General features: G+C 36.1%; 2 protein-coding genes across 5 annotated transcripts in view; both read right to left on the bottom strand.

The window, feature by feature from the left end:
* Window positions 1–5,472, bottom strand: part of MINAR2 (membrane integral NOTCH2 associated receptor 2) — a 74,048-nt gene extending 68,576 nt beyond the window's left edge. The window contains exons 1-2 of one of the 2 annotated variants that reach the window (XR_016021341.1): window positions 3,408–5,472; window positions 157–207 (exon numbers count right to left, since the gene is read on the bottom strand). Coding sequence is in view for 1 of the 2 variants with exons in the window: in XM_019756022.3 (XP_019611581.2) it covers window positions 157–207; window positions 3,408–3,572 (216 nt within the window). In the remaining variant the exon portion in view is untranslated. The remainder of the gene's footprint in view (window positions 1–156; window positions 208–3,407) is intronic. The other variant, XM_019756022.3, reaches the window with a different exon arrangement.
* Window positions 5,473–9,878: 4,406 nt separating this feature from the next.
* ADAMTS19 (ADAM metallopeptidase with thrombospondin type 1 motif 19) lies at window positions 9,879–242,427 on the bottom strand. Of its 3 annotated transcripts, none has more exons than XM_088798593.1 (23): window positions 241,791–242,427; window positions 240,530–241,191; window positions 192,766–192,931; window positions 185,653–185,825; window positions 183,921–184,004; window positions 183,077–183,234; window positions 172,472–172,515; window positions 132,692–132,797; window positions 112,478–112,618; window positions 110,646–110,796; window positions 99,158–99,259; window positions 93,731–93,861; window positions 92,666–92,838; window positions 85,667–85,794; window positions 81,675–81,795; window positions 75,352–75,432; window positions 55,925–56,016; window positions 51,789–51,942; window positions 39,923–40,058; window positions 35,656–35,860; window positions 32,645–32,797; window positions 13,039–13,216; window positions 9,879–11,152 (listed from the first exon to the last, which is right to left on the bottom strand). In XM_088798593.1, the coding sequence occupies exons 1-23, from the start codon at window positions 242,362–242,364 to the stop codon at window positions 11,001–11,003; spliced, it is 4,065 nt and encodes a 1,354-aa protein (XP_088654719.1). In that variant the 5' UTR covers window positions 242,365–242,427; the 3' UTR covers window positions 9,879–11,000. The 3 variants fall into 3 exon arrangements, with proteins under 3 accessions (XP_088654719.1, XP_019611570.2, XP_088654720.1); XM_019756011.3 differs by having other exon boundaries at window positions 55,859–56,016; window positions 241,791–242,425; XM_088798594.1 differs by lacking the exon at window positions 112,478–112,618 and having other exon boundaries at window positions 55,859–56,016.
* Between the last annotated feature and the right edge of the window lie 10,759 nt (window positions 242,428–253,186).

Genomic DNA, 253,186 nt, shown 5'->3' with positions numbered 1-253,186 from the left:
TTAAACAGAATGACAGACTGTGGCAGAGCCTTGCTAGATACTCACCAAATACATGTCTTCTTCATGGGCATAAAACATCCAAGTGAGGAAAGGGGATGAGAAAATAAACCCAGTAAAGGACACTGCCTAGAAGTCAAGGGAAGAACAACCTCTTACCCTTGGCCTTTTGCTCCAGCTCACAGGTTTGGTATGCAATGCTCCTGGGTTCTGAAACAGATGTGATGGAAGCCAGGAAAAGACATAGCAAAGAGATTAGTCAGACAAGATTCTGAAGTCTAACTGCTAATCAGAGAAAAAAGAAAAGGTCTAACACAATATCTAAAAATACATATTTTATCATTTAAACTAAACAAAAAAAATCAGTCTTTTCCTGTCATTACCTCCTTGTATAAACGGATTGGCAGAAATATTTGGAATACAATTCCAAATGCCTTCATCAGATACATGCCCCGAATAATTTTAACAACCAAAAACATTAGGTTTTGGAGAAAAGTTGCTCGTTGCACTGTAAATGAAATTTATTATGAAGCTTCTTTATGTCTCTAGTGAAAGAATTTAAGAAGAAGAAGTATTAATCTAGTGGGATCAAGAAATATTTGCTTGTTCTCTCTCTGCAAACACGGGTGATACGTGTATCTGCACAGAAGGGAGCTGACCGTTTCCAGGGCACAGCTGAGAACCTCAGTGGCTCACTTTTCTTTATGCACCATGTTGCCTTAGTTCATGTAAATATGGCAGAGAGAATTTCCTCTGAAGGTGAAATGTGAATTTTAAAAAAGCTTAAAACAGCAATCATGGATATAAATATGATACGTATTATATATTTAAGAATTCAATATCACATTTGGGTTCTAGAGGATCTTTGTTTTAACTGCTGCATTACCACCAATTTTGAAGGCAATGTTAATAGGTTAAGTCCTTTGACATTCTATGAGGTAGTCTGAGCCCCAACCACCACGCACCTGGATGGTATGAGGCCAAAGGATAAGCTGACACAGCTCCAAAGTTTGTGTGGGTTTCAGGTTAGCATAAAATCAACTGCATAGCTTGACAGATGTACTGAGTACATCCTCCAACACCACCATCTACACACACACACCCCACATCCTTCCATCCCCAGTATAAATTTAAAAATGCAAGCAAGGTTATCGGTTATTTTCCAAATTCTAGTGAAAGGATAATTTCAACACACTTTGAAATACTGGCAAATGATAATAATACATAATCTTGTATTCTTATAGGAAACCCTTTTTCTCAATTGTTTTAACATCATTTTATTTGCTCTCACTTTTAAGGAAATATGTAAAATGAATATATCCTAATTTTGCAAGTGGAAATACTGTGGTATGGACTGAATAAAGGCCATAATAGATGTCCTTCAAACTGCCTTCCTCTGCATTTGACACAAGAAATCAAGTTTCTAACCTCTTTATTCAATATTCTTGCCATTGGCTTAATGTCTCCCCAACAGAGTGAGGGTTTTCAATTAAGAGCTACCTGACAGCTGCCACCTTACATATGCCAACATCCCAACACACCTGGTACATTCAGTGCTTTCTCCCAGGGTGTCATTACAGCTACTTAAAACTTTCATATGTCCGTTTATTTTAGAGTTATGTTTTATCCAATAAACATATCACTCCCAGATTTCAAGACCCAGCCAATGAGAGAACTACTTATTGACATATTGCAATCTGAAGTAGTGAATATAATTATTGTTACTCATGATTTGCACCACACATACCCAAAGATCTGATTTTGTAATTGATTTACTTCCCCTTCCATGCATTATTTCAACAGTAGATTGGCCTTTATTTGGTCATTTAATATTTCTTTTTAGAGTAAAAGGATAAGGAAATCAAGTTTATCTGTAGTTTATAATTATCAACCACTCATTCAAAGACACAGGAAGCAGATTTTTACCTCCTTGGTTTTTCATTGAAAACTATTTCCACCCATTAGAACCTGTCGAAAAAGATGCCCTTTAAAAATCTGGATTTAGTTCAGGTTTAGGAACAACATTCAAGAGAGCTTGCAACTGTAAAGTTCCACATGAAGGAAACAGGTCAATTCCAGCACAAAACATAAGATGTTAGAGCGAGCGATGTGTTCCAACCTCAAAGGAATTTACTGGAAATGTTTTCTTAGACTAAACCATATAACATAGGAGAGCCAAGGTTTTCTGAACTGATTTTTGAATCATTTTATGCTATGATATAAACAATAAGGAATAAAAAGGAGGAATTTCATTGAGTTTAGCCTAAAACTTAACAAAACACAAAAACAATAACCCAAAAAGTGAGTATGAATGGGTGGGAGCGTTCTGAGGATTACGAACGGGAAAGATGCAACATTTTAAAAAAATCAGTTGTCACAATAGGCTGCCTTACCATGGAAATAAATTAAAACCCTTATAGGTGGAGGAAACACTTACATAATCATTCGAGTATATTTGATTTTGAATGATCTCACGATAAAGGTCCCGAGGAACCCACAAAACGCACCACAAAGGAGTCACTTTACACCGGGACTCATGAGGAGCAACTGTTTCTTAAAAGAAAACAAATTTCTGTTCAGGGAATTTGAACCCCTCCAAAGGATTTAATGACTTGCAGGGGTTTGTAGGTCAGTCACATCTGTTCTGAAATGAAATGCTTCTTCCTGTTTCTAAAGGGACTAACCCTTACCCCCACTAGCCCTCACATCTTAAAACAAAGATTATTCCTGTTTCATGAGCTGTGCAATAGTCAGGGTCTTTATGTTCATTCCAGCACATGGAACTCATCACAGTTTTATTCTTCTGGTCAGCAAAAAGAAGGAAGATGCAAAAGAAGAAAGCAAGAAATCAAGTCTGCACGGGGCTGGAGGGTCTGATTAGTATGTCCTGTCCACGTGGGCACCTGTGGAAAATAAGAGTGCCAAAAATAATAGCCAGCACCTTTGCAAGGTAGAGAGTTCCCTCTGTATTTTTTTTCCTTCTGTCATTAAATTTCCATTGTTCTGCTGTCTGACTCTTCTCTGCATGAAATGAAAGGGAGCCGGTCTGACTTGGGGGTATCTGATGCTTTGTGCTTAGAATGCAGGAGCCTTATTTGCAAATGTAACAATTGGTTTGGAAAATGCTGAAGGAATGGAGTAAAAGGAGGGCTGGGCGAACTTGAAAATGAGGACACACTGAGAAGCTAGTGCTTGGAGGGAAATGAATGGGTGGGAGAATCCACATATCTTATAAAGTGACCAGAGAGCCTTATATTCAGGAAGAAAGGCCTTTTCTCTATGGCAAGAGTGAGCAGCTACTTTGTTCCGTGTTCCCTGTAACCTTCCTTTTGTACGGATGATGAGATGGCAGACAGCGAGAAGAAAGGGGCCCCTCACCACCCCCATCCTTATGTGCTCCCAGGTCTCACCTGTGAGTAGACGAGGTTTTGCCAGTGTTGTGCAGCAGGATAACTGCCCCCCGGGAACCTCACCAGGCTGGCCTGAAGAAGGGCCGAGTTCCTCATTAAATACTTCACGTCAAGCTGCAGGAATTTGTCAGGATGGTTGTTATTTGGCAAAGCAGAGAGATCCATGTCTCCTTTCGTCTACGGCAGGCAACAAAGGCAGGTGAGGCACTCCCTGTCAGGCTCATCCATTATTCATGAGCCCGAGGATGCTCCGATTGGCATGTGAAACCAGGTCTCTCCGCTGCACTGGGACTCCACTCTCGAAATGACACATCAACACGGGAGCAATGCAGCAGCCTGCCTTCTCTCACCCAACACACACACACACACACACACACACAAACGCACTTAGAGCGCTGGGATGGAAAGATGGGGCTACACTCATTAAATTTAATAGGATGCCCAAATGAGATCTGTGGAGCTCTTAATGCCTCTCCATAGAGTCGGAAATAACAGTTTAGGAAAGAGGAACTTTGGGTAAAGTGTCACAGTCCCTAGTTTGGAGCACATGCGATAGTCACCGGCAGAAAGCTATCCACTTTTCTCCCTGACCATGACTGCGCTAAGCCAGCTGACTTGGCCCTACGCAGCCAGTCTCACATGTGATACGCAGGATCTTGTTTCTTCTCATGTTTTGACTCCCAGGGTCTCAGGCTCATGTGAAACCTAACCCTGTTTGGGTTGTCAGCTTCGTTCTGAGTGGGGAAATGGCAAGAATTTCCTTTCTAGTTTGCTACAGCAATTTAGTGTCCCAACGTAGTGCCTTGACCCATTCACTGTCTGGGTCCCTTTGACTCTCTTCCTAGCTGCATAAACTCCTCTGATGTGTTCTGGTGTTTGCACAGTACCTTTGGAGCCAACGAGGACCATGCTGCTGGGTTCAGATGACGTGCTGTTCTAAGTAAACCCATCTGTTGATCAGGGAGCCAAGGCGAGGCTATGGACAGTGTATTAGGCCAGGAAGTGCTGATGACTTTAGTGGAGATAAGCTCTATCATTTGAAGCCATTCCACTTTCGGCAACCCACACTTCCCACTGGGAAAGTGTAGATTTCCATCTAGAGAAAGAGGAAACCTTCCCACTTGTGAGAAGGCTAAGGACGGACGCATCAGCAGTTTCTAAAACACATAAATTGTTTGTTATGTTTGCACCTCTGTAAACCCATCTGACTCAGCAGGAAGGCTTCTCTTCCGGGGGGTAATGGGGTTACATGTGGAATGTATCACCACCAGATTTCAGAAGAGTGCCATATAGCTTATAAGAACTGCAGCCAGGATGTTCTTGAAGCGAGCGAGACACTAGAGAGTACTTACCTTCTTTATAGCAATAAGCATGAGGTTGTTAAAATCATCTGTCCGATTTATACTTGTAAAACTGGATTAAACAATCAACATTTTCTGTAAGAAGTTTTTGGACCCAAACTCTGTCACTGTCTTTCAATATTTCAAGTACATTTGGGTGGTTTTATCAATACATTTACTGGAGAAAGTAAGAGGTAACTTCATAATGACAGTTAATAACAAAACAGTTAAATCATGAGTATTTCAAGAATCAAGTGTATTATGAGCGTGTGCATTTGCTTGGTACTTTCTGGACTTTTCTGACTGCTGCCAGTATACAGCTAATGCACAAATATTTCTCAGGCTGTTTGCTTTTCCTAAAAGATTCTTTGGGGAATAACAAACATCTTCAAGAAGAACTTTACTTCTCTTTGGCTCTCTATATTGGCAAGGGGAGACACAGAACTTAGATCCAAATATATTGATTAGGCCAGGCCTTTTCCTTAGCCAAAGTATGAGGTAGGTGAAATGGGCCTAAGGTTTTCTTTAGGGGTCCTTCCTTTAGAGTCCTCCTCCATACTCTAGGTGGCCAGAGGGTTGTTTACTGTCGCTTTCTGTTGACAAGTCAACTTTAGTCTCAGACTCTTCATCTTCTCACATCATCTTTTGTTGACGCTCACCCCAAAACCTTCAGTTCTTATTTCTCACTTTCCCTGTAAGTAGCCCACACAGCTGACAGTCAGGAAGCCCAGCTTTCTGCTCCCTCCCCTGCTACCGACCATACCCCATCCCACCCCTCCCCCACCAAACCTGTGCCTCTGCTTGTGCCAGTTCTTCTACCTGGAAACAGTTCTTCCCAACTCTGGTTGTTGGCCTCCTCTTAATCAGCCTTCCTAGCCTTTCACAAAACTTTTACCTATTTTCTTCAGTAGGAACGATTTTTCCCTCATTTGAAATCTTAGAGTGATTTGTTTATCTAATTTTCTCTGTACCACACTAGGTGATACAGAGAATAGCCCTATTGGATGCTTCCTTCCCCCCATGAATCATCTCTGAAGATCCTCATGAAGCTTTTTGCTCAATCATGATGGTTGTTGCTTTTTCCAGAGCCTTAAGAAGGGATCTACTCTGGTTGGAAATTGATTATCCAATTAAATTTGATTTTCAAAATGGCTCAGTGCTCTGTTTTCCAATCAACCGTGCTCAGCGAAAAAGGAATCCATTGCCCAAAATATTTAGAACACACTCTGTATTTTCTTCTGGTAGTTCCTAATGCACAAACTCATACTGAAGACTCTGAGAGCTTGGCTTTGTTAACTCTAGCAATTTTCAACTTTACTTGATCACATAACACTCATTTCATAGTTTTCCTTTTAACTTTTCAAAAATTTACCTGAGACTAATTGGACAAATACTGACTTAGGATTTCTATTTCTTTACTGTTGTTAATACCTTCATTCTAGAGTGACAAAAGGTATCAGTAAATATAAATAAAGAGCTATATTGCCAGGACAATCTGGTGGAAATGTGGATATCTGGGACTTCTCAACTCTTACTATGTAGGTGATCATCGGCTCTTTCTTTACAGCAAAATTTTATGAAAGTATCATTTACCCTTGGATTTGAACCCAGATTACTGTTTTTTTGAACTATGAGAATTGTAAACACAGAATTAGATATGGTTCACTAGACAAAACTCTCTACATATTAATTAACTTTATTTTCTTCTTTTCTCTCTTCTCATCCTCTCTCCCCTTCCTTCCTCTCTTCCCTTCCTCTTTCTCTTTCTTTTCCTCCCTCCCTTTTTCTTCATCCTTTTCTTTCCTTCCCTTCCCTTCCTTTTCCTTTCCTTTCCTTTCCTTCCTTGTTTCTTCTTTTCCTTCAGTCTAAATTGTACCAATAATCTACAGACTATCTGAAAGTATTTCCAGCTGAAAACCCTGTACAATGTCCAGATGAGCAGTTGGGATTCATCAAATTATCTGAGAGTTTCAAAATTAGTTGGATAGTGTTGATGACAAAGAAAGCCTGTGATGAGGTTATAAATCCTTGTGCACCTATTATAAAGCATTTTCAAAACTGGTGAACAAGGGTGGCAATCAGGGTAACTGAGTGCACAGAATTTGGAGTCCTAGTGGATTTATTACATCCAACAAAATAGTGTTCTTGGGCAAGTTACTGTAACTTTCTGAGCCTCAGTTTGCTCAGCTATGATATGAAGATACCGTGTCTCCCTGAAAAGAAGACGTAACCGGAAAATAAGCCGTAGCATGATTTTTCAGGATGACATACCCTGAACATAAGCCCTAATGCGTCTTTTGGAGCAAACTTTAATATAAGACCTGGTCTTATTTTCAGGGAAACACGGTACTAATAGTACCTTGCAAGGTTTCTGTGAGGTTTAGTGGGTATAGTGGTTAATAGAATGCTTAGCATATTTAAGTACTTAACACGGTTCACTGTTAATAAGAAATAACATAGACTTTCATTTCAGCTGTCTCTGATACAAAGCAATCTGAAAAAAAATTGATGTCATATTAGCCATCTAAAGCTAAAAAAGCAAACTACATTTCCCAGAATCCCCTTCTTTGTGTGATTCTGGATTAAAATTGGCCAAAAGAGGAACTTACATGAGATTTAAAAGGCAAAATGGAAGCAGCAACCATTAACCTGAAGGTCTTTTTGCATCAGATGCAGCAAAAGAGGCTTAGGTGCTTGGCAGGTTCCAGTTAGCCTCTGCTCTCTTGAGCTCCATACCCATATCTTCTTCCTAACTATTGGTCCTATTGACCAACAGCAAGATTGGCTGTGGACGTACAAAGGAGGAAGCTATACAGAGGCAAGAGCATCCCACAGACACCTGTACAAATTAAACTTTCACAGTCATACTTATCTGGCTGTGTCTGGCTGCTCAGACTGGTTGGTGATGTTTCTGATGCTCCAACTCCTCTTCTGGACCTTCCCCAGCTCCTCCTGCCATTGTGTGAATTCAAATCCATCATCCCATAAAACTCCAACACTGTTCTGCTGATGGAATCACGACAATTACTGGGACAAGAACAAAATTTTAAAAATTGAACCTAGAATGAGTTCTCTGATCTGACTAGACTTAAAAGGTATTAGGGACCCTGTTTTCTGTAGTAAGTGGGACCGTGGTCATCCTCAGCATACAGTGGCAAAATGAATATTTAAATTCTCACATGTAGTCACCTGGAGTGACGCGCCTATAGAAAGCAGGGCTCTGAGTTACCAAGTAGCGGCTGCATTAGAATGTTTTCATAGAAACAAAGAGAATAATGACTGAGGTTGATTCATTGCTTCTAAACAGGACAGAGAACTTCGAGAAATTGAATAATAAGACTGGGGTTTTATAGGCCTAGCTCAAGGTCTACGTTGGGACCCAGACAGGTCACATGACTATCTTAAAATAAAACCCTTTTAACTCTACCGCTGATGTTCCACCCTCTGTCATGTCTTCTAAATCCATATCCAGATTCAAGTCCTGGAAGGTTGAAGGGGGCCAGGCAAAAACGGTCACTTGTGAGGTGGTACCATACATACCAAAGGAATTGCAAGATTTCACTAATTCATATTTACTGAAACCCAACGTATGTTTAGATGTTTTTCTTAAGAGTGTTGTATTAGGATGATAGGAATACAATGTTGAATTAGACTAGATGTATTTGATATGGGTTCACTAGCTAAGGATTCTGGATTGAAAGTGTTAGTTCATATGGCTTGGAATAATTCTCACAATTTATGTGGACACTGGACCTGAGGGTGACTTACACTGAATGAAGTTGAGACGCCAAAACTTCCATTTTGCGATGTAGTACAAAGGAAGGTATACAAAGGTTTCGGGAAGTTGGCTTTACTATGACAGATGTGCTCACTCACCTGTTACATATATCCCCTAAGAGTGTCCAGAGGGCATTCCCTTCACCAGGGTTTTGAAAAATAAACTAGTGAAGGCAGCATTGGAATCCTTAAAGAACTCTGGAGTGGCTATTCTCGGAAAGCCAGGAGTGACACTGAGAAATGCGGCCATCGAACGGGACTTCTTGAATTTAATGAGAATATGGCATTCCAGAAGGGCAGGAACCAAATGACGGCACTTCACTGCCAGAGACCACATAAGTACGGTTATCATAAAGGGCAGTAGAGTCAAAGGGGTAAAAGGAATGTTTTGACCTGTAAAGATTTTGGGTATTGGCTAATTGATCAGGGAGTCGAGGACTAAAATATATCTCTAGGCTTAGTGAACAGAAGTCTGACTGCACTCACCACAGCGGAGAACTGCATCTGTTGATCAAGTTCCATAGGAGAGCATGTTCACAGATCCAGAACTCTTTGATGAAGGCGAGGCTAGATTTCCTTGAGGAAGGATTCTGCTACACTGTCCAAAATTCATAGTGTTAATCTGCTTCCTAGTCTTTCCTGATGGGAACTGTATATTGGTGGAAAGGGAAATAATCAGACTCTTTGATGATTACCGGATTGCTGGCTCTAAACTAATTCCTCGGGACCCTAAATTGCCACTGTAGTCCCACAGTCAGAGGAAGAGCTTATGGAAGTCAGAAAATTTAATCAAGCTTTGGCTTAAATTTGTCTCATAGTGGACCCAAGAGCCTTTGGACCCACCCCACAGTAATTTTTCTAATTCTGGAAGGTATTGTTTGAAATAGACATACTCAGAAGAGTATGGGTGGTGAACACACGATACAGTATACAGATATCCCATTATAAAGTTGTACACCTGAAATTTACATAATGTTATTAACCAATGTTATCCTAATAATAAAAAACAACAACAAAAAACAGCAACTGGCCAAACCCCTGACCCCCTTGTTGTTGGAATGAGGGTTTTTATGACAGCAATGCCCATGGAAGCCGCCAGAACATGAAGAAAGCCAGATGATACCTGCACATGCAGTGGGTTGTATTACAGGTGAGGGATGCCAATGTATGGAATCCGAAACTTTTGTAATGAGAAATAAGTATGTCTGCCCTTTGCTCCAAAGAAAGACACTAACTTTATCTTCCAAGGCTGTTCTCTGCACAAACATCCCTTAGAAGATATTCCAGAACAAAAGCAGACAGTGCCAAGACATGTGGAAATATGAGAGACCTAAGAAGAATTGCCTCCCAACAGGAAATTTCACATATTTTATTGAAAAATCTAAGAAATCATGTGAATCATGTACAATATTTTCTCACAAGAAAAAAATTTAAGTTGGTTTTTTAACGTTTCACAGAATTGTAAAACTTTAATTTTTAAAAAGAAAAAACACAATGAAACTACCACAGTGTTATCAGCTTTTTGTTTTTCCTTGTTTCTAGGGAAAAGGCTGAAAAATAGTCAGTAAATTTTCTCATTATGATTTCTGAGGCTAAGTACTCTATTCTTTTAAAATCTGCTAAAAAGATACAAGGAAATGGGTGGATCAATGATTTTTTTGTTCAAAATATTTAGAAAAGCTAAAATCTAATGACAGCATGTTAAAATAATACACATTTTTGTAGGATGTTACCCTTTCTATAACGGTTTCTCTACACTATATCAACAGTGCAATGGTGATTCAGTGTAAATCATTACAGTGTTTCATTGTTACAATACTTGTGTTCAAGTACATGTTCATGAACATGATCAAAGTCTCTATTTTGACTTTTTCCTTTCCATTATTAAAATAAGGCTATAATTACAGTAGAAATTTTCCTATGGATGTCTCTAAATCTGAACCAAATTCATAATACATTCTCTAAAATCCTGTTAACACTATGAGGTTTGTTCTGTTTACACATCTGCAGATTAGAAAAAAATGGGCTAATTCTGCATCAGGACACCCAAATACAAAAATGATTTCTCTCCATAGATAGCTACACTATATGCTAAATTAGTATACATTCTGCATAACTCAGTGATATTAGTGGGGAGAGAGTAGCACCTTAGAGACAGCCCTAAATTTTTTTTAAAAAAATGTTTTTTTAAAGCTTAATGATCTTAGTGGTTTTTTTTTTTTTCCTTTTTCTTTTTCTTCTGGTAACTGGATCCAACTTATTCATATAAAATTACTTATGAAGCCATATAGTATAAATCAAAATGTTTGTATTACCAAAACAAACACCATCTTGGATGTTTGGCAGGCCCCCAAAATAAATTAATTTGATTAAATTATATGTAATCTGATAATATTTGGTCTGAAAAACATGCTAGTGTGTGTGTTTATAAATAATGTCATTGCAAAGAGCTGTGAGCCAGCCAGGCTGCCAGAGGTCAACTCTTCTGCTGCAGCTTTTGGGCGTAGAAGTCCCTGCACGTCTCACAGCAGCGCTGATACCACCGCATGTCCTGACACAGGTTCTTCTCGCGTATCACTCGGCAGTACACAGGCCACTGATCGCCCAGGCACTTGAAAGTCAGAGCAGCTGTAAAGCGGAACAAAGGAAACTCAATACACGCAGGTATACCAGATGTCCCGAGTAGAAGCAACCAGCAATCATGGAAATGGTGGATGTGTACACTCATTTCGACACATTCATAGTATTACCTTCTGGAACTTAAAAGACAGAGATACACTCACAAACACAAACATGCACACAGCCCTTATAACAAAGGAGTAAAGGGAATGAATGTTCTCATTTATGAGCTTTTATAGGCTTATTAAAGATAGATTTCCCAACCTCAATGAGTTGGTCTGCTAATAGCTTTTAAGGTTCAATTTTACAGCTTTCATTTAAGTTTCTTTTGGATTTCTAGTTGAGAGGATCACAAAGAAAAATAAATATGTTTGATATATCTATCTTTATGGGAATAAAATTTAGTCAGTATTGTCATGGATGAAATTGGAAAGAAATAGCAAAACAAAAATAAGCTCACACATTTCAGATCCCTCATTTCCTAGATAGCAGACGCATCTAACTGGGATATCAGACATCTTTTGAATCAAAGTTGATTATTACAGGTGACTGAAATTTATAGCAATAAAGTGTTTAGAATGAGAACTAGATATAAAAGATTTGGTCATGTAAATCTAGCTTCAGGTTTTCCAAAGAAATAGTGTGCCCTAGCATGTATAATAAAAGTCAGTCCTGCTACAATTCTTTCTTTTGCCACTATTCTAATATGATTTATTATTTTACTTTTAAAAACCTTAGATTTTCCAACCACTGTGCTTCTGTGTTTGGGGATATACCTTCAAGGAAAAAATAAACAGAGAAAATGTAATTTTAATCAAATTCTTTTAGTCCCTTATTTTCTGCCACACTTCAAGAAGGACTCTGAGTAATTGTCGGAGAAAGAGATTACGTTGTTTTGAATGCATGGATTTAGCGTATTTGCTCTAGGATTGCGTAACTTTTTGACTTAATTTGAACTGATTATTTCTTAGAAATGTTCATTATTTGGCTTGAAAAAGAGAATTTCTGTATTTGCATGAAGAACCAAAGTTTTCCATAAGATTGAATCTTATGCCTGGAAAATGATAACAATTTATGATTAAATTGTTCCCCTGGAGATTATATGCACAGATTAAAACTAAAGGTGTTAAACATAAATTAACCCAATAACAGCCAGATAGCAGTGCTGTTAAAAGCCACTTGTTTACACAGAAATAAAGGCTTATTTATTTATGAATATTTATTATGCAAGTACAGGCTATATTTACTTAAAATACATACTTGTATTCTATTTCTTCATGATGGACTAGATTGAATAACAGGAATTGAGAAAATATATGAATGCATTGTAGAACATAAAAACGATGCAAATCAATGTTACTAGTATTTATTTGTATTTAATACTATGTCCTTAAATATGAAAAAAGTGATACTTCTTGTTTGGTGGTGTAGATCCATGCACCCATTCTTCTTGAAAGTCATACCTTACTCTATGTCTCTCTAAAGGATACTTTGTACCCAGGATCACAAAGAAGGCTATTAACAATGGAGACATCTAAGGTATATACTATAACCTCACCTTTCTACTATACGTTATCTTACTTGAAAGTTCTGCCACGGGACTGGTCAGAACCCAAAATATGGTTACAGCCTTAAGTCCTTTGTAAGACAACCCTGGGTCATACACCCAGGGCCTGGCTCTGAGTAGACAGTTTCAGGAATCAAAATAGTTTAGTCTTTAGGATTTTGTACCCACTTGGCCATTTGGACTAAACCATAGTTAAGTAATGTTAATTTAGTCAGAACCATATGAATGAGGATACATTTATAACTACATTTTAAAGTGGTTTGTAAAATAGAAGAAGCCATGTGTATTTCCATACTTCTCAAAACCATCCCTTTCATGGTCAGCTTACCCAGCCTGGGTGATGTTATGGTATTTACGTTTATCTTCTCATTGCAGGGCTGAAGGTGGCATGGCCTGTATGCTGCAGGTTTTTCTGAAGAAAAACATTCATTTCCATGTCTTCCTGTGATCTTATGCATGCACTGGATAACACGGGACTGCATTCCTTTGCCACAGGTAATTGAGCACTGGGAGAGACACAAGCCTTGTTAAAAGTCCTTTTTCCATTTCTTTTTTTCTAGACTGCGAGCCACCTTCTCCCTATATTTCTTAAAATTGAGCATGAGCCACAACATCCAGAGTTGATGCAAAACATGGGTGAGAAGTGTTGATGCTCATAACTTGGCCATAAAGTTGTCTGTGTCCTCTGGCTGACCTAAGGCAGAGCTTGGGGCAACGAAGGGCGTAGGTGAGTAAAGACGGTTAGAGAAAGGCAGAGAGTATGAGTGGGAGTGAAGACAGTGACTGATACCAGTACACGGGGCAGACAGTTTTTAAAGTTCTAATATCTAGTTTGCCACAAATACTTCACTATTTTTTAATTCAGTCATTGACGCTCAAGAGTTAGCACATGGAGCTGGATCCTGTTAGAGTCTTGCCATCTACTCATCCACTGCATTTGCTTTGGCCTTAAAATGTTCATCAACGATACCAACATGGCTCCTCAACCCGATGTGCTATTGAAATGACTGCTATTCGGTGGCAGATTACATGACATCTAATATTGTGCTAATAAAAGTATTTGATAACCTGGATTTTTCTAATAAAATACCCTTTTAATGGATTCCTTGTATTTCAGCAAAATGTAGTTTGTCTTCATTTGTAACAGAATTTGCAAAGAGCCTATTCAATGTACAATGATCTTTTACTAGAGAAATTTCTTGGGTCCACACATATCACTATTTAATTTTTTACACAAATAAGCTAGTGCTTATTTGACTGAGAAAACACAATGATTTTATGGTATCACAATGACACGTACAAGAGGGAACATGCTTGTGTTGTTGAAAATAATGACTTATTTATGTCATATTCTTTTCTAGATGGTAAAGATTTAGCCATACTTGACTGTTTTCTAAATTCTTTAGAGCTCTTTTGTAAAGAGATGATCTCAGTGTATTCTAATCAAAAATTGGTAAATACATTATGATTGTCACCTTTTAGATATACAGGCATAAGGTTTGTAACGTTTTTATTTTCCCTTTGTGCTTTACCAAGTCAGAATTAGGACTGCACCCTTTACTATCAATTCTTGCTTTACTGTTATCATGGGTCCCAGCTCTTCTTATTTTCACTTGCACAAGCAACATTCTACACAAACCCTTGTCATGTCAAGCCTAGTCTACTACTGTTTGCTTTGTCTTTAGTCCCCAGCCTTACAATCAACCCCACATATTAATACTGAATACGTATTCTTTCAAAATTGCTTCACATATATAATCTCCTGGGATAAAAATCTTTGGTTATTGAGTCCATTGCCTACAAGATAAAGCCCAGTGTCCCAGAATCTCCAGACTGGCATTTATCTAACCCCTCAACCTTATTTTCCACCCTTCACTTTAGGAATCATTTGCTCTATTATAAACTAATCACGCCCATGCAATTTCTATTCTCACACCTACAACTGTGTAGATAGTATTACTCCTTTCCAAAAGATTGGCTGCTTTCCAAAGCACAATCTTGAATCCACTCCCTCCATGAAGTATTTCATAATTATCCCAACTTCTTATGCATATTTATGGTTTAAAAGCATGTATCCATATATCTAAGGCTATCTCTTAGAATCACTTGGAAAAAAATTGTTTTTTAATTATAGAGTTTAAGGCCTAGAATTTCTAAGTCAATAAACTCAGATGGGGTACGGGAATATGCAGGTTTTTTTTAAAAAGTATTGAGGTAAGTCTGTTACGTAGCCTGAGTTGGAAACTACTGGTCCATAGTATGTGTTCTGTATTTAACACAGACCAATTTGTATTATTTCTTATATTTGATTAATATCTTTTAATGCATCTAGTCTTTTTCTTCAGGTAGATGGTAAATCTCTCAAAAGGCTTGTCATGTCACCTTCAATAAGATAACCTACATGTCAGGTATGAAAATAGCTTACTAAGAATAATGGAATTTTATGTGCATGACATTATATGAATCGACTCTCCAGATAATTGATCATTTAACATTTTATTCTGTAAATATTTCTGCACAATACCTTCTTTGTATATAATGACTTCTTAGCTTTCTGCCAATAGCAGATGAAGGAGCAACAACTGGAATGTTACATCCCTTTAAATCTGATTTTTTTTCTCATTAACCTTTACAAGATCTGAATGTTTACAGTTCAGTTTAAGCTTTATTATAACTTAAAACTATTAGAGGAGTAACTATTTGACATGGCATTTCTTCCTTGAAAGCATCTTAATACTACTCTATAGAATGGATATAATTATATAAATATATCCATTTATATAATATATAATTTATATATTATTTATATATTATATAAATTATAATTATATAGCCATCATGCTTCTTACCAAAACATTTTCAGGAAAATTAAAAATAATTAAACTAAAAATTTTAAGGGGGTAAGGTAATACAGAAAAATATCATTCTAGCATCTATTCCTAAAATTTCTGTAGATCTTGAAAGTAATCACAATATTTGAGAAACCAAAAGACTAACAGAAGTTTTATAATAGATGAACTCATTATGATGCAATAGCAAAGGTTCTCATCATGTGTCAACAAAGCCCAGGAATCAGTCACAGACTATTCTTGATACTTTTGATTAATCTTATATTAACTCCAAAGCATATGAGCAAACCAAAGTAACACATCATTTTCCAGGACTATAAAAAAATTAAGCAAAGTAACTATAGACATATGATAACTCAGAATACATAATTTTAGCAGATAATGGCTGAATAGAGTCTTTCATACAAATTTGGAAAATTTAAGAGAAAAAAAATGTTAGTTGCTTTCCTTAAGTAAGTTAAATTTTGTCACTTGTATTTGGAAATAACCTGGAAATAAAAATAGTATCCAGGAAATAATGAAAGTTCTAGAATTCATTTAACTAAACAGTCTCATTTTTGACTTTGAAACTAATAAAATAAACTTTATTATGGAATATGGAGTTAAAAAACCCAATAGCCTTAGAATCTGGTTTTCATTAGAACACATTAATAATAAAAATATCAAGCTCTTACTAGTAATTATTTTCTTTATAAGATGTATTTTGGAAAAACTTTTATTACAAATGTGTGAAAAATGAACAGATATTTGAAATGGAACAATTGAAATCCCAAGGTATCTCCTAAACTATCTCTTTATTATAGAGGATACTACTAAATAACTGGATATTTTCTCAAATCACATCACTATGATTAAAGATAGACATTAAAAGAACAAGCCAGGATAATTCTGACCTTGAAAGGAGGAGACCTGGGCTCTACTATTGTCCCTAGCAACTACTTTACCTGGGACTTATTTTTTCATTTTTTGTAAGCAAGGCACTGGAGTGGATCATAGCAACACTTTCAGGTCAAAATTACTAAGAAAGTAAAAATTCCAAATATCTAATTATTAAAAGTTACTCTGGTCCAGCAAGTTTTAAGTGGTGAAGCTATGTAATAGCAAAGATTCTAATTTCGTTATCTAATTATTCACTGTATCACTCAACAATGGTATGACAGAAATTCCACTAAATGAAGTCTCAAAATACAGTTTGCTTGAATGTCTCAGAATATTCATTTATGGGTTTTTCAAATATTTATTGATTACCCATTATGTTCAGGATCCTGTGCAGAAAATAAAAACAGAAATTATTAATATTATGGAGCTGGTATTTTATTCAATACACATGATCACAAAACACAATGATATAAAGTAGCACAATAGACTTCCATGAAAGGCCAAAGTGCTAAACTGTCAACATCAATTTATCAGCCGTTGTAAGCAAACACAGGGTGTACCAGATGACTTGCCAATGATCTTTCTTTTATAAGTTAGGAAAGTTTCCAAACTAAAGTATTTTAAAAAGAGAGACTTGCACTGTCTGACAAATATGCTGTTCCCCAAACAGTTTTGTTATTGCCTTGAGGGACCTTTGAAACAAAGTACCCCATGAAACAATTTCAGGAACTAGAAGCCTTTATTTCTAAACAGCAAACACAATTTTAATGCCCCAGCTTTATCAGAGTAAAAAGGAAACAGTAATCTTTACAACAAACTTGAACATCTTAAAAAATTGCTCATATGATTTTGGAGTTAAAAACAGGTTTTTGATAGAGATAACATGGCACAAGGAAAACCAATGTTGCTCCTGCTTCCCCCAAAAAAATGTTGAGCCTCTACATCTTTTAAAATGAAATTTGTTTTATTGACTTAGTGATATTCATCATTTCAATCTCCCCGAGAAACGCATGACCTTCCCTGAACTTGGGCACACATGAGTAATATTTTTACATAATATTGCTGTAGATTTCTCTTATAATGGAATAAATCCTCCCTTGACCTAGGACATTAGAGACAATTTCTAAGACTGTATTAAATTATGTCTATGCTGTAGCTAGCATGCCAAATATTGAACATAGTAAGGGAAATTTTCTCAGTAATTCAAAGAGTTTGGATTATCAAAATTAGAGAAAGTTCAGTAAATGAGAATCACGAATACAAATGGTAGCAAATCAACAGGAAAAAGGCTTTATCCTCTTTCAAAATGAGATAGACATTATAGAACCGTATAATCATTTTCATTGTCCAAAACTTCATTTTTCTTTTGTCATTCTTATACCAAGTAATCAGAGCTGACTGACATTATTTGACCTGAGAAAATTGTATCTAGATAAACTAACTGAAGGGGAACCATCTGGGGACATATAAGCAATATCCAAGTTGGTGAAAATGCACAGTGCGCTATACAGGAATTAACTCAGATGTTTATATTTTTCTAAAAATGGCCAAGGATGCTCTGGTGATAGATATAGATGTGAACTCTTGGAAAGTATTATTGAACAAGTTAGATGATAGCACTCAGTGGGCAAGGTTTGCCAGTGCTGGTAAAGACAGGTTAAGATACCAGAATGATTTGGCAAATTGATGGATTGGCTTCATCAAACAAATGAGAGAAAATTTTTTCAAAATGCAGAGGGAAAAAAAAACACCACAAAAATTCTTAACAAATTCTTAACTGTGGCATTTCATAGAAACAAAGGGATGAAATGAACTCTGAACGGCTGTGAAGTCCATCTAATGGACAAGCCTAGGTCAGGAATTCTTTCTTCCATTATAAAGGTTGAGTAGTGAGACACTGCCCTAAAAGTAAATTGCAGGAAGAAAGTGACCATGGAAATTTCATTCCTGACAGTATTATCTATGGCATTAATAGACAGCGTTGCTAAAATCTTGATTTAATACTTTGGGAAATATGTAAACACTTAATGGAAGGTGTTCAAGCAAAGGCCATATCCCTAGACAATTTATTGATGTTACTATTTCAGGTTCAAGGGCAGTGAGTGTGTGCTGTTAAATAACTGTGGCCTGATGAAATTAAGTTTTTAAGTCTAATATGATTGACGCATTGAGGATAATTAGGTCTTAATTAGCACAATGGCATAAATAAGTTTCGATGGAACAAATACTACATATAAGAGTGTACTCTGTTGCTAAATGTTCATTATTTTATATAGAAATGTTCCTTTTATGATTTGAATATGTTTATTAAGAATCTGCATCTTTTAAAAATAATCTACATGTATTGTTCCCAAAAGTTTCTGTGAATGCCAGTATGCTTAAAACCATAAATACTAGTGATGATTGTGAGCCTGCTGTGTAATATATTGACATGAGTAAAACATGTTTAATTCAAAGAAAAAGGGTGACACAGGCCAATAAAAGTCATCTACAAATTTACAAAGTGTACAAATGAGGGGGGAGTATAGCCACCATGATTTCAGGAGGGTCTCAAGGTTTGTCCATAGTACCACTTGACTCTACTTTTGCAAAGTATAAAGTTCTCTCTCTGTCACTGGAAATTCATGAATCACGTAGAAATTTCCATAATGGCTCATGGTATAATCTACCTAGTCCCATGTCTATCAAATTCAGCAAAGGACATTCTTGTCCTTTGTCTTCTTGTCCAAGAAGTAACCTACCGGTACACACTTGTGGACAACTTAATTTCACTTAAGAACCCTTTATAAGTGGAATATCCACAAATATCTCTATTCTCCTATTTGGAGAGGAGACACTCATTCTTTCCACTTATCTCTGATTATTGTTAGCGCTTCTGTGCTCTATGGGTGCTGATATCAAACAGACTTATTCCATATACGTGATCTTGAACATGGAGGTAAAAAAAAGATTTCTGCATCTACTCTTAGGTATTGGGATTCTATGGTAAAATGCCAAACTTTAAAATTAGTGGTTAAATGTTTGTTTCTACCTTTCTTTTCAGGACTTCAGAATAGTTACATAAATTAAAATTTTGGTGTTAGTGAGTTGTTTGTTACTCTGAATATTGAGATAACTTAGTTTTGGGGACCAACTAGGACATTAAGGTATAATGCATTTGTAGACTTAGGTTAAATAATCAACTAGTTTGCCAGTGAGTTTATGGAACTATTAATCTGTGCATGTTAAACTGTAAAAGTCTTCGAGCTCTAAGTCTTGTAAAATGTCCTCTTAAACATTACAAACCAAAGAGGCAGAAAACCCAATAGTAAAAATACATACTACTATCAGGAATTTTTTGGAATTTTGTGGATTCATAAACATAACTAAACTAATATTGGTCTGCTTTTGAATTCCTGAAAAAAAAACAAATTTCAGTGTATTTAAGGGTTAAAAATAATAATTCTCACACTTGGCCAGCACAGATATTACCCGAGATTCCTTCCTTCCAGACTGTGCCAAAGATATATATTTTGGAGAGAATGTGTATTCTCCAGGCCAACAGCTAAGAAAGGCTCGGTAATGCTTTACTCATTTCCAGCTGGCCTCTGTAAGAAATAGGAATTCCTAAATTAAGAGAAAATTGTCACTGGCAAACATAGTTCAAAAAATTTTTTGACCAACATAATAGACAATCATGCAGAACCTGATATAATCTGTAATGATCAGTGTCAATCTATAACAAGGTTGACAGCACAACTTGAATAATTTGTCTTTGGGAATAAATGGATTATTCCAAAGTGGTTTTAACAAGAGTGAGGTAGCACTCACAGTGGAGACTGGACCTCATAAGGAAACTAAATGATGACTTCTACTGGAAATTATTAGCGCAGCATTCCTATTCATTTATGTGTATGTTTGGCAGTTCCATCTTTCAACTTTTTAATAAAGTGAGTGTGAAACAAACATACTAAGGAACAAAAGTTAGGTTTGTTTTTTAAGATTTGCTATTTATTTGGGTCCGTGTTTCGGCGTCTTTTAAAAGTAGTTCATCTGCTTTATTTAACACGTGGGTATTTGGAATTGAACCTATTTCTGGAGGTCAGACATTTGAGGTTTTTTTTTTTTTCATATGTGTTTAATTAATTCATCGTTTGTTTCTACAAACTATTTTTGTTTCTTTAATGAAAACATTTGCATATAGTTATAACAAATCAAGAAAATGTGTGTGGCAAAATCAAGCAGATTGCTTATGAATGATTTAGCAGAAACTGAATATGTCATGAAAGGGCTGTCAAAATAACCGAAAAATCATTTTTATATCAAAGTACACATTGATTACCACAATGATGGAAGAAAACAAGAGATGTTTTGCATTAAGAAGCAATTAATAAACACAAAGTCTTGGGTACATGTGCAATTCGGCCAGTACTCAGCCTACGATTCATGGGGTGCTGCTGAGGTGAAAGAAGGACTATCAAGACATTTCTGTTTTATCACCATCCTTCCTGGGAAACATCTTCTCACCACGGACAACTGTTGGGAATGAGAGTGATTGAACTTCCTTTTCAAATAAAATACTTTCCAGGTCTAGTCCAACAATTCTGTGTCAAAACGGATCAGATCCTTCTGTGGCCATGTTGGAGAAGTGTGTGTTTTGTTTTGTTTGAATACATAAAGTCTTGATTTAAAATAGCACAGAGAACATTATGTAGCTACCTTTAGCTTATTCCAACCCAAAATGAAGAACGTATTTGCCAGTTCGCAGAGAAAAACTGGTAAGTATGCTTTGCTCCTACCCACTGCTTTACTTCTATGTTAGATAATTGTTATCTAACCTGATGGCAGGTATTCCAGCTAAAGGATTCACGAAATGCAAAGGAGGGCTGCCAGCTTCCTTGGAGCACGTTTTTGGCTTCAATAGCATGTTATTCAAATAAGGGTGGATATACTTTATTTTAAAACATCACATTTTTAAGTATAATAGTTTGATTTACCATACAGGAAAATGTCAGGACGGTCATGTGTTTACATAAAATTATATTGGTTAGTTTAATTTTCCCAGAGAAAAACAAGCTACGTAGTTACTAATTCTTTTGTAGTAAAATGTATGAAACATTGTAGTTGTTACAGAATTAGATTCAGAAAAATGAAATGGATCAAAAGAAAGGAAATACAGTGCTTAGATGTATCACACATTTTTTTTTTGTTTACTTGATGAAAAACGTTAGCAGTCATTTATTTAATAAGCATCACTACATGTAGTGCAATGTTCTGGTCACTTAGATTTATGAGCAGGGTGAAGGGGTTAAGCCATTCATAATGAAACAGCAACAATATAAGGCAATACATAATTAATTAAGAAAAAGTAATGTCAGTAAGTGAAAACAAATTCTGCCATTTATTGGGGAAGCCCTTCAAAAAATTAAGGCATGTGAGCTGGTCTTTAAAGGACTTGGATAATTGGAAGAAGCATATTCCAGGCAAAGAGAACTGTATAAACACAGACACGAAGAGTGTAGAAGCACAAACTGCTCAGGCCTGAGCCTAGTCGAGACACTAAATTAATGAGAATGATGAGACATTTCTCAATAGGTAGGTTAGGACCAGAAAACGGAAAGCTGGGAATTCCAGAGTGTCTGGTAGTGGACAGCACAGCCGTGGGGAACTCTCTGGAAGTATTTGCAGTCATCCCTATGAGTGGATGATCTGAAATAGGAGGAGAAGGGGGTCAGAGAGCACATTATAAATTGCTACGCTACTCCTTGTGAAAACATAAGAAGGACAACAGTATTACATCGGGAATAAAGAACAACTGAGGCAAAACCCTACTTTTAGTGTATAGAAGAAGGGCCAAGGATAGCATCTAGCCTGGGTCAATGGGAAGATGATATTGACATTTTTCCAGAAAAAGGAAATTGGGAGTAGGATATGGATTAAGGAAATAAAATGAGGAATTTTCTTTGAAATATACAAAATTTGAGGAACTGGCGGAATACATATGGCAGAGTCCTAGGGTAGCTGAAATTTAAGTTGAGAATAAAGATGCAGGCCCCCCTCAACTCCCTCCTGCTCAGCCCCATTTCATCAAACTTTCTTAAAATTACTTTCTTCTCCTGTTTTTCACAATTTCCCTCCTGTTCCTTTGAATACCTCTTTCCCAGTCGAATTGCTAGCAGTTGCTTTTTGTCTCACATGCCTGTAAAGGGAGTTCTTTAAGGATGCAGCTTTTCTTCGCTACCTACACTGCCTCCACAGGCACACGTACACGTTAAAAATTTAAACATCAAAATTTGGTGTTTCATGACTCCAAAATTTCTATTTTCATCCCAGTCCTCTCCTCTGAGCTACCAACTAGACACAAGTGTGTAACTCTTTTATGGGCACATGAAAACATGGCCCAAAACAGAATTCGTAATCTTTCCCCGCTAACTTGATTCTTGTCTAGGGTTTCCTATCTCGTATCACAGAATCAGCATCCATACAAGTTGTTCAGACCGGAAAGCTAACCTGGGAGTCCTTTTTAACACGTCAACACCTCCTTCTTTCTCACCTCCCCCAAAGATAATCAACGCCAGTTCTGTTCATTGTAACCTCATAACAATTTCTCAAAGCCATTTCTCCCCATCTCTACTGACAAGACAATATGAATAGTCAACATTTATATAGTGACTACATATCTGACACTATGCTAATTATTTCCTTTGGATTCATTTATTTATTTGAACAGAATAGCCAGAATTCAAACCCAATACAATCTGACTCCACACACCGAGATATCTTACGTCTTAAAGTCCCAAATCCTCTCCCTTCCCTAATTCTCTAAGATGCTCTCACCACCTCTCTATATCTACAGCATGAATTATTTTTGAAATTACTGCCTGAAAAAATTGTATTAAGAAAGTCTAGTTTTCTTTTAATTTCATACAGAAGCTGTTAACCAGCTTATAAAATTAAAAGTAATATATGGATATGACAGTATTATGAGCACAGAAGGTCCTTCCCTCCAATGTTAATTCAAATAAACTGGTTTTTGTATATCTGTGCAGAAAATTTTTAGTGTGTATACAAAGAATATATGTAAATAACTGTAATCCCACTATATAACTCTTCTGCCTAACATTTACTTACTCAATAGTGCGTCTTGGTGAAATTTCCTCATCAGCATGCATTTACAAATATATTTTAAAAACTAGAGCATTCCACTGTTTGAATTTCTCATTATGATTTACATAACTAGTCAATGGATATATGGATTGCTTCCAAATTTGTGTTGTTCCGAACAAGGCTGCAATGAGCATTTTATAAGTACGGTTAGCAAATGATGTAAGAATGTCTGTAAGGGAAATCTTTGGCAATAGAATTGTTGAGTTCAAGAATGCGTGCGTTTCAAAATGAGATATCATTTGTTTTTACTTATCAAATTGGTAAAAAAAGTTTGATAACATCTAACCTTAGAAGTACTACGGGGAAACAGATACGTGGAAGCAATTGGACAGAACTGAGCAGAATATACTCCTTTTATATGGCGCTTTCTGGTTGCTCCACTGCATCCTGCAACCCACTTCTCATTGCCCCTCTGGGCCCTGAAGTCGTGTGTGTGTGTGTGTGTGTGTGTGTTTCTAAACATGTTTGTTAGTTTTATTTATTATGCTATATAGACTTGTACATATTCTGTATATAGTGCACAAGGTTATAGATTTATATTTTTCTAATCCATTCTGCTATTTGTGTTTTGTCTCCTAAGGTAGGTCCTTCATTTTAAGTAGCTCAAAATACTTTTCCTTGAACTATGCACACCACTGACATTGGATCATTACTTTTACTTGCACAGTTAGAGCATTTTGAAGTTCACAGACCTATCGTTGCTTTCGCACACTTTACAAATGTGGGGATGGAGACTCGGGGGCTAAGAACGGGTCCTCTGCATCCAAGATTGATGCTGGTTGTGCACCTTGGCTGTGCAAAAGCTGGAGTGCCACCCAGTCAAGCGGAAGCAGCTGGGATGTGTTTGTTGAAACAATTTTCCCTTTCATGACATTTGCATCCAAAGACCTGTATGATGCCTCTTTAACTGGCTGGTCATTGCATATTTTCCTTGCATTTTTAGCATGTCTTTCTCTGGGTTTCCTGGTGATCTGGTACTGTCTCTCTCTGAATATCCTCTGGTATTTGATGAACATACATTTCACTACATTTCAGTAAAAAGCACTCAATGCTAAGACTACTGATTCTAATTTGATAACATTCTTATCAAATTTCACGACACTTTTAATATGAAAAAATCTCCCTCCTTCATGATGTCCAATGTCCTCAAAGTGAGTTTTGACATGCTCCACCCCCTATAAATAACATCAAGAGTAATGTTTAACTCAATCACATTTATTTACTGAATTACTTTCAGGTTTTATATACAAGGTGAAATTGTAGTTATCCTGGTGTGCAGCATAGGATCACTGATAGTATTACTTTAAGAGTCTAGTGATTCTTCAAGGATCTATTAAGAAGATAGTATTATTAAGCCCTGTGGATTTTTTCCAAAAAATTTCTCTTTCGTTTTACGATTCAAAGAATGTTAAACACATGTTCTTACATCTGCATTTATAATATAATTCTACATGTATATGCACATATGATATATACATTATATATACATATACACATATGCATACCCATACACACACATATAGAAAGACGGGGGGGGGAGGGAGGGGAGAGAGAGAGCGAGAGAGAGAGATAGAGAGAAACTACTGCGATTTCTCTAAATTATATATTTTTTTCTAGATAGAAAACATAGTATGTGTACCTCATTCTTTTGAATCTAATATATTTCTTTTATGTTCAATCATGCCAGCCAAATGTATTTGACTACACTGAGTAATTAGAACATTGAGAAAATTCAATTTTTAAAATATATCTGGGGCAATAATATGACTCTCAAGAGGTCTTTAAAAATAAAAATGATAGCAATGCAAAAAAAAGTTCCACTCTCTGGAAGTGCAGAGACAGAGGCAAAAAAAAATTTGATAGTCAACAGGTTGGGGATTTTGTGCGTGATTTAGGAGAGCTGTATTCTCCAGACAGAATGGTGAGTAGCACATTCTGTAAATGTTCAGTGGATGTATTTAAAGAAAATAGTAAAAAGTTTTTCTTGAGGAAAATGATCCTATATATCATTGAGTAATTTCTTTAGTGTGAACAGTTTATTCATGGACAAGTGAGTTTTCAAATAAATGTCCCTATGATGTAAATGATGTCTTATATAGGATAACTTGGGATAGGTTTCTTCAATGTCCAAATGTTTAAAACCATGCCCACAATCTTTGATTTATATAATTCATTGATCAAACTATGATGGAACTTCAGTGTGATACATTCCTATTTGTTTATGAAGTAGCTGCTCATACTTTCCTCTTATGAAATTATTTATAGTTATAAAAATGATAAGCAGTTATTTTTTGCCTAATATCAATATCTGTAGACACAATCAGAACACAATTCTGAATAGAAATGGATAACCAATCTCAAGAACAGTTTTTTAGTTTATAGATAATTTCAGTGTGGCTTCAGTCTATAATTTTCTCTCATTTGAAAAAAAAAATATATTTACAAAACTTTGAAATTGGAATAATCTAATGTAAGCTTCCCCAATGTATATTACACTAAAAAACTAGCTCTGCAAAAGTGATCTTTAATAAAGGGGAAAAAAAAGAATACTCTAGTCTCTCTTTGGGATTTATCAAGTACAGAAGAATGGTAAAGGATCTGAAAGGTCCTACAGCAAAAGGTATTTGGTTATCATGGTGTAACTACAGAATTTCTCATACATGGCGACCACATTCCAGGGAATGCGTTTTCCCTGGAATATAATTCTGGGAATGTAAGTTTCAAGAATTCGTAAATTATTATGAATGTAGTCTTATAAAAATGATGACATTCAGGATTTCAGTAAATACCAATTTTACTAAAGTATCTACATTACAAAATATTTACTCATTATATAATGGCAATTCTCATTTTATTCATTCTTTTATTCTCTAGTTTTAGCCGATATTTAACATTTTCTATTTTTACATTCTACTAGGGTATTTAATTTAGTCATTTGCTGTTGTTACTAATTGTTTCTTTAAATTTGAATGAGAAATCCTTCTAACAACTGATTGAGCTCCCCTTTCCTAACCTGTAACAATCCAGTTAGTTTTATTTGCATTAAAATCATCAAGGTATATATAGTCTCAGTTGGATTCTGGGACCTCCTGTAAGTTGACTTTAATTGGGGAAGGCTATATCTTTATCTCTATTTCTATCTCTATCTCTATGTATATGCCAGCATTGGGTCAGTCCGGACATGTAGGAATGTATAGTCCTAAGACCCTGGCCTGGTCATAAGCAACAAGAACGCCTTCCTTTGGGATTTTTGGATCTGGTTCTTTTTTACCCTTTTGACTTAATGCAAAAACACTAGGCTGCAGAGATGCATCTTTAAAAGCATGGTGTTATCTAGTTATTTAATTTAAGATATTCTTTTTTTTTTTTTTTTTAAGATTTTATTGGGGAAGTGGAACAGGACTTTATTGGGGAACAGTGTGTACTTCCAGGACTTTTCTTCCCAAATCAAGTTGTTGTCCTTTCAATCTTAGTTGTGGAGGGCGCAGCTCAGCTCCAGGTCCAGTTGCTGTTGCTAGTTGCAGGGGACGCAGCCCACCATCCCTTGCGGGAGTCGAAACCGGAAACCTTGTGGTTGAGAGAATACGCTCCAACCAACTGAGCCATCCGGCAGCTCAGCGGCAGCTCAGCTCAAGGTGCCCTGTTCAATTTTAGTTGCATGGGGCGCTTCCCACCATCCCTTGCGGGACTCGAACTGTCAACCTTGTGGTTGAGAGCCCACTGGCCCATGTGGGAATCGAACCCGCAGCCTTCGGAGTTAGGAGTATGGAGCTCTAACCACCTGAGCCACCGGGCCGGCCCTAATTTAAGATGTTCTTGATTGCATTGATTAAGATTTGTTTCTTTAGGTTTCTTTGTGAGTTACTGAGTTTTCCTCCAGAGGAAAGAAATTTACCTGGGATTATTCATAATTGCCTACCAACTGTGATAAGTCACAAGTACCACTGTCAATGTTAATTTTAAGGAGTGACAAGCTTCTGGGTAGCAAACAAGAAGGCAGATCATCAGGCCAAGGGCCCCAATGAGAATTGGGGGCAGAGGTTCAAAATCACATGATCTGTCTGTCTCTCTAAGAATCCAAAGAGTAAAAAATAAAAGAATTTTTTTTTTAGGGATATGAGAAAAGGTGCAAACAAAGCCACTTACATTGACTGCTGGCCAATCTGGATAAAGGTATGACAGGGTAATAAATCCTCTGTTTGTTTCTCTAGACTTGTTTTGAGAATGTCAGTAAGGATTTGTTCGAGGAATTGTTGTTTCGTTGATCTTGCACTTCCCTGTTGAATTGTTTTAATTTACTAATTATGCAAAATGAGAACATTTAAGGTTATAACGCTTGATTTTGCAAAGCCACCTTAAAGAACGATCTGGCATAAGCTACTTGCTTAATTTGAAATTCTACTTTGGAGCTTCTTTGAAGAAATTAGAGTGTTAATGACTCAGGAAAAGTAGCTCTTTTCCCATAGTTATTACAGAGTTCTAGGACAACATAACACACTAGGTGGATTTCAATAATATCTGTAATATGTATGGTAAGAAAATTAGTTTTATTAGAAATAACCCAGATATATGCAGGTCTTTAATAGTTATAAAAATAAATTATTAAGCAATCAATATGTTTTGAGTTTCTGCCACAACACTGTTTTCAGAGAAAACACACAAAAAAATTGTAAAACACCATCTTGAGATTTGTAATGACATGAATAGAAAATCTTCTCTGTGAGAATGAAAATGATCTCTGAACAAGTAGAATTCCTAATGTCTTAAATGCAATTTTTACAGTTAGAAAGCATGTATTTAGTTTGATAGATTTCCCCTGTTCATTAGGAAAAATTACATTAATTTTTGGATTCCTCTTCTATCTAATTCCTCTGCTATTCAACTAAATATACTAAATATAATTGGGATTTCCTTTGCTGAAAAAATTTAAAATGCCTCATTTTACTGCAAGCTTTATATTTACCACTTCTAAATAAAGATAGCCCACACTATTTGTATAATTAAATCATCCAAAATGATTTACTGTGCTTCCAGCATTATTTTGAATTACATCTTCACAAGACTCAATCTCTCATTCAAAACTCTATTAATCATGTCATAATTTGATATGTAGCCAAAACTATTCATTTTCCAGACTTTTAAAAGACGAAATTAAATTCAAATTGTAGAGTATGAATTGATTCTAAGAATAAACCAAGAATAATTATGTGCAATTCCAAGGTGTTTTGTTTCATTATAATTCACCTCAATAAGTATAGGCCACTTGCTAATAACACTGCACAGAAAAGTTAACTATAAGAGTTTCATGAAGGACCAAATTCTGTTTAACACGTAAGTATATAAAACAATACTCTTTCATTGCTCCTCTACTGGCCTTTAATAATGAAAACAAGAAGTTGCACAAGTTCAAATAAAGGCAGACAGGCCAAATTCAGGCAGAAAATATGGCATTTCATTAAACATAAGGGACTATGTTATTTTTAAAGTCAGTGTTCTATACTTAGGATATCTTTAACGTAGAAATTCGGGTTTATATGGCCAGGAAACATATGGGTTGTGTTGTGCTCTCCCAGGAAAGACCCTACAGCCATATCTGTATCAGAGATATAGCCAGAATGTGGCATATAATTGTGTTGATGGTTAACCCCTGCCAGAGTAAAGCAACCACGCTGTTTGTGTTCCATTTTTACCAACTTTCCAGGTTCAATGAAATAAATATGAGCATTGTTCAGCAAAGGTTGCATTACATCTACTCAGAAATCTACTCAGGTAATAATTTTATGTCAGGACATCTTTCTCTTTGAATATACCTGGATCTATGTTTTCCCCCTCTCCTGCTGAGAGCAATTTTTCCACTATTCACCACCAAAACATACATGCTAGAAATCACACAGACTGATCCAAATACCCTGAACGCAGTTTGAGGCATAAGCCATATTCTTAATAAACCTCTTGTTTAGCCAATACAACCTTGTCCCAACAGTGCTCAATAACTTTTAGACAGTGGGAGAACCTGAGAGTGTATTTTTTGTTTAACTGATTCCATAGTAATTCATCCATATTATCAAGGGAGAAGCAGGGTTTCAGAGCTAGACTTTATGGAAAGTCCATTGAATATTCCAGACTAAAGAATCCAAGGTCTAATTTAAGTCCTCTTAGATTTATCAATAGTTAAAAAATATTAGCAGAATTTGAGTAGAAACTGACAGATTAATTGACCTCAGAGGAGCACAGAAATCCACCCACGACTGCACACATCTAACTGCTAGTCTTGTTCCACAGTCAGAGCTGATAAGAATAAAAGATCTGTGTGTTTCCTCTGTCCATTAACATTTTAACCACTGAAACTTAAAAATCACAGTATTATTCTTTTATTATGTAATTATTTTGGGATGGTTTTCATTTTAACATGAAAGTGACACCTTAGAATTACAAAAGGAGAGATAAAGTACGAAAAGTTCATGTGGAACCACTGGGCTTTAATTTGTACACTGTGTGAATCCGCTATGCGGAGACCTCAGTCAGGAATGAAGAATAACAAAACGGCTTTAAGGAAAGAGAGACTTATATTCATATAAAGAGGAAGAAAAAAAAGCCACATGCTGGATCTTCTAAATAAGGAAACAAAGACACAAACAGTCCAACAAACAAAGGTAAAAAGTCATGGAATAAAGATGAATATTCATTGTGCCTATCTGTTTCTTTCCTTACTCATAACGGTTATGTTCTAGCTGGGGAGCAATATATAGCACAACAAAATCAATTTAAAGTAATTCATTCCACGTAGATTTAAAATGACATCATACGGATATATATAATTGTGGTAAAATGCTTAAATATGTTTTTTTAAGGCTTATGTGAAAAACCAAAATTAACATTTTCTATGATCTCCCCAGGTAATTTTGATTTTGCTTAAGATTTAACCAGAGGCTACATAATAGGCACATTTTAATCAATAGTAATAGTATTTATCATGCAAATAGGATTCGCCAGCCATATTTCTATACGCTGCAACGTAGGAGCTTACAGTTCGGTTATAAATTACAATAAAACCTGGATCTTCTGTTTTTGCAATCACAATGTTTGGTTTTTGTAGTTAACTGGAGGTTAACAATATTTATCACTTAAAATATTTCTATTAATTAATGAAGTTGGAAAAATATAGCTCATCTATTCTAGTGGTTTTTAAACTTTTCCTTACAGCAGAATCATTTCATTTAAGGAAAACATTCAGAATTTCACCAGCCAAAATAATTGAAAGTGAGCAATAGGCGATCTCCCCTACACCCTTCCAGCTGGTACTGTATTTTCTCATCCTATCTTATACCTTCAGTGCTAAATGAAAAGTTACTATATACATGGAGCTTGAAAACAACAGTGATATCAATTTTCCTTATTTCACTCATATGGAAATAAGGACACAAACATAATCAGTGGCTTAACCAATGTGCCATCTACACAATGAGGGAGCCCAAACTGTTCCCATCATGTCTCTTGACTTCCAAACCATTGTCTTTCCTTCTCATCCTACTCTATTTCTCTCTCTTAGAATTAGGGAAATATAATCCTGAACATAAAACAAAATTATTTGTGGTTAATTGGGAATTCTCTTTCACTCTAAAGGAGGAAGTTTCCTTATATGCTTCACCAGTTAAAAGCTGCCTGTTTTGGGATGAATATTTCCTGTAGTCAGGGATTAATTTACATAGTTTACAAATGCATCTTTTAAGAGTCCCAAGATGAACTCTGAATGTTGTATGTGGTGGAAAGAGAGAGCAGTTTACTCAAAACTTAAATGCGATGTTTACATGCAAACTTTTGTTAAGGAGGAAAGACATAAATAATCACAAGAAAATAGATTTTAAATGTCATGGGTTTTGGGGGGGGCAACGTTGGGCAAACTGGTTAGACACAGTGCATTATACAATGAAAAGATTTCTTCCAGAATGTTCCTCAGTGTTATTTATGAATAGCTGCCACACTCCACACCATGCCCCGGCAGCCACCACTTTTACTTTTTTTAATTTATACAATAAAAGGGAAGAAGAAAGGATTTATTATGGCTCTTCTAAGCCCTAGAATTTTATGATCCCATGACAATAGGTAAATAGTAAGGGGGGCGGGGGGTGGGGGGTGGTAGATGAGGGTAAGGGGGATCGAATATATGGTGATGGAAGGAGAACTGACTCTGGGTGATGAACACACAATGGGATTTATAGATGATGTAATACAGAATTGTACACCTGAAATCTATGTAATTTTACTAACAATTGTCACCCCAATAAATTTAATAAAAAAAAAAAAATAGTATCACAGCTAAATGTGGCGAGGCACAGGGGACCATTTGATTAATACATTCCTGAAAACTAGTATTTGAGAGCTGTTTTCACCTAGATATGATCGGAATTTTATATTAAACCATGGGATTTATTAATACTTTGTAGAGTGAATATGTGACCTATTTTCTACACCTCATTAATATGTGAGGCATTACTATTATCGTATTAAACATACTGTTCAACTGCCAAGTGAGTGTGTCCCCTTGATTTGACCAAACGGCTTCAAGAATTCTGTTCCTTCCCATCTCTTCCATATACAACCCCAAATGTTGGTGGGAAAAAGAATGTCTACTACCCATTATGATGGTAATTCCTTTGTTTGATTCTACCAATACTTTCCTTAATTATATTTTGAATGGACTTACCTGATAGTATTCTATTTATTAGGTAAGTTTCATGCAAAAATATTCTGACAAAAACTATATCACAAAAACCAGCCACAAAACAACAATAATAATATTTCTGAGAACTTTCTTTGTGTCAAAAATGGTGTTAAGTGCTTTATACAGTTTATCTTACTTAATCTTTAAAACAGTTTTATACAGATCATGATCACGGACAGACAGGCAGGATTTGAACCTGGGGATATAACAGTCCACATCCCATGATCTTTACATCTACCCTCCATCCCTCCTAAACGTCATACTGTATGGATGTGGTACCCGTGGCAATGCTGACATTATTGAAACCTAATACTGAGGATGTACAGCATGATTCTTACCTTAGACCAGTCACCCATTCGCCACACGTAGCATTTCGAGTAATCCTCACAGTCCTCGGCCTCCCTGGGCCTGGTGGAGAGGACGCATTTCTTTCTCGGGTTGGTACACCTCACGGTCCGGTGACGGACACCTTTGCCACATTTGACCGAACACTGGAAGATAACACCAGAGAGTCTGGATAAAGTCAGTCATTAGGAGATACAGATGAATGATGAAATTATGTTAAGCGTTGGTTCTAATCATCTCATAAGCCTATAACTCACATAAAGTCCAGGTATTAGGCGGATGCAAAAGTAATTGCGGTGTTTGCAATTATTTTTAACCTTTTAAATCATAATTACTTTTGCACCAACCTAATAAAAGAATAAAGAAACAAAGAATAAGGAGAACAGGCTATGCACCAGGACCAGAGGCCAGATGGAGCTTAGAGCACAGTGCTGGAGGTGAAAGGGCTTCAGAAACACAGGTCCATTAATACAGAGCGTAATATATCATATGGATTCTTGATAAAAGACAAATAATCAATGATCAAATTTAAATACTACATTTGATTGACATCAAATTTTTACATGAAATTATGTAAGAACATTCATTATTTTATTTTTGCTAAGATTTACTATTTTAGCCTGAAGAAATGTTTGTGAAAAGTGACTATTTCTTACAGAATGTCATTTTTCACAAACCATTCTTAAAGCTAAAACAGAGAAAATCTTAACAGAAATAAACCAAAGAATTTCTTTACATAATTACTGTGTTTCCCCGAAAATAAGACCTCGCTGGACCATCAGCTCTAATGCGTCTTTTGGAACAAAAATTCATATAAGACCCGGTCTTATTTTACTATACTATAAGACCGGGTATAACATAACATAACATAACATAACATAACATAACATAACATAACATAACATAACATAACATAACATAACATAACATAACATAACATAACATAACATAACATAACATAACATATAATACTGTGTCTTATATTAATTTTTGCTCCAAAAGACTAATTAGAGCTGATTGTCCAGCTAGGTCTTATTTTCAGGGAAACAGGGTATATAGAAATCATCATTCTGAATGGTTGTATGGATTGAAATATAATTCGGTTCAAAATAGTTTAGTTCACTTCATAAATAATTGATGCTTGATTGACAATGATGACATACAGATATGAAGCACACATGTATATTCCACCAATCTTTTAGGTGAAACTTCCCCTGTCAATTACCTTTATGCTTCCTATTGTGGAATATGTATAAAGCTCCCAGTTTTACAAAGGTATGCATCACTGACTATCTGGACAGAGACCAAAATGGCATTGGGTGGGACAGGGGAGAATGGGGGAATGAGAGCTATGGCAAAACTTGAAAATCTGATCTATATTTGTGTCTCCAAAAGGTCTAAAGAAAGAGGTGCAGATAAACATTTAGTAATGATGTAGCACCAGAGTAACCATGTGGATTCCAACAGTTGTGTTCCTGAAAACTTGAGCATGGAACTAATGACATTTTCAATATACTGAATTTTGCACAAATAAGTAATTATCTCATAATCTATGCCTTGTGTTTGAGTGTGTTGAGCTTGAGACTATATGTGTGATTTGGTATTTTAATATTTTTATTTTTATTTCTTGCAACTAAAACTAACCCTGATTCATAAAAATCAATTTTAAATGAAATCAAAACAATAGAGCCATTTTTTCATTGGCATATTGCATTGAGACATATCATTTCTTCCGGCTGGTGCCAAAATCTGTATAGTAGACTCTTTCTGACCTATCGCCTCCTGAAGAGTTTGCTAAAGCATTATGGTTAGGCTGGAGGTGGGGTATTTTTGTTTCTCTGATGTTCATGTGATTCTTCTCTTCAGACTGAACTGATTCCTGATTCATATTGATGTCAAATTGGATATTGCACTCATCCTCAAAAGCACACATTACACATGAAGACGAATCTATTAAACAGCAAGGTACAGATCAGGAAAGTAAGACAACAGAAAGTCACGTGATTTGCTAATGTGCTTTTAGGGGGAGTGGGTTCATTGAATAATTTCACAAATCTTATTATCTAAGCTACTTTATACTCATTTTCATAAGAATGGCTTCTTAGTGCAACCTAGCATTTTCTATTTGTCATTTTTATATCCTATTTAATATTCTGAAATTAAGCGCGTGGGTGATTTTGCTCTGGATATGTGTATGCACTGGTCTTTGCACATGTGAATGGGTATATAAATGTGTGTGTGTGTGTGTGTGTGTGTGTGTGTGTGTGCACCCACATACTCACCTGATATGCTTCAGAGCAACGAGGAAATATAATGACTGGTGTTTATTATTGCATAAGGAGATATATCATGAAAACAGAAAATCAAGCCTACACTTTGGCATGGAACACACCCCTACACTATATGCTACAAATTAGTGGGTGTGTGGTGCAGTGACTTAGACAGCACTAGGTTCAAATCCCAGCTCTACCACTCAGATAGGACTTTGGGTAAACTATTTCATTTCTCTGAGCTATATTATAAAATGGTAAAACTGCTACCTTTCTTGCATTGGCAATTAAATATAAACAATATACTATACATGAAGTCAAAATACAGTCCTTGCTCACAGAAAATGATTGTTAATGTTAATCCCTTTGTTCTTCCCCTTTTAAATGTTCAGGGACATATAATGAGTCAAATGTGTATTTTAATATGTGCCCACTTAAGGGTATCCTCATGACACATAAATGAAACAGCAGGATTCCAAATGCATATCAAATATACTCGTAAGCGTGTTACAATATTTACAGAATAAAGAGTAAATCTCTGTGTTTTGTCCTGTTTTCGAAATTATTTATAATGAGCATATATATATCATCAGCAAAATCAGCAGATGGTATTGAAAAATATCGACTGCCATCCAGAGAGATTCTGAACATAATATGACAGGACCTTACACAAGCTAAGCGTCAAAAAAAACAAAAGGAAAAGGAAAAGGAAAAGAAAGGGGGCGTGTCCGCACCTCTGACCACACCCCTGCCTCCCACACGGTCATGCAGTCCTGGCCCTCGCAGCGTTGGGCGGAGGCCGGCTTGGGCCCCGCGCAGTCCCTCTCCCGGGCCCTGATCAGGGTGCCGTTGCTCAGTTGTTGGGTACACGCCACTTGTCTGCTCTGCATCCCTTTTCCACAAGTTCGTGAACACGGGGTCCATTCTGTCATCATCCACCTAAAAGGAATGCAAGAGGCACTGAAACAAGTTTGAAGACAGCGACCATTTCTAAGGAGTTGGAATCTCCCTGAAGGACCAGGAATTCAAACACCCCTCCGAATTTATGTCAGGAAGAAAGCCAAGCCTATGCCAGTAAAGTGATTTATGAAATTTGGATTCGGGTGATACCTGTCAATAAAACCCTCTCTGCACTTCCTATTATTTGGACAACCTTATGGGGGATCTGAATACCCCACTAAAATACCTGCACAATCCTAGTTTAGCACAGAGCAGGCGGTCAGAAGCCGGAGCTTAATTCTGGGTTCCTTACTAGGGTCACATTCTTAAAACAATTCTTAACAGCTGTCCAATTCCCACTTTCTCACGTGTGAAAGTATTTATTAGTATATTATCTGACATACAATAAGTACTCAGTATATAACATATATCATATGTATTACAGTATATTTATAAATATCTTATACTTATTCATAGATTTCTCTAGCTTCATCACCCACTTGTTTGGAAAATAAACGGTATGCTCAGCTTGCTCCCGAAACACTTTCTGTTTTCATCTCATGGCACTCGCTTCTGGAGAGTCCACTGTGGAGATGCTTGAGAGTCAGCTCTCAGTTCCTTCCTCCTAGAAAGGTCTTCTCCATCCAACCCACAGGGATTGTGTTCTCCTCTGCCCTCTGTCACGTGGCTTGTGGCAGTCACACGACACTTATAATAATAGATATTCTCTAGGGAAGCGGAGAGGCTCAAAGGCTACCTACAGAATTTGACCTTCTCTTCCTAATATAGAAGCTCTTCAAAGGCAAAATCAATGCCTTATTCTGCTTTGCACCCATAACACTTTTCATACAATAGCTTTGCATTAAACATTTCTTGAGATGGAATTTATGTTTCTCTCTGTTTTCTAGAGATTGCTTCAATGCTTCCGAATTTACTTGAGCCCCTATGTTCTTGGCAATAAATCGAAGTTTGATATGTTACATCCTCTTCCAGCCTAGTTTCCTCGGCTGTATGATGGTTTAAGTCTAAATGATTCTATGCTTCTATTTCTGAAAACAAAACAAAAAATTCATGATAACATTTGCACTCCAATAGTGCCTGTAGCAAGGCCCTTGTCTACTGGCCTGTCAAGTATGATGAGGTCCTACCATTTTGCTTTGGAATCACCTAGTGGGTGTTTCCTAAAGTGAATATTTATCTTCCAATTTTATTTAGTTTCTGCTTCTTCTCTCTGCACAAGGATACCCAGGCTACGAGCACAATACTTTAAATACATCTTAGTACCTTTTCCCCAACTATGGAATTCAGAAGACATTATTGAAAAGAGAAGTAGTTGCAATTTCATGGAACCTCGTATTTTTTAAATAAAATTTATTTTAGAGATCCTTCGTGTGATGATTAAAAAGTTACTTTATCCATTCCTTGAGAAAACTCAAAAATAAGAACTAACATGTAAACTAAACTCACAATGAGAGAAAACATTCTGTATTTTAGAATTAATCTAATTTGGAACTATCTATTTCCTTATCTTTAAGATTCCTTTTTGCAAAGCTGTTTACTAGTGCATCACTATATTTTATATTTGGCACATAGAGTTCCATCAAATGTGAACAGAAATTACAACAAGTCTTACTAGGGTGGGGCAAAGAAGAGGCAGGAGAAATAACAGCTGTGCAATACCAGTTACACGAAGCCTTAGAAAGCTTTCTGTGATCACCCTGAATAATCGCCTGTGTCCATTTCTTACTTGCCAGTATTTCGGTTAACCTCAGCAACATCGCTTCTTGGTGGTTCACAAAATAGAGCCTCCTTTTCCAAGAGAAGGAAAATACTCATCTCTAACAAAAAGACTTCCAGTCTCCAGCTGCAAAACTAATTCCGCACTCAGAAATGTACTGGCCCTTTAAAACTATTCATTTTACCAAATTATTATCGAGGCATTGCCCCCAAGACAGCTGAGGACAGCAAATGGCGGGCACCGTACCTTTGGATCCTTCACTGACCACGTTTGGACGTGACAAATACACTCCAGTCCAGCTCATTCAAGATTCCTGATATATCAGAAAAAGCCATTGCTCTTTCATCCATATGCAAAAGTTATATGGTATATAAATGGTGTTTTCAAATATTTTAGCAAATTACTAAACATAAGTAATTCGCATTTTAATATGTATTTAAAAAATGGAGAAAGAAAGGAGAATTCTTAGGAATAATAATAACAAAAGAGTCGTTTCTTTAGCCGACAGGGCAAAGGCCAAAAACTCTATTTATCTGTCCAGCACTGAATGCAAAGGGCTCAAGGACCTGACCATAGGTGATAATAATTCCTTAGGTCACCCTTCCTATTGACCTACTCATGGAGTTAGGCTCAAAAGCATATAGCCAGGCAGGAACATAAATTACTGAAAGTATGGCAGTGTACATGTATCTTTCGCACATTTGTACACGCATCATTCTTTTGTCCTGTTCCCTAGAAGCACTTTTTTGCCTGTGGGAGGGGCAGGATTGGTAGAGCAGGAATGTACAGGGAAGGAAAGGTTGGTAATCAGCTTGTGACATCCCAAATACATTGAATCTACAGAGAAGCAAGTCTCAAAATTTCAGCTCTGTGGAGGAAGAAAGGATTTTCCCAGGAAGAAAGGATTTTCCCAGCGCTTTTAAGCTCTCTCTCATCAACTCAGCATGAGCCGGGTCTGGAGGCTCCCATCACTGAGTTTTGCAATAAGCAAGAATCACGGGCACTCAGGAGGCAGCGCTGCTCCTGCAGAAGGGGGTATGGTGGGAAACAAGGAAACCAGAGGAGCTGAGCACCAGCCTGCACGACACCAATCCCCAAAGAGATTACTGAGGACAGAAAAGCCTAGAAAGTTCATTGGCTACTGTGTCCCTCCTCCCCCTTTCGGGCTGTACTTATTCCGGGGGGCGGAGGGTCGTGAAGACGATGATTTCGTTATAGGTCGCTACACAGCTACCAGTTCTTTGCGTATCTGAGCTGCAAGATGTGTAAATTCACTGACTCCACTGCAGAAACTATTGCGAAGGGAGCTCAATTCTCTGTTGGCTGCCCCAAGAACTCACTACTATCCTAACTCACTGAGTTTCTACAAACCTCTGAGGGTCAAGATGGAAATGTCCCTGTCCCCATATTCTAGAAGAATCAATTCAGCCTCACACTCTTTTTGTCATGCCATCCCTAAAACTTTTCAGGAGTTTTGACAGTGGGACTTAGTACCCCTCAAGTCCACCATCAGGTTTTCCATGAAAGCATGTGGATTTTCAGGAGCCCAGTGATGGGGTCCATTCCAAATAGCCTTGCTGCTATGCTAGCCTGCTCCAAAATTATACTAAGGCTCCACTCATTTGTCTCTGCACGTGAGTAAGACGTGGCGTCTTTCGAAGTCACTTCCAGCTGCTCAGCATTGCCATTTTGTCCCCTAACTCAGGACCTTCTTGCCTGCTGTGTTGCCTAATACATACTGGGGAAGTCACACGGGACCAAAGCAACTAACTGTCCAGTAAATAGAACCCAGGTCAGGAGTCTGGTGATCAGAGATCAGGTTTCGGGCCGTTTGCTTTGGGAGAGGAAGTGAGGGTCCAGCTGGGAACCAGGAGAGCCACACTGGCCCCTGATGGCAGAGCAGGGGACTGGGTCCTGGCTAGTCCTGTTTTGGTTTATATCACCCTTGGCAAGTTCTAACACACCATTTTGAAGAATTCAGGAATGAATAGCTGCATTCAACCCAATAGCCAGATTTTGGAAGAGATGACCAACAGGTTACCAAGTAATTTTAATGAGTTGTTCCCCTCCATCCCAGTTAGTGGTTGTTTACACACTGTGGAGAGTTCAGCTAAAGTCAACATAACTCCCAAACTTGATGCTCCAATATTCATTCCATCAATTATCTTTCTTTGTTAGACCTTGCTAATTTAACTTTGCATTTGGTACAGATCCCTTGCATTGTTTTTTAAGAAAATGTGATTTCCTTAATATTTTGAGTGTGTTTTAAAGACCAGTAATGTAATGGCGAAACAATGCCTTAAGGAGTGGTGGGTCAGCCTTACCTGGTTTGGCAGGGTTGCTCGTTGCACTTGCGAATCTGTGGCTCTGGCTTGGTTAAGTATTTGCATTTCTTGTTGTCCACAATACTGATATTTTTGTTCATGATTTTTGTGCAAGACACTGTTGTCTTCCTTTCTCCTGAGAAGAGCAAATGCACATACAAAGAAATGTTATCATAGGCCTTTATCTAATGGATTTGGGAGGTGTTCACAGGCTTATGCTGTAATTTTTGTAGATATTTTAAACAAAGTTTAGGTTAGATCAATGAAGATGATATTATTTACGTAACAAAATGTATCCCCAGGCTTAAGGAAGATGAATGGTAATTTTTTTCCTCGTTAGAAATTAAATGGCAAGTTTTATAGTACAAAGGGATTGTGGCAGCATAAGCTGATAAGATATTAAACATTTGTTGTAAAGGGGCTAGCCTATCTTTTAGCATTAAGTGGTGGGAAAATGTATTTGCGTAACACCTATGTGCCTCCATGAAGGCACATAAACAGACATGCCTTTCCCTTTTTCATTCGGTCACACACCTTCAGTGCTCTGCGGTAAGCTATGAGAAGCAAGCTTACTCTGAATATAACTCAGACCTTTATTGTTATCGCCTCTGATAAAGACCCCAAGAATTCTAAAAATCCTCACTCCCTAATGATTACCATGTCTAAGAAAAGCCATAGGACTCTTGCCACTTCTCACCAGACTTCCGAAAACTGGCTTTTCTATACTTTCTCTGGTATGATGAAGTCTGGTTATCGGAGGTAAAAACAATCATTTGTATGTTATATTCATTTTTCATCGCGTGCTTATTGACCACCTTTTATTGTTTCATCTCACACTTCAAAAGCCTATCTAACAGGTGCTAATTCGATTTCTCTGCAAAAGTCTAAATGTCTAGATAAGAGTTTGTAATCTAATTTAACTTATTGTTTGACATTGTAAAATAATTAAATCAGCCAACAATTTTAAAACCAGATGGATCATGAAGGATTAAGAAAAAAATCACAGGTCTTCTGGGGCACTATTGAAGGCCTACTCGTTAGGGTCCTATGACTGCTTTGCAACGATAATTAGGAAGCTCAGAATGTTCCTGCTAGTCACGCCAAACAGGACAGCCTAGGCTGGTGGCACAGAGGCCACTCTGTCATTGAACTCACAGAAAGGAAAGGCCGGCATTAAGGAAGGAGAAGAGAAGGGATGGGGGAAAGGAGAAGAGAGAGAGAGACAGAGAGAGAGAGAGGGACTTCATTACTTTTTGAGTATCTTTGACTTGAATGGAGGGTGGGGGAGACAAGTCAAAGGCAAAAGAGCAAGAGTAGGCTCAGGATCGTCCCTTGATTTCCCACCCAGCCACACTGAGCTGAGTCCATGGCAATTTGCAGTTTAAAAACATGACTACATCTGTATATGTGTGTGGATTAACTAATGATACCTGTGGTTACTGCATATCATGTGATTGAAACCATTTAGATCTTCAGTCGTATCTTCTAGCATAGGCAGAGCAATGTTAGCCAAATTATTCCCTATCTGGAGAACCCAAGGGTTCTGGAGCAAGGCAATTACTCATTGGGAGCTCAGTACAGACCACAGTGTGCCAGGAGAGTACCAGGTCCTTCCCCTTGAGTGGAGAAGGTGTGCCTCCAGCTAGGACCTCAGGGAACTCTGGGGCCCTAGGACACTAAGGCGCCCACAATGGGGAGGCCTTCGGGAGGAACATCCAACCACAGATTAGTAAAAGGTGCCTCTCAGGGCATAGAGATTAGGAAAAAGTCACCGCTCTGGCAGGTGACTTAGAAAACAGTGCTCCCTTCTCCACACAGAAGCTGTCCTGTAACAGGGTGGCAAGTGGGGCATAGGCTGGACTGCAGTCCATGGGCCCAGGACTTTGTGGCGGGCCACAGCTGTGCCTCAGAAGTCCTCCATCCTGGCCTGAGCGGCTCACACGGCCAGGCAATCTGATGCTAACTTGTAGAGAAAAGGGAACTTTTCATGCCCTTAGGGTCTATCCAAGCTATTTATTCTTTGAGAGGTCAAGAAAGGTAGAGTACGACATTAGACCTCATCATACTAGCGTTCAATACCTACTAACTTCACATAATTTTCAAATAAACTGCTAGAGAAGCAGAAATGACTTACTATATTAATTTTTTTCAAAGAGAAAACTGGCCATACAAGGTAGAGGTTATCTAAATATGAGAATTTGGGACACATTTGTGGTCAAGTTCCTCCTAGTTTTCAATGCTTCAGGTGCTCCTTTATGACCTGATACAGATATTAGACATTATGCCAATTTTGTATAATGCTAGTATATGCAAGAATTATTTCTACATTACAATGATGCCAACCTAAAAGTAGGATTAAAATGTTACTTCCATGAAGGAGAACTGACTCTGGGTGGTGAACACACAATGGGATTTATAGATAATGTAATACAGAATTGTACACCTGAAATCTATGTAACTTAGTTACTAACAATTGTTACCCCAATAAACTTGAATTAAAAAACAAAAAATGTTACTTCCATGGAATGTAATTGTTAATGTAAAAATCTAATTTAAAGCCTTCATAGCCATAAGATACTCTTTTGTACAATATGAGATGTAGTTGTCTAAACTAATTTAAATAATGGCATTTTGCCAACTACAACACAAAAAGATGGCAGACAGACATTATCCGGAAGGCTTTTGCTAAACATAGATGTAGTCACGGAATAAACAACGCAAGGCTAATTACACTGCACTTTTTCCTTTTCCTCAGAAAATATCTAACTTTAGTTATGTTAGCTCAGAGCTAACATATTGAACTATTGAAAAAAACTCTTTTAAGTATTGATACATCAAAGGGATAAAGCTATGAGCACCATTTCAGGGAGCGCCGACATGGTGCTCTATAAAGCTTAAAGGTGTGTGAGTTGGGACATTTCCATAATATAGCAAGGAAGCTCATATCATAAGTTTTTTTGGCAGATAGGAGAAGCTTAGCCCTAATTTTTTCTATTTTTTACTATTGAACAAAAACAATAGAATCGGAGGAAAAAATCTATTGCTGAGCTACAGACACTTCATGCCTATGAAAATACAACTAAGATCATAAAGCCATATGGGAATGTTATTGTTTGATTTTTTTTCTTTTATATATTTTTATGTCCCAGCCAACACAGGAAATTTCCATTCGAGCACTTAATAGCAATATTTACAATGCATCCAGTACCGTGGAACCTCAGGACGAACAGAAAGTGATGAAGTAACTGGCCTCCTGCCTCAACCATGAGTAGCTGCAGGCTGTTGACAGTGTATTATTTGCTTTATGGCAATTAACTTCACCTCCGGGTCATTCCCATTAAATCAGTACTGGGAAAATCTGTTTTGATGTTTTGAATACAATTATGAAAAAAATAAAATAACCACTATGCATTTGTCTCATTATTGAATTGGGGCAAAATCTGAAAATGTAAGGTAATTTTTATTTACTGACTCGTTCTTTGTTCTCTGAAGACATTTGACGAGGAAGACATTTGAGATATTACATTGTGCTCCTCTTTCCCAGGCTCAGAGATAAACTGATACTTTATTCTATGCTTTGTATTTTACCCCTGAAATGGATATTTTAAATAAAACTATATTCTATCCAGGTAGATCATATTTCTACAACTTGAATCATAAATGTAGAAACACATTCTTGAGAGTGGGTTTAGTGTTTCGATATGCATAAGAAATTCTCTATACGTTCCTAGACATTTCAAACTTTTAAATAAAATTGTGGAACTCTGTAAGACAGTGACTACACATATTCGTCTTCATAATTTTCTTTTTATTTATTATATTAAATATAATTTTAATTAATTTATTTTTATTGAATTAACAACGGGCAGCAGGCAAGCGAACCAAAAGCTAATATACTTTAATGAGGATGAAGGACTTTCCTCTGAGCATTTCTTAGAGATACATAATATGCTGGTTATTTTGTAAGCATATACATTTTTAAACTTGAACAACTTCCAAAATCATGTCATGCCATTTACTTCTTAGCCATTCTGTTTTATTTCTATGATGTTTTTTTCCCCTCAGGGTTTTGGCTTAATATTAAAATGACTATTTTGTTTATTTCAGTGAGAAAGTTTTAATTTTGTATTATTCCCAACACCCAGTATATAATCCGAACTGATCTTGTCATTTCCATGCACAAATATTTTAACGGGATCTCATCACTTTCAAGTTAAATGTAACATGAGTGCCAGCATAACACAAAAGAACCTTCATGAACTAGCTTCCTTCTATTTTTCTGATCAAATCATTTCCCACAGCTTGATGCTCATGTTTTACCCTGGTAATAAACATTCTCGCTAATCCCAGTACCTTTGCCCCGATGCATATCGCTGGAAGTCTTTCTACATCTCCCCATATCACTCTGTAGAGTGACTTTGTTTTATTATCTGACCACTATGAGACGGACAATGAATTCTCTAAAAGCAGAAAGCACTCATCTTTGGACCACCCAGCAACAGTAAGTGTACAGTCAGTATTGGTGAAGGAATCAACGAGTGAAACATAAGCATACACTAATTCAAGCCCAAAATGCTCTCTGTATGAAGACGTTCATCTCAATACAGTATTTCCTAAAATGGTGAAAAATCATCTGCAAATTGAATGACTAATTATGAGGAATAGTTATCTACAGCAAATCCGATTAATGGGTTATCATTTAGTTATTCAAGTTTATGAATAGTTCACATTAATACTAACATGTTCCCATTAATTTAAGAAAATAGGATACAAAATTGTCTTAAATATTACTGAAGTAAAATAATGTAAAGTTACATAGATTTCAGGTGTACAATTCTGTAATACATCATCTGTATATCACATTGTGTGTTCACCACCCAGAGTCAGTTCTCCGTCCATCACCATATATTTGATCCCATTTACCCTCATCTACCACCACCACCCCTTACCCTCTGGTAAACACCAAACTATTGTCTATAACTTTGCTAACAACTGTCATCCCAATAAACTTTAATTAATAAAGTAAAATAAAATAATGCAAAGAAAAATCGATTTTGATGTATTTTCTTTGGCTAATAACATTTATTTTGGTACATGCAAAGTGCCTTTAAAATGGAAAAACAGAAACAAAGTGCACCCTTGAAAAGATACAGGCATTCGTATACGGAGATGTTACCTGAACTTGATCCCAAAGGCTAGGAGATCTCCCTGGAATTTGGCCATGAACAAGGATATCACGATACAAGGCTAAATAGCACGAGAGTGGTAGCTGGCAGGATTTGGACCAATCTGAAGAATGTGGAATGTTGGCTTATTTTTTTCCCCTTTAAATTGTATCTACTTAGACTTCTTAAAAGTATGTTCACCTCTTCACTTATTTCAAAAGAGGTTACTGCATTTTGGGGTCCTCATTTCAGGTGTTAGCTCACTAATTCATCCACAGGATCATAATAAATCTTAGCGAATGCAGTTACTACATGTAGTGTATATGGAATGCTGATTCCATGTACAACCCTCAGGTATTACGGAATGATCACATCTCTAATACCTCTAAAGACCAAGATCACTTAAAACAGGTCTTTTAGGTCAAAAAGAACTTTATCCACTGACCCATACTTCAGAGGTGCCAAAATAAACTTGAAACATCCCTTCAGGGATTTTTTAGATGTTTTAGAACACCAAGGCAAAGTAAACATTTCTTTCACAAATACATTTTCAGCTGTTTGAAAACAAAATGACTAATTTCAATGGCTAATGTTAAAATTAAAAATAATGATATATCTACTCAAATTTTTCTAGAATTAGCATTAGAATTTGAAAAGATGGTGGTAAGAAGTGTATATATGTTAAACTTTGGAAATACTTACTTGAGACCACCAGCATCCATTACATATTTTAAAATAATATTTCCTCTAAAAGAAGGGATTTTTACATCTTAGGATTTTCATATCTTGTAATAACTATGTAGTATTAATAAATTAATAGAAATGCATAATAAATTAACTTGAATTTGGTTATTTTAAAATTCAGTTGGAGAAACTAATGTAAAAGATCATTACAATACAAATTTAGCTACATGACACCAGGCATTTTTTTTTAAATTTCTTTTTCCCACTTATTGCTGGCAATCTAATGTCTTACAATAGAATTCAAAAAACAACTTATGTCAAACAATGAAATTTTATACTGCCTTGTGATACTTTATTTGCTCTTGCTTAATATTTTCCTGTGAAGTAGAATAGTGCTATTATTCCTCTTTTCTGTTGAAGATAAATTTTGCATAAATCTGTTTCCAATGTTCTGTGCTTTGAACTTACTCTCATTTAATTCATGAATATGCTGAAAGATTACAAAGCTCTTTCTGGCTATAAAATCGACAGTGCTAAGTCAGAAATGATGAGAGTCTGAAATCCTGTCCATCCACTTTATTTATGAACTGCAAAGGAAAATAATATCCAAAAGCCCAGAAATATTTTGGCACTGAAATGAATATGTGCCCTATTAACATATCAGAGATAATTGAAAACTGTTGACTGAACACAATGGAACAGCTTTGAGAAGGAAGGTCTACTCAAGCACAAATCATATAGAGGCTGTGTATAACTAGGGCTGTTTTTCAAAACAAGCCATTTGAAATGAAAATAAGAACACATCTAAACTCTTTTAAATTTTAATGTTATTTTTTATTAAATTTATTGGGGTGACATTGGTTAATAAGACTATGCAAGTTTCCAATGTACAGTTCTGTAATACACCATCTGTATATTGCACTGTGTTCACCACCCAAAGTTTAGTCTCCTTCCATCACTATGTACTTGACCCTGTTTACTCTCTTCTACCTCGCCCTGCCCGCCGCCCCCCCAACCACCATTCTGTTGCCTGTGTCCATGAGGGTTTTTGTTTGCTTGTTTGTTTGTTGCTTTCTGTTTTATATCCCACATATGAGTGAAATTGTATGGTTCTTGTCCTTTACTGTCTGGTTTTAACAGATTATAATAAAACCTGTCTTCCAACCCAAAGAAAACCTATATAATCTCTAAGGGATTTGACCTGTTTTGTGGGAATCACTTTAAGCCTCCTGAGATGCTCTTGAAGGAAGTATATGAGGAAAAGGAAAGGAAACTTGAACTCAGGAAACCCTGGATTCTAATCCTGGCTCCACCCACAATGGGCACATGACCTTGGTAAATTACTCTCTTCGCCTTTCAATTTTATTGTTAATCATTAAGCTATGCTTAATATCAAAAAGCCCTCTAACTCTATAACTAAAAGACTTATATAGTGAATTTCTATTCCTTAAGGTTTGACAATTGGCAAAACATATTCTAGGTTGTAAAATTAAGGTGATTTGGGGGAAAAATTTAACCCTAATAATTTGTTGATTCAAACTGAAGACTGACAAGTTCTGAATGCTTATTTCTGATGCAGCTTTTATTAGACTATGATTATAGAAGAAAAAAAGTGAGGATAATAAAATTCACTGAGGAAACATTTTCCCGTCTAGAATTTCAAATGTAAACAGATAGTAAGGACTGCCTGTCAGTGCTCTAACAGAAACCATCAGCCTTTTCATCACTCCACTTCCCCACAACCCACCACTGGATGGGGGCTGGTTATTCTTATCTGAATTATCATACAGAGAACATTCTAACCATACAGATTTTCATTTCAAATGTGCTTGTTTCTACTTGGGTTTTTGTTTTTTGTTTGGATAGAGGACGTGAAGTATAACCCCATAAGTGAAGTGGGCTCTGGCATCAGTGAAGAACGCTTGGAGCAGGGAAACAGGATTGGGTGTACCTAGCAGGACAGGAGGTTAGAGGATGCTGAGTCCATGGCAATTGTGGGGCCCTGGGAGATGCATGGCCAATGAACATTGTATTGTGGCATGCATGACCGATAACAGTTTTTAAATTGCAAGAATGACTTGAAATCCCTTTGTTGTAATTCTTCTATATCCTTGGGGGCAAACTGTGTCATCTCCTTCTCCTGTCACCAACTGTCTTTGCTCTGGTAGCCCCAGAGGGCCAGGCGCTCTGGGAGTCAGAACACCCCAGAGCTCAGAGCTCTGACAAAAGCTGCTCCCTCCTCCCTCCACACCCCCAGATGTGCCTGGTACCTTCTTTCTCTCCCTTGAAGACACTCTCTTGCTTTCCCCACAGCCTCCAGTGCATGGCTGTTTGCTTGCTGACTGCCCTGCACCTTTGGATCTGGAGGCAGTGTGGGTATCCGTGCTCCTCCCTGTCACCTCCAGCCCCTTCTCCCTTTCTTCTTCCTAAACCTCCAGCTATGGTTCCGACTATGCCACCCATTTCCCCGCTTACTCTACTCAAACACCAACCGCAGGGCCACTCCCTCTCTTTAAGATTTCAGCTGCTGCATTATTGTTATATTTTCTATGACTACTCCTCGCACAATTTTTGTAATTACGATGTCTATTGCAATGATTCTTCTACCACAGAGGCCTCTCCCCATCCCAGAGATCTTGCCTTTCACTTTACTTAGGCCACCAACCCTCCTGGTCTTGTTATTACCAATAACTAGAACCCCTCCATAGTCTCAGCTCTATTTTCTGCCACCATCTCCTGTATTTCCAGTCCTCTCTCTTTGATACCCTGAGTCTAAAAGTTCTTTGACTCGACCAGGCCCTGTAAGTCATCAATCCTCCCACCTTTACACTGTCTTTCAAGTCCCTCATGCCTTAACTTTCCTCCTCATGCAACTAAATCCCATGGCCAACCATTTTCCACTCCTTACAAACAACCTCGGGTCAATCTTGTTCTCTTTTCATCTTATTACACTCACCTGGCAATTCCCAAACTTACTGCACAAATACATCTGCATGGCGTACACAGCTAGAGGGTAACATACATTATAATGATTGGTGTCTGACTAAATTCATGACCAGTAACTTCAAGTGGACAATCAGTGCTACCACACAATTAAAAATCCATGTACCCGTTGCATTCATTCTCTCATTCTCTTAAGTGACGTCCTTCCAAAGTTCCAATGTCTCCTTTTCCCCTTCCCTCTCAGCAAGGTGGCCTTTCCTGATGAAATGATGCAACCAGAAGAGTACCAGCATGAGTTCACAAAGACTGTCTTTTCTCCTGCTACTAGTGATGGACTGTCCATATTTCTACTCCATTCCATCGCATCTTGTCTACTCAAGGATATCATTCCAGCCATTTTTTGCTCTCTCCTTTGCATCACTTGTTGTCTATTCTATTCTAGAAAATGAAGACTGGCAAATAATCACATGTTATTTCCCCCATTAAAAACAACAAACTCTTTGGTTCATATTCTCCTCCAATTACTGCCACACTTCTGTTTTCTTCTTTCAGCAACATTTCCTGAGTTACCTGAAGTCCTTTCCCCAATTCATTACATGTTATTTTCTCTTGTATCCACTCCACTTAGTCCTTTGAACCAAATACTTCATTAAAGTTCATTTCAACAGGGTCATCACTGACCACTTTGTTTCAAATATAACAAGTGTATTTTAAAATAGAATACATATATTTAGATATAACAGTCAATTCTCAGTCTACAGTTTTGACTTTTTATCAGCTATGATATAGATGTGCATTCTCTTCTTTTTTCCTATTAAATTTTATTTATTTATTTATTTATTTTTATTAAATTTATTGGGGTGACATGGTTAATAAAATTATATAGGTTTCAAGTGTACATTTCTATAATACATCATCTGTATATTGCATCATTCTCTTCTCATACGTTCTCACTTGCCTTATAGGAAACCATTCTCATCTGCCTGTTTTTTTCACCTATGTTGTTGGCTACTCATTTCAACCTGCTTTGCTGGTTCCTTCTCATCTCTCTGAACTCAAAAACATATAGTGTCCCAAGGCTTAATCCTCCAACAGCTTCTTTCCCTTTTCAAAAACTCACTCCTTATGTGACTTCATAGCGTTGAATATATCACCCATATATTGTACATTACTAGCCTAATCTTTTCTCCTGACCCCAGATTTATATATCCAACTGCTTACTTGACATCATACTTAGAAATCCAATAGGTATCTCAAATCTATGCTAAAAATCATACTCTCCCCTAATCCTGCTATGCCACAGGCTTTCCTATGGAAGTCAGCAGTAACCTCATTGCCAAAACCATCACAAGCCATCCTTGTCATCCCTCTTTCTCTCACACTCCACGTGTAGTCTATCAGCATATTTTATTACTTCCACCAAAATATATACTCGTACAGAACCTGACCACTTCCCCCTACCTGCATTGCCACCACCATGGTCAAACTACTGTCATCTCTTTCCTGGATTATTGTAGTAACCCCCTGACTGATCTCTCTGCTTCCACCCTTCCCTTCATTCCATCTACTCTCAACTCAGAAACAGAAATAACTGTTAAAAACATAAGCCAGAATAAGTCACTCCTCTATTCGAACACTCCAAAGGCATCTCACATCACTCAGAGTAAAGAAAGGACATACTAGCATTCCTGCTACCCCTTGAGCATGCCAGCTCTACTCGTGCCTCGGGGCCTTTGCATGGAACTCTTTGTCCCCAGCTACCCTAATAGCTGGCGCCCATTCATACCCACTTCGGATTTTTAAATCAAATCTTCTCATTGAGGCCTTGTCTAACTATCGCATTCTATACCTACCCCTCCCATCTTCACATCCCCTATTTACTTCCCTCTCTTGTTTAATTTTTATCCAGAGTACTTATCAAAATTTGATACTATACTGTACTACTTATATCCGTGTATAATTGTTTCCCTTTTCCTCAAACACTCTCTTTCACATGCTCGTCTCTTCATGCACGTTTACCAACTCCTCCTGCAGCAAATTTAGTCTAGTGGAGCAATAGTTTCTTTGCCTAGGAAACGAAGTTGATGTTCTGCTTCTTTGCACAAACCAGTTTATATTATATAGGTAATTATGTATATATTACACTTGCGTATAATTTAACAAAATATTTCCTTTTAGCCCTAGAAAGCATCTGTTACTACAGAGCAGCGGGGAATTTGTAAATGAGAACTGAACTACCGTGCTGCCGACACACAGGATACGAACAGAAGTTGGGAGTCTCAAGACTGGGACTCTTGCCTTGGCCTGACTGTGAACTGGTTCTGCAAGCAACTGACTTAACCTGTAGTAACCTATGGTACTCAGCTGTCTCATCAGTAGGATTACGTGACTTCCTACTTTCACATTTTACGCTGAAGTAATTTTGGTTTTTTGCCTCCTCAACTTCTAACATGAAAACAAAAATAAATCTTTGAGTGAGAGTTCAGGATACTTCTATATTTATTGAAAGTAGTGATATACTCTAAAACAAATCAAAATAAAGGAACTGGGGAAATTAAATTATTTTCTTCATATACTTTATACATATTTAACTTAAGTATGCGGACAACACAGAAGCAAACTCAATACTCCTCTTTCCCAGCACCTTGGCATTCATTTCAGGTCTGCAATTCTTGTGGGCAAATATACTTTGGAATTTAGAACTTTTAAGATTTTATAAAAATGAAAAAGTAAAATATAAAAAATGAATATGAAAGTGCAGATATATGACATAACAACCAGTAGGGTAGCTAGGGCACCCCCCCCCCCGTAAGCAAATACATTAATACTTACGCAAAGTAATATTAACTGAGATAGGTAACAACTTTCAATAGCCTTTCTTCAATTCACGTCAGATTTTGCCACAAAATAGTTCAGGTGTTTAGCTACTAATTGTATGACAAAAAACGTTCAGTTTCCAATTCTTTCAGTATTTTGGAATTCAAGATAAGGGCTTGCAGATCTGTCTTGATTATCCATGGTTAATCAGGAGACAATTACTCTTTTGGAAACATAAATATTTGAAAATCCTTTACCTCCTCCACACGTGGCATCGCAGTCTTCCCAGCCTGTGTGTGTCCACATGAAAAGGGGATCTGGGGCTTTAGAGCTCTGATTCTCTGGAGGAGGGTCGGACGGAATGGTGTATTCATAGTGAAGACCGTAACTCTGGTCTTGAAACAGCAGAACCTACAATATAATATACAAAAGTGATCACAGCCTATGGGTCCAAGGAGAGCATGTTCAATGTGAAGCGTAAAACTTAGGCTATCGATACCCTCCAACGCTTATTGCAAGGTGTGCATGCTTCCTTAATACATTATAGAAATGTGACATTATTGCTCAACTGTTGACACTGTCATACTTCTCAAAAGATTGAAGTTCCACACTTACCTCTGAGGTAAAGACATCATTGAATAAAAGCCCATATGCATGAGGTCAGAAATACCAGATCATTTTCTTTTAAGTCAATGGACTAGACAGTTTGCCAAAACATGGCACGTATATGAGATGACCTAAGTAGGGGGACACGAATATGTGTCCTATCTAACATTAAGAGTAATCTACAATCTAATGTCAAATGTAGCTTTCCTGTTCTTCTAAAACAGGAAGATGGATAGAAAGTCCCTGGCTCAAAAGAGGAAGAGGATAAAAGACTTTGGGATTCATTTTACTCCATAAGGGCAGAGAACTTCTAAGCCAATGGAGGGCACGAATTTTATTCCATGATGCATACGGTCAACTTTTAATTTTGGCAAGGTTGCTACTTTTCCATTTGTAGCAAAGAAATTTATGTGCAAACGAACTTTTTAATAAATATTAACTTAATGGTACAGTTATGTACACATATGTAAAAAGCGCAATAAAGCATAAAGGGTGTATAAGAATGACTGAAATTGGGGCTACACTGGACATAAGCAGGGACCCTGTCCACTTTGTTCTCCCCTGGTATCCTGTGCCAAACTCAAAACTGGTCATCCTGGGCAATCATACATATTTTAAATGAAAGAAATATAGCTGAAATATACTCATTTTAAATAAAAGAATAAGAGTATATGTTTCTTTAGAAATACATTTGCACAAAATACACCAAACAACTCCAAGGGATATAGCATGTCTATGAATCTGAGGATTTATGACAGCAATCTATATAACATAATGTGATATATAAAAGCGTATATGTCTAAACTTTAAATTATGTTAAATTATTAGGGAACTTTATTCAATATTTAAACTGTATCGAGGTAGATGTAATGATAGGCAATTCACAGTAAACACTCCATGGGAAAAAATTTAAAGGAGCCAAAGGTTAATATTCTTTACTTCTTTTTTCAAATTCTGTTCAATATATCAACAGAAATACTAAGAAACGTTTTAATATGTGGATTGGGGAACTAGCATGATGGCATTATAAGTCAACTATGTCAACAATAAAAATGATAGATTTTAAATTTACATGTACATAACATACTGGGTACTAATTCTAAGTACATCACAGCGTTAATTTTGACTTGAAATATCTCATTTGATGTTGCCAGTAATAAGTGACTTTCAGCTAAATTAGCTGAGAGCGAGAGAGAGAAAGAGAGAGAGAGAGAGAGACACACACAGAGAGAGAGAGAGAGAGAGAGAGAGAGAGAGAGAGAGAGAGAGAGAGAGAGAGATTGACTTATCCTATTTATGGACATAACCGGAATACCATAGTTTTTAAATTGAAGAAATGAACATATAAATTAGTTATTTGCCAACTTATTTAATTCAATGAAAATGTGTCTATTTTTCCCAAAAAACTACCTTTTCATTGATAGAACTTTAGATTGTCCTTGAGTAAATAATGCCATTTAAAATAGAGACATGGGCTACAACACCATTAGCTCTCTCTGAAATCATGTGAAGTTGGCAGCGTGCTTTTGCCAGAAGGAAAGTGTGACCGTGTTACAGCTGAGGGGTACAGACTGCAGCATGGCAGCGGGAGGTATTGCTTTTGCGAATGCAGTGCTGGCTTTCGATCTGTAATAGTCATTAAAGAAAAATATCTTAGAAGTACAGTTTCCCTTGGATTACTGAATAAATCCAGGTCACACAGATGCCTTCTTTTAGACATAGTTCACTGACTTTAATTATGTTTCATGCTTCCAGGAAAAACCTTGGTAATTACTAGTCAGATTAAGGATTCTGCAGCAAGGAAACTCCCCCTACCCAACACTGAGGTCTCACATAAACTGTTTTAAGATTTTGCATTAGAGGCTCAGTAAAAGGGCTTCGGTCTTATTCCATAAAAAATAAATTAATTAATTAAAATGTAGGTAACATTCAGATTTCTTGCAATCAGATCGTTAAAAATGTTTGTTGTTGGGAATGTTGCTATTCCGGGGTGAGTACTTTGTAAGGTATGTAAATGTGTAATCACTGTGTTGTATATCTGAAACTAATATAATTTCGTACGTCAACTGTAAGTGAAAATGAAATTTTAAAAAATAAGTGACCCAATCATGGAATGAGCCAGATATTGGTCATACAATGTTTGTTTAGTCATTTTTTTTCCCTTCTCTCCAGATGGCACAGGACACAGAGTGGAATTTCCAATTCGAATGAAATAATAGAGTCTGAAGGAATTGTGGGGAGATGAACAAATAATTACTCAAAGTATATGTACATTGATGATCCAAGACTGTCTGGTATAAAGAGCTTTCTACCGGGAGAGGCAGCAGAGAAGGTTAATTAACACCTGGTTTATTCACAACTAAAGAACTTATTGGGATTACTGTACACATTACTTAACCTTCCTCATGCTTAGTTGTTTTTTTCAGTCAGTAAAATGGAGTATATTACACAGGGCTATTGGGAGGATTGAATGCTGTAATGAACATAAAGCACTTTTGGACAATGTCTGACTCATAGCACTTAATGGTGGTCATTATCATCATCGTCGTCATCATCAAGATTTGGAACAGAGGGTCCCCATGCAACTCTCCTTGCTCCTTTTATCCCTGTTGGTAAAACTTATCGATTGCAGTTCTAGAAAACGTTATTACTTGAAATGTGGTCCATGGACCAGCAGGGGTGGCGTCACCTAGGAGCTGGTTAGAAATGCAGATCTCAGGGCCGGCCCCAGAGCAAAGGAATCAGAGTATGCCTTTTAACAAAAACCCTGGGTGCTTTGCAGGCACTTTAAAGTCGGAAAAGCAAATGGGCCAATATGTGATTTGAACCTCTGGCTCCTAGACCAGCAACACAGATGTCTCCAATTGAAGACAAATTCAACTTAAATTGTGTGGAGATATTAAATAATGTGGCATACCACACTCCAAATAAAGAGTCAGTTGATCGTGTTTTAGAGTTGTTTTTATGTGTGGACTTAAAGAGGTGTTGAAGTGTCTGAATTTCAGACTTTGTCACTAAGGATGGAAAACACGCCAGCTCTGCAGTCAGCCCTCTGGCTCCTGAGCCGTTAGCATGGACTGCAATGATCAAGGTCAAAAAGGGCATTTGAACCTGCCATCAGCTTGGGCGCAGAGCGCCACTGTCCTGTTTCTTTTACTCCAAACTCTGTCCTGCCTCATATCTCATCATTTATTACATAGTAAAGAAACTTATCCCAAACATCCCAAATTTCATAATTCTTTTCAGGAATCAATTAACCTAGTAAGAAAACAGAAGAGGGTAAATGGAAGTGCTGCTAGATATAGTTACCGAATCTTTTCCCCAAAAAACAGTACAATTTTACCAAAGGCATTTTATAGATTCAGACAATGCCCACTTCGTGGATATATAAAATGCTATGATTTACTATATTATGGCACTCTCTTCACAGACATCCACTCTGGTTAGCACCAGTATGCTTTTCAGAAAAAGAGGTTCCCTATTGCCTGTAATTCACCTCTACTTTGAGCCTGAGTCCCTAAAATTTTCGTTCCTCTTGTAATAATTTCCATTTTTATATATCGCGATTTAAAACACATTTGAAAAATCCCTAAACACCCATATAATTTTAAACATCTAGCTGACAATTCAGATTTGGAACAAAGGTTAGAGAAGGCACAGTGGCACTGTCCTTTGCCACAGGGAGCTGATTACGCAATGTTATCGTCTCTTTCCCTCATACCAGGAGGTGTAAAGGTGATGTAGTAGGACCTTTGGCAGAGATCTTCTCCCAGAGGCCTCGTCTTACGTAATGAACAGTAGTTCCCGCTAAGTTGAATGCTCCAGAGTGTTCAATCTTCCAGTCACTATTGATAGACTGTTTTCCAGTGTCTCGGAGAGCTGTAAAGAGGTTCAAAAATGGTATGAGTATTAACAAGTAAGCAGCATTAATCAATATCTACTTCACGTGACTTCATTAAAAGTAATTCATTCATTTCTAAACTTATGTGTCAATGCCCTGACCTAACACAGGAGGCAAGTCCTCACTGGGAAAGTGAAATCATACCAAATGCCACAAGCTCTCCTTCCCCTCCTAAAACTGTCCACAACCACGTGGCCATAAATATGGCCTCCTCCAACCTCCTTTGGACACTTGGTGTCTGTAACCCTTTTTTTGGTCCCGAATCCTTAACCATTTAACATATTCTTTTTTGAAGGCTCTGTGTTTCTGTGCTGTCTATTCAATGATCTTGCGAATAACGTGAGGGCTGGCATGACATCTTTTACATGCTCGGCATCTCCTATGCCCCCACAGGAAAGTGTGTCATTAAAGAAAGGTCACTAAACAGCATGTTAACAGATCAAAATGACAGTGTTATATTCATTGAAAAATTTCAAAACTAATACGTTAGTTTTAAAAACAGAACTCAGGACCTTTTCACATCCCTAGTTTGTGATTTGCTCTGTACAAAAATGGAAGATAAATGCAAATACTCACTCATAAACAGCTACCATTTGGATGGGATTTTACAGAATAACCTGTTTATGTATACTTTTTCTCTGTTTCTGTTTTGAACTGATCTCTGCTACTATTTAAATAAGATTCATGACATGGAAGTGTAATGTCATGATACCAATTTAAATTAAAAATTCCTTTTTATTTATTTCCAAATTGTTTAATTTTTTTTAATTTAAGCTTTTAGACTCTCCCATATGATTGAGTTCTCTTCCAAAAAGATATTTACACGTTCATTCTTTTTTATGTCATAATTCTATGAAAATGTTGTAAGCCAATAAATCTTCCTAACTTTTATTCTAGCTAATCACTATTTACTGAATGTTTGAGGGTTTCCAAGTTTTTTATACTGTACATAATGCTCAGATAAATATACCGTACACTAATTATGTGTATATCTGAATATTTCCCTTGGATGGAGTCCCAGATTTGGGATTACAGAGTCAAAGAAATTGAACACTTACAGATTCAGAAAAACAATTTCAAATTGATTTTTGTAAAGATTATATCAATTTATGTTTCCATAACAGTGACTAGAGGGCCCATTTCTGAATACCTTCTCGGAAGCGCCTTCCTCTTGTATAATATTTAATCGAGACTAAATAAATATGTATCAAGTATCAGCTAGAAATCGGGAAATACTCAAAGTCCTGAGACCTCCCAAAGTAAACAATATAAATATATTCTCTGGCTTCATGGAATTTATAATTTAACTGGTGAATGAGAAATTAAACAAGATACGTGTAAATCACCAACATCCTAATTATGCTGAAGGTTGTGTGGGAGGAGTCAGGAAAGGCCTGCCTGAAGGATGGCTTTTACTGAAGATGTTAAGAAAAGAGAAGCAGAGAGAGAGCAGTAAGGACTGAGGAAACAAATAATGGAAAGGACTTAAAGCTCAGTGTAGCTCGGTGAGCATCAGAGACAAGTGTGCATGACACCAAATGCACAGAAGTGAGCCACAAAGAGATAAAGCTGGAGAATTAAGGAATAGCCAGACCTGATAGGACTTGTTAATATTTTGAGGGTTTTTCCCTGAGGAAAAAGAACGTAAAGCTATAAGAGATTTCGAACAATATTATGCAGAAAATGGACTGAGGTGAGGCAGGACAAATTTGGACAGGGAAGACGGGATATGACATTAACACAGTTATCCGACTGAAAATAACGGTGGCTTAAATTAGGGTACGGAGAAAAATATCAAGAGGAATTTAAGAGTGAAATTCATAAAATATGATGACTTGGTTATCATGGGTGAAAGGAAGTGTCAGGCATGACGCCAGGCTCCTAGGATGAGAAAGCGGGTGGGTTGTGATGGCAAATAACGAGATGGGAAAGTCTAGCAAAAGAAATGGGGGAGGACAAATATCAGGAGTTAAATTTTGAACAATCTAAGTTTTGTTTTTTTAATCTCGTTTTATTGCTATGGAGGTTCAAGATATTTTTCCTTTGCTTATTTGTCATTTGCACTTTTATTTAACTTAATTAAATAAATTATTCATTATCTGTAAGGTATTTCCAGTCCACTGAGGGATTCTTCTGGTGCTTATATTCACATTATTACAAGCAATGTATTAATAAACTTATTGAAATTTTATCTCACTGATCGTAATTTCTATTAATTATATCTTTATCATGCACTGCATTACCGTGTTTCCTTGAAAATAAGACCTAGCTGGACAATCAGCTCTAATGTGTCTTTTGGAGCAAAAATTAATATAAGGGGATCCGGATCAAAATGGAGGTGTAAGGTGAGCCTCTGTAAAACTCCCCTGGAATTTACAACTAATCGAAAAACAATAACTCCACAAAGGACTCCCTGCACAGCTGTCATGTGGGGCGTCCGGCGGGGTCTCTGCTCCCGCTCCCCACATAAGAACGCAGGACATGGTGAGGCCAAACAGTAACAGCCACGGAGCCATAGATAAGAGAGTCATACCACTATATTCTCGCTGGCAGCTGGGTTGGAGACACATGAGGCAGGAGTCACACTATCCACAACTACTTCTCTCTGCCAACCAACCTCACTTGCTAGCTGCAATCCACCGTACTAACTGCAATCCGCTCTTCCTAGCTCATCCACCATCTTCTTGCTAGCTCCCATTTTCTTGATAGCGTAGCCACGGCAGTTATATTAGTGGCCAATGGCTCACTGATTACAGCTGACAGCCAACAAGCCACAGCTGATGGCCATCCATTCACAGTTGATGGCCATTTACTACCTGAGCCAGCACCTTTCTATGTGAGGCCGAGAGCCTGGAAACTGCTTTCTGGGGCTCTGTCCCCACAACAGCAGACAGGCAAGACGAAGAGGGCCACTACGGAATTCACCGAAAGATGGGCGAATCGCGCGAGCGGGGGAGGAGGGAAGGGAGAAGTGCAGAACCAGAGCCACGTGAGCGCAGGACGCAGACCTAGCTCAGTGCTCCGAGCTCCCTGCATCCCTGAACTACTGCAGCTGTGGGAGAGGGAAGAACTCGGATTGCTAGGGCTCTGTTTATGGCCCACAGGGCTGAGGGGGCAGCATATAACACGGCTGAACCCAACACTCATGGCAGAGACCTCGGAGAAAAGACTCAGGGAAGAAGGCTGAAAACGGTGGTTTAAGCCCTCACTGCCAAGCAGAGAACAGAAGCCTTAGGCACTGAGACTAGCCGCCCCCTCCCTACCCTCCCAGAGCTCGCCCCGCCCCCACCTGCCAGGTGCTAGAAAGAGAACAGTAGCAGTGTCAGATCAAAAGAACAGAATATTTGCTGTTCTGAGAACTGTGGACCGCAGACACAGATTCGCAGCCAAACTAGCTCCGGCAAAGGGGAGGGAGCTGTGGAACCAGGACCGGCTGTGGTGGTGGTCACCGCCATTGCTCTGGGCCACCTCTCACAACTCACCCCGCCCCTGGCCCCACCTATCTGGGCGGATCCCTGCAGGAGTAAACAGAACTGCTGAGACATACGGCATTGAATCTGGAGCTGGAAGAGCTTTGGAACTTCAAAAGCTCTCTGCATACCCACACGGACACTGCACCCTGTGACCCAGGTGAACTATTAACAGAGGAGAAGCCCGTCTCCCAGGGAATCCCCCCATTGTGTGAGAAGCTGGAATAGTGCAGAGAAAACATAGCACTACCGTGTGGGAGAGAAAAAAAAGGCTGCAGTAGGAGAGAAAATAAAACATTCTACCAACAAGTACTGGAAAACAAAAGAAAGACTGCTTCCTATCAACCTGTTGCAGAAGCCACTCCTGTAGATGTCTAGGAAGAGAAATAGTAAACCAGTAATTGCCATGAATAACCAAGGCAACAAGATAGCTCAAAAAGAAAGTGAAAAATCTCCAGAAAAGGCACTTAAAGATACAGAAATATGGGACTTAAATGACAGAGAATTCAAGATTGCAGTTCTGAAAAAACTCAACGAGATGCAAGAAAACACAGAAAGGCAGTTTAATGAACTCAGAAACACAATCAAAGAACAACATGAGCATTTTACGAAAGAGATTGAAATTTTAAAAAAGAACCAAATAGAATTTCTGGAGATTAAGAACTCAATAGAAGAAATTAAGAATGAAATCACCAGCTTAGGTAGTAGAGTTGACCAGATGGAGGAAAGAATCAGTGACATCGAAGATAGAAACCTGGAAATTACACAGACGGAAGAAGAAAGAGACTTGAGACTTAAAAGAAATGAAAGAACTCTACAAGAACTTTCTGACTCCATCAGAAAGAGCAATATAAGAATAATGGCATACCAGAAGGAGAAGAAAGAGAGAAGGGAACAGAGAATATATTCAAACAAATTGTCGATGAGAACTTCCCAAATTTGTGGACAGAACTGGACCCTCGAATCCAAGAAGCAAATAGAACACCTAGTTACCTCAATCCCAACAGGCCTTCTCCAAGGCACATTGTACTGAAGCTGTCTAAAATCAACGACAAAGAAAGAATCCTCAAGGCAGCCAGGGAAAAGAAGACGGTAACTTACAAAGGAAAGCCCATTAGATTATCATCAGATTTTTCAGCAGAAACTCTACAAGCCAGGAGGGAGTGGAACCAAATATTCAAACTATTGAAAGAGAGAAATCATGAGCCAAGAATAATATATCCAGCAAAGATATCCTTTAGATATGAAGGAGGAATAAAGACCTTTCCAGACATACAGAAGCTGAGGGAATTTTCTAATACACGACCTGCACTGCAAGAAATACTAAAGGAGGCCATTCGACCACCATCAACAGGGACAATTTGTGGCAACCAAAACTCAAAAAGTGGGAGAGTAAAGGCCTGAACCAGAATGGGGGAATGGAGAAAGTAAGCGTGCTGAAGAAAATGGAATGCTCTAAATATCAAACTTTCTTTTTCATAAACTTAAGGGTAACCACCCCAAAAAAATCCAGAACTGAAATATACACTGTAATAAAAGAAGGAACAGAGGAAAACATCATAGAATACCACCACACAGAAATAATAGACAACAACAAAAAGGCAAAGAAACAATGGAGACACAGCCTTACCAGAAAACTAAAGATAGAATGACAGGAAATCCTCACATATCAATAATCACCCTAAATGTAAATAGACTGAACTCACCAATAAAAAGGCACAGAGTAGCAGATCGGATCAAAAAACTAAACCCAACCATATGCTGTCTCCAAGAGACACATCTCAGCTACAAGGACAAGCATAGACTCAAAGTGAAAGGGTGGAAATTGACACTCCAAGCAAATGGTACCCAGAGAAAATCAGGTGTAGCCATAATGATATCAGATGAAACAGACTTCAAGGTGAAAAAGATAACAAGAGACAGAGATGGACATTTCATAATGGTGAAGGGGACTGTACAACAAGAAGACATAACAGTCATCAATATTTATGCCCCCAATCAGGGAGCAATGAAATATACCAAGCAACTACTAACAGAATGAAAGGGAGAAATTGACCAAAACACAATTATATTAGGGGACTTAAATACATCATTGACAGCTACGGGTAGATCATCCAAACAGAAAATAAATAACGAAACAGCAGCCCTAAATGACACATTAGACGAAATGGACATAATTGACATATATAGAGCACTTCATCCTAAAACATCAGATTATACATTCTTTTCTAGTGTCATGGAACATTCTCAAGGATAGACCATATATTGGGACATAAAATCAGCCTCAGGAAATTTAAGAAGATTGAAATCATACCAAGCATATTCTCTGATCAAAAGGCTTTGAAACTAGATATCAACGGCAAAAAGAAAGCGGGAAAAAACACAAATACATGGAGATTAAACAACAGACTTTTAAAAAACGACTGGGTCAAAGAAGAAATTAGAGGAGAAATGAAAAGATACATAGAAACAAATGACAATGAAAATACATCCTACCAAAATTTTTGGGATGCAGCGAAAGCAGTTTTAAGAGGGAAATTTATATCATTACAGGCCTATCTCAAGAAACAAGAAAAATCCCAAAATAAATAACCTCATGTTACACCTTGAAGAACTAGAAAAAGAAGAACAAGTGAAACCCAAGGTCAGCAGAAGAAAGGAAATAACAAAAATCACAGCAGAACTAAATGAAATAGAGAACAAAAAGACAATAGAAAAAATTAATCTGACAAAGAGCTGGTTCTTTGAAAAGATTAACAAAATTGACAAACCCTTGGCTAGACTCACTAAGATAAAAAGAGAGAAGACACTGATTAACAAAATCAGAAATGAAAAAGGGGAAGTTATCACGGACACCACAGAAATACAAAGGATCATCCAAGAATACTATGAAGGACTATATGCCACCAAGTTCAAGAACCTAGAAGAAATACACAAGTTCTTAGAAACATATAGCCTTCCAAGGCTGAACCATTAAGAACTGGAAAATCTAAACAGACCGAAAACCAGTAACAAAATTGAATCAGTCATCCAAAACCTTCCCAAAAGCAAAATTCCAGGACCAGATGGCTTCACGAATGAATTCTACCAAACCTTCAAAGAGGATCTAATACCAATCCTGCTCAAACTCTTCCAAAAAATTGAAGAAGAGACAGTACTCCCTAACTCATTTTATGAGGCCAACATTACTCTGATACCAAAACCTGGTAAGGACAGCACAAAAAAAGAAAACTACAGACCAATATCTCTGATGAATACAGATGCAAAAATCCAAAACAAAATTCTAGCAAATCGAATGCAACAATGCATTAAAAAGATTATTCATCACAACCAAGTGGGGTTCATCCCCGGGGCACAAGGATGGCTCAACATATGCAAATCCGTAAATGTGATACATCACATAAACAAAAGAAAGGACGAAAATCTTATGATTATATCAATTGATGCAGAAAAAGCATTTCACAAGATACAACATCCATTTATGATTAAAAAACTTAATAAAATAGGTATAGAAGGAAAACACCTTAACATAATAAAGGCCACATATGACAAGCCCTCAGCTAATCTCATAATTAATGGTGAAAAACTGAAGCCCTTTGCCCTACATTCAGGAACATGACAGGGCTGTCCCCTATCACCTCTGCTTTTCAACATAGTGTTGGAAGTCCTCGCCAGAGCAATCAGGCAAGAGAAAGAAATAAAAGTCATCCAAATTGGGAATGAAGAAGTTAAATTATCACTCTTTGCAGGTGACATGATGATATATATAGAAAACCCTAAAGACTCCACCAAACAGCTATTAGAAACAATCAACGAATACAGTGAAGTTGCCAGCTACAAAATCAACGTACAAAAGTCCATTGCATTCCTATATAGTAACAACGAAATCTCAGAAATAGAAATACAAAAAACAATTCCTTTTGCAATTGCAGCAAAAAGAATAAAATACCTAGGAATAAACTTAACCAAGGATGTGAAGGACCTATATGCTGAAAACTATAAGACATTTTTGAAAGAAATTGAAGAAGACACAAAGAAATGGAAAGACATTCCGTGCTCATGGATTGGAAGACTCAACATAGTTAAAATGGCCATATTACCCAAAGCAATATACAGATTTAATGCAATCCCCATCAATTTCCCAATGGCATTTTTTAAAGAAATAGAACAAAAAATCATCAGATTTGTTTGCAATTACAAAAGACCCCGAATATCCAAAGCAATCTTAAGGAAAAAGAACAATAATGGAGGTATCACACTCCCTGACTTTGGCTTGTACTACAGGGCTACAATAATCAAAACAGCATGGTATTGGCAGAAAACAGACACATAAACCAATGGAATAGAATTGAGAACCCAGAAATAAAACCACATAAATATGGACAGACAATTTTTGACAAAGAAGCAAAAAACATACAATGGAGGAAAGACAGCCTCTTCAATAAATGGTGCTGAGAGAATTGGAAAGCCACGTGCAAAAGAATGAAACTGGACTGCTCTCTGTCACCATGTACCAAAATTAATTCACAATGGATCAAAGACTTAAGCATAAGACCTGACACAATAAACTGCATAGAAGAAAACATAGGTACTAAACTTATGGACCTTGGGTTCAAAGAGCATTTCATGAATTTGACTCCAAAGGCAATGGAAGTAAAAGCTAAAATAAACGAATGGGACTATATGAAACTTAAGAGCTTCTGCACAGCAACAGAAACCATCGGCAAGATAAAGAGGCAACCAACTGAATGGGAGAAGATTTTTGTAAACAGTGCCTCCGATAAGGGGCTAATATCCAAAATATACAAGGAACTCATGAAACTCAAAAACAAAAAAATAAAAACCCTATTGAAAAATTGGCAGAGGACCTGAAGAGACATTTCTCCAAAGAGGACATACAAATGGCAAATAGACATATGAAAAAATGCTCAACATCACTAATCATCAGAGAAATGCAAATCAAAACCACAATGAGATATCACCTCACCCCAGTTAGGCTATCATCAACAAGACAAATAGTAACAAGTGTTGGAGAGGCTGTGGAGAAAAAGGAACCCTCATACACTGTTGGTGGGAATGCAGACTGGTGCAGCCGTTATGGAAGGCAGTGTGGAGGTTCCTCAAAATATTACGAATAGAATTACCATATGACCCAGCAATCCCTCTCCTGGGTATCTACCCAAAAAATCTGAAAACATTTATCCATAAAGACATGTGTGCTCCAATGTTCATTGCAGCTTTGTTTACGGTGGCCAAGACATGGAAACAACCAAAATGTCCTTCGACAGATGAATGGATAAAGAAGTTGTGGTATATATACACAATGGAATACTATTCGGCGGTAAGGAAAGATGATATAGGAACATTTGTGACAACATGGATGGATCTTGAGAGTATAATGCTAAGCGAAATAAGTCAGACAGAAAAAGCAGAGAACCATATGATTTCACTGATATGTGGTATATAAACCAAAAACGGCAAAAGAACAAGACAAATAAAAAACTCATAGACACAGACAATAGTTTAGTGGTTACCAGAGGGTAAGGGGGGTGAGGGGTGGGAGATGAGGGTAAAGAGGATCAAATATATGGTGACGGAAGGAGAACTGACTCTGGGTGGTGAACACACAATGGGATTTATAGATGATGTAATACAGAATTTTACACCTGAAATCTATGTAATTTCACTAACAATTGTCACCCCAATAAATTAAAAAAAAATTAATATAAGGCCCGGTCTTATTTTACTATAAGATTGGGTATAATATAATATAATATAATATAATATAATATAATATAATATAATACCAGGTCTTATATTAGCTTTTGATCCAAAAGACGCATTAGAGCTGATTGTCCAGCTAGGTTTTATTTTCAGGGAGTCAGGGTAAAGTACGTTTAAGACAAAATATTTAGCATACACATTTTCATATTTATGAAAAATATATAAATATTAATTTTTACTTTGAATTTTAAACTTGAAAAGAAATACGTTGCCAGAAAACTCTCAACACTTTACAAATAGCTATTACCATCTACAATACGATACACTTCAAGTAATGTTAAATTGATTTAAAAAATAATGATTTTGCCTATAAGGTGAAGTATTTCCATGTACTTCTTTTAAAGTCTATTAAATATTTTGTGAAATCCTTTTGGCCTAGCTTTGTACTATGGCCAGTATAATTTCTTGTTTTATATCCTGTGTATTTTAACATATATATTCCGGGCACAATTATAAATGAATATTTTTTTGAAAAGTGTCTAATAAAAATGCCTGAAAGAAACTTCCTAAAAAATACCATATACCTAAATTATTTTTAAAATCCAGTCTTATAAATTTTGTCTTTCAACTAGAGATTTAAATTTTTAAATGTTTGTTAAGAATGCTGGCATGTTTTGGTTTGTTTATACCATCTTACTTTATGTTTTCTTTTTTCCTGCTTACTATGTATTTCTGTTATTTTTCTCCTATCTTGTTTTCTGCTGATTGAGTTTTTTAAATTTCATTTTAAAAATTATATTTGGTTCTTTAAATATGTATTTAGTCAATTTTTATTCTTATTGGTAAATCCTTCTTTTATATATTTAAACATATCGACCATAAAATTGTTCTATTTTCTGTAGATTGTTCTATTTTCTGTATATGATAAAAACATATATATGTCTGATTCTGCTCTCCCATATTTTTACTGTGTTTTGTTTATACATTTCCTTTTGTGTTTTCTGAATTTCTTTTTTCTTTAATCATAAAATTTTATTTGTTGCAATTTATAGAATCCCTTTGAGGCCTGGTTTGAAGGTGCATTACTTCAAAAAATTTTGTATTTGCATATGCCAGCCACCGTAGTAACCTCATGAAAATAAACGCCTTGAGGGTTTTGGACTTCATAGTTAAGGTAAATTAGTGCTGCAAATCTGTATGAACATTTGGTTTCGGTTACAAATTTTCAGGGAAGTTGATTTTCTACCTCTGCCAAGTATCCATGTTAATACAGACACATTTCCTTTCTTTCTCCTTTTAGGTGCAATTGCATTTCTATCTCTCCTTTGCACTGAGCTTGTAGCCCTTTGGGGTCCTGCTTCATGCAGGGGTCTCCTATTAGAGTTACTACTTTGCAAAGGTCTTAGGTTTTGTTTTCTGACCACAGTATCCCTGGGCCCTGGAAGCCTAAACTGGTCACCAGGATTAGGCATAAGTGGGGCTTCAGGCAGCTAAATACTCTGGCTTCCTGTTCTCACTTTGTTTTTGGCATGTGAGGATTCCTTAATTTCTTTCCAGTTCAGGGGTAATTTAGAAAGCATTTTTTTCCTCCTTTTGTGTTTTCCTCAACACTTATAATTGTTTTTACTGAGAAGTTTTTCCATAGAGGATTGTATGCAAAGCTTCAGGCAAGGTAAGTTGACCCATATGATCTTTTTTAGATTTTTAAAAAATCATAAGCTATAATGATTTTGTAAAGATATTACATGTGATCTATCTGACCTACTTCACTCTCCATTTTAGGCTTTTTGATAAATTATTAAATTAGTAACCAAATAATAAAGTCACGATCTTCAGAAAAGCAGATGATAATTGCATATGGGAATACAATTCAAAGAGAGATTAATGAAAAAGAGTAACTGGATTGGGAGGAAATTAAATGTCTCCTATGAGATAATATATAGTTTGATGTAGACAAGTTAATTTGTTACAGAATGATCAGTTTGCCAGGATATGATCTCTTTTCCTTTCTTTTGGCTAATGCTTTTTCAGATGAAGATTTTTCAATGACTTCCTTCCAATGCCCAAAGGAGCCTTTAGGAAATGTGATTTATAATATGTATTCTCTCCCATTCTTTAGGCAGAGAATACATATCACAGGTTTGAAATCTAGTATTCTACACTTGAAATCTAGGATTTTAATACTGGGTCATTTCTTTCTTTTTTCTAAATTTGCCCCTCATCCGTGGGCCCTATCTCAATAAATGCCATCATTATTTGCCCAGTTGTTTCTCCCAGAAACCTAGAAGTCATCTTCGAATCTGCATCTTCTATCAATATTCACATGCATTTTCCAACAAGTTTCAACAGTTTAACTTCTCCAATGTCTCTAGAAGGCTCTGCATTTTCCCCACTCCTAATCTCTTAATTGGATTAGACAGCTGATCTCTGTCTTCCTTCTTGCACCCTCCCACTATTCATCAGAATACTTTTTTTTTTCCTCACTTAAGCAAGTAAGGAAACTTAATGGGTTCTCAAATAAACATGGTAACATATTAGTATTTTCAACCTTGATTTAATCTCCAGACTAGTACTCAGGATACTTAAGGGCACTGATGCTATTTCCTTATACAAGAAAAAGACCCTGGCAATTTAGGCCTAAGCCTAATACTAAGCACAAGGAAAACTGACATTAATGAGGCCAGACACTTAACACAGATATGTGATTCCATTTTTAAGTTGAATGACCTTTTAATAAAAAGTGATTGGAGATTTATGTTTAGAGAGCTGCATCAGGGAAAGTGGATAGGATCTGGCAGACTTGGAGGTAGTGATTGGAGAACAAAACTGTCATTTCATGATTTGTATTCCGCTGAACTAATTCTATGCAACAATTGATCACATTAGTTAAGAAAAGGGGGAAAAGAGGGAATTTGGGGAAAGTTCAAGGAAAATTTGTTTATGTATGACTATACTTTAAAATCACAAGTGTTGCATGGAAGGTGATGATTAAAAAATAAAAAATAAAAGGGAGACTGTAGGAACCAGATATTATGGTCACACTGCTTGGGTTTAAATCCAGGATCATAGCTTTTTAGATGTGTGACTGTCGCGTCCAGTGCAACACGGGCAGTGAGGGAAGGAAAAGGAGCGGCTTAAGGTTAAGTTTTTTAAAAAAGAAAGAAACAGAGACTTAATGCAGTTAAATCTCAGAAGGCCAGGGGGCCTCGCAGTCATGAAAGAGGAACCCAGAATCAAGCCGACTGGTGGCTTTTATTGATATTCACATAAGGCATTAGCATTATCTGTGAATCTCATACATCTTAATAGAAAACCAATTGGAGTCAATCACCCTTGCCTGCAGACAGCTGGACCCTAAGTCTCAACTTCCCCAAGGGACAAAACCTAGATGCATGTGAATAGATGGAGAGCACCTCATTGGATCACTTCCCTTGCAGGTTTTGGGAAGGAATGCAGCCACAGAGGCTGAGGCTTTCCTTAGCCTGAGGAAGGTGGGGCTGTGCCCCCCTCTGTGAACCCCGTGGGTTCTCCTGTTGGTCCCCATGACTGGTCTGGTTTGAGTTGTTCCTTCCGTGAGGAATCTTACTCGTCATTGACTGTCCAGTCATCTTTCTGGGACCAAACAGGGAGGCATAAGGTGCAAACACAAAGGTTTAACAAAGTCCCTGAAAGGATTGTCTTACAGACTCTCCTTTCTATGGGGGCAGATAGAAGGAAACAAAAGGTTAAGCTGTTGCGTGGCTACATGTGACCTTGGAAAAGAAACTTAAATTCTCTGTTCCTTTACTATCTGATTTTAAAAACTGGGAAATTAGTAGTACATACTTCACAGAGAGGTTGTGAGGATTTATTTAATGGCTATATTTACTGCGCTGGCTCATACTAATCACTATACATATGTGAATCATCTTTTCTTAATTAAAATTCACTCAGAAAGTCTTCATTATTTCCTGTGTGCCAGACTCTGTTTCAGTTACTGCAGTTATAGCTCTGAACTAAATGATCCTTGCCTTCAAGAATTAACAGTGGACATAGACAATATGAAAGCATGCATGTAAACAAATAAGAAAATTCAGAGTGATAAGTGCTATAAAGGAAATAAAGCAGGACAATGAAATAGGGAGTCGTTTGTATTCGAGTGGTAAAGAGAGTTATCAAGGGGAACTCCTAGCTTGAGTATAAACAACTGGATAGAAATCAGTGACTGTGGTAGGATAAATAATGTCTTCCTCCCAAAGATATCCAGGTCCTAAAAGTTAGATATCATACAAAGATGCTTCTCTGACCACAATGGGATGAAGCTAGAAATCAATAACAGAAAGAACACTGGAAAATCACAAATTTGTGGAAATGAAACAACATAAACAACGAGTGGAGCAAAGAAGAAATCACAAGGGAAATTAGAAAATATCTTGAGACAAATGGAGATGAAAATACAACATCCCAAAACTGATGGGACACAGTGAAAGGAGCGATATGGAGGAAATTTATAGCTATAAACACTGACATGAAAAAAGAAGGAAGATCTCAAATTGACCAACCTAATATTATAACTTAAGGGACTAGAAGAATAAACTAGACTCAAAGCTACGAGAAGGAACAAAATAATAAAGACTAGAGCAGGGATAAGTGAAATAAACAATGAAAAAATAATTGAGAAAAATCAACAAAATCAGAAGTTGGGTCTTTGAAGAGATCAACAGAATTGACAAACCTGTAGCTAGATGGACTAAGAAGGAAAAAAGACACAACTGAAAATCAGGAATCAAATTGGGAACATTACAGATATTACAGAAATACAGAGGATTATAAGAAAGTATTATGAACAATTGCATGCTAACAAACTGGATAACCTAAATGAAATGAACAAATTCCTCAAAAGAGAAAACCTACCAAGACTGAATCACAAAGAAACAAAAATCCTAAATATAACTATAACTAGTAAGCAGACCGAATCAGTAATCAAAAATATCCCCCCCCCAAAAAAAAGCCCTGGACTTTATGGCTTTGTTGATAAATTCTACCAAACATTTAAAGAAGAACCAACACCAATCGTCAAATTTTCCAAATAATTGAAGTGGAAGGAAGACTTCTTAATTCATTCTACGAGGCCAGCGTTTTCACGATACCAAAGTGTCATGCAGGGTGTCAGGCAGTGTCTCTGGTCCTGCTCCCCACATAAGAATGCAGGACATGGTGAGGCCAAAAAGGAACACCCACGGAGCCATAGGTAGAGGAGTCATACCACTATGGTCTCGCTGGAGACTGGGTTGGAGACACAGGAGGCAAGAGCCACACTGTCCGCAACCTGCCATCCACTTCTCTACCAACCAACCTCACTTACTAGCTGCAATCCGCCATGCTAACTGCAATCCACTCTTGTTAGCTCAGCCACCATCTTCTTGCTAGCCCCCATTTGCTGGTAGCGTAGCCATGGCAGTTATATTAGTGGCCAATGGCTCACTGGTTACAACTGACGGCCAACTAGCCACAGCTGATGGCCATCCAATCACAGTTGATGGCCATTTACTATCTGAGCCAGCACCTTTCCACGTAAGGCTGAGAGCCTGGAAACTGCACTCCTGGCTCTGTCCCCACACAAAGCTAGACAAAAACACTACAAAAAACAAAACAAACAAACAAAAACAAAACTACAGACCAATTTCCCTTATGAACATTGATGTTAAATTCCTCAACAAAATACTAGCAAACCAAATTCAGGAAGACAAAAGGCATCCAAATCACCAAGGAAGAAGTAAAAGTATTTCTCTTTGCCGATATGATCTTATATGTAGAAAACCCTAAATAGTCTACCAAAAAGAAAAACTCTGTTAGAATTAATACATGGGTTCAGCAAAGTAATAGGATATAAAGTCAACACACAAAAAGAAGTTGCATTTCTATACATTAACAATGAACAATCAGAAAATGAAATTAAGAGAACAATTCTATTTATAGTATTATAGCATCCAAAAGAATAAAATACTTCAGAATTAACTTAACCAAGGAGATAAAAGACTTATACAATGAAAATTAAAAAACATTGTTGAAAGAAATTAAAGACATAAATGGAAACACATTCCAGGTTCATGGATTGGAAGACTTGATACTGTTAAGATGTCAACATTATCCAAAAATAACCTGCAAATTCAATGCAATCCCTATCAAAATCCCAATGTCCTATTTTTTGCAGAAATTTAAAAAAAACACCCTATTTTAAAATTCATACGGAATCTCAAGTGACCCAAAATAGCCAAAATAATCTTGTAAAAGAGGAACAAAGCTGGAGACTCATACTTCCTGATTTCAAAACTTACTAGAAAGCTACAGTAATCAAAACAGTGTGCTACTGGCATAAAAACAGACACATAGACCAATGGAATAGAATACAGATCCCAGAAATAAACTTTCTCATATATGGCCAAATGATTTCTGACAAGGGTGCCGAGATCATTCAGTAGAGAAAGGACAGTCTTTCAACCATTGGTGCTAAGAAAACGGAATAACCACATGCAGAAAAAGGAAGTTGAACCATATAGAAAAATTAACTCAAAATGGATCAAAGATCTAAATGTAAGATCTAAAATTATAAAATTCTTAGAAGAAAACATAAGGCAAGAGCTTCACGACACTGAATCTGGCAGTGATTTCTTGGATGTGGCACCAAAGGCACAGGTAATAAAAGAAAAATAGACAAATTGAACTTCATGAAAAATTAAAAATAATTGCATATATATAAATTTTTGTGCATCAAAAGACACTATTAACAGAATAAAAAGCCACAGAAAGGGAGAAAATATTCTAAGTCATCTATCTGATAAGGGATTAATATCCAAGATATACACAGAACTCCTAAAACACATCAACAAAAAAAATGAAAAACCTAATCAACCTAATTGAAAAATGGGCAAAGTACTAGAATAGACATTTAACCAAAGAAGATATATAAATGGCCAACAAGCACACAAAAAGATGCTCAACATCGTAATCATTAGGGAAATGCAAATCAAAACCACACTGAAATATCACCTCACACCCACTAAGATGGCTACTGTTAAAATAAACAAACCCACAAACGTCGGGGAGGATACAGAGAAACTGGAACCCTTGCACACTATTGATGAGAATGGAAAATGGTGTGTGGCAGTGTCTCAAAAAAATTAAAACCAGACTTACCACATGATTCAGCAATTCTACTTCTGGGTATTTGCTCAAAAGAATGAAGATCAGGGTCTTAAATATTTGTACATCCATGTTCATAGACACATTAGTGACAAGAGCTAAACATAGAAGCAACCCAAGTATCCCTGGATGAAGGAATGGATAAACAAAAAGTGATATATAGAAATGATGGAGCATTATTAAGCCAAGAAGAAAGGAAATTCTGACACTGCTATAGCCTGGATAAATCTTGAGGACATTATCCTAAGTGATACAAGTCAGTGACAAAAGGATAGTTACTGTATGATCCCATGTATATGAGGTATGTAGAATGGTCAAATCCATGCAGATAGAAAATACAATGGTGGTTAGCAGCGGAAAGGTGGAGGGGGAACAGGGAGTTACTGTTTAAGGGGTAAAGACTTTCAGTTTTGCAAGATGAAAAGACTTCTGGAGATGATAGTGGTGGCGGTTGTACAACAAGGTGAATGTACTCAATGCCACTGAACTGGACACTTAACATAGTTGAGATGGTAAATTTTATGTGTATTTTTACCACAATTTTAAAAAAGTGTTATTAAGTAAAAAAAAAAAAAAAAGGGAAAGAAAAGAGAGAGAGAGAGAGATCCATATCTGAATTCCTGGAACCTAAAATGCTACCTTACATGGCGAACAACAAACAAATAACTCTGTAGACATGATTAAGTTAAGGATCTTGACACAGAGGGATTATCCAGGTGGTCCTGAAATGCAGTCAACATGTACCCTTAGAAGGGGTGGGAAGAGGGAGGTTTGAACACAGAAAAAGAGGAGAAGGCAACGACACTAGGGAAGCAGATACTGGAACGGTGTCGTCACAAGCAAAAGAAGGCTGGTAGCCATCAGAAGCTGGAAGAGGCAAGGAATGGGTGTTCCCCTAGAGTCTCCAGAGAGAGAGCATGGCTTTGCAGACATCTTGATTTTGGCTCCATTAAAACTGAGTATGATCTCCAGAACTGTGAGAAAATACACTTCTGCTCTTGTAAACCACCAAGTTTGTGGTAATTGTTACAGCAGTCACAGGACACTATAATAATACAGTGACATTTACCGCAATGGGGGACACTAAAGGAGGACGAGATTTCTGCATGGGATGGAATAAAATTTTTGAATGAGACTTACTATTTCTGAGGTGCAAATAACACATTTGATAATTTGCATTAAATAAACAGGGAAAAGCAATGGGGCTAGCTGCAATTCCCTAGGGAAATAGTTAGCAGGGAGGAGAGCAGGGACCAGCTTCAGCCAACAGTATGGAAACCACACAGAGGTTGAAAACCCTACAAAAGTGACCAGTAAGGGGCATCCAATGAGGCCTCAGGCATTAGAAGCCAAAAGAAGAAAGTATTTAATGAACTGAGGAAAGGTCAACAGTTTTGAATGCTACTTATAGGTCAAATAATATGTGACCATTGAATTGTCCAATATGGAAGGCACATGCTGACCTTGACAAAGGCAGTTGCTACAGACAAGAGACAGAAATGAGAATAGATTGGTTAAAGAGCCTGGGAAGTAAGGAGTTAGAGAGAGCATGGAGACTTCCCATTTGTGCAATTGGCTTGTTTATTTAACCACATTCTTGAGGTTACTTAAAATCGTTGTACAATGGAGAGTTTTGAAGAATTTGAGAAAACTCCATTTGAGACATCTATGTTCCTTTCCAGCTTGGAAAAAAAAGAAAACTTATTCCCCAGTGTAATAGCCAAATATCTGCTAGGGAATGAACGTACTGAAATTGTCTAGAGTTTGCACAGTGTCTCCAAAAACTGGGTATTAGAGCTTTAATCTGAATTTGGACATCTGGGATGATTTACTTGCACTTAAAATGCATTTAAAAACCATCCATAGTAGGTAAAAGCATACAAATTTAAATATTAGTAATAACAAATTAATCAGTGTGCCACATGACAAAGAATTTCTTTACTTTCCCCTTTCCTCAAATTTTCCTACTCCTAGAAAGCAAACCCTAATGAGAAAAATAATTCAATCCAAGTGTAGACTATCTTAAATACTGCAGAGTAGAAACAATCACGTAATATTGGATTTTACTATGTACAAAGTATTTCCCTATTGGGAAAGAATAATGAGGACATTATTTTTGTTAAGAAAAGACATGAAGGCTTTCTTTAAAATAATATACATACAATATTTAAATTCTGGGAGAATATTAAATGTTTTGTCAGACCTAATCACATTAGCTCTCTCTATCTGTGACTAATAAAAGATCATTTCATATGATTTAGTTTGAAATTTTAATGGAAAAAGCACTATGTATTTTGACAACTTAGTATTTTCTTTCATATATTTAAAAATCTTTAATTAGCGTAATTAAAACAGCTGATACAATTCCTTGCACAGCAATAATTAAAAATTTAAAATACTCTCTTCATAGGAGTATACCTGAAGTGAGGCAAGAGAGAGCATTTTTTCCCATTAAAAGATTAAGTCCTTTTAGTATGTAGAAATATTTTTAAGAATTCCACAAGATTTCCTAATTCTAAAGTAATTGTTTTATATACACACACCTATGTATATGCATTTACATATGCAATAAATATAAATGATATGCATAACTATGTGCATATATATGATATAAATATATTTATGAAATGTACTTTATATAAATGCATATATATGAACTAAAGCACACCCAAATCATCCAATGAATGTTGTTGTTGTTGTTTTTAACTTGCACTAACATGTGGAAGCAATTCATACCCCCCCAAAAACACACAGACAGCCAGATTGCTTTTGCTCCTGGGAAGCCCCTGGGAGAGAAGGAAAGAAATTTCTACGTGATATGACAAGAGGGGCTTCCTGGGAAATTGAAACAGGTTAACATCCTCGTCACCACAGAAGCCTCAGGGCAGGGAGCTGGGCTCCAGGTTGGATGGTCTCTGTGTCTGTAACACAGATTACCTAAATAGCTGTGCGCAGGCTTTTCCTCCACGACTTTGATTCTTCTTGCTCCGGGAGGTATCACCAGCACTTCCACATAACCTGCAAGAGTCAATAAAATATGAAATAAATCTTGAGTTCTTATACGATCCCTTTTCTTAATTGACTTGTCATTTCTTCTTTTGGTTCCGGTTTTCTCTATGATATTTCAATACCTATGGGGACACAAATTCTATGTACAAAAGCTGTCATAATTTCAAGTGGAGAAGTTTCTTGGAAAGATGTTAAGTCCAGAGCACTATCAAGGACAAACAGGTAACTGCGTTTTATGTGAAAAGCTTACTGATACCTTGTGAACTGTGAGTCAAGAAAAAACACAATGGGCCAGCTAGTTAGAAACACAGTGGATTTTGGACGACAGCAAACAACCTCAGATTTTGCTCCTGGGACTCCTTTAAGTTAGAAAGTGTGGGGAAGAAGGACAGGCAGCTGGAGAGAAACAGCCAGAAGGGATCAGGTCCCTGCAGTAGCTGAGCATAGGACAGGAGAGACTGCGCCCTCCCTGAGGACACTAAGCAGGGGTTCTGAAATAGGCTGGAGACAACTAAGTGTAAGGCCCTCCCTCAGTCCAAAGCAATCTAGTGTCACCCAGGAAGGTGTCAGGCAGCTAGAAACAAGACACAATTCATTGTTGCTCAGGCAAGATTTTTCGGCAGAGGTTTAGAAAAGTAATGCTTGAAGTGAAATAAGATACAGTGGGATAGAAGAGAGAATGTGCAGAAAAAGTCAAAATCAAGACTTCATTTAGTGCAGAATAGTATAGAGTAAGATGCCTACTTTTGGCTGAATAGTTACGCTTTAAAATTACATTGAAATGGTATTTAATATTCTTCTTAGTATAACTGTGTAGTTCCATATATCTGATAAAAACCTAATTTCAAAATACTTTTAAAAAGGCACCATAGCTAATCCCAGAGTCATCTGCTTAATTATTCAAATTCCTCAAACTGTTGCAATGATTTGGTGTATACCAAAAGGTGGCATATACCCCACCTGGTGGCAGTGGCTGGAATTAGAGGCATGTGCTTTTCCAATCATAATTTCCATTAGCGAACACTGCTTATTCAATTTAACCATTTTTACTAATACCAAGCCATACAAACATTATCATTTTGTTACATAAACAAATAGGCAGCAATGGAAATGGAAACAAATGCTTACTGCCTATATGTCCTCAGAAGTAAGGTAAGAAAGTATTTGCACTCAATGAGTTTATAATCAAATTGGGAAAACAAGGCAGAAATACCTTATATACATATATACATATACATATACATATATATATATATATATATATATATATATATATATATATTAAATAAAACTTCAAAAATTATGTTTAAAAGGTCACATGCAAAATGCTATGGTTACCTCCCTGCTAAAGGATATTAGTATGTTGTTTAAACTGTCCTCCTTCTCTGATCGCATCACCACTCAAAAGGTTTGTTGCTATTTTTAACTCACAGAAGTGGGATTTATTTTTCCTTTTTCCCTTGTAAATGTTTATATACATTACTCATGTTTGAGAAACGCTGACATCAGCCAGAACCACTATGATTCAGAGGAGAGACAGTCAAGGAAAGCTTCACAAAGGAGGAAATAGATGAACTGTCTTTGAAGAACGGATAGGATGTGTGTGTGTGTGTGTGTGTGTGTGTGTGTGCGCGTGCACGCGCATGATGTGTTCACTGTATATAATAAATAAAAGTAAGGAAGTAAGTGGAATCCTTAGTAGCACAAAAATAAAATAATTCTGACAGAATAAGAAGATGTAAAGAAGATGGTTCTACTGAAGAGAGTTTAAACGTATGCCCAGGACACTGAACTTATCAATGTGCAGCTACTGGACATTCTATAGCAATGAACTTGTTGATTAAATACTGGTTTAAGAGGCTTTGTCTGGCAGCAGGTGCAGGATGCCCAGCAATGTAGTTGTGAATAACAGTGTCGGGCGTCTAATGTAAAAATCCGTGGAGGCTAAGGTAGAAAATCCAGAAGGCACTGTGAAGGAAAAAACATTCTGAACTTGAGAACCAATAGAAAGTGGGAAAATAAACATTGACAATAATGTTTTATTATTGTTATTATTATTATTATTATTATTATTATTATTATTATGTGAGAATGGGGCCATTGTTTATAGGAATGTGGAAGTCAAGTTGTAGTAATAGTCCAATAAACACAGCTTTGGAATTGGTAGTTAATAAAATGGTGTAACACACCAGTAAAAACATCCAGGAAGCTCTCTGGAACTCCAGAGCAAGGTCAGGCTACTGAAGTACCTTTGGGAGGCATCTTTGCAGAGGCAGTCATTTAAGCCATGAAAGTAAGTGGGAAAAACTGAGAGACTCCACCTTGGTGACAATCATTAACAGAGAGATTAAAAACAAAGCAGGAAAGAACAGAGAAGGAATAATCCCAAGAAGGTGGAAAGTTGGCTATGTTGGTACAATGGAATTAAAGGATTAGAATATCTCAAGAAGAGTTATTGGTCAACTGTGTCATAAGCTGTAGAGAATCAAAGAGAAAGGAGATTGTGACTGGATGTCACAATCAAGAGGTGACTTAATCTCTGAGCAAATGAATTCAGCAAAGTGTTTGGAGATGTAGAAAAGAAGAGTAGATAGGGAAAAGTAACTGCTAACTCCTCTTTGAGTTTAGCAGTAAACTACTGTACATTAGGACAATAGCTATAGCTAAGTTTATAGTTACAGTACAGCAATTTTCTATCATTCAATTGGAATGGTTTGGAGGATAGGTGAATTAAACTGAATTTAATTAAAGAAGAAAGAGATGAAGAAAATTATTAAGCAGACATTTGAAGAAAGATAGCCAATGACTGGGGGGCTAGATATTTTTCAGTAAATGAGCCATTTAGCACAATTGAGAATGTGCATTTTTTAAAGAAGTGAATGTAAGAGTGGCTACTGCCAAGTTTAGAAGTTGCAATAAAACCTATAAGGTCAATATCATAAATTTTATCCTCACATTATGACAGTTTGCTTTGTACATAGGAACATCCTATCTTATCTTATAACCAAAAATCCCATTATTAACCATCTTAAAATGCTGATAACAATCATTTTCGTGGTAGTTACAATGAAAAATACCACATTTTGAACAACTGCTATGTGCTAGTCACTATTATTATTTACATAAATTATTACATTTGATCATAATGATGACATCCAAGGTATATATTACATTTCTTATTTAATAGATGAGAAAATAAAGGTAGTAAAAATAAAAACCTTTTTCATGGCTGTATTGTCAGTAATAAGCTGACTCAAGCTTTGAACTCAGATGTCTCTGATTCTACTATGTGCTTTCAGCTATGACCCACTGCTACTATTTTATAGAACAGAATACATGACACTATGACTCTCCTACTGCTGTGGCAAACAGAGTCTAAGAGCTGTGTTCTTATACTAAGAATAATACATGTTATGCACATTTTCTTCTTCGTGTACACGGGGAGTACTTCAAAGGTAACCATAGTGATATTCAGCAATGAGGTATGTAGCACTTTTTCTAGGATAAGTTCTCGAACTTAATTGTCAGACCTCGTACTGGTAACTATATAGTTCCACAACTGGCCAAATACACAATTTACCTTTAAAAGTTCCTTGAAAAAATTATCCCCTGGCTAGGCAAGTTACAATGAAAAACATGATAAATGTACAAAAAGAAAAAAAAAAAAAACCCTTTTAAGTTTATTTTCTAGCTCCAACAAAAATGATTGAGCAAACCCTAAATAGAGCACAGGGACAGAAAACACCCACTTGTGTCTGCACATGTGTTACTCATACAATATATACAGCATGCATGGCCAACTGGACCATGTAAGGCTGCAATTCCTTCAAGATATTTTAGGAAGTCCATAAACTATAAGGATAAAATTGTCTCAAGGGAAATGAATACAACATTCCGAAAGTCACAAGGAGATGAAGCCCGTGATATAATTAAGGACTTGAGCAGATTTTTGGTTTTGAAAGTCCTCAGTGTAACGTTTCATTATCCATTGAATTTACACATATTACTGGATCACACACTATGCTGACCACTGAGAACATGGTCCTGAACAAAAATCAGAATGCAATTTTTCCTCATTGATCTTCGAGTCTAGTGGGGAAGTAAAAACCAATGAATGTTCAATTGCAAATGTGCCTGGAGCTACGCCATATGGATACAAACATGGTAAGCATCACCAAACTAGTTGTCAGTGGTAGGAGGTGGAGGTTGTTCCGGGAACACCGCACTGAATAAGTGACATATGAACTGAGATCTGAGTGATGTCTAGGAATTAACAGGCAAAACTAAGGGGAAGCTAACAGAACCATATTTTTAAAAGCACGGTGTTGGAGGACACATGGACAGTTGGAGCATTTGTAAGAAATCTAGTGGCCATAGCTTAGAGGAGGAAAGGGACCTGGGTGTGAGAGGATGCCGACAGACAAGTAGAAACAGCATCACGTAGGACATTTTTTTATGGTCAAAGTTAAGAATCGTTGTCTCTACCCTGTGAGCAGTGTGAAACTAGCATGGACTTTTAGGAAGAAAGTAATATTAGTCTCTGACACTCCCAATATCTTAGGCATCATAGACATTTTCCAAATACCAGATGCCATTAGTATAACTTACCTATAGCAAACAAACAAATGAACACAAGTATAAATTAAGGTGCAATAAAAACAAAGGAGGTTGAGTAGGAATCTGGGGAAAAAATGTATCCACATAACTGCCGACGGAATGACGAGCATCACTCGAGTGTTAACCGGTTATTTCTGTTTTCTATGCTTGGTGGGAAAATCAAGTGTTATCACAATGAAATAAAGATATCAGTGCTAAATATGCACCAGTATTCTTCGGTGATCTGTTTCCATGCATATGAAATAACTGGACAAGAACGCGCTTCAAAAATTCTAGTATCTTTCAATCTTTAGTCTTTCAGTCTTTATTTGAACTTATGCATCATAAATACTTTACCCATCACAATCAGGCTGATAATTGCACTATAATTGCATTACAATTGTACTTCTTAGTTGAAAGACTGAGAGCCTGTTACACTTACATATGACTTTTCTCATTGAGTTCTGGCAGATTTTGACTTGTAGGACCTGTCACCTTTTTCATAGCTTTGGAGACTGAGATTTTGATCTACAATTTACCCTGGGCCTTAGTTACTTTTAGGCTTCAAAATTTTCCAGCTTACTTACCTTTTATTCTACTGGGGGCTAGCAAAAGGTTGTATTCAACTTTAGAGGGCCGTGTCTAATTTTCTTTTCTGAAGGACTTTTATCTAGAATGAACTGTTTTCTTGAGTATTCAAACATCAGTGGCTTGTCCTTTGTATTTAAACTAATACATAGTTTAGTCTCAGGGTTTTTGATATTTGAACAAGAAAGGAATTTCAAATAGGAAAAAGTTGACTTATGGAATATAGGCATATTAAAGATGATAAAAATATAATCACAAATACTAAGACAGTTCAATAGGTAGATGTCCAGCTAAGAAACTAATGTAAACACTGTAATGTCTGCTTCCTCCCAGTGAACTTGAGGACCTGAGCATAAAGCATTATCTGTCTATAAAGCATATTTGTAGGTCATTATATTTCAGTATAGATAATATTACTTTTTGTTGGGGATCACTTTAAAACTTACACTGTATTGATCATTCATAATCATTTCCTCCTGATATCCCCCGAATAATAATATTTATAGACGAGGAAACAAAAGAATAGAGAATGACTTGCCACTATTAATACGCCCGGAACATCATCCCATCTTCTGACTCCCCTGTTATTGTTCCCACCATGCAACACGGCTAAAGACTCTCTGTTTTCTTTTCCCTCCAAAGTTAGTAAAACATTTAGAAAAAATAAAGAAAATGGAAAGCTGAAAACCTGAAGACGAATACTCTCAATAGTTGCTTCAACCTGTTAAAAATCAATTATTCTTTTAGACATCATGCTTTGCATTGGAGAATAAGGTCCGTTAGAAATCTGATAACATTTGCCAATGCAAATTAGATTATTCCCTTGCTGCTACAATTTATTAAATGCACAACAGATGACTTCATGTTTTCATTATTGGGAAATGGGCTTGTTAGAATTTCTGGCTCATATCACATGTATTGTATATCATCAAGACAAATCATTCAATACCCATTACAAAAATCTTCAACGGAATCAAAACTGATGTGTTAAGTCAAAGTTCTATGTAAATTCTGTCCCCAAAGATTGTTCGGATTATTAATTTTGAAAAATATTAAAAAAAAATTACCTGCTCCTCTGGTGTGATTAAAATCTCCTTTAATGATTTTGCACGATTTTCCATTGCCATTGCATACACCACAATGATCTTCCCTTGCAAGAGACCCTAATAAACCATCACAGCCAACTTTCTGTAACAAGAGAACAATACATCATAAAGTGAGATTTTTCTTTTTCTGTTTTAACTACTAATTTAGGACAAACATAATCTCTACAACCTAGACATATTTAATTGACAAACTAGTAAAATGTCATATTCTTTGGTGCAAACCAATACAGCAAGCTCATGTCAAATAATATTATCTGTCAAGTGATCAACTAGCACGATAGTGATGAGAGTATTTTTCGTATATTAAAATTAAATGATATGCTAAAGCAATTTGGAAAAATATTGAGACAAATGCAATTTACACAAGGCCCAAAGGAAATCACATTTCTATTAAATATAACACAATTAATCTCATTCATTCTACTCAACATAGAACAGATAACATATTCATTATATGGATGGCTCCACTTCTAAAGTAGTTGCAAAGCCAATGCTGAATATTAAATGTTAACTTTGTGAAAACCAAACATAAATGTTTATTTTCACTGCAGTTCACGAATAAACTTCTATGCCCGTCTTCTTTGGCATCCGGCACACAAATGTGAGTAAGAACTGCTCACAACCCATGGCTGCTATAAGAAAATATAAACAGTGGGGAAATTAATTTTTATATGCTCCCAGAAGAATTTTGTTAGTAAAAATCTTCTGAGATTAAATCACTGACTCTTTCCTAGTGAATAATGTTAGTCTCCCACCGACGTTCAGTAAATATGATCATATTTTGCCAAGCTATGCATACTCAAAGGGCAGAATTTAATATGTCAGTATCGTCAGAAATAAATGGTAGGATGACACAATTACCTCGAAATAGGAGCTGCAAGAGAGACAGATAATATATCCACTTAGAACAAGTTAAAACTATTTTAGAGAAATTTTTAAAATATTAAATAAAACAGAAAAAAAACAGTCTTTTGCTGTGGGTGTTGGTGCTGTGATGGGGGAAGCAGGCGATGATAAAATGCAGCTGCTGGATAAATATCCTGAGAGAACAAAAATCACATGAAACCTACATAATATTGCATCCCTTCCTTTTGTCAAGGGAGGGTGTATCAGTATCAAGAGAGATAAAGCAATGCATTCGCGGAGAATTCTGACCAGCGAATCAAAGCTTATTTGAGGAGAAATAAAGAGAATATCTCCGAAAGAAAGAGGTGGCCACCACAGAAAATCCACAAAATACAACAAAAGTATGGGAAGAGTTCACTAAGCAGGAGCCATGAAATGACCTGGGAGTCCTGGGGTAGGGAAAAAAAAATCTCTCCTTCATGTTCTAATGAAGAAAAAATTTAGAGTAGAGCCTAAAGTGGTTTTGAAATAACAAAAGCACCATGTTTTGCTTTCTTCCAGCATCCCGTTTGTTTCTTGGCAAATACAACAAACTCAATAAATGGTATATAGATGATTACATAAATTAGTACCTAGTAGTGTCTCAGGTTTTTCTAACCCTTGTAGCTGGGATATTACAAGTCTGCAAACCTACAATAAAAGTCAATGACAGACATAATGCCATGGCTCCAAGATCATATATTTTTAATATAAGAATCAAAGATTTTGTATTTGTAATTGATAGTCTCAAATATCCACACTTATCAAAATATACTCACATTAACTCCAAAAGTTGAAGATGGATGACTTTGTTTAACTAGTGGTACCTGAGGTACCACTGGCGTGATAGAGATGGGAGGATAATGTGGTAATACAGAGTAGAGCTTTCTCCATCTTTTCCATGATGGAAACGTCACAGAGCCAAATTGGGTCACCAGGAGAAAGCTGTTTTCAACTGCCCTTCTTAGTCCACTCACCAAATTTAGAATTCTACATTCAGCTTCAGTACTACTATGAGCTTTGTGATAAAACAAAACACTCAAGCCAAACCCAATATATAGAAGGTTGTCAGTACTTAAAAGAAGCATGTTTTTAATTATATTGAAAGACTGAATAAAGCATTTGAGTTAAAAAGCCAGAATCTTGAAGTATTCCAATGTTCTCAGAAGTCACAATCCATTTCACAGAACTTTAATTATAATAATCAGATTCACATAGCACTTATGCATAATTTTTTGTTGCTGTAATTTTAATGTCTAGCTAGAGCCCTGCTTACACAATACCGTTAAATGAAACCATAGCAATTTAGGCTATTGTATGTTGCATATACAGTTGGAAAAATAATTTTTTTGAAAAATAAATTAACTTAAGACATACACTAACCTGACAGATTTACATAAAATGACAAAATAAAATTAAAAGCTTTAATTGCCCATCATCTACTTCTAAAAAAAAATGTAGAGGTGAATACCTGCAATGGTTTTTTGTTGTTGTTGTTGTTTTGCTTTTTTTTCACAGACAAATGAAAACTACATTTTGGGTTACTGCCATATTCTGGTAAAGAATAAAGGAAATTAATATGTAATTATGAGACTGTTTCTTATGCCAATGGTATTACATGATTCTGTGCTATAAACTTAATAGCATCCTGGGAAAATATAGAACTTTAGAGCTGGTGAAGCATTTAAGTTTCATGTTGTTTTCAAGTTTTTACCCAGAAGTCCATAGACTTCTTTTGGACTACAGAAGGATCCATTCATAGCTCACAATTGTTTTCAAATTTTGGTGTGTGTGTGTGTGTGTGTGTGTGTGTGCTCAGGTGTGCATTTTTCTGGGGGGAAAAAGCAAATTTTTCATCAAATTCTCAAAGGAGTGTATTATACAAAAAAGTCAATGACCATTGGTCCAACTACTTCATTTTACAAATTAGTTAACGTTTGCAAACATATTTTAAGTGATTTTCCCAAGAACACAATTTCTTAGTAGCTGCCATGGATCCAGTGCTGCTCCACTCAGATACTCATTTTCATAACTAAAGGATTTATTTCCCTTCCATGTCTGGGAAGTTTATCAGTTGATGGCTCTCAGCCATCAACCCTTTTCAGAAATTGCCTAGCCTGAAGAAAACTGCCTTTCCCAAGGTCATTATCTCCTTCCCGGGGAAGCTTGCATCCAAATGTTTGTAGACGCTGGGGGTAAAAAGGGCAGTTTATCTCACCCCAAATGGGGACAACTCTGAAGAGCCATCCAAGTTTCCATGCTCCCCAGAGGGTCGGCTGAGGTCTTGTGACTTCACTACAGCTCAACTCGCCCCTCTGCCCAATCCTGTTCCCTTCCCCTCCCACACCGATGTTGATCATGAAAACACTTCATCATTAACTCCCCAAATATTAATTAAACTCCCCGCATATTAATCTTCCGGGAAAGCCAACCTGAGATAGTGGCAGAGCAGTAACTAGTAACTTCTAAGTCCTAGCCCTTGATCTTTCCACTATGCTCTTCATCCTCACTTTAACAGAATTTCTATCTTTCTAATGACAAAGAAACGCACACAAATGCATGTAGTAGATGAAGATTATTTCTTAAAAGGAAAAGAAAGGGAAATGAAAGGGTTAAGAATAATAAGATAATTGAATATACATTTAAAAATCAGTTGATTCCAGTCTGTTGAAATGCTTTAAGATTAAGTGAACAATAGGACTGGTTTTATAGCTTTTTACCACATGGCTCAGTCTTAGACCCAGTACATGGAGAACTGGAGTGCTTGCATTTTTGGTCTGGAATGTTTTGACATAAAAAGCCCAAAGTGTTACAATTTTAGACCTGTTATATGCATATGACAGAATTAAAATCTCAGATTCTTTCAGATAGTAATGGGTATTAAAGACTAGCTAGTCCAAACCCTACATTATACAAAGTAGATCAGACTTGGTCAAGGTCAGAGTTGAGTCAGGAATACATCCTCATCTTTTGAATCTTGGTACACAGTTCTCCACCATACCATGTGGCTGCTCAGTGGTCCCCAGTGCTACCTCAGCAGACACAGTCTCCCTTTTAGAATGTCTTACCTGACACCTGCCATTTGCACAGATATCCAATCCCTGATAGCCACAAGAAGTTCCATCCATCACTTTTTCTGACAGAAGAATAGGCTGTTCTTTTCCAACAGGAGAGCAAAACAAGGCACATGGTTTTTCTACATACAGAGTAGATTAAAAAAAAGATACTAAGCATAAGTGACTCCATAAATATTTTTATCTCAAGCTTTATTTTTCAGAACAGTTGATGAGTGAAAAATATAATTTGATGTGAACTAGGTAATGTTCTATTAGAGTAGATAATACTGGAGGGTTATTATATCTCACTTTTAAAGTCCAATACACTAATTTTCAATCCTACGCATTTAGTGTTTTCTAATTGAAAAGTTACTAAAGGGAGAAAGAAGAACTTCCAAGATGAGCAATTCTCAGAAGATTTTCCGTTACGAGGATGTTTAGAAATGCAATACAACCCCATGAAAACAACCAATGGTATGCACAGTCACTGAGGTCCTGGCTAGGACTCAGCCCCCTTTACTGCTTAGTCAAAAAGCATGTTGGTACATAAGGCATCGAGGTTGAGAACCACTGTTCTAGGTGAAGAATTCTTGAATGGACGACCGTCTTCTTCAGTGCTTCATGAAACAATACGGTAGGATGGTTAGAGTTAAAACACTTGCCTATTAGGCTCAGTCAAAGAATGCCAAAACATTTCTCAAGTGCCGTTTCTATTTCTAAGCATCCAAAAAGGAGCTGTAGTATTTGGTAACACCAGTAGTAGGATTATCCAAATCTGAAACTTCAGAGCAATTTCCATGCTACATTACTACTCTATTGGCTTGACACCAGTGGGGCCCTTTACTGTTTATTAAGCTCATATAAATAGAATGGAAAATAGTTTACAGTCTCTGACACTGATCTCCGCTATGTCTTCAGTTAAGTTCCACGTATGCTGCTGGGGTTCTATAAATACCAAATGACAGCCAGAGGCAGGGAACTGGCTATCACTTTGCAAAGAGAAGACAGACAGTTAAATGAGCCTTCAGAATTGAACATTTCAAACAGTTTTCACATGTGGCTTCTGAGTCCTGCTCTGAACAATTCTGAGGAGTTGGAACAAAGCCGTCAATGTGCATGGTTTTGAGATTTTCCTTTAAGATGCCATTAGAAGCTGCAATAAAGCATTTCAGTGTGCTCTAACACCTCAAAGTAGGGTATGTTTATTCAATGACTGCTTACTATGTCATATCTTTGGACTTAAAAACAGCTGCTGTAATTGTAACACTTTAAAAGTGGTATGTATTTATGTACAGTTCTCTTTCTGGGGTTTTCATTGAAAAGAGGAGCAAACCAGATATATGAATAATGTTGACAGGAGTTAGTCTAGAAAATTCCACTCACATTCCAAGCAAGACTGCAGATAAAAATCTTTGTATTTCTCCTTTTACAACATACTGTCAATTCGCTGTGCTTACTTTAGCTTTACAGATGACATAAACATTTGATACCAATCTTCCTTCCTGGAGTGCACCCTCGAGACTGGGACAGTATAGAGATCCATTTAACATGCCAGGACTTGGCAGGTAGGCTCTGTCTTGATTTAAGAGGCCAACCCTTTCCAAGATATGCATTAAACATGGATTTCAGCCAAATTTCAGCACGAGTATGCAAAATACCTGCATGTTAAAGCCATGCCTCTTTTTTCTCTAAAAATAAATGTTCACCACTGCATTGATAGCCTCCATTTAAGTCTCTTAGCCATAGATCCATGTATGTGTATTATATAACAGAAATAGTCACTTGCATTTTAAGGTGCCATATGTTATTAAGACTTGGAATGTTTAAAAGCATTGTATATTTCAGGGGGTAGCCGGTTAGCTCAGTTGGTTAGAGCGTGGTGCTAATAACACCAAGGTTGCCAGTTCGATCCCCATATGGGCCACTGTGAGCTGTGCCCTCCTTAAAAAATAAATAAATAAATAAAGGTGTTGTATATTTCCATTTCTTGCATAGTGCTGTAATACATGAAGACTACTGTGTATTTTGTTCATCATACTGACTGATGATATGTGTTGCAAAAATGTATTATCAAAAACACTAACCTGTTCACTATACAAATATCTATTATGGATTATTCTGGTGATAAGCATTGCTTTATAAGAGTTAGGAATTTATTTGATTATGATTGCCAATGTCTTCAACATTTTAAATTGATCCCCATCCGATCCTGACATTTTTTTTTTTAATCTGAAGGGAACCTATTTCCTATCTCTTATTTCACATCTGAGTAAGCAGATTTCAGATGAATTTAATGTGATTAAACCGCACAGCGAGTTAGAGGCAGAGTCATGATTAACCCTCAAAATATCAGACGGTGATTTTCATGACCTGAATAGTCATCTTGATTATTTTTTTACAATGACAATATATTGTTTATATATTTCAAATTCATACAACAAATATTCATCAAAAGCTTCATTGCCAGACTGAACACTAGGCGCAGACAACAGAGAGAATACAGACATAATAAAATCTGCTGTCACAGGGTGCTTGTGGGGTACTTGAAAGAGACACATACCCAGTTGGGAAGATCTGGGGGATTCTTTTTTTCTAGAGGCCTTGAAATAAATTGAGTCCAAAAAATCAGTAGAAGTTTTCCAGGTAAATAAATTAGGAGAGAGAGAGATCAAGGCTTGAGAAAGAAAAGGTATTATGCCAAGAAACGAGCATGTTTACGGGCTGAGAAATAAGAGGGCAAGGTGGACATGAGGCAGGGAATAGCATTCGGCCTCCCTGTGCTGGAGACTAGAGGGAATGAGAGAAGTCCAAGGGGTGGGCCACAAAAACGGCCTTATAAACCAGGTAGGAAAGTTTGAGATTGGTCCTGAGAGCCATAGGACTCAGGGAAGTGTATTACTTGGCACAGTGATAGACAGATCTGGCCTTTAAAAAGGCCAACCTGGCTGAAACAAGGAGTAGGGGCTGGAGGGTGAGGCTGCAGCCAGCGCGAAGGTGAGGAATCCGAGTGAGAGATGGTGCAATTATGAACAAAGATGCTGGCAGTGGAAAGGTTTGGACAAACAGGGTTTGCTGACTGATTCCAGATGAATGGAGACTGAAGAAGGATTGTGGCTTAGCTTGGTAAGGGGGTCAGTGCTGATGCCATTCTCTGTGAGAGCCCAGTAAGAGAAGCAGAAGGTGGGAGTGTGAGGGAGGAAAGGAGCAGGGGGTATGTTCAACTTGGAGCACGCTGATTAGAGATGAAGGGGGGCTATTGGGTGGAGATGTCTGTGCAACACATGAGTAAGCAGCTAAGGAGCTCAGGACAGAGCAATCTGGGCTGGAGGTGAATATGTGTGTCCCTGCAGCATACAGATGATAAACAAAACCTACCAAATAAGTCAGATTATCCTAGGGAGAAGACAAGAAGGGCCAAGATGGATTACGGGAAAATTCCCATTAGACATATCATTCATTCACCTAATATTTATTCGGTGCCTAGCCATTTCAGGTACTGTTTATGGTGCTAAAGATACACCAGTGCACGAAATATGACAACGAGCTCTGTCCTTACAACCATTATTGTGGGGCAGATAATAAATAAAACATAAAAGTATTACGGCAGGGATAAGCTCTGTGAAAAAAGAATAAAGAAGGGAAAGGAAAGGCTTCAAGTTAATATTTAAGAAAAGACCTGAGGGGGTGAGCGAATGGATCATACTGATATCTGGGGAAAGTGCTTCAGGAGGGAAAACAACTGCTAAGACACCTGACTTATTCTGGAAGGAACATGGGAGCCAGTGTGGGCAGAAGGGTGTGATGAGGGAATAGCAGAGATGAAATTAGAGGGTAACAGGAAGGTAGCAGAGGTCCTTATAGGCTATTAGAAGACCTTTGGACTTGAACTCTTAGTGAGTTGTGAAGATATTGAAGATTTGAATGGAAGAATGATGTGATATGACTGACATGTTAAATGTATCACTCGCGCTGTTACGTTGAGAATGAAGGTGGGGTAAGGACACAGGTGTAAGACCAGTTAGAAGCTCCTTCAGTCATCTCGGTGAGACAGCTTCTGGAGATGTGGGAAAATGATCAGATTCTGGAGGTGTTTTAAAGATAGGGCTAATGTGACCTTACTGATGTTTTAAATGTACAGTAAAGGAGAAAGAAAAGAAAGGGGAAAAAAGATGACGACGAGGTGTTTGGTCTAAGCATCTGGAAAGACGGACATACCAGTGAAGAGGATTGTGTAAACAGAAGATTGTGTTATCACTGCTTCTCAACTGAGGAAACAGTATGTCTGGCGATGGTGTGGGGGAAGAGAACATGACATGTTTGAGGCGGTGAAACAAGACCAGGGTCGGGAGTACAGGGTGAAAGCCAGCGGTTTTAGATGAAGCAGGAGATAAGAGACGGGAGCAGAGTGGGAGGGTTATGTGGTGTAATTTGATCTTTACCTGAAGAGTTATGGGAAGCTTCTGAAACGTTTTAAGTGGGAGATGGAAAGGATCAGATTTGCATTTTACAGAAAGACCTCTAGGCTGCTCTGTGAAGAGTGAACTGAGGTGGGAGTAGAGTGAAAGCAAAAATGTTACTTTGGAGCCATTACAGGAGCCCAAGCAAGAGACTCTGGAAACGGAAGTTTAGAGTAGTGAGAGTGGAGATGGAGTGGACAGATATTCAGGAAGTAAAATATGTAAGACAGGGTGATGGACTGGATACATGGGGAGGAAGATGGAAATGTTAAGAATGACACGTTTCTGGCTTGTGCAGCTGAAGAGCTGGTATAACCTTCACTGACATAGGACACACTAAACAGGATCAGAATGGACGTGGATTAGAAGGATTAAAAGCATGAATTTAGTCTTAAACCTGCAGATAGTCAAGTAGAAATTTCAAGGAGGAAGTTGAACATACAAGTTTGGAGCTCAAAGGAAAAATCTGGCTGAAGACAGAAATTCATGAGTTATTTGAATATTTGAAGTCATGAGAATAGATGAGATCACCTAAGAAGAATATGTAGAGTCAAAACAAAACAGCATCTGGGATAGACAGAAGAGCACACCAGACATAGGGTAAGAAAGCCAGGACAGTGTCATGTCATAGAACTAAAGACACATGAATGTTTCAAGAACCAAGGGGTGGCCAACTATTTGAATGCATCTGAGAGGTCAAGTATAAAAAGGACTGGAAACAATTCATTAGGTTTAGTTTCCATGACAGTCCTTGATGACACTAGTGAGATCTGTACTGTTGAAATCCAGGCTGAAAGTAATGAAACAGAGGGCTGGAGAACAGACAGCTCTTTTGAGAAGTGTGTCTATGAGGACAGAAGAGTATAAGTGCACCAGCTGGAGGCGAGCTATGAGCTTGAAGGAAGGTTTGCATTTTTTCATGGAGGAGTCCTAAATATGTTTAAACATCGAATGTGAAAAATCAGAGAGAGCAGACTAAGTATATAAGAGAAAGTAGGGGTGATCAATAAGCAAGCTGAAAAGGCAAGATGGGGATGACATCCAGGGTACAGTTGGAGCAACTGGCTTTAGAAAGGAGGAGCGAAAATTTTGCTATATACTAGAAAGCAGGTGGAATGCCTGCAGATATAGTTAGGCTTCTGTGTTTGATAGCAAAAAGTCGAGGAGGTAATCATCTGATGGCTGCTTTTCCCCCATTATGTAGTGGAATCATTTCCCCTATTGCTTGGCACTTCCCATTAGTGCTTTGTATGCTCCGATGCTTACACAGAGGGAAGAGTTTTATCAGATGGGGGCACTGGAACTGATAAACAATGGAGTTTAGGCTAATAACAGGAGTGTTATTACGGAAAGCATAGTCCAAACTAAGAGGAGAAACAATGAAAGGGGAGACTAGGGGTGTGATGGTCAATTAAGACAGAATTCACCGTCACTTTTGGTCACTGCAAGTCAAACACAGAGCCCGCTGACCATGAGCAAGAATGGTCAGTCTCAAGTAATAAGGCAACGTATAATTTTCTTTGCATTTTTATTCTGATTAAAGATTTACAGGGAGTTGCAAAAAATAGTACAGAGAGGTTCCATATACCTTTCACCCAGTTTCCCACCATGGTTACACCTCAGTAACTATAGTACAATAGCCAACCCAGGAAGTTGACATTGGTACATGTATGTGTATAGTTCTATGCCATTTTACCACAGGTGTAGATTTTATAGTCAACACCACAATCAATATACTGAACTGTTTCATCAGCACAACGCTCTCCCTTGTGCTACCCCTTCATAATAACAGCTATCCCGCTCCCCACCACCATCCCTAATTCCTGGCAACCACTAATCTACCTGTTTTCCATCTCCATAGTGTTGTCATTTCAAGAACGCTATATAAATGGGATCACAAAATATGTGGCCTTTTGACATTGGCTTTTTTTCAATCAGCATAATGCTCTGAAATGACAAAAGTCATTGTGCATATCAATAGTCTGTTCCTTTTATTGCTGCATAATATCCCAGGGTCTGGATGGACCTCAGTTTCTTTAACCATTCAGCTACTCAGAACCTTTTCAGTTGTTCCCAGTTTGGGGCTACTGAAAACAAAGCTGCCATGAACATATGTATACAGAATTTTTTACGATTGTAAACTTTCACTTTTCTGGGATAACTGCCCAGGACTGCATTTTCTAAATTATATGATACCTAAATGTTTAGTTATTTAAGAAACTGCCCAGCTTTTTTCAGAGTGGCTGCACACACCATTTTACCTTCCTACCAGCAACGTATGAGAGACCCAGTGTCTTATCCTCACCAGCATTTGGTGTTGTCACTCTTTTTCATTTCAGTTGCTCTGATAGGTGTGTAGTAATATCTTTCTATTTTTCAATATATTTTGAATCAGTGCTTGTCATTGTTACATGTCAGTAAAGGTAGAAAAAACAGAGCTCTGAAGTACTTAGAATAGAATCTGTAAAATCACACTCACTACGGTTGCAAATAAAGCACTTGGCAAACCTAGATGTCTACTTCATTAAGACAGTGGTGATCTGGTCCATCATACCTTCATCCATGACAGCTTGCCACTGAAGCACATGCTTTGGATACGAAGTTCTAACACTATAGGCCTGACATTGCCAGTCTCTGAATCCAGGCAAACCTGCAGGACAAGGTGGATTCTCACATATTCTGTATTGTTTTCTGGGACCATTACAATCCCTTGCTTCAGAACCTGGCCTAGAAAAGATAGTACAAATAATCAATTTTATCTTTTTTTATGTTAGCTACTCATTGTATTTTTTAAAAAGTAAAAATAAAAAAATTAGGTATACTCCTTTACATTAAATCTATTTTTGAAAATGTGGACTCCCTAAATTGGTAATATTCAGAACTCTATATGACTACACATTTTTTCCAATCCTCAATCAATTTAACTTCCAAAATACATGAGGAATAAAAGCCAACTTGCCATGAAAATCAAAGAGAAAAGGGCAGAGATTGGGGACAAAAATAGAAAGCCTACAATTCCCATGAAGGGGTTTGGTTCTAAGAATTACTAAGGAGATGCTTCTAATGTTTTCATAGAAGTTCTTTAAAATCGCTTGACAAGGATTTGGGCCACCGAGCCCACTCCCAGAGCTAAAGCATAAAGCCGAAATGACTTTCTCACACTGTCCTAGGATCGCTCTTGAAGGATGCTTCTCATGCTGCCCGTCAGTACATGTGCTTAGCATGTTTTCATTTCTCATCATTCTCCGCTTCTTTTGACATTGATTTTGTTCTCATGCCCTCCCTCCTTTTCTGAAGTCCTACCACCTTCTTGCGCTTCTCACAGCTCCTTTAACTCTTGACTTACTTCATCTAATACATAGCTCCTGCTTATTCAAATCCAACATTTGATTTGATTTAATCAAGAAACCACCCTTTGTAGCATTTATTTATTCTTACTAGAAGGATGGGTCTTACTCTTTTTTTATCAAAGGGAGTTACTATATAATAAATTGAGGGACTTCTGTTCCCAGTGTGGAGAGGCTTCTTTTGCTTTCCAACATGGCTTATCAGCAAAGTCTCTGCATTTCAAACGTGAAGAGAAACCTGCCCTCCCCCAATCCCGGAACTGTGCGTTTACCCAGGACACTCGCGCTCCCGACGGCTGATGCCAGAACTGCAGGTTCTGCTGCAGGGACTCCACACGCTCCACTCTCCGGCCGCTTGTCCAGGTGCTGAGGTCCTGCTGGTACATTCTCCAGCCTTACACCACTATTCCAAAAGTTATGTCTTAGGTGAACAAATCAGGGCACAATGGAAAATCATTCACTGGCCTATAGAGTCACAGGAATTTCGATTAAATCGGGTCTACTAGAGCCCCCAACACATGGAATTGAAAAAGACCACCAGTAAGTCCGCACTTGCTTTTTGCCATGGTAACACAATGGTCCCCCTTTCCCAGTTCTCATGTCAGATCAAACAGTCTTGTCATGAAAGTAGCACACAGTTATCTGTACGATAGCCCTGAGAAGTCAGGACTGGGACAGGGGTAGGGTGGAGAGGGAATGTGGGATTCCTGGCACTGGCCAGGAAAGGAAAACTAATACACTCGAAGAAACAAAACAACTAAAGAGACGAATAAAAAAAGCATAGATTCATATGCAAGAATGGAAAACAAGACATAATTGTGCTTCTATAAGTAGGGTGAGGCAGGCATTGTAGCAAATTTAGCAATTTTGATTCCAAATGTCAGTGATCTGGGGACTCTCCTTATAGTTAAAAAATAAGTATTATTTAATTTTAGCACTTCCCTTTATGTTTTTTCTTTCTTTTTTCTGAAAGAGTTCCCAATCAAATTCAAGCCTTAACATTACAAGCAAGTTTTCTTCTGAAAGCTGTTGGTTGGAACTACTTGGGCAATTAAACTCTTTGAATGAAATTCTGTCATTTCATTCCAATTATTCTGTAGCTTATTTGGTATTTATTTATTCACTGAGAAAGGCAACTGTGAAGGAAGAGAAAGGAGTATGCTCCTTCTCTTTTTTATATTTATTTTTTCATTAAACAAAAGCAGTGAAAGAGGCTATTGCTGGGTTACTGAGGAATGGCTGCCCGGACTTGATGGACAGATTATTATAATTTCTCCTTATTCCTGGAAAATCAGATATGTGATGGTCATGGCACATATTTTCAAGGTGAAAATTAACTGAACAAAAGCATGTTGAGAATAATAAATAAAGATTAGGAAAATTTAGATTAATAATTGTATAATGATGGGGTAAAGCAAGCTTACCCTTCAAGTGCTAAACAATTTTCTGCACCTAAGGGCAACCTGATATATAAGGAATTTTGAAGAAATTACAGAAACACTCTGACCCTCAGTTTTCCCATTTCAAAATGTGAATGATAATCATATTTACCTAATAGACTTTTTTCAGAGTTTAAATGAAGCACTAAGCACAATGCATAGACCCTGTTCAGGATTTAAAACAGCTTAACAACAATAATAAATTATGTGTGATTATATTAATTTTATTAACAAGTTTCAAGAAATCTAATCAAAATTCTATTCATTCTGCTCTTAATCAATCTATAGTTCTTTAAAAATTTATTTTGAGAATGTGTTTTTAAATGCTGTTTTTAGAAGAGAACTTAAAAACTATACTACCTAGTTTTGTTTGAGCCCAGTTAATGCTTTTCTATGCAATAAAATAATTAGTTCCTGCAGATTTTTTCTAATCATATTAAATTCAACCTCTTTTAGATTCAAGAAGTTTTAAATCCAGGCCTAAAAAAAATAAACCTCAACAACTCAGAATGTATTGATATGCTAAGTCTGTCATTAAATAAATTGAGATTTTGTAGGAAGATTCAGTCTAAAAATTTCAAAAGGGGGGAAAAAACATACCCTGTGAAAACTTTTAAACAACTTACTGGTTTTAAGGATTTCACAATGCTATGCCATTCATGGAAAAAAAGAATTCAAAGTGAAAGCTGTCAAACTTCTGTTGGTCAAATTGTTTTGGCCTACTTGAAGGGTGTTTATTTTTCCCAGAGTGAATGTCATAGCTCCTTGCCCATTTAGCAGCAAACTGGCATTAAAAGGCTGGGCTAGAGTTCACATCAGACTAAAAATATTCTGGAAAAGACGGGGACCTACACTTGCACATCATTTGAACTAGACCATATCTGGCAGACGAAGAGAAATGGAAGCAGATATGTAAGCCAAATTTGCATACACAAATAAGCTGAAATTTAAAGAAGGCAAAATATAATATTTGAAGTTCATCACCTTGCCGATAAGCAGATCTCTGGATGAAACAATAGAGAACTGCTTCTGTGTCTTCTAGGTGGGGGTGTGCTTCAACACTGGGGCAAATGTCAAATGTGTTCTTTAAATTATTATACCACATAGTCTATTAGGTTTGCATATAAAATGATCCTAATGGAGTTTTTCATAAATTTTCTAGCGGCATGTTTTGTCTCATTTGTATTTTTTAGCCTCAAAAAAGGTATTACACATGGTCTAAAAATGTCAAAATTTGTCACATTGACTAATTCAGTGTGATTTATGAAGATGCTAAGGGAGTATATAATATAAACTATTTCTGGGACAGTACATGACCTAAAAAAATGGATGATATTTCTATTCTGTCAAATTTCTATACAGATATGTCTAGGAAGTTCACAAAAACACCACATTGGAAGAGGTCCCCGAAGAGTAAAAAAAAAAACACCATTGTTTTCTAACCAAATCTTCTCATATATACATTGTTGGGGGAGGGAAGAGGAGAGAAGAAAAGAAAGGTAACAAACCCTGTACATTTGTAAATGTGAGATTGCAAGGATATTACAGGCTTTATTTTTTCAATAAAGAATGATCATGGTAACTTCAAGAATCTCAATTTAGGAAAGTAAATAACTAAAGTATATTATGTAGGGTCCTTCAAAATAGTCTAAATTGCTAGTAAATTGGTATCATACTTTCCTTTCCCCTCCCTCAATTACTAGCAAATATTATAAGTAAAAAACACATGTTTCTTGGTTTTTATCAAATCATTTATCAATTCCTTCACCTCTGTTCAATATAAATGTAAACACAGATGATAATATTACAAAGAGAAATTAAGAAAGAAAACAGGCTGCTCTGAATTTGGGAAAATGCTATGTATAAATAGATTAATCCCTATCTTCCCAGGCATTTTGAATCATAAAATTCTGTAGGCACTTTCTCAGACTTAGTTGTATACTCTTAGGTAAACTAGTTATACAGCTAGATTAACATCACTAGAGTGTAACACATAACAAAATTCCCAGCTTTGTTTCTTGATTTGCAACGTATCGAGCTAGCAGTGTTTAGTGAGAGCTTGCAAGCATTCAAATATTTCAGCACTATATAGCACTCAACTGCAGTGTTGGAAGCTATTCTCATGATGGCTCCTAAAACAGCTGGAACAGATGGATAGGTGAAGAAGCCCACTGGCCTGAGGAACTGAGAAGTTCATTAGTTACTTTAATACACAAAGCATTACAGAACCGCTACAAGAATATCATTAGCACAATAACAGGGAAATAAAACATTTTACTTTTGATGAGTAATTACAGTTTTGATTGCTCAAAAAATAAATTTAGAGACCTCAAGAATGCAAATTATTTTCATAAATATCGATAGAAAAAATAATAGTAGAAAATTACTTAGACAGCAAAGTAGATTGCAAAAAGAAAAAGATTTTATATTGCTAAAGACAAACTAAGTAAGGCGAATGGGTTGTGTGATGTTTGAAAAAATATGGCTCAATATTTGGTTATCTTTGTTTATTAGTGCTTTTGTGTTGCTGGAATGATGAAAATTATTGCTGGTGCAGAGTTTTATGATTCAAGTAATGAATTACTCAGTGCAATACTATAAGGCTTGCTCAATATACACATGCTATTATACTTTGTGCATAATTTAAAAAATAAAACAAACCCAAAATCTGACTGTACATAAGCTCATAGAAAAATATTTAGCTCAGTATGTGAACAACTGAATCATACTTCATAGAAGTTCCCTTTCATGAAACCATTTTTTTATTGATTGTATCTAATGATGAAACATTTCTAGTCTTTTAAAAAAAAATTTTGGACTTAATTTGCACATTGTTTTCTTTCTTTAATTAAAGAAATCATAGACGTAATAAATGACTATGTGCTTATGTCAAACAATCCAAAAATGTCTGGAGAAAAGTTATATTCACCTTCACCTCCTGTTGCTTTACTCCCATCCATCAATTCCACTTCCCTCCCTACAAATTATAGTTTGGAGTTTATATTTTCAAACCATTTTTTGAGTTTAAAAATATATACTATGTGTATGTATATTCACATCTGAATACAAACTTTTTCTCTTAAACCTCAAATGGTATCATAAAGTATCAATTTTCCTGACATACCTATGTACTAACCATGTCTTGTAGATATTTTAATTATATTTATATATATATGTATATATATGTATAATATATATATATATATATATATATTATTCTTTTAACAGCTACACTGTAACCATTCCTCTCCTGATTAATATTTTTGTTGTTTCTCATTTCTCGTCATGGCAAATTGCATTTACGTAAACGTGTGTGAGTGTGTGTGTGTGTGTGTGTGTGTGTGTGTGTGTATCCATGCACACATGCCTATCGTTGTGCACATGTGTAAGTATTTCCCTAAAACAAAATCTAGAAGTGGAATTGCTTGATTTCCTTTCTGTTCATCTTTTCAAATCAATGTGTTTCTAAAACTACCACTCTACATAACTTAAGTTTTTCACTAAGTGTTTTCCCCAAGTATTCTTTACGTTGTTGTTTCTTTTCAAATGTAATAAAAATTCATGTTCTTCAAAAGCAAGGTTTCTGATAACTGGTCCACTTCCCCTTCGTAGAATAAGAATTAAAAATGTATGTAAACTACTGAACTGTTACCTTTTGATTAAATTAACCATAATTATAAGTTTACATGGGATCTTCCTCCTTCATGTTCTCCAAAAGAAAATTTCAACAGTAATTATTTTGATCTGGAAATATAAACTAATAAACTCTTACTGCCTTCTGAAACACATTAGATTAAATAACTTAGTCAAATATTCACTAATACCCAAAATGTCAATTAGAGTATTTTATTTATGATGCTTGGAGTGACAAGGAAAAATTATACTCAGTGGTTCTCCTGAGACAATATTTTATAACTGAAAGTTTTCATTATCTCTGAGAAGTTTCATTATATATGTTATTATTTGTGATTATTTTACTTATATTTAATTTGCATAGTAAAAAAATGAGTTCTTTTTTATATATCGACTCAACATTCTCATAACCAACGATAAAAAATAATTGCATTGATATTAACAAAATGACAGATTGCAAAAATATAAAAGTTAAAATTGAAAATAGACGAAATGCTGCAACTTTTCTATATACTGAAAGTATACCACTAGTGTTAACAGGGATACATGTGACTGGCAGGAGAAAACACAAGTTTCTTAAGTTTCATGTAATATTCTAATTAACTTGAGGTAACATAAATGACTTACCTTACCAGCGTCACAATCGGTTCCATCCATTGGTGGATCAAGTTTGGTTCTGCATTCTTTCTCACCTTCTACCTTGCACCATAACCCTGTACAAATAACATGCTGAAAACAAGGGCATAATAATAAGGGGAAGGTATCACATTTTTGAGGTGACATAAACAATTTTTGAGAAAGCTACTTTGACAGAACAGAAATTAATTGAAGAAAAATATGTTGTGATACTTTCAATACTGAACTTATGATTGAGCTAGTTTATAGCTTATTTATAGTGATGAGAAAATTGATGCATAAAAACAGGAAATCTGTGCAATAAATTTAAATCTTTTCAAATTTAACTAAAACACATGTGATTACATAACATTAAGTAGCTATAACAGAAAAATACAAGCTAAAAAAATCAATATTTGTACCATCATATGAACCAGACTGGAAGAATTAAAGTGATGTGCTTGTGGTATAAATTGAATGCCTCCTTCCTGAAGCCTGTCACTTATGCCACGGCTAGTGCTTCCTGATTCCATTACATAGCCTTGGCCCTTGACACAATACAGAGACTCTCAGTGCGTATGTTTCTGGAAATTATCAGTCATTTTACCTCAGTATGAATGAGTTCTAGATTTCCAGGACACAATGAACTTTTTCTAAGGAAATGTGGAAAGTAATAAAAACAAGTGCTGGGATAAAGCAGCAAGACATAATGAAAGAAGAGTTCTAGGGAAATTCAAGAGGGAGGACCATCAGAAATCGATGCCAGAGCTCTCATTGTGGTCAGCCCAGAGACAGATACAAAGAGGCACAACTGGCATGTCCCTAAGGACTTTCTATTTCTATAAGATGGTTAAGTTTTTTTTGTTTTGTTTTGTTTGTTTTTTAAATTAAAGTTTATTGGGGTGACAATTGTTAGTAAAGTTACATAGATTTCAGGTGTACAATTCTGTATTACATCATCTATAAAGCCCATTGTGTGTTCATCACCCAGAGTCAGTTCTCCTTGATGGTTAAGTTGTTTAGCGACAAGCATACTATTCATAAATTGCACAGAAGTATGAAATCCATGAGGAATACGTAAAGGCGATCAGAGCAATCTATAGTGAAGATGATTGTGTTACTACCTATCCAGGTACTTGGAGAAGAGGGTGGAAGCAAACAGGTCAGTAAAGACAGAACAAGTGGAAATGTGAAAGATATGGTCATGAAAGGGTGAGAAGACCAGTGTCATGGGAGGAGGAAGGGAGTAGTGAATAAGATTTTAAAGATAGAAGACCCAGATCTTGAATACCAGGAAGGACTAGGGGTCCATATTTGGAGGGAATAAGAGGCCACTTAGCAGTTGACCAGACGGTTGATAAGATAAATAAGCTATTTTAGGAATTCTACTCTGGCAATGGTGTTCAAAACAGACTAAAAAATCACTGCAAAGTTCAAGTTAACTTATGACCCAAGTCTACTAAATACTTTGGGAAAGACATATTTAAACTAACGTTTGAAACCGCTCTATTACAACTTGAGTACTGGATTTGTCACAACTCCCAAAGTATTATTTTCCTATCCTTTCTTTATTTAAATATTTAGATTTCTGAAATGTTTGTAAGCTCTTAAAAATTTAACAGTCTATGCAAGAGTGTGATATATTTTATTTGCATTATTTTATCTGCTGTGACAGACAGTTTTTCTGTCATATTTCGTACAAGTACATCTTATAATATTTAGGATATGATGTAGCTTAACTTGCATGCTTTTATTTGCACATATCATTTACTAAAAATTCACCCAGGAACTTGTTTTTTAAAATGCCTAAATCAAATTATTTCTCTACAATATTTTAGACTCTTGAAAATAAACAGAGAGGTTAATCATTTGATGTACTTTGTGGACGGGACACATTTATATTTGAATGAACGGATCTCTAACCTGAAAACTTTAGTTCCTACAAGTTCTCCCACCCACCCCCTCGCTAAGACCTTTCTGTTAAAGATGTTTTATAACTACAAGGTCAAATGCTGAATTTTCCACCAAGGAAGAATTTTGCTTTACTTATATTCAATAAAACTTAGTTGTGTGATAACATGAATTACTTTAGTCCAGTTCATTAGTTAACCAATGTATACTGAACTAAAAAGCGAATCTTCTGGGCTATAGTTTTAGAATAATACTTGCTTGTTGAACACTGTTGGTGGTCTGAATGCTGACCTTCCACCATTATCTGCTATTCAAAACAGCAGGTACTTTAATTGATTTCCACTTGAGGCACTGAGAGCATAAAAGCAAACTTGGCAGCTTTTCAAGATAAGCACAGTCATGTAAAATAAATCTCTCACAGAGGAGATCTCTTTACACTTTATGTTCTGCAGGTCTAGGGATCTTATGGTAAGTAAATCATAGCCTCATTGTGAAAAATAACTCAGATTCAGAATTTCAAACCAAACTGTCAAAAGTAGAGCAAGAAAATGTTGAAGAATTGGAATAGGAAGTGGAATCTCTCAGATGTGTGATACTAGAGCTATGTAATATCACACCCTTTCTTAAGATAATGAGGGGCAGAACTGGGTATTTTGTTAGAACCAAACACTTTCCATATGTTACACTGGTCAGAGTCGAATTTTTTTTTTCAACTTAATTGCTGAAACCATTAATATATCAATTAAGAAAAGAACTTTAAAACTTAAAATGCTTTGCTTAGGAATCTAGGACAGAAATGTACAATTCAGCATTTCCTAGCAAACTAATAAAAATAATACAATATCCCTTTTTGATTCTTCCATACTAAGAAAAGATTATTAAAAGCATATAATATGAATCTGGATGCTTATCTCAAGTAGGCTTTTAAAGTGTTTACATGAAAATACTATATATTTTAAATTAAACAATTTAAATGGAAGATTAATTGTCCATGTATAAACACAATAAAATTTATCTTCAAAGAAAACTTGTACCCATGTCTTTCTTTAGAGTACACAGTTCCATTAAGATGTTCTAAAATTTATGCTAAAATAAAAAAAACTTAAGTAGATGGAAGTAACAATTAAATCTTCAACATGTAACTCTTTGTTCTTCCATATAGTATCTTCCAAAACACAATTTCAATAACTTAACATTTGACTGCAAATGTGATTCAGTATGGGATAATATTTTCAAAAACATTCTTTGCCATCATAGAACACCTTAGTATTATTAAGAATGGAAGAGAGGAAGAAAGAGAGGTATTAAAAAAAATAGGAAAAAAGACTCAAAAGAAACAATAAAAAACTGAAATCTAGTTCTTTGTAGTACAAATTGAAAATTATCAAGAAAAAACAGAAGACAAAAATAAACAGTTAGGAATAAAAAGAAGGCATAACTACAGATAATGTAAAGTTTAAACAGAAATAGGAAGGCTTTATGAACTTTATGCCAATAAAGCTAATAATATAAAAAATGGAAAAACATTTTTAAAAACTTACTAAAATAGACCCAAGAATAGAAAAGCTTAACTATTCTGTAACCACAATTCTGTAACCACAAGATTGTAACTAACAATCTTTCAAGAAACTTTGATTCTCAATTTACACAAACTCTCTAGAGAACAGAAAAAGAGAGAACACTTTTAAACACACTTTAAGATACCCAAATCAGACAGGAATTTTAAAAGAAAGTGAAAATAGTGATCTACCTCATTTATTAACTTAGATCTAAATATGCTAAACAAATTTTAACCAGCGATTGACCAGCAATGCACAAAAAATGCAAAATACCATGACTAAGTTGGGTTTTTCCTTGGAATACAAGGTTACCGCAATATTAGAAATTGAATTAATGTAACCAAGCATTTCAATAACTTTAAAATCTCTGATTCTTACATATATGGATACAAAGCATGTGATAGAATTCAATGTCCATTCAAACATTCATTTAAAAAGAAAAATCTTAGCAAACTAGCCATTGAAGGATGTGTCTTCATGACTAATGGACATCTATGAAAATCTATAGCAAACATCACCAAAAAACACTGAAATGTTGGAGGTTTTCTTTTAAGATTAGGAAAATGGCAAAGATAGCACTTTGGCACCAACTAAGGAAGTGAATACATGATATACTCAAAGTGGCCAGAGGAAAAAATGATTGTCAATCTATACTTCTAAACTCAGCTAAAATTTTACTCAAGGCTGAAAGTTAAATAAAGGAATAAGGAAACAAACATTGAGTATCTACCACCAACAGATCTGCCCAAAAGCAACACTGAATAATGCATTTCAAGAAGGAATATGATCTGACAGGAAAGGGCTAAAAAGCAATGAATGGCAAGCAAAGAAACTGATAAAAATGAGGATACATCTAAACAAACATTGACTACATACTCGTCGTAAAGCAGTAATAATTGGATTGTAGCCATTATTATAAACCTTTTTAGTGGGAGAAATACTAGGAATGTAGATTATTTACATCTCAAAACTTTAACGCTTTACAGAGAAGAGTTGGCCTGTAACTATTAAATAAGTTTATGTCTTCCTTTTTCCTCCCTGACTCCACATACTTTCAGATTGCTAGTGGCAGAAATTAAGTAATAGACATGGGAAGGAAAATGCAGTCTATGCCTAGCCAACAAATGAAGTAGCAAGCTGCAATGACTCCTCAATGGAACACATCAGAAACTGTTAAAGAAAGTCAAAGACTAATAGGAAATTTAGAGAAAGAAGAACTGTCAATACCTAGTTAATGAAGCCCCAAAGAAAAGAATGAAAAGTGGGAAGAAACTATGTGAAAGAAAAATGATCCAGAATTCCTTAGTATAAAAGCAAAATATAAGATAAACAGTTTCCCCTTCTGGAAGAGGGGGTAAGTCCCCAGAGACCTACCCTCCTGTCGATAACAACCATAAACTATGGCTAGAACACAAAAAAAAACCAACTTTCTGATGGCTCCAGAGAGTGAACAAAGGCAAGTAAATTTTGAGGGGAGCTGAAAGGATTGGCACAAGTTGAGTTCACCATCTTTGCAGTTTTGACCTAATAATGGCCTGTGGTCATGGCATGACATTGTGTGGCTAAAGCAACAGTAAAAAACATGCCATCGTTTTAGACTCCTGAAGACAGAAACGAGGGTGGTCAGAGCTGACAAAAACTGAAGGGACAATCCCAAAAGATAAAGCATTAGAGAAGCCTAAGTCTTCAGCAGGCACCTGACCCATACATACATAAGAAACATTCAAAATAGCTGAGATAAGGGAAGAGCAAATTGATCCAAGATATGAGCTGCTGTACACTGTATGTAAGACAAAGTTTCCAGTTTGAATCTAACAAACTTAATTGCCTGTGGGGAAAACAAACAGACAAACAAACAAACAAACAAACATTCTTTGCAGGAATATAAGAGAAGCCAGAGTAGCTACAACAGGTGTCAGTACATGTTTCTGTACAGTACCAAATAGTATCTATTTTAGGCTTGTGGGCCATATGGACTCTGTTGCAACTCTTCAACACTGTCATTGTCGCTTGAAGGCAGCCAAAGAGGACATGTGAACAAATGCGGGTGACTGTGTTCCAGTAAAACTTTATTTCCTAAAACAGTCAGCCTGTCCCTAGGTCAGAGTTTAAAAGAAATTAATCTATTAATATATAATGTGTTAATGCATTAATATTGCAGAATAAAAACATGTCTACACAAATAATCATTCACAAATGTTTAGAGTAGCCTTACTCAGAACAGCTAACATCCCAGATGTCTACTGAGAAGTGAAGTAAGTGATAAACCAAATATTTTATCTACCAGTGGACTACTATTCAGCAAGAAAAAAGAACCAGTTACTGATATACATAAAAACATATAAAGAGTGTATGACTTTTGAATACAGAGGAAGTTTGGTTTCTCCAATGTAAAGTAGAAAGGAGAAAAAGAGGAAAAACTAGGCATAAAAATGAAACACAAACACAAAATAGGTTGACAGAATAAAGATCCTATAAACACAAATTTAAATAAATGTAAAAATGTTAAACTAGCTGATGAAAACACATACACAAATAGATGAAAATCCATAAATGTGTATACATCTTGTAATATAACTGAACATTTTATAAGATAACGACTGACAGAATTACAGGGAGAAATAAATAAATCGATAGTTAGAGATGAGTATTTTAGCACATGTCTGTCAGTTACTGATAGATCAATCAAACCAAAATAAAGCAAACGAAACCAATAAATTGTAAAGATTTGGCATCATATAGACTACTTCATCTTATTACAGTGCAATAAAAGTTGGCATAAACAATAAAAAGTTATCTTTTAAGAACTGCCTTCATTAATAAATTACAAAACAAATCCAAAATGTCTCTGGTGCTATAGAAATATTTAAGCTGAAAGAAAATGAATGTACCATAGAAGAATTTAATTCCAGAGTAGGGAAGAATTTGTATAAGATGGAACATAAAACAATAGAAAACAACATGTCAATAAGAAGTCATGGAAAAAATTAGTTCTAAGAAAAGAAATTAAAGAGCTAGATTAGCCAGTCAAGTAGACTGCCATCAAACTCATGTACTCATAGACTGTGTAGCATTAAGACTCAAAGCATAAGATGAAGCTTTGATTAGATGGCAAACAGGCCGAATCAATTCCTGGTAGCCTGAGCCCACCATAACTTTATAGATCTTATAGGAGGGAAGGACTTTATAAATCTACAACTTCATGAATCGCAACAACATTTTATTTAGCAATGATGCTGTTTTAGTTGCCCAAACAACTACTAGCCATCAAAGGCTATTTCTTGTTAAGCCTTTTAAAGCTCAAATTCCTGTTGCCTCTGGAATTACACAATCCCAACTTACAGTGACTTAGTCTTCTAGAACTTTTCGTAGGTACCTGAATTCCATGCCAGCCTGTTCACTGGATCAAAAGAGAGGTTTGAGAAGTGTAACAGATTTTGATGCATCAAGTCGATATAAGAGAAATGTAAAATTGGAACGTTCTATGCAACTTTTTAAAGTTACCATATGATTCAATTACACTAGAAAATTTCCTATACAATATGCTATAGATGCAATTCAGTGTGCCTAGTCCAAAACCGAAGGCAGAGCCTTAAGTTTCCTGGAGGTCGTCAGTTTTTCAGCACACTTCCTTCTTACTCAAAAACATAACTCTTTTGTGGCCACTTTTTCCTGATTCTAGGGAAACATCCATACCTCTGTGTCCTTAGTGAGGCTAAGTCATTTCAGGCAGCTAAGTAACTTGAAGCAGTTGGAGCTGGCTCAGCCACCAGGTGCCAGAGGCCTCGTGGCACCACTTGCTAAGGACTAGGGAATCAGGACATCCAAGAAGGGAGCATGTTACTGCAGAAGAGTGAGCTATTCTTGCTAGGGGTCAAGATGTTTCCCAAGCACCTCTAACAGCTATGCCTGGCAACATTTTGCAGATGTAGGTTGCTATCCTAAGGGTAAATTTATATCATAAGTGAGATCAGCCTGTACGGAAGGTTGGAGTCGCTAGTGCTTGTGCATAACTGTTTACAAGTATGGGAGAGCAATGGCTAATTCAAATACTATAGACCAACTGCTATTGTCTTTAAGATTCTACCAGAAACACACATGTTGAAAAGTTGCTAGGAATCCTCACTCCATGCAGCCTGATAGTTCTTTATAATTGATTGGAAATGGATGGTGATAAGGATGCCTGATTAACTTATAAGTTGTGAAACAAGCTATCTGCCCTTGTAGGTTGGTTTTTATGTAGCCATAAATTAATATTTTATGAAATTAATGAATTATTGAATTTAATGGGTTAATTAAGTTGGTTAAATCAATCTTTTAGAAGGTCATCTTCATGTTATCTTGACATGTTATATACAGGCATACCTTGAAGATATTGTGTGTTCAGTTCCAGACCACTGCAAAAAAGCAAATATTGCAATTTTTTGTGGTTTCCCAGTGTATGTAAAACTTGTGCTTGTACTATGTTGTTATCTAATAAGCACGTAATAGCATTGTGCCTAAAAACCAATGTACATACACCTTAATTAAAAAGCGCTTTAGGACTAAAATATGCTAAGCGTCATCTGAGCCTATTGGGAAAATGGCACTGGTAGGCTTGCCTGATGCAGGATTGCCACAAACCTTCAGTTTGTAAAAAAAAAACCACAACATTTGCAAAGCTTAGTAACATGAACTGCAATAAAATGAGTATGCGTGTTTCTATCTAAGAATCAACTATTTATATGGGTGAAATTTTAGAATCACTATTCCATCATTCCATCATTCACTTATTCAATCTAACAAATATTTATTGAGCACTCTTTCAGGTGCTAGAGGTACAGTGATTAAAAGGGCTGACAACTCTTTTGAGGCTACGGAGATTGCTTTCTAAGAGATTTGTTTTGTGTAGTCTAGATGCCAGATTGGTAGATATGGTGATTCAACGTGTATCCACTTGATGGTGTATGTGTGTGACTTAAGTAGAACCATTCAATCTTCTACACTTGTAACTATTTTCCCTTATATTTTTAAGTTATCCTCCTGATACTGTCAATCCTGGACCTACTTGCATCTCTACTTGGATGTCTAATGAACATTTTAAACTTAAAATATGACCAAAACTCCACTGCAAGGAATTTTGTTTTCTATTTCCTCTTCTTATCTTCCTTTCAAGATAAATGCATGTTTTGGTATCACACTTCCTTCAGATCTCTAAACAAATACCAACTTCTATAGGAAGCCCTCCCAGATCACCCCATATAAAATAGCACCATTCCCACCCTCCCATTCCTGGTTGTATTCGCTAAACGTCTTATCTGAGTTTATGCTTCTCCAAAACACTTAACCACCAACAGATATATTATGTATGTATTTGCTTATTGTCTGTTTCCCCAAACTAAAATGTATGCTCCATGAAGGTGGGATCTTTTTTCCTGCTCTATTGTTAGTGCATACGGCAGTGCCTGGAAAGCAGTTGGAACTCAATAAACATTTGCAAAATCAGAGAATGAATTTGTAAATAATCTCTTCAATGGCTCTATCTATCGATCGATCGATCAATCAGTCCATCTAGTTCCCACACTGCACGCTGCGCTAATTTGGGACGGAAATGACGATTTTCAAGGGCAGTATCAGAATAGTATTTTGGAATCACAGAAGTCCAGGCTCTAAGAGCCTCTGTAGGATAATGTAGTCCCACTTCTCATTCTACAGAGTGTGGCTTAGAAAGAAAAAGAGCTTTGAGGTTAACACCTAATAAGAGGCACAACCACTGATAGAACGCAGGCTTCCTGCCTCTCCAGCCAGAGATCTCCAACCAAACCCAGACTCAGAGGCACTGTTTTTCCTTGGCTGCCCACAACAACTCAATCCTTTCTGGCATTGTGTTTTAAATTGTCCTTGATAAAGATACTGACAGATAGGACTAGAGAAAAACTAATTCTATAAATAAAAATGTCACATACATATAATTTGAGGGGGGAAAAAAGGAGAATATTTCTGGATAACTAAAACCTAAAGCCTAATTTTATTTGCGAGGATATTGAGAAACCCAGATCCCTTAAAACCATTTATACTTTCAGAGATGAAAAAAAAAAAAAAAATCCATGCCAGTAAGTCAGCAAGAAATAATCAAATAAAGAGAGCAAAATGCCTAGAAAAATATATCAATTAAGATATTTCATCCTGCTGGTGTATAAAATTGTTGATTTGTAAAATAGGGTTGAATACTAACTCCAGCATATAATTGTTACAAGAATCAAAATGGAGTCAAAATATTGTAGAATGGTACTAGCAAAGTTTCACTAACTGCACTATATCATTAAAAAAGCTTTTAAAAATAACATTTATGTAAAATAATCTAAAATTTACCAATATCATGTTTGTAGTTGAATATTTGCTGAGTTTTCCTAACACTTGGGTTACTTGATAAAACGTGAACATTTTCCATTCATCAGCTCTATCAATTCTCTACGCTGCATAAATTGAAACGATCTCCTACACAACACTACAATGGTAACCATGCATAGCCTACTCTGTGTTCCAGAACAATGATAATCTCAGCGTGTAGGAGTGTCTACCCACAAAACCAACCCTATGTATCTCAAAACATTTATTTTACCTTGAAGATTTAAGAAAGAAGATTGTGACCCATTTTTTGATTATCTAAAGGTCTGGAGGTGACCGTAGAGTGGACAAGAAGACTGGTACATGAGAAGAGAGAGCTATCAGGAACAGATCGCAGAACCAGCCTGGCTGCTGCTGTCATCATCACGCCTGATGCCACATTCCATGCATCCATGATCCTGCCACATGTACACCCTTGGGTATCAGGTCACAATCACTCACCTGTACCAGTTCCTTTTGAGCTCCACTATTGTCAGATGAGTATTACAGTCTACACATCCTTTCACACATCATATTTAATGCAGTTCTAACTCCTTTATACATTCACTTATTTTAATCGTAAGTCAAATATTCACCGAGTGCCTACCATGTGCCAGCCACTGGACTAGATGCTAAAGAAACTTCCTCTGGGAGCTTACACACTAGTGTGGGGAATTAAGAAGAGAAAAATAATAAACTAGTGAACAACTCCATCGATAAGAACTACACAGCAGAGAGAGCATAAAATATGTCATAATGCTCTTTTTTTTTTATCATGGATTTATACTCTTTTCCTTATAATGGATTTTAATTATGTTGCCCGTAATCCAAAACAGTATTATCTCCAACAAAAGCAAATTCCTTTGACCCAATCATAGAAACTTAGGAAGAGTGAAATACAGCTACCAATTCACTCTAAATATGGCTATCAGTTTATTCCTGAAATACAAAGTGTGTGTGTGTATTGGGAAGAGGTGGGCAGCTAGGGGATGGGCAGTAGGAAGAGAGAAGGAAAGAAAGAAGGAAGGGTAAATAAAGTTAAAATTCTTACATCAATTAAGAAGGTCGTTTTGCTCACTCCTTTAGACCTCAGATTTCTAGACTGGTACAACTGGCCTGAGTAATTAATGACTGAATACTAACATACAGACACTGCTTAGTTTGCCATCATACATTTACTCTTTTACTCTAGTTGAACTATTTAAAAATGTACCCTCTAAGTTTTGTTCCTATAGCACATATTTTTAACGTGTTATTTTCAGGGTTAAAAGATGTAACTCTTTGTCCACAATTACATATTCATATATCACTTTTATTACATTTTCACCCAGTTTTCTACCATGTAAGAAAGTAAGAGATTCAAAATAGGATCACTGAAATGGCATAATGCAAGTATTTCCCTGACTTCAGTGCCATTTCAAAGTAGAAATTCTTGGGTCATTCCTCATTAATTAAAGGCCCACACCTTATTTCTTTCACTGCCTAAATGCCAGGGGGGAAAAAAATGCAGAAACCTTTTCTTAGAAAATTCCCTCGTTCCAAGATTGAGGTGATTTTGAGCCACAAACTCTAAAACAAAGTCGTCCTCCTCTCCTTTAGACAATACTTGTAAACAGTGAATGTGAACATACACTTTGAAAACCCCACCTGGACACAACCCTTACCTGCATCTCTTGACAAAAGGAAGCCATCGGCCCAAAGAGAATCTGACATTGCTCATCAGCAGTGTATGTCATCCCTGGCAGCTTGGAGGGAACCATCACGGAATTGACACTCTGGGGATTTGTCTGTAGCAAGCAGTTACTGGCCTTTGACCTGGCAATACGCAGATAGGTGTAAAATTTTGAATTTAATGATATCAAAAGTTGTTATCATTAGCATGCAACAGGAAACACTGCATAATATTAAAAACATTTTCTTACTTTTATTGATAAGCTCTTCTATTTAATGCGTATAGAAATTATTTCAGATATGAGAATCATTTATTTACAATTATTTAAGATAATCCTAAGAATAATAATGTTCAAGGTAACAGAATTTTTTTGGTTTATAAAAGGTCTTTCATATGGATTAACTCAGCTAATCTACATAATACTGTTTTACACATTTATAAGTTGAAAAAGCTCAGACTCAGAAATTAACTTGCCCAAAAGTCATGTGTGAAGGTAAGAAATCAACTGCATTCAGGGACGGAAAGACTACAGAAAGCATTCTCTCGGGAGTATTCATAGTACGAATATGTTTGTACTTGACATTGTAATACAAGTTCCATTTATGAGGTGACGTTTAATTTTATCATAGCTCTGATTCATGTGAAGGCAGCCAAAGGAACTCATTAGCACCCACTGAAGGGCCACTGTTCCAGTGAGGTGGTGTGTTCAAACTATTACATGCTCTGAGCGCCGTCGTCTACACTGTCATGACAAAGAGCATGCAGAGACTATATTGCATATATTTCAGAGCAGAATTATGATAATATATTATATTTTAGGATATTTTAATATTCATTTAGCAGAAAAAATGGGCTTGCCAACTTAAATAGTATGGAAAAATGAATGAAACTGACCTATGCAGTGAAATTAGCTAGCTGGGTACTCCTCTATTTCTGACTTAGACTTTTGGATAGTTTAAACAACTCTCACCCACTCACTCACTACTGTGCATATCACTTACTGTTTCAGCTGCTCCTTCTATTACCAAAGGAATAAGTAAAGAACAAGGGCTTTAAAATGAAAATTAGATCTTCCATCACCATATACATATTACATAGAGAATGGTAAGACAAAGATTGGGATTTAATGTCATTTCTCCTCATAATATTCAACTGTCATTAAAAAACAGCTCATCAAAGAACTCATCAGATTTTTAAAGTATGTTTTATAGTTTTTTATATAAAACCTGGGTAGTTTAGCAACAAAAATTAAATGTGATTTCATATGGCCTCTCAAACAAAGAAAATGAAAATTAGAACAATAGCAACATTTTTCATTTCTTTTTCCAACCAGGCAGAAGCTAAGTGTTATTGCTCTTGATGGTGGAAGAGAATCAGAGACTATTTATAATGGCGAAAATTATGTAGTAATGAAAAAAGAGTCAGAGTTGAGAAGTATCACAATGAAAAGGTGGAGCTTTTGTGAAAGAGGTTCTTTGTGGTAACAACAGATGTGCCGAATGATAAGCAATGAGAATGTTTCCACTGGGAAATTGTGAAGAGGCAATTAAATACAGTGACAGAGTTTATCGTTATAATAATTTTTCAACCTTACAAATCATGTTGCCCATCCTTGTATTTGAAAATGTGGAAATTAAGAAGCAGATGGGTTAAATAATATGTCCCAATTCACACTATGAGTCAATGGAAGAGCCAGAAGTGGAACCAAGTACCTTGATTCCTAACCTAGTGTCCTTTCTGCTCTGCCACACCGCCTTCCCTGGTGGAGAGGAAGCAGGCACACGCAAACATTCATGATACAACAATAGTAAGTGACCTCAGTACCTTAGAAATCTTTCCAAATCTTCCTTGCTACATCGGGACCATGAAACATCACCAAGATTTTGTCCTTTAATCCATTCACCAGACATGATATGAAGACCATCAGCACATGATGGGTGGTCATTGTCATGATGAATGCCCATGCTGATTTGGAATATAATTAAAATTTTAAAAATGACGTTAGATATTTTTTTTAGCTTTTTGTAAGTGCAAATAATAGCTACATACTTAAAATAATGGGAGAAAAGTTAGTTTTAAAGGTTAAAATAATAGATTTCTGATTGATTGATTTTTAAAATTTGCTCTCTAGATTAAAAGTAAATATTTTTATTTCGTAAAAGACATTTTCCCAATCAATCTGGTAAATGACCTATAGATATAGGTTTCACATAGTAGTATGTACGAAACACAAAGAAATAGTAAGTTTCTATTCAACCACATGAGATTCTTGTTCTTTCCTGGAGATCCTTTATTCATACCTTTTATCAAATCTGAAACCACATTAAACTATTATTTTCCCCATCTGCTTCATTGGACCATCTTCTTCCACTCATCACATAATAAACTGTCTCTGGGAAACCTTCACCTTCATGGTCATCTTTATCTTTTCTATTGAATCCTGAATCTGTTCTTTTAAGATAGAATTCAATTCTAAAATTCTGACTTAGCATGTACTAAAAGAATGTTAAATTCAATATGTCTAAAAACTGCCCTCATTATTTTCTCTTTCAAACCTCTGTTTGTTCCTGTATTCTCTTCTTCTCTTGCTATTTTGTGTGCCTTTGCTAGCCACCCACTCTCCCAAAGCAAGAGTCTTTAGATCCTAATTTATTCCTTTCTCTCTCAAATTATCACCCAGGCTATGTTACTTACTGAATGTTAGGAGCAAGCCCTGCCAATTCTACCGTATAAATATTTCTCTCAACTGTCATCTCCTTTCAATTCCTTTTGTTACTAGTAAAGGGGATTATAAAATAATTTAGGTTGGGCAATTACTATGGCATTCTAACTGGGTTCTGTGCATCTAACCTTTACCAACATTCTCCCTTTTACTCTTCCTACTCTGCCTTGGTGATGTCTATTTAAAATGCAATTGGATGGCCATTCCTCTGCTTTCCGATGACCTATATGTAATTTCCAGCTGTTTAACACAGTACATAGCCTCTTCACCTTCTTCCAAGCCACTTTTTGCATTTTCTTTTCAGTAATATCCAATGATTTCTAGTTTCTCAAACATTATGTTATTTCTTATTCTCTTGTAATTAATAGTTCTTTAGCATTTTTCTATGCATCAGACACTATTCAAGGGGATTTATAAGACTGAGTTAATTCTAGGATGTAGGAACTATGATGACACCCACTTTGCTGATGAGAACTTTCCTAAGAGTATTCGGTGAAAAAGCGGAAAGTGGTGATGTTTGAACTGAGGTGGCTGGCTCTAGAATCATGTGACTAACCATTGCACATTTGCCGTCTATGAATTCCATTCCCTCCCCTGTCCTGTCCCACATGCCTTTCCTTCAATGTCTTCGCCTGGACAAATTCTACTTAATTTTCGAGATTCATGTAGATTACCTTCAGCAGGTTTTCTTTTATTAATTCCCACCTCATGTATGTGTATGATGCTTTTCCCACCATAGGGTCCATGCAAACAACACTGTTACAGCGTTTCCTACAGTGTGTTATACACTTTTGGTTTTCACTGCGGTTTCTTGAGGATGGGGACTTACTCATCTCTCTGACATCCTGGCATATTGGAATCATACTCTATAAACCATGCCTCACTGGTGAACCAAGTGATCATTCAGAATCACTTCTATTTCAGTAAAAATTTCATGCAGCCTCCTAAAATTCTCATAATGAGGCCATTAAAATAATTGGTTGTGAGTGAGGGTTAGTAATGAAGAAGCAGAAAAAGAAAAGTTTGGTTTTGTACATCCTAATTTGAGATGATAGCAGGAGAGAGTCAAACGTTTCCTTTCCTCACTGTGCAATGATCTATGTAATAGTCTTTCATAATAACAAATTCTGAATAACCAAAATATCTCTATTATACTTTAAAACACTAATAAAAGAATTATTATAGAACTTGCCAAGGAAAACCACAACTAAATTTTCTCAAAGAAAAAAAAAAATTCTCAAGACTATCGAACTACATTTTCACCAAAATAAATAAAAAATTGAAGACAAATTGTTATATTTAATATATTTAAAAGGAGAAATTATATACATGGAATAAATTAATTAATTTATGAATAAAAGTAATGAAGTAAAAGCTCCCTATGTTTCCTAACTTTCAAGACTGTGAAAATTATGGTTTAAATAAAATGAAAACCACATTATTGAATATTATTTTTCGCTTCTGGTGTTAGAAAAACTCAGCTATATGACGAATCATATTTTTCTTTTCGAGTCTAATTGATGTCTTTAAATAGGGTCTGTATCAACACACATTAATAGAATGACTGACAGAGAGAATAGAAAGATATGTGTTTTTCATACTTTGAAGATAAAGAGAAAAAATAAGAGATGATAGAGGTATAGTCCAGTTCAGTTACTGGGGGGTGGAGTGAAAAATGTTGGCATTAGAAAGAGATTTGATCCTATATCTCCTTATTTATGTGAACAGATGCAAGTTAAATAATATTTTTTTTAAAATGTGCCTCGGTTTTCTCACTTGTTTAAAATACCATGTTTCCCCCAAAATAAGAGCAGGTCTTATATTAAGTTTTGCTCCAAAAGATGCATTAGGGCTTATGTTCAGGTGATGTCATCTTGAAAAATCATGCTAGGGCTTATTTTCCAGTTAGGTCTTATTTTCGGGGAAACACGATACTTGCCTGACTGTGAATATTACACGAGGATGATGTAAAAGGTTGGCACAATGCTGGACTACAGTAGGAATGCATAACAGTTCTTTTTATTGGGGCAGTAAATCAGAAATTTTATCTTATCATTCTAATTTGTCAAAACACACACACACACACACACACACACACACACAAAGAGATAAACATCATTAAAAGTAATTTGCTGTATTTACCAACTTTGATGAAAGTCATGGACTTAAGGAAAACCAAGTACATGATAATGGCAAGAATTCACTTTGTTCGGATGTTAAATTAAAATAAGAAATTGTAAATATGGCACAATCCCACAGAGGGATAAAGGTGCCTAATGCATTTCTAACTGCACGGTTCTGATGCAGCCCTGCCAGCATCACTGTCTCACCTCCACCAGAGATTCTGGCTGCGGCACAGTTGCTGGGTGACCCTGTGACAGCAGCCACTTGCCATGTGGAACACGCTCAACTCTTCCATCTGTGGTATGCAGTCTTTCAAACCATACACAAATGCTATTATGTTTGAAAGGCAACTGGTCATTTTCAGAAATAATAAAAACTTCTTAAATAATGTGTCCGTTTGAGAGAAGAAGAGGGACTACTTCCAAGATTTAGCAATTTGGACATTTCCCCAAAAGTAGTGTAATGTGATTTTCCAAATTGGGAAGATTACAACTTCTCATCCAGATGATCATTTTCCTTTTGGGATCCTGATTCTCATGTAAGAAATTAGCTACAGCCACGGAGAGATCTGGTGATTCAAGCATTGTTTACCATTAGTTAAATTTTCCTAAAGCTATTTAACTTGAAACAGAAAAGGTTATCGTTACATGGGGACAGAGTTGTTGGTTTTTTTGTGTGTTTTTTTTACCACACATCTGGAACTATCATCAGGAGACATTGCTTAGTCCTGATTCCACAGATTTGAAAAAAAAAACAATTAATCGTGAATCTGTTCCAGTCACTATATTAATCATGTACAATGATGATATCATTTACTCCTCACAATATCCCCATCGTGTTTCTATTATCATGACTTCCATTGTACAGCTGAGGAAGGTGCTGAGTTAATGGTGGAGCTGGGGACTCGGAACCAACCCGTCTGAGGGTCAAGCAGAGACCTCGAAACCACCAAACTACAGTGCTTCTCTTCCTGGATTGGAACTCTCCATTTAGGCAAATGGTTTACTGTGCTCTGAATAATTTTAAATGTGTCCTCGCAGTCAGCAGAAATGCACCTTTAATATGTCGTCCCATCCCCAAGTCGCATGTATTGTATGGAAAACTTCTCGAAGTAAGACATTAGCAACACCTCACTCAGACTGTGCAACTGAGCTCCATTTTAATAATCTCAGTTTAAATTCATTTTGACAAAGAGCCTTGGGCAAATAAACTCTCCACTAACATTGTACATGGTTGTCAAGTCAACTGAAAAAATATTTTTATCTTATAAAACTTCTCAACTTGTTTAAAAGTCCCTGCCAGGAAGTTTTGTGATATCCTGCGGAAAGCTGGAGAAGCATTTGGAGTTTGAAGATGGTCCCTTTTGATGTTTAAAGAGTTAGAGAACGTTTATGAATTCACTCACATTTTTTGGATAATTTGGAAAAGATCAGATTTGTTAACAGTGATATTTTAAAAGAGTAAGTATTTTTGTGCTGAACATATTAAACACTTTATCAGGATATAGTTCCCACTAAAAGCCATGTATTATGAAGAAAAATCAATTTAAATAAGAAAAAATCAATATAGCTTTCACCTTGCCCTCTCCCTAGTGACATGTATATTTGAAAATAATGTGTATTTTGGAAGTGGATGATATCTAACTGGAAGTGGATGATATTTCCACAAAATGACAATTTCATACAATTCAGTGGCTGTATCTGCTTTGATGTGGTTCCACTGCTGTGTCCTCATGGAAAAAAGCGCGACATTAATACAAGATATTTTCATTACATTTTATATTTTCAATAATTTAAATCATTTCAACTTGCACAAAATAATTAAATATGTATTTCTATTGGCAAGTCAAAAGGCAACGTAAAGCAGTTCAACAAGGTAAAAAAATCACAAGTTAAAAAAAGTTGAGGTACAAAAAATTCTTTTTGACTTTGCTGTGTATGATATAATGGGTTTATCTAGCAATTCGAAAAACACTTGTAAAAACGAATTAATATCCAGTTCCAACCCTCAAGAAGTTTACTATCTACTGGAGTTGGCACACTCCATCCCCTGCCCTCATGTAGATCCTGTTAGTTCTATATTCCTTAAAACTCTCTACCCATCATCTCTCCCTCCCGACTACAACTGCTGCCAAGCAAAATGAGTACTGATTCTCTTCACTTCTGGATGTTGTAATGTCTGTCCAGCTGACTTCCTGCCCCTTAACTCTTTGTCTTACTGTACAATACTTTAATTGCCCTAGTTTCTTATGAATACATTAATATTTTTTAAAAAAACAAAACACTAGTGTCCTAGGCAAAGTCTGTTCATTTTTCTTGGAAAGCACTAATACTGAAAATGTGACCCAGGGGCACCAGAATCGGAGGGCATGATGATGGAAGGTTAGTAAAAATGCAGATTCCTTGGCCCAACCTCAACCAACTAAAGAAAATATTTAGAGATAAGGCCTAAGAAACTACATTTTAACACACTTTCTAGATAATTCTTACTCAAAATTCTGAGAACCAATGATCTACAGGATCAAATCCAAACTTTTAATCTTGGTTTTCAAGTGATCTGCAAACTGACTTCAATGTAATTTTCACTAGAACATTCATTCCAGCCTACCTTTTCGTATACTCCTGTCCTACCAGAATCCTTTCCCCAGCTCATCTACATTTACAACTACAACTCAAATTGTGAAGCCTTCTTCCTGTATAAAGGATTCTTCAGTAAATTCTAGCATATATTTCTCATGGTCCTTAACTTCTGTGCTGGATATATGACATGTAAAACATATCAGGACTACCTTTTATTTCTGGTGAATTTTTAGTAATATATATAAACTATTATCACCTAGAATTTAAGTGTCCAGAGAACAAAAATTTTCACATTTTTCTTTTTAATTCCTTCAACTATTTAGTTCAATACCATATTAAATACACGTCAACATATTTATCAACTGATATAGAACCACAGAAGCAATTAAAATATTCTGTAAATCTGAGGGAACGTTGAAACTCATGTGGACTCTTACTCACTTAGAGAAACTGTAGCCTGAAAAGTCTGTAGGTACTCTGCTCAAGTAAGTTTGCTTGCCTTACTCTAGAACATATGTATGCCAAGATATGTTAGAGAAATGCAAAGAGAAGGCTAGTTCTTGTAAGGCCATTCATTAGCTGAGTGGTTTTATCCCCCTCTTCTACCTACGCACTATGACATCCAAACCTACATTTGGATAGAATCTGGTATGGGAATGCTGCCACATCCATACTGGCTGAAGTCCATTATCATTATTAACTTGGACGAACTCCTTATTACTCTAACTGGTATCATCTAAATAAAGTATCAAATACAAAAGCTCTGTTAGTGGTCTGCAAGACTCTCCATAATAAGCACACTTCCTGCCAATCCAATAAGAATTCGGAAGGATGTGAAATCACTCCTTGAATGAATTGAGAGATATATGACCATTGAGGGCTGAAAATTTCCTTTATAAATTATTCATAAACATTATAATATGCATTGTTATTATTACTAATTCACTCTGTATTATGTGTCAACCATTGTGTCATGCAATTAGGGCAACACCAATCTAATAAGGAACTATAAAAGGAAAAGTTATCCAAATTTTAGAGATGAAGAAAATTGGTTCAGTTTGACTTGCCTCAATTTCAGTCAGTGAGTGGCTGGCAAGACAAAAACTCAGGTCCAAGTCTGTATTTCTCTCATGTGCTTTTTCTCTCATCTGCCCACTCTGTAGTTTCCAACCTTAACCAAGGGGTGTGTGTTAGAGGAAGACACTTGTGACTTTTACTATAGGGAATTCTAAAAAGTACAATGTGGGGGCAGAAAATCTACATGTAGCTGTTACCAATTTAAGTCGGCCAAGGAGAATTAATAACAGAATAATTAATTTTGAACATTTTAAGGAACAGTGGATTTCTAGAGGTAGAATGTACTTATTGTCTATTAATAGCAATCTGTTATTAGCTCATATATATCCCATCCTAAATAAAAGTACTAGTTGATGATGTATTGCCTTTATTTTCATTTATTTATTTCTTACTGTGTCTACTCTCCCTTTAGAATATATCTTCTCTTGTAGTAGATATACTTTGCACATTAATGCAGATTTAAAGGCAAAAACTTTATTCCCATCTAAAAAGGACTCTTTCAGCAAGCTGAGAGCTACTAGCCAAATCTATGTTTGACAGGGTGCCTCCTGGGGTATATGCTAGCTTCTCATTGAATTAGAAGAATTTTAGATTAAATAGTTCAATTGCTGAAACTGCTGGATTTGGCTCTTCCAAGTCCATGACTTCAGAACTTGCATGAAATAATTGGATAGGCCTGGAACCAGACTGCAAGGTAGACTCATCATAACTGATACATAATTTACCTATTGTGTTTCCACATAGTTTATTTTATATAGGAATTCAAAATATCATGTATCAAAACAGGAAAATATTTTGCCATATTTATATTTGTATAGTCATAAAACAGTATTTTCTTTTACTCGGTCAAGATAATTGCATTCTTTAACCTAAAAGAATTCCTCTTCTCTACTTGTGAAACTCAATTGCCTTCTACTCTGGATCTCAAGAGATGAGTATTCGTACAACAAATGCTTATTCATTCATAAGACAAATGTTTAAATGCCCATAATGTACAATGTACTCAATATCGTGCTTTGGGAGAAAAAATGTATTAGAAGGTAATCCTATTTTTATAGAGATTGTTGTCCATTAGTGTGTGTCTGTAAGTAAATATCAGTATAAATCAGTACATATTAGAAATTACGTGACAAGTAATATTTACAATGAACAGTGCAAGGGAGTTATAAAAGGAAATACATTTCTAGCCAGGTTTCAGGTCTAATTTCCCCAGTGACAGTATTTGTCTTGGCCATTAATGGATAAATAAAACTGGAAAAGGTAAACATCAGTAGGCCTGGGAGTTGGGATAAGAAAAAAGCATTAATAAAGACATGAAGTTTGAAAAGTATGGCCTGTTTGCATTCATGAAATAGAGACATGGATTATAAAGTTAGAAAGGTAGATTGGGACCACTCGATAAAAGTCATGAATGTAAGGCTGAGGAATTTGGAGTTCATTAGGTGGTAAAGGGCAAAAAAATTCCTGAACTGAAGATGGGGACTGTGATTCAGGAAGTTGAATCTAACGTGTGAGATAGATTAGAAAGACAACGCACTAAGGCAAGGAGACCGCTGAGGTAGATATTGCAGTAGTCCAAGCTTGAAGGAGTAACGACAGAGAACGGACAGATGAGATAGCTATTTCAGATGAAGAATAAGTAGAATTTGTGGAGAACTAAGGGGAGAAAGAGATAAAGACATTTCCGATGGCTCCGCTAAAGAACTGATAACAATATTGATGGCAATAACAGAAATGCAAATGTCTGAAGAAGAGGGTTTCTAACCTGGCCCTACCCTTGGTTCTGTCCAGATACAACTTCCAGCAGAGTATGTAAGCAAATGTCATGGATTTCAAAGGCTCACTAGTCACAAGCAGGCATCTGTATTCTTGGTACTCTGGCAATACTTAAAACTTTAGCAGGTGTCCCAAATCTGTATTGCCTTCAAGGAACTAACTTTGTATATTTATTTATTGCCTCATTAGCCTCTCTGTTCTGAAGAAACTTCTGAATTGCCAACTTAGTGGAAACACCATGTCTCCATGCCCAAGTTTAGTAATATATATTAGTCTTTCCCCCCTGATTCAAAAGGCAAAACAAAAACCAAAAACACATAAGCATTTGCTATAATTGAAAAAAAAGTTTTAATTAAAAAAGATAACAGTTCTCTCACTTCCATGTATGCAGGAACCACATGGGGGGCATCTTAAAAACACAGATTCCCAGAGATTCTGATGCAGTAGAAAAAACTTCTGTTTTTATAATGATATGATTTATAACTAAGTTTCCCTAACTTATGTAATTATATCCACTCCACATCTTTATGAAGTAGGCAATCTAATTACCATATGAGATTCTGAATCAGTGAATACATTGCAAATGTTCAATGCAGTTTGCTTTAACTTGTAAAAATATAGAACTCTGGGAGAGCTTTTTCATTTTCTTGACACTATTAAAAGTATGAATTCTCATAAATGTGCTAAAGCCCAATTACATATACTGATTTCATATGCTGATATCAAGACAAACAATTTTGTGCACAATTTTATGTCCATAGAATTATTTCAAGAATATAACATCTCTTAAAGGGGCACTTCTTATAATTAGAAAAGGGCAGTGCTAAGTCATCAGATACTAAATGGTCAAAAAATAAATACTATTTTATTAATGTAAAATAGTGACCATTTTTAAGTCCTTATGATTATTTTTATTGGCTACATATTTTTATGTAATGGAGCTAAATTTAGGAAGCCAGAAAAAGGTGAGATGTTCAACCATTTTAGTAAACAAAGAAACATAAATACAAATTAAATTATAATTTAAAATGTTCTCTACTCAAGCTGGCAAAATGAACTGAAACTGTATTCACAAGCAATCCTCTATTTAAATTTAGATAAATAGTGCCATATGGTCTCCAAAAATAGTGCACCACTTTATACTCCTCTCAAAAATGTATTAAGAATATGTTTTTCCACACATTCCAACACTTTTCATTTACTTCACACTGTTATCAAAACATCATTTAACAGCTATTTACTGAGCACACATGAAAGGTGTTAGAGATACACTGTCAAACAATAACACACACACACACACACACACACACACACACACACAAACAACACACAGTACTCAGGAAGCACAATCAAATTAAGCACCAAATAATCATACAAATAATGTAAACCAGCAACTGTGAAAAACATTAGAAGTGAAAACTACATAGACCCTATAAGAGCATATATTAAGGTATTTAACCTATTTGTGGACTACTTCACTGAAGAAATGATCTAAAGAACAGAAAGAGAAAATGAAGGAAGAAAGCAGAAGTTTTCTTGCCAAGGGAAACAAATGGACCTTATAAGGAGAGTAAATACAGATTCATCAGTATAGATTTATGTCATCTGATCGGTAAAAGTAGAATTGCTTTATGGTCTGAATACGCATTCTATGAATGATGCTGAAATTATTTTCTATAAGCCATGAATATATCTCTATGAGCTGTGTGGTTACATCCTTTGCCATTTTTCAAATGGGGCTTTGTTCATTTTGTGTATTGATTTGTAAGAGCTCTTTTTATATTAAGGAAAATACTACTTTTTGATACGTATGTTGCAAATACTTTCACTGATTGTGGTACATCTGATAGTTGTATTTTTTTCTTTGAGTTGGTATTTAATTTCAAGTAGTTACTTTTATGTGAATCCTCCCTAAATATTTGTAGATTTCATATCTAGAATCATTGACATCCCCTATTAAAAGACAAAAAAAGGCAACAAAACAAAACAAAATATCTCAAAGTACAGAATCATTTTGGTGTGTTCTGATGTAATGTCTAAGGTACAGAATCAGGTTCTTACTACTTTCGTTACTGAATGATTCATTTTCTTCCACTGATTATAGGTGCAGCTTTTAGTGTATGCTACATTTCCATTTCCATTTCCTGCTTATAATGGAATTCTTTTTATTCTCTCTTCCACTGACTTGTCTGCCTAGTCAAGCCCCAACACAAACTGCTTTATCTACTATGAAATGTATTAATGTCTGATAGCATTCACTCTCTCCTCCCCACCACTTTTTTAACAAGAAATTTCTTATGTTGATTTTTCCATATGGACTGTATAATCAGTATGTCTAATAAAAAAAAGAAATGAAAAAAAATTCTATTGGTATTTTTGGGCAGATCGCATTACATTTATATATAGATAATTGTCATTTTATAATATCGTCTGTTCCTATTCCAAACCAGGAAATGTCTTTCCATTTATTTAAACCACTTTTATGACTCTCTGTGTGGTTATAAATTTTTCCTTTTATAAATCTTATACATTCCTTTATAAGTATATTCCTAGGTACTTTATCTTTTAAATTTTTACTTTATTTTTTTGGTATCTTCAATATACACTGATTTTTTTTCTTTCTTAATAGTTTGCAAGTGGCTGTTGTTTATGCATTGGGAAACAAAATTTTTAAATAGTTTTACAACAGGCCAATAAAAATTCTTTTATTGTTATAAAAGGTTTTTTTTAGATTGTCTTGAGTTTTCCAATTACACATATAATGCTCATTTTGCCATTCCTTCCTAGTTTTATTTTTATTTTACAATTATGAAATATTTTCATAAAAACAAATGCTATGTGTTTATACATAATATATATACATATGTGTGTATCTGTATGTGTATTGCGTAGGCTAATATAACTTAAGTATTACAGGGAACATCACACAAATAAGAAATGTGAAAAAGACCAATTCTAAGATCGCTGTCAGACTTTTCCATCATACCTCATGCCTCTGCCTTCAAAAAGAAGGCCCACAAAAAGTGTGCTGTTTCAGAAATCATTCCAAGCCTTAAGTTTTAAAGTTATGCACATGTTTTCTCTTAAAAGTCTTATCAGTGATCTATCAGTCTTTATTTTACCCGGAATTGATTTTTAGAAATCATATGAAGGTATTTAATTTCATTTATATACATGCAGAAAACCATCACATTTTTCTGAATAGTCAACTTTCTTCTCTACTGATTTACAATCCATGGTCAGACATCAGGTTTTCATATACTCATGGACCTATTTATGACTGTATTTTATTCTTTTAATCTGACCATATCTGCATAAATATCAAAATGTCTTAGCTCCTATAGTTTCATAATAGGTCTTGATTTCTGTTAGAGCAAGATTCCCACGTCATTCTCTTCCTCATCTTCCTCTATCTTTGCCTCGACCTTCATCTATTCCTTCTCCAAGACGATTTTGGCAATTTGGATTTATACACAAATTTTGGAAATACGTTGCCAATTTCCATACGAAAAACTGTGATGGCATATTTATTAGAATTTCCATGGACCTCCCTCTAAATCATTTATAGCAGAATTGACAGCTGTAAGTTACTGTATTTATTTACAAACATGGCACATTTTCGTTGATAAAGGTTTAATTTAATGAATTTTAAAGGGTATATACTTTCCCTATTTCATTGGATTTATTCCTAAGTACTTTGTGTTTTCTATTGTTATAGTAAATAGTATCCTTTTAAAAATATTATTTATTTCTGTGTTGACATTTGATTTTTGTATATCTGCCATATATCCAATCATCTTACTAAACTCATCAATTAATTCCATACTTGTACATTCTATCGTGTTTTTATATACGCAATCATATTTGCAAATTAAAATAGCTTTGTGTCTTCTATTCTCATCCCTACATCTTTTATTTATTTTTCCAACATGCTGCACTTGTTTGTATTCCCATCACACATATAGAAGCAGGTGTACTGAGATCCTTGTTGTTTTCTGAATTTTGTAGAGGATATTTCTAGTATCTCACCACCAAGAATAATGTTTCCTATTGGTTTTGGTAATACACATGAGTAAATTTCATTTTATTGGATTTTTTCTGTTTCTACTGAGAGAGTGTAGTTTTTATCTTTAATCTGTTAATGTGAGGATTAAGATTTTTCCCTTGTATATTACCTTTGTTTATACATGACTGAAAATGTTTCCTGGGCAGCTGGACGGCTCAGTTGGTTAGAGCATGGACTCTGAATGACACAGTTGCTGGTTCAAGTTCCACATGGGCCAGTGAGCTGTGCCTTCCAGCTCACTGAGCCCCCGGAGGGGCGGCTGGATGGCTCATTTGGACTGGACTTGGAGCTGAGCTGTGCCCTCCACAACTAGATTGAAGGACAGTGACTTGACTTGGAGCTGATGGGCCCTGGAGAAACACGCTATTCCCCAATATTCCCCAATTTAAAAAAATAAAAGAAAGAAAACGTTTCCTTGTCACTTTTGCATCCTCAGATAAAAAAATGACTGTAATTTTCACCCTCATATTTGCCCTTTTTAGATTTTTATATTACAATAATACTAGACTCAAATGAGTTGGAAAATGTTTCTTCATTTTCTAGAAAAATTAGATTAATATTAGTATTATTTATTGTTTGAATCTATTCCTATACCTGAACCTGGTATTTTTCAGGGGAAAGGTCTTAAAGTGCAGATTCAATTTCTTTAAATGGTTGTAGAGCTTTATGTTCTTCTTATATTTTCTTCAAATTTTTCTATTTCATCTGTTTTTAATTTTTTTGCCACTAAAGTATTCAGTGTATCAGTGTCTTCAATATTTTTGGTATCTTTTATGCCTCCTTTTCTCATTTCTAATACTGTTGAATTGTGCCCTTTTTTCCTCTTGATCAATCAAATTGGTCTACTTTATTTGCACTTAATAAATCTAATTATTATTATTGCATTTTTCTCTCTTATTATTTCCTAGTCTTTATGATTTCTTCTTTCTAATTTCCTTACCTTTATTTTTAGTTTTCTAACTTCTTAATTTTAAGACTTAGATTATTTATTTCCTCATTCAATTTTTACGTGTTCTTAAGACTACTTATTTTCCTCTATCTGCTGCTCTATCTGCATGCTACAAAGTTGCTAAATAGTATATTTGTTATTGTTTAAGCCTGAGAATAGTCTAGTTTCCCTAATGATTCTTTTTTTGACCTATGTGTTTTTCAAAAGCATGCTTGTAAGTTTTGAAATGTATGTATTTCTCTAATAAATTTCCATGGATGTTCTACGCATAAGAATATTTTACTAATTACTATATTAAAGCATTCATTTATTTAATCCCTATTTATTGAATGTCTAATATGAACCAACCACTGTGAAACGCATTCAAAATCCCATGATAATCAAATATAGACATGGTTCACTCCCTCTTAGTGCTTACAGACTATGAATTATGTATCTAATAGATAAATAATGCACATTTATAAAGCAATGATGCTCTTACATATATAATATAGTGACTGACCTACACAGAACACATACTGCAAGAAATGGTTGATATGCTGTATGAATTATGAGCAGGAGACAATTACTCAAAGCTGGAAAGTAAGAGTATTCTAGACAGAGGGAGTGGCATGTGACAATATCCTACAGTGTGAGGAACCATGGTACACTAGAAACATTGTAAAAACTCTAGTGCTGAGAAAGAAAGGAAGCATAGTCTGAAGTATAGTGGAAGAAATAGGTGGGGCAGATAATACAGACCAGCCCAGTAGTACGCTGAGTAAAGTTAATTAGAAGTACCCTTCGATATTCCTGAAGTAATTAATAATATGCACTTTAGATTTGGATAGACTTGAATTTGAACATTCACTCAGGTTATTAGCTCTATGAGCTTTGGCAATCATTATCTCTAAAAAGAAGCTAATATTCTTGCCTTCCTTTTTCATGTAGGAGCATAAGTCTTTGGCCTCAGTGCTAAGCCAGGAAAGTTTTGCTGTCCAATACATCTCCAGATTTAGAAAGGTCAGAAAAATACAGGATTATGTTATTAACAATTACTTTTAAAATTATTATTTCCCTGATATTTTACATATTTCATAATATCCAAGACCTGATGTTAAATTTTAGCAAAAGCTTCTGTAATATTAAAGGGGTTATTTTACTTTTGGTTGGAATTCAAAGATGACTGAATTTATTTGTGGTCCTAAAGAAAAAAGGATGTGAGATGTATAATATATAACATATATAAAACAAAAAGTATAAATATATACCGTAGCTATACCATATGTGGTGTGTATGGTGTGAATATACTTTTATATTTATGTAACAATCTAAAACACCACAAAATACCTGTATAAAAGAAGAACTTTTACTATTTGCAATGGATTTCATCCAGGATTTATGTCTAAAAGTACTTCATAAATATATAAGGACAGAGCTATATGACCCATGCACAGACCACCTTTCAGGCTAAAATAAAAAGAAAGCTGGCTAGCAGTTCACATGTGACTTCCTATGCAATACTGACTCAGCATTAATAAGTGTTACAGGGCAGGGCTACTCAGCGTGTGGTCTGTGCCCCGGGCTCCATTAGGCAAATTCCTTTTTACAGATTTGTATCTAGATAAGTAGCTGGCATAGAAGGTAAATCAGGTACATCACTAAGCACACAGTTTAGTTCAGCTAACTTTTTTTTTCATTTCAAGACTTTTTCAATGAAGCAAGAAATGTACTATATATATTCTGGCATTGCTCCTTATCACAAACCACATTTTGAAAAGTAAGATAATTTACTGAGCAGTTAATGATAAAATCAAATTTAATGGAGAGAACTTTATTACATATACTAAAGCAGGTTCTAGATGGACTTGTGGTGTTAAATGGCTAGAGATAAAGAGAGAAAGAAAATGAGAGAGAGAGAGAGAGAGAGAGAGAGAGAGAGAGAGAGAGAGAAGAAAATGTAAAACAACTAGACAAAAATATGTTTACCTAATTTTAGAATGAGGAAACACTTCTAATTGCAAAAAAAAACTATAAATAATAAAAGACAGTATGAGATTTGACAACTAAAAACTATCTGTAGATCAAAAACATTAAAAAACAAGATTAAGTTAACTAAAAGAAAATCTTAACAGTATATTTGATAGGAAAAGTATGCTCTTAATATCAAAAGAACCCCTGAAAAATTAATCTCTCTTAGCTGCAGTTTCCTCCTCTGCAAAAACATGATAATAACCATACTCAGTTCAAGATTTTTGTGAGATTGGATTAGATATGAATACACAGTATTTAGTGCAATGCCTTCTGTTAAAAGAAGGCATTATTTTTGCTAGGTAGCCTTTAGCAACCTAATAAAAGTATTTTTTAAGACTTTAAAAATATTGTGTAATTGTGCAGTAAAGAGTTAACTCGGCAAGTTTGGGTGGTCCAAAACCTGCACTGTTCCAGAGAAAGGTCTGGTCCTCCTCCAGCTCCTAGGAGGCAACTTCTAAGCCTCTGGAATATCCTGCCTGATAAGAATATCTCTGTTTACCTGGGGGCCCTGGGACATGCCAGACAGTTGATACAAACGATGCGATTGGTGGTGAGGGGACCTGGACCAGCTTGACCTTTGAAGGGGATGGAGACTGGAGGTCTGCCTTGTGGGTGGTCAGCCACAGCCACATGACCAAACTCCAGTAAAAACCCTGGATACCAAGACTCAGGTTAGCTTCTCTGGTTGGCAATAAGCTGTGTATTTTTCATACATTATTGCTGAGAAAATTAAGCACTGTCTGCACAACTCCAATGGGAGAGGACAAGGGAAGGTTTGTGTCAGGTGTCTCCTGGACCCTGCCTTGTGTGCCTTTTTCCTTTGCTGATTTTAATCTATATCCTTTCATTGTAATAAACTATCACTGTGAGTAAAACAGCTTTGCTGAGCTTTGTGAGTCCTTTAGCAAATCACTGAACCTGGCCCCCAACCACAGATAATATATTAATAATAAATTATGGCTTGAAATCAAACAAGTTGTTGTTCATAAAGATCATCTAAAATATATAAAATGTAGTAAATATGTGTATACATATGCACTGAACAAACCCTGTCAAATACATGAACAGTTACCTAAAATATTTTTATTTATAAAGATAAAATTTCAGCCTTTGTCACAGTAAATTAATAAAGATCTCATTCATATTTCATAAGTATAAAAACAATACCAATAAAAATTCCATTCTTGAAATATTTTGGTTATAAGAAAAATAATCACTCCCCTGACCTATTGTTTAAAAGGAAAAATAATTTTGAACGGGAAACATAAAACATTGGTATAAATCATTTATTGCTCCTTTCTTACTATGAATTCTAACCTATACTTTGTACATCATTATATATAAGATTTTTTTAAATTAGCAGTTTCCCAAAGGAAAAATTCAATATATTTTTGCTGACATTATTTAAGATTCCTTTGTAATAGTCAAAGACGTAATTTTTTTGTTCTCTTCAATTACTTAAATTCTCACCCCAAGAGTCAAGTGCTCCATACAGATTTTTCCAGCTATATGTGGTGTTGCTCTGGGATTTTCTAGAAATCAAATTCAAGGCAACAAACATAAGTATACTCACCCCAAATCAGTTTAAAAACATCTTATGTGTGATTACAAAGGTATTCTTGAATTGACAAATCTAAATGGGATCATTCTGCCACTCTAAAATTGTGGGTTGCAGAATTATATGATCCATTTTCTGCCTATATTAGGACCTATATGGGAAGAAGTTATAACCAAAAAAAAAAAGAAAAAAGAAGAGAAAGAAATCCAAAAAGAAAAAAAAACAATAAGAATTTAATAGTTTTACTTAAGTAGCTGACTCTTAATTATACCTCTAATTAAAAGAGCTCTATTGATGTGTGTGTGTGTGTGTGTGTGTGTGTGTGTGTGTACACAGGATCCACAGATGTAATTATCTAATATCTATGAAAACTTTCCCTATTTAAGAGGCTATATATAGATACACATTTTTAAAATTTCCTCTTCCTACATTTTTCTTTCGTTGTGCTTTGTGTCTTACACTGGATGATGATGATCTAATTTAACAGATGAACTCCCCCCTGTCTGTTTGTTCTTTATAAAGACACCGTTATTCTCCCTGCTGGTGTCTCCCATTCTCTAGCATCAGGAAAACACTAGTCTCTACTTTCAAGACAAACATTGCTTATTAGTAAGGAGAACTTTCAGCAACTAAGTAGTTCAACATATATCGCATGTCCTGCTGGTCTTAGTCCATCAAACATTACACATACCTTTGGCACATCTCTATTGATTTTGGGTGCAGCTCTATAAAAGTCAAATAAAATAATACTTTACTACCATTTTCACCATTCCAACCTGAGTTCCTGATCATAAACCAATGTTTCTACTACATAAAGCTGAAGGGGCCTTTCCTTAAATCATATCATTCAGTTTTTCATTTAAGTAGTTGTAGGTTCTTGACCAAGCCTTTACATGTTCATGAAGTAACATGTATTGTGGCTGCTTCTTTGAATTAGTGCTTTTCTTACATTTTAGAATACAACAAGATTGAAGAAAGCAATTTTACTTATCTGCTTTTAAAAAGCAAATGAATTTTTCTAAGTGAACTCTCTACTATTTAGGGTAGTTAACAAAATTATTTAACATCCGTTTCATTAAAATGTACTCAGATTGCTTATATATCAAACTATTAATACATAGCTAAAGAGTGAAAATTAATTCGAAACTTAATTTATAAGAATTATGTTTAGGATTAATTTGCATTTATTGTCTTAAAATTTTACAGTAGTAACTTTTTCTTCCCTTTAAACATTATTCTCAACATTTTTCATCAAATTATGCATGTGGTTTTTCCTAGTATGAGTAAACTAAAATCATCTATAAAAACTGTATTGGAATTAAGATTCTAAATCCCATTATTTCTGCAGTGCAATATTAAATAAGGTTATTGCGCTGCATACTTTCCCTAAAGGATGATGACTTTAATGTGTATTTATTTATTTATTTTATTGGTTTGTTATTTTTTAAATAACAAACTTGTATTCTAGAACACTCGACTGAAGACTCAAAGCCTGCATGGGAGAAAATGAAACTCTAGCCACACATATAAAAAGTGACCTCAAAAATCAATCACTGTTGATAATGTCCTATTTCTTGGACTAGGTTATGGGCACATGGATATATTCAATTTTTGATAACTCATTGAGCTGTATAATTATGACTTGATCATTTTCCTGTACTTCAGTTTACTTGAATAAAAAGGATTTTTTAAATCAAACACTGTTATGTCCTGTATAAATTATCTTCTAAGCTTTCTGATACCAATCAAATTTCACTTCCAACTTAACTTTACTCAATAGTCTACAAAGTCCAGGCGTATAATGAAAATGAAGTGAGCTGGGTGTATCATACTAGAACGTTATAGCCTGTGATGGGCTGGGAAAGATGGGCCCAGTCTCCAGGGTATAGATGCTACTCAGCTCCCCGGAATTACTGCCGTATGGGACTGTGATTCTTGTGTTACCAGGTCTGGAAATTTGATTTTTATGTCAAATTTATACTTTTTAATGTTGACGGCTGATTCAAGTTTTAAAACACTGCCAGCCAAACTAAATAATGTCTTTGACCAAAGAAGCTTCCATAAAGATCACCTCCCTGAGAAAAACCTTACTAAATCTGAGTCCAATTAAAATACTTCTCATCTGTATGGCTGATACTGCTACCATGTAGGGAAACCTTCGGTCAACATTAAGTCTGATTCCCTAACCCACAGTATTTCCACGAGAATATACTGCTTGTAAATATGTGCATAGTTCTTATGTAACTGGAATCCAGAACCAACCTAATAACACATGTATTATCCCCATTTTACTGATGAGGTATCTAAGGCCCAAAGGTAGCAGAAAACTTAATGAAGAAATTCAAAATAGTATGACCTAGTTAGATGACTTGAGTTCATATCCTTCTTCCAACACTTAGTGTTTTCATAACTTTGGTGGTGGGGTTGGTAAATTAACTTCTCTAAACTCCAGTTTTCCCTCATATAAGATGGGTACTCTAACAGCACTACCACACAAAAATGTAAGGATATATAAAGCATGTAGAAATGTGCCTGGCACATAGTAGGTGCTATATAAGTGTTACTATTAGTAATTATTGATGCTACTATTAATATTATCTGTAAAATGAGATCCTTGCTTTTCGTAAGTTTTAAATGAACTAATCTATGTAAAGTGCTTAGGTTGTGCCTGAGATATAGTGAATGTGCATTACATATAAATTGTGTGCCCAGTTTACGTCTCTTCCAATTTCATTACTCCTAAACCATGCAGATGAATTGCTTCACTCTGTGTTGCGTAGTGACAAGCATCGTACTGTTACAGGCTGCAAGTATTTTCACTTGCATGAAGTATTTTCCTTGGATGTTTAAATAATACATAGCTTTGCAGTGTCACAATTATTTCAATATTTTTATCACTTGAAAATGTGTAGTGAAATCAATCATGTGCCATGCAATGATTGTCCTGATAAGGATTTTAATAATGTAATAAAATGTTATTCAAACTATCAGGAATGGTTACAACATTCAGAAGACACTCTTTAAATTTAGATGATCTTCTCCACCTCTTTTTGTTCCCCTAAGTTTTAAAAAACTTAAGCTCAAAGAAAAAAAGAAAAAATAAGCAAGTACTTCAATAACTCAAATTATAAAGTTATATGCTAATACGCCAGAATAGCCAGAATTGTTACTTACTTGTGACCCATTTCATGAGCAATTGTAAATGCCAGATTCAGGCCATTATCTTCAGCAATAATACATTTTCTCTTTTCACTACACATTCCACTCAAGTAAGCGATACCTAGAAAAATACAAACACTAACTGTGATGTGTCAGAATTAAAATGTAAATATTTATGCTAGGTATTAATAGAACAAACAAAAAGTTAAGAAATAAAAAATATGTCAATGTTAAATTTGGTATCTAGCCCTTGTAAATGGAATTTTAGGGGAAACTGTTTATGGATAAGTCACTCAATAAAGCATTAATATTCTTTTCAATTTTATATGTTAGCTGAAATTATTTTGTCAGTTATCCAATTCTCAAAAGGCATACTGTAAGAATGCACTTTATAAATACTACTTTTCATTGTCATTGAAGATAAATGAATAGTTACATCTTAGAAATGTAAATTTAAAAAGCAATGATTATGTTAAGATATTTTTCAATTCTTGTGAAGAACCTACTTTCAAAGAAAAACCTTAAAATAAAATAAAGTACATATAGAACATTCTTGAACATACATTTCTATTTTCAGTTAATAAAATTTTGAAGTTTAATTTTGTGAAACACTATTTTAACTAATAGGACATAAAAACTATCTGTGATACTTGAAAAATTGAAAATGTTTCATCTGCAAATTAGTCAGGCTAATAACATGGCCTGACTGCAGAGCATATGATACTGAAATATTATTTAAGATAAACTTTCAGCAAGATATTTGATCTTTTGGTTTAAATTATCAGTAAAGATGATAATATCTGAAATGACTGATACTGTTTAGTTAAAGACTTATGTATTATTTACCAATTAAGATAAATCCCTGAATAGATATCATTTAACAAAAGGGATTGTAATCTTCTAAGAGTTTTAATGCATTTCTAATAACGGAAGTCATTAAAATAGTATCTAGTATTTATTGAACTCATTGTATATTCTCTAATTCTCATATCCTTATAAAATAAATTTAATCTTATTTTATGAAAATATTAAGGTCTTGATGGGCAAAATGATTTGCCAAAAAATCACATGACTACTAAATACGATAGAATGGGGGTTTAAACTCAACTTTGACTCCATTTACCAGCCAACATTTATTTTGCTTCTGATAACAATTTAGTGCAGAGTTGTTGGTTACCTGACTGCCTATGAGTTTTCTCCTATCTCCAGAAACTTGAAAAAGAAATGGCAGGGAATCATTAAGTTTAAATAAAAGAATAAATCACTTTGCCAATGTTTGGGAAACATAGAAGATTGATGAAGGATATTAATTGATTCAGTGAAGCCACAGCCAAAGTGACAGGAGAGAAGGATTTTATGAGTGTGGTAGAACCCCCAGGGAGGTTTAAGACAAAGGCATACAAGGTTTAAGGAGAGGCCTTGCAGGAAGGTTGAAAATGGAAATTAGCTGAAAGTATATCTGAATTCCTCAACTACACATTCAAACCTTCATGCAGAATGTCAATGCCTGGTATTCACTGGCCTACCAAGGAAATGAGATATATTCTTTAAGCAAAATGTAGTATAAACATATTATTTTAAAAATATAATTATAGGATAAAACAGCTAAGGGGAAATATACATATAGACGTTATTTTTTCTATATATTTAGAAATTAAGATTTTATAGAACTTAAATCTACAAATAGATGAAATCTACAAAAAGATGAAATGACTTCTTTATGAATGGAGAGGTGGATGGACGGATAATGGATGAATAGACATAACAAGCCCTACTTTGGTTTATTAAGGCAATTGAACTTACTTCAAGGTTAAATCAAAATAAAATAGGAAGGAAAAACTGAGGTAGTGATAAACAGAGAGGGGTTGGGGAAGAGAGAAGAGGAAAAAGAGAAAATATTCTTTATCTAGTTCCATTAAACAACAAATGAAATAAAAACTGTTAAAATTCTTAAACATAACATGAATTTTAAGAGAGCTAAGTCACGTACTTATTAATACAATCAAAAATGAAAAAGAAAGACTTGGGAGTTAATTTAACTTATGTCATAATTGAAAAAAGGGAAGAAGACAGAAGGAAGGGAGGGAAGGAAGGTGAAAGAAATATACCTCCTATTAATAGAGTATTAAAATTCTCTTGAGCACTTAAAAATTTTTTAAAGATATTATTTGGGATTAAATGTCCCACAAAAATACTAAATTAATACTAAATTAAGCTCAGCATGCCAACGACCATTGTTTGGTACAAAATTTCCCTTAGGACACCCATCTATTTCACCACTTCTTTCAGCACAACTGAAATAATCCATCACCATATAGAGATTTAAAATTCAGTTAATGTGGCTTGTCACCATTTCATATATCCCTTTGCTCCATGGGCCAGTACATATCATATTTACTCACTTTAATAAGTTTTACATTTCTTCTCCTATACCCCTTCAAATATATGACCCCCCAATAAAAATAGTTTTGTCACTTGTTTCCAGTTCTTATCCCTTTTATATTATTCTTTATCTTCTATATTTCTATATTGTTTACAGTCTCACAATAGAATATGTTTGCTGTAGGACTTTCATAGTTATAGCTTGTTAAGTTAAGGAATTACTTTCTGATATTCTTGTGCGTCTAAGTGAAAAAGAAGGCAACGTTATCTGATGCATGGGTCAAAAGTGGATGGGAGTTAGATAATATTTTTTGGAAAAGAAATGAAAGCTTAGAATAGAGAAGCTGAGAGAAAAGGGAAAGACAACTGATTAAGTACTAGTGAAATACTTAATGTACATGGGTCAGAAAACACATGGTTCAGCTGAGGATGGAGAGCACGAGCCTGGAGGAGCATTAATACACCCAGTTGAGTGATAGCCAACCTAATGGCTGAATCAGAGAAAAGTAATATTTGAATTCAATATGGGTTGAGGTTTTGTAGATCAGGTATAAAGGAAGAATCAAAGGGTATAAGAGTTGTCAATCAAACTGAGAGTGAAAAGAAGGAACAGAACTTGTAGGGCTCTATGCTAGATAAGTGAAAAAGTAGGGTCAAAGGGAACCTGATAATTTGGAGAACAGAATACAGTGGTCAGGAGAATGGAGTCATCAAATGAAGAAAAAGAGTAGACACTTCCCAAAAAAATATTGGAAATTGTGGTAAGAAGTTGGGATTGAGGGGTTTAAGATTTCAGAAGTCAAGTTTCATGACATGATTAGGTATTGCCACGAGAGTAGAAAAGGGAAGAGGTAGAAATCATCAAGAATGAGGTCAAAGAATTATTAAGTAGTGTTGGGTGGGCAGATTATGCAAACATTAAACTGCACATAATCACAATTAACTCAGGAAGGTGGGAGAGGTGGCCAATATTCACAGGACATATGAGTGAGAATCAAGGAGATAAATCAATCACAGCGACAATGAGGGATGAGACTGTAAAGCCCAAGAGCTTCAGCTTCAAATGAAGAGTTTTTATATGAGGCAGGAGAGATTTGATTTAGAAGCAGCAGCAGGAAGCAAGAGGAATGCAACTTTGGTATCTGCCTGGCACCAGCATGTGGTATAGGGGAAGGGAAAGAATGAACAGTGACCTCTCTGGGAGCACTAGATTTCTCACAAGGTTATGGGAAATCAGTGAATATTGTGTGGTCATGTAAAAAATCATGGTGATAAATATTAATTAATAATACATAAGATATATATTATAAAATATAATTCAAGAATGATGAGTACATATTGACATAGACATATGATTACAACTAAGTATTAAAAAAGTCTATACAACCACATTTTCATAGCAGAACAAAACTACTACATAAATATGTTAACTAGATAATAGCAATTGTATCATGTGGAGAGATTGTAGGTAATTTTTTTCCCTCTTTTCCCATTTTTCAAATTCACATAAGTGTTTATAATGAGAAAATTAAAGTTATAAAAATTATAATCATGTCTATGAAATTTAAATAGTAATTAATAGAATCTCTTACAGACCAGGGTATAATTTGACAACCAAAAATGACCCTCTATTCCTAATCTTCTTTTATTTAAGTGTAAGGTCTGAATCTTTGACTAAGACTTTGATAAATTTAAATTTCATTGTTCTTTCATTTGGCACACCAAGAAGATTTTCCTTGACTTGAAAGTTATGGAGAATGATTGTAACCATGACTAATTTAAATGACTTGCATTATTCTGCTTAAAAGACCATGCTTTTCAGTTCCCTTCCAAAGCTCACATGTTTCTTATTATAATAAGGGATAGAGGTTAGGAGGAAAAAGGATTTAATACAGCTGTTATTTAAAGATAGATGTAGTACAGACCCTTTTTAAAGCACTCTTTTAATATAAAAAATTCTGGAAATACAAAGGAAATCAAAATAACCTGTAATTTTTCACCTAAAAATGAATCAAAGCACGCACTGGGAGTCAACAGAATCTCTCATTGAAAACAAAACACACATCGTACAGTTGGACATGATATGATATACCTTATTAAGATGCTCAGAGACCCCTAAAATGCATGTTACAACAATGGACTAATTGGCAAATCAGAGTTTTTATGTATTCAGATGGATGTATCATAACAAAAGTAAGTGATTCAGCCCAGAACTGTTGTTTTTCACCACTGGCTAGACTACCTGAGTTCAAAATACTTGTTCTCCTAACACAAAATCCTGGCACAGTCCTAGGTCACTTATTTACACTATGATTGTACCATATGTGTTATTTACCTATGATTGCCACTATTACTTGGGGGCCTAATGCAACAAGAAATGTTATATGTGATAAGTACCAGAGGTCCAAATATGAACACATGCTGATCATGCCTTCAGAAGCGTGAGCCACAAATATTCATTTTAAAATGCGATCATTAAGACATAAAGATGTACATAGGATATTATGTGAGAATAAAAGAAGAGACAGACAGGGAAAAATCAAAGCTGGAAAGGGTTTTAGAGAAGGAAACAGTTTGGCAGTATCACTGAGTGGGCAGAGGTTAGCCAGAGGTTTCCACTGAGTGGAAATTGGGAGGGTGTGGGGACTCCTGAACAAAGGACTAAGCAGGAAAAAGGGTAAGGAGATGGTTGCGAGAGCTGATGTTACTCATAGATGGTAGCTTGGGTTCTTTAAAGGTGCAAGCCGTGTAGTACATGTCTGCATCAACGCTGTATTTAGTACATCCTCAATAAGGGGTGTGTTAAAGAAATTACCTGAATATAGAGAAATTCCCTGAAACAAAGATTAATATAAAATGTGATTCAATGCAGGGCCTTAAATAAAAATATAATTTTGAGAAATCAAAATGTATTTTATCCACTAATTAGAAAAAAGTATGTAGGATGATTTAATGATGGAGCCCAGATAATATGAAACCCATTTACATGATTACATTCAAATTGAAAACAATAATTTGCCTTACTAGTTTGCTAATTATCTGTCTATGTTCCATTAAAAGGCAAGATGATGATCCAATAATATAAAAGTACAATTATACAAGTTATGACTTTAATATCAGTATAGTTATAAATGTGTTTTTAAAACAGGCTTCCAGATTCTCTTAAATCTTTACATAATCTATAGCATTCTTAACAGTACAGTTTTTATGAACATTAAGGAAAAAGTGACTTTTAACAAAAAGAAAAGATATTAGTTTAATAAATGTATAGTGAATCTCTAGAGTCAGATAAGGCAGAATATTGTATAGGCACTAAAATGTTGTTTATGTGTTCCTGCATCATGGTAGACAGAGCCTCCTTTTGAGAAAAACATATAGACATGCCAAATAACATGTAATGTACATAAATTTTAATGTATAGTTAAGCTTGAAGGAAAAAGAATTCCCAAGTACAAGAATAAAGCTTTTAAAAAATTCAGATCTGGAATGATAAGATCATGAGTCACTGATGTCACCACCTGGGTATCAGATATGATATCAGGCTTATTAAATAATGGGTGTGTTTCAAAATATCTCAGGGATAGGTGTTAGTGAGTAAGGAACAAAGATTCATACACAAATACTAATCCATGAACATAATGTACAAATTGGTCCTACACTGGGGAAATCCATTTCAGTTCAGTAAAAACAAATAAATTTTCACTCTGATAAAACACTTTAGCATCTCAGCAAGCAGTAAATTCCCACTGACGATGAGTTCACAAATAAAAACTACAAACAAATGGAAAACGTAGTATACTGTGAGAGGGAGGCCACTGACATAAAAACTACAGAAAAAATTATAATGAAATAAAGACATTTTTAACACAAAAATTGGGAGCTTGAAATCCACATTCACTGGGCCACCACAATCCAAAGGCATGTTTTCGCAAATTAAAGAAAGAAACCGATCATCATTATATCAAAATACTAGTATAAAGAAATGTTAAAGAAATTTCTTCAAGCAGAAGAAAAGATCCCAGACGAAAACATGGAAATGAAGGAGGAGACCAAGAACACTAGAAAGAGTAAGTAGATGGGTAACTATAAACAAATGTTGAATATACAAAACACTAATTTTAATGTCTTCAAAATTTAAAATATAGGGAACCAAAATACATGTGACCAAATGGAGTTCAAGTGTTCAAAAGTTCTAGCAATATCAGGAGAGTGATAAAGGAATACATGTCATATATATAGGATAAATGCAAAAGAATAGTAAACTAATACATAACCAATAATTGTATATAGAAAATGGCATACAAATACTGGATTTATCTATTTTAAAATGCAAGTAAGGAGAAAAAAACATGAAATAACATCAAATAGGAAACAAACAGAAAGATAGCATTTCATGCTAAAAATTTCATTAAATAAAAAAGACTATGTTAAGTCAAAACTAAGATTATAAGACTAGATAAAAAAACATAAACCCCAACTCTATTCTGCTTAGAAGTAATATACTTTAAATATAAGGGCATAGGTAGGTTAAAAGCAAAAGAACAGAAAAAGATATAATATTCAAACATTAACCAAAACAGAGCAAGGGTGACAATATAAATATTATAAATATACAAAATTAGACACATTGAATTTAAGCCACAAGCATAAGGAGAGATAATGAGGGATATTCTTGTGATAAAAGGATCACTCCATCAAGAAGACATCACAATTCTATATCGGTATTTATACAATAAGTAATCCTCAAAATATACAGACCAAAAAATGAATAGAATTAAGAAGAGAAATAGACAAATCCACAATTAAACTGGAAGACTTTAACATATCTCTTTTTTTAAGGAGGGCGCAGCTCACAGTAGCCAACGAGGGGATCGAACTGGCAACTTTGGTGTTATTAGCACCACGCTCCAACCAGCTCAGCTAACCGGCCACCCCTAACATGTCTCTTTTAATAGCACATAGAACAACCATAAAAAAAATTCACTAAGAACCTAAATATTTGAACAAAATCTAGCAAGTATGTCTTAATTGACATAATAGAACACTTCACCCAAAAACAAAATTCATTCTTTTTTTTAAGGTAAAATTGATATATAACATTATATACATTTCAATTGTACATTGTAACTTGACATCTATATATGCTACAAAGTGATCACCACCAAAAGTCTAGTTACCATCCATCACCATACAATTGATCCCTTCACCCATTTAGCCCACCCCCCAACCCTCTAACCCTGTGGTAACCACCAGTCTGTTCCTGTATCTATGAGTTTGTTGTTCTCTTGATTGTTCCTTAGTTTTGTTTTTTTGGATTCCACATATAAGTGAAATCACTGTCTTTCTCTGTATGATTTATTTCACTTAGCATAATATCTTTAAGTGATTACAAATGGCAAGACTTCATTCTTATTTATGGCTTCTATTTTGTGTACTATTCTAGTGTGTGTGTGTGTGTGTGTGTGTGTGTGTGTGTGTGTGACATCACATCTTCTTTATCCATTCATCCATTGAGGGACACTTAGTTTGCTTCTGTATCTTGGCTATTATAAATAACGTTGCAATGAAGATAGTGGTGCACATATCTTTTTAGAACTAGTGTTCTTGTATGCTTTGGACAAATACACAGAATGGGAGTGGCTGGATCATATGGTAGTTCTATTTGTAATTTTTTGAGGAATCTCTACACTGTTTTCTTTTTAAGTACACACGATACATTTATAAAAATTGACCATATACTGAGAAGTCAAAAAAAAAACTTCAACAAATTTCAAAAGTGGAAATCATCCAAAGTGTGTTCACTAGCCACAGTAGAAATAATTAAGAAATCAAGAACTAAAAAGATAACTAGAAAAACCAAAATGGCCTAAACATGTGATGATACATGTCTAAATAGTCCACAAGTGAAAAAAGAAATTATAATGGAAATTAGAAAATATTTTAAACATAATCATAATAAAAATAGAACACATCAAAAATGTGTGGGCTGAAACAACAGTGCTTAGGGAAATTCATAGCATATATTAGAAAAACTTTAACAACACTGAAAATCAGTGGTTAAACTTCCCTCCAGGAACTGGGAAAACAAGAGAGAATCAAAGCTTTTCCTCAAAAATTTACGAATAGAATTACCATATGACCCAGCAATCCCTCACCTGGGTATCTACCCAAAAAATCGGAAAACATTTATCCATAAATACACGTGTGCTCCAATGTTCATTGCAGCTTTATTTACGGTGGCCACGACATGGAAACAACCAAAATGTCCTTCAATAGATGAATGGATAAAGAAGTTGTGGTATATATACACAATGGAATACTATTCGGCGGTAAGAAAAGATGAAATAGTACCATTTGTGACAACATGGATGGATCTTGAGATAATAATACTAAGAGAAATAAGTCAGACAGAAAAATTAGAGAACCATATGATTTCACTGATGTGTGGTATATAAAACTAAAAACAACAAAAGAACAAGACAAACAAATGAAGGAACAAAAACCTATAAACATAGACAATAGTTTAGGGGTTACCAGAGGGTAAGGGGAGAGAGGGGCTCTAGAAGAGGGTAAACAGGGTCTAATATATGGTGATGGAAAGAGAACTGACTCTGGGTGATGAACACACAATGTGAGATATAGATCATGTATTACAGAATTATACACCTGAAATCTAGTAACTTTACTAGCAATTAGGGTTTCCAGGCAGGAATTCCTGCCTGTTTTCAGGAATTTTTTTCACTTTCCTCTTCCTGAATCCCGAGATATAAACTGTTTTCTGTTCTCCATGATGAATCGTTTCCACAAAGTGACGATACTACCAACCACCTGGGTTCAAGGGACCGATTTTCCCGATTTCCCGACCAACTTTTTTTGGGATTCGGGAACAGGAAAGCGAAAAAAATTCCCGAGACCGGGCAGGAATTCCTGCCCAGAAACCCTAGCGTTAAATAGAAAATATGTCGAAGAGATACATTGTGAGTAATACGTTTATTTCCCATTGTGGGTATTACTGGGTTCAAGGAGCCGATTTTCCTGATTTCCTGACCAACTTTTCTCGGGATTCGGGAAGGGGAAAGTGAAAATTCCTGAGAACGGGCAGGAATTCCCGCCTGGAAACCCTACCAACAATTATCACCCCAATAAACTTTAATTTTAAAAAAAGAGAATAGAAAAAAGGAAATAATAAAAAAGATTATTTGTTCCTTGTTTATTTGTTCATTGATTAACGAACAATAAAGTGAATGCAAAAGATAATTGGCAAAAATTGATAATTTCCTAGTAAACTGATCAAGAATAAGAGAGACAAATACAAATTAACAGTATCAAAATGAATATGGAAATATCTCAACAATTCCTAAACACATCAAGGTAATATAAACGAAACTATGCCAATAAATTTTACAATTTACCAAAGTGGTCAAAAGAAGAAATACAAAATCTGAAATTTCCTGTTACTATCCCCTTTGTTCTTTCTACTCCAGCCACATTGCCGTGTGTGTGTGTGTTTGTGTGTGTGTATATTTGTGTGTCATTTCTCAAATGTGACAAGCATGTTTTCACCTCAAGACCTCTTCACTGGCTTTTCACTCTGTCTGGAACATTCTCTTCCTAGATATCTTTTTCCAGACCTTCTTCAAATCTTTTTAAAATATCACTTTTTTTCCATGAGGCATTTCTTGATCACCAGATTTAAAATTCTAAATACCCTTCTCACCCTGGAACTCCCAGATTATCTCTTATTTAGATCTATTTTTTTCTATGCCAGTTTAATTTTTTACTATACCAATTAATTTGATTACTTATTATTGGTAATGACCATCTCCCTATCAGAATGTAAGCATCAGTAGCGAAAGAAAGTACGAAGAAATCAATCTGTTCATGGCCAATGTGTAGAACCATAGTTTGCACAGTACAATCATAATAAATTTTGAAGTGCATTAACTTGCATATCTCTTTTGCATTGCCATGTTGGTGATGTCTTCCCAGTCACCTAAAGGCTTCTCTCTGACAGCAACTGGGAAGGGATAAGGATTAGTGGTAGACTTTTGGCATTCTGGGAGACAGTGGATTGGACACCCCAGGCCAATACAGGATGGCTCAAGTAGAGAATTACTGAACATACCACCATGACTAGGCAGAGCTGTTATTTCTGAGCCATCTTTGACTCTCACTGAACAGGAGGTCAGAGGGGTGGGCAATGCAGGGATATGGCTGAAATTAGCAGTGTCTTCAGCAGCAGTACGAGCTGAAAGGGTGGGGTATGGAGTGGGTGGGACCATAGAGAGTTGAAGAGAAAGGTCACAGGGCCTTGACCAAGCCAACATTCTTGACTTGAACCCAACCTGCATCCTGGCAGCCAAGTCCAGAAGTGAGCTCTGATGTCATGCAGACTAAGGAATTCATTGCAAAGATACAAAGACCTAACGTCTCTGAAGGCTGTCAAAGCATTGATGGCTGTTTGTAGCCCATCTCCCCAGTGACTTGGAAAGGATCAAATGAGAGTTTAGGGGGACTATGTGGGGAAAAAATGAGTATAAGCTAAAACAAGGCAAAAACAAATACAAGGTATATGAATAAAGTCATTTAAACTAGAAGAAAAATAACATTAATTGACAAGGTTAAGTTTTCACTTTCCTGGAATCAAGTGAGGTAAGGATTTGTGAGAGAAAGATTTAATACACTGTAGATACGTTTTCTTTACCTAATACAGTATAATTTTTGACCTTGGTATGTGTATTGAGACAAAAGTAACTACAGATGGGAATACACACATTTAAGAAATGTGTGATTCATAATGGGTTTCTAAAGGAAAATAAAACAGTGAAAAACCAGTCATTTTATTTTATTGTGTTAAGGTCTGATGGGGGTATCTAAGATCAGTGAACTACTGGATTAAAGACATATAGACACCACTTGTAAATCTTTGGCAAGCTTTTATGTGAAATATTAATATCATGCAGGAAGAAGAAGATGAAAGATGGTACAAGTAAGTGTTTAGGAAACTTAGTGAGAGAAAGGGAGTCCAGAGGGAGAGTGAAATATAGGGTAAGTACAGGTGGCCAATTCCTAAATTCTGTCCTGAGAGATGGAGAGGATGTCACCGTACAGGACAGTTCCAAAATAGGTTTTGTTGTTGCTTTTGTTGTTTTCACGCTTCATTTAAGCTTTAGAATAAACCACACCATTAAGTTCACCCACCTCCTCCCCACATCAAGATAATAAAAAGGGTTGCTTTTGTACAGAAGGGACAATAATTAAGAAAATTTATGTCTGCAGGATAGTTTTGTGCTCCTGCTATTGTATTCTAGATTAATTCTACTTCACATTCACTTCTTACCTCTCATCAGAAAATTTAAGGGCAGGTTACTGGATGGATTTAAAAGTTAAACTCTCAGATCCCTGGAGAATTTAAATTAAGCCAGACTCCAATGTACATTATTGTGGTTTTCATATATCATGAATACACTATTAATACTACATACCACTTGAAATTCTTAATTTAGATTTCAGTGCAACTCTGAAAAACATAATTCTTGTGGCACACTGAAAAAGCCATATGTGGTAGATTACACATCTAACTCTTGTAAATCAGTAATGAGAACTTTACTGCGCAGTCTACCACAAACATAGCTGGAAATTGGTGTCCTCATTGTTATGTTAATGTAAAAAAAAGATAAATCAGAGTTCTTAGGCTTTCTCTATGACTTTGCTCGCAAGCAAAAAAAAAAGAAAAAAAAGACCAATTAAGTTTAATGATTTCATCTGCTTGGAGATTAAAAACCTGTCATGACTTTAAAAAAAAAAAATAGGTAGGATGAATCACAGTTAAAGATTTTCGTGAAGTAACTTTTGGTATACAACTGGAAAACATTTAAAGTTTTCTGATTGTATATAAACCAGGAATTACAGCTAACGCATTTTAATAATGTTATAATGTAATCATACCCTGAAGGCATTAAACAGGAACAATTAAAACTAAAAATATCATGCTACTAAAAGGCTGTTTAAATTGCCTTTTTAGTATACTAGTAAAAACATTGACAGCATGCATTTATAACTACAAACCAACTCAATCTTCAAAACAGTTTGACAAAACATTCTTTTTACACATGCCAGTTTTTAGTCATTTTTTATTCATAACTTGCTTTCTATTTAGTATGATCAGTGTTTTTATTCAAGTAAAGAAATACTTCTATAACCTGAGAAAAAGCTAAAAAATACAATTATAATTACAATACAGTTACGGTTACAAATATTTGATGTTCTTTAATCTCAACTCATATTTAAAATATTAAGTTTGACATAACTTGTTAAGTATGTATGTTTACTTAAGAACAAGTGATTCCAACTCTAGATGTTTTTTAGCTCTGTACACAAAGGCAGTTAATAGTAAATTGGTTAACATTTTTCTCAAAATAATTGGACACTTTCTAAAATTCTGATTGGAATTCAGTAATTTTTTGTGACCTGTTTTCTAATTCAGTGTAAAAAAAAAAAAAAAAAAAAGGCCAAATGCAAAGAAAGTTTTAAATATTGATGATTTTGTGTCAAATATTCCAGGGTTTGAGTCCCAGCCTCAATTTTTAGCTTTGTGACCGTAGAAAACTTAGTTCTGTCTTCTGAGCCTCAGTTTTCCAAACAGTACAACTGGGAAATCAATAATTTGTCTTGGGAATGCTAATATATTTAGATAACATATTGCAAGCATATGCTGGTATAGCTGAAACATGGTAGCCATTAAATACTAAATGTAATTTTCTTATTTGTAAAATGAGGTAACAATCCCTTATGACAGAGAACTCTTGAAGGGTTAAAAGAGGTGATATATTTAAAAACACATAGTGGATACTTAACAAGTGTCACTGTTCACTGACAATATTGTGTGTGTATGTGAAACACAAAGCTATACTTCCAGACACATAATAACAACTCGAAAAACTACGAGACCTCAGGGAGCATTCTAATTAAGATGGTTTTTGTTTCCCAAGGGTATACTCAGCATGTTTTCATATTCATATGGTGTTTACTGACACCATTAAAACATTTTCTAACAAAAGAAAATTCTATAATTAAAATCAATTTTTAACAATAAAGGCTCTTGAGAAGAGAAATATCTTGAGAAGAGAACAACCTCTTTTCATAGTAATGCCTTAAGAATTATGTATCTAAGTCTTATTGCAGCAACATGTTGCCAAAATAGAAATATAAAGTGTCTGATTAATGTTCTGGCCAGTACCTAATAGACAGACACCAGCCACCAAGAATTAAACGAGATAAGTTCAGCCTTGCTTTTATTGTAGACTATAGAAAACAATGTAATTGTCTTATCAGGAACTCATTTCTATTCAGAAATACATAGACTGAGCATCTGGGACGCTCAATCACTGTACTATGTGCTGAGGACACAGAGCATTGAACAAGGTCCTTGATCACAAAGAGATTAGAAGGAGAAGGAGTGAATGGAAGGCAAGTTGCCATAAAGTATACAGATGTCCACCGAGTTCATGGGTGGTAGAGTGAGAGACAATCCAGAAAGTCCAAAAGTGGAAATTAATCAGAATTCTGAAGAATGGGTAGAATATAAACAGGGATAAAGGGGGGAAAGGACAACAAAGAAATAGCCTTCCATTTGGAAATTCTAAAACAATACATTTAAACACACACTAAAATCTATAAAAATTATTGGTTCTTAGCAGGGCCTCAGACAGAAGAACGCATTCGTGTGAATTAAAAAGAAGCACAGAAAGCAACAAATGAACAAAAAACTCACAGACACAGACAACAGTATGGTGGTTACCAGAGGGGAAGAGATGCGGGGGTGAGGGTAGAAGAGAGTAAAGGGGGTCAGATACATGGTGACGGAAAGGGACTAGACTTTGGGTGGTGAGCACACAGTGCAATATACGGATGATGTATTACAGAACTGTACACCGGAAACATATAATCTTATTAACCAAAGTCACCCCAATAAATTTAATAAAATTTTTCTTAAAAGAGGCCCAACCCTGGGGAGGCAGACAATCTTTTTAAAAGTTTTCCCAAGCAAATGGAAGGATTAGAGTTTCGTAGGGAAAGTCTGGGCAGAACTCCAGTCCCTCCTCCCTCTTAAGCCCTGCGTAGATCAGACTCCCTTGTGCAGGACACAGCCTCTGGAAACCTTCGTGGAATTCTCAGTTGTAATGCTAAAAGAAAACCTAATGACCATATAATTCCTGTCCCTGTTGTATTCACTTACTTTCTAAATTCCTGTACAGTAACATTTACTCTTTATTGTCCAGCTCTATGAATTTGAACATGCATATTGATGTGAATAAGCACAAGTGCCAGAACAGTCCATCACTCCCCCAAACTGCCTGGTGCTACCCCTTTATAGTTACACCATCCCCGACCCTAACCAACAGTGATCGTTGTAGGTTTGACTTCTGGAGAGTGTCAGAAAAAGTGCTCATACAGTATAGAACCTTTTCAAATTATCTTCTTTCATTCAGCATAATTCTTCAACATTCTTCCAACCTGTTGGATGGGTGATAGTTCATTCCCGTCCCTATCCAAATAACATTGCATTGTATGACGGTACCACAGATTGTTTATCCATTCACCTGCTGAAGAACATTTGGAACATTTACAGTTTGGGGCAATTATGAATAAAGCAGATATAAACATTCATGAGTAGGTTTTGGGTGAACGCAGACTCCTTTTTCTGAAGTATGACAATTAAGTTCGCAAACTCGTTGTAGAAAAAGTGCTACATACCCCATTACTGAATATCACTACAGTCGCTTTCAAAGTACTCCCCTTGGGAAGCTATGCACCGACGCCAGCACCCAGTTCACCCTTCAAAGCAATTTTGGAACCCTTTTTCTGGAATGGCCATCAGAACTGTTGTCATATTACCCTTGATGACCTGAATGTCATCAAAATATCTTCCTTTAGGTATTTCCTTTCTTTTCGGGTAAAGAAAGCAGTCATTGGGGGGGCAGAGCAGGTGAGTAGGGAGGGTGTTCCAATACAGTTATTTGTTTACTGGCTAAAAACTCCCTCACAGACAGTGTCATGTGAGCTGGTGTATTGTTGTGATGCAAGAGCCGTGAATTGTTGGCGAAAAGTTCAGGTTGTCTAAATTTTTCACGCAGCCTTTCAGCACTTCCAAATAGCAAACTTGATTAACTGTTTGTACAGTTGGTACAGAATTCATAGTGAATAATCCCTCTGATATCAAAAAAGGTTAGCAACATCGTTGCAACAAGTTGGCAAACTTAATTGTCACACTTCATATACTTAGCAATGGGAATACTGGGTCATGTGGTACGTGAATGTTCGTCTTTATAAGAAACTGCCAAACTGTTTTCCCAAATGGCTGCAAAATTTTGTATTCCCAGAAGCCAGGTATGAGCGTTAAAGTTGATCTACGTTCTTGTCAGCTCTTGGTATTGTCAGTATTTTTATTTTACTCATATAAGAGATATATAGTGATATCTCATTGTGGTTTTAATTTGCATATCTTTAATGACAAATGACATTGAGCATCTTTCCACGTGTTTCTTTACCATCCATATATCCTTTTTGTGAACTGTCACTTCAAGTCTTTTGCATATTTTTAAATTGTTTGTTTTCTAGTATCAAGCTTTGAGAGTTCTTTATATATTTTGTATATAAGCCCTTGTATCTGGATATATGATACATATTTCTCCTGGTCCATAACTTGTATTTTTAATCCCTTAACAGCAAAGTATTTTTCTTGTTGTTGTTTTAATCTCAATGAAATCCAATTTACTCATTTTTCCTTTCATAGTTTATGCATTTGGTGTCATAGCTAAGAACTCTTTACCTAATTCCACATCACAAAGGATTTCTCTTATGCTTTCTTCTAAGTTTTTATAGTTTTACATGGTACATTTAGATCAATAAGCCATTTTGTATTACGTTTTATATAAAGTTCATTATTTGGCATATTGATGTCTAATCTTTTCAAGACCATTGTTGAAAGATTATTTTCCTTCACTGAACAGAATTTGTATCTTTGCAGAAAAACAATTGGCCATATTCATATGGATTTCATCCACTGACCTATGTACCTATTCCTTAACCAACACCACACTGTCTGGTTACCAAAGTTTTGTAGTAAGTCTTACAATTGAGTAGTATGATCCCTCCGAAAATATTTTTCTTTTCAAAATTGTTTTGGCTATTGTTATTTGCCTTTCCATATCAATTTTAGAATTATCTTGTCTATGTGTACAAAAAAAGTGTTCAAACTTTGATTGAAATTGTGTTAAATATAGATAAATTTGAGAAGAGTTTGTACCTGTGCTATGCTGTCTTCCAATCTATGAACACAGTACGTCTCTCCATTTATTTAGATCTTTCATTGCTCTGATCAGCATTTTGTATTTTAGCACACAGAATCTGTAATAGTGTAATTCAGTTCTTTTATATACTTGCTGATTTTCTGTTGACTAGTTCTGTCAATTACTAAGAGGGGTGTTGACATTTTCCAAATATAATTGTGCATTTGTCTTCTTTTCCTTTTATTTCTTCATTTTTTGTTTCATGAATTTTAAAGCACTACTGTTAAGTGCTGAAACATTTAAGATAATCATTATCTTCTTAATGAATTAAGCTTCTTTATTATTATATAATGTCCCTCTTAGTTCTTGGCAATTTTTTTTCTTCTGAAATCTAAGTTGTCTGATATTAATATAACCATTTGAGTACTTTTAATTTTTATTAGTTTATTTCATGGCATATATTTTTCATATCTTTACTCTTAGCCTACCTATTATATTTGAAATACGTTTCTTACAGACAGCAAAGACTTGTGTCTTTGTTTCTTTAATCCATTGTGGTCATGTCTTTCTTTCAATGGTATGTTTTAGACTATTGATATTTAATGTAATTACTGGTATGTTGGGACTTAGGGCTACCATTTTGTTATTTGTTGTTGATGTTGTTTGCACCCTCTGTTTTCCTTTCTTCTGTTTCCCTTTCCTGCCTTCCTTTTACTCATTTAAAGAAAAACTTTTGAAAAGAGGAAAGGTTTCAAATTTTTCAGAATTCAATTTTATTTATTATATTTTTAACTATATCTTCTTATATACTTGTTTAGTGGTTGCTCACTATAGGTTTAACTTTATACCTATTCAGCTTTCAAAGTCTACTTAGAATCAGTATTTTGCCACTTCAAGTGACATGTAGAAAGTTTAATACCATGTAGGTTCCTTTCCCCTTCTCCATGCACTCTGTAGTTCTCTAATGTATTACATCCACATACATTATAAATTTCATCAGACAATGTTATAATTTTGGTTTTCAACTATCTAACATATTTAAAATACTCAAGATGAGAAAAAGTCTACGTATTGTATTTACCTAGATATTTGCTTTTTTTTTTCCTTCTCTTTTTTCATTCCTAATGTTCCAAGTTTCCTTTAAGTATAATTTTTCCTTCTGGCAGAATTACTTACTTTGCCAATTCTTTTAAAGTAGCTCTTTTGAACAAGACAAACAAATGAGAAACAGAAACTCATAGACACAGACAATAGTTTAGTGGTTACCAGAGGGTAAGGGGGGTTGGGGGTGGGAGATGAGGGTAAGGGGGATCGAATATATGGTGATGGAAGGAGAACTGACTCTGGGTGGTGAACACACAATGGGATTTATAGATGATGTAATACAGAATTGTACACCTGAAATCTATGTAATTTTCCTAACAATTGTCACCCCAATAAATTTAAAAAATAAATTTGAAAAGAAAAAATGCAAAAAAAAAAAAAAAGTAGCTCTTTTGGTTATTAATTTTCTTAGTTTTCCTTTATCTGAGAATGCCCTTCTTTCACCTTCACCTATACTGACAATCCTTTCGGTATTTTAAAAACGTTGAGCCACCCTTCTGGTCTTCACGGTTTCTCATGAGAAATCTGCTGTCATTAGTATCGCTGTCCCCTAAAAATAACAAGGTTTGTTTGTATCATTTTTTTCCTTTATCTTTACCTTTCAGAGTTGGATTATATTTCTGGCTGTGCATTTCTTCAGGTACTTCTAGTCTGGAGTTTATGTAGCTTCTTGAATCTGATGATTTAAGTTTTGCTAAATTTGAGAAGTCTTCAGTCATATTTCTTCTCTCCTTCCGTGTCCTTCTGAGGCCCATGATGACGACTTGTGATATTTCCCACAGATCCCTGACTACTCATATTTATTCCCAATCTTCCTTTCTGTCTAATGCTCAGGTTGGATAACTTCTTGTGATCTGTCATTAAGTTCACCGACTCTTTTCTCTGCGATCTACAGTCTATTATTCATTACATAAGAGATTTTTGTTTTGTTATTCTTTTCTTATTTCTAATATTTCCACTTGGTTTCTCTTTATATTAGAATAGTTATGTGCTGAAACTTTCTATCTTTCCATTCATTTCAAGAATGTTTGCCCTTGTTTGCAACATCTTTATAATAGATATTTTAGTCTTTGTCAGGTAATTCCAAAAATGTGCTATTTCAGAGTTGGCATCTGTCAAGTGTCTTCTCCCATGGAAATTGAGATTCTTGCATGTCTTTATAGGCAGTGTAATTTTGGACTGTATCCTGGAATTCTGAATTTATATTGAGACCCTTAGTCTTAATGAAACCTATGAAGAATGCTGATACTTTTAAATTTTTTAGCGTAAAATCACCTAGTTGGGTTCAGGATGCAAGTTCCAAACTTCCAAGTCTTCTGTGGGCTTTGGTTTGTCAAATTTTCAAAGCCTTTTCATTGTTATTCAAATCTGTCCTGTGTGTTACCTAGTAACCAGTCTGGAACCTGGGTGGCATAGTAGCTTAGCAGCTCATTTCCCAAAGAAATTTTAGGGTCATATTCACACATGCAAAGCTTGGAGGAGAACAAAGGAGCTGATAAACAACTTTATGGGGTTACTTTCCCTAGTTTCTGTGTCTCCATTATCTCCCTGGTACCTTCCATTTCCCTGTGGTTCTCATTTTAGTCCTGCTTCCAGAAATGTTGGGCTTTAGTTACCTCACTCTGCTGTGCACTTTTCATTACTCTGTCTACTTCTAGGTCTGAGCCAAAGGAGGACAGAGACAAAAAGCTATGGGTTCACCCCTTTGTTTTTGTCTCTGTCCTCCTAGAATAAAAGTTCTGCGGATCAGAGTGGAAGGCTCATCTCAGAGTTTTGTGACCATTAACTGCTGGTACGGTCACTGTCCGCACTGCCAGTATCACAAGATTTCTTGGCAGATGCAGCAGGAGAGAATGCAGACAATTGTTTTAAGCAGGGATTACCCTCACTTTCTCTGAACCTTAAGGAACCTTCCTATCCTTGATCCAAACTAGAGGGATCCCTAGAGGTCTCTCTGTACATGCCCAAAGTTTGGGCTGCGTTAAGTCCAGGAGAGAGAAAAATACTAAACTCACTGCTGGTTTTGTGGCATGGCAAATTCTTGTTTTCTTCCCAATTTGCATGCTACTATTTGCCTTTTAAAATCTTCTAGCAGCTGTTCCATTCTCCCACATCTTATAGCTGCATTCAATGAAAGAAAAGGATGGAGTGTGTTGACTCCAGCTTACCTTAAACTAGGCACAGATTGTTTCTTTCTACAAAAAGACAATAAAAACTAGCACTTGTAATTTAAAGAAAATTACCTACGGAATTTTATTGTTTCTACAATGCAAATGAAGCATGTCAATAATCTCAATATTCTCTAGAGTCATTACCATTTCCCAACTACTTAAGGACCACAACTGGGAAGACAAAGGCAAACACAACACAACACTGGATTATTAGGCGTTAGAGACACAAATCACTGCAATATCTAAAAAAGTGTTTCCTTCTCTACGGGCTTACACAGTTTCTGCATTTTTGCCTTGTACTAATTGATAATATTCTATGCACCATAACAGAGCTGACCTACAAACAGTTGCATTAAAGTAATATAGGTTATATTAATGTTATACATACTAATAATTAGATAGAAAGTAAAAATAATTTATAAACTGTCAGTTTTCTCCAATATACTTAAATAAATGATATACAAAAAATTTTAATGTGTCAAGACAGGTCTTCCAAGCATGACACTATTACTAAAATTTGATGACAGGTGATATACAGATTTTTTAAAAAATACTAAGGTTTCTCCGTACTTAAGAGATGTGTATCAATCTATGTATGCATGGAAGTCATGATAGTTTAATTATGGAGTGAAAGTTGGCTCACAGTAAAATAAAGATAAATATGAAAAAATTTTAGTTACCGAGGCAAGAGTAACAAAAGCACAGCAAAAAGGAAAAGATTTAAAAGACTGTGCCAAGAGATTCATTTTTGTCACCACTCTATCTCTAGCACCTAATATGCTTTCAGGCACCGAGCAGGTGTCCAAAGTATTAGAGAAAATCAAGTACATAAACAAAAATCGAGAGAGAAAGATCCAGAGAAGTGAAAAGAAGATCATCTGAAATGAAAGAACTAATAAAAATTGAGGAAGAAAGACAAATAAAGAAGCACAGTTCCTATGACCTCCTAAGTATGTTTCCAGGCCTTTCAAATACCAGAATTAAGAACATGATGAGAATCATACCCTTTTAATATCTGAAATACCTGAGACTCAGACCATTATAATGTACAATAGCCAATGTTCTGGGGCCCTCTGGATTGAAGGAAAGCAAGGTTGAGAGAAATGGGGTGAAAAAAGCCTCCAAAACATGCAGCAAATATGCTCATACATTGATTCCTAGTGAGTTTAATTATTATTATTATTATTAGGGGATTATGTGATACACTATCTATATTACAAAAATAATTTTATAGCTTAATATTTCTGAAATAAGTACTCTTAATGTATGAAGTTCTGACAATTAAGTTCGCAAACTCATCCTAGAAAAAGTGCTACAATTTTCATTGCTGAATATCACTACGGTTACCTTCGAAGTACTCCCCTTGGGAAGCTATGCACCAACGCCAGTGCCTTCAAAGCAATTTTGGAACTTTTTCTGGAATGGCCATCAGAGGTATCGTCATATTACCCTTGATGTCCTGAATGTCATCAAAATGTCTTCCTTGTTTGCAAAAATCTTCCCCATTCGTTGGCTGCCTCTTTATTTTGTCGATGGTTTCTTTTGCTGTGATATAGTCACATTCATTTATTTCAGCTTTTACTTCCCTTGCCTTTGGAGTCAAACTCATAAAACGCTCTTTGAACCCAAGGTCCATAAGTTTAGTGCCTATGTTTTCTTCTATACAGTTTATTGTTTCAGGTCTTATGTTTAGGTCTTTGATCCGTTTTGAATTAATTTTGGTACATGGTGACCGACAGCAGTCTAGTTTCATTCTTTTGCACGTGGCTATCCAATTCTCCCAGCACCATTTATTGAAGAGGCTGCCTTTTCTCCATTGCATGTTTTTTGCTTCTTTGTAAAAATTATCTGTCCTTATTTATGTGGTTTTATTGCTGAGTTCTCAATTCTATTCCATTGGTCTGCGTGTCTGTTTTTCTGTCAATACCATGCTGTTTTGATTATTGTTGCCCTGTAGTACAAGGTGAAGTCAGGGAGTGTGATACCTCCAGCATTGTTCTTGTTTCTTAGGATTGCTTTGGCTATTTGGGGTCTTTTGTGCTTCCATACAAATCTGATGATTTTTTTGTTCCATTTCTTTAAAAAATGCCATTGGGATTTTGATGGGGATCGCATTAAATCTGTATATTGCTTTGGGTAATACGGCCTGGGTATATCTACCAAAAAACGTCTGGAAACATTTATCCATAAAGACATATGTGCTCCAATATTCAATGAAGCTTTATTTACAGTGGCCAAGACATGAAAACAACTAAAGTGTCCTTCAATAGATGATTGGATAAAGAAGTTGTGGTATATATACACAATGGAATACTATTCTGCCATAAGAAAAGATGAAATAGTACCATTTGCGACAATATGTATGGATCTTGAGATTACAATGCTAAGCAAAATAAGTCATACGGAAAAAGTAGAGAACCATATGATTTCATTGATGTGTGGTATATAAAACTGAAAACAACAAAAGAACAAGACAAACAAATGGAGAAACAAAAACTCATAGACATAGACAATAGTTTAGGGGTTACCAGAGGGTAAGCGGGGAGGGGGATTCTAGAAAAGGGTAAACAGGATCTAATATATGGTGATAGAAGGAGAACTGACTCTGGAGGGTGAACACACAATGTGAGATATAGATGATGTATTACAGAATTGTACACCTGAATTTTATATAACTTGACCAACAATTGCCAATAAACTTTAATTAAAGAAACAAAATGTCTTCCTTTTAATATTTCCTTTATCTTCGAGTAAAGAAAAAGTCACTGGGGGCCAGATCAGGTGAGTAGGGAGGGTGTTCCAATACAGTTATTTGTTTACTAGCTAAAACCTCCCTCACAGACAGTGCCACATGAGCTAGTGCATTGTCGTGATGCAAGAGCCATGAATTGTTGGCAAAAAATTCAGGTTGTCTAACTTTTACACGCAGCCTTTTCAGCACTTCCAAATAGTAAATTTGGTTAACTGTTGTCCAGTTGGTACAAATTCATAGTGAATAATCCTTCTGATATCAAAAAAGATTAGCAACATTGTTGCAACCAGTTCACAAACTTAATTGTCAGACCTCCTATAATATACAATTTTGATCAATATATAAAAGTATGTCTCAAACACGTCCATTAATAACAGAGGACCATATAGCTTAGTTTGCCTGGAGCACCTCACTTTATGCTTTTGTCCAAGCATAATTATTAATTATACCTCCCTTAACTTTTCAAAGTGTCTCAGCATGAATATAGATTATCTGATCTCTTTATCAAAAGATGAACATGGCCTTTTTGTGGCAAAGCTAGAGTCATGCCCCAGCTTAGTCTGTCTGACTCTCTAGGGCTTTCTTATTTTCTTTGCTGGAAGCCCATAGAGTGATACATTTTCCTATATTCTGAGTTGGTGCCACCCAATTTCCTCCGTCAACACCCAGTTTTCACACCCCTTTCCTTTCTGCCCCACAGGGCAACTGTTTAGACCCTTTTCAGTTTAGCGTGTTTTTGTTCATCACTGACGAGACAGGAGAAAAGAAATATTAAACATGGAGAAATTACAAAGATTGAAGGATTGCAGTGAACCCTGGAAAATCCCCTTAAAATCCTTTCATTGTTCTGCTGTCCCATTAGGTGCAACGAGTGGAAATCTCTTTGAATTTCTCCCTGAACTTTTATTCTTTACCAAACAATTTTCTTTTTTCTGACTGTGCTTTCACAGAGGGCCATAAACTGTACTTTCATCCAAGATGGCCTAATTTCCTCCAGTATTTAAACCCCAAATCAATGTATTATAATAATAGGCATCCTTTAATGTGAATGTGTTAGTTTTCAATTGCTGTATAACAAATTACTATAAATGTAGTGGCTTAAAGTAACACTCATTTTGGGCGGGGGGATTTGTGGGAGCAACACTCATTTATTATTGTATGGTTCTATAGGTCAAAGTCTGGGACAACTTAACTGTTTATGGTCTCCCAAGGCCAAACTCAAGGTGTCATCCAGGCTGGGCTCTTATCTTAAGGCTCTGGGGAAGCATCAGCTTCCAAATTCATCTAGTTTGTTGGCACAATTCAGTTCCTTGCTTCTGCTTTAAAGGGCAAATGGGGTTAGATCTCAGTATTTTAAGATTAACTGAAGGATTATAATTACATCTGCAAAATCCCTTCATAGCAGAACCTAGATTAGTGTTAGACTGAACAACGACAGGAAAGAAATTTTAGGAGTGTCACCTTCAGAATTCTGTCTACCTCACTGAATAGATTCCATTTGCATTTCTGAGAACATGCACATCAAACACTGAGCAGCACTTTATAACAACATATCTCACACAAATGCAATGACTTTTGGGTATTTCAAACCTGACCCTAGTTTATATAAAATCATCCACATTTAAGGCTGATACATGCTTCTAATATGTTTGATGATCTCTTTTGGTAAAATATATGTCCCACTGTCATTCTTGAATCCATCACAAAGCTTGCCACGGAACTTTGCATATGTTAAATACCCAATAAGTGTATTTGAACTCCCTTGAACACTGAATTACACTACTAATTCACTTACGAAAGATTTATATAGAAAAAAAGTTCATTTTATTTTTTGCCTAGTTCAAAGGATTACAAATTTCAAAATACTGAATATTAAAAAATACAGTTTTTCAGTAGAAAAAATACAGTTCTAACCAGAAGGGTATTAAAGTAGAGAGATGATCTCAGTAATTTCTTTAAGTAGTTTCACTCTCTGAAATCCTCTGTGCTTTAGGTGTCACGATGCTAGAAAAAAATGTCACAACTGCTATTTAATGAAAATTAAGCTACTTTAAAAAATTGGCTTGACCTCTTCTTCTCACCCAATAAAAATGATTTCTTCTGCTGAAATGTGGTTTGGAGAATTTGGAGAACATGCTGGTGTTTGGAAAGGGAAGTGTCTGGAGATTCTCACATGCACAGCATCAACATAAAAGGGTGATTTAAGTATGCTTTAGTCTCTGACTATGTTTCTTTTTGGCAGTTGCTTCCCAGGTGGTCTGTATGCCTCTTTGACAATCAGCAAGTACATAAAATCAGAATTATTCAGGAGTGTACAGAAGAATAAACTATCATTTCAACCTACTGAAAGGCAGGAGAAGAAAGTTTATTAATAATGCTGAAGCATCAAAGTTGGCAATAGAATGCAAGGAGAATCAAAGCACTCCACAACCGGAAATCTGGTGGTAAAGGTTACACAGCCTCTCTCATCAATAAGGATTAGTGAAATATTCACAGCTGCAAACTCATATTGATCAACATATACCTTTGCCAGCTCTAAGTATTTGCCAATTTTCTATACTTTAAAGTCCTTAAAAGTTTTCATCACACACACACACACACACACACACACACACACACACACACACACAGATAATCACTGACTGTCGCTACTGATTGTCCCTCATTCCTGGGTTATGGCAAAATTTTCCAAGTGTTCTGCAGAATCCTGAGCTTCCATCGTATCTTTTCAGTCAGTACCCTAAGATCTTTTCAAGAGGTCCACAAGGTCAAAACTGTCAATGTTTGCACTGATAGTGCAAAAGCAATGGTACATAAAACTGTCTGGCACAAATCAGGGCAGTGACACCAAAATTCACTGTCACTCATTTTATTTTTCACTGCCACCCACCCCCAAGGAAAACATGCCAATTCTTCTTTTAAATGTCCTAAAGGAAACAGTAAAATGTATTAATCTTATTAAATCTGAACACTTGAGTATACCCATTTTTTATTTATTAAATTTATTGGGATGACATGGGTTAGTAAAATCATATAGGTTTCAAGTGCACAATTCTATAATACATCATCTATAATTTGCATTTTGTGTTCAGCACCCAGAGTCAGTTTTCCTTCCATCACCATATTAGTGGTTACCAGAGGGCAAGGGAGAGTAGCCCCATTTTTTAACATTCTGTGTAACAAAAAGGAAGTATAGATAAAGCATTTCTGCTGCAGACTAAAAGATGATGTTGTCTCTGGAGAAAGTACTATGAGATTGTGTGAGTTGTGAGCTAAAATAACTGTGTTTTATTGACTACCATTTGTACTTGAAACAATGTCTGATGAACAAACATGGTTATTCAGAGTTGGGAATTTGGCTGACATTTACCCCAAAATGAAAAAAGGGAATCTGTCACTCCAAGGAAACCAACTGATGGTACTTTTTCCCCAATGATAAAATTTGAACTTTCAAGTGAAATTAGAATACTGGAAAATTGTATCTGCCACTTTGAGCTTGACAGTCTCTCAACACTTAATGACTTTTCTGATGAGATCGATGGTGATGTTGACAAATTAGGTTTTTAAATATATATTGTATGGTGAAATGTGTCAATATTTAGAAAATCTGCCTAACTCAGTGAACCAATATTTTCTAAGTGACCAATGAATGATGCCAAAAATCCATGTTTAGTTAAAACATCCACTTAAAGTATAAAATATACCAACAGATATTAATGCAACAAAGTATAAAAGTTTATTAATGTGATTTCACATTCCACATCACAATCATCTAACCATTAAGACACGTTCAAAAAAGAATATCCACATTAATCTGAAAATACTCCCCCATTTTCTAATTACAAATCTTTGAAGCCAGATTTTCCTCATACACTTCAATCAAAATAACAAATGGCAACAACTGACAAGCATAGGTAGATACAAGATGCTAGCTGTCTTCTACAGCCAGATATAAAGAGATTTGCAAAAATCTAAAACAAAGTCATGTCTTCTCACTATTTTTTGTTTTGAATAATATAGTTAATTTTGTAAAAAGCATGTTCTCTATGCTAATATCTGGTGTTTATTATTGTTCATTTTGAATAAATAATTTTTAGAATTTCTGTTTTAATTTCTAATATGGTAACAACGAATAAATATTACCTACATGAAAAAAAGCACACCGGGATCTTCAATAATTCTTAATATAAAAGGATGCTAAGACCAAAAAGTTTGTGCATCACTGGCGTATAACATATAGCCAATTTAGGCATCTACAGAACAGCTTCTAAAATTACTTTTTAAAAACCTGTGGAGTTGTCATACCTATAACACCAATTCTCCAAATCAGTGCCACAGCACAGGTGAATATTGAGAAAGTGGGTTGTGTAACCAAGTGCAGCTGCAGAGTATATAACAACAGGGACAATAATGCTTTTAAAGTTTTTCTTGGCATCCCATGTCTGGCAGCAAGACGATTCTGTTTGCAACTCTATACATACAAATGCTGGAATGAAAATCACAAAAATCCTCTTAAATACAAGGCTTGGGATACGAGTAAGGGAAACCCTCCAATGGGCACAAAGAAAAGAAGGGGAAATGCAGTTCTGAGCTAGCACAGATGCACAGGCTGCCTGTGGGCATTTGTCAAACTCACACCCCAAAGTGTTCAGCTTTGGGACCACATTGAGACAAAGAGCCTTGAGAGACTGCTCGAGTATGACCTTGGAGCTAAAATTACCACATAAAGTGAGGGGAATGGGATGCCACGTCCTTCTCCCTCAACACAAACGGCTAAACCCAAGGAAACAGTAGGTGAGAAAAACAAACTGCACCTTGACAAAAGCTCACAGCATAAAAACTTGTCTGCTTTACACAGACTCTATTTTTTAAAAAGCCTCCCCTGAGAACATTCATATAGTTGGGACATGTAATTTACATTACCTGCATGGTCCCAGGAAAACTAACCCAAGGACTTAATTTAAATACCCCTAAGGTATTTGTGAATAAAAATTATTTATTGAGAGAGGCACCATCTTCTCCAGGCCACACAGGATTTCCACAGATTAAAAAAGAAAAAAAAAAATCTTAAGAAATAAGAGCTCAGATACAAAATTATATAACCTACGAATGACAAGTCACCATTAATGGAATTCAAGAAAATCAACAATTTGGACTAGAACCACAGAACTTAAATATTAGAATTATTAGTTAGTGACTATTCAAAAATATACTTTAAGTGATTTAGACCTAAAAAGAAGAGATTGAAAACATGAGGAAGGCCCAATATATTATCAAAACACCCTAGGAGATACAGGGAAAAGATCAAACAGAATGTCTAGAAGTAAAGAGTTATTGTAATAAAAAAAAATTCTTGATAAATATGTTAAACAGATAAAATAGCATATTAAAAAATAGAAAAGTAGTATAAACCAAGAAATACAGCTTTAAAAGAGCACAATATAGAAAGACAGAGATGGATATGAAGAATGAGTAAGAGATCATGGAAATCAGAACAAGAAGCTGCAACATAAGTTTATTAAGATTTCCAGAAAAAAATGGTAGAAAGAATAGGGTAAACACCATATTTGAAGCGGTATTGTAAAAAGAATTCTCCAGAATAAATAACAGACATGAAACTTTAGATTCAGGAAGTATGACAAATACACAAAGAAGGATGAAAAGAACTCAAGAACTAGGCATTTTGGATGGATGAAAGGAAGGAAAGAAGGAAGGGAGGGAGGGAGGGAGGGAGGGAGGGAGGGAGGGAGGGAGGGAGGGAGGGAAGCAGGAAAGCAGGAAGGAAGGAAGGAAAGAAGGAAGGAAGGAAAGAAGGAAGGGTGATAACAGGCAGGCACGTAAGAAAGAAGGGAAGGAGGGAGGGAGGAAGGACATTGACCATAGTGGGTGCACAGAACAAGGAGTTTAAAAAAGATCTTAAATCCAGATGGATTACATTAAAAAGAATTCAGACTGATAGTTGAATTCTCAAGAGCAACAATGGATGCCAGAAGACACATAAACTAGATCTACGATGTACTGAAACAAAACAATGATGTATCCAGAATCCTGGGATTCTGTACTCACTTAAAATACCTTTCACAAATGAGGGTGAAATAAAACCATTTTCAGACTAACAAAAACTTAAAAGTCTGCCACCAGCAGACTTTACTAAAGGAAATTCTAATAAATATGACTTCAGTTAACAGGAGAGTCTGATCGGAAAGATCTGGGTTTTAAGAAAGAATGAAGAACTAATAAAATTATAAATATATGGATAAATGTAAATAAGCATTGACTACAGAAAACCATAACATCTATGGGTTTTAAAAATAAAATAAATTTTTTAAAAATGATAATAGCCTACAATCAGGGCAGGGTATATGAAGTGTTTTAAGGACCATATAATCCTGAGAGAAGAAAAAAAGATTAACTTTAGACTTTGATATGTTATATATTCATGTTTAAATTTCAAGGGTGCATGTATCTCCCCAGCCTCACTTGCTGAGTTCTCATCCTCTGACTGAAAGTGGAAATGTTGAAATTCTTCTTAGCTTGTGGCTTTTTACCGTATCATCTCTACAACTCTCCCACCAGGTGATATTTTCCAGTTACACACCACGCAGACACAGTGCTTTCTTGATTCATCAAATATTGATCAATTAACTTACTCTTGATTGATGGCTATTAATGTTCTAGTACATGTCTTCAGTGTACACAGGGTTCTCTTAGGTACATGACGAAGAATGGGATTAAAAATGGTCATGGATTATACTTATGCCAGTTTTAGAGGATACTGCCAAAAGTTCTCTAACATGCTTATAGCAAATTTACATTCTCTTCTGAAGTGTAAGAGTCCCATTTTTCCCATCACTTGACAATGTCAGAAATTTCATTGTAATTTTATCAGTCTCATTGGTGGAAATCTCCTTCTCATCTGAATATGCATTTCTTTTACTACTAATGAGGTTGACACTTTTCCCTATTTTTTAATTCACTCTTGATGTATTTTCTTCTAAAAATGGCTATTACAGTATTTTGCCCTATTTAGCATGTCTACTTGCTTTTTCGTTTCTCACAGATGGCTCGATAATTTTCTCCATATGTCTTATGTATGTTATTAGAATTGTATTTTTCCACATATTTAATATAATTTTTGAATTAAATGTCTCACTGTTAATTGCTGGTATATAAAATGTAATTGGTTATTGAATATGATTTGATACCTAACCCCTGACTCTCCTGTAAATTTTAATAATTTAATTGCATAGTCTCTGTTTTTCAAAATGTAGACAATCAAAACATCCACTTCCTTTTAAGGCCTAAAATTTCCAATGCATTGCTGATTGGAAATAGTGATAATAGTATCCACTTCTTGTTTCTGATTTTAAAAGGGATGCTTTTAATGCTTTGCTATTTTTTAAAAAGATACTTATTTTTGTTTGTTTTTTTGTAAATGTCTTTAATTATCCCAGTTCATCCCTACTTTGTCCTATTTGTCACGAGTTTTTATCATGAATGTGGTTTTGAATTATATGAAACACATTTTCTTTATCTGCTGTGATGATCATATGGTTTTTATCTTTAATTGGGTTACATAGTTACATGTTAAGATTTTCTAATGTTAAACTACCCCTGCATTTCTGGAATAAATGTCGAATAAGATAACCCTACTTGGTTATTTTTAAAATACATTGAGAGATAATATCTGCTAATATTTGATTTAGAATTCTTTCTTTTTGTTCTTGAGTGAAATATCTTCTTATTTTTCTTTCTTACACTGTCCTCTTTAAGATTTGGTAAGAAATGTATATGGCTTTTATCCACCCTTTTCTATTCTCTAAGATAGTTTGCACAATGTCAGAATGATCTGTTATATGTAATTTTAGTAGAAATCATCTGTAAATCATCAGGCGTGGTATTTTCTTAGAAAGATTTTTGAAAATTGATTCAATTTTTTAAATTGTTAGTGGATGATACAGACTATTTTTTGATCTAGTCTCTCAACTAGAAATGGCCAACTATAACTAATAGTGTTTATTAGCATAGCTCCAGTTTGTTGCTCTTTACATATATTTATATATCATAATTCAATTTTGTATTTTTTAATCTAATCCCAAACTCTTCACCAGTTCTTACAACTATAGAGCCAGAATTGATGATGCCACAATCTGAAGATTTGAGAACACCATGTTTCTTTATCCCTTCTATGTAAGTAATTAGAGGAGTAATTAGGTATTAGAAAGTATCTGTTTTTGTATGGCTACTGTAACAAATTATCACAAATTTAGTGGCTTGAAACACCCTAATTTATTATCTTCCAATACTCTACATTAGAAGTTTGACCAGAGCTCACTGGCTAAACTCAAGGTGTCAGTCACATCGCTCCCTTAGAGCACTCAGAAGGGAGCGCCCATGTCTGAATCCTTTTCCTTGCCTTTTCCAGGTTCTAAAGCCAATGTTACTTGGGGACCCCTTCCTCCATCTTCAAAACTAGTAGTCACAAGTTGAATCCTTCTCACATCACATCTCTCCGTGCCTTTTCAGCAATCACATCTCCTGTGACTCTCAGCTCATCCACTTTTAAGGACCCTATGATTACACTGGGCATATAAGGATGGCCCAGATAATCTCCCTAGTTTAAGGTCAGTTGATTGGGGACTTTAATTTCACCTGCAATCTTCATTCCCCTGTGTTATGTGACCTATGTAATCATATTCCCGGCTCCAGGAATTAGGACAAGGACACCTTTGGGAACCATTATCCCACCTGCTATAGGAAGTAAGGCAACTTCACTAGCAATACCAGTAGATAAATAGTTGCCACCTATATCCAGAATTATATTTTATTTCTCCTGAAATACAAGGTTACTATCATACATCCTGGTTCATTCAACTAAGATTTTAAAAGCTTTGAATGAAACTATGACACAATTCTAGTAGGCCATTGATTACAAAATAAATCTCAATTTCAGGAATGTTAAAAGGTGAACACACATGTTTTAAAATTAATATTTTGTTGATGAAAACATTTAACGGCATTTTTAAATTAAAGTTTATTGGGGTTACAATGGTTAGTAAAGTTACATAGGTTTCAAGTGCACAATTCTGTAATCAAGAACCATATGATTTAATAGCATTTTTAAAATTCCCATATTTATATACCTACCAACCAATCTACCAAACTATATACCTAACTAAAACAACACGAAAATGTGTGATTTGGGGGTGTCAAAACAACTTTTACGTTTTACCCTCTAAATCGCTTTTCAAATATAAGCCTAATAAATATGCACGAGGTCTGATCAATAAATACGGTGAATGTTTAAATAAAAATTTATCACAGTATGTGAGGAAGATGTTAAGAAAATTTGCCTTCATTGGCTGGTGTTAACTTTTGTCTATTAGCTTTTGTCTGTTACTGTATGTGAGGTGATGGTTAGCTTAAGGTTAAGAGAATTCTTGGGTTGGGGTTGAGAGAATTCCGCCTTCTGTTTCATTCCCGGCAGAGGAGACGAGATGATGTTGCTCTCTGTCTGTTTCGCCTGCATCAGCAGATGAAGTGAAGAAGTAGCTAAGTTATATCAGGATGATATGACAGGCACATTGCCAAGCTCTGGAAGACCTTGAGCCGATGGTCCCAGGCGAGAACAGTAGGTATTGTTTTCATCAGCCAGATAGGCAACATTCTTATCATTAACTGCCGAACCGTCCCGGAACTGGCTATTCCTTGAGAGGGGAGGCTGGAACACAAAACTTGGCACTGGGGTGTATCTAAAGAAATATATAAGACAGACCTCAGGTGGTATATGGATTGATTGATTGCTGTTTCAAGAGATTGCTATTCAGAAGATTTGCTGTTTCAGGATTGGATTGTTTCAAAGTAAGAGATTGGAACTTGCCTCAATGGACAGTAAAGACTTCTTTTGTTGGCAAGTTGTAATTATTCTAGTATCTTTGGGAGCTTGTATGCAGCTTGCAGCTTGCAGCATCAGAAGACTTCCTAACTTACAGCAACAACAACAGCAACGGCAATAGCAGCAACATTCTGGGAAACTAGCAAGCAGCAGTGGGAGATGCCTGAGTTTCTCTCAGCTGAAGACCTGGCAAGGTTTTGATTCCTGACTGTTCTAGTGTTATTCCTATGGTTTGGTGAACTTTCAGCACCTACTGCAATAGTTGCTATCCTATAGAGTTTATTACCGCTTTTGGATACTCCTTATTGATTTTATTTGTATATTTAGCCAAGTGATTTTTTAATCAATAGTAAACATATGTTAAGACCTCTTAAACTTATATGCATGTACACTTCTTTGACGTGACATTGTTATCAATGTATATAGTTTAGTCTTAGCCACCTTTACTTTCTGTCATTAGCACATTCTTTTAAGTGCCTTTGTCTTTTGCTATTACGTATCACTAAATAAATTGATTAGATATTGCTAAATAAATCAATTAGCCCCTCTCTAGCATGTCCTCCTCTTTCTTTTCTCCACTCGTCATTACATAGTAAAAGACACATTGCCCCTCAAAACACTCCCCCTCGCTTTGAACACACTTGTCCTATCATTCTTGCCACTTTCTGAAGCAGTTATGGAAGTCCTCTTTAGTGAGTGTCTTTAGTTGCACTGTTGTGGCTGCCTCAATGTCCTGAATCAATTCAAAACATTTATCTTTCATGGTTGTTTTGACTTTGGGGAAGAGCCAGAAGTTGCACGGTGCCAGATCCAGTGAATAAGGTGGATGAGCACACACCATGATGTTTTGATTTGACAGAAATTGCCATACCAGAAGCGATGTGTGACACAGAGCCTTTCTGTTGTGTTCACAGAATACAGTGAATGCTGCTGTCAAGTGCCATCCAAAGGAAAGGGAGGGATCTTCAATATGGGATGCAGCGCATCCAACCTTAGTAACAGTGTGACAAGTTTCAGCTTATTCAGTGTAGTCCATCAGGTGTGAGCTATGGCTGAGAGAAGGTGTGTCTTAAAGTGTGCTGTAAATCATCCTCCATCATGACAATGCTCCGTGTCACACATCACTTCTGGTATATGGCAATTTCTGTCAAATAAAAACATTATGGTGTGTCTTCATCCACCTTATTTACTGGATCTGGCACCATGCAACTTCTCGCTCTTCCCCAAAGTCAAAATGATTCAGTACATCAAGGCAGCCACAATAGTGCAACTAAAGACACTCACAAAAGAGGACTTCCAGAACTGCTTCAGAAAGTGGCAAGAACGATGGGATAAGTGTGTTCAAAGTGAGGGGGAGTATTTTGAGGGGGATTAATGACAATGTGTCCTTTACTATAATAAATTATTTTAATTTACACATTCACCGTATTGTTTGATCACACCTCATATAACTTATCAATTGAAGCATTTATTTATAATATCCCATAACATTGCTGTAGCCCAGCTCTTTTAAAATGCACTTATCTTTCATCTGCATATAATGACAATTTTACTTCCTCTTTTCCAATGTGGATGCCTTTTATTTCTTTTTCTCACCTGACTGCTGTGGCTAGAAGTTCCAGTACTATGTTGAATAAAAGTGATGAAAGTCAGAATGGCCATTATCAATAAATCAACAAACAACAAGTATTAGCAATGATGTGGAGAAAAGGGAACCCTCGTGCACTGTTGGTGGGATTGCAGATGGATGCAGCCACTATGGAAAATAATATGGAAGTACCTCAAAAAATTAAAAATGGAACTACCTCATGACCCAACTATTCCACCCCTGGGTATCTATCCAAAGAAATCCAAAACACTAATTCAAAAAACTATATGCACCCCTATGTTTATTGCAGCACTATTCACAATAGCCAAGATATGGAAACAACCAAACTGCCCATAGATAGATGATTGGATAAAGAAACTGTGGTACATTTATACAATGGAGTATTACTCGGTTATAAAAAAGAATGAAATCTTACCATTTCTAACAACATGGATGGACCTTGAGAATATTATTCTAAATGAAATAAGTCAGACTGAGAAAGTCAAATACCATATGATCTCACGTATATGTGGAATCTAAAGAACAGAATAAATGAGCAAACAAAACAGAAATAGACTCAGAGATATAGAAAAAAACAAACTTGGGCTAGATGCGATGGAGAAAGGGGTGGGGGAGAAGGTGGAAGGGATTAGAAAGAGCAAACTGGTAGACACAATATAGTCATGGGGATATGAAATACAGTATGAGGAATATAATCAATAATGTTGTAAAGATTATGTAAGGTGCCAAGATGGGCACTGGACTTATCAGAGGGATCACTTCTTAGACTGTAGCTGCATGACCAGTGAGTAATATATATATATATATATATGGTCGTGGGAGATGGAATATAGCATAAGGAGGATAGTCAATGGTATTGTAACAGTTATATAAGATGTCAGAGGGGTAGTAGCTTGGGGGAGAGGGGTTATCACTTTATGAGGGGTGTAAATGTCTAACTATTATGTTGCTTTGTACACCTGAAACTAATAATTAATAAATAAATAAATAAATAAATAAATAAAATTCACTTATCTTTTACATCAGGAAATGAGCAAAATATCTTATTGTTTCAAAGGTAAAAAGGTGGCAAATAAAAGAATCTCCAAGTTTATATTTGCCATTTGTTTGCATTTTAATTTATATAATTTTATCCTGCAACTTCATTCAAAGATATTTTTCTCACCTTCAGTATTCTAATTATATTGTCCTATATTATACAAATGCATCGTGTTATAAAGGAAAGCTGAGTATTCTAATTATATTGTCCTATATTATACAAATGCATCGTGTTATAAAGGAAAGCTGAGTCTCATTAATTGCAGTCAGAAGACCTGAGGCAGAGGCCAGCACCACCATTTACTAACAGTGATGGTTGGCAAATTTGTAACCTCTCTGCAGGAAATAACAGGATGTGATTAAAAACTAGTGCATACTGAGTGTCAATTAAAAACTAGCTGCCTTGCAAGTGTCAGAGTTTCACAACATTCTTTGAACTTGATACTATAGCCTCTATTTTAAATGTGAGGAATCTAAACTTCCAAGGTGTTAAATAATGTTCCCATATTCACATAGGTAACAGCAGAGCTCCGTTTTAAATCTAGATGTGTGACTTGACAATACATGTTCCGTTCTATTTCAGAGTTTTCTTGATCTATAAAAGTAATGATAATAAAATTGGAGTGTTCAGAATTTCAAGGAATTAAATGAGATAATGTCCACGAAAGTGTGGCTCAAATTACAACACATAAATCTTACCATTGCTTTTAAAATATAGGCATTCTTATAGGGAATATAGACAATAATATTGTAATAACTACATCTGGTGCCAGATGGGTACTAGACTAATCACTTTGTAAGGTATGTAAATGTCTAATCACTATGTTGTACACCTGAAACTAATATAATATTGTATGCCAACTATAATTGAAAAATAAAAAATAAAATTTCAAGATGTAATATATATACACAATGGAACATTATTTAGCCATGAGAAAGAAGGATATCCTGCCATTTGCAACAACATAGATGGACCTTGAGCACATTATGCTAAGTAATACAAGTCAGACAGAGAAAGACAAGTACTATATGATACCACTTATATGTAGAATCCAAAAAAAAAAAAAAAAAAAATCAAACATGTTAAAAAAAGGAGAGCAAGAATAAAATGGTAGTTACTAGAGGATGGGGGTACAAGGGGATAAGATTGATGATTTAAGGGTACAAACTTATAATGAGCACTAAATAAGCCATGGAGATCTAATGTACAGTATATTGAATATAGATAATAATATTGTACTAATAAGGATGTATAAATGTATCAAAGTAACACACTGTGCACCTTAAATTTACACAATGTTATTTGTCAAATTTATCCAATGAAAAATTCTCTTCTCAAAAAAAGCAGTATAAAAATAAATAAAATACAGGCATTCCTCTCCATTTATAATTCAAGTTAATAATTTATATTCAAAGTTTTTAACTGCTGTCCTTCTTCTCTCACTATACCCAGGAAAGTGTGGAAAATTATCATGTTAAACTTACTATTCAGGCCCATATTATCCAAACTAATAAATGCTAAATTTACTTCTTTCCGTTTTCCTTCCTCTTTCAGTATTTTCATTATAGTATCCAAAACGAAATGGGCTGACTTCACTTCAGTAACAGATAAAAGAGGAAAGAAGGTACACACTGACTTAAGAAAAGCATCTAACAAAAATACAACCCATAGTATTACATGAGGAGATTAAAAAAATGTGTGTCCATAAACATTTTATTGATATAAGCCCTTAATCTCTTTTGGTTTGTTATACTAGAGATTGAGAGCTGTTAAAATGACCATTAAGCTATACATGCTTATTTAATTTTGGAACGAGTCACAGAGCAGAATACCAGCACCCTCTTAATAATAGTGGAAACTATTAACATTGCCCCATACTCTTTTTTTCTTATAAATGCATATATGAGTGGCAGGGAAGATCTATGCCTTAGGCTGCAAGTTACAGAAATAAACACCTTAAATTGGCTTAAGTAATAAGGATATTTATTGGCTCTCTCATTCAGAAGCCCAGATGTTAGACTGGGCCCAAGGTTGGAGGACCAGTGATTCAACAAAGTCATAAAGAGAAAGGCACCTTTCATCTCTCCATTCTGCTGTGTTTGAGTTCAGATTCATCTGAAGGTTGGTTTCCTTTGTGATTATAGCAATCAGAGTTGCATCCTTCCTTGTTTACATCCAGTGGGGACACATACGAACAAGCTTCCACCATAAAATATGTTCCTTTTTTCAGCTTAACGAGGCAAACAGGTGACAGGTCACATGTCCCAAACATGCAGTGCCATTTGCTGACTGGCTGAGACCTGAGGTCTAGAAATGATCCCCTGAACAGGCCTAGACTAATCAAGCCCCATTGCTAGAGGAGTGTCCTTTCCTACATGGCATTGCGGCTACACCACGTAGAAGGACAGAAAGTGGGGTAGCAACTGCCATGCATTTTTCTCACAGATGTCTTTATAAATCCTATCAGTGTATACATCTCTAGGCATAAGAATGGTTAGCGTAACGAGACTTTTTGTGGGGGCGGGGATTGGGATGAAGAGACTACTCTTCTGATTTGGTTGTTACAGGTTTTCATTTTCTCCCTCCTGAAGAAATATTTCAGATTTTTATTCTGCTCAAGACTAAATGGGAGAAAGATGCGTGTCTCATATTTGGGCTGAGAAAAAGAACTGCCATAAGATACAGAGGGGAAAACTAGGGTTTAGTGATACCAACAGTGACCCTGAGAATCTAGGCACTCAGAAATCCAGAGAGCTCTCAGGCAGGGCTTTGCATTTTCCACATCCTGCACTCTAATAAGCTCGTAATGGGCAGGACTAATAGAGCTGGGGACTGACTACACGACTTCCCTGCCAAACCAGACATACTCTGATCATCCAAACACACCAAGATCCTTCATTATTCAAATGTGCTTTAAATCAGAAAATAAGTTTCACAGATAATATATATATCACAAATATAATGCTATTTTCAACAAGCAGATTTAGCAAGATGTGAAACAGTCATCATCAAAAAGACACTGATTCGCCTCACGACAGTACTTGCTTCCTTAGTGGTGAGTCCATGTTAGAAAGAGGCATAATTAAGGAAGACACTTCCTACTGGTGGATTTCTCTGAGATGCTCCAATGAGGCGAATTGATCTGTCTATTTAAAGAGGCTTTGGGGGCAACAGAGATGTTTAAGTGGAGGAAAAGGTCATTATTTCGAGACAAGCTTTATTGGTAATCACAAGCTTCCCTGGTTAGATTAAAACTACAGCAAGATTTAATTTCTGGAGATTGAAGCAAGAAGAGGAGAAGAAAACTGCTGGCAGCAGGAAAGCGCATTAACATTACGAAGATCATCCCTAAACCCAGTCAGTTTCTCCTTAGGGGTCCAACTCTTTTTATGTTTAAAATCTCTTCTCAACCAAACATCATCAGCTTTATTCTATTTTCCACTTATGTACCTCAGATTTGAGTCGTCTGAGGAGGCTGATGAGAACTTAAATTAATGGAACCTGTTAGAAATTTTTTAAAAAACCTATAACCCTTTATTCTGTTTTTACCCCTTTTTATTGTTCATCTTACAAAGAACAAATGAACCTCACATATGTCAAAAACCAGATTCTGACTCTTAAATATGCCTTACCAATAGTACCTTATAATATACAGTTATACGATTTAAAACTATATATATAACTGTATATAGATATAAACTATATAAACTATACAGCTATATATATACAGAGGGTGCCAAACAATGTATGCACATTTTAAGAAAGGAAAAAACTATTAAAATTGTAACACAATGAATGACGCTGGCATCCATTTGATTAACGTCATCTTTTGAGTGAATGTCATACTACACATTGCTACGGTAATTCAATTCAACTTCAAAAAGTAATACATAGATAACATCTCTTAAAATGTGTACATTTTTTTGGTACCCCCAGTATATTTGGATAGGTAAATTTATATAGGTGCATTTTTATTAGCATATATTGGTCATTCTTTTGCAATTAAGAACTGTGGTTTCGTGGGTTCTGTTGGCTATGCGGTTATGCCTTAGGGATTTTAGATATCCAGGACAAAATATAGAAAATGTGCTACTTTATGTACAGAAAATCATCATTAGTTATGCAAATTAGATGGGCTTTCTTTGACTGCAAAGAACTTCAAGCACATACAACTTAAAAACAAATCTGTTAGCTTAAAATAGGTCAATCATACTGTCATTAATACATTTTTCCTTGGTTTACCAATAATAATAGAATTTTATTGAACCCATGTGTATATCTCTGGGAGAATAACAAAAAGGAACTCATGATAGTCTTAAAGCATTGTTTAAAATTTTCTCCAATATATAGTGTGTACATGTCTTTAAGTCATTTCATTAATAACTGAAGTATTGGCAAATGATAAAACATATAGGTTGAAAATATATATCTCTGATATTCTAGAAACATTCCATTAAAAGCAGCACTCTACATAATTTCCTATATTTAAACAGATGATGTGTGCAAGATCCCCAGAACTCCTCAAAAGTGTAAAAATTTTATATACACTTACCAACAGTATCACATGGTTCATCTTTGTGTACACAGAAATCTTTCCTAGAAAGAAAAATAGAAAACTAAAGTACAAATAAACTTTTTCCACAAACAATAAAGATTATGTGACTCATTTTTAATAGTTATATGAATAACTGAACCACAACCTTTATCTCCAAGAATTTAACAAAACTGAAAATCAGACTAATTTTTAGTTCTAAGAAAATGTGAGAATATTTAAAATTTTGATACATTTTCCCCTGATATAATCCTGCATGTTGTCCTATTTCATAGGCAGTATTTCAAAAATAAAACTCCATCTTGTTTTGAATTTTATAGGATTTCATTTTTTATTACCAAAAAAATAGTAATGTGGTGTTGGGACATGTCTTTCTGTTTGAAAAATATTGTAAGATCCCTACTTCACATGACACACAAATAAGTTCCAGATTGAAGATTTAAATGTAAGGAATATAATCTAAAACAACATTTTCTATCAGAAGACTGGCAAAAATTTTAAAAGACTGACAATAATCACTTTCATTAGGGCATGCAGAAATTAGTATTTTTACCTAGGTGGGATCTAATCATGAATAATATTCTATAATTTCCTATTTGACTACTATATCTTGGGGAAAGCATTCCCTGACAAATTACGAACTTTAGAGGCAAACTGTATGAAAGCAAAACTTTTTATCTACATTTTCCTAGCGAGGTAACCTTAGGCAACTTAACCTTCTTGGACCTCAGTCATCTCACCTACAAAATAGAATAATGACACCTGTCTAGCACAGAGATGTATTGTACAGGGTACATGATTTCACACATATAAAACATTTAAAATATAGGTTTCGTATGTGGTTGAATGTGTTAGCACATACAAGACATTTAAAACAAAGCCAGGCACATTGTAAGCTCTCAAAAGTTAGCTGACGTTTTCATTGTTTGTTGCTGCTGCTCCTGCTAGTCCTATACCATAATTTAAGCAATTTCCTACTGATGAGCATTTAGGTTTTATAGAAATTTACTGTTACATACAATGCCACAATTAGTCTTTTTGTGTGTGTGAGGGAGAAATGAAAAAGAAAATTCTTTTTTTTTTTTAAATTCTCTCTGTTATAGCCATCTGAATATCATTTCTAAATGAAAACTAACTTTAAAAATTAAGTGCTCCACTCCTGTCAAGTTCACCAATGACACCGACACTGATAATTACAATGGTTAATTTTCAATTATGTTTTGCTTGGCGCATCAGCAGCGTTTGTGATTTAATATCGATGCATAGTCCAGTAAATGTTCCATGCATGTTTAAATGTATATTCTCTAATTGTTTGGAGCAGCTCCACACACATCCATTAGACCTAACTATAACAAGCTCTGATATACAATTGCTCAATAGAATGAGTATTTTGTAACTTGTTTTTACATCTGTTACTGAGGAAGAGTTGTTAAAATTCTATATGGTTATAATATGATGATGTTTCCTTATAATTCTGCTAATTTTTGCTTTATGTTGAAGATTAGTTATCTCTAAATTTTTATAATTTATTTTGAATTATTGTTTTTATTATTGTGTAAACACCCCACTTATCCCTTTTAATGTTTCCTTTGTTAGTCAATTGTGTCTGATATTAACAAATATTATTAGTAATACATTAATATTTGCTTGGCATATCTTTTTTCCTGTTTTACTTTCAACTTTCATTTTTCTAAGTTTCTTACACATATCACATGGTTAAACAGTAAAACCTCATTATATAATATCTGTAAGTGAATTTAATATTTTATTATGGATATACACGTATTTGGATTTTTCTATTATCTGTGATTCTATTTACCAAGTTAATTATCCATTTTTTTCTTCTTTATTTTTCTCATTCTTCCCACCTAGTTTTATTTTCCTTTCTCTTTTTTCTGGTACTGTTTTGAAAAGTAACACGAGACCATGTTCAATTTATGGTTACTTTTACATTTTAAAGCACACTGTGTTAAGTTTCCTATGGTTGCTATAAGAAATTCCACACCATTAGTGTCTTAATACGAATTCATTATCTTACAGTCTCAAAGTCAGAAGTCTGAAATGGAGTTCCCTGGGATAAAATGAAGGCCTCATCAGTATTGTGTTCCTACTGGAAGCTCTAGGTGGGAATCCATTTCCTTGCCTTTTCCAGTTTCTCGAGGCTGCCCGGATTTCTTTACTCATGGTACCTTTCCATCAAAGTCGGCAACTGCATAGCTTTGACCTCTGCTTCCATCATCACATCTCCTTTTCTGACAGTCTTGCTTCCCGCTTTCCCTCTACCCTGGGATTACGTTAGGCCGCCCCCTCTCGAAACCTTAACATGGTCACATCTGCAAAGTCCCTTTGCCACAGAAGATAACAGAGCCACGGATTCTGCAGATCAGAACATGGACATTAGTCTGCTGACCACATTCATTTGAAATGGCTCAAGTTAAAAATTGTCTTCAGTCTTCTCCTGAAAAATTCAAGCACATCAAATTCTTGAAATCCAATTTCTTCCTTCAGTTTCTTTTAAAAAGGAAATGTTTTAGAAACTTTAATGAACTACATAATCAGATTGTCCATCAGCATTTTGGGGGGCATCTTAATATTTATGTCTTTTGCTGTAAAAAAAAATCATCTTTCTGAAAGTTCATGTTAAAATTAGAAAGACAAGTCTAGATAAGTGAAGGAAGACACACTGGAATTGTATCCCATAAAAGGTAACCACTCAAGCTCCCCTACCCTAAACTCCTAAGTTAAACTAGGGGACGACATCCCCTTCAATATTCAAGATACAAAACTGAAACCCTTATAAATATGGACAAAATAAGACTGCTCTTAATTGGAATACTTGCTCCCATGGTTGTAATCAAGGGTTTTTTAAAAGGCTGAGGGATTCTTTGACAGCCACTAAGGCAAATCCTAACTATCACCAACCCCTCGTATCTTTCCACTGGGAAACCACCTTCAAATAACATCATATATTCTGGCCAACAGCTTCTAATCCCAGAATTTGCCTCCCCCCACCCGCCATCGACTCAACTCCACTTTTCAGAGGATCTTAATTGGATGATATAGGAAGAGAATGTAAATGTCCCTGGATCATCCAAACCCAGTGATTAAGATTTCTAGAGTTTCCTTCTTCACTGTCTCTCTTTTTTGCTTTTCGACACCCTATCCCTTCATTGTTTTTCTTGATGCCTGGTTCTTCAATTCTTCCTTTGATTCTTGGTACTACACAGAATCTTCTTCAGCTATCAAAAAAAAAAAAAAAAAAATCCGAAAGACATGTACCCCGCTATGAATATGTAACATAATCATAATCTGACTATACACGTAATTAGAGGTAAAGAAGAATGGAAAAGGTTTGCTGACATTTTTTTAACAAGTAAATGGCCAGACACATTTAGCCTTTCTCTGCCTCACAAGATAACAGACATCAAATACATGACGGAACGCCATGCCTAGTTGTACAGGTTGTATACTGCTTAATTCTAGGGGTACATTTACATATACAATGATGTAAAGGGCTCCCTCTACTGTTGTGTCACATACAACCTACCTATCCAATTGGATGAGGTAGGATTCATTAAGTGTCTCTTATACACCAAGCACTGCGTAAGGGGAAGAATACAAAGGTAAATAAAATAGGCTTCTCCTCTGTGGCAAAGAAGAGAATGAACACCATCATCTCTGCAAAGTGATAAGGACCCCAGGAAGAAGCCTGGGGAATTGTATTAAATAATGGGTAGTTCTATTTTGCAATCGCCTTTGTCAGCAATGGAGAAAGAAACACCCAAAACAGATGATACTGAATAATATGGTAATGCAAAAAATTAAAGAACCACATAAAATCAAATCTTCACCTTAGGGCCAAGAATCACTGAGTGTAAAGTATATTCAGATGTAAGGGGAAAGGGATTTTATGTGCCTTTTCTAAACGTAAAATACATCATATCATAGTGCATAAGGCTGCAACATGACTATTTGATTTACATAATGTGAAACAAGGGACTTCATCTGTAACTAAACAACATGGTAAAACTATGACAAATGCACTGCTTATTGTCAAGGGCACTTAGAGTCCTTCACACAGCCAATTTCTGTTCACTTAGCAAACAAATGAATAAAGCACATTATTTCAAAAAACACGAGATCTTTTATCCAAAAGCATTGGAAGAACCTCTCAGTGCAACTGAAGAATAAATTGTCAGCAGCATTTCAAAACCTCAGATCAGACTATAATTCTAAATCTTCAACTTCTTTCCAGAAGACCAAAATAATATATTCTTAATTTCATAATAATCAGAGATTTATTAGGGGGCTGGAGGGTTTGTTTGCCTAGACCTGTGATCATGTGGATTCAAATTCTCTCATTTTTGGCTCATGTTGGCTCAGTGCGCCTGAAGTCCACATCACAGAGTTTCATTATGTGAGTTTATGGAAATGATACTGTTAGACTTTGGCAATGGGGAAGGCCAATAAATTCTGCTTAAGTTCTGATTTATATTGAAAAAAATGAAATGTAGCCTTTAATTTCCAAGAATGAAGATGCATCTGAGAATAAGTCTCATTGTAGAGTTTTATAGTGCCCTGGGATATACCTATAAATGACTCACTCAAATATTATTCTATGATTTGTATTAAATTAATATATTCCTGACATTTCTATATTTTATTAAATTTTCTATCTTACTTGCCAAAGGCATTACTTTGAAACTAATTTTCAGAAGTACTGTACATAAACCAAAAGCATTTCAGTAAATAGGAAAGGCGAAACTATCACTAACAAAATGAAATTCTAAATTAAAGAGTGTTTTCACAATTTCAAAGAGTGTTCTCCACAATTTCAAAGAGAAACGTGAAAATTACACTGAGTAATCATAGAGTTGATGGTTGGGATAATATGTGTTGTGTTTTTTGTTACTATGAGCCCACAAGCACTAGGTCAGCTCGAAACTATTTGCTTCATTGTATCACACCGAACAATTTAACAAATATATTACTGCAGATAGGTTTGGATTTATACAAACGTTATTCATTTTAGTTGAAACCAAAATTAGTCGAGCTAAAATTTCCTCCTTCTAATGTGCTCACTTAACATACAACATTCAATGTTGTATGTTGTAAGATGAACGTTCATTAGAAACTAGGCTGACTATGAGTTTAGCTTGTCAAATACGGATAAGAACATGGAATCCATGGAGATTAAAATCTTTATTTTATTTTTCACAACTTCCTTGCAAAGCTGAAGATCTGATCACCTTTATTTATGTTTACACTAACACAAAACCGTTATACTTCTTTAATTACTCAAACCACTCATTTAGACTTTCCTGATCAAACAGTGCTAAGCCACTTAACAATAAAACATTTCCTTTAGTGGGCTGATTTTCACTGCAATGAAAACAATGATATGGAGAAACAGCGACCGTCCCCACAAACCTTAGCTCCGCAGGTGAGTAAAGGGAGGATTACTTGTCAGAATCTATCAAATTTATTTGTGTATAGCCTTTGACAGATTTTTTTTTTCTATTTTCAACCACAGATTTTTATTTCCATTGCTTTCCAAAAATACAGAAGCAATGTGTTAAGTCCTACATACGAGGCTGAAAAAAATTGAAGTCAACATTTCTGCTAAAGGATTGAGGAGGTGTACAAAGATTTTTTTTTTCCAATAAACATGAAGTGGTTTAGCAAAACTGTAGTAAATTTTACCCTCAAAGAAAGGCTTTTCCACTGGTTTTGAGCAGAAGTGCTGTCCAGACAGTGAAGCTTTGGTTTTCTATCCATAACTAAAAGATACATTCAAAATAACAATGCCTTAGTTTATCTTATCTTTGAAAAGTATAATTTGAGCATACAAAGTACATATTTAGTTCTGTGGTAGTAGTTCAAGTTTTGAAACTCTGAGGATGAATAATTATTTTATCAATTGACCTAATCCAGCAGCTTGAGACTATAAAATACCGGTTATTGTATGTTTTGCTGGAGAATATTATCTAGAATAGTCTCACAAATCCCAGAGAGTATCACCTTTAGTTCATTCTTTTAATATATTATAACTAATATAGCCTACAACTAAACATGCAGTTTAATTGCATTTTATGAGCATTTGACAATAAGGAAGAAGACATTTCTAAACACAAGAGCAAGTACTACTAGCGACACTAAATAAATACTAGCATGTTTATAACCATATATAGATAAAGATGTTGATAGGCTTTTCTCTAAATGTGAAAAATCATAAAGTTAAACAAATATCAAGTAGTTATATGAATAAGGATACTTATATGCAATAAAGTAATATGTTGGCTCCTCCCTCCAAATGATATAGACCAATAAGTGTATTGCTGCTGTAACAAATTACCACAAAACTTAATGACTTAAAGCAAGAGAAATGTATTATCTTACAGTTCTAGAGATCTGAAGCCAAATGCTATAGGTCTTGCTGGGCTAAAATCAGGACCATCAGGGCTGCATTCTCCCAAAAAGCTCAAAGGTAGAATGTTTTCTTGCCCCCTCCCGCTTCCAGACTGCCTGCATTCTTTGGCTAGTGGCCCCTTCCTCCATCTTCCAAACCAGCATCATTAGCATCATCCACTGTCTGTGTCTCTGACCTTCCACTCCCTTTTCCATCTTTTAGGATTCCTTTGGTTATACTGGTCCCATCCAGATAATCTGGGATAATGTCCCCATCTCAACATCCTTAATCATATCTGTAAGTCCCTTTTACCATGTAAGGGAACATATTCCCAGGTTCTAGGGATTCAGGTGTGGACATCTTTGGGGCACATTATCCTGCTTTCCACAATGAATGACATGAAAAGACTTGCAAGACATAGTGTAAAGTGGAAAACACAAAAAACAAATAGAGCAAACAGTGTATCACATGACATGATGTCCTCTACAATACATATCAACTCAACACGGGTTACCTTTGGGCAACGTGTACCATGAGAACATGTTCATGCATTATTTGGGGCGGGCAGGGAGAGAATTATGCTACAGTGTTTCCTAAAGAACTATTTCCTAAGGACGTATTTAAAATAGATTTTTAAGGGAAAATATGTATTATAAAACAGTATATAAAATGGGAACTTCAACTTCATGGATAATATTCTGTTTTCTACATAGAAGGGTGAACACACAGTTGTTAATTTTATTATTCCTTATATTTTCTTTATATGAAATACAGCACACAACTTTTTTTAAAGAGAATACCTTTTACACTGCTATTGAAGATTAGCAACAAGAGAACTAATGATCAATAGTTAAAAGCATTGCTTTTAAAGCTTTATCACAGAAGAGAAAATATTGGATGCAGGAGATTTTTTTTTCAGTTTTAATGAGAAAAATGGCATTGGAGTTAAGGAACAGAATTAATGTGGAAATACTGGTGGAGCAAGACAAAACTTGCATGTAGAGTATGACCCCAGTATTATCAATATATGTATTTAGTTACACAAATACATAAGATATAAAACTGTAGAAATATATTTAAAATAGTTACCTGTAATTATTTCGAGGTAGTAGAATCACAAGCTAATATTTTATCTTTATTCTTGCCTTTCTCAAATTTTTATAATAAATGGATTACGTTTTTAATATAAGAAAAATAAAAATTAGTAGTTAAATTATGATTATCATCCTCTTTAGTCTCAGAAGTAATAACCTACTACTTACTACTATGAGGAGAAGGAAGACAGATTTTATCAATCGAGAAATAAATATATAAAAACTGGAAATCTAATAATATATAAAGCAGCTGGAAATCTAATTTCTCTATACCAGAGTGGTGGTCAATACAGGTTAGAAGTACAAATTAACCACATGCAATAATTTATGTGATCGTAAATAATACTATGAATTGTATTATTCATACAATTTTTTTCACCTTTATGAATTATAAACTTTTTTCAGAAATACCTGAAGCATTATAAACTTTTTTCAGAAATATATTTAGTACTATAATAGATTTAAGAATCTTGTCATGCAAAATTATTACAAAATATAACTTCATATTAAAAATAAAAAAATAAGGTCTATACATTCCCTAGTAATCCTAATCATTTTCATTAAAAGCAATATTTGCTACTCTATTATTTTTACAGAAGAAATTCTTTAAAAAATGTTTGGTTAAGTAAACTTTAACATTTGCTAAACTTATTCAAACAAAAAAGTGCTTATTTATACACCAGATAAATTTTAGTATAAGTCAATTTCTTAGAGGACCCCCAAAATTAAGTGACTGACAATGGCCTGTACATTTAATTACATGATCTTTCCAAATCTATCCTGTCACTCTGAAATATTAAGGACCTCTACTATAGAAAAGATACATGTTTTCAAAATATATTTTAACAATCCTAATATAATTTTAAAAGAATTAAACATATTTTAAATAAATCTGTGAAAATTTAGCAGAGAATTGAGAAAATTATGAGATAAAGGAATTAAATCTTAGTTACTTGCTAAAAAACTTGAAATGGACTTACACCTTTATTTTGCCTATAATCTTACAAAACACTAACATTTTTTATAAAGTTATTAAGTGTGATATTGGCTATAGATTATGTGCATATAAATACCCTTTCATAGATTAATAAAGTACGCTTAAGAATTCATTAAGAATTGTTGTTGATAGGGCTTTTTTCCCCCATACATAAGAGATATCATCTAATGAAAATGAAAATATCATTTAATGAAAAGACAATCAATGGTCTTTTGGACTCACTTTTTTCCTGACGGGTAGTGAGTCATTGATCTTAACACTGTTTCCCCTGTTTATGTAATGTATCTCCTTTCTCCAGCCAATTCAAAATTTCTTTTCTGTATCTTTAGTTTTTATCACTTTTTCTAGGCTATATCTAGGTCTATAAGTTGTTGAAATTTTTGCCATTACATCTTCAAATAATTGGTCTTACCCATTCTCATTCTCTTCCTCAGGGATTCCAATCACAACCACATTAACTGGGAAATCTAACGTCAAAGCTACCTCAGGGTTGGTTTCTATTTACCACTTTTCCTTGATGCTGCTTCACAATTCCATGTTTCTCTGCTTGGCCAATTTTTATTATGGTTTAGACATTGTGGATAATACATTATGGAGATCCAGGATTCTGTTACCTTCCTCTGAAGAGTACTAACTCTTGTTTAGGGAGGCAGCTCAGTTACTGGCTGATCGCTCAGTTTGAGTTTATTCTTTGGTTGGGAGGATCTATCAGAAGCTCAAGATTATTCCCACAGCTTTGTAAACTGGTGGGACTCAGCCTCCAAACGCTGTCCCTCCCAAAGATCCTATGGGGACAAGGTTTCAGGACTTGTTAGGGAAGATCAAGGGCAGGCATTTCCCTGGATCATGATCCCTAGTATGAAGGCACATCCTGTCTGTTTTCGCAGCTAAAAGTCAGGAGTAATAATCAGGTATTCACAAGGTTGCTCCACTCCTATGGCCTGAATCTGCTCACTTCCTAGTATCTTTTTAACATCTAAACTCCGCAACAGCACCTGTTAATTCTGGGCAGTTTACATCTGTGTGTATTCAGACTAGCCTTTCCAAGTTCTCCCAGATGATCTGCACATGGGCTTCTGGCACCTTTCCCTGCATCGAGCCCTCACCTCTGATGCCCTCAGCAGGACCACCGTACTCCACCGAGATTCCACTTGCTGACCAAACATTGTCCCCAGGAAAAACACTGGTTGACTGTGGGGCTCCATTAATCATTCTTCCTTCTTTCAGAGTTGCAGTCTTGCATTGCTCATTCTCCAATGACTGAAACTAGTAGCCAAATAAGTATTTTCCAGTTTTACGGTTGTTTATTACAAAAAGTTGTTTATTACCAGGTACACCTGACTGTGTAAGCCCAACTGTGTTCTTACATAGAGATTTTTTTCACCTTTATGAATTATTTATAATTAGGATAGCTTTTATGTAATTCAGCAACAAAATCACGTTTAAATGTTACTGTGTTATGGGATGTGAAATGTCAACACCATTGGTACTAAAATTAAGTTGCTAGTGAACAATTAATTATCATTCATTTTTACTAGCTCTACAAGATACATTTATCAATAATTACTAAAAGAGTGCTCACATGCAGTATATTGTTGCTCATTGTCTCATTTTCTTATATATATATATATATATACATAACACTTTATTACAAATGCTTGTGATAATACAGACATTCATAATGCAGCTCAAACTTCATTCACTTGAAACATTTTTCTCAGATGGAACCAGAAAGTTTGTCAGGTCCTGAACTGGGTTACTTTATATGGTGATGACTGAAAAAGATAACACTGTGGGTTCATAATTTTGAAGTTCCACCAAAATTCACCATAGTTTTCACTTACCATCATCAATGGCTATATCTTCACATTAAAAATTGAGGGTAAATTATTCTTTTAAACAATAATTAATCAAATGTTTTGTCCATGTGCCATCCAATAAATGGCAGTTCAAAAATCAGTTATTATGAATTGAGGCAAATGACTAACATCATTATGCCAAAAGTTTTTTGGAACACAAAATCTGGACTTCTGGAATAAAAGCACTGTAAGAAGGGATTAATAGGATTAACAGCATGGCCATTTAATTGGCTTTGGAAAATTTACCTTGTTATAAGTATAGCTGCATCCACGGAAGTCATGTCCTCACCCCAGCTTGTCGACATTTCTAAATGTATATCATTCTTTTTGCCAAATTCCTCATGTTGCCACTTACAAAAACTTTCTAGCATTTTCTCTCCATGGTGCCCAATATATAGATCTGCCTACAAAAGAAGAGATTTCATTTCAAGGTCAATTATTCTCAGATATACAAAAACACTAAAACCTGAGGGAACTTCCTGAATTACTAAAGCAAATGCTGGCCATGACATTAATTAGAACCTGAAAGATATTCAGGATTAATTTAGTCTGAGCTAAAAACCTGAAAATTTTGTGAAGGTACAATAATTACAAAGTTTGTTTAATGTTACTCAGGAAAAGGAGAGAGGTACAATGGAATATCAAGAATGTGGAACTTTTAGACTTAACTCATTATTTCTATAATTTAAGAACAAAGGTTTTACAAAGTGCCATTTAAGCAGCATGCTAGAATGATGTCACAGAATATTCTTCACTTCAAATGAATTACAGATAAGAAAAGGCTTTAGAAACACATCATGTTTACAAAAGAAAATAAAACTGTCACTAAATATGACTTCTTAAAATTACTTTTAGAAAGTTAAGGTTTGTGGCCAGGATCCTTGGAAACTCAGAACATTCCATTTTTGGAATAAAATGGAGGCATTAACCAAAACTAAAGACCAGTTTATGTATACGCTAAGTGACTTTGTGGACATTTATGGATTTTAAGTCAATAAAAAAGAACATCTGTAACATTCCCTTCACTTAAAAGAACCTGAACATAACTTCTCACCCACATAATTGAACGAAAAACTCAAGACTTTCTTACTGGAGTTTCATGGAGCAGAACAAGCTTTATCACACGAAGATTGACCTGCACACCAAGACTCTTGTGTTGGAAAAGGTTAAAAACCTAAAAACAAATAAAAATAAAAATCCTAAAATAAAACAGAAACATCTTAATTTTCCTTAAAGCCCAGACATGGGAGAAGTCTCAATTCAGTTGAGAAATCGTATAGATTTTAAATCTTTTCACTTATTTAAAAATTAGCTTAAAAAGCAATAACAATGTAATTAATGCATTTTAGACACCAAGAAATTTAGACCTACCATTCTGAGATACTTACTGCAGCCTGGATAGTCTAAGCATTTATTTCAGTGGGGTGCTTTTCACAGTACTGAAGAGAAGGATTTTAGTAACTAAACCCAAGAATTTGTCTTGATTCTTAATTCACAAAATGCAAGTGTCCTCTTTCCTTCTGAGAAACAGTCCTGAAAAACCAGCCTGCTTTATGTCACCTCCCAATTCATTCCTTAGAGTCTTTGTTTCTCTCCCAGGCTAGCGGTCAAACAGAAACGGGGTTTTCAAAGCTCCCCCCTCCAATGGTGCCCATTGAAGACAAGCTCATGGGCCATTGTTGCTTAATGGTTTCAGATCATCATTACAACAGGTTTTCTCAAAACGGAGTGTGTGCAGGAATGCTGGAAAGCAAGGTGAGTATTTTGTGTGGTACCCTGAGTTTCTATAAAATTTAGCATTGATTTAATTTGTAATAGAAAATATAAAAGTGGCACAGAAAACCCACGCTTTCTGAGATAGCACTATTTAGAAGAGACTGACATCGGTCGGTTGTTAGTCTACCCTATACAGAAAGCTGGTGGAGTGTGTGCAGGAGGTAGCTGAACATACACAGAAATGACTGAAGCGTGAGAAAACCTGTTCACTGGAAACACAAGCCAAATGATAGCAAAAAAAAATAGTTTAAAAAAAGGAGGCGATTTTACAAAAACATAACATATTTATCCTTGAATCAGTGGTGCTTACCCTCCCTTATATATGGTAACTTGAATTATAAATGGACATTTGCCTTTTGCTTCTATTTATATTTATTGTCCTCTAAGAACCACTCTTCACTACAACCTTCTGATTCCGCCTCGAAGACGGTTTCCCCAACACGGTATGCAATTACGTTAAAGGATTCATTGGGTAGTAAGTATCCATAAGATGGTAGGTACAAATTAGATTTGTCCAGTCCAGAAATTGTCAGCTGAAGTTAGCTACATGTGATTCTACTGGTTAAAATTTTAGCTATTAGCTCTTACTCATCAACTAGTATTACTGATATCCATTCACATACCTATATAAGAGCTCAATGGATTACCAAACTCCATTTTTCTTCCACCTCATAATCCATAGTACTGTAGGTGGGGCCGTGCAGATAAACAAATATTACAACATTTCTGCTAATGTCAACAAATGACCCTTTATAAATGAGAATGAAAAGAAGGGCACCAAAAAAGAGAGGAAAGAATAAAGTTTTGCCACATCAAAATGAACAATAAGGGTTTGTTGGTTTTCTTTTAACTAGACGATGTGAATTATTATTCTGATATCTCTTTTGAGATGGATCAATTTGGTAAACCTAAAGAATTTTTTTACTGATGTCAATAAAAGAAAGGAATAGCAATGAGTTAATTTTTAAAGAACTTCATTATACTCACACATTTCTTCCTTAGAGTTTTCTTGAAAAAATTCCAAGCGCACTTTAAAGTTTGCCTACCATATTTAAGATGGTTAGAATGAATCTCCTGGCTGCATCTGCTCCATGATAGGAAACCATTGCTGGGTCTGCAACCACTACAGTCTCTATGTTGTATTCTTGAGGTAATTTGTATGAATAGCGTTTCCCTCTTCCACTTTCTGTTATTTTTTTAGATCTAGGTCTTCCTTTATCTGTAACAGAGAAATGAATTTTTAAATGTGCCTCCATCTTGGCAAGGTGAACAAAAAAAATTGTTTAATAGTTATAAAAATGTTTATTGAATACCAACATGTAATGATGATACTATGCCGAGCAAAACCAAGTTAAGTTCCCTTCACACCTGGAACCGAAAACGACATTTGGCTTTGGAGTATGACTTTGGAATCAGACCCAATGGACTTCTACATTTACTAGCTCTGCCATGTGGGAAACTAACATCACTAAGTCAGCCCTAGTTTCCCCATTTGTAAAATGAAAAATACTAACACCGACTTTTTAGAGTTGTTGAGGGCTTATAATAAGTCCCATTAGTAAAATTCTAGCATAGAGATTCATATAAATAAAATAACCCAATAAATAAAAGATAACACTATTTTTATTTTGAAACAAGTGACAAAATAAAGGCCTACTTGCAAAAAGTGCCTGAAATGACGTCCCCACACAGCCTAATTTCAGGCAGGTGCCCCTAATTACTCAAACATTATGCATGGGTTACAAAGGATTTGGTTCTGTCTTCCATCAGGATCATATACAAGTTATGACCTTAGGGTAATAAAGATTCCTCAAACAGGGCCAAATAAAAGTAGTAACCACAAATAAACATATTTATAAATTTAACTACATAAAAATGTAAAATTTCTGTTTATTAAAACATGCCACTATCATAATGAAAAGCATGCCACCAACTGGGAGAAGATATTTACAATGCTTTCCCATAATAAAGAAATAAAAGCTACTCTAAATCAATGACAGATAACCCAATTGAAAAATTGGCAAAGGACTTGAACAACCATTTCTCACAAGAAAGATATCCAAACAGCTAATGAGAAGCATATGAGAAGGTTCTCAGTCTCATTGGTCTTCAGGGAAATACAAATTAAAACCACAATAAATTAAATTAATTAAAATCTCGAGAATGGCTAAAATAAAGAGATGATTATATCAAGTGTTGACAAGAATGTGGGGACAGCCGCAAGTACCATACACATACATGCTGGGGGTTTAAATTAGGACAACACTGAAAACCTGATGGCAGTATGCACTGAAGTGGAACGTTTGTATTCCCAGTGATCCAAGGTCTAAAATATATGCTCACCAGAAATGCATGCAAATCACATATACAAATTATTCAGAGCAGTACTATATTTGAACACAGCTCAAATAACCATCACTAGTATAAAGGATAAAGACATTTGGGGCTATTCATACAATGAAATGCTATATAGCAATGAAAATAAATCAACTACTGTAATGTGTGAAAATACGGATGAACCTCATAACCAACCAGAAGGTTGGCACAACAAGAAGCCAGTTACAACAGACTAGGCAGGGTAGGATTCCATTTATAGAAACATCAAAAACTAGGAAGACATGATGTTAAACGTCAGGATAGGAAATCTTAGGGCAAAAGAAACTTGTACCTATGAGTGGGCACGAGGAGGGCATCTGTGGTACTGAAATTTTCTATTTCTGATCTGAGTGGTGTTTGCATGGTTATGTTCATTTGGGAAAAATCCAGCAGTTATACATCATTTATGTAACTTCCTGTATGCATGTGGTTCTTCAATAATGAATTTATGACTTTAACAGCTGTATTGAGGTATAATTTACATGCCATAACATGTAGCCATTTAAGTGTACAATTCAATTAGTTTTAATAAATTTCTACAGTTATGCAACCATCTCCACAATCCATTGTTAAATCAGGTATCACCTGTTCCTCTCCTTGCCATTTAACAAAATTCTGTTGATATCACTAAACTGCTATCAATGCCCTTCCCAAACTTGTTGGACTTGTATTTCCTTCCTATAATTTTTGTGGAGTCCCTGGAAGTAAACATGTGTATTTCATTATTCTTATTTCCTTGGATGTCTCTAACTTTGTTTTCAATTTGGAGATAAGTATTCTCACATTCTAGTCCATCATCTTGGTTCCTGATAAATTCCTTTTCTTGAGTCTTGTTCCAGGTGTTTTGGCTTTGGATTGCCTATTCTATTTTATTCTATTCTATTCTATTCTATTCTATTCTATTCTATTCTATTCTATTCTATTCTATTCCATTCTATTCCCTATTCCACCTGTCTTGCCCTCGAACACCTTTTCATGTGCCAGAATTAATTTGTCTCTTAAATTCTTGAACCCTTCTGTTACTGATTTCTACAGCCAACTCAGTTAGCTCTGAGCGCTAACATGAACTGGATCTCACCACCATTACTGAAAACTTCATTGGTTTCAGATATCTCCATAATTTACAGTTTCTCACTTTTTCTCACAGCGACACAGATTAAAAATCTATTTAACAAATAAAGTTTTACCCAAATATCAATAGAGGCAGTTAATTAAGTTAACCAAAGTGTTATGAAATTAAATACAAAGACTCCTTACTTGTGAAACTAAGCTTTATATCATGAAACAAGATAATATAAGAAAAAACAATAACCTTCTGCAACAGAACCACTATAGTTAAAAGTAAATTTTAGGGACTTATATGCCGTACCAGAAGTTAATATCAACGACCTTGATGAAGGACAACATAAGAAAGTGGTTTCATTAGTATCTAAGATCTATGGCAGTGAAGAATGAATTTTTTAGTTTTTCGAATTGTAATCTCAGTCCTACCTACAGTTACATAAACTTGCAATATTTAGGAGGGGATGTTCCTACAAGCATGTGAAAAGACTCATCTTGGCAGGGTAAACACCTCATGAACTGATTATGGGAAAAATTAGATGACAGATAGATAGATAGATAGATAGATAGATAGATAGATAGATAGATAGACCGATATGAGTGAAAACGATGCAGTGCTAGGAAAAGAGAGGATAAGATGATTGGCAAAATATTAGAAAGTAGACATCATCATAAGCAAAATTGATCAAACTTAGGGGAATAAAAAGGGAAGTAGTTAGAATTACTCTTTCTTGTTGCTGTTGTTTGTTTTGGTTAATGCATGGGGTGGGGGGTTGTTTAGCTCTGATTTTTGAGGGACTGGGTAGATATTGGGAGATATGGGCACGGAGTTTGGGAGGCAAGATGATGGGTTCAGCTTTAGATTTATTAAGTCAGAAGCATCTGAGAGACATCTGAGTAGAAGTTACTACATACTTGACAGTCAGAAGAGAGGTTTAAATGGAGACAGAGTTTGGAACTAATCAATGTGTAAGTGAAGCTGAACCCATCAATTTGGATTCTATCACCCTGGGAAAGCATGTGCAATAAAAAGTAAAAAGGAGGAAGTTCTAGGAAATGCCTATATTTAGGGAGGGTACATGTGGAAGAAGACACGCTGTGGAAGAGACAGAGGTAAGAAAAATTGAAGGAGAGCTAAAATGAAACCAGGGGATACAAAATTATAAAATGAGGGGCTTCTGAACTGTACCAAGAGTGGTAAACAGACCATGTAAGAGAGAGAAGTTTGTTTCCTTTCTTGCCCCATATAGTGACAGCTTTGTTGGCCCCGAACTGTCAGTGTGTGGCGCCCATATTTGCATGTTATATTTAAATAGGCTACTTGGAACATTCTAGGTTTCTTAAGAATCTGAACTTCACGGTAGATGCCATCATACAAGTTAGCCACTGTGTGTGAAAATCATATTGAAGTAATCTTTTTATTAAGTCGTTTCCTTTGAAGTCTTAATTCTCTACATCAACTATGCTGAGCTCATTCTTCATCTCATAAATCTTGAGACCATTTTCTACCCATATGCATGTATAAAAACAACATAATTGATACCGCACACTTGCAGTTAGAGAAGAGATTTTAATATGCATGTTCACCAGTGCTCAGTGTATGATGTCCGTCATATCCTCCACATAACGACAATAATCTCCACAACCGTCACGGACGGCGTATGGAAATGATTTCAGTAGTGTTCTGAGTCCTACACATACACATAAGTTTATACCAAACTGCTAAGGAATATATATCAATAATGTCACTTGCCTGCTTAAAATCTTCAAAGACCACATTTTGCCTTCCAGATAAAGCACTTCCCAGGGCACACAAGTCCCTTCATTATCTAGTCGATGACTACCTCCCCAGGGTTAGCTCATGACCATATTGCAGACATTTGGCTTCTGCTCCCCTGGTCGATGCTTTCTCCTGCCTTTATACTTCTACATGCATGGTTCCTTCTGCCTGAAATGCTCTTTCCTAACAACATGTACTAAAAATTTCACATACGTTTTTCATTTGCACACATAATCTCACTTAATTCTGACAACAGCTCTGAGCTTCGGGTATCACTATCCCCCTTTGGTGTAGTGTAAATGGAGCTTTTGAGAAAGAAAGCAAGTTCTCCAAAGTCACACAGCTAGTAAGTGGTAGCACAATAATGTGAACACAGGCATCTGGCCCCAAAGTCAGTTATCTGGAACTGCATGTGCTGTCCGCTTTTCTGTCTGTGCTATGGATGAGTTTTACTTTATCTTTGAGGCTCATCCCCCCAGTAGCAGAAGCTTGGGATCTTGTGTACTGAGTCTCTCACACTTCTTATCACATTACAGTATAGTTATTCATTTACAGTTTGCCTAAAATAATACATTGGTCGCCTCTTGAGAAAAGAGTTGTGTCATTTAGCTCTACATCCTTGTCAGGTGACTGGTCATGTTTATGTTGCAAATAATGAAGCTAAAGGTCAAAAGTTTGAGGGAACTGAGTAAGAGTACCTTGCTGGAGTGAGACTAATGTATGCCTTGAACCCGGGGTTGCTGACCCTCAACCTCATGTGCCCTCCACACCTTTATGTTGTCTTCTAATAAAAAAATAGGACAAAATCATCCGAAAGTATGAAGGTCCCTGTTTCAAAAAAATATCATGTAATAAATACATATAAACTAATATACCTAAGGCATTACAATGATGAAGGGACATAGTGCGAAGACCAAGTTGAATACAAGTAAACTTGACAATTCCATTGTACAAAGGCAAATGCTTCCATGTTATTCAAATTTGAATCATACATCTAATATGTTAATACATCAGCCTGAAGTAAGAAGGAAAGAGCTACAATTAGACATATCATAAATTAATATTTTCTTTCACGGATTGTGAATTTTAAAATAAATTTTTAAATTCTAGCCTCTTAAAAAGCAACTGAAAATAGGTAAGCTCAGTAAATCATCCAACTAATGACAGCTTGGCACTTCTGGCACACAAGTGCTTGATCCAAATGGGTCAATTATTATGTAACAGGTATGCCTAACAAAAAAACAATTAAAACTTTATGAGAAATGCTTGCCAAATATGAAACCATGTATTTATGCTTTATAAACCTATTAAAATTAAGAATTTTCTAGAAACCTTTCCCCCAGGCACAACAGCACACAAAGCCTGCTTTGTGTCATCCGTGTACATGAGTAATTAGAACAGCTGGAACTTACGATGATTCAAAAGTTGCAGTGTCAATTTCCAGTATAACTCATACAAGGCTATCTACTTAAATGAACTAAATCCAAGTTGTTGCTCTTATCATTTCTGGATGCAAAAGCCTTTCTGTTGCTTGTTCATCATGCTATGACTTTTGTTCAGCCGCTATATCTTTTGTGTTTATAGCTCTAAAAATAAAGAAGGGGGTGTGTCTTATTTAGATTGACTTGATCATGTGCCTTGAACTGTGTGACACAGAGACAAACCCACTTAATCACTTTTGAAAATGATCCCCACACAGACTGATCTCATGAGCTTTCATGAAAGAAAATAGAAATCACACGTTAATTTGAGGTGAATATATCTAAACAGAAACATACAGTAATTCTTTCTGAATCCAAACACCCTAGACAACTGATGATATGAACCACCTATGGTCTCTGTAAATGTTACCATCATCACAATTCCTACATCTAAACCAGCCTCAAACACCGTAACCAACTTTAGAATTAATATCCTGGCACTAATTACATTCACACCTAATTTTTAAATCTGCAAGTCAAATTTTAAAGTCTTTACACCAAAAATTCTTCAATAAATTCCTATTTCCTTAGATTCTAACTAGAAATAGTTCTCATATCAGTGGATCGTCACTGAGATGTCTGGTTTATATGTCTAAAAATGTTTCCTAGTTACTTTCTGAATGATTGCTATTACCTTCAGGTTCTACTTAAGTAAGAGAAATCGTTCATTTTCCTTACCATTCTTGCTAATGCCACAGATCTCTGCCAAATGAAGTAAGGAAGTGTACAAAATAGTCACAATTTTATTTCTGTGAAGAACTGGCAGACAAACAGAGGAGAGGATTTGGTGGTTGGAAATGTTTATGTGCTTCTGAAAACTGCCAGATTGAAATGAAGGGAGTCTGATACTGAGAATGTAATTCAAAGAAATAAATTTTTACTCTCCTTCCTAGTCCTCTGATAATTTTAACCTCGAAGACGACTTTTACTTGGGTCAAATAAAAAGAGAAAAAAAGAAAGAGTAGAAGAATCTTCTGGTCAAAGGAAGGAGGTAGCTGTGATGTTCTCACAGAGCAGGACTAAAATAAGGCCATGAGCTCACAGTATCAGTTTCAGGAGAGCTGGAATTCTGTCAGTGTCATTTCTATTCCAGTGAGGTGACCCATATCCCATGAGGAACAATTCAGGAAAGATATAGGGCATGGTATATATTAATCTCTGAAGTCCTTTTGAGTTTCTATTTTTTTATATTAAAATGTAGCACTTCACAGAAACTCAAAAGACAAGTCTAAAATAAATATATTTAAATGCCATTAACAAAAAGAGATTGCATACTAACAAAAATTGATAAAGCTAGTGGATGGATGGCCAGGTAGATGATAAAAAGGGAGGGCGGGAGGGAAGGTGGGAGAGTGGAAGGGAAGGAGGAAGGAAGGGAGGGAGAGACGAAGAGAGAAAAAAAATTGAAGGATTCATCTTACAGTGCATATTTACTTAAATCTCTCAGGAGAAAGCATTACCTGAAATGACACCACAGAAATGGCCGTGAGGAGGTGACTTCTCTGTGACTTTCTCCTCCATGGACCTTTTCTGCCTATATACACGGTGTGGGTGACCCGTTATGGCCATTGTATCATTGAGTGGTTCAATAAATATGAAGTCCTCATTGAGCTGTATAAATCCCATCTGGAATATATAACACAAAAAAAGATATATAAGAAATACCATTTGAATAAACTACTTTCTAGGTTCTCCTATTCACACACACTCTGTTTTCGTTCACATATGTGCACACATTCTTCTAGTGAAGCTATTTTAGCAACTGCATAATAAAGTAACTGTCTTCCCATTTTATTACTTCATCTTTATGTACTTTATTGCACTAGCATAAACTTCATTTAGTTAGTCTTAGCCTGTGTGGGTGGGAGGCTAGATGCCAGCAACAGATGCACAGTAAAAATTCTGGAATGTTAAAGGCTCACTTTGGGAGACCCATGGGGTCACTTACATGTACACCGTGTACAGAAGAGCAATACAGTTTTTAATTGCATACAATACACAGTCCAACTTTTTGACAATCGTTATTTAATAAAATAAGTCATGTAACATATCAAAGCAAACGTAGGAGACATAGCATTGAAGTTATTATAAAAATATTCTTAAAGCCTTCTACTAAACATTTGGAAAACCTTTGAATAATAAATTACAGAAAAAATAAAGCATCACTTACATAAACAAGTTTCATTTCATACAGTGACATGTTTTTAACGTTTGCCAATTGAAGACAGAGGGCTAAAAACTGTAAAATATGGTTGTGATCAATAAAAAGAACTTATAACAAGTAGGTATCCTTTTATTATATTGAAGCTAAGCCTAGTCATTTCTTTCCTTCCTTTTTTAGAATATCAATGTGCATTATAACTAGGAAAATATTTCACATGGAAGAACATATGACTTAATCTTTTCAATTTTTATTATTTTACTCAACTGTAATATATATAAATATATATTTGACTATTCCGTTAACTCTTTAGTAAATACTGTTGAAGAAATAATCCCTGAGAACCTGCATGATTCATATCCAATCTGCTAATATCAAAGTTCTTAATTCTGTTTTGCCTTAATTATATGAAATGTATAGCTCATTTTAATTTTATCTACCTAAACCTAGCATAGTAATAACATAATTACTTCTTCAGGTATAGTAATGCTTCCAAACTGAATATTAGAAAAAGTAAATCTACACTAAAAAAAAAAGGTACGTTTTCTTTAGAAGTGTACAAGAGGGTTTATTCTTTTGTTTTAACTATTAAAGTGCGTTGCTTCTTCTATACAGAAAGACCAGGTGATTACCAACATGCCACCTCATTTTATTCTGTAAGAATTGACATTAAGAATAAATCTAAAAATCCTCATCAATTTCGTTTTATTAAATTTTTTGTATAACCAACAAAATTCTCTAGTACTAGAATAACAGTTCCTCCACCTCCGTCTGTCCCCTTCTCTCTTTCCTAGTCTCCCCCTCTCCCTCTCTTTCACACACACACACACACACACACACACACACACACATATGTACATGCACACATTATTTGGGGGTGGAGATAATGCAAAAAAGATTTATTCTAATGATTCTTTCAAAATAAGTATATTTTGGGGCCATCTTTGTGTAATTTTAATACGACTTCCAATAAGTTCTTTCATTTTTCATACATGTTTTTCATTCTCTCGAATATGAAACTAGCTTGCATTTTAAAGTAATTCTATGAAACCGAAAAAATTGTCCCTAGAGACTAACTTGATGGGGGGAAAAAGAGAATAACATCGATTTATAAATGGAAATAATCATTTAAAATGTAATATGTCTACGCATGGATTGAGGGTCCAGATTGTGAAAATACAGAAATGTTACTCTTATAGTATGTTAGTGTGATTCTGAGGTTCTGTCAGTATTCAAGAGCACTAATGAAACTGACAGTGTGGCTGATGATTAAAATAATAATTATTATCATACATAGTTAGAGCATCTCAGATAAACATGCTTAGTTTCTCAAAATCATAACACATTCTTTCAACAGGATATAAGCGTGGTTAGATTTATAACAATAAACCCTATGCAATGTAATTGCATACGATCATATAAAATTTAATGATTACAAGAACAGATTCTGGATTTAAGATTATTTGAGTTCATAACCTACTACTAGCCATGCAACTATGAGAAAGTTACAGCACCATTATCTGTAAGATTCATTTTTTTAAAAGCACATGTACTTTTCTTATCCCAGAATTTGATATTGGGTAACCACTCCATAAATATTCACCATAATTTGTATTTTATTAATAAGAATTCCCACAATAACTATAAAGACCCAAAAATCTGAGTATGGAGTAAGAGCTCAGAGAGTTCAAACAAGCAAAGTTTATTCCTCTTTGTATCCACTTATTAGCATATTAAATATTGTTTGAAATAAATGGGGTTCTTTTAGTTAGAATTGGAAACCTCTTCAAAACATAGAATTATCTGTTGTGTTAGGATGTTATCGACAGATGTTTTTTAAAAAGGAAAAAAATCTTGGAATAATTATAAATGGTGACTCATTCATTTAATGTATATTTACTGTCTGGCCACAGTGTGCCAGACTCAGTTCACTCGGGGCACACTCAGCCCCCAGTGTTCAGTGTTCTCTCTCCAGGGAAAGGTTTTCTGTCTGAGACCAGAATACTATCCTGCAGCACAGGAAGTGCTCTAGCTGAGGTCGCTATATTTCAAGATAATGACTTGTATTATAGCAGAACTGAAAAACCTGAAAGGATTAAGAAGCACAATGGGTAGTAACAAAATAGTCATAGGGATGTAAAGTACAGCATAAGGAATACCGTCAATAATATTGTAATAACTATGTGTGGTGCCAGGGGGGTACTAGACTTATGGGGGGATCACTTTGTAAGTTATATACATGTCTTTCAAATCAAAAAAAGGAAGGGAAATATGCATCCTAAAAAAATAAAACAAAATAAAGCAGAAATGCAGAAAATCTTGAGGTTTTCCATGTCTCCACAAAGGACTTGCTTTTTCCAGTAACCAAATAAATTGTTTTCCCTGCACTGTGATTTTACAGGCCACGCAAGAACACAAATCTGTACGAACTCCTCTGCACAACGGCCCCTGTGTTCAACAGTCCACAACCAGGCAGCATTCACTTATTGCAAATATTGTCCTTTCAATTTTAAAACGAAAGAAAAGATTATGTGAATTAATATGACACAATTCACTATCTAAAGTAAATGCAAACTACATAAGGTTTTTCTCCCAGATTGCCCTTCTTGGGTTTTTCAAAATGATTTTAACTATTTGGAGACATTTCATGCAAATATTTGGAAATGAAATTTTCACAGTTGTTCCCTACCTTATTTCTGCCATCATATACATTTCCTCATATGGTGGGATCTGTGTTTTTTTTTCCTCAGGAATGTTATTCTTTGATTTGACAAGTTAGCAAGAATTTCAGTATTTTGCAAATTGACCATCACTTACGTGAAAGTAAGTTTCCTGCCATTTCTTTTCTTACTGGTTCTGATATTTTTTTTTCTCTATTTAGATGCCTCTGTGCTTTTTAAAACAACTATTAACACTGATCTTCATGCAGGTATACTGACATGCCACCAACTTCTAATCACAACATGAAATTTGATTTGGACAATGCACAAATTTTAATACATTGTTGCTTAAATTCACCAAATCTCAATGTTTCATTTGTTCAAATTTAAATTAATTATGGTCGAACAAATTCTAAAGCTCTAACGTAAGCATCACTGAAAAGTAACTAAAAACTTAGAAAGCAACATGGCATTCTCCACTCTAGTTCCCACTCCTGCTTGGTTAAGCCCATCCCTTTCACTGCCTCACTTCCAATTCACTCCCAGAACTAAAGCTCTGCTCTGGTTACCTCAAGCGTGCTCTTCATTCTTCCATGTTCCTTTCTGGAAATTTTCTTTATTTTCCAGAACCTTGGTTTTCTAGCTAACCTTTCACTGGACTGGCTGCAGGTATTTATCTGAGGTTCAGACTACGTATTCTGAGAGTCTTTGATAATACCTTATTTTTTAAAAGATATGGCATTATCAAGAACTAAATATCTAAGTGCTAAAGGACGTGAGCAAGGCCTTACATCATTCTAATCTCAGGATAGAGAAGCATCTTGAGGGATAGCAGGATTTGGACTAGACTGGGGTGAGGACACTCCCTGTGAGAGGAGGCAATGGGAAGCGAGGGAAAAGAGGACGTTGGGTCTGGGAAACAGTTCTGGAAGATGCCTGGCTTGAGTAGAGAATTGCGGAAATGTAGCCCAAAACTACAAAAGGGACGCATATAATTGAAAACATCGAATGACAAAGTTCTTGATAGGAAAAGGAAAGTCAACATCCTGAAGGTTTGAGGATAACGAGGCTATTGCCTGACTATAAGATATATTAGAGAATTAGTGACATACTGGAAGTAGCACAAGTGTTTTATTTCTAAACAACAGTCATAGAAGTTGCTGAAAATATCTGGCATCGGTGTATGCTTGTAAAAACATCTTAGACAAATGTCTGATGCTCTTCATGATCTGAACTTCTATATAAGTTTGGCTTTATTTTCCTAAGTATCTCTATGTATGGTAATGTGAGAATGTATATCTCATTCAGTAAATAAAGCATTATATAGTTTAAAATGTAAGCACAATATAGGCTTGACATAAATTACACTGTTTGTTTTATGCTTTATTCAAAAAATGTCCTTTTCAATATTATTGCAAGTGATTTTTCATGCATTTGTGTATTCCATACATACACACAAACCTGTAGGAAAATACACTCGGACACCACATCTGTCCCACTGTCTTATCACACTAAAATACTCTTCCCGACTGGATCCTTTCAACGTTTTCCCTTTATGCCGACAGGGATAAACTCCAAATCCTTAATGAAGATAGATAAGGTTTAAGGTCATGACAAACTCTTGCCTCCCACTCCAGCTTTATTTTTACTACTTACACGTCATATGCAACCATAACAAACAAATTTTAATTGTGAGAACAAACTTTCTATTTTAACATGTTTCAGAATAACTGTTAGTTGGATGGTCACATCTTGGTTCACTGCACATGCTGTTCTCTCTGTCCAGAAAGTCACTGTGGAGAGTTATTTCTTCAAAATCAAGCCAACCCTGACCTCTCCCCAAAGGAACTACTGCCTCCCCCATCCACGTCTACACTAATAAGGACCTTTCCTTATTGCACTAAAATCCACCGAGGTAGTTGTTTTTGTGTCTCCCTGATTAGACCACGAGCTACTTAAGGAAAGGCTCTGGCTACAGGGCTTCTCTCCGTGTCTTCCAAATGCAAGATTTGCTACGTAGCAGTTGCTCAAGGAATGTCACTTTGAACTCAATGTATTCTTCCTTCTGGCATTTCCAGTGTTGCTTTCCTTGTGTGCCCAAGGTCTATCTTTAGGAAAAGCAGCGGGTGACCACCTCATGAACATCGTTCTGTTTTCTTTCCCTGACAAAGGGCTTTGAAAAGAATCATGAAACTACAATGGAAGAAGGAAACTTAGAAATCATCCGGCCATCGCTGGAGTTTTAAAAATCAAGAAAACCTAAGCGAAATAAGTCAGACAGAAAAAGGCGAGAACCATATGATTTCACTGATATGTGGGATATAAAACTGAAAACAACACAGGAACAAGACAAACAAATAAATAAACAAAAACTCATAAACACAGACAATAGCTTAGTGGTTACCACAAGGGGAGGGGGGAGAGGGGTGGTAGATGAGGGTAAACGGGGTTAAATATTCGATGATGGAAGGAGAACTGACTCAGGATGGTGAACACACACTGTGATATATAGATGATGAATTACAGAATTGTACTCTTGAAACCTATGTAACTTTATTAACCATTGTCACCCCAATAACTTTTAATTTTTAAAAAAATCAAGAAAACCAAGGCTTTGAAATATTGCAGTCTTGCCTGAAATCACAGAGTTCATGTGAAAGTCAGGGCTACAACCTAAGCCTCCCAATTTCCAAAGTGGTTTTGGGTTTTAATCCATCACTCTACATTTGCTTGCTACCTACATTCTACTTACATTTTCGCCTGCATTCTAGTTTCCCCCACTGATCTCCAGAAATTGTCCTGGGCCACCCACAGTGTCCTTTCCTTTATTCTCCTAAGGCATTTGACCCTGGACCACTTTTCCCTTCCACAAATATTATGTTGCTCTAGTTTTCTTCTTTTCTAGCAACTGTTTCTGTTTCCTTAAACAGGTTGTGTTCCTCACTCGGAGGCAGGTCTTTGGTTAGCAATTGTTCTCTGCATTTATCACCCCCAACAGTTTTATAACCCCCTCTACAGAGATGATTTCCCAAATGCCGCCTCGCAGCCCACTGCTTCCAATCGAGAACCACTCTCCATGTCTGTCACTTCTCATCTCACTGCTGTTGTACCATCACTCTCCCCAAACTAGCACCTCTGCTCTAAGTTCAGACCCCTGTTCATGACTCTTTTTTCTAGTTTCCCAGAAGAAAAATACATAGTCCTTTACGTTTCCCTTTTCAAACTTATGCAAAAATATTTACTATATGAAAAGAATAATATAAGAAATTGATATGCCTGTGTGCCAGACACTGTAAATGAATTTCATCAGTTATTACATTTTATCAAACAGCAAGGACACGTAAGCTCATTTCACCAGTTTTAGAGTTGGAAAACAAAACTGAGTTTCAAAAAGGTCACAAATCAGTAAGTGGCGAAACAGGATTCAAACCAAAGACTGCCTGGCTTCGGGCACATACTGCTTTGTGAGGCTATCTGGAAAAGGCTGGGCCTGCCGTCGGACTGTTATTCCAAAGAATTCTCATCTTTAAAAAATTTTGCACTAAGGATTTGACGTCAAGCACAACACCTCACAGATGGCAGATGTCCAAAATCTGATATCAAGAGCAAGGCCAGGCCCCATCCCTCACACAGCAGAAGACTAAAATACTGCATTAGACTCTGAACTTTATCTGAAGCTGACTGTTTTATGTGACCAGACTTATAAGCTGCCAAAAGCACACTGGCTTTCTGAGTGGGCTGAGGGTTTCATCTCCAGGCTTCCTCCAATGGCGCAGACCCCAGAGCTCCCCCATGGCAGATCTGGGAGGATATTTCCAGATTTTCGTGTTTCTTTCCTTCGTCCTTTCCTTTCTCTTTATTTTCTTTCTTAAAATGTGATCATAAAACATGAACTTTTAAATAGCAAAATCTTTACAATACATAAAGAAAATAATCATCCCAAATCCCATCATATGGAATAAATAGAATGTATATTTCTTTCTCCTGTAAGCACATATGCGTGTATCAGTGCATGTGCATGTGTGCTGCCTGTACACATGCATAATATGGTAACGTCTTATATTCTACTTTATGTTCCCATTTAGAAATAGCCTCATAGCTATTTTGTTTCTTAATAGCATTAAATAATCTTTCTAATTTTTTAATTCTTGAATAGTTTGGCTTCTAAATGTATCACAATTTTACTAGCTATGCATTCACTCAACTCTCTAGACAACAAGATGTTTATGAGCACAACTCTGTACAGCCAGAGCTCAGGAGGCAGCAGCTAATAATGCTGGCAAGACCCATCACCAACTTACACTTTCGGAGCAGAGAGAATGTGTTACCTATACAACTGGGTCACAGTTACACATAATTGCTCCATGATTGTTGGTTACTAAGCTTTACATTGATGGTTTATACACTTACTTTTGCCCGTGTCCTACTTCATGAGAAAAAGCAAAGTTAAAACGTAGCCTGGAAGCATTCACCCGACACCTAGGGGCCAAGGCAGGAGCTGAAAGTGACCATCCGGAGAAGACGAGTTAACTCTCTTCCAAGAACAAGTATGAGGTCCCAGGGACTGAGGGGCGCCTCTGAAGAGGAGAGCCTCCCAGGAACACACAAATGTGCCCCATGGGAGGTGGAGAGTGCTCATTTTAAGCAGCTATCAAACACAGCCCTCAGTAACACCATCCACATCACCTCCAGTCACCTAAGCTCCTCCTCTCGCCTCCCCCACAGCGTCCTAGAGGAGCCAGAGGAAGCCCTGTGTGTGGAGCAGAAGGAATGAAAGCTCTAGGTGGGGAAATAAGGAGGACTCTGGCCTCATCACCCCTTCCTCACTGCGTGTGATTAGCTCTAAGTAAGCCTGGATGTGGAGGGAGTGTGCCAGAGAAATTTTAACTTTATGTGAATTTGGATTGTCGGATGATTATATAATAAATATTTTAATTAGCAAACAGAGACTTTCTGTGACTAAATTTACCAGGGGATTGCTCACAACCTAAGAGTAAACAATACCAGAAAAATGAACACCCCCTTCCCCCCAAAAAAACCACCTGTTTTGTTATAACATCCCTAGAGTCCTGTTGACTCAATGAAAAGTTATTTATGCATAATATGTATTCAGGTGCCAAGTACTATGAAGGGGCTAGAGAGTGATATATAGATGGCCTTTTGGGTGAGGTGATATCTGAGCAGAAGCCTAGGTTATTAGAGATGGCCAGGCCAAGGAAAGGGGAAGAACATTCTAGGCAGCGGAAGAAACAATGACCCTGAGATGAGAATAAGTTTAGCATGTTTAAGGAAAAGCAAGGCTAGTACAGTGATACCCGGGAAATGATTATTAGAAAGGAACACAGGAGCATTCCATAGCAGTGTCACTTATTTGATTTATATTCAAAATAAACCCTGATGAAGTCCTCCTTTGGTTTTTAGACCATCTAACATTTCTTGGACACTGTTACAGATTTTACCAGGGGATGCTTCATGATGGCCTTCTGAGTTTATGTTCTTGTAACACAGTCTTATTTTACCTACATAATAATTACACAGGAATAGATTTCACTCCTACAAATGAAAAAAAATATGCTTTCTTTCCCATTTTCTTGAAAACCACTGCCCTCTTCTAACTTTTCTCCAACCTGTGACAGAGATACAGATTTAAAAACAATTTCTAAATGTTTCCTTTAAGCTGAATTACAGATAACACCACAAGTATGGTAATAAACAGAAAGTGCTCTATGTTGAAGAAGTGAAATGGAAGTGATAAAAACTGATAAAACAGAAAACAAATGTCCCATCCAAACATTTAGTTATCCAAAATGATTGACTTTGTTATCATGATGGTTACCTCATTTCTCATTTTACAGTCTAATTAATTTTAGCTCATATCAAGAAAAGCTATGACTTTCATATATATTTTCTTGTATCCATTCACTTTACTGTAATCTCTTGTTGCTTACAATGACTTTTTAATTAATCCCTTGGGATGTCTATAGATTCTTTAAATATGCAAAAAGCTAGTTGAGAAATAGACAGCATAGTCAGTTTTAAATCTACTTCTAAGTTCATCAACCAATCTACCCAAAAACTATTATGTCCCATTGCATCTTCTTGATGATTGTTTAATGTTCATTATAAATGTACCCACTGAATACCTATTATATGGCAATACGCAAGGTACTAAGGATTCAACGATGAAAACAGATTTAATCTGTCTTTATAAACCTTATACATTAGGGGGAAAACAGGGAAAATCAGGTATTCAGACAAATATCCTTAAGAAATTATAAATTGTGGAAAGAATCATTAAAGAAATAAGGATCTGAGAGAAATAGAACAGAAGTTGAGATACTAGAGAGTCTGGCCCAATAACACCTAAGGAGATAGCATTTAAGAAAAGACCTAAAAAAGAAGCCAGTCATATGAAAAAGAATATAAGTGAGGGAAGACTGTTGCATTAGGCAGATGATGATATAAACCAAGGCTATGACCCTGGAAGATATATAGGAGAAACTCAATATATCAACTTTGTGTTTGTACAAGCATACACTTTTTAGTTATTATTTATAACAGCATAGGTTTGTGTTCTGTATGTTTATGTCACAGTTAAATATATTTTTTAAATGAAAAATAAAGAATAAATAATATGTTACTTAGCAATGTAGAAGCCAGACAAGTACTAAAAGAAATGCAATTGTGAGATTTCTGGTCAAGATGGCGGAGTAGGGAAATGCTATGCTTACCTCCTCTCATGACCACATCAAAATTACAACTAAACTACAGAACAACCATCATTGAGAATTGCCTGAAGTCGAGCTGAACCAAAGCCATACAACTAACGACATACAGAGAAACTACCTGGAGAATGGTAGGAGGGGCAGAGAAGTGGAACCAAGCTGGTCTCACACCCACATGTGACCATTAAAAATTGGGATATCTCAGCTGTGGAGGACCCCTATGGAGGAGCAAGCTGTCCCAGCCCTGGGTTCCAGTACCAATGAGAGAAGTCCCCATAACTTTTGGCTGTGAAAACCAGCAGAGGTTGTGGCTGAGTGAGACTAGGACAGCTGCAATCCTAGGCAACCCTCTTAAAGGGCCCATGCATGGACTTACTCACTGGCAGCTTCAATTACTCTGAGCTCCAGGGCTAGGGCAGCAGCTGGAAAAGTGACAGGGATATACAGGGAGGAACTGAGTTGTCTGGCTTCAGGGCGAGGGCTAGAGAGGCAGCTTTCTCTCTGACAGAGAAGCTGGCAGAAGCCATTGTTTTTTGTTGAGTCCTCCAACCTTCTGGTGTGCAGCCACCATATCTAAGTCTCCATCAACCTGACTAACACCATCCGCCCCACCCTGGTGATTCCCTGAGACAGCACCCCACACAACTTTCAGGCAAAACCAACCTGCTTCCAGTAGCTTTTGCCTGCCTTACCAAATGCTGCAGATTTTCCTTAAGGCTCTCAAAGGTTCACAAAATCCAAACAAGCAGCATCTAGCGTCACTGTGTCCCATACCTCTGGCTGAGCAACCCTAAGCCTGGCATTAGCAACAGGTGGCCTTGGTTCATGACATGGCCTCTCAAGGCACCTCCAAGCACAGCATGAACAGCAGCCATCTGTGGATTACTTTGTAGCTCATGCCAGGTGGCCCCAGGCAGGGCAAAGGCTGCAGCTAAACTTGACCTGTGGTGGGTCCCCTCCCAGGAGGCCCCAGGGCTGGCACACTCAGTGGCCAACTTCAAAACGAGCCACAGCATCACCCAGCTGCCGCTAAGAATGACACACACAAAGGACACACTATGCAGGCACAAGACCCTGCTATAGAGAATCCTGTTCTGTACGGTCACCCCTGCACCAAAACTCCTCTATGGCAGTCAGGGCCAGTCCTCATAATCAATCAGCCTGAGGGTCAGTCCCTCCCATTGATGTGCAAACAGCAACCAAAGTTCAACTACAATAAGAGGCACATACAACCCAAACAAGGGACACGCTTGGAGCACCTGCCTCTGGGAGACATGGCAGCCATACCTAATACATAGAAACAAACACAGAGAGGCAGCCATGATGGGGAGACAAAGAAACATGTCCCAAATAAAAGAACAGAACAAAGCTCCAGAAAAATAACTAAACACATAAAGATAAGTAATCCACCAGATGCAGAGTTCAAAACACTGGTTATAATGATGCTCAATGATCTCAGGAGGAACTTTAACAATGAGATAGGAAACATAAAAATGGAGATAGAAAACATAAAAATAATAATAATAAAGACTACAATAACTGAAATGAAGACTACATTAGAGGAAATCAATAGTAGATTAGATGAAGCAGAGGATCGAATCAGCAATTTAGAAGATAAGGTAACAGAAAACACCCAATCAGAACAGCCAAAAGAAAAAAAATCCCCCCAAAAATGAGGATAGTTTAATGGGCTTTTGGGACATCAAGCATACCAACATTCACATTATAGGAATACCAGAAGGAGAAGAGAGAGAGAGCAAGGAATTGAAAACTTATTTGAAGGAATAATGATGGAAAATTTCTCTAACCTGGTGAAGAAAACAGGTATACAAGCCCAGGAAGTGCAGACAGTCCCAACTAAGATGAACCCAAAGAGGCCCACCCGAAGACACATCATAATAAAAATGAGATAGGAAACAAAGACAAAGATAAAGACAAAGAAAGAATCTTAAAAGCAGCAAGAGAAAAGACGTTACTTACCTACAAGGGAGCTCCCATAAGACCATCAGCTGATTTCTCAACAGAAACTTTGCAGGCAAGAAGGGAGTAGCAGGAAATATTCCAAATGATGAAAAGCAGCAACATACAACCAAGATTACTCTACCCAGCAAAGCTATCATTTAGAATCGAAGGGCAGATAAAGAGCTTCCAAGATGAGAAAAAGTTAAAGGAATTCATCACCACCAAACCAGTATTACAAGAAATCTTAGAGAGATTTCTTTAAGATTAAAAAAAAAAAGACCAAAAATATGAATAATGGAAATAGCTATATATCCATCAACAATTACTTTAAATATAAATGGATTGAATGCTCTTATCAAAAGATAGGATGGCTGAATAGTAAGAAAACAAGACCATTACATATGCTGCCTACAAGAGACTCAATTCAGATTGAAAGACACACACAGACTGAAAGTAAAGGGATGGAAAAAGATATTGCATGAAAATGGAAACAAACAAAAAAGCTGGGTAGCAATATTTATACCAGATAGAATAGACTTTAAAACAAAGGCTACAATAAGAGCTAAAGAAGGACCTAGTAATCCCACTTCTGGGAATTTTCCAAAGAAACTCAAAATGCTAGTTTGAGGGTACAAATGCATCCATATGTTCATTGCAGCATTATTTATAATAGCCAAGATCTGAGGGCAATCTTGCTGTGCCTGAGTGGATGAATGGATAAAGAAGAGGTGGTACATATATACTGCAAATGGAATATTACTCGGCCATAGAAATGAATGAAATCTTGCCATCTGCAACAACATGGATGGACCTAGAGGGTATTATATTGAGTATTGTAAGTCAGACAAAGAAAGATAAATATCATACGATTTCACTTATAAGTGGAATCTAAAGAACGAAATAAACAAACAAAACAGAAACAAAGTCATAGATACAGAGAACATGTCGATGGTTGCCAGATGGAAGGGGGTTGGGAGTGGGTGTAAAAGGGTGTGGGATTAAGAAATACAAATTGGTTGTTACACAGTTATTATGGGGATGTAGGGTACAGCATAAGGAATATAGTCAATAACATTGTAATAACTATGTATGGTGTCATATTGGTACTAGATTCATTGGGGTAATAAATAGGAGTGGGTGGGGGCAAGGTGAAAAAGGTGAAGCAATTAAGAAATACAAATTGGTAGTTATAAAATAGTCATTGGGATGTAAAGTAAAACATAGGGAATATAATTAATAATATGATAATAACCATGTATGGTTAGGTACTAGCCTAGTCAGAGGGATCACTTCTTAAATTATATAAATGTCTAATCACTATGCTGTACACCAGAAATATAAAACAATATTGAGGGACCGGCCCGGTGGCTCAGGCGGTTAGAGCTCCATGCTCCTAACTCCAAAGGCTGCCGGTTCGATTCCCACATGGGCCAGTGGGCTCTCAACCACAAGGTTGCCAGTTCAACTCCTCAACCACAAGGTTGCCAGTTCAACTCCTCGAGTCCCGCAAGGGATGGTGGGCTCTGCCCCCTGCAACTAAGGTTGAACACGGCACCTTGAGTTGAGCTGCCTCCTGGATGGCTCAGTTGGTTGGAGCGCGGGCTCTCAACCACAAGGTTGCCAGTTCAATTCCTTGACTCCCACAAAGAATGGTGGGCAGCCGCCCCCTGCAACTAAAATCGAACACGGCACCTTGAGCTGAGCTACCGCTGAGTTCCCAGGTGGCTCAGTTGGTTGGAGCGCATCCTTTCAACCACAAGGTTGCCGGTTCAACTCCCGCAAGGGATGGTGAGCTGTGCCCCCTGCAACTAGCAACGGCAACTGGACCTGGAGCTGAGCTGCGCCCTCCACAACTAAGACTGAAAGGACAACAACTTGACTTGGGAAAAAAAAAGGCCTGGAAGTACACAGTGTTCCCCAATAAAGTCCTGTTCCCCTTCCCCAATAAAATCTTTAAAAAAAAACAATATTGAATGTCAACTGTAACTGAAAAAATAAAAAGTGTGTGGGCAGGGAGAAGGTAAAGGGAAATAAGAGGCCCAAATTTCCAGGTATAAAACAAATAAGTCATGGGATGTAATGTACAGCACAGGGAATATAGTCAATAATATTGTGATAGTGTGGTACGTGTCAGATGGTTGCTGGACTTATGGGGATCACTTCTTCAGGTATATGAATGTTGAGTATCTATGGTGTACACCTGAAACTAATATAATATTGTGTATTAGCTATATTTTAATAAAAATCTTTTTTTTTTAATTTAATGGAAAAATGCAAAAAACGTTATCAATTAACACTGCTGAAGTATGAATGACAACTTGGTTGTTTGGGTGTTGTTTAAACAGCTGCTATTTGGGCAGTTGGAGTACATAAAACTCAATAGTGCGTGTTTTCATTCACAAAATCTGCTGCAAAGTTAGAAGCCAAGGAACATAGTTTAAAGTACTATACACATTTTTATTATACACATATGATACAAAAATATTTTCCTTTAATAAATATTTTCACATGCAATGTGTTTAACGAAAAACATTTAAATGTTATATACATAAATTTTTAATATTTGTGTTTTTTTTAAAAGAAAGAAATGCAATTGCTCCTAGTGGGCAGAAATCTAGGATGGAGAGGAGGGGGCAGGAGAGTTTATTTTCCCATTACAATTTTGCAGTAAGTATTGACTTTTCAAACAGTGTACATGTATGACTTAGATTACACTTTAATTTTAAAAAGAGGTTGAAATAGCGGGACACAAGACTTGTTGGAAGGCTACTGCAGTAATTAAAACAATAAGTAATGGTGGCATTAGTATAAAGTCTATCAGTGAGGAAGATCTGTAGATGAGCCAGGACAGAGTTAAAGAAATGAAATGGAAACTGAAGCAATAGCACGAGTCACAGACAAAAGAGACCAGAGGAGTTGGCAGGACATATTCATACAGAGCTCTGAAGACCATGATAAGGCATTTAGATTTTATTTGAAGTGTAATTGGAAGCAATTGTCAGTGGATGGCATAATTTGATACAAATTTTGAAGAGCAGATTATAGGGTGACAAGAGTAGAATCAGGGAGATCAGTTTGAATTTAATTATAGTAGTTCAAGTGCATGACGAAGTGGAAATACATGGGGGCTAAACTGAGGATGTGAAGAAAAGTAAGTACATTTCAGATTAATTTTGGATTCTCATACACACCAGAAGGCAACCACTCAAATTTGTTAATGGTTTAGCTGTTGGGACATGGAGGGACAGTAACACAGAGAACTAAGGATGACTCTAGCATTTCTGTGTTAAGTACTCAAGAAGGGAAGATAGATATCTGTGACTGAGATATAAATGCCAGACACTGAGGATGAAAGAGATTTGGGGGGCAGAGAATCTAAATTTCTGATGGGACCTTATTAGCATCACACTCTAACCAACTGAGCTAATCAGCCACTCCCAAGATGGGACCTTATTAGGTTTGATATAAAGTAAAACGTCCAAGTGGAGCAGCCCTGTAGACAGTTGGAGAATGGAGCGCAGTGGAGGGGTTTGAGCTAGAACTTAAATCTCGGAGCTGCCATAATAATTTTTCAATCCAGGGGGATGAGTGATGTTATCTAGAAAGAGAATGTAGAGAAAGAACAGCAAAGGGCGTAAGAGCACACGCTGAGGATTCTAACATTGAGAAATGGAGAAGGACTCAGCGAAGGAGACTGACGAGGAAGGGCTGGTGAGGTTAAGGAAAAGTGGGAGTTTGTACAGTTAATTGGAAAAACAAAACAAAACGGTATTACCTCTTTCTATATTAGCTTGAAAAAAAGACCATAATAATCTCTTTCATTTCACCCAGAAAAAGCTACTGTCCTATCTAACCCATAATGCTCAGGTTAAAAATTTAGTAGTCCTCTGCAAAATGACCCAACACAGGTGTTTATGCTGCTATGAAATTCAACACCAAAAACTGAGCTAAAGGACACTGCCCTGCCTCAATCAATCAGGGTTCTCAAAAGTCACAACAACGTGGCCCACTTTTGTTTCATTTTGTGGAGGCATGAGAAAAATTCAGACTTGTTAACTAACTTTGCTTGACCTATCTCCTTTCTTAAAGGTGGCTTCCCACTTGCCCCCCCACCTTAGCACTGAATGAGTTGGTGTGTGCTCCATGGAATGTCTAGTTGTTGGAGGGTTAGTCACTCAGTGATTTTTCGGAGCCATTCACCACAGTGCTGAGCACTTGCGGCACTTATCTCATGCTATTCCAGCCCAGTTGTGTGCTTAACGTGGAAGGGAATGAGACCACTGAGAAAGCTGCACAGCTGCGATTTGGGGAAGTTCTCATCTGGTTCTCAGCTGCCAGGTCTTTCTGGTGACCTCACAATTAACAGAGATGTTGCCAACCTCCTACACACCCCTAGAGAGTAGATGCAAATTCATTTCACCATGGAAACAAGATCAGTGGAGCAAACTGCTCAAGGACCACAGCACTGGTGCTCAGAGACTTGGAAAATGTACTGCAACTTATTCTCCGGATTCAATTAAAGGTCAAATAAATACAATAATTAATCTATTCAACAATGTTTACTGAGTGCAAACCATGTCATGTGATGGATGCGGGAACTATACCAATGTACAAAACAGACTGTCTTTTTAAAACAACCCTATCTTTTATAATCATTAATGAGTTTACTTGTTGTAGTTTTCTTTTAATTAGTTTCAGGCATGCAGAACAATAGTGACCAGACATTTACACCCCTCACAAGTGATCACCCCAACAAGTCACCCATCTGACACCGTACATAGTTATTAGAACATGATTGACTATATTCCCCAAACTGCACTACTCATCCCGTGACTTTTTTTTTTAATTACAGTTGACATTCAATATTATTTTATATAAGTTTCTGCTGTACAGCGTAGTGGTCAGACATATATATATATATATATATATATATATACATACATACATATACTTGTAGACTTTAAGTGTTCTTTCCCATTTGCACCCACATCAGCAAAATGTATTGTTGTTGTTCTTGTTGTTTTCCATTTAGGACCTTTGGATAATTCAAAGGGAGCGATAAATCTTGTACCAATAAAGTTCCTCCTCACGTGGCCTGTTTCTTAACCACAAGACCCCCAAATACAAATGTATGACTAGGGAGAGGTGAAAGAACACACTTGACCTTTTACCTCCCAACCTTTCTTTAGTCTTTTTCATATATGTCCCACCAATAAGCACAGAGGCTCAAAAGCCTAATGTAACCTCAGGCTGATTTATTAGAGGTTACCTCGGGAGGTCATACACAAAAAGAGATGAAATTATCTGGTATGAACCAGGGAACCCTATGTACTCTGCATATCCGAGACCACATCAAGAATATTACACCCATGCGTCACGTTTTAAGAAAGACTTTTATAAACATGAGCACATCCAGAAAAGAAATTAGGGGTCAGTTTGTTGCAAATTCCACCCAAAGGAGAAATCATTCATCAACATCCCTGATAAATATTTAATATTCTGTTTACACAGTTCAATCACTAATAGAGCAATCACCACGCTGAAGCAATCCAGGACTCTATTGGACAGTGGTAACTCTCAGAAAAATTCTTATAAAAGGTCCAGAAAGTTCTTCACCACTGCTTTAAACCATGAGTCCTGATTCTGTATCCTAAGCACCTTTTCACATTTCAAATATATGACAAATACTCTCACAGCCTCTCTGTACATGCCCAGTTACTATAATTATTCCTGACATGAAACGGGTTCCCTATCCTTCGTCACTGTTTTCATTTTACTTGGATGTTCTCTAGTTTATAAATGTCAAGTTTATAAAAATCCAAAAGGTTGGATTTTCTTTGATTTTAAAATATGGAAGTGACTATTGAATGAAAATGTCTTTAGCACGCAGGATGAGCTGAAAAAAAAGTAACAGTCTAAGAACCCAGTACAGAATGGTATAGGATAACAAGATGAAAAGTGTTTTCATTTATTATTTTTTATCCTTCTGTATTAGAAATATTTCAAACTTTCAGAAATACACACAATAGTAGAATGCCTAGTAATCCACTCCCAGTATTTAACAAATGTTAACATTTATTCCCTGTAGATCATTTTTTAAAAATGTAACAATTTATTGATTCAGTTGAAATGGACCTGCACAGCCTCCCAAAAGCAAGTTCCTGCTCTTACTGCTCAAAGGTAACTACTGCATTGAAGGTGTGTGTAACTTTTACATTCGTGTTTTAAATTTTCACTACATTATGTCTCACTATTACAAATTTTGCAATGAACACACGTGGACCTATACGAAAGGGATCACGATGGTGGCTCTACTAAGGACAGACTACAGAAGGAGAAAGACTAGTGAAATTGTTCAGATGAGAGGTGACTGATGGCTCAGGCCAGGGTGGTATGAACAGCAATGGAACAGGTCAGAGTCAGGATAAACTTCGAAGGTACAGCAAACAGAACATCTGATGTTTAAAGGTGCAGTTTGAAAGAAAGAGAGGAATTCAGAATCACAATGTGAGGTTTGGTGCCTGTCAAATGGGACTATACAGTTGACCATCAGTAAGATGAAGAGTAATGTGGGGAGAAGTGAATGGAGGATGGGGGAACGATGAGTTCAATCTGAAACATATTAAGTTTGATCTATTTATTAGACCTTCTATTGCAATATCAAGTAGGTACTTGGACTTACAAACTTGGAGCTCAACAGAGAGGTCAGAACTAGAGTTACATCTTTTGGAGTCATTGGTATATAGTTGGCATTTAGGCCATGAGACTGGATAAAATCATGAAATAAGTGTAGAAAAGAAGGCCCATGACAGAATACTAGTATAAAGAAGGTGCAGAGAAGAGGAATAATCAATAAATTAGCCTGAGAGGGAGCAGTCAGAGAGTTTTGGGGTCCTGGATGGCAAGTGATAAAAATGTACATCAAGAAGGAGGGAGGGCATGATCAGCTCTTCCCAAAGCTGCTGATGGTGAAGTAAGACGAGGACTCAAAATTGGAACCCCCAAGTGAATACTTCACTCTCAGCAACACATCCTCTGTCCATTGCAATGAACTCTTCTGAAATACAGATAGTTATTCGTTTACAAGTCAAATAAAAAATTAGATAGTGCTACCATTCCTTACTTCACTAATGTTAAATGCAACATAAATTTCAATAGAAGATGGGAAAAATGCCTGACCTCAGAATTCATCACACAACATATGAACTTTGCAATTTTAATATTAATGCATGGAATCTCTGTAGTTTGAAAGGAAAATGAAATATTAGGAAAAATAAAATATTTGAGAGCAATCCACCATGAAAAAACAGACAAGTAACTGGTGTGTGATTCTTGTGAAATAGATAATACATGGGTAATTTTCACTTCTGTCTTCTATCTTAGTTGTAATACAGAATGAGTTAAGTCATTCTATTCCATCCAAAGTTTTATTTAAACTAATTATAGATTTCACCTTTATTCATGTAAGTTTGATATTGTTAGATGCAACCAAGATATTAGAAATATTTTTGGATATTAGCAACTACTTAGAGATTCTTAGCATTTGTTAACTGAATTATAATCATATTAATATTCTTATCTAAGAGATTGATTGAAATTATTTTTTTACTAAAATTATTGAACATACAGAATCAAAGAGAATCACGACGTTTCCTAGAAACTCCTTTTCTGTTTGATATTAGTATTAAGATACTTTCATTTAAGTAGTTAGAAATCTACCTAAATATTCTTATCCCAAATGATTAAGGAGCTACTTTAAAAAACAAGTAATTATAAAGCATCCTACTTAATTGAAAAAAAGGTTATTCGAAACGCCAAAAGGAGAGCGTTAGCCAAAGTTCAACTAAAAAACCAAAACAGAGAAAACATTTGGAATACATATGATTACATAACAACAGTTATGTAAATGATAATCACTAGGACCCTAACAGCCAAATGAGTAAATTGATATGTACAGTTCACAAGTAGAGAAATATGTATGGAGTCATGGTCATACTGGATAATAATTAAAAGAATGTAAATTCCAACAATCAGGCACAATTTTACTGTTTCAAATAGCAATTAAAAATAAGTATATAAAACTATATAACGTAGCTGGCTAAAATAAAGTCAACCTGGCGCCCTCAAACTTCACTGATGGCCTGATAACTAAGTGTTCTCTGGGAAATCCTTGTAGAGCCACGTAACTTATACCTTCGGACTCAGTCACTGCAGTTCTGATCATTTATTTTGGGGGATTCTTACAAAATAAGACCTCCTTGCCCTGTTTTATTAAATTCAACAATATAAAAAGTATTAAAGAAAAATATGTAGAAGGGATAATGATTATGACTTTGGAGGAGGAAAGATCTTCTTAAAGAAACATCACAAAGTACCAACCACAGAGGATAATATTCACTTTTCAAAATGGAAAAAAATGGAAGTCTTCTCAAAGTCCACCATCAAAGAAATAATAAGCTAAATTATGTCATATTTAGGGAAAACACATGCTATATAGTCTTTAACTGTGATGTTACTGAAGTCTATGTGACAGTATTGTAAAATGCATATGATATGTTAAGTTTTTTTTAAAGTGATAAAAGTTGTAGGTTGACTTCAATTTGAGCTTTTAAAACTCAATGCAATTATAGGGGAACAGACTGGTAGTAAAAACAATATACCAAAATTCTAACAGTGGTTATAAATAGTGAAAATATATACATGTCTTTCATTATAAAAAAAATTATCATGTGGTTACACACTGTTTTCATAAAATACGTTAACTATATTAAAAATATGTATGTACACACATATATTGACCTTTAATTATACAACCAATACATAAGCACTCTCTGTCAAGTGGCTTCAAAATTATCAATAAATTTAAAATATTTTAGACTACCATCCTCAGTACTAGACCCCTCTAGTACCTAGTACTAGACTAGGTACAAGGTGTGACAATTAAGTTCACGAACTTGTTGCAATAATGTTGCTAACCCTTTTTGATATCAGAGGGATTATTCATTATGAATTTGTACCAACTGGACCAAGTTTACTATTTGGAAGTATTGTAAAGACTGTGAAAAGTTAGACGACCTGAACTTTTCACCAACAATTCATGGCTCTTGCATCACTACAATGCACCAGCTCACATGGCACTGTTTGTAAGGGAGCTTTTAGCCAGTAAACAAATAACTGTATTGGAACACCCTCCCTACTCACCTGAACTGGCCCCCAATGACTTCTTTCGTTACCTGAAAATAAAGGAAATATTGAAAGGAATACATTTTGATGACATTCAGGACATCAAGGGTAATACGACAACAGCTCTGATGGCCATTCCAGAAAAAGAGTTCCAAAATTGCTTTGAAGGGTAGACTAGCCACTGGTGTCAGTGCATAGCTTCCTAAGGGGAGTACTTCAAAGGTGACCGTAGTGATCGTCAACAAAGAGGTATGCAGCACTTTTCCTAGGATGAGTTCACAAACTTAATTATCTGACCTTCATATCTCCAAAAATATTCACTATTATCAATTTAAGGTCATTCCTTCTAGATCATTTTACATCTTTATACATACACATACAGGCACTCACAAGAAATTGAATAGTATTATAAGTTATTTTTAACATAAATAGCAACATAATCTTGCATTGTTGTGCAACTTGCTTTTTATTGAAATTCAATACAGAAGTATTAAAATGGGAGAATAGTAGAGAGATTTGATTATGACTCTAGAGAAGAACAGGACTTCTTAAAGAAGCACCCAAATGCAACAATCGTATTAGACAGCTTTATCTAATTTGGCCACATGAAAATGTAGAAACACGACAAAAACAAATTAGGCAGATTGGACGAAAATATTTGCAACATATATAACAAAGGATTTTATTTCAGATAAATAATTCTAAGATATAAAGGTAATCCAGTAGAAGACTTCCCAAATTACACAATAGGAGATTCATAATAAAAGAAACCCTAATGACTGATGACATGAAAGGATGACCAAACTGACCAATAATCAAGAAAATTAAAATGGAAATACTAAAATAATGCTATTTTAGTCATCTACATGGAAATGAAATTGAAAACCAGGGAATGAATATCGAAGGTTGAGAGGTTATTGGACTAACAGGTGCTCTAAAACAGTGTTGGCTGTAGAATAATTGTAGAAACACTCTCTCAGAGTGTTTATAGAGCAATTTGCATGATTTCTTAGACTAAACTCTGCATATGCAATGCCTCAGCAGTTTCACCAAAAAGAAATACTTGCACATGTGCATAAGAAAAAGGGCAAGTTCAAGACTGGCAGCGCAAATTGTTTCCCATAATTTGAAAAAAGGAGGAAAAGGAAACAACCTAAATGACCTCTGTGTGGTTCAATTTGAAATGAGGTGGTTATATAATATATGCTCTTAAAAGATAATAGCTCAAATATATGGTGATGGAAGGAGAACTGACTCTGGGTGGTGAACACACAATGGGATTTATAGATGATGTAATACAGAATTGTACACCTGAAATCTATGTAATTTTACTAACAATTGTCACCCCAATAAATTTAAAAAATAAATTTAAAAAAAAAAAAAAAGATAATAGCAACTCAGTGTTTACTCTGCAAATTCTCTCAGTCACCAGAGATAAAATGATACATCTGCACCAGAATCCATAGATTTAGTTGAAGAATTAGGGATTCTCTTATCTCCTTACCTACCTAGACTTTGATTACATTTGACCAATATTTATTCTATCTTTTGCAAGGTTGAAATTAAGTATTGTAATTTTTAATTTGATTTGGTAGAGTCAACATAAGAAGTAGAGTGCTTCGTTTGCCTCTCATACAACATTATGAATTTATTCTTACCTGGTAAAGCACTTGGCACAGACCCTAGCAGGCTACCAAGGCACATTTTCTTCTCACTTCTGTTTCCTACACATTCTTGTGAAATTTGTGAAGGCCGGAAAGGAAATTGAAGGCTACAGGAAAACAAGCAAATCAACCCATCATCTCTGTGGGTGTGCATTTTATAGTTACTTTGATCACTTGTGTCACTGTGTCATTTATCTGTCCTTGAATGGGAAAGTGTCAGAGTCCTCTTAGAGATCAGTTTCTGGATGGCATTTTAGCACAAAAAAATTGAAAGGAATTTGGGGGAAAGAATATTGGTGAGAAAACTTCAATCAACTGTTTACTCAACCAATTGATATTTCCCAAATGCCAAGGGTAGTTAGTTTTATATGTCTATTCTCAAACTTATTTAAACAATTTGTACATTTAAATTAATGGACAAACTGTACTTGGGTAAACTGTTACTTATGCTAACCTAATTTAATATTCTGTATCCATTTAATTAATTTCAAAATATCTAATAGTGTTTTGAAAGGTTTAGAAAATTATTTAATGCATTATATCAGAACATATTCTGTCTATTTCTCATCTCCATTTTATTTTTAAAAAACACATTTATAGACCTTATAACGATGTCAGATGCTGATGTAAGTAACTTACTGAATCTTAAAAGGTGAAGAGATAGAGGCACTGAGAGGTAAATAAATTGTCTAAGGTTACACAGCTGGGGTAGTAGAGAAGAGAATGGATTCAAAGCCATACACTCTGGGGCTCCAGAGTCCATGCTCTTAATTTAAAGGAGACAAGAGTACGCCAAAAGTAAGCTTGTTTGCCCTGGCATTTCATTTTCAAACATTAATGACTAAGTTTTTCTTCCCCCTCAAACTTACTGTTAACCTTTCAAAAGAAAATTCAGTTTTAGCTGCATGTAAAATTAGCTTTTATTAAATGGAGTTTTGTTGTCGTTTGGATCTTTTTTTTAGTTGTGGCATATAAAATTGCTTTTTATTGTAGGTCAAATATTCATATAGGGACAATTTCATGTAATTCAACCTAACCAGAAGAAACCTTAAGCATAAAGGAAAGGCAAAGGATATGGCCCTGGAAGACCCAACTCAATGTCTCGTCCCTCACAGGGGAGCAAGGAATATAGCCTCATGGGTTTTATTTTCTCATTGTTAGTGTGGGAATACTAAGATCATTGATCATGGCTACCAAGAAATAGGCAGATTAATCTGAAGAAAGTTCCCATCAACTACCATGTGCAAAACAAATGCCACGCACTATTCTAAAGAAGAGAGCCAGAGCCCTCACTACAAAAGACGGGCACTTCCAAAGTATTCCAAAGCATAATTCAAAATATGCTTCCTTAACAATAAAAATATGCTAATAAAAACAACAACAACATGAATATATATATATATATATATATATATATATATATATATATATGCTTCCTAGAAAATACAAAAACAAGCAATCTCAGGAAAATGATAACTGAATTGTTTATCCACCCAGAAAACTAAGAGCCAAAGGTCCTAATCAGATTCTCATAAAGATAAAATGGAAGATCGGAGATCACAGAATCAAGAAAGGAAAGGTTAAGTGCCCTGCAGTCCTAAATGAAAACTGAAACAGTCATGGGCCAGTAGACTGAACAACATGGGCTTCTTCGGAATGACTTCATTGAGCGTCCCACCACATGCAACTGAGATGGGATCACCTTGGTTACCAAAAGGATTCCAAATCAGGGAGATGAATACAAAAAACAGCACAGAAAACAGAACCTCTAAGCAACCCTTTCCTTCAATGGGCACGGTTTCCTCTCAGGTCTACCACATCACTTTTCTTTTTCTTCTGATAGTAAGCTTTAAGATGAGAAGAGCCACAGTCTGTTTGAATTAAGTGTACAAACCACACTTTACTTTGCATAATGAGCACTTAGTAAGTGCTGCCTTTGAGGATATCAGAATTACTATCTACTGCCTTGGGGAGTACCCCAAAACTATGAAATAAAGGGAAACAGGCTCAATTGTAACATCGAAAGCCTGATCTTCACAGATTCATGAGGCTCTGGAACATTTTAAAATATTCTCCACTTTGGATTAATTTCCTTAAATACCGCTCATACGCATAAAGGAACTCACACCAAATTGGGTTCACTTTTCAGCCTAAGGAGCTGGGCTGATGCTGGGCAGATAAAAATGGGAGTGAGTGTCTGTGTAAAGCTTAGGACAAAGGCAACATTAAGAGTGAAATTAAAGCAAGTCTTTCCTATCTTACAAAGAACAGTTTCCTGTCCATTAAATGAAATGGTATACATGAAAGCACTTTACACAACTATAAATCTCTACAGAAATTAAACCATTCCTGTGCTCTACCTGACAAAGTCCTAAGTACTTGATCTCCAGATAATTCTATTCTAAATTTTCAGTTCAACCTAAAAGCCTGGTATCTTTCCTTGGCTATGACTATTAATAGGGTCTCTTACAAAAAATAAGTAAACCCAGAGGTCTAAACATCATGCCACCCACACAATACAGAGTTACAACATTACCTCATGCTTTCTTTTGGTCTTCCAATTTATCTGCGACTTATTTATTCAATTTAATTCAACTTGTAAATTTCAAAACCACATATGGGTATGAATCCCTTCAGGTTTAATTCAACAGCTACCCAAAAGAATACATATGAATGACAGTTCTCACTAATTCAGTATGTGCCAGAGTAAACTGCTTTAAGAGTTGAAGACATGTTTTCCTGAATTAGACTATCAATTAGTAAGGACACAGACCATCCCTACTGACAAACTGAAGTTAATTATTTCAAACTGAGCAAAAGTTATCTAGAAAAGTTACAGTAGTTGGAATTCAATGTGTCAAGAATAAAAGATCGATGTACTTATTATCTTACAGATAAAAAATGAACTTTAAAATAGTTATATTAATTAGCATATGTATGCTAATATATTTCATATATATTATGATCTATAAATAGAAATCTCACCATTTACAAGTAGATCAAGACACTATGCAAGATGGTGAGCCACACCTGTCCTAATGTTATTATAAACTGTACATACCTATTTGTTATAAAACACATTTTTATTAAATTTAAAAACAGACCTCAAAAGCCATAAAATAGAAATACTTTTATAAATAACCATAGATTGAGTTTTTAAACAATTTAATTCCAGAGAAACTGTAGTGATGCCTCTCTTTCATTCCTAGTATTGATAATTTGTGTTTTCTCTTTTTCTTCGATCCATCTATCCAGAGATAAAACTATTTTATTGTTCTTCTCAGAAATTTTATTTTTCTCATATTTTTTTAAACTTTATTGATTTCTGCCCCTATACATATTCCTTTGTTATATACATTTTGGATTTAATTTCTCTTCTTATTCCAATTTAGGATTCACTTACCCTCCTTCCTAACATAGGTATTTAATGCTATAAATTTTTCCATAAGTATTGCTTTAGCTGCATCCCACTTTTTTGGTATAGTGTGTTCTCATTTTCATTCATTTCAAAATATTTTCTAAGTTGTGATTTCTTCTTTGACTCATGTGCTATTTAGTAGTGTATTGTTTCATTTGCAAATTTATGCTAAATTCAGATATCTTTTTGTTGATTTCTATTAAATCCACTCTTGCTAGAAAACACGAGTATGTTTTCAACTATTTTAAATTTGTTGAGACTAATTTAACAGCCCAGCATACGATCTATCTTGATGACTTCCATGTGCATTAAATACAAAATTTTCTGTGTTGATTAGATCAAGTAAGTTGACGGTATTGTTCATTCTTTCCATATATGTGTGTATTTTTTATTTTTCTATTTGTTCTACTAATTACTGAGATGTGAGTAAAGATTAGAAGAAAAAATAATAGACTGAGAATACCAGGAGTTTGTTTGTCTGGATGTGGAAAAATACACAGCTGACAAGAGGATGAAGTACTATAATCACTGTGAAGAGCCATTTAATATTTATAAACATAAAGATGTAGATCTAAACAAGCCAGAAAATTTACTGATAAATATACACTCAAGAGATACTCTTGCATGTGTGCATATGAGACTTACGGGGGAAAAAGATCATTATATTGCTTGTAATTCAAAAAAAACTAAAAAAAGAGGGGGGGATGAACATCTATCAGTAGGGGAATGGATAAACTGCATTGTATTCAAACAAATAAATATTGTAGTTTAATGGGTGAACTGGAACCACAAGAGTCAACTTGGATAAATCTCAAAAACACAACATAAATTTTAAAAAGATAAGTTCTAGAAGAATGTGTACAATCTGATTCCATTTTAAAAATACAAAACAATGGTATATATTTTTTATGGATGCATACATACTTAGCACAGTTATTAATATGTGCATGGAAAATACGTATACAAATGTGAGAATAGTGGTTATATCTGGGGACTCAGAAAAGAAATTGGTTGGAGGAAGAGTATAATGACAGCTTAAACATTTTGTGGAAAATTTAAAAATAAAGATCTTAAATCAAAATGGTTAAATGTCAACATTTGTGAAATCTGGATGTTAGCTGTATTATTCTCTGTACTTTTCTGTATACTTAAATAGTTTTAGAATTGAAGATCTAGTTGTAGCTTTTGATGACTAACAGATTAATAGAAAAATGGGCAAAGATTATGAGTATATAATCCACAGAAGATTAGCAAATTATAAAAGGATTAAAAATTCATAAAATGTTTGAACGTAAAGCGAGTATTAATATTCACTATGGATAAGGATATGAGGAACAGGGCACTCAGGTATATTTGGTGAGAGTGTAAATTGGTCTAGCATTTTTAGGAGATGCTTTGGCAGAATATATCAAAATTGCAATACCATAAACTGTGTCCCCTCTCTCCCGACTCAAAGGTATTTCCAGGAATATCTTTTGCAGATGGACTCACGTAGGGGTGCAAAGAGCTATATACCTGATTGTATATTGTGGAATTATTGTTATTTGTGTTAATGTAAAATGGCACCAACGTCAAAGCTTTGCAATATGGGAATCTTTCTTCATGAGCAGTGGCAGGCTCCATGGCAGCAGAACCACCCATAAAATAAGCCATGTGAAAAGCATCAAAGAGAAAGCATCTGCTGTGCGTGTGTCCAGCTTCATGTGGCAGACCTGACACCACATGCCAGGCTCTTCTTCGCTAGAGCAGTTGTTCTCAAACGGGTGCGATTGTACCCCCAACTCCAGGATGGGGGTGGGGGTGGGGGTGGGGTGGATTTGGCAAAGTCTAGATACATTTTTGGCTATCAGGACTCGGCATCTAGTGGGCAGAAGCCAAGGATGCTGTTAAACATCCTGCAATGCACAGAACAACTGCCATGACCAACAGTTATCCTACCCAAAATGGCATTAGTGCTGAGGTTGAGAAACCCAGCTCTGGAGTAATTTACTCGCATTATTTCTCTAATTTCAGTTATAACCATATGAAGTAGGAAACATTTTTCCTTGTTTTATTCTTATGAAGATACAGCACCTCAGAGAAAATAAATGGTATCCAAAGTAACAAAGATAATGGATTGCAGAACTGCTTGCTCTTAACCAAGAAGTTATATTAACAGCCTAAATAAATGTTTGTGCTCTCATGTCAGGAAATATTATATAGCTGTTTAAGAAGGTAGATTTATACAAATGGTATGAAGTGATCTCCAGGCTACGAATTTGGAGATGCTTGTATATAGTTAATAAAATATTAGTATCGAAAACGTATAACAATCTCCTACAAGTCAATAAACAACTGAAAAAGTTATAGAAGACCCATAATATGTAATTTAATTTATATCTAGGCAAAGTTAAGTATATGAAAATATCATAATTATTTATCTATGACCCTATACATCCTAAAAATCTTAAGAATGAAATTTTTCTAAAAGGATAATGTCCTCATAAACATTCATTTAGAAAATCTCAACAATTGATTAAAAATTTGGACAGTACACGTTTTTGTGTTTTTCACATTATTTGTCCATTTCATCTACGTTGCTGAATTTGTTGCAAAGTTATCCATTATTTTCCTGTTATCTCTCTGACTGTAATGATGTCCTCACTCTACTTATACTGGGTATTTGTGTTTTCTATCTTTTGTTCTTGACAAATATGAGAATTATTAATTATTTTGATTTTTTTTCAAAGCAGCAATCTTTTATTTGAGTGATTTTCCCTATTATTGATATTCTCTTTTTCATTGCGATAGACTCTTATTTTCATTTTTCCTTTTGCTTAATTTGGGTTTAATTTGCTCTTCTTTTCCTAATTTTTTCAAACATAAGCTTAGGTCATTGAATAAGATCTTTTTCCTTTTCTTTTATATGTATTTAATGTTATACATTTTCTTCTATGTATCACTTTAGTCACATTCTACAAATTATGATACATTGTATTTCATTATCATTCAGTTCCCAATATTTTCTAATTTTTTTGTTATTTATTCCTTGACCTATACATTATCTAGAAATGTATTATTTCATTTCCAAATATTTGAGGATTTCTCAGATATCTTTCTCTGATGGATTTCTAATTTAATTTTATTAGAGTAAGAAACTTAACTTTGTATTATTTCATTCCCCGTAAGTTTACTGACACTTATTTTACAGCCCAGAATAAAGTATTATATTGGAATACATCCTCTGCACATTGAAAAAATAATGTCTATGCTGGGGTGGTAGAGTCAAATGTTCTACAAATGCCAATTAGATCAGTATTCAGCCAAATACTCCAGAGGCACCCTCTGCAGATGGTGAGGACTCTCTTTGTACACTGCTCCCTCTTCTTTGGTCTTTCCTCTACAAATCCTAGCTTCCTTGTGCTTTCTTAAATCCATACCCTGTTGGACAAGAACGTTGGGTTCTATGCTCATTCGCTCTCAGGGCTTCAGCCCAGAACCTCTCAGGTTGTAAGCGGGGACATATGCACAGATCCCTCATTTGTTTCTTTTCTGTTAGGAATTACCACTATGTGCTGCCTTTTGTCCAGCACCTAAAAAAAATCACTGATTTATATGTTTTATCTGCTTCTCTAGTTCCTGTTTCATCATGGTTGAAAGTGGACGTTTTGGAGTTCTTAAACTTTATTCCTCTTGGATACTTTTTCTAACCAAATGTAATATAAAGATAACATATTAAACAGAAAACAATGGAGCTGACAACACCAGTCAGGGTGAAGAGACCGGAGGTCACCTTCTACTTCCCTTCACTTCATTTTACCCCAATTCCTGAGACAATACTTCAGAAATGTGTAGCTCTGTAGAAACCAGTCTTCGAACCACTTCTTTGAAGAAAATTAGCTTTGAAATCAGGCAGACCTGATTTGATTTCCAGCTTGCTTCCTTGGTGACCTTAGGCAAATTACAGTTGGCATTCCCTATCCACAGGTTCTGCATCAAAGTGAATTCAACCAACCGCAGATCAAAAATATTTGGGGAAAAAAACTTACGTCATCGCTAACTGTGCATGTGGTTAGGCCTATGATGGTTGAGTCTGTACTAAACATGTATTTTTTTTTCTTGTCATTATTTCCTAAACAATACACATAACAACTATTTACACAGCATTTACACTGTATTAGGTATTTTAAGTAATCTAGACATGATTTAAAGGATTCAGGAGGGTGCGCAGACGTAATATGTAAATACTATGCCATTTTATGTAAGGACCTTGAGCATTGCAAATTTTGGTGTCTACAGGGAGTCCTAGAACCAATCCCCCATGGATACTCAGGGAAGACTGTACTCAACTTCACAATCAACAAAATGGGTGTGATAACACCTTCCTCACAGTTACTATGAAATCTAATCATGTAACTTTTAAAAAACACACGGCATGGTGCCCAAAACTTAATTAATTCATAAATTCTCACTGTTGTTAGCAGTCATTGCCATCGCCATTGCTTTGTATCACCACAAAAGAGCATTCTGTGTAGTTAGAGACCAAAACCAAGATTAATTCCAAGATGCCAGGGTTTTCCAACAAGAGAATTTTCCAGCAATAAAACTGGTAGGCAAAATGAATAAATTCTTTGCTTCTAGAAGTGTTAATGGTATTGGGCTCTGTCAGGCATATTTTAAAGAAAATCCCTCTCTTGTGTGCTAATTTCTCGCTTTAAAACTGTAAGAATGCTAAGACAGGAACAAGATGGAGAAAAGGAAGATAGATTATCTTAAAAATGAGTAATTTCTTACCATATGATTTCACTTATACGTGGAAAGCTAAAAAAACAAAATAAATGAACAAACAAAACAGGAACAAACTCATAGACACAGAGAACAAACTGATGGTCACCAGATGGGAGAGGGGGTTGGGGAACAGGGTGAGAAAGGTGAAGGGGATTAAGAAGCACAAATTGACGGTTACACAATAGTCATGGGCATGTAAAGTACAGCATAGGGAACATAGTCAATAATATTGTAACTCTGTGTGGTGCCATGTGTGTACTAGACTTGTCAGGGTGATCACTTCATAAGGTATATAAATGTCTAATCACTATGTTGTACACCTGAAACTAATGTAATATTTTATGTCAACTGTAATTGAAAAAAAATTTAACCAGTAATTTCTACTATTTCAAATTCTACTTCTATATCTACTCCATGTCAATTTCTACCCCATACCTTGGATAAGAGAATTAAAATGATGCAAATGTGCTATACATCTCTGATAACACAGAAGCAACAAAATATTTTCATCATATAGACACACACACACACACACACACAGACATACACACACGGTTTTGAATTTCACCTTAGCCTTTACCTGGCTTTGCCTGATGTGGGTGATCGATTCAGTCTCCAGGGGCTTCAGCATCCTTATCTATGAGACCCAGTAAGAGCATGGATCTTAGTGGGTTTCTATGAAAATTAGCCATACCTATAGTAGTATGAGTATGGCATATAGCAGTGTTCAATAAATAGTAGCTATTACCGTATGTTCTCAGCCTCAATTCTTTATTTAAAATTGATGTAAACAGAAACAGCAGCATTTCCATTCACTGATTTGATAAAGAAAAAGGTGGAGGTGTCACTTGCTTCCTGTCCTTGCAGGTAGGAAGAGTGGAAGCCTTGAGTACCTTTTCTATTTTTTACAGGTGTGTCTCTTGTCATTTACTACCTACCACTGCCATGACATACGAGGTCAGACAATTAAGCTCACAAACTCACCCAAGAAAAAGTGCTATATACCTCATCACTGAATATCACTACGGTCACCTTTGAAGTACTCCCCTTGGGAAGCTATGTACGATGCCAGTGCCTCGTCCACCTTCAAAGCAATTTTGGAACTCTTTTTCTGGAATGGCCATCAGAGCTGTCGTCGTATTACCCTTGATGTCCTGAATGTCATCAGAATGTCTTCCTTTCAACATTTCCTTGATCTTTGGGTAGAGAAAGAAGTCACTGGGGGCCAGATCAGGTGAGTAGGGAGGGTGTTCCAATACAGTTATTTGTTTGCTGGCTAAAAACTTCCTCACAGACAGTGCTGTGTGAACTAGTGCATTGTAGTAATGCAAGAGCCATGAATTGCTGGCCAAAAGTTCAGGTCATCTAACTTTTTCATGAAGCTTTTTCAGCATTTGCAAATAGCAAACTTCGTTAACTGTTTGTCCAGTTGGTACAAATTCATAATGAATAATCCCTCTGATATCAAAAAAGGTTAGCAACAGTGTCACAACAAAGTTCGCAAACTTAATTGTCACATCTCATAAAAAGCTATTCTTATTTTTTATATGTAAAGTTTATGAGCACTTTCAAAATATATAAAGAGTATTCTAAATTACTAAAAGGTAAAACATAAAGCATTTCCAAACCAGATTTGCACTAAAAAAAAGTGACTCTAAATTAGGGGTTATAATTTATTTACCAAAAAAATTCCAATAGTTTTTCCTTACATAACTACACCTTTTAGGGCCCTTAAAATATAATTCAGTTTATAAAAACTAGATTTACACATAAGCATTTGTTTGAGCAGGTCACTTATTTCCTAAAACCATATAGATATAATATAACCAAAAGGTTTTGTAAATGCAGGTTATAAACTGTAAAGTACTTTAAAAATCTATGTTATTACTATGGTTATAACCATTTTTATTATTACGGTGGTCCTCCACTGTTTTCTCTTTCACTTATATTGTATTATTTTTTAACTCTCCAAGACTAATTAATTGAAATCTATTTCAAAATTACCAGAACAGGAGGAGATAGAAGCACTGAACACAAGACTGAATGTGTGTCTTCTAGAGGAATAGGTAATGGAAGAAATGAGAGAAGGATTAAGTATACAGTTGATTATGCAGTTCTAATATAGAGTCTGAGGTATTCTCTTACAAGCCTATGGTGAGTTATTAATAGGTTCAGAACATGTAAGACCATGTGACCAAGCACCCCAAAATTGGACACTGTGCACTTGTGGAGACTCCACCGCCAAAGGCAAGAGCAGCCAAGTTATTAGAACACTTACTAAAATACTACAACTGAGCTAACTATAGGCAAATGCTTTGGAAACCTTTGAAACCATATTAATGTGCAGTGTTGGGCTGTCCCCAAGGATTCTTTAGTATGTTATTCCAAAGCATTTCAAATAAAAATAAGAGGTTTCCATATTCTTAAGCTTAAAACATACTCTAAATATGCATCAGTGACTTTACTTCTCTTTTATCTTTCCACCCACTGACTGCCTCATGACTCCACCTCCTTCATAGGAAGGTTGTGTCAATTCATAAAGATTATGTCAACTCTTGGGGCCTCACAAGGAAAAAGAACTCTAGAAACTGAAAAATGCAAAATAAACAATCATGGGACTTAAACAGTAATCAAATATATTTCTTTAACTTACCATTTTACCAGTTAAGATGTGGACCTAACTTCCAAATGATATTTGTATATGTCTTGTCCACTTTCCTCTGACTAATCCAAAGTATCTCTCCTGATATAATTCTTGGGCCATCATGTTATCCCTTGAAACTCAGAATTAATATTAAATTTATAGAGGTGAAAATTTGGTTTAATCTTGACCTAGAGTCAACTTAAACAGATGATTTTTAAGCACAGTGAAAAAACAAAAACCTATAAAGCTTTCCTATATATATCTCCATACATTATTATTATTCAAAATCAAAGATTTGAATAGAACCATTCAGGATTATTCCCTGTTACTTCCGGAGCCAAGTTTTCCAGGACAACAGTTGAAACGAGACCTTCATAAACACTTACTTCCTAAAATGTCACCAAGTCCACATTTGCTTTCATATCAAATTTCATCAGTTTTAAGATGCCGTCAGTTTTATGAAACTCCCCTATATAAGAGCTACTAAAATGCGAAAAGTTATCTATTGGAATACAGTATTTCTAACCTTTACTAGGCTTCTTTATGTCATTATTAAATTAATGCCTAATATATAACTATCTAAATGCCTTTATTTCCCTAACGTTTCCTCAATCACGATTCCTATAGCCTAAACTCAGATTACCAGAGAGAGTATATTGCTTTGGTTTTTAATAAAAGGCACTGTCCTGCAATTCTTGGTTCTGTTTGAATAAACACACAAAATAATATGGATACCGGTTTATATTTACAGAATAACTCTGAATGTTTACAACTAAAATCTACTTCCTGAAAAGGTTGATTTGGGTTTTGTTAGTTTGCTTGCATTTATTTGTTTACTTGATTTGAACCCTGACCCTAACAATTCTGGATCATTTGCATTTCTACATAAACTTTAGGAATTCTGTGGTCTTTTTCACAACAGTGGGATGTATGCAACAATACTTAAGTCTGATACCTGGATTCATGTCCTCATCCTGCAAAGACACTAAATAATTCTATAACTCCCTCTTTTGTATACCTTATCTGTATACCTTATCTGTATTCCTTGTCTGTGAACCTCAAATGAATGGCTTTGATTACTAGTTTCCGTAAATCCCTTATGAATTTTAAATCTCATCCATTTTAAACATTATGAGTTATCAGTAGCTAACTTTGTTCCTTATTAACCAGTGGGGTGCTCATAAATATCATCTAATAATTGCTCTAGAGATAATCATTTTCAGATAGCGAAAAAAAAAAGTAATACAGAATTGTACACCTGAAATCTATGTAATTTTACTAACAATTGTCACCCCAATAAATTTAATAAAATAAAATTAAAAAAAAAAAAAGCTTGTGTATTGTTTAAGACGAAAACTCCCAAAATTGATCTTTAAACACAACCCCTTTCAAAGTCCCAGCAGACTCTTTGGAGATATTGATGATCTGATCCTAAAGTTTACATAGAAATGTGAAGGAGCCAGAATAGCTAAAACAGTTTCAAAAAAGGAAATCAAAGTTGAAGGACTTTAATGTCCTGCACTTAAAACATATTATAAAATGACAGAAATCAAGAGAGTATGGTACTGACAGGATAAACACACAAATCAAAAGAACACTATTTATAGTTCAAAAGTACATTTATATTTATGGTTAATTAACTTTTGAGTTAACTTTTGAGAAAAGTTCTAGGGCATTTCATGAGGAAAGGATGGTCTTTTCAACAAATGGTACTGAGAGAAAATTAGAGATATCTACAGATAGATATAGATATAGATAGATACTATCTATCTATCTATCTATCTATCTATCTATCTATCTATCTATCCATCTATCCATCTATATATACACACACACAGGGTGCCAAAAAATGTATTTAGGTTGGTGCAAAAGTAATTCCAGTTTAAAAGGTTAAAAATAATTGCAAAAAACACAATTATTTTGCACCAACCTAATACACATTTTAAGAAAGGGAAAAAAACTGTATTAAAATTGTAATACTCGATATATACTGATAACAAAAGATGAATACAAGTCATGTCATACATTTTTGGCACCCCCAGTATAAATAAATGTATATAGAGATATAGACATAGATATAGATATAGATATATAGATACATAGATATAGATAGCTCAAAGAGATTAATTCAGACCTTACCTCACATCATATACAAACATTAATTCAAAATGAATCATAGACCTAAATGTGACTTTGAGTTAGACACAAAGTTCTTAGATACACCAAAAGCACATTCCATATAAGAAAAAAAGATAAACTGGATTTTTTTCAAAGTTTTTTTTTTAATTGGCTTTAAAAGACATCATTAAGAAAATGAACAGAAATTCATAGACTGGAAGAAAATATTAGCAAATCATATATCTGACAAAGAATTTACACCTATAGTATATAAAGAACTCTAAAAACTACATAGTAGAAAGACAAAAAATTTAAAATAGGCAAAAAATTTGAATGCACATTCTGCCAAAGATGATATATGAGTGGCTATGAAAAGATGCTCAACATAATTAGTCAATAGAGAAACGCAAATTGAAACCACAGTGAGATACCACTGCCCAGATACAAGAATAGTTATAATAAAAAAAGATACAATATCAAGTGTTGTTGAGGATGTGGAGAAACTGGAACCCTAACACCTTTAAAATGGTGCAGCCCTTTGAAAAAGAATTTGGCAGTTTCTTAAATATTAAACATAAATTTACCATATGACCTAGTAATTCCACTCCTAGGTATCTACCCAAGAGAAATGAAAATATGTATCTACACAAAGACTTGTACACAAATGTTCATATTAGCATTATTCATCAAAGCCAAAAAGTGGAAACAATCCAAATGCCCATCAATTGACGAATGGGTAAACCCAATGTGGTCTAGCTAAGCAATGGTTTATTACTCAGCAAGGAAAAAGAATAAACTACTGACACATGCTACCACATGGATGAACCTCAAAAACATTATGCTAAATTTAAGAAACCAGACACAAAACACCAAATTTTATATGATTTCATTTATACAAAATGTAAAGGCAAACCTATAGAAACAGAAAGTAGATTAATGGTTGCTTAGGGCTGGAGAGGCAGGAATAGAATGACTGCAACTGGGTATGAGGGGTTCCTTGGGGTGATGGAAATGTTTTAAAACTGGATTGTGATGATGGTTGTACAAGTCTGTAAATGTACTAAAAATCACTGGATTGTACATTTGGGTGAATTTCATGGTATGTAAATCATCCCAGAAAAAAAATATTAGGAAAAAAAAGCATTCACAATATCCTTTTCAATTTGTTACACTGACAAATCACATACATGGACCTATACAAGAGTCTATCTTACTAATAATTAGGTTCTTCTCAGAAAAGTTTCTATATAGGCATTTTCATCCTAAGAAACCAATTCGATATTTTTCAAAACATTACTAATTACAACCACCTCTAACTAAAGAGTTATAGAAACACAGGAATTATCCCTGTTAGTAGATAAAATGGTGCACTAAACAATTAAATTTAGGAAAAGACAGATATTTCCACAATAACTTACTCAGACATAATACTTTGTTAATTACATTTGTACACAATTGTTATTTCCATGATAAATTACTCAAACTTTCTATTTTGCTGTAATAAAATTTTGAAGTTATATTTACTTTACCAGCAACCAGACTCAGACAACACAAAAACCCTATGCTAGTTATACCTAAGTTCCTCTATCAATAATTGAACTATCTTTTTGTGAACAGGGCACACTAAAATATTTGCTGGTCATGTGATACTTTTATAGTGGAGATATAAGTATCACACTTTAGCTGCTATTACATACATTTAAATCTAAATTATAATGGAGACAGGCCATTTGCACTAGTCAGATTAGCTAATATAATTATTTGCCTGGCCACTCCTCTTAGCATGTTATTTTTTTCGTTTTTGACTGTTAACTCTAATGAGTTTTATGGGACTCTTGACATCCAAATTCTTAGGATGTGAATGCATAGATAAAACTTGCTATTTTATGTCTGTCATTTGGATAGCTTACCATTTAATTCTCCTGCATCTCCATCATCCTCTTAACCTGACCACAATGCACTGCCAATCAGTGTAGATAATCTCTCACAAAGAGTGAACTTGTTTCTCACTGATGTTCTAATATTCCTCTACAATGTGCCTGGTCTTCATCTACTCATATCTGAACTTGGGATACGGTAGGCCCCTTCAAATCTGAACGTATGTTTCTTCCTTTAATTCTGATAAATTTTATGTTATTACAATAACAATTGTGAAATATCTGGAGTAAGTCTCCTGCTACATTACCCATATTCATGATAGTTTGAAATAATTTGCTCTATTTCCTTCCAAATTCTAGAATGGGAAGTGACTTTCAACTTGTGAATATTTTTTCACCTGAAGAGTAGAAAAATATTCATATTGGCCTTAAGGTCCCATTATATGATCTCCCAACCTGTTCATGTGTATAGCCTATTGAATTATCATTTGAAATCCATAAAATCCTTTCTAGCTCAATGGGATCTAAGGGGGTTCCTGGGAGGATGTTAAAGGTCCAGACAGAAAGTATCCAAGTTTATTATAATTGGAACTAAAAAAGAACATTAAAATTCATTCGCAACACCTAGGGTGTAAGGTCTGGTGGATGCAAACCGACTTATTAAAGATCATGAGTTTTTGAGTTTTCAGAGCCAGCAGAGTGGCTGCCCTCAAATGTTAGCTTGCATAAGAATTACCTTGGATTCTTTTTAAATATATTTACTTGGTTTGAGGCTCAGTCTGGGATTTTCATGTTACATGGGGAATCCCCAACTTCCTCTACCTCACTCCCACCACCATGACTTTGATAAGGTGTGTCTGCACACCAGGCTTTAAGAAACAGGGCACCAAGAAACATAAGGAAATAGCTAGCAATGTGGGCTCTCTGCAGAAATGCTCATATATTTTAGATGAAGCCAGGCAGAGGTAAGAGGGCTGAAAAACATCTGGGGTAAAATATCTTTACACGCTTGTGAAGAAAAACATATATTTAGATCTTATTTTTTTAATGGAAGACAACAGGCAAGCAGAACCTGTTTAATAATGCCAAAACTGGCCTGGACTCAGCAGCGTCAGCCCCTGGATCATCTGAGTGGAAGCCTGAAGAGTTAATAATTTGCTGCAGTTATATGCACATGAATTATGAAATGACATCAAGTCTCTCTTGCTGGAAAGACAAGTCCTAAGCTATCTCATCCCCAAGGGCCTTCCCAGCACCGCCATGCAATAATTCTGTTCAAATATCTGGGAGCATTGAAATGGCTGAGTTCCCATTTTCTCACTTCTCTCAGTCTAGGGCTTGGCATTAGAATAAAGATGAGATGGAGACAAGATGATGTGTTCACCATGGCTGCACCCTAAATGCACTCTGTATCAACTTATGGTCCTCACTTGGCTAAGGGGATCTTAAAGCTTCCTTTCAGAAAACCCCCAAGTCATAATCCAAGACGGACCACTGGTTCTCCCACTGCCGCAAGATATGTCAAGATTATGTGCCTAACTTAATACACTTCCCATCTATCAGAAACCTGGAACTCCTCTGATTATTCTTTATTTTGCAAACACAAAGCAATAAAACCATGTGGGGTAAAAATGTCATTGCAATTAAGCAAAAACATTCAATTATGCACTACCTCAATAAAAACGTACTGTTTTAGTGTTGCATAAAAAACATTTTAAGACTCCTATAAAGAATTTCCTGAATTAAAAAAGTATACTCTACTTATGATTCAGTGACTACGCTTCAAATAAAAATATATAATATTAATATTAATAAGTATTATTTAAATAAACAAAAATTTTTCTCAGAAAATTGGCCCGTGCCTGAATTCTCTCAGCTCACTAAGACATAGACTAATACATGATTAAAGAGTTTATTAACTGTTAATGTACAACGGCACTTATTCCCCCAGCATGCTGATCCTTTTGATTAGAATTCACTATACTGCTTTTTTAAATAAGACGAATGACTTAAGTATGCCGTATCTGCATATTGCCCCATTCAAACACAGGTGTGTCAGCAGGACCATGGTCATCTGTGTCATTCTAAGTTTTAAACTAGAAAACCACAGGATCCTTCTTAAGTTAATATAAAACATCAAACACTTACTAAATCCAAGAACCGTGATGAACACAGGGAAAACAGGAAGGTGAGGCAAAGAAATGGTTCCTAGAAGACTGTAAATACTTTGAAGCAAGGAACCATTTCTTGTATCTTTTGTTCTCTGGACATTCAGCACAATATAGGGATAACTAGCCCACTACTGATGAATATTTAGTGTTCTGCTCTAGAAAACAGCTGCAACGAAGAGGCTCATCCATAAATCTTTTACACATATATGAATATTCCTGTAACACTGATACCTACCAGCAGGATTGCTGAAAAGTAGGGTAAGCACATTTAAAATTTAAATATATACCATACAAAACGCTCGACCAACTTACACTCCTGTAATGTATAACATTAAGTGTTCCCCAGGCATGCCCACTGGATATTATCAATCTGCATAATTTGTGCCAATATTATGAACAAAAATGATGTTTGAGAAAATTTTCTTTTCCTAGCTTACCAGAAAATTTAATAAATACTGTGAATGTTTATTTGATACTTGTATTTCCTTTGAAGCATATCCACTAAAAAGTTAACAGCGGTTATCTATGGATGGTAGGATTACAGATGTCTTATTTTACATATTTTCTAAACTTTCTATACTCAGCATATAATATTCTGTTATTAGCATTTATCATTTTAAAATGTTCATATTAAAAAAGCTCTGGAATTAGAAGTGACAAAGACCAAAAACCTAATAAAATAATGAGATGATATGAACAGAAAGTTCACAGGAGAGGAAATAAGCATAAAAATATGAAAAGATTTCAGCCTCATCATAATACAAAAAGATGTAAATTAAAACTACATTGAGATAAAAACTTTTTTGCCTATTAGATTGCACAAAGATCAAAATTTTTAGTAACACCCATATTGATAACAACATAGGAGAAAGACGCATTCTTATACTCTGCGGGCCTGAGAATGTAAAGCGGCACCACTTTATGGTATGAATCAGGCAATATCGCCTCAATTGACCAATATACATGCCCTTGGATGCAGATATTCATTACATAGGGAAAACGGCATATCTATAGAGTCCTATTAGATTGGTGTAAAAGTAATTGCAGTTTAAAAGGTTAAACTGCAAAAACTGCAATTACTTTTGCACCAACCTAATATTTATTTAGCACTGTTCATAATAGGAAAATACTGGAATCAAATGTACAGCAACTCCAAACTGATTAGGTAGATTATGGCACACACTTGCAAATAAAATGGAACTACCGAAACAGAAAGGGGAATCTCTTGATGTACTCAGACGTAATCATTTCACATGTATGTGTAAATCATGTTGGCTTAAAAAGCTACAAATTTATATATAGATATTTATTTGTTTATGCATCAGCTAGCTCTAGATCAAACACTAGAAACTACTAACCTCTAGGTAGGAACATTGAGTAATAACTGGGGAACGGGTGTTGGGGGAAGACTTTTCATTGCACAACTTTTTGGCGGTTCTGTGCAGTAAGATTTGAGTGCTTATAATTTTGAAAATGATTTGAATTTGCCTATAGGTTTAAATGATAGTTTGGCTAAGTTCAGGATTGAAAATCCTGAGAACCCTGAGAATCCTGAGAACGTTTCCTCAGAACCCTGAAGTTATCAACTCATGATCCTCGAGTGTCCAATCTCTAATGTCAACCTGATACTCATTTCATTGTAGAAAATCTCTCCTTTATTAAACTTGTAGAATTTTCTCTTTATCTTTGATTTTCTAATATTCTGTCACAATGTGTCTGGGTTTGGGTCTCTCTTATGTCACTCAGAGTTTGGAGGTCGGTCCTTCCGTCTGAAGGTGTATCTTCCTTTATCTCTGGCAAATTGGATTCTGATACAATGAAAGCTCTCTTAACCTCTAACAAATAAACAATGGTCATATTTGCCAATGCAACTCATATCATTGAATTAAATAACAGTACACGCCATTCAGAACCCACTGCATGCTGAACGCTCAAAGCTAGTAGATTCCTCCCTTGTCTTACTGCGAACAATGATTTCTACCAGTAGGCTGGCATGTTTAACAACAATCAACTGTATTTGTTTGAGCACATGTAGGCACAACATTTTGAAATTACATAACTTAATCAAACACTAAATGTTATAGCCAGTGAACTATGAGTACAAAAGATGTCTTTGTTTCCATGATTATTTTGGAAAGTCACTTTTTAAAAAAAATCTCTAAATTCATTTGGGATGAAACAACTGTAAAAAATTCAAAAAAAAAATTCTATAACACTTATTCATGAAGATATATGTATCCCTATGTTCACTGCAACATTATTCACAATAGCCAAGACATGGAAACAACCTAAGTGTCCTTTGATGGGTGAATGGATAAAGAAGATGTGGTACATGTATACAATGGACTACTACTCAGCCATAAAAACAATGAAATATTGCCATTTGCAACAACATGGATGGATCTTGAGAGTATTATGCTACGTGCAATAAGTCAGACAGATAAGGACAAAAACCATATGCTATCATTCATATTCGGACATAAAACAAAAAGCAACAAAATAAACAAACAAAACAAACAAAAAACAAACTCATAGATAAAGAGAATGGTGTTACCAGAGGGGCAGGGGATGAGGGGAGGACGAAGAGGGTGAAGACGGTCAAATGTACTTGTATAACCAGGCTTTGAGTGGTGAGCACACATTACAGAATACAGATGTTGTATTATAAAGTCATATACCTGAAATTTATGTTATTAACCAATGTTATCCTAATAAATTTAAGTAAAAATGGAAAAAAAAGATTTGAAAATTTTAGAAGTCCAGGATTCTGCAAATAAATTGTCTTTAATTTTTATTCTAAATATAGAAACCTATATTGGAAATTGGTTTGGGTGCAATGCTGAGTTAGGTTCGTATGGAACACCATTTCTCTGACCTACACTCAATGGAGTAAGTAATATCTGGCCTTACACCCAAAGGTTGCCTAATGAATGTATAGTTTGGTGATTTAAATGAGAATCCAATGTTTAGATACACTGCATGTATTTTTAAAACTCTATATAACTTATTTTAAAAATTAACGCCTATTAGAGAAATGTGGACCATCTAGATCTATGACTTATGGCTAACAACTTTTCTTTCATATTTTGCATCCATTTGTCTTTATATTATGTTCTGGGATAATTTCTGGGTTTGATCTACGTCACAAATTTACTCATCAGTTCATCTTCAAAGTTCTTAATTCCAATGATCAAAAAATTTTAATTCCAGTGTATCTAATCATTTTTTTCTGAATAGAAGCTATTCCTGTTTGTTTTCCATGAATATATACCCATTCTTATATCTCTGCTGAAGTATTCTATTTATTCTGTTACTTCTGTCGCTTCATGTATTGACTAACCAGAGTTTGATGACTCTCTTTCATATGGTTCATTTTCTTAAAAAATATTCTTGGGTGTCAGCTCATCTCTTTTTGGTTTCCCCACCTGTTGACTAGTTCAGGTACCCAGCTCTCCTCCAGTTATTTGGAGACAGGACCATCTCCTGGAAGCAGGGAGCCAATAATTCACCTGTCCTCTGGTGTCATCAATATGCCCCGGAAAGCTCTGTCTGTTCTCTCTGCTCTTGCCTAGGGACACACATTTGGCCTCCGCTGGCTGGCATAACTGGACATCAGAAAAGGCCAATGACACTGTTGTTCTGGGCCACCCCCCTGCCCACTGCACCCTCTTTCTCTGTGTATGCAGCAGCTCCTCTGACATAGCTCCCACCATTCACAGATGTTTTCTAACGTCCATATATGTTTTCCATTAATCCAATCCAAACTGTTTGCAGTCTTTCAGGAGATATTCAAAATGTCTGATGCACTGATGGCATTCTTTCATAATACTGCTTTAGATTTACTTAGAATACATTTTCTGTCGTTCCTAAGATTTGGTTCAAACGGAGAAGGTAGATGTGCGAGGTGAGTCTGTGTTACTTTTTCCATGGGATGTTGATGCCCCTTCTACCCCAGGTCTTCTCATTATGCAGTACCCTTTCCCCCGGCCCCTGCGCTGACACTTTCCCCTCCTGCTTTCGTACTGGTACTTGGTAAAGTACCTTGTCCAAAATGGGTTCCCCCAAATATTTAAATGTTCAACACTTGCTATGGCATCAAATACTTTAATTCAAGTAAGGGAGTAAATTGCGAAAAAAGAAAATGAATTTACACAAAGCTGCAGATTATGTATCAAGAGCTAATCAAAATGACTACTATATAAAACTCTACATTTAAATAGTTTTAGGAGTCACTCTTTATCACCCTGGAAAATTAATCTAAATATTACTGATAGCCGTTTCAACAGTCCATCTAAAGAGAACCATAAGCAAGGTTTGTGATGACATAGTTTACCTTAGCCTAGTGTGTGTGCGTGTGTGTATGTGTGTAAGTGTTGTGTTAATTTTGACCAACCATAACTGCTGCACTTTTTCATGGAATTTAATTTGTTATTTTTTGTATTTTAATTTTTTAGAGATTATTTCAAGCATAATAAAGTGCTATGTGTTGTATTTTATTCAGTGATTTTTATTGAATGCCTATTAAAAAGTAGGTATCTTACAATGGTGCAGAAATGAAAAGAGATGAACAAGGTAGTCCCCTCATGGCACTTAGGGCATACCTACATTTGTACATATCTCAACCTACTGTATTTCCCTGTTTACATTTATGATTGGAGGGCCAGGTTGGGAACTCCTTGAAACCTACCAAACCTTCTTCGTCTTCTTCGTCTTACTCTGTGTATCTGCACAATGCCTTGCTCAAATGAACTGTTCAATAAATGTTTAATTGCTTAGTATTATGATATTTGTGTGCCTGTTAGAGTGACTGTGTGGCTCAAATAAGATTATTATTCAATATTAGAGACTAATAAGGGTAAATAGCAAGAACACTTCATACATCAATTGTTACATATACAATACCATTTGTGCATGTAATAAATAGGGAAAATGAGACCCAGAAAGATTATGCACTTTGAAAAGGCAGCACCTGACCAAGTACCCAAAATCTCCATTCTAGCATTTTTCCCTTCACAGCACAAGTTAGATTGAAATCTAAGAATGAAGTGGCCAATCTCATAAATGTTCACCACTTTGCAATACTGGATAGCTGACGGTCTATTTCCTTTGGAAGAGACTTTCGGATCCTTTCAAATATGTAACAATCCAAAAGGTGTTGAGGAGCTCAGGCACCAGTAGGCATAGCCACTGAGAAAAGGGAAAGGTTAACTGAGGATCAGAAAGCTGGTCCTGAGAAGAAAAAACTGTTGCAAATTAAAGGCACTTGCATTTATAAGTAATTCACCTTCGTATCAAGACACCGTGATTCCTCACATTAGAATTACAGGATCACAGAATTCTGGAAATATAGAGGACCAAAAACGTAGTCCTGTGATAATCAACAGCCAGCTAAAAACCCCATGCTCTACATCCAAGGCTTTTGAGGTCTGATCTCACCAGGTATTTTAGGATCATTTCCCCTTATCGCATCATCTGGCCTAGTCATGGGAAATTTTTTTTCGTTCCCTTGATACACTGCAATTCCACATCTCCACTCAGTCTCTTCCCTCCATCTAAAACTCTCTTCAGCCCTTTTCTGCCAAGAGAAAGCCTCTCCGTGCTTACAAATCCAATTAAACTCTGTCTGCTTTGGGAAGCCTTCTCCAACTGCCCAAGCGGGACTTTACCTCAAGCGTAACATTTGCTTCATCGTGTCAGTATCTCACTGTTTCACGACAACCTATGTCTCATCTACTTGTATATGATGTCCTTCTAACCTATGAGCCCCTAACACAGGACCAAGAATACATTTAACATCCAATAGAATTTTAATTCTACCATCCAATTGCTAATTACATTATCCAATTCTCTCCTTTTTACTTATGAAAACTGAAGCCCAGAGAAGTAAAGGACTTGTCCATCATTGGGGAACAAGCCAATGCTAGAATTCAGATAACAGTTTAGGCTCACTCTTTCCTAACCGACCCTCAGGGAAAAGGGCTGGCAGGGGAGAGCCTGGAGTAACAAACCCACCCTTCCTGGCTATTTGCCTAACTTTTTACTCAAAGTTCGACTGCTATACTGTATTGCTGGCAACGTCAGCATTCCTCAATAACAAAGACTTCCCAGTTCAGAATATATGCATATGTGGTTAATAGGAAAAGTGAGTAGAAGTCCAACATGATAAACAGGGAGGTATGTCAAACTCCTATTCAGTCTATGAAAAACCTACTCATAATTCTAACTTTGCTCCCTTAAGTATGGAGAGAAGGCATAGCTCATTTGGAAAATGTGACCAAAAGCCCACATTTCAACACAGTGAAATGCTTTATCCCCTATTCCTTCCACCACACCAAGAACTTTCTACATGTAATTACTTAATTCCCGGCCAAAAACTAGTGGACAATGAAATCCCCACAAAAAGTTTCTCCCAGTGAAGTGTTCAAACATCAGTTCCACAAAAAACATTTTTAAAAGCTTTTCATGTGATTTTTCCATGCCAATTCTTCTCACTCATGGCTAAAAATGTCCATATTTGAATATTCATCATTATGAGCATCTGGTAAAATCTAGCCCTGTCCAGCAATTTACATCATTTGACTATGGGACCTTAGGAGAGCATAGGTAAAAATTTCCAGTTTCATTTTGTTTGGCTTTTTAACCATCTTTTGACACTTCATGGTTTGGGGTACCTTTGATTGTGCTGATATTTTCTGCTATAAATAAGAAACATGAGGTCCAGAAAGATTAAGTACTTTGAAAAGGATTAAATAATTACTATTAGATTTTTCTCCAAATAGACACGTTGCTTTCAGACGAGTCCTTGTGGATTTTATCAACAGCTCACTAGGAACAACAAAATGAAGCCACAAGTCACATGGGTGTTTTCAATATTTTGTAGGTTTTGCCTTAAACCAATAGTAAAGGTCATGGTGACGATAGCTGCACAGCAACGTGAATGTACCTAATGCCACTGAAGTAGACATTTAAAAATGGTTAAAACGGTAACTTTTATGCTATGTATACTTTACCACAAAATAAAGGCCAACTTACAGGAGGTAACAATTATTCCAAACCCTGCGTTAAGACAGATGAGGAAAAACTCGAATGAGATCTCTACTGTTCAGACCCAGCAAATGGCTTTTTCAATCTCCAGTTCCAACAGGCCTTTTAGCAAGTCTCTTGCGCTTGCTACTTTCCTTCATGGAGTGGAGAAAAGAAAAGGAACTATTGCCAAATAAAATGCAAACCTTAGAAAAGAAAATGTTAAATCATGGAACCATAACCTTTTGAAAACCGACTGGATCTAATGTCAGCCGTGAGCTAACAGCTCCCAGGCTTTCCGTTGGTACAGCTCAGCGCCTGTCCCTTACCGGTGAGGCTGTGGATGTGTTTAAATTCTAAACAGTCGTCAGAACGTAATTTAGAGAACAGTTCTGACAACTTTGAAGTAAGACATGAAAAAAACAATAAGATAAATAGATGAGGAACTGGAGGTGGGGGCACACACGGAGGACAGAGATTCAGCAGTGAGCAGATTGGTTGTCTTCCATTCTCTTGAAAGACACCACGTGGTGGGCTTACTTTGGAAAACAGAAAGAAGTAAAACCAGCGGGAAGAGTTCTAAGGAGACAGTTTCTACAGTATTCGGAAGAAATGTATAAACATCTGGAAGAAGGCTGTTAACCCTTCCAACGAGCCTTCAGATTCACTAACTGCCCTGATGTGTTCCCTGGGAGGTAAGCGCTGTAGATTCCTGGGTAGTGCAGACCAGGGTGAAGTTCAGGGCGAGCACTTCGGAAGGGAATGAGGTGCATGCAAATCAGCCCGGCCTATGGGGGGCGAGGGAGGAGTGGCTGGGGGGGGCGGGGTGCAGTGGGAAGGAGGGCGCTTACCAGGCCACCTCCACAGGTGCTGAAAGAGGCCAGTGAGCCGGGGTGCCGCAGCACCGCCCCGGTGTAGAAGCAGGAGGCGTCGGGCGGCACGGGAGGGCGCGGAGCGGCTGCTGCCCGCGTGGGGCCGGGGCCGGGGCCGGGACTCGGTCGCTGTTCCACCGCGAAGCGCGGCGCCAGAAAGCGGCCGTCTCTCCGGAGCAGCAGGTAGAGGTCCCGGGAGAAGGCCGGAATCCGCAGCAGCACCTCGTCGCCTTCCGGCTCGGCTTGCTGAGCCGGGGGCGGAGACGGGGGCGGTTGTGGGGGCGGCGGAGGCTGCCACGAAGCCGGAGCGCCTGGGGACAGGGCGGCAGCCCCACCGGATCCCCGCGGCAGCTCCTGAGACTCGAGCTCCTCATCCTCCTCGGCCCCCGGAGGCGGTGGGGGCCGGGGACAGGGCTCGGAAGGGCGCTCTGCGGGCTCCTCGGGCGGCGCCGGGGCCACGGAGCGCACCTCGCGGGAGCTGCCGGCTGCCTGCGCCCGGGCGCCTCCGCCGCCGCCAACGCCGCGCACCCAGCCTGAGTCGGCGCTGCCCCCGCTGCCGCCAGCCGCGTCCACCGGCTCCCGGCGCCAGAGTGCAGGAAACACGACTTCCCACTCCTCGCGGTCGGGGGCGAACTGCAGCCCTGCGGGCGGGGCAGACAGAGAAGTGCGGGGCTGAAGTGCACAAGCATGCCCAGGCTCACACTGGTCCAGCCCCAGGGCTCCAGCGTTAAGGCGGCAGAGACCACCCGTCTAGCCCCTGAAAGTCCTGCAACCTCTGAAGCCTGGCGATCAGATTACAGACCCCAGCATTTTCAAAATAAAAGTACGATTATGTGGGGGGAGGGGAGAGGGAGTGAGGCAGTCAAGTCTGGTGACAGTACTTGGTTGTTGAAAGGTGCAAAGATTCGAGCACAATTAAATGATTTTCTTAAGTACATGCCAGAGCAGAGCTATCCATTTACGTGCTTCCCAGTTTTCCTCCAGGTACTGTAAATGCACCTTTGCAAACATCATTACTCTCATAGAGGAACTAATCCTTTCGGGATCGTTAAAAAGAGGCCTGGAGAACCGCTCTGGGCTCACAAGCGTGACCCCTTCCTCCGCACCCACACGCTCGTTTCATTGCTGCCCACTGAGCCCTGCTCGCCACGCACAAGCTGCACTAGCCCTACCGACCCGTGCGTTCCCCTTCTCCGCTGGGGACATTGGAAAGCAAGCCGCAAGACCCGGCAGAACTTACCTGAAACGGTCTCATTCGACAAGACCCCTATCTGGTAAAGGAGGCAGCAGCAGCAGAGGTGAGCCAGGCGCATCTCGCAGCTCTTCCCCATCCCGCGCTCCCGCGGCTCCCTGTCCCGCGCGCGCCTCTCTGCGCGATCCACCGCGGGCGCCGCCGCCTCCCCGGAGCGCAAGGAGGCCGGGCGGCGAGTTTGCCCAGGCCCTTTGTCTGCCGGGGGGGCGGGGGGCTGCTGTATGACTCCGAGAGGCTGCCCGAGTACAGGCGGGGGTGGGGTGGGGGGAGGAGCGGGGGCAGGCACCGCAGCGCTCCGGCTCCCTGGCGAATTAGGTGATGAGTCTATTTTCTGTGTTCTGGATGTTGCAGAAGTTTCCGGAGCCCCACAGGACCGACCCACAGTCAGCCGAGAGCCCGCAGGCGCAAGGCAGGCACAGCACTGCCTGAAGACGCGGGGAGTACTGCCCCGCGCGGGCAGGAGAGTCGTGGTGTCCCGGCCGAGGGTAGCCGCCCGCACCCGCGCCGAACTGCCAGGGGCTCGTGCTGCAGCCCCAGCAAACTGGTGTGCCAATCTCCACATACGCCTGGGGAACAAATTGCTGCAGGCTCTTACCCGCAGGGTGTGGGAGGGAATTTGGGGCGGGGTGGGGGGATGAGGGGAGACACGACTCGCGAGGTGGGGTGTGGAGGAGAAAAGATGCAAACAGATCCAATAAGAAAAAGGACCAAGGGGTGCCCGCCAAGTGTTACTTTGCGGGACAAAGGTCCCAGAACACCACACACGTGCTCACACTCCTGGTTGGGATGGGTGGGGACCCAAATTTCCTCACCTGACTCCTGATTGGCTACTCTGGGAGCTGCATTTGCATCCTACCACAGCACCCACTCACCCACCCCCAGCGGAGGTGCGTGCAGGTAGAAGTGCCTCCCCCTTGCCACCCCCTTACTCAGGCTCCTCCTTTGGTCGAGTCCCCCGCCCCCCACCCCTCCACCCCCATCGCACATCACACAAAGCAGACGTTAGTACAAAGCAGCAGCCCCATTTACCAAAGACCTTTGATTTGTCTTCCCATCTTTGTCTCTAGGAATTTTCTAAGCCTGGAGATAATGTAATTCGTCATGGAGTGTGCTTCAAAGGTTTCCAGGACAGTAGACACCCTGACATTTCTGAGCCCCTTATCCCACCTTATCTTTCTTGCTTCCCATTCATCAGCGCTATCAATTTCTCCCTCCTCCTCCCCTTCTCTCCCTCTCTCTCCTCTCCTCCTCCCCCTCCGTCTCACACACACACACACACACACACACTCCTAATGAGGGTGAGATTAAAGGGTCCAATGTTAAATATTTATTCTAAAGATCTCAGGCCAGGTGAGATTATTTGCCTTTTTTACTTTTTTTGTACATTGACAAATGTTTCGTGGGTTTTTTGTTTGTTTGTTCGTGTGGAGTTTTTTGTTTTTTGTGTGTGTGTGTGTGTGTTTTGTTTGTTTGTTTTTTTGCTATTTCTGTCTTTTGGGAAAATTTCAACCTTAAATATTATTGCTTCCCTTTTTGCAGCTCTTCATGGTACCTATGCCCTTTTCCACACCTGTTTTTTTTGGCCACATCAAACCTTTCACATCAGGCTCATGGGTGACTGATCTAACCTGCCATTTGCACCCTCTGGACTAAGCGAGACACCGAGAAATAAGAGTTAATGCAAATCAGTTTTTTAAAAAATGCCAGCACTGAGATCGGTTCCCCACATCCTTTGTTGTTTTACCTTCTGTTCCTCGTGTCAAAGGTGACTACTATGCCTTTAAGGGAGGCAGACTATCTTATTTCAAAGGAAAGCCACTGTTTGAATAAGCTGGGTCTTAGAATACTTTCTGTGAGTCGTCCAGAGTTTAAAAACAAACATGAAGACACTCTAGGTGTGTTTGTCAAAAATGACCTGTCTCCAAACCTTGTCTTGCAAAAGCTCTAAAATGAGTTACTATGATGGGGGTGGGAATCCAGATACTCAAGAAATATCTGAATTAGGAACCCACACAGGTCTTTTTAAAGAACTTAATTATACAGACTTAAAACTAGGCAAGAAATCAGAGGCAGTTTATTTTTAAGAAATAGAGGAAATCACTAAGCAAAAGGCTAGTTTCAATGAAATACCTCCGCTAGGATATGTCTTAAATGTTTCTTATGTAATTTTAACAACAACAAAAGTGTAAAACTGTAGAAGGAATACATATTAAATTATATGTATTTATTGGAACATATTTGCAATTCCTTAAAACTAGATGAGCTATATGATTAAATATACTTCTCAAAAAACACAGGTTGCCTATATATGTTCCCATCTCTGCCTTCCCCCCCCTCTTCCTCCCCACTAACACATAATCCCTACCAATTCCTCATAGTAGAGGTTCATCTTAATTGTTACAGAAAGGTTTGCCTAATGCCCAGCAAGCTCTTTTCTTTCTCCCATTTAAAATATTGTTATAATTTATTGGTATATTTTCAAAGGCTTTTATAAATCATTTGGGTTATAATGATTTCTGTACATATTTCTCCTAGTAATCAATTTTTGAAAGGTAGGAATGATTTATTTATTTATTTATTTATTTATTTATTTATTTACATCACTCTAATTCAACAATTTACACTGAAAAGGTGTGGAAATTCTCCAAGATGCTTAAGAAGATGATGGCAATTGAGATCTGCATAGTATTTTATTCCAATTCCAATTTCTTGATCTGGAATTACGACGCTAGCTCAGTTGGTGATCAGTGACTATCACCATGATTTATCTGGCCCTCAGAGAGAACAAGCCTAAGAGAGAAATGACTTGTGGGAAGTTTTTGTGCTCTAACTAGAAGAGACTTAGACGTGCAAAAAGAGCATCAGTTAAAGTGGGTTTGAGTAAATTTCACATATGTATGTATGTATGTATATATATGAAAGAAAGAACTAGCCTGATTTGGAACTGAGTAAATTGTGTGGTGAAACAGAGGAGAAAAGGCAGGACTGTGACATGTGTGTGCATTACCAACCTTAAAGGGAAGAGGAGAGCAGCTGGGAAAAACATGCTGCTTAAGACAGGTCAATACATATGTTACCAGATGGTAGCTAGCATCAACCAAGCACTGCTTTTGTGGGGTGGAGGTAAGTGACAAAGCATCAGAGTAAGTGGAACCAACTGTTTTTATACACAAGGTGCTCGTGTTTTGCATTTTAGAAGCCACGCTTTTCTATAAAGTTGGCTTTGATGCCTTCAGCCCTTCCTCACTCTCTTCACTCATTGGCCCTAAGCCTCTCACTACCTAAAGCTAATCTTAAATCCTTTCCCCTCCAAGAAACCATAAAATCTTAGGAAAATACAAAGACCCCTTTCACTGAGTTGTGCGAGGATACCAGCTCCCAGTAACACTCACATCTGAATCGACACCAAGACTTAGGCTGATTCTGGCCATGATAAAGTAACAGGAACCAGATTTAACTCTCACTTGAAGCAATTAGAAAAAACAACAAACTGTAAAAAACAATGGTTTTTCAGACATTGGAAAACAGGCAGCCTACAATTATGACCTGTGAGAGAAGGGGAGCAAACAAGTGATCACTACAATTTATCCAGCTTTTTATCTGGAGATAATGTCCAGGCTTCAGCACATGGAGGAGAAATCCAAAGAACCCTGAAGACTAGCAGAGTTGAGAAGACAGAGTGAGATGACTGGAATTTACAGGGATGAGGGGGCTACACAGAGAGTGCAATATTTATCAATTGCTGCATAACCAACCAACTTAGCAGTTTAAAACAACCAATATTCACTATCTCATATGGGTCCTAAGGATCAGAAATCTCGGAGTAGCTAAGCTGGATATTTGTGGTGCAGAGGCTCTCACAAGATTGCAGTCAAATTCCTGGCCAGGGCTATAGTTTCCAAACACTTAACTGGAGATAGAGATGTTTTCATAGCCACATGGCTGTTGACAGAAAACTTGCCACATGGACCTCCCCATAGGACTGCTTATTACATGTGTCTGCTCAGAACAAGTGACCCAAGAGAGAAAATGCACCCAAACTGTAAGCTATGGTCTTTTTATAACCTAATCTTGACAATGACATACCATCACTTCTATCATATTCTATTCATCAGAAGCAAATCACTATGTCCAGCCCACACCCAAAGAGAGAAATATCAAAAAAATGCATGGACCATCAGAGACTATTTATACCCTGTGATTATAAATTTTTTGTGTTTCCTCCATGTGCAAACTACACTCATCCCCTCCCAAGACCCTCAAAAGGCTCATCCTATTAAAGCATCAGCTCGAAGTCCAGAACATCAACATCTTAATCACGTCTAGTTGTGCATGAATGTCCTCAGTGAAGTTCATTAAATAGAGCTCCTTTAATTTAGTCCTTGTCCCTCTATAGACTTGTGAAATTAGAAAGAGTTTATTTGTCTGCCATACACCCAACATATGACTGTAGGGGAAAACTGCTATAAACATTTCTGTTCAAAAGGGAGGAAAAGAAGAGGCACAAAGGAGTCACTGGTCCACAGTAATTCTGAAATCCAACTGGGAAAATGTTTCATGTTCTTTGATTATGTCTCAGGGTCTGAGAAGAACTTTCCATGGCTCTGGGCTTTTTCCCTCTGGGAACTTGTTTCTACCCTCTAAGTCATCCTTCCATTTCCATGAAAGGTTGTATGCATTCACAACTGAGTAGTTTTCTCCATTGGCTCCCTGACAGTAGAATGTATGGGTCCAACCACTCCATATTATTTTATATAGTCTCTACTCATCTCTGTCCAGAAATGTTTCTGCATATGTAATTCTGTTTTTCAAACTTTGTGAGTCTTCTGTGAATGTTTATGGAGTTTAGTCCACTAGACAAGAGCCATACCTTCAAATCTCTTTAAGATAAACCCTTCTTCATGTTGCATGGACAGTGCTCTTAGACTTCTCAGAAGCCCTAATGTTTGATTGAAAGGGTCTGGGAGATACACACTTAAACACTTCAGAGGACCTTCACTCTGACAGAAAGAGACTCTGGATGGCCATATGTGATCTTTATGATTTCCTAACAAATGATTTTACAATCATACCTTTGGCTTCATCATTAGACCATGCTTTCCTGAAAATGCTCTGGATTTCATCTTTGTTATGATGCAATTTGTTCTTAATTTTAACATTATTTTCCAGAAAAAAGAGACTAAACAATTTCAAAGCCATCAAATCCTGCCTGTTTTTGGTTAACAGTGTTCTGCTATTCATCTTCTCTCCTTTCACATGTTCATAAGCAGGAAGAAACCAGGTGGCACCTTCAAAACATTTTTTGAAATGTCCTTAGGTGGATGAACCAATTCACTAGGCCCATTTTCTACTGTAGACAACAGTGTTGGTGAATTTAATACCACCATATAATAAGGATTCCCTTTCCTTTTGTTTCCAATAATATTTACCTCGCTTTCCTACAAGCCCTCACCTATAACCTAACCAAAGATCATATAGCTTCAACTAAAAGCTTTTTTAAGGTATTAAAGAAATTAAATTTGTAGTTTAAAAACATTCAAAAAGGAAATTTCTAGTTCCAGATGGTTTCAATGGCTCGTTCTACTGAACCTTTTTTTTCAAAGTAATACCAATTCTACATAATCTTCTCTAGAAAATAGAAGACCACACTTTGCAACTAATTTTATGAGGCTAGCATTACCCTCATACCAAAACCAGGCGAAGCCAGTACAAAAAGGGAAAATACAAACCAATATATCTCATGAATATAGATGCAAAATCAACAAAATATTAGCAAATTGAATCTAGCAATATATAAAAAGAATAATGTAATATGACCAGTGAGATTTATTTAAAGAATGCAAGGTTAGTCCAATATTCCAAAATCAAGGTAATACACCATAAAAAGCTAAAGAAGAAAAACGCATAAGTATACCAATTAATGCAGAAATATTTAACAAAATTCAACATTCATTCATGATTAAAACTCTCAGCAATCTATAATAAGAGTAGAAGGGAAATTCTTCAACCGGATAAAGAATTAAAAAAAAACTACAGCTAAGAGTGAAAGACTGAATGCTATCCCCCTGTAATTGAGATCAAGGCATAAAGGTTTACTCTTACCACTCATCTTCAGCACAGTATTGGAAATCCTAAGAAGGGTAAGCAAGAAAAATAAATTAAACGTAATACAAGTTAGAAAAGGATAAATAACACTGTCCCTGCTTGCCAATGACATGATTGTTTATGTAGAAAATCCTCAAAATAAATGCAAAAAAAAATTCTCAGAGTAATAAAAATTCTTAGATCTCAAGATCACAGGATACAAGGTCACCATCAAAAAATCAATCATATTTCACAGACCTTGAGCAGCTAACCAAGAAGGAGCAAGAGAGTGTACCCAAGAATGAAGCCACAATATTTCTATGACCTAACCACAGAAGTGATATCTCATCACTGCTGCCATAATCTATTTGTCAGACATGGGTCACTGAGTCCCACTCATAGTCAAAGGGAAGACAATAAGATTCCACCCTTTGGTGGGAGGAATGATCAAATCATTTGTGGACATAGTCTTAAAACTACGACAGAGAGAATGAGAGAGAGCGAGAGAGCTCTGGATATTTGCTGAGCAAACTTTGAAGTAATTGTCTGTGTCCTGATTTATGCATGCATGTGAAGAAACTACCCACAGTTAGGATGAGGAGAGGCAGAAAGCATTAGTCCAAGCAATACTTTAAGTGCCATGTGTCCCCACCAGCTGAACTGGAAAGACCTCATAATGCAAGGGGCATTTGATAATCCTCTTAGAAAATTATCTGCTTGGTGGAGCTAAATTAGCCCTATAATTAAAATTGATTTGAATCCATTCCAACAGGCTTAAATGTGAGACATAAAATGATCCATTTCATTCCAAGTAATGTAATTGCCTATCAGGACAGTCCATTGTATTTAAAAGAATAATAATAATAAGCAGCAAGGATGTAAATTTCTCATTATCTGGCATCCAGTGAATAAATTCCAGGCATGCAAAAAGGAGAAAAATATTACTCTTAACAAAGAGAAAAAGGTCAATTAATAAAAATAGATCCAGACATGGCAGAATAGAATGAGTCAACAAAACCATTAAAATGCCTTTTGTAGATATGCTATAACCTTACAAGAAGACAGAGGAAAAGATGAACCTGATGAAGACCTGATTGGAAATTCTAGATTTAAAAAAATACAATATTTCAAGTGAAAAACCCATCAGGTGGGACTGAAAGCAGATTAGACACTTCAGAAAAAAGATTAGTGGACTTGAAGATGCAGCAACAGAAACTATGTCAAGTACAGAGAGAAAAACACAAGATGACTTGAACATTGGTGAGTTGTGGGATAACAATGAATGATCCATCATATGAATAAATAGAGTCCTAGAAGGAGAAATGAAATGGAAGAGGAACTACTTGAAGAAATATGTTGAAAATTGTCCAAATTTGATGAAAATATATACATGCAAGCAGAACATACCTGATGAAAATTATGCCAACCTAATGAAAATTATGCCAACATATATATCTTAATCAAACAGCTAAAAATCAAAGAGAAATAGAAAATCTCAAAAGCAGCCAGAGGAAAAAAGACACATTATGCAGAGAAACAAAGACAAAAAGGACAGTGAAATACTTATCAAAACAGAGAGAGAGAGAGAGAGAGAGAGAGAGAGAGAGAGAGAATCCTTTAGCAGACATATACTGGAGTGCCAAAAAAATGTATACACATTTTAAGAGATGTTACCTATGTATTACTTTCCGAAGTAGAATTGAATTACGGTAGCAATGTGCAGTATGATGTTTGCTCAAAAGATGGCGTTAATCAAATGAATGCTAGAGTCACTGTAAGACAGGCAGGACAGTCAAAGAAAATGACAGAAGCACGGTTGTTGTTCAAGGAGCGCAAGCCCGTTTTGAAGCAGTATTTAAAATTCGAGGATGTTGTGGAAGTACAACAATAATGGAGGCGTGAGTATGCACAGAACCTCCAACACGCCTAACGATTGCACGCATCCGTGGTAAGTTTGAGACGCATGGTACTGTGTGATGTGCGCAAGGGAAGATCCGGGAGACCTTGCACAGCAACAAGTCCTGCTTCTTCTGCTGTGGTGTTGGAACAGTTTACAGCTCACCACAGAAGTCAAGCAAACAATGTTCGCCGTAATCAGAAGTGTCTGGGTACTGATGGTAACCCACTTTGAGAACCTCTTGTAATTGCAGAAGTCAAATGTGACTTGTAGTCAATCTTTTGTTATCAGTGTATACTGAGTATTACAATGTTAATACAGTTTTTCCTTTCTTAAAATATGTCTACATTTTTTTGGCACCTTTGGCACCTTTCTTCTAGTCTGTGGCTTGACTTTTTATTTACTAATCAATGTTCTTTGAAGAGCAAACATTTTTTACTTTGGTAGTCTAACTTATTAATTGTTCCTCTATGATTTGTCCTTTTGGTTTGCTATCTAAGAAATTTTTGCATAACTTAAGATCAAATGCTTTTCTCTTACATTTTCTTCTAGAAGTTTTAAAGGTTTTCCTCTTACATTTAAGTCTTTGATCCATTTTGTCCTAATTTTGGTAGATGAAGTGAGACAAAGTAAAGGTTTATATTTTTATATATGGATACTCAACATTGTTAGTAACTAGAGAAATAAACATTAAATGCAAATTAAAACCACAAGTAGATAATGCAACACACCCATTAAAAAGGAGAAAATTTAAAATGTCTACAATACCAAATGTTTGCAAGGATATGGAACAACTGGAACTCTCATGCATCTCTGATATGAATGCAAAATATAGCCACTTTGGGTACAAAAAATGACAGCTTCTTATGTTCTTTAAATATACATTTATTGTACAACCCAGCAACCCAATTCCTAGATATATTTACCAAGAGAAATAGATACATGTGTATACAAAATTCTACTGGAATTTTCACACCAGCTTTATTTGTAATAGCCCCAAACTGGAAATGACCCATACGCCCATCAATTGGTGAATGGATAAACAGATTTTACTATATCCTTGCAGTGGAATTTCATTAAGCAATAAAAGGAAACAAATACTAATACATGCAACAACATGCATGAATCTTAAAAGCATTTTTCTAAGTGAATAATGTTTCCATTTATATGAATGTCTAGAAAAGGCAGAACTAAAGTAATAGAAAATCAGTGTTAGAAGCTGGCCTGCGGTGCACAAAGGACAAAGGGGCATGAGGGAACTGTCCTGGGTGATGAAAAAGTTCTATATCATGATTATGGTACTGGTTACATAACTGTAGTTTTTAAAACTCATTCACATTGTATACTTACCATTGATGAAATCTGTTGTATATAAAATATGTCTCGATAAACTTATTTAAGGAAAGACTTAAAATGAATACGTGATATCCCCCAATACTTCAATTTTAGGCATCAATGAGTATATGTACTCCAGGATTCCCCAGTTAAGTAAGAACTACCACCATCCATCCACCCACATGCTTCTTATCAGATTCTTAGACCTGCCTCAGTACATAGCCCCCAGTCTCCTGAATGAAGAAAAGCCTAGTCACCACGAGATACCTGATTACATCATCTATAAGCCAATCTTCCTTCTTTCCTGCCAGCATCACCATACGACAGGCAGGACAGTCAAAGAAAATGGCAGAAGCACGGTTGAATCTATAACTGTTTACTGAGATTATTTTGCTTTGGAGACTAGAATATGCCCAGATCTTTTGAGTCTTACTTTTGGACAGTAATTCAGAATACACTCATACTTGAGGATCCAACATCCATTGCAATTTACATGTTGGAGCAGGGGCTTCTGAAAGTCATAAATGAATTTGGATTTCAGTCTGCTTATGAAAGCCCCAGTAAAAGCCTGAATCCATACTATATTTATAAGACTAACAAATATACTCCCAAATATATGATGGCTGAAACATAATGGAAATGTATTTCTCAATTACGTTAACAGTCGAGACAGGTGCTCCTTACACATCAGGACCCAGGCTCTTTCCTCTTCAGGGCGCTTCCATGTCCCACAGCCTTGTTTGCACCCAGCCTAGAGAAAAGGAGACACGTGAAGAGACAGTCAAGATTCCAAGAAACCTTAGAAGTGGAACACATCATACCTGGTGACATTCTTTTGACAAAATCTGGTTACAGGATCATCTCTATATGCAAGGATGGCAGAAAATATAGCCTAACATTTTATTGAGGGAAAAGGGGAAGCGGATTTTAGTAAAAATCTAGCAATCTCTGTCATGATGCTGTGCTTTTTCTCCACTTGCTGAGTATATACTAGAAATAGAAATACTGAGAACTGGCAGATCTCCCACATGGATTTACCAACACATCGGGTAGGAACTATTACAGTAAGACTCGAAATGAAAACTACTAGACCCCGCCTCCAAACCAAAACTATAAATCAAAGTAATCCTGAATTACTGTGAAACCATAGAAATTAGTGCCTCTATCAAAGACTTAGGAGATGCAAAGGTGGTGACATGTTTTAATATTCCTGTTTAATTCACTGTGCAGGTGACAGGCCCTGGAAAATAAAATGATCATTGTATATTTAATCTATTTTAGCTGCTATTCTAGATGTGGTCTTTTTACTTGGGCAAATAAATATAGTTTCCGACAATTACTAGGCAGCTGTTGATTTGGTAGTATTTTTCTCTTCTATCCCTATAAATGGAAAGTAATGGAAACAATTTGTTTTTACCTGAAAAAGATCAAAGTAGAAATGCCTCCAGGATGATGTCTACTCTCTAATGTTGTCTGTAATTTAGTCCACAGGAATGTTAAAGTTCCTGTTTCCCCAAGGGACGTAATGCTTGTCTATTAAATTAATGATGATGCTGATAGAACACAGAAAGCATGATGGAGCCAGTCCTGATGAAAAGCATACATAGGGAAGGGTGAGAGACCAAGGGCCGGCCACCTTAGTGAAGTTTCTGGGGGTCTAGTGCTTTGGGGGCAAGTCAGGATCTCCCTTTCAAAGTAAAGAAATATTTTGCTGTGCCTTGCACCCCCACCAGTAAGAAAAACATTCTGTGAGTTTGGGAGAAAATGTACACCTCATTTGAGGTAGCCTTTCCGACCTACTTACTAGTTAATCAGAAGTATAACACACATTGAGTAAGGTTCAGAGCAAACAAAGTGCCTCCATTTGGTCTTGTTGGGCTGCACATAGCTCCGCCTCCCTACCCTGTACACCCGGGAATTAAGAGGTGCACCAGTGAGTGTGTGGAACAGTGGCAAAACATGATTAGAAAAAACAGAGATCTTAAACATTCTGGAGCATTGCCCTGCCATGTTGTGCAAATAACTATTCCCTTCTTTACAAAAGCTCAAGGCTTTCTACTAGGCCACT

This window comes from Rhinolophus sinicus, chromosome 5 (assembly GCF_057876585.1).
Source record: "Rhinolophus sinicus isolate RSI-liver-muscle chromosome 5, RSI-T2T, whole genome shotgun sequence".
NCBI lineage: Eukaryota > Metazoa > Chordata > Mammalia > Chiroptera > Rhinolophidae > Rhinolophus > Rhinolophus sinicus.
This window is presented reverse-complemented; position numbering and strand designations above follow the sequence as displayed.

Coding starts and splice junctions, on each gene's coding strand:
- ADAMTS19 (XM_019756011.3), bottom strand. CDS start 242,364: ATGTGGAGATTGGCACACCAGTTTGCTGGGGCTGCAGCACGAGCCCCT. Junction 185,826..192,765: donor TTTCTGTGGTGTCATTTCAG/GTAATGCTTTCT, acceptor TCTCTGTTACAG/ATAAAGGAAGACCTAGATCT. Junction 13,217..32,644: donor GAATGGGTGACTGGTCTAAG/GTAAGAATCATG, acceptor TGTCTCTCCCAG/TGCTCAATTACCTGTGGCAA.